The sequence below is a fragment of the Heterocephalus glaber genome, unplaced genomic scaffold, assembly GCF_053883595.1.
Source record: "Heterocephalus glaber isolate CG9 unplaced genomic scaffold, H.glaber_assembly_v1.0 deba00000594, whole genome shotgun sequence".
Classification (NCBI taxonomy): Eukaryota; Metazoa; Chordata; class Mammalia; order Rodentia; family Bathyergidae; genus Heterocephalus; species Heterocephalus glaber.
In genome coordinates, this window is record NW_028258151.1 from 32,446,011 (window position 1) to 32,732,900 (window position 286,890).

Here is a 286,890-nt window from a genome sequence, read left to right on the forward strand (position 1 = left end):
TCGGCAGCAGGATTCTGAGCACGAGGACCTCGCCCCCGTCAAGCACCTGGAGGGGTCCTTCGCCCTCTCTGGTCTGCTCTGAGACTAAGGGAAGGGTCAAGTCGTAAGTCTCAAACTGGTGATGCCTGAGGGACAAACGTGCCTGGCCCTGGCTTTTGAGCTGCGTCAGGCAGCTCTGCCCTGACCCCTTTCCTGGCATTCAGGGCTCCTCGAAGACCAATCCAGAGGTCGAGGCAACTAGCTGGTCTCACTTATCTTTTTTCTTTAGAGCCAGCACGGGGGTTGGGCATGAGATAAGACAGAGGAAAAGAAAAGATAGGTAGAAAGGAGACAAGGAAAACCATAATTTTAAATTTGTACTTTTATTTTATTTTTTTAAAAAATAACTTTATTATCAAACACACACACATACAAATATGAAAACCATTCAAAGAAGAACAATGCATGGGAAAAAAACCCTACAATAATATTCAAATACAGTAGAACTCAACCAAAACAAAGCTGAAAAGCACTTAAACATTTTTCCATATAACTTAAAAAAGCATCTCAAGCACCAACAAGACACCAGAGGATGTAATTTGTTTCAGAAAGATCCCCAAAACCAACACTGAACAAATAGTGGTCTGGAAAAAAACTCCAGTTAGTTAGCAGACTACACATAAGCCAAGCTTCTCCCTAATTTAAATTTCGAACAGTCATATGACATGCGATGGAAACACAATCCAAGAAATATGTTATTAGGCAACTTCATCCATGTGTATCCTTATTTACACTCTCAGTTTCTCACACTAGGAAACTATTTGGTATTTACACATATGTGTCCTATTTATTTCACTTAAGGGTATGGCCTCAATATGCATCCATTTAGCTATAAATGACGCTAGTTTCTCCTTCTTTATGGCTGAGTAGTACTCCATTTTATTAAAAAAAAACCACAGCTTCTTTATCCAGTTTCCAGTTGATGGGCACTTGGGCTGTTTCCAAGCTTTAGCTATTACAAACTGTGCCACTATAAACATGGGTGCACATATATCTCTGTGGTATGATTCTTTTAATTCTTTGGGAAAGATACCCGGCAGAGGAATAGCTGGGTCAAATGGGACTTCCAGTCCTAGTTCTTTGAGGTATCTCCATACTGATTTCCACAGTGGTTGCACCAGTCTGCACTCCCACCAACAATGGAGAAGGCTTCCTTTCTCCTCACAACCCCACCAGCATTTGTTATTGGTTGATTTCTTGATAGCAGCCATTCTTTCTGGGGTGAGTTGGAATCTCAGTGTTGTTTTCATCTTCATCTCTCGAATGACCAAAGATGTTGAACATTTTTTCATATGTTTATTTGCTGCTTTTACTTCTTTGTCTGAGAAATGTCTGTTCATGTCAGATGCCCATTTTTAAATTGGGTCTTTGAATTTGGGGGGTCTGATTTTTTTTAGTTCTTTATATATTCTAGACAGTAGTCCTTTGTCTGAAATACAGTTGCTGAAAATTTTTTCCCACATTGTAGGCTGTCTCTTAGCTCTGTTGGTGGTTTCTCTTGAAGTGTAGAAGCTTTTTAATAAGATAAGATCCCAGTAGTTGATTCTTTGGGCAAGTTCCTTTGCTACTGAGATTTTGTTCATAAAATCTTTTCCTATACCAATGTCTTCCACAGTTCTACCTAACTTATCTTTCAGCAAATTTAGTGTTTCTGTCTTAATATTTAGATCTTTAATCCACTTTGATCTTAGTTTAGTGCATGGTGATAGGTATGGGTCTAGTTTTAATCTTTGGCAGGTTGAAATCCAGTTTTTCCAACACCATTTATTAAATAGGCTATCTTTCCTCCAATGAGGATGGTTGGCTCCTTTGTCAAAGATGAGGTGGTTGAACATATCTGTAGTCATTTCTGCATCTTCTAATGTATTCCACTGATCCTCGGGTCTGTTTCTTTGCCAGTACCATGCTGTTTTTATCACAGTAGCTTTGTAGTATAGTTTCAAGTTGGGGATTGTAATACTCCCAGCCATATCTCTGTTGCCTAAAATGTCTTTTGCTATTCTAGGTCTCTTCTGGTTCCAAATGAATTTTTGGATTGTTTTCTCTAGTTCTGTGAAATATATTGTTGGAATTTCAATTTGCATTGCATTAAACCTATATAATAGTTTTGGAAGTATGGCCATCTTTACTATATTGGTTCTTCCTATCCAGGAACAAGGGGTGTCTTTCCATTTTCTTATATCCTCCTCAATCTCCTTTTTCAAAGTGCTGTAGTTTTCAGTGTAGAGGTCTTTTGCTTCCTTTGTTAGATTGACTCCTAGATATTTCATTTTTTTGGATGCTATTATAAAAGGAATTGTTTCCCTAATTTCTCTCTTAGTGAGTCTATTATTTGTATATAAAAGGCTATTGTTTTTTGAGTGTTGACCTTATATCCAGCTACTCTACTGAATCTGTCAATTAAGTCTAGAAGTCTTTTGGCAGAGTATTTTTGGTCTTCTATGTAAAGTATCATGTTATCAGCAAATAATGACAGTTTCACTTCTTCCTTTCCTATTTTTATTCCTTTTATTTCTTTCTCATTTCTAATTGCTGTGGCTAATGTTTCAAGAACAATATTAAACAGGAGTGGTGATAGTGGGCATCCTTGTCTTGTTCCTGATTTTAGCATGAAAGTTTTCAGTTTTTGACCATTTAGTAAGATGTTGGCTGTTGGTTTTTCATAGATAGACTTAATCAAGTTGAGATAAAGATCTTCTATTCCAATTTTCTGTAAGGTTTTTATTATGAATGGGTGTTGGATTTTGTCTAATGCCTTTTCTGCATCTATTGAGATGATCATATGGTTTTTGTCCTTGACTCTGTTAATATAGTGTATTACATTTATTGATTTACGAATGTTGAACCCTCTTTGCATCCCTGGGATAAATCCGACTTGTTCAGGGTGTATGATCTTCTTAATGACCCTTTGTATTCTGTTTGCCAGTATCTTGTTGAGGATTTTTGCATCAATATTCATTTGGGAGATTGACCTGTGGCTCTCTTTCTGGGTTCGGTCTTTCCCTGGTTTTGGAATCAAAGTAATACTTGCTTCCAGGAACGAATTTGGAAGCTTTGCTTCCCTTTCAATTTCCTTGATTAGTTTAAAGAGTAATGGTGATAGTTCTTTTTTAAATGTCTTGTAGAACTCAACAGTGAAGCCATCAGGACCTGGGCTTTTCTTTGTTGGTAAATTTTTTTATTACATTTTCAATTTCACTCATTGTAATTGGGGTGTTTAGAATTTCTATATCTTCTTCATTTCACTTTGGTAATTTGTATGTATCTAGGAATCTGTCCATTTCTTCTATGTTTTCCATTTTATTAGACTACAGGTTCTAGAAGTAGGTATTGATGATACTTTGGATTTCTGCTGGATCTGTTGTGACTTCACCTTTTTCATCTTGATTGCATGGATTTGAGCCTTTTCTTTCCTTTTTTTGATAAGGTTGGCTAAGGGTTTATCAATTTTATTTATTCTTTCAAAAATCCAACTATTTGATTCATTAATTTTTTCTATCATTCTCTTAGTCTCCATTGCATTGATTTCTGCTCTGATCTTTATAATTTCCTCTCTTGTATGAGCTTTGGGTTTGTTATGCTCTTCTTTTTCTAGGAGCTTGAGGTTCTGCATTAGGTTATTTATTTGAGCTCACTCTGTTTTCCTAATATGGGCATTGACTGCTATGAATTCCCCACATAGAAATGCTTTCATTGTGTCCCATAGATTCCTGTATGTTGTACTGGCATTATAATTTACTTGTAGAAACTGTCTAATTTCTTCTTCAATTTCCTCTGTGACCCATTGGTTGTTCAGGAGGGTGTTATTTAATTTCCACATGTTTGTGGGAGTTTTGCAGTTTCTTATGTCATTGATCTCCAATTTTATTGCACTATGGTCTGATAATATACAGGGGGTAACTTCAATTCTTTTACATTTACTTAGACATGTCCTATGAGCTAGCGTGTGTTCTGTTTTGGAGAATGGCCCATGTGCAGCTGAAAAGAATGTTTATTCTGATTTTGTGGGATGGAACACTCTGTAAACATCTATTAAGTCCATTTGTTCAATAGCTTGGTTCAGTTCTAGAATTTTGTTGTTAATTTTTTGTCTAGATGATCTGTCTAATTGTGATAATGGGGTATTGAGATCCCCCACTACAATTGTATTAGTGCTTATTTGATTATTCACGTCCATTAATATTTGTTTTGTATAGTTGGGGGCATTCATATTTGGTGCATATATATTGATAATTGTCATCTCTTCCTCTTGGACTGTTCCATTCACAAGGATGTAGTGACCATCTTTGTCTCTCTTAATTAGTTTTGGTTTGAAATCTATTTTGTCTGCAAATAAAATTGTTACCCCTGCTTTTTTCTGGGTTCCTGTGGCGTGGAGAACTGTTTTCCATCCTTTTACTTTCAGTCTATGAGTTTCTTTTTGAGTTAGGTGTGTTTCTTGTATACAGCATATTGTTGGATTTTGCTTCTTAATCCATTCTGTCAGTCTATTTCTTTTGATTGGTGAGTTGAGACCATTAATGTTGATAGTTATAATTGATAGATATTGACTCATTCTTGTCATGATGTTTTACTATTGGTGGCTCTTTTATTTCTTGAGGTTTTTTTCTTCCCTTTCTCTTTAGTTTCTTACCTTGCCTGGTGGCTTCCCTCTATTGGGCCTCATAGAGGTGTGATTCTCATTGTCTTTTTCTAGGATATTGCTTAGGATTGTTTGGAGTGCTGGTTTGGTACTCATGAAATTTCTCAGGTGTTCTTTGTCATGAAAGTATCTAATTTCCCCATCGATTTTGAAAGATAATTTTGCAGGATACAACAGTCTAGGTTGGAAGTTATTTTCTTTTAGGGCTTGAAATACTTCACTCCAGGGTCTGCTTGACTTAAGGGCTTGTGTTGAAAAATCTGCCGTGATTCTGATGGGCTTTCCTTTATAAGTAATTTGTTTCTTTTCTCTAACTGCCTGTAGAATTTTGTTCTTCTGTTGGGTTTCTGGGATCTTGATTATTATGTGTCTAGGTGTAGATTTTTTTTTTGGTACCAGGGATCAAACTTGGGTCCTTGCCCTTGCGCAGCAGGCAGTGAAACCACTGAGCTAAATCCCCGGCCCTAGGTGTAAATTCTTTTTGATCATGGCTAGTTGGAGTTCTATATGCCTCACTTATCTGTATGTCCAATTCTCCACCTCTGTCTGGGAAGTTTTCTACTATTACTTCTGTGAACAGTTTTTTTTATGTCAATTGTATTTTCTCCTGTTTTTTTGTGGACTCCTATCAGTCTATGTTATATATATATATATATATATATATATATATATATATATATATATTTTTTTTTTTTTTTTTGGTACCGGGGATTGAACTTGGGACCTTGTGCGTCAATCTATGTTATTCTTCCTTGTATCATCCAGCAGCTGCTGGATTGATTTCTTGTGGCCCCTTACTATTTTTAAGAAATCTCTATTTTCATGGTCCTTAACCACAATCCTGTCTTGTATATCTGATATTCTATCTTCAGATTCCCTTAATCTGCTATGCATGCTTTCAATGGAGTTTTTAATCTCCTGAATATCTGTTTGAATCTGTTTCATGGATTCCATTTCTTTCTTATGTTGGGAGATCATGATTTCTATTTCTTTCTTATGCTGGGCATTCATGGCTTCCAGCATGTTTCTAAGCTCATCTTTTTTTATCTGTTTGTGTTCTAGAGCCTCTAATTATGTCTTTCACTCTGCTCACCATCTCTGTAGTTATCTGGGAGATTATTTGTGCTTTGAATTTTTCTAGAGCCTCATTTGTCTGTTTTGTTACTTCCTGTGCTATCAGTTCAGGGTGTCCAGGTGGTTGATTATCAGACTTTTCACCTTGTTTTCTCCAGACAATGCCTTTTGTGGGGTGCAGGTCTGAGTTTGTGACTTGCTTAAATGTCTTCTCATTTTTGTTTTTGGTACTGTCAGTTATAAGTCAATGAGTCTCAGTAAGACAGCCACAGACTTGCGAGACCCAGACAGACCTCTGGCTGCAAGTCCCAAACTGAGCTCCCTGTCCTCCTGCAGGGCTGTACTCTGCAAGGTTCCACTACAGGTTCCAGCTGTCCTTCCCCCGAAAACAGTCCAGGTTCAAATGGGAGGTGATGATCCCTCCAGCTTACCAAGTACGGTGGTCTGGTGTGCCTTTATTGCAGAGATTCTCTTCACTTTTCCAGTGGGCTTCAGTTTTCATCAGGGAGCCTGAGAGAGGCTCTTTCTCTTTTATTCTTTTTTTTTTTTAATTTTTGGTTTGATTTTAATTCCTCAAATTCAGTTTATCATTAAAGTTTCACTTTTTCCCCCAACATCCCACCAACAGTGGCAGACATGAAATGGTGTCCATGTGTCAAAGCTTGCCAAGGAAAGCTGCCCACTGGTTTCTACACTGACACCAACTGCCACTGTTGTCCACCAACAGGTTCAATTTTACGGAAAACTAAAACCTATCCCATGTTTACAGCAATTCAGTGGCATCCGCTCTGCAGCGACCTTGTGTTTCCAAGGCTGAAAACGGGCAAGGTGCTGCAGGCCTGAGGCTGCTCCTGACAGATCAGCTGAGAAGCTGGGAAATGACTCCAACAGCATCTTCTCCAAGGACGCAGTGTTAGTTTGCCAGGCAGGCGTCTTTTTCCGTGTGTGAAGCCCAGTCCACAATATGTACAATAAGAAAGAGACCTTCCACTGCTCATGATGTAACTTACAGAAAAAAAAAAGGATTCATGCTTCTTTTCATATCACATGGTGGTGGCAAGACAGAGAACATGCTTGTCTAACACTGTTTGGGTACAGATACTCTCTGGAGACAAAGCATCAGTGACTGAATGGAAGGCCAGGCGTAGGTCCTTTTCTTTAGTGTAGCTTTTCAATCCTCACAGGGATTCCAGTCCTCGAACATGTGCAGCTATGGCGTCTCTGAGACAGGGTGTTTCTGTTCCAAAGTGTCAGTGAGGGATAAGAGCCCTTGTTTTACATTGGTAGCGACTTTTCTAGTCACCAAGTCTGCTGGTGGAGGAGGTGGTCGGACTTACTGTGAAGGTGGCCTGGCTGGCTCCCAAGCACTTCTGATAGTGTAACATGTAGGCGGCCTGGACTGCCTCGGACACATTAGCGGCATTCGGCTTGCAGCAGAACGCATGACACTCAAAGTGCTGGCTCCTTGTGTCCATGATGAAGGCAAAAGTGTGGATGTCCTTCCTGACGCCCATGAAGGACAGGAATCGCACTCGGCACTCCACCAAGACCTCCTCTTCATTCTTCTCACTGATGACCATCACTGTGGCATCGGCCACGTTCATTTCACTGACAGCCAATCCTCATTGTTGGATAAGGTCATAAGACTTTCTATGCCACTGTTCAGGGTCTCTATGCCAACTGGCCTGTCTACAGGTAACATGCCAAGATACTGCACGTAGAACTTCTGGACCAGCTCAGTCTTTGGTGTTGGAAAATCTACTTGCAAGGGAACATCGAGATTCACGTTTGTCCTCTCCTGTAGGGAGCTGCAGGCCAGGGCTTTGACATTCTTCCATTCGGCCATAATCTTGGAACATATTTCGTGGAGACTTGTGGCGATGGCTTTTGCTGGTGTGTCACATCGAAATACATGACATTTCAAAATTCTTGTGTCTTTGTCTCTTGCTACATAAGCAAAATCTCGGCCGTCTTCATGGCCCACGCCCCACACACGAATGCTCACGATGGGCTGGGAATGCAGCATGGTGCAGTCCATGGGGTCCACCAGGCTGAGCATGTCGTTCTCCAGTACCAGGTACATGTCTTTGCCCTCTCCCCAGATGCCAACTGTGTCTCAGATGTCGTTTTTGCAGTACGAAAGCCACCTGATACAATTGTTGACAGCCACACTGCTTTTACCAGGGGCGAGGTCCTCCTCTGCCATCTCTACCCACCCCAGAGAGCGCATAGCAAAACACTTGGCTTCCGGGTCACTGTTGATACTACAAGAATCATCATTGTCAGCATGAGGGGCATTTCTGAGTTTCAAAGATGCATAGCGTAGTGTTGCTCCTTCAAATTCTTTTAAACTAGGATCTGGGTTAACTGTGGCTGCACGCAAATCCTCATTCTCTGGGGTGGGAGACAGCATTACAGATCTAAGAGACCCTTTCCTAGAGCCCTGAAGATCTGCTGGGATGGAGACAGGCTGTTCCCACTGAGTTGTTTCTGTTGGGATGTGCCAGTAATAGGTACCAGCGATGTCACTGATTCTTTTCCAGCCAGGTGGAAGATCCGGATCTGTGTGAAATGAGTGATCACTCCAGATATCTGCTGGCATGGCTGGGGAAAGCTGTCGTGACTGCCCCATCTCTGGAGCTTCTTCTTAATCCTGGCCTCACTCCTGTGACCTCTTTAAGCTTTCTTCGGTGACCCCATTGGAGTGAACGCCCACTTTGCTCTAGGTCCCTGACTTACACAGAAATTACTATAGTTGTACTCATTTCCTAGGCTGCTTGTGTTACTCTTCTTGTTGCTGAGACAAATTACCCAGCACCCAAAGTTAAAGGGGGAAAGGTTTGCTTAGCTCAGTTTGTAGCGGTTTCAGTCCATAATTGGCTGGCTCCAAGGGAGGGTGGCTTGGCACAGGGGCTTCACAGAGAATAGTTCATGGCAGCCACAAGGTAGCAAAAGCAATGAGGGGAGAGGCCCTTTCTCTGTTGTTCACTTCTGCAACTCAGGACAATGGCCTTCATGTCCCCCTGTGCCTCTGTAGTGTGGAACCAGGTAGCTGCACAGCCAAGAGGCCAGAGGCTGTGGGGCGGGGCTGGGGGCTGTTGTTACAGGTGCCTGTGTGGCCAGGCCAGAGGCTGGTGGGCCTGCGAGGGCGGGAGGGGGGGGTGTCCTCAGGGTCTCCTGGATGCAAGTGGGCCGGGCAAGCAGGACGGAGCAGGGTGCAGCCACCTGTGTCTGACCGCAAGGCCAAAACTAAAATAAAATGAAGCGCAGTGTCACATCCCTGTCAACTCAGGGGGCCGAGGCAGGAGGATCACTGTAAGTTTGAGGCAGGCCTGGGCTACATAGTGAGTTCAAGGCCAGCTAGAAAATACGGTGAGACTGTCCCAAAAAATAAATAAAAATTTAAAAACCGTACTTTTAATAAAAACTGCAGCTTCAGAACACAAACCCAGGAAAAATGCCTAAGGGCTTTGAACTCCATAAGCCAGAACCTGAGCCTTGGGCATGGGCCTTTCACCTGTCAATTGTGCTCTCTCTGCCAGCCCCATCCTGGGGACTCCCCTGTTACAGACACCCCTGCTTCCCCCTAAGCAGACCCAGCTTGGGGCGACCAGACACCTCTCTCCTTTCTTTGTCTGTACTTTTAACATTCTGCCCAGTAGCCCCCTTTCTGCCCTTACTAATGAGTCAGGAAAGTTCTCCTCCTGTGCAGAAGTCTCAAGGCGGCCCCTGCCCCATGGGTGGGGGGAGTCCGTGTCCCACCTCTGCTCTGGAACCTCGGTGACCCTGCTCTGCGACGGGCGGAGTAAGCAGGCGACTGGCAAGTGTTTGTTGTAGGAATAAACAAGGAATCTGCGGGTGATCCATGACGGGTGCCATATGACGCAAGGGTGCCCCTCTCCCACCTGAACTCATTGACAACCCAGAGGTCAGGAAGCCAAAACCCCAGGAAGCCGAAGCTTGGGGATGAAGACAAGCTACCATAACACAATAGGGGATCCACCTTCCTGTGGCCCAGGAGACCCCAGATGCTGGGAGGAGCAGTCTGTGTCCCCTCCCTTCTCCTCTTGGGGCTGCCTGCTCTGTCTTGCTCTTGTCATTCAATGGGAGTGTGAATCCATCGCCTGCTTCTGATTCTCCAATTCTCTCACCTCCCTCCCTCCATTCTGTACTCCTGTCTTCCTCCAGGCCTCCCCTTTCTGTGTTGTTAGTGCTCTCTCTGTTTCCCTCCCTACGTCCTTTCTCTCCCCCACAACTGTCTCTGCCCACCTGTGCTCCGTGATCAGACTCACTTCCATCCCAGCTCACTCACTGGCCCCAGGGGCGCTGCACAGGGCATGCAGGGCACCAATTCTGGATTCTGTCATTTTTCTGCAGAAAATGGGCCAATTAAGGTCCCAGGGTTGTTCAGGCAACAGAGCAAGAAGAAAGCAGCAACAGCCCCAGGCACTGGAAAGCAGAGACAAGGCAGAAAGGGCACACCGAACAAAGACTGCAGATTCTGAGGCCACAGCCACGTGTCTCCCTCCCACCAGACCACTCGGGAGGTGGCTGTCCTCCGCAGGGACCCCAGGGCTGGACGCTGGCTGCCTCATCCTTGCCTCCTTCGACAGGAATCCCAGGGGTCATGCAGTGTCCACCTGTCCCTCCGTGCACTGCCTGTCCCGCCCGCTCCCAAGCCGGGGACAGAATGGCTTGTGTCTGTGTCTTGGTTTAGACCTACACGGGGCTTTTAGAAGGTGACAGAAGTATGGGGGTTTATAGCTGACTTCCTGTTAGGAGGTGGGGTCCAATCAGAGGTGGCCACTGTTGCTGTGACCCGGAAAGGTTTATTTCCCTCCCCAACTCCTCCCTTGGTTTCTGCTTCTCATTCGCCATGCCAAGCGCAGTTCTTCACCAGGCCCCTCTGCCTTGGAGCCAGCTGAGTATGGACCGAAACCTCCACACACTGTGAGCCAAAGTAAACAACACTTACAGTGTTGTTGTCCCAGCAATGAGGGAAATGACTAAGACAGATCTGAGCTTGCCATCCTCATCTTCGGGGAGCTCATGGTGCAGTGGGAGGGCAGTCAGGCAACCAGGCAATGACACACAATAGATGACTACTCAAGTGGGCCGTGGACTCAGGATCTTTAGGGCAGAAATCTGAGACTGATTCAAAAGTCCTTGGGACAGGGCAGGGCCCAGAAGTCTCCAGAAAGACTTGATAAAGGGAAGGAGGAAAGGGAGAGCAGATGTGTGCAGACCCATGGTCTGCACGTGAGGCTTGAACTGCTCTTGGTCTTACTGGGCAATTCACTTCTCCACCCACTCTTTGCCCCTGCCTAGATGCCCTCACAGTGTAGTTCTGCCTTTCTGAAACAGCTCTCTCGCCCTGCATCACATCTGTTACCAACAGAAATCCTGGTTTTCTTCTTCCACCACAACTTATTGGAGCTACAACTCTGTTTCCTCCTAGCCACAGGGATGGATGGATGGATACGTAAATGAATGGATGGTTAGATGGATGAATGGATAGATAGATGAGTGGATGGTGGATGGGTGGTAGGTGGATGAATGGATGGATAGATGGGTGGGTGTGTTGTGGGATTTAAGAGATGGGAGAGACCACTGGGAAACAGGAAGATTTTATTAGGTTTTAGGTGAACACCAGCTCAACGGGCTAATGTCCAAAGAAAGAGAAAAGAACAAAGGAGAAGCTCCAGTTGTTACACATTTGGTCAAAGGGGTTGGTCTTTCTAGTGACGTCAAATGAGCTTATAGAAAACAGGACAAGGGCAGACAGTTTTGTAATTTAGCCTTAAAAGAAGACAGAGCCCTATGAATCATATGAGAACAGAGTATCATAAACATTGTTTACAGGACAAGGTTGTCAATTTTATTTGTACTAAAACAAGGAGTTACACCTATTGGGGGGGGTGATCTGAGGTGGGGGCAACTGCCCAACCCTGGGAAAAACTTGTTTTTCTTAAGTCCTGCTTCAGGTGGATAAGTCCTGCTTCAGATGGATAAGTAGGTAGATGGGTGGATGGATGGATTGGTGGATGGATAGATGGGTAGGTAGACGGGTGGATGGATGGACAGATGGATGGATGGGTAGGTAGACGGGTAGGTAGATGGGTGTATGGATGGATGTGTAGGTAGATGGGTGGATGGATGAATAGATGGATAGATGCATGGGTAGGTAGATGGGTGGATGGATGGATTGGTGGATGGGTGGATACATAATTGGCTGAGTAGATGTAGTGATTGGTCAAATGATTGTGTAAGAGAAACCCATCCAGAAAGTCTGACTAGGACTGGGAATATAGCTCAGTGGCGCAGCACCTGTCTGTCAAGCTTGAGGCCCTGGGTTCGATTCCCAGTACCAAAAAAAAATTCTGACTAATAGGTGATGAATGATGTGCTGCCAAATTTGGTGCACCTCAAATTCTGACTAAATGTTCTTCCTTCACTTGGCATTAACTAGCACCTGAAATGTATCAGACATCATGGAAGACCCTAAGGATTCCGCAATGAGCAAACATACAGGGTCCCTGCCCTCTTAGAGCATGTAGTGTAGCAAAGGAGACAGAGATGCAGGCATGTCTAAGGTCATGCAATGAACATCCTGAACAAGGAGAAGGGACTCTTGTCACTCTTTGGGGGGCATCAGGGAAGGCCTCCTGGAGGAAGTAACACAATTGTGCAAAGAGAAGCTGATGAGTAGGGGTAGGGCAGGTGAGCAAGCCAGGGAGTGTATGCAAAGGCCCGGAGGCAGGGCACAGGGCAGGTTTCATTCAGAAACTAGAGAGGTACAATTCGATGGGAGCTGGGAGGTGGGAGGCTGCAGAGGAGCAGAGAAGGAAAACAGGAGAGGATTTTCGTGGAGGCCAGGCACTGCACACGCACTCAGGAAGGCTTCCCAGTGAGCGATGTCGGTCGGCCTTTCTTTGGTCAGGGCAGAGATTATTTCCTTTTGGTTTCCCCATAAATAACATTGTGCTAAATCTATAATTTGGCTGGAAATGAAAAAGTAGGAAATCTTGTACTGCTTTTCTTGGCAAAAAAACCCAAGAGAATGAAAACAGAATTAACCTCCTAGCCCCAAATTTCAAGTCTCTCATTGACCACGCCGAAGTTGTTCTATTTCAAGTTCATCTAAAAATGAATGTTTCGTATTTATAAGCCAAAAGGTTAAAAAGTTCAGAAGCCAAGGCTCTTGCCAGTTAAAATAATACTAAGATCCATTGAAGAGAAATAGCCAGAATGCTGAAGTTCATTCTTTTGGTTAAACAAGACATTTTCTGGCTTAGACACATTTCAGAAATATTTCTCAAGTGTTCACTATAGCTATGATGAAGGTGCTGAAGAAAGTAGCATTCACATGCTGAATAAGTGGCCATGTCAAATAGTTTAGGAAAATAAAATTCCAATTTGTGAGTGTACATGTGTCTGTGAACCCAGGGCCTCATGAGTGCTAGGCAAGTGCTCTACCCCTGAACTATAGTCCCAGCCCTTTCTATATTTTTTGAGAAAGGGTCTTGCTAAGATGCCTAAGTTGGGCTCCAACTTGTAGTATTCCTGCCTCAGCCTCCTGAGTAGCTGGGATTACAGGCAGCGTAGGCCACAACGCCCAGCTATGGAAATATAATTTAAAAATTAGCATCAATGTAGCTGATGTAGCTACAAATGTACAAAGAAAGAAAATCCCTGAAAATGCACTAGAAAGGAAACCTACAACTCTGCTCTGGAACAGGTGTGCTTCACCCAGTCGGCAGGCTCAGGTGCAAAGGAGACAGGTTGGGGGGGCAAATAAGGGCTAAGGAGGGCTTCGGCATCCCCAGCTGCTCCCAAGGGACAGCCTCCTCAGGAGAAAGTGGGCTTCCTGAAGAGTGAGAAGCTGCTGCCACTAGCGGAACCAGAGAGCGCGCGTCCCAGGAAGAAGGGACATCATTCCGCATTTGCCAAGGCTCAGAGGCAGGAAAAGACTTCACAGAAATGAAAACAAGCAAGTGGAGGAGAATCCCACCTTGTCCTGCCCTGGAAACCCAGCCTGTCCTGTGTTCCTCCCCGACCCTGTCTATGCCCCCTTCTTCGCCCTGAGGTAAAAGGGGCGAGGGGGTCCCCAGGCAGCCCACCTCCCACCCCCACCTGCTGCCCTGGAGAAGGTGCCCAGGAGGCTGAGCAAGTGGAGGAGCTGCGTACATGTCTCAAAACCCAACCATTTATAGCAATCTTGTCCTTCAGCAACCAGTCAAACTGCCCCCCATCCCCCGGCAGGAGCTCGGGGGCTGAGGTCAGCGATCTGGGTGGGTGGGCAGGACCCTGAGCCCCTGTGCAGCCCTCTCCTCCCCAGAGGCCTTGTCCCTAGCCTGGGACCCAGCCCTGCCACTTGGGGCTCTGGCTCTTCTGCCCCTGGCAGCCCGTGGGAACGTGGCTGCTGTTTTCTTTTCCTTTTTGTATTACTTTTTATTTTTACTTTTTATTGTGAAGTAGACATATAAAATGCTGTATTAACATATGCACGTGTGGAAGAATACATTGGCTCATAAAAGAAGAAAGGAATGATGGCTTCTGGCTCTCCCTGCGGCCCCAGCAATGTTACTGCTGCCAGCAAAGCCCCTGTGTCCCCTGCCTGTGTCCCCTGCCTGTGTCCCCTGCCCGGCTCAGCCCCGGGGCTGCTGTCCTGCAGTCAGAGCTGCCGCCCACAGTCCTGGGACACCTGCAGGAAGGAAGGGTTGGAGAGGCCAGGCCAGGGAGCCCTCAACACTGTCCCTGAAGGGATCCGGAGAGGCACCTGGGGTCCAGGTCCGTGCTGGGCTGTCTCTTGTGGTACAGGTCCTGTGTTAATCAGCACGGCGGGCCATGGGGCGTGCATGTGACACATCTGGGGGGGACCAGGCAGATCTCTGAGCCCACCCCACTGCCTCCCATCGCCGCCTACCACTGCCACCCTCGAGTCTGTGTCCCCGCGGCCCCGCTCCCTGGCAGCCATTTGGGTGGCCTCATGTGTTCTGGGTGCTCTTGCGTGGGTGTGAATGTGGGGTGTGGCAGCTGTCAGGGAGCAACCGGGTGCTATTTAAAGGGTTTCAGGCGGAGCCGCCCTGAGGAGTTGAGCACTTGGCAGAGATGGACCGGGGACTGCGGCAAGGACTCCTGAGCGCCCTGCTTTCCTGCTCTCAGCAGCCAACAGTAATGGAATGGGACCCTGGGAGCTAAGTGGCTTGGGAAGCCAGGAGTGGCAAGGGAGGCTGAGACAGGAGGATCACAGGGGATGCCTCACCCCCAGTTCACTGTGAGGCTCCCTGGAATGCCACCTCTCTGAGCCTCAGCCCCTCTCCTGCCCAAAGGGGCTGATAGTGGGCAGGGTCCCGGGACCATGGTTAGGTCCAGCTGCCTTCAAGTGACCTATAGGTGCCTGGCCATGTCCCTGGAGCTCAATGGCAGAGCGTCCCTTGTCCCTGCCTGGGGTTCACCACAGGTTCAAAAGTGGCAGGAGCAAGAGGTACAGCTAGACAGCAGCCCAAAGCTGTGGTGCTCAGCAGGGAGCAGAAGGCCATGGGGAGAGGCCAGGGACAGAGGCGACCTCTGCCCAGGCTGCACCCAGAGGTGACCCAGGCTGAGGGTGGGGAGGGAGGGAGCAAGACAGGGAGGAGGGAGGCAGGGGGAGGGGCGAGCAGCTGGGAGGAGAGAGGGAAGGAGGGGAAGGGGGAGGGGGAAAGGGACTTCCCGTCAAGGACTACGTGGCCCTGGTGGGGGGCGGGCAGGGCAGAGGGGAAGTAGAGGCAGGGAAGATAGTGAGAGGAAGCCCAGCAGGACCGCAGGGAACCCTGCCACCTCCAGCCATCTGCCTGGTATTGGGCTGGCTCCGCCATGCCCATCTCAGGGTCCCCATGGGCCACTCTGCCCACTGGGGACAGTGGGAGCTGTGTGGAGGTCAAAGGAGGTGACCCCAAAGGAGGTGACAGCTGCCAGCCCTGTGACAGTGTCACAGCAGGAGGGGACCAGCAGTTGGGCCTTCCCCTGTCACTGCAGCTACCCTGGGCCTCTCTGGGCTCTCCCCAGAGCACCCCTACATTTGCTGAAGTGCTGACCCTGTCACTCTGGCAGTGATGTCCAGCTGTCCCTCATCATCTGCTCTTCCCTTCTTCCTGATGAATGCCCCTCCAATTTCTGGTTACGCGCAGGCTGCTCAGAATAAAAACATTTCCCAGCCCTCTTTGCAGTTAGGTGTAGCCATGTGACTTAGTCTGGCCAATGCAATAAAACTGCAAGTCTGGGGCCATGTCCTTTTTCAGCCCTTCTGCTTTTCTTCTCTGGAATGCAGACATGATGGCTGCAGCTGGGGCAGCCATCCTGAGTCCTGAGCTGGAAGTCACATGTTGACGACACCAAGCAAATGAGAGGAAACCCTGGTCCCTGGTGACCATGGTGCTGTCGAACCAGTCGGGGAGGCTTACTTCTCTTTGTTTACTGGAGAGAAGAATTAATTTGTTTAAGCCACTGGTTTTGAGACAATCGAGGACCACCACGGTGAGACAAAAGGCTAGGACAATAAAATAACCCTCTGAGTGCAGTAAACTATTAGCCTTTGTAGCATGGCAGGTTTTCGCTTGCTCTTAGTAGCCTTGAATAAGGCTCCGTTCAGAGCACCCAGTAGAGTGAGGCCAGTAAGTGGCTCTGGGCTGTGCTGTAGGTGACTTCTCCTGGGCCCGCAGGATGGTGGCCACGACGGGACAAAAGCCTTAGCGTCTGTCTTCACATGCATCTGTCCCCTCTGCCGTGCACCTCTGCACTTTGCTGTGTGGGTGCCCATGGGGGCAGGTGTGCATTTCTCTTTCTCCTCTCTTTTCTGCCCCCACTCTCACAGGCCCAGATCCACCAGACCAAAACGTTTTGTGCAGAATGACAGTGTCACCTACGTGAAGCTTGAGTGGCCTCAGCTGGGTGTGGTGGCGCATGCCTATCATCCCAGCACTCTGAGAGGCTGAGACAGGAGGATCTCAAGTTCAAGCCCAACCTGGACACCTTTGCAACTTAGCGAGACTGTCTTAAAATTAAAAAGTAGAGGGTGGGGGATTTAGCTCTGTGGTTCCACCGCCAGCCTTGCAAATGCAAGGTCCCGAGTTTGATCCCTGGTACCAAGAAAAAAAAAAAGAAAGGGCTGAGGATGTAGGTCAGTGTGAAGGCCCTGGGTTCAATCCCCAGTGCTACTGAATAATATTTTAACAGCCTGTAGCATAAGCCAACCTTGATCTGGTGGCCCAGCAACAATAAGAAATGTCTTTTGGAATGGTGCCTCTAGCCAGCAGGAACTTTTATTGATTCGCTCACCCTGGAAGATCAGTAAAATCGCTCCTCCTCCTCTTCAGAGAGCAGCGTGGCCCTTCTCACCGGTGGCTGGCCCCAGCACCCCCACCCAGCAAGGCTTTGCCTGTGGGATCGCACGCTCACAGTGGGTCATCTGCGTCGCGTGGGGCGCTGTCCCTGGCTGTGTGGCTGGAATCCCTCGGGCGTCTCTACTTGCAGCATGGCTGCAGGTGAGCCTGGGTCTCAGCTGATCCATTTGAATGATGGAAGTTTCTCACTTACAGAGTCTCTTGAGGACCCTTCCTGTGCTGATATTTTTAGGCCAGAACTCAGGGCAGAGGCTCATTGCTGGGGCGAAAGGTCCTATTGACTTCAAAGACTAACAAGACTGGAAGACAGAAAAGTCACCAACAGCTGAAGGCCCACAGTGTCTCACCAGGCCCTCAGGGTCCTGCATGGTATGGGTCTGCCCATAGCTCTCACCTCCAGCACTGTGAGTCCCTCTCTGACCCAGCCAAACTGGCATCTTCCCCAGGCACTGGGCTCGTGTCTGCCCCAGGACCTTTGCACTTGCTGTTCCCACTGTCTAGAATGCTCTTTCTCCAGACCTCTACTCAAGCCTCTGGTCATTTTCAGCTTCTCAAAAAGGCCCACTCCAACCCTGTCAAACATTGACGCCTAAAGTGAAAAGTTGTCATTGTTGCTGTTGTTTTTGTTGGTGGTGGTGGTGTGTGTATCTGTGTGACACTAAAGATTGAACCCAGAGTCTTTGCACTGAGCTATCTTCCCTCACCATTTTAATTTTTTATTGAAACAGGGTCTCACTGAGTCTCTAAATTGCCCAGGCTGGGCTCAATTTGACATTCTCTTGCCTCAGTCTCCCATAATGCTGGGATTATAGGCATGAATCACTATAGTAGGCTAGTTTGAAAGTTCTTTAGAGTGCCAGATAGCAAAAATTCTCTTAGTTTTTAAAATTTTATTTATTTATTTTTTTTTTTTAAAAAATTCTCTTATTATTTGATTCTTTTTTTCCCCTGACTTTTCCCAGTAAAATGCAAACTCTGTGACAGCAAGTGTCCAGATGTTGCATATACCTGGCACATACTAGCTGCTCAATAAATACTTGGTGAATAATATCAGTCAGGATGGAAGGACGGAAGGGAATTGCTGTTTACTGAGCACCTGGTACGCACTCGGCACCACCCTGGGCCCTTTAGGCAAATCACCTCACACGTTCCTTTTCATAATGCTCCCTCTAACTTCAAAGGAACTTATCCCATCTTTCTTGCCCCTTCAGACACAGCTCTGGAGTCTTTCCTGAGTATCTTTAGGAGGTGTGAACAAAAATGCAGTGAATGCTGTTGCTGGGTGCCATCCAGTGGGAAGGGGGGATCCTCCTAAAAACATGATGCTATGTCCTCATCCTCCTTCTTCACCAGATCTGGCACTGTGTGACCTCTGGCACTTCCCCAAAGTCAAAGTGACCATAACAGGTAAACATTTTGACTCCATTCAGGACATCAAGGCACCCATGAGAGTGTGAGTAGACACTCATGAAAGAGGATTTCCAGAGCTGCTGCAGAAAATGGCAAGAATGATGGGATTAGCATTCAGTGCTTCAATCCAGGGGGAAGTTTCTAAAGGGAATTCATGGCAATGCATCATTCACTGTAACAAATATTTTAAAATTTTAAACACTCACTGTAATTTTCGATCACACCTGTGCACAGAAAACACCTTGACCCCCATCCTGAGGGCAGCCCCAGACGTCCACGACAGCACCCTGCTACCCTAACCCCTCAATAGTTCACAGACATGAAGCCCCTCCTCTGTCCTGAGTGCTTCCATTTGCTGGTCATGTGACCTTAAACAAGCCCCTTCCCCTGGTCAGCCTCAGTTTCCTTGTATATAAACAGAAAAGGTCTCCTCAAGCTCAAAATTCATAGGTTCCTTTGTGAAAGGGAAGCCCAAAGAATAATTGCCACTATGTCGTGAACATTTTTTACACACCTGGCTGACTTATCAGCACCTTTACTCACATTGCCTAGTTGTGCCCTCACAACAGTCTTGTAAGGAAGCTCTCAGCAGTCCCATTTGGCAGATGAGGAAATGGAAGCTCAGGGCCAAAGGAGTCCTCCAAGCTCCCACGGAGGCGGTGGGATTGGAACTCGGGTGTCTGCCCAGGTGCTCAAACCACAGGACTCCACTGTGCGTGTAGGATCAGGATTCATTTTCTCCCCACTTGAAGGCCTCAGAAAGCATGGCTGGGAGCTGAGGCCACGGCCTGTGTTTCGGGCCCTTCACCCTGAGTCCCTGGGTGGCACATTTGAGTTTGGAGACGCCTGTGGTGGCGGACAGGGAGGAGGGCTGCTGATATGACAGTTGTGGGAGGAATCGGGAAGGCAGGGGAAAGAGCTACACAGACACCGTCACATCACCAGCGACGGTGCCAGGGAAACGTCAGCACTGAATGTGCTGGCTGTGACTGAAGATAAGAAACCTGACGCTGGCTGCCCCGCAGCGAATCCCACCACTTCCAGCCCCTGTCTATCAGGAATTAGTCACTTGACAGCGCTTTTCAGCACCGCGGACAGCACGTCGGCTTTGCTGGGGTTGGCGGGGGGCACCCAGCCTCAGAGTACCATAAAGTGAAGTAGCCAAGTGCAGGGATGGCCCTGCCCCCTCGCCCCCAGGCCTGGCCCTTGGCTCAGGGAGGAACCTCGATGGCACAGTGCTGGGTGCTCAGCCAGCCGATGGGGGACTTGACATCCACCCACAGGTTCAGCTGTTTCTCAGCAATGGCTGCGTGCCCGACTCTGCCCCGGACAGCAAGGAAGGAAGAAAACAGATGAAGGAAGACCCTGCCTGCCCCAGGAAGGCTTGGGGTTGGTGGTGGAGCCCAGACACCAAATAATTGACAAGGGAGATCAGAGAAATAGCCCACACTTATGGAATGGTTGCTTCGGCCAGGCCTGGGGCTGGGAGCTGGTGCTGCTGCTTGTCCCATTGCACAGGTGAGGACAGTGGTCGGGTGACCAGTCCGGGGTCATCCAGTTAGGAAGAGGCAGAGTTGGCATTTGCAGCAGTGTCTGCGCTCTGGAATCCACAGTTTGAACCTCTCCCGAGAGAAGGAGGGGCAGGTGGGAAGCACAGAATTATGCCTGAGGGTCAATGGAGACTTTCTGGAGGACCGGAAGCTGGGGTAGATGAGAGAATTGCTTGTGTGCAGCCTGAGAAAGGTAGCACCCCATATGGGTGCGGCAGAGGCCGCTGGGAGGATATGGGAACAAGGCGGTGGGGAAAAGAAGCCAGGCCCCTCCAAGAGCTGTGCTGTAACTCAGCTGGGAGCAAGAGCCAACTGCGCAGCCAACTGCAGAGGCAGCAAAAGGTTTTCCACAAAGATGGAGAGTGGTCAACTGGGAAGGCGTGGGCATCCTCCAGTGGCATTCATTGATGTATTATGTATTGATTGGGGCTTACAACCAACCCAGGGTGGTTGTACCACCAAGCTGCACCCCCAGCACATTCAGTGGATTTTGAAAGCATCAACACAATTCCACTTTTTGATAAAGTACAGGCATTGGTTAATTTTTAAAAAACATTTCCATCCAAAGGGCAAAGTGAAAAGTGAGGGTCTGAGTGTTAAGAGGAACCTCAGCTCCAAAACTGCCTAACAGTCCCGAAGACCCAGATGGCTGAGACTTTTTTGCACCTTTCCAACCCTTGCCCTCCTCAACAGCTCATCTGATCCTGACAGCTACCCCCTGAGGACGACGGGCAGTGGGGCCCCTCCCACGTCACAGAGGGAGAAACACAAGCCCAGCCTTTCACAACCTGCCCAGAGCCGGCTGGAGCCCAGGTCTCCTGACTGACAGCCCGGAGCTCTCAAGCTCCCTTCTGCCTCCTCTTTTCTCCCTCCCCTTCCCCAGGCAAGCCACACCCACCTACAGGTGTGCCTCACTTGTTGCTGCTGATTGGCTAGTGAGATGACCCTGAGCAATAGCTCTCTCCTCCATTGGTCCATGGTGTGGTGATACCACAGAAGTTATTTGCATACCCACCAGCCAATCAACAGCTTCCTGCCCTCAACCAGCCAATTCCTTTCTTGGTGGGGCAGAGCCTTTGCACTGGCCATAATGAAGCTGCCTTTTATTGAACACTTATTATGGGCCTGGCCTGTGAAACATATTCTGCATGCTTTCTCCCATGCCACACACACAATGACCACCTGAGGGAGGAACTGTTTTCTTCCTTTTTTTTCACATGAGGAAACTTCCAAAGCTTAAGCATTTACCCACGGCCATGCAGACAGTAAGTGGCCCAGGTGGAATGGAGCCCAGGGACATCCGGCTCCAAACTCTGTGTTCTCCACCAGCTCCTGCAGCTTCCCCAGGGCACAGCGTGTATCTGCTAGGGCAGGGGCCGAACAGGGCTGCAGCCCAAAAAGCAGCGTCTCCCTTCCCCTTCCCAGCCTTGCAGCCGAGAGGGTCCCCTGTGTGGCCACCCTCTGACGAGGAGCTTCCGGCAGCCTTGGACTCTGCCGAAATGCTGTGACCACACATGCTGGTTCCATGATGGAAGAGGGCCACCTGGTCCTCCAGCCTGCAAGGGCTAGTCCCGGTGGAGGTGGAGGTGCCAGGTGGACAGATGCAGATGCCAGCTCCCAGTCCAGCTTCTCCGTGCTCGCCCTGGGCTGGCACAAGCAAAGGGGCCCAGCCAGGCCACTAGCCCTGCCACCCAGCTGCTCCCAGGAGGAGTGAGAAGGGCCAGGTCCTCTCCCTCCCGGTCCCTTAGGTCCCACGATCCGTGGCACACAGTCGGTCAGGGAGCTGGTAACTGACCCGGCACAGGAGACAGCGAGGACATCAGGGTGATGCCTGGGCGGTCAGGGGAGGCTTCCTGGGGGTGGCGGGCGCTGCGCGGGCCTTGCTGGGCAGACGTGTGACGGAGCACGCAGAGGGCCGAGCAGGTGGTCCTTTGGCGCCATCTGGCGGTCGATCTATAAATGACCACAGGTGGGTGTGGGCAGAGGACACAGAGGAGGAAGAGGAGCAGGAGAGGGGAGCCGAGAAGAAATAGCTGTGCCTGCAGGGAGGGCCGTGTGCTCTGACAGACAGGCTAATCTTGAACCTGGACAGGGCCTTGGGCCATTTACAGCTCCCCCCTGAGCCTCTGTTTCTTTGTAGGTAAAATGCAGAGAAATAACCCTGCCCTTAAAGTATATGAAAAATATGGCGAAAGTGTAATTTTTAAAAAATTTATTACAGTAAAAGACACATTGCCATTCATTCCCCTCAAAACCCTCCTCCTCGCTTCGAACTAACCGATCCCACAGCGTCACGTTTTTACGAGCCTGCCTTTCCGTGGGGTGGCGCTGGGCAGCAGCGTTCCCTTTATTTTTTATCACAGCTTGTAAAGGCACTCACGAAAGAGGACGCCAGAGCTGCTTCAGAAAGCGGCGAGAGAAATGGGATAAATGTGTGCAAAGCAAGGGGAGGATTTTGAGGGGAATGAATGGCAATGTGTCTTTTATAAAATAAAAATTTTTAAATTTCAATATTCACTACATAGTTTGATCACACTGTTTTCACCGAGAGGGGCTGGAGAAGGTCTCTGTCTTGGCCGTGGTCACAGTTTTCCGTCATTAGTTGTGCACGTGACCTTTACTGTTTTCACAGCTGACCTCTGTATCTGCTGGTTAGACTCAGCCAACTACGGATCGAAAACACTCAAAAACGATTGTGTCTGCACTGAAGGTGTTCACACTTTGTGTTGTGGAACATAAGTCCAACTCAATAAGGAGGTGATATCCGGCTGGGTTTTGTGGGCACTAAGCGAGATCATGTGACCCAGCGAGGGTGGCCCGCTGGGGTCACAGAGCGCGTTCAGATCCAGCTGCGGACACTCCCAGCTTTCCCACCTCCCTGTAAACCGAGAGATTGAGGCTCAGTGCAAATCGCCCCAGAACCATCAAACAAGGACCTGGGCAACGGAGCCAGGAGCCTGGGGCTCATCTATGCCAAGTCATCTTTCAGAGAGGGGCAGGGGTCATCTGGGGCTGCACAGCAGAGCTGGGCCTGGTGGCCAGGTATTCGCATGCCGGGCCCCGCTGCTGATCACCGACGAGCAGTTCCTCCCCTAGCCACAGGGGCTCTGCGCTTCCCAGGTCTGGTCGCCTGGAGGACCGCCCTTCCAGACAGCCAGGCGCGGCTTTAGTGCGCCATCTAGCGGACACACCGAGACCTGGGGGACCGGTCCCTCCCTCTCCTGTGGTGGTCTCAGTTTCCAGAGGGCGAGCAGTCCGTGGCTCTTCCCCGAGGTGGGCAGAGCCTGAGCCCTCGGCAAAGGCCCTGGATCTAAGCCCTGGGTCCCCAGGAACTGGCAGAGGCCGCCGGGGACAGAAGCCTCGGGGTTGGGCATCTCTGGTTCCTCCACACGGGGCAGGGAAGATCTTAGCCCGAAAGCTCGTCCCGCCTTCGTGCCTACTCCCACTTTCTGCCGGCTTCTGCCGATCGAGCCACTCCTGGAAGTGCACAGGCGACAGAGGCTGAGAACAGAGCCTCTGAGGTCCCCACGGTCCGGCCAACCTCAGGCCCACGCCGTCCACAGAGGCAGGGGCCACGGATTCAGTCTCCGGCTGTGTGTCACACAGCTGTTCCCCGGGGTGTGGGCCGGCTTCTGGCTCCTCCACGTCCCTGCCTTTCCATTCGTTGCCCTGTCATCGCCTGAACGATCTGGTCACCTCCCTGTGCTGCAGGCCGCCCAGAACACGACTGCCACTGTGTTGTGATCACTGATGCCGCGAGAACAGCCTGGCTGTGACACCCAGGCCCCTGGTGACAGATGGTGACAGACCCAGGCGTGGGTGATGGATGGCAGAGGCGGGAACCTCTGGAGGCATCCTCCCCCCAGGTCTGGAGCACAGCCTAGACGTCGGCCTAGACCTTGTCCCCCTTGGCCTTTCTGTGCACTTCCTGGGCGCTGTCACCAGATGGCGCTAGGTCCCAAAGCGTGTCCGGAGAGCCAGGCACTTCGGGTCAGCATTGGACCTTAGAGTGTTTCCTGCCGTGCTCTACACAGAGGAGGAGTGACGGAGGTGTGCGCAGCTCAGAGGAGGCAGCCGCCACCCGACCATGGGTCACCAGGCAGCCAGGGACACGGGGGCGGGGACTGGAAGCCTGAGTGCTGTCCAGGGGCCCCGGGCGAGGTTGGGGCTGCACCCCTCCACCCTCTGTGACACTGGGAGACAGAGACGTGGCCAGGTGAAAACAGGCGGGTTTAGGAGGGTGGAAGGAACCCTTTCTGAGTCAGATCTTTCTGGAGTGGGCAGAGCTGCTTCATCAGGTAGTGAGCTCCCCGTCACCGGGGGTATGTAAGCAGAAGCTGATGAAGGGAAAAGGAGGAAAGGGTGGAAGGAGGAAGACACCAGGTGAGGAAGGAAGGGTAGGATGTCTGTCTCATCAGGTCCCTCTCTTTCTGAGTCACCAATTTTAGAATGCTCTCTAAGTCATGTTCAGGGAGTCTCTCCCCTTGGAGGCCAGGCCTGGTCAATGTCGCAGCTCCTCTGTGAGCCGAGGCACAGCGGGACGGGCAGTCGGGTGTCCCGCGCTCTTGGTGTGGGTGTGGTGATTGTTCATCTGCTGCCCCTAATCCTGCTTTGAACTTCCAGGAAAATGGGGGACGGGGATTCTGAGAGCGTTAAAAGAGCCGAATGGGATTTTGAGAAATTTCTGCTAAACCCATCACCAGTGGGCCAGGCTGGAGGAGGACCCCAGAAGCTACACGCAGGGCTAGTGTCTGGTGGCTGGCTCGCCAGGGCCCTCCTCTGGCCTATGGTAAGGGCGACAGTGCCCAACAGGGGACCCACCAAGCCGCGCTGGCCGCCCCAGGGCAGAGTCCTCACCGGACAGAGAGGAGACAAAGGGCTCTTGGAGAACCCTAGGGTTGGGGGCGCGGGGGCCCAATAGCTTCTGTTTGGGGTTGGGGGGCTTCACACCCCACCCCTGGCCCTCATAGGTGATGGCGTTCCTCTTATTGTCCAGCAGAGGGCAGCAGAGAGCTATGAACCACATGCGCTCGGCAGCAGGTTCTGGTCGGTGGGCAGCAGACTCGAGTCTCCTTTCTCCATAACGTTGTTTTATCAAAGTGATGCCTTTCTTAGGCGGTACTGGGGGTTGAAACAACGACCTTTGCACTGAGCTCCACCCCTAGGCCTTTTTATATTTTCTTTCTTTTTTTTAAAATGAGACATATATTACTAGTTTATTTATTTTTTTGCCGAACTGGGGATCGAACTCAGGACCTTGCACTTGCGAGGCAGGCGCTGACGCCACTGAGCTAAACCCCTGGCCCCTTTCTTTCTTTCTTTCTTTCTTTCTTTCTTTCTTTCTTTCTTTCTTTCTTTCTGGTATTGGAGATCGAACTCAGGACCTTGCACTTGTCAGGCAGGCACTGTGCCACTGAGCTACATCCCCAGCCCTTTATATTTTATTTTGAGTCAAGATGTCCCTGAGTCCCTAAGCTGTCCAGGCTGGGCTCGAACTTGCCATCCTCCTGCATCAGCCTCCCAGAGTGCTGGGATTACAGGAGTGTGCCGCCATGTCTGCTTCACAGTTCTACATTTCTAGTATCAAATGTTTCTCCTGGAAGCTTCCTCTTGCCCCAGCCCTACCCACTCCCACCTGTCACTCCTCGTACAACCTTCAGGTGTCCTAGCTTGCTCTCTGGTGTGGGGACAAAAAGCTACAGCCTGGCTAATTCCTGAGGACAAGGAATTTACCTCTCACAGCTTTGGGGGAGGCCAGGGAGCCCACGATCCAGGCCTCAGAACTGGCAGGGTCCCTGCTTTGTGGTGGAAGGAGGAGTGGGCAGAGGACAGGGAGAGGGAAGGGGACAACACTCACCTGTCACTTCCGTAGTTCTAAGGGGGGGGGCTGCTTGACTGTGTCCCTAGTTTCCATCCCTACTCTGCACTCTTTGCCTTCTCTGTCCATACCTCTGGCTTAGGGGACACCTGTCACCATGGCACCCCACCCAACACTGCCTCTGACCCCAGAACTTCTTTCATAGTAGAGGTTGACCAGGCCCCGTGGAAAGCCCTGGTCTTATCTGTGTTCATCCTGCTTGGGTAGCAGGGCTGAGGAAGGGGAACTGGTCACTGGGACCTTGCTGGGGTCCTCCCTACTCAAGGGACAGCACCCTGAGAGGCCGAGGTCTGGCACATGAGTCCAGGGTTTGTTATGGGTCTGTGACAGCCTTGAGGTGTCGTCGTCCCTTCTCTCCCACACAGACCCAGGGCCAGCGAGCCAGGAGTGGGTGGCTTCCCTCCCCCGCCGTTAGCATCACAGTCACTGGCACTTTTGAGCCACCTGCTCTGTTTGGAGTCTTGGTTCCCATGGAGACAGGTGGCGCAGCGCTAGGGGTCGCTGGTTGCTCCTTGGTTGATGAGTTTGGATTCGGCTGCCTCCGGCCTCTGAATTAAAGAGCACAAGAGCTGTCCACTGGGTCTGACCCTGGTTAACAAATAGGCTGCTACTGTACAACACGAGGGCAGTCCTGAAACCCAGCGGCTTTCTGGGGACCTTGCTAAAGTCTTCCACATTCAGTGATAAAATTTATGAAAAATTACAGCAAGGAAAAACAAGGCCGGATTGCTGGGAGTTCAGACGCTTCAGGAATGAACATTAGGGTCACTACAGCCAGCTAAGGTTTGGGCTGAAGGAAACTGGAAACTGGCATGGGCGGTAGAAGAGAAGAATTAGCCCCCCCACCCCAGGGCCTGGTGACTGGAAACAGAAAGAAGCAAAGACCGTGGCAACCCTGTCTTTTTCTTCCTGTCCTTATGTGCGTGTGTACTGTAGTTGTATGTGTTACTGATTCCTTTTTTTTTTTCTTTTTTTGGTATCGGGGATCAAACTCAGGTCCTTGTGCTTGTCAGGCAGGCGGTGGAAACACTAAGCTAAATCCCTGGCCCTGTTACTGATTTCTTGTTCACTCTATCCTCCTTCTCCCTTAATTATTTTATAAAAGAGCTGGTGCTGGTGATTGATTTTTACAGCTTAGCCTTCAGGTTACAGCACAGTCAGGTGCCGCTGTGATTTAGTTTGTGAACTCAGGGAGCAGGAATGGGCAGCCACACTGGAAGTCCACAGGGCTCCGGGAGACAGCCACACAGAGCCCCCCTTGGAGCTCCGGCGATGGCGGCACAGGGCAGGCAGTGCACCCCAAGAGGCTTGAACGCCAGCTCTGTGCAGTGCTTCCTCCAAAAGCCCTCTTCCCTGGGCTGGGGTCAGTAGATGTCTCCCAAAGTCACTACCATTGTGCTTCCTCAGTGTTCTGTTCTCTCCCTTCTGCCCCACTCCCGCCCTGGCCCCCAGGGAATGGGTGGTCTCTCTCTACTTCTCTTCCTGTGATGAACTAGTGCAGTTTCCGTTTTCATGGCTGGCGGGATCCCGACAAACACAGCCGGGCGTGGGTCAATATGATAATTCAATTTTTAATACTCAAGAAAAAGTGAAAGTGGATTATGCTCAAATTCTTATGAAAGATTTTAAATTACCAAACACCTTGTAATAATGTTTACAAAAGTGAGTAGGATCCAGGTAGAGAAAAGTGCAAAATGTTAATGAGAAACATAAAATATAATTTGAACCGGCAGAGAAGCATAGTGGTACAGGGAGAAAGTCTTCATAGTATTAAGACTCAGTAATCTTCGATGTTGCAAGTGCCATGAAATTCCATTCAGGGTCCCTCTGGGATTGGTAAAGAAGCACAACTGAAGAAGTCTCACTTTGACCCAGCAGAATGATTCACCAACAGTGACTACAACACTGGAAAGATGGAGGACCTGGACTGATGATTAAAGTGCATTACAAAAATGCAGCAATTAAAACAAGGTGATTTGGTTCTGGGTCCAATAATGGAAAAATAGATTTTGTTCAATTAAAAATCCCTCCAGGTAAAAATTACACATTCTGAATAAAACATTTTTAAACTACTATTTTAAGGGTAAATAATAGTGACCAAAAGTCAGACATTGGAGAAGTACTGAACATTGATTGTGTGTGTCTTTTTTGAGACAGGGTAGGTAGCCTAGGTAGCCCAGGATGGCCTGGAACTTATGGCGACCCTCCTGTCTTCGCCTCCCAAGTCCTGGGATTGCAGGTGGGCACCACCACACTTGGCTGGTGTTGACCACTGAAAGAAGGAAGCTGCCATATTTAAGAATCTTGTTTGGTTGTTTTTCACTTACGAGCACTCTCTGGTCTGTGAAGCCTGAGGTAGCTAAAGCTGAAGCTGAAAATCGTCGTCCTGTTGGCTTCAGGAGTCATAGGATAGAACTTGGGCAGCAAATCCAAATCCAATGTGGAGCTATAGGAAGGGAAGCCCACAACCTGGGTCAAAACTCTACACAATCCTTGGCTGATCTCAGAGAGTCTGTTAGGGTGTGGGTCTGGATGTCCCCTCAAAGCCTCATTCAGTCAGAGGTGGCTGAATCTGGGATGTGTGGTGACTAAACCACTACAGGTGAGGCAGTGGCTTAGCACTGGCCTAATCCTGGTAGTCTGGATGGGATAAAAGAGGCAGAAAGACTCGGTGAAGCTCTCTCTCTTGCTGCCTTTGCTACCTTGTGCACTCCATGTTGTTTCTCCTCTTCGATGCCTGTTTGCCATCCCTGTCTTGGAGCCAGCTGATTATGGATTGAAACCTTTATGAACTGGAAGCCAAATAAAGCCCCTCCCCTCTAACTTAGGGTGTTGGGTATTTTGTCTCAGCAATGAAAGAGAAGCAAATAACACAGTGTTCAAGGTTGCTAGTAAAAGGCAATAGGGGATGGAAAGGATTGGTGAGAGAGTTAGCTGCTGCCCATTACAGAAGGGATAGTTTGTACCTTGGGTCCAGCCAAGTCCACTGTTAGAACAGATATCAACATGTTCATAAGAAGATAACAGACTACTTTCTCTGGTTATATCATCCACAATGGCCAGTGTACAGTAAAAAATTACTAGACATGTATGAGGGAGAAAGGAAAATATGACCCATAGTCTAAGGTAAAAATAATGAAGTAGCAAGCTACACTTGTATGCAAACGTTAGAATTAGCCCAAGGAATTTAAAACAGATATTGTACATATGCTCAGGAGTTTAAAGGAAAGATGTTCATAATGAATGAAGAGGTGAAAAATATCACATCAGAGAAATGGAAACTCTAAGGAAAACCAAATAAAAATTCTAGAATTGAAAAATACTAAAATGCCTTTTTTGTGAGCATGGTTTGTGAGCATAATTCATTTGGGAAACTATGTTTGTACTCCAAAGCACTGGTATACCAAAGCAAATCTCACTATAAGAAATAATAGAAATTCAGATGATTCGTTCCACAATGCAAAAATATTCATATAAAAATGATCAAAATACTGTAATATAAGAAAATACAAAAAATAAAGAAAAATAAACAAATTAACCTGTACCTGCATTTGAAAACCTTCATGGCTGGTGTTAGGGAGACAAGAGAGAGGAGGGTTACTGTGTAGGATGACATCACTATCACTAATGGAATCACTGCTATGTATGGGCCCAATGGAATCTTTTCTTTGGGTGCAACTTTAACAAGGAGCCTGTCCAATGACACTTACTTTTGTCTCTTTTTGAGGATTTCGCAGAAATGTGACATTGCATTGTCATTAAACAGACTCATTGCTTTCCCTGCTACAGCCTTATTTGAGTGATGATTTTCTACAAATTTTGCACTGATCCCCACATCTTACATATCTCCCTAATCTCATTTGAAGTGAAGGATCCCTCTACCTTTTTCTCCTCCTCCTCTGCATACCATAACTCCTCCATAACCACAACCTCTTGCTATTGAGAGACATCATTGACAATCTGAGAGAGAGAGAGAGAGAGAGAGAGAGAGAGAGAGAGAGAGAAGGAGAGGAACTACTGGCTCAGTTGTGATCATGTGATGTTCAGTGTCACATAATGCAAGACATCGCTCACTTATTAGAAATGTTTGCTCATCTTGTGGAACACTCTTAAAGCAAGTTACTTGCTATCCAAGGTTTTACTGTATATGAAATTAAAAATCCATTGATTATACATGGCAGCAGATTGGAGCTGACAAAAGAACCAGTGAACTTAAAGCTTGACAAATAGAAAGTTTCCAATCTGAAGGGGGGAAAAGTTTGAAACAAATTAAATGGGGCCTCAGAAATCTTTGGGACAGTAGCAGTTGGCCTAACACATGTAATTAAATTCTCAGATGGTGAGAAAATTGGTACTGGAGTAGGAAAAAAATTTGAAAAACACTACTGTCTGAAAATGTCCCTAACTTGGTGGAAAAGATAATTTATGCATTTAATACATTCACTGAACCCCAAGGTATATAAATACAAAAGGAGCCATATCCAACCACAGCATAGTCCAAAGACCAAATCCAAAAGGGAAGCCATTCCTAAGCAATTGTAGTCTAGAGAAAAAAAATACAAAAGAAAGCCACATCTAGACACATCATAGTCTAAGGCCAAAGACAAGATAAGCTATTGAAAGCAGCAAATGGAAAACCAAACAAACAATAACAAAAATAAGCCCCAAACTCATATTACATCCAGAGGAATATTTATATGATGATAGGTAAGTTCTTGCCAGAGAACACAGAGACCAGAACATAATGGAGGAACATCCTTAATGCTAAGAAAGAAAATGTAAAAATGGAGTCTACGATTTTATATCCAGAAAAATATATGCTTCCTACATGGGGAAATAAAGACATTTCAAATAAAGGAAAATGGAGTAATTCATTGCAGTAGATCTGTTCTATTAAAAAGAGGCAAAAAAGAAAATTTTCAGGCTAAGGAAAATTTACACTTGAAATTTGAAGGAAACTCAAATTTAGAAGAAGGAATGAAGTACATTAAAATTGGTAAACATGCAAGTAATTATTAGAGAAAACAGTATTTTATTCTCTTAGTTGCTTTAAAAGATACGTAATTGTTAGAATCAAAGTTAATCATAGTACTGAGTCATGGAGTTTTTAAAGTGTACAGTTGCAATACACATGATAAAAGTAATACAAAGAACAGGGAGATTGCTGGGAGGGTTAGCTTGGATGGGAAATGACAGAGTGCCTGGAATAAACTAAGAGTGCATATTGGAATTACTAGAATAACTACTACACAATAACACAGAGAGGTTAGCTAAAAGCTAGTAGAGCGAAGATTATTTAAAAATGTTTAACTCACAACCCCGCCAGCATTTGTTATTTGTTGCTTTCTTGGAGTGCAGACTGGTGCAACCACTGGGGAAGTCAGTATGGAGATACCTCAGAGAACTAGGACTAGACGTCCCATTTGACCCAGCTATTCCCCTGCTGGGTATCTTCCCAAAAGAATTAAAAGAATCACAGCACAGCAATATATGTCCACCCATGTTTATAGCGGCACAGTTTTTAATAGCTAAAGCTTGGAAGCAGCCCAAGTGCCCATCAACTGGAGACTGGATAAAGAAAATGTGGTTTTTTAAAAATAAAATGGAGTACTACTCAGCCATAAAGGACGAGAAACTAGAGTCATTTATAGCTAAATGGATGCAAATCGAGGCCATACTCTTATGTGAAATAAATAGGACACACATGTGTAAATACCGAATAGTTTCACTAGTGTGAGAAACTGATAGTGTAAACAAGGGTTAAAATAATTAAAATGAATAATTGATAATTTGAAATAGGAAAAAAGGTCCAATGACGAAGGAGTGAAGGGAGGGGAAGGGGAAAGGAAAAGAGGGAAAGGAAAAATTATGAGAAAAGAAAAAAAAAGGAAATGAAATCTATGTAAATAGGGAAGGGTGGAGGGGGTGAAGGGTGCACAGGTAATGGGGAAAAAAATAAGAACCAAGATACATCACAGACAGGTACAAACACCCAGTGATAAATGTAAATGAATTGTATACCTAAAATGTACCAATAAAAGAACTAAAAAAAAATGTTTAACTCCAAAGAAGACAGGAAAGGAGCAACAGAGGAATAAAAGATGAATGAAACAAATGGGAAATAAATGGCAAAACTCATATACCTGCATTTAACTGCACCAATAATTATGTTAAATATAAATGGATTAAAAATCCCAGTTTAAAAGCTGTCTTATCAGACATACTGATATACAACCAAGAACTAATTACATGGGATCTACAAAAGGCCTTCTTTCAACATAAAGACAGTCATGTTGAAAGTCAAAGGAAGGGCCAGGGAGTTAGCTCAGTGGCACCATGCCTGCCTCACAAGCACAAGGTCCTGAGTTTGATTCCCCAGAACCAGAAAAAAAAAAAAAAAGGAAAAAAAAGAAAGTCAAAGGAGACAAAAAGATCCCATGCAAGAGGTAGAGAGCTGAAACAGTGATGTCAATATCAGATATTTTAAATCAAGCAGTGCTAGCTGAGATAAAGAACATTTTACAATGTTAAAAAGGTCAGTTTACCAGAAAGACATAATTATAAATGTGTATGTACCTGAAAAAAATCAGCTTCAATTTACCTGAAAATAAACTCAACAAAATTAAATGAAGCAGTCAAAATGTACAGTCCCGCTTGAAGATATTATACCCTTTCTCAGAAATTAATGAAACAAGCAGTCTGAAGAGCAGTTAAGAAATAGATCTGAATAACACTATGAAGTACTTTGATCTAACTGTCACTTATAGAATACTACACTAAATAGCTGCAGAATGCATATTATTTTCAAGTATATATATATAGAATATTCTCCTAGATAGACATGGTAAATCATAAAAATTTTTCAAAAAATTGAAATTTTATGGATATATTTTCTGCCAACAATGGAATTAAATTAGGTGTCAGTAACAATCAGATATCTAGAAAGTTCCCCAAATAATTAGAAATGAAACAACTCATCTTCACACAATCCACTAGTTGAAGAAATCTGAGAAAATTATAAAATATTTTGAGTTGAATAATGACAATATTAAATTCAAAATATGTGGAATGCTGCCAAGTTGGAAACGAATACCTAGAGCTGTAAGAAAATAAATTGCTGGATTTTTTTTTTTGGTACTGGGGATCAAACTTAGGACCTTGCATTTGCAAGGTGGGCATTGTGCCATTGAGCTAAATCCCTGACCCTTAAATTGCTGTTTTAAGTCCCCTGGTCTCTTGCCTTTTCTAATGGCAGCCCTAGCAAGCAACACAGATGTGCCTGACTTATAAGAGTTTGACTTATAATTATTTTACTCTATGATGGCACAAAAGTGATAGGAATTTGGTAGAAATCATACTTTGAATTTTGAATCTGGATCTTTTCTTAGGCCAGTGAGATGCAGTCCAATGTCCCCCCCTTGACACTGGACAGCAGCATGAGAGCCCGGCACCCAGGCAATCACAGACTTGGTCATTGGAGTAAACATCCTGCAGGGCACTATGCGGCCCATGTTTCTTGACTATGGATATCTAATAAACCACATGAGCTACTCAACGTTTCATTATAAAATAGACTTTGCATTAATGACTTTGTGCTACTATAGGCTAATGTAAGTATTTCAAGCACATGTAAGGTAGAGTAGGCTAAGCTGTGATATTTGGTAGGCTAGAAATATGAAATGGAGTTTTTACTTACAATATTTTCAACTTTTGGTAGTTTATCTCTATACAGTGTACCCTGCTTTAATAAAGGAATCAGGGCTTCTGAGAGAAAAAGATCAGGGGATCTCCTGCTTCTACGACTGGGGGAGGAAGTACATGAGATGTGCCCGGAACATCAAGTAGTCCTAGAAAGTAAGGAAGAACTCAAAAGAAAACACCCCCCCACACACACGCACACGCACGCGCGCACACACACACACACACACACGTGCGCATATGAACTGTGTTAAAGGTGAATAGGAACAAAACAAAAGAGATCTTGATGGCAAGAGCTGGAGTAATTTGAGCAATAAAAATAATAATAAGGTGCTATTGGATTAGAACGAAAGCATACCATAAACATCCAGGAGCCCACAGACATAAATCAATGGTGCAATAAATGAATGGATGAAGAAGCAGAGACAAATCTCTCATGCAGAAGAATTCCAAATAATCGACGTAAATACTGTCTTCAAGGAGAAGCATAGCTCCCCGCTGCTTAGCTGTGGGCTGTACAAACTGTGTAAATTACTTCCTTCCAAATTGTGCCATGTGGAAGGGAAGAGGCGAGTCCACAATGAAGAGATGTGACAGACACTGCCATAACCAGGTGACAAGGTCAATACCCACAGTCACAGGTTCTGCAGATAATGCATGCACTTGACATGACACAGTGACACTGGCCCTTTACCTCAAGGTTTTCTGCTTAGCAACCTATGACCTCAGTCTTACCAAGAAAAAGGCAAATTTTGAATATTTAAACAACAGGGTTGGCCAATTTCATTTAGTTAACATACATACATCATAGTAGAATACGTATAGAATGAATATTCTTTGGAAGTGCTTGTGGAACATTTATAAAATAGACCACAGCAGCAATTAATTACAGACTGCATTAGTCATGAAGCAATTAACAAACACTTCAAAGGCCTGAAAATGACACAGAATATGCTCTCTAACTAGGGTGGAATTAAATTAGAAATCTATACAAAAAGATAAGCAGAAAATCTCCAAATGTTTGCAAATTCAGCAACACACTGCTAAGTAGTCCATGGGCCAAAGAATAAATGCCAATAACAATCAGAAAATATTTTGAACTAAAAGATAATTAAAATTGTGAGATGTATCTAAGGGCAAAGTGATATTTGCTAATTTTAGTAATTAGAAGAGAAAACCCTCAATCATACAGTCTGGCTAATGGTCCCTACTATCCAGGCAATGAGATCAATCCACATTTATTGGACAGCTATCATGAGCCAGGACCTGTGCTGGGTCTATATTTATATTATCTAGTTTGATTTTCAACAACTTAGATTAAATGAACAAATTCTTTGAAAACAAAATTTACCATATGAGAGGAAGAAATACTATAGTCTGATATTTATCTAAAAATTTAATCTGTAATTTAAAATCTTCCTACAAAGAAGCTTCCAGAGCTAGATAGCTTCCAATTACGTAAGAAAGATAAAATGCTAATTTTATATAAATTCTTTCAGAGGGTCAGGGATGTAGCTTAGTAGCATTGCACCTGCCTGGCAAGTGCAAGGTCCTGAGTCGGATCCCTAGTACCAAAAATAAAATAAAATTCTTTAAGAAAATAAAGAGAAAACACTTCTGAATTTGTTTTATAGGGTCAGCATAATCCTTCTAAAAATCTGACATTTTATTATTATATTTTTAAAGGAAAGAAAAATTACAGGTCAGTATCTCTCATAAACATAAATATAAATAATCCTAAGTAAAATCTTAGCAAATCAAATCTGGTGATATATTAAAAAGGGTAATATATTGTGACCAAATCAAATGGTATTAACTTCAAGAATGCAAGATTATTTTAAGATTCTTTCAATGCATTCACCATAACAGAGTAGAGAAGAAAAATATATAATCATCCCAATAGATCCAGAAACAGTGACAAAATTCAACACTTTTTATGATAAACTAATAGGCTGCTTTTTTTTTTTTTTTTGGTACTGGGGATTGAACTCAAGACCTTGTGCTTGCTTACAAGGCAGGTGGTGGAACCACTGAGCTAAATCTGCGGGCCTGATAAACTAATAGGAAACAAATACAAAGTAATTTCCCTAATATAAAGAAAGGTATCTATAAAAACCCCTAGGTAACATATTTTAACAACGAACTATTGATGGCTTTTCCCCTGGGGTTAGGAAAAGACAAGGCTACTATCACAAGTTCTATTCAGCATCGTGCTGAAGATTCTAGCCAATGCAATAGGACAAGAAAAAGAACTAAGGGTATAAGATTTTAAAGAGTAAAATTACTATTTATTTTCCTATGATGCTAAATGCAGAAAGTTCAAAAGGATCTGTGAAAAAACTATCAGAATTGATAAGTAAATTTGGAAACTTTTCAAAAATAAATTTTAGGGAGGGGGCAGGGAAGGAGATGTAAAAAGAATTAAGATGTGTTATGTACAGGTACCAACTACTCACAATGAATGTATTCATTATGTACTGCAAATATGTACTAATAAAAAATCAATTTATTTCTATTACTAGTAATACAAGTCAAAAGTAGAACTTCAAAAACCACCATTTACAACTGAAAATTAAAACTAAAACACCTGATAAATGTAATACAAAATTCCAAGATATCCACAATGAAAAGTATAAAACATTGCTGAAAGATACTAATGAGACTTAAATAAGTAGACTGATGTACTATATTTATTGATTAGAAGATGCAAATCTGTTTGGCTCCAAATATCAATATCTGTCCAGTAAAATCTATCCAGTGACATTTTAAGCAATACTCTGGAGGTAAATTGAAAAGCTGATTCTAAAATATACACAGAAAATATGGAGACATCAGGTAGCCAAAATTTTCTTGAAGAGCAAAGTTTGAAGACTTGCATCAGCAGACATTAATACTTAATATCAAGCTACAGTAATTAAGAAGACTGCAGTTTTGGTTTGAGGATAGACATATAGACGAATGGAACAAGACAGCATCCAGCAACAGACTGGACAAGGGCAGGTAAGTACCAGCACTCAGCCATCGGCTGAAAAAAGGGATGTCTTAGTTACTTTTTCTCATTGCCGAGACAAAATACCCAATACCTAAAGTTAAAGGGGAAAGATTTATTTTGCCTCACAGTTTGTAGAGGTTCCAGTATAATCAGCTGGCTCCAAGGCAGTGTGGCACATCAGAAGAGAAACAGTTCATGGCAGGCAGAGGAGAGAAAAGCAGCAAGCAGGGACAAGGGACGAGCCTCTTTCTGTCCTTTATTGTACCTAGGCTACCCAGCCTTAGGACAGGTAACACTCATACCCTTAATCCCAGCATTCTTAATCCTAGCATCGCACCATGAATCAATCCCAGCGTTACACACTCTAGATCCAGCCACTTCTGAGAAGCCTCCCCCATGACTGTTAGAAGCTTTGGGGAGACATGTAGACACAAGCTGTAACATGGGGATTTGGTCCATTCGAGTCACTGTAATACAATACTGTAAATTGGGTGGCTTATGACCAAAAACTTACTTCTTACGGTTCTAGAGTCTAAGAGGACCAAGATCAAGGCACGAGTAGATTTGATATCTGGGAAAGGCTCCCTAGTCTGGCTCACAGTCTGCATCTTGTCACCGTGTCCTCAGATGGTAGGAGGGATACCTGTTCTTCCTTGGGGGCTCTTCTGAGGTCACTGATTCCTTCAGGAGGGCTCTAATGCTGGATCCAGCCACCTCCTAATGCCACCACACTAGGGATTGGGGGGAATGGGAGAAAGGGGGGTCACAAACTTTCAGAACACAGCAGAGGAGCAACTGGTCACCTCACCTCCAAATTAAAGCACAAGTCCTCTGTCTAGTGTCGTGGTTTTCTCCTGACCTTCTCTCTCCACCTCTTCATCATCCAAAGTGCTCCGAAAAAGATAATCTGCACTTCTTTTATTCTAATTCCTCATCTCTCCTTTGTTCCTCAACATTTCTGTTTCAGGGAAGTGCAGCTTGTGAGAACCAGCACATGAGAACTAAGAGACCACAGAAGGGAGGACAAACCCAGCATTGCACAGAGAGCACTTTCTCAGGAACCTAGGGACAGGAGCATCTGTGGCCCGGGTGGCTCGGGACAGGTGGGCCTGCTCCTTGAGGCAGGAGGAAGGGGTTTTACTTGCTCAGCTAGGCAAAAGTGGGCCATGGGCAACCGAGTGGATGGAACCTGGGCTTTCTCAGAAGCTGCACTCCCATCAGGTGGCAGTTAAGAACCATCTCTCAGTGGCTGGCCCAGCTGGCTGTCTTTTCTTTTTTCCTATTAAGTTTATTGGTACATTTTAGGTATAAAATATAGTTACACTCCTCATTGGGATCTTGTACCTTTACATGATGTATCTCGGTTCTTATTTTTTTCCCCTTCCCCTGCCCTACCTTCACCCCCTCCACCCTTCCCTGTTTGCAAAGACTTTGTTTCCATTTTTTTCTTTTCTCATATTTTTTCTTTTCTCTTCTTTCCTTTCTCCTACCCCTCCCACTTCCCCCTACTCCTTTAGACCTTTTCTTCCTATTACACAATATCAATTATACATTTTTAAATTACAATATCAAAATTTAGAGGACATTACAGGAATTTAAATTTAAATTTAAATTTTACAGAATTTAAAAGGATACAGAAAACATATTACAAAAATCTTTTTTGAAATAAATTTGACAACTTCTAAGAAGTACCTTGGAAGACAAATTAATGAAACTGACTCTGGAGGAAATATAAAATTTGAATAGCACCTATTAAAGAAAGTATATTCCTAGCTTGAAAACCTACCTATATGACAACAGCAGGCTCATATACATTTTAACTGATAAATTATATCAAACATTTGAAACAGAAAAAAGAAGGAACACTTCTCCCCTCATTTTAGGAAAACAACATTGTGCTAATACTAAAACTGGATAAAGATAATAGAAGAAAGAAGTATGAACATAGATAAACATTTGTTTAACAAAACAAACAATTAGAAGTCAGATCTGGCAGTATGTAGAAAGTGGTTTTATTATAGGGATAGCAGTTTTGGTTCAGCATTGGAAGAGCCACCCCCATAAGTCATCATTTTAACAGAGGAAAGGAAAAAGCCATATGATCCCGTCAGTAGTTGCAGAAAAAGTATTGGACTAAATTCTACAGCTGTTCATGGTAAAAGCTATCGGAGACTAGAAGGAGAACAGAACCTTCTCAACAGATAAGCCATGTACTCCATGCTTCCAGCAAAAACGCCTTATATGAATGGAAAAGATACAATGTTTTCTCCCTAAGGTGGGGAACAAGGGCATATGTGCCTACTCTTCATCTGTTCATTAAACTTTGAAACATAGGCCCAAACTAAAATAGTTTGGCAATAAAAAGACACAATTAGCATATAATTAGCAAGGTAGAAGTAAAATCTTTATATGCAGATGAGAATTTTTCTCATCTGCATATAAAGAGTACTCATTTTTGAGTATTTTTCTACAGAGAAAATACTAACAAATCTCTAGGAGCCCCTAGAACTTGTATTTGAATTTAGCAGGATTAGAAAACACAAGATATATATAAAAATTCAGGTCTATGTATACTTGCTAGAAATGAAGAATTGGATATTGAAATTTAAAAGCTATGTAGGAGAACAAAGGACCTAGAAAAGTAAAAAGAGAAAAAAAAACCCCAGTGTTGGAAGTCATTTATTACCTAATTTTCAGACTTCCTCTAAAGCTACAGTAATCAAGACAGTGTTGGCATAAGGAAAGACATATAGATCACTGGAATAAAACAGAGAATCTAGAAATAGAACCACACGTATATGGTCCACTGAATTTTGAAAGATTATTTAACATTAACATTTTATAGAACATAAACTCAATTCAAGAGCAGAGGAAAAGATAGTGTTTTCAGCAAATGGTACTAGAACACCTGGTATCCATATGTAAAAAATTAACCTCAACCCTTTATTTCCATATATAAAAATAACTTGAAAGGATCTACGAATCTAAATATTAAAGACTAAAACTATAAAACTTTAAGAAGAAATTATAAGGGAAAATGTTCATGAATTTAGGGTAGGCAAGAATTTCCTAGGATACAAAAAACATGATTTATAAAAGAAAGAAATTGATAAATGAGATTCCATCAAAATTTAGAACTTTAAATGACATCATTAAGAAAATGAAAAGTAGTCCTTAAACAGACCATATTTATAATACATATAACCTATGACCAGAATATATAAAGAACTCTTACAGCTCATTAATAGACAACCCAGTTAAAAAGTAGACACAAGAAGATGATAAATATCCAGTACAGATACATATTGACTTATCATTTTCATGACTTTTTCTTTTTGTTGCATTCTCCCCCTCTGGATTTAATTTCTTGTTGTGCCCAACAGATTAATTCTGCTGGGCTCCCTGGGGTTGTGATCCTCATTGTCTTTTCCTAGGATATTGGCTAAAATTTTTTGGAGTGCTGGTTTGGTATTCATGAAGTTCCTAAGGTACTCTTTGTCATGAAAGTATCTTATTTCTCCATCAATTTTGAAAGATAGTTTTGCAGGGTACATCAATCTGGGTTGGAGGCTGTTTTCCTTTAGGGCTTGAAATCCTTCACTCCATGCTCTTCTAGCCTTGAGGGTTTGCACTGAGAAGTCTTCTGTAGTTCTGATGTGCTTTCCTTTGTATGTGATTTGTTTCTTTTCTCTAACTGCTTGTAGAATTTTGTTCTTCTGTTGGGTTTCTGGAATCTTAACAATTATATGCCTATCTGTAGATTTTTTTTGATCAAAGCTAGTTGGAGTCCTATATGCCCCACTTATCTGTATGTGAGGGTTTTTCCCCCTCCTTGGGAAGTTTGCTGCCATCACTTCTGTGAACAGTTTTTTTTATGTCATCTGCACACTCTCCTGTTTCTTCATTGACTCCAATCAGTCTTATGCTATTCTTCTTTGCATTGTCTAGTAGCTGCTGGATTGATTTCTCGTGGTCCCTTACAATTTTAAAGCAATTTTTCCTTTCCTGGTCACTAATTGCAATCTTATCTTCTATGTCTGAAATTCTGTCCTCACCTTGGGTCATTCTGTTGTGTAAGCTTTCAATGGAGTTTTTAATCTCCTGGAAATCTGTTTGTATCTTTTTTATGGATTCCACTTGTTTCCTATGTTGGGATACCATCATGTTCCTCAGTTCCTCTATTTTTTTAAATCTGTGTCCTCTCTAGATTTATTAAGCATGTCTTGCACTATGGGCACAATCTCTGCTGTTATCTGAGAAATTATTTCTGATTTTATTTTTTCCAGATCCTCTTTTGTTGTCAGTTCAGGGAGTCCAGGGCTTGTGTATCAGAGTGTTCCATCTTGTTTCCCTTTGGGGTTGCTTTAGGTCATCTGGAAGTCTGGTTTTGAGACTTGTTTATGTGTCTTCTAATTTTTGATGGGGGGGTGTTGCTGGCACCTGCTTGGCTCACCTCCTCTGTGCTGGGGGTGGTGGTGGTGCAGCAGCCAGGAAGCCTCCTCCTGGGTGTTGGGAGCAGCTCACCTCCTCTGTGCTGGGGGTGGTGGTGGTGCAGCAGCCTGGAAGCCTCCTCCTGGGTGCTAGGAGCAGCTCACCTCCTGTCTTCTGGGGCAATGGGTGGTACGGAGAGCCAGAAGCCTCCTCCTGGGTGCTGAGAGTGGCTCACCTCCTGTGTGTTGGTGGAGGGGGTGGCATGGAGGCCTGGAAGCCTCCTCCTGGGTGCTGGGAGCAGCTCACCTCCTCTGTGCTGGGGGTGGTGGTGGTGGTGCAGTGGCCCGGAAGCCTCCTCCTGGGCACTGGGAGTGGCTCACCTCCTGTGTGCTCCCAGCTGGCTGTCTTAATGACTGTGTTTATCCTACAGGATTTGGAATTGGAGCTGGGTCACCTGGCCTGCAAGATGGTGGTCACATGCAAGATGGCTGCTGTGGAGTCAAGCTGGATCCTGCACATGTGCTGAGGACACCAGGGGCCCCTCATCATCACATCTGAGGACAGCCTTGTCATACTTGACTTCCAAGTTGTGTCTGTCACTGTTGCTTGCTTCCTCTCCCTGAATATTCTGCTGTCTTAGTTTCCAAGATACCCTACGTCCAAACAGTCCTTAAACAGGCTGGCTGTGAAGTGCAGACTATCTGTAATCAGTAGTTAGAACTGAATAATCAGGCCAGAGAGCCCATGGCAGGGAGAGCTAATGGAAGAAAAGGAGGAAACTACATTGCCTTTCTGTGGCTCCTTCGGGTTCATGAGCATCTGTCCGGAACTGACAAGCTCATCTCAGGCTGTGCAAGTGAAGACAAAAGTTACTGAGATGAACACAGACTTGATTCCCAAACCAGCAAAGCTCATTCACACAAAATTCTATATTACAGTATCAGCAGTCCAAATGCAGCAGTATCTTAAAGGAAGAACTTGCCTTGACATATTTTATTCCAGGAATTCAAAGATGGACTGAATGATGGTCAAAGCCTATAATGCACTGCATGTTTGGAAATTATTACAGAGCAACAATAGTTGCATTGAAATGGGGGAAATGGGTGCTGATACTGACAGATATCCAAAAAGGCATAGAGGAAATGCAATTTTATTTTCTTTCCACCTCATATAAACATCTACTAAAAGAGGACTCGAAGGATGTTGCTAAAATGCAATACAGAGACGGTCAGAAACACAGGGGAAATCTGTACCAGAAACAAATGAGGCTGCCTGGTTACCCCTCCTCATCACTATTATTTAGGAGTTTTTCTAACTAATGCAACAATGAAAGAAAATTAACTAAGATTCATGAATATTCAGAAGAAAGAAGCAAAATAATTATCCGCATGAAATACTCTTATCTATCCAAAGAGTTCAAGAGGATCAACACAGAACCAGTGAACAATATTTTGTAGGAAAGCTGGCCAGAATGTAAATGTATAAAAATCCATAGCTTTCCAGTGCAACAGCAAGACAATTTAGAGAATAGATGTAATTGAAACCGATCCCACTCACTATAGGAGCGAAAGCTATAAAACAGTTAGAAATAACACCCAGCAAGAGAAATGGGAAGTCTGTAAGAAATAAATTACAAATAAAACTGCACTGAAGATCATAAAAGACTTGTCTACAATGGAGAAATATACCATGTCGGGGAAGAAAAACTCAATAGCGTGGGAATGTCCATTCTCAAATTATTCTATCAATTTATTGGCATTCCCATCAAAATCCCAACGGCTCCCACCCTTAATCAGGACTCCATGGGTAAGAGACATCATATGAACTCCAATGGGGCACCATTTAGTCAGGCCACTGGAGACAAAGGACATTGGAAAAACCAAAGGAGCCTAAGGGGACAGCAGGACTGAGTGGAATGTGGAATCTTGCGATCCCAAATGGACTTTCGATAAAAGCAAGGGAATCCTAAAGAAACTATGATCTTTAGCTAACTACAGTGTACAAAGTCGGTTCATTGATTGCAGCCAATGTACCATGAAGATCTAAGGTATTAATAATAGGCATGGTGGCGCACGCCTGTAGTCCCAGCACCCGGGAGGCTGAGGCAGGAGGCTTGCCAGGGGTTTGAAGCCAGCCTGGGCTACATAGCGAGTTCAAGGCCTGCCTGAATTATATGGTGAGACCCTGTCTCAAAAATCCAAATAAATAAGTGCAAGGTCCTGGCTTCAATCCTCAGTACCAAACAAAAAGTGGTAAATTGGGGCCGGGGATTTAACTCACTGGTGCCGCGCCTGCCTCGAAAGTGCAAGGTCCTGAGTTTGATCCCCAGTACTGCCAAAACAAAACAAACAAAAAACACCCAAATAAATAAATAAATGAAGAAAGAAAGAAAGAAAGAAAAAGAAAGAAAGAAAGAAAGAAAGAAAGAAAGAAAGAAAGAAAGAAAGAGAAAGAAAGAAAGGAAGGAAGGAAGGAAGGGAAAATCTAGTTTTAAAAACAATTCCCAGTGCAATTTCTTTGGGGAGCTGGAGGAGAAGGGGACATTTCTGGCTTTATTCTAAATTTTGCCTGGAATAATACTGAATCACGGGCCAAATGTTTCAGTTCAGGGTGAATGGGTGCCTTGAAGGAAACGTGCAGGGGTCCCTCCTCACTTCTCTTGAAAAATTGCCTCCAACAAGCAGAACACAAGGCAGCACCCCAAACCCTTACCCACCTGGGCTAAGAGGCGGAGGTGGCTCCATGGGGCAGGGATGGGAAATGGGTGACTGAGGAAGGCACTGGACAGGGCCCCAGGGGCCAGGGCCGAGGCTGAAGATGAGGGGATTTTTGCTTGAGGCCTTTTACAAGAAGCAGGAAGCCCCCCAGTCTGCCTTCCCAGCCCTGTAGCCGTGGTCATCCAGGGACCGTCCGTCCCTCCGGGTCCCTGCAGACCCCTGGAGGAGGGGACACGACAGTGTGCTCAGTTGGTCTCAATAGGTTTCGAGGAGCAAGGAAGAGCTGAGCGCAATGGGGGAGGGCAGGCGAGCCCTCAGCAACCCCCAAGCCCAAATCTGAGGTCCCTTCAGCCTGGCGGCATTCTGAAGTCACCCAGGGCTAGATGTGATGCCCCAGCTGCTGGTCCCCCTCATGCTCCACCTCTGGGAGGAGAGTGGAGGGTCTGTCTTATTAAAGAAGGGGAGGCCCAGGGCAAGTAGAGAAGTGGCTCTGTTGTGCCCAGATTGCGAAGTCCCAAAGACCACCAGGAAGCCAATCCCGATGTAAGCACACGAGGGTGGTTCATTCAAGCTCGAGCAGGGACTCTCAACTGTCACCGACGCAGCGGGTCGAGATTGAGAGCCCCGAATTTCAAATTAGCGGGGTTTTTATAGAGGTTACAGCAAGGTTTGGAGATTTTTCACTTAGCAGTTACATGATTGGTTGACAATTAGTGAGCATGAAGTGTACATTTCTGATTGGCTGGGTACACTGGGGGGTTGAGGGGTGGCTACATGTAGGTTTTACGAGGGAAAAGAGGGACAAAGATTAGTGCCCGACTGTCACGTACTGATGGTCAGCAGATCTACAGATTGTTCTATGGATAGGGGGCCCGGAACATTCATTTCCTGGGCAAACAGATGGCTGAGTAATTAACTCAGGAACTTTGCTTCAGATTGTGTCTTTTGTCCCAGAGCAAGCACATTTTAACCATTACTTTGTGAGAGACTAGGGGAGTGGTGCATTTTAGCAAAATGGAGTCGCTTTGGTCTCACAGCTCCACCCTCTGGGACAGCTGGGGACAGGACCTGCCTCAGACATCAGCTGGTGTGGACATCTGAAGAAGGCTAGAGCCAAAAGGAGAATGCATTTAATGGGGAAAGGGACTTGAAGGGAAACTGCAGTATGAAGAACAGAAGGGAAAAACAATATTCTTAGGGGAACTATTGCATCCATTTACGAAAGGAACTATGAGAAATAACAAATGGCGGGGCATGGTGTTTGCACCTGCTGTAGTCCTGGGTACTCATGAATCGCACACAGGAAGATCTCATGAACCTAGGAGTTGAAAAATCAGCCTGGGGAAGAACAAAAGAAAGAGGGAAAATAAAAGAAGGAAGGACAGAGACAACAAACAAAACAAGAAGCCTTGGTTCTTGATGGAAACTTGAAATATGCAAGCTGTAAAAAGTTCTTTTAACGTTTAATGCTGAAAGATAAGGAGGTGGGAATCTCCAGCCAAGTATGCAGAGAAGGCTGAGACTGGTCTATCCCCAGAATGGGACCCTACGCTGTGCTCACAAGGAACAATCTGCTGGTTCAAGTGACAAAGTCACTGACACCCTAAGTGGGCCACGTGGCCTACGGTACCATCTACTGTCTGACTCGTTCAGGAAGTTTGCAAATCTCTGCTACTGGAAAAACGTCTCCAGGAAAAAAAGATTAGAGATATAGAATCAACGGCTCTGTGGGCATTGGAAATTGTGATCAAAGGCATGTTTGCAGACTGCTGGGGAGTGTGTAAAATTTTAGATGCGAAAAAAAATCAAACTGCCAGGCATGGTGGCATATGCCTGTAATCCCAGCACTTGGCAGGCTGAGGCAGGAGGATTGCAAGTTTGAGGTCAGCTTGGGCAACTTGGCACAATTCCGTCTCAAAATAAAAAATATAGTGGGCTGGGGGTTCAGCTCAGTGGTAGAACATTTGCCTAGCATGCAGGAGGCCATGGATTTAATCTCCAGCATGGTTAAAGACAAAACAAAACAACAACAAATGCAAAGAATGAGTCTATTATTAACCCTAGGCAAATAAAAAACCTGTAAATGAAAGGAAATGTAACTACAGGATGTCTCTGGCTCAGCAGTCCACAATATTTATGTGGTGGGGGCACAAAACCCGACACGGATCACAGGGCTCAGATGGTGGTGAGGAGGTGGACAGACATCTGGGGAGAGAATGTATGTGAATTAAAGACTTTCACCTACTCTGTCAGAAAATCAACAGTTCATCTCCAAAATGGATTAGAAGAACTAGAAACATGAGCATAACATTTAGAAATATGGAAGGCAATGCCAGGTAAGAGTTCAAATTGCTGCCTCTAGGAAGTAGACCAAATTAGTTAAAATAAAAACATAAAGGAAAGAGGGATATGCTCTGATTAGATGTTACAATGCACAGTGATTTTGTACAAATGAGTGACGAGTGGTATGTGCAGTGGCACCTTGGTTCACAGACTTAATTCTTTCCACAATTCTGGTTGTGAACCAAATTGATCACGAACCAAATCAAATTTCCCCATAAGTTCAATGTCATCCGATGCGGAATTTGTGAATGGAAGCTAAATTTTGGTGACTGCTTCTGTTTGCAAACCAAACGGTTCGTGAATAAAAGTGTTGGTGAACCGAGGTACCACTGTACAAAGATGCAGGAACTAGAGAGACATGTGTGATATGGACAGTCAGCCTACCGCACAGGGGTCGATGAGAAATATATGAATTAGTCTAAAATTAGTGTCGGGGCAACTATTCACTAAGGAAAAATAAAGTCAGACTCATGCTACTCTCTGTACCAACATAAAATCCAGGTGGATCACATGTTTCAACAAAAAATTAAATCCACAAAAGTAAAGGTAGAAGAAAATCTAGGAGAACGTTTTTACAATTTTCTGAAGGGACCTTTCTACCTGTGCCCACCAACTATCAAGGAAAGACGGAAAACATCTAAATTCCACAGAGTGAAAGGCAGCATAAATAAACTTACAGAACACAGCTGCTTTGAGAAAATAGATTGCATCATGAATTGCAAGCAAAGCCTTTTGTCATCCTTAACATGTAAACTACACTTATAAATCAATAAGAAAAACACAAGGTCCCCAATTTTAAATGAACAAAAGATATGACCACGCAGCTTGCAAAAGTAGTGTAAAAGATGAAGAAACATGAAAATCTGCTCTTCTTGCTGACAGTATCATCTAATTTAAAACAACAATGAGATATTGCTTCAATATTCAACCATTGGAGAATACACAGTTTGACAGCGCTCAACACGGGGATGTCGGGAAACAGGCATCTTGATACAAAGTCAGTGGGAATGGATGGTATGATCATGTCACAGGAAAACTTGTCAAAATGTTTTAGGCTATAAAACCAAGTGTATCTTTTGACCCTAATTCCATTTTTAGAACTTGTCCTAAGGGAACGGTCAGAGAACCACACAAAAGCTGTCCCAGGGCATCTCTTCCAGTGGAAAATATGAACTAACCTGTTTAGTTGGTGGGTCTTTCTCTTGGGCCTTTGAATCCCACAGGAAGGGCCGGTGGTCGATGGTGTGGCTGTTGTGCCAACAAATGTCTAGGAACAGATGGATGGGTGAGTAAGTTCAAGAAAAGAAAGAGCGGGAAAGAGAGAAACAATCCTGGTGGTTATTTGGAGTCATTTAATTGAGGGATTTCTGCCTATCTTCATTTCATATACTAATGTACTTTCCAAAACGATTGGGGGAACTACTGTATGCTTGCCAATTTTCCACTGTGCCACACAAGGTCACCGGAAAGCAAAAAGTATCCAATCACTTGCTTCATCTTCTCCACAATGTCACCTTTCCTAGGAGAACATCTGGATGCCAAAACAGCATGGGCTGCACCAGCACCTGCAGCTCTCGGCTTGTGGCCCAAGCCCACGTGGTAAAAGGTGACCACCTCCCACCGTGGCTGTGTGATTCCTAGCACCAAGAGTATTCTTCTTGGTGGGACTCTGGAAAATACTGAACACAACACCCAACCTGGGCATAAGTTACCTCTGGAAGAGCCCCAAGCCCAGCCCCAAGCCCAATGTGGACCAGGAGGCCCAGCCTGTGTAGTGGAAGTTGTGGCTGGGTGGCTCTGATTCTTGGGCAATTCATTTTTCCCTGAGCTGAAATCTGTCTCTGTGTGGCCCCTCCCAGCACCCGTAATGCTACTCCCCACCCTCCAGAGGCACCTTCAGGTTTAGGAACCAGGGCCTCTGAGAGTCACCTGGAGGCTTCTGGGATTGGGAAATGGCTAATGCCCGATCCCCATCTCTCCCTTCTTCTCATATTCCCAATAGACAAGAAGAAAGGAGCAACACCAGGAATTCATGTCATCTTTTGTTTTGTTTTTGTACTTTTGGTACTGGGGATCAAATTCGGGTCCTTATGCTTGCAAAGCAGGCAGCGGAACCACTGAGCTAAATCCCCGGCCCTCATGCCATCTTTTGAAAGATGATTGAATTGCAAAATGCCAGCCCAGTTTACAGATGAGGAGTCTGAGGATGCTGCAGAAGCCATCGACTCCAACGGACGGAGGGGGCTTGGAGGGTCTCAGGCTTGGAAGCCCAGGCCTGGGCTATGCTGGAGAGGTCTGCAAGGCAGGCTGCCCAGTGCACTCCTGCGACTGGGGTCACTGTCCCTTGGTGACACACCCTCTCAGGGAATTTCGGTACACAGCTGTGTCATCACTCACAAGTTGCGATTTCTTAGGTCTTATTGTTAAGCAAGCACCAAGAGACAGCTCTGGCTGGTTTTGGCCATCAGCCCCCAAGGTGAAGACCAATGAGCTCTCCTCTTGGTAGTCACACCTGGCATTGTCCCTTCCCTTCCCACACTGTTTCAAGGAGGAACTGTGGCAGAAGGGATGGCATGTCACTTCTGAGGTTAGTTTACAAAAGGCAGTGGCTTTCTTGGACTCCCAGAAATGGTGAGATATAGATTTTTTTTGTCTTCAGCTGCTAAGTTTTGGGGGTCATTTGTTACACAGCAAGTGATAACTAATACACTGCTGTGAGCTGCAGAGGAATACAGTGAAGGAAACTCAGGCAGCTCAGGACCCTCTGGTGGGCTGGAGAATCAGGGCTGGGCTTCACACAGGCACCGTCACACAGAGGGACACCGTGGGGAGGGCACTGTTCCCCACCACTGACCGCAGGTGCCACCAGCCCTGATGGGATCCAGACAGGGCTCCACTACCCCTAGAGCTGCCTGTGTCACACCCACCCTTACCAGCAAGCACTGTCCCTGGCCCATGCTGTGTCACTGGCCCCCATGCTGGCCCCTGAAGGGCTAGGCATCCAAGGTCTCACCTGTAGGGAGGCTGGAAGGAGAGGCATCCATGTTTTATCTCCTCCAGGGGTCAGGGAGGCTACACCCTGCATCTCCCAAGGCTCAGAAAGTGGGATGTCCCCCAACAGCTATGAGGGTGCCCCATGTGGGAAGCCAGAGAGAAGGGTCATGTGTGATGTAACTCTTCTAGAACACAGGGCTGTTAGATGAGATGGCCTGCCAAGTCGGCCTCCTCCTCACAGGCACTCAGAAAGGTCTGTGGTCCACACAGTCGCCAGACTAGGAGCTGTGTCTCCTCAGTTCTCCTCACCAGTGGCTTCCGCTGCATTTGGGATAACTTCCCTGGAGAAGCCTGGCCCAGATCCCACTCTGTGCACAGCCTTATGCTGGCCCTCTGCCACTTGTCTTGCTGCAGTGCCTTTGCACTCGCAGTGCCTTTGCACTGGCTGTGCCCCCTGCCTGGGGACTCTTCCACTCCACCCTCAAAGCGGCTGGCTCCTTCCCACCTCATGAGACCCCCACTGAGAAGCACCCTCCTCAGAGAAGCACCCCTGTCCCCAGGACCTACAGTTGTCCCCTCCCCTTCCCCTGTACTCCCTCATCTGGCCTTGCCTGGCAGGTGACAGCAGTCTGCAAGTGCCATTGCTTCTGCAGAGAGGGTGGTTCCCTGCCATGTCATGACAGGAGGAATAATGGGGGACACTCTGGGGAAAGGATAGGGGATGGCAGTTTGTTCCCCCAGGCAGCTGGCAGGAGAGAGGCAAGCTGTTTGTCAGCAGAGCAAAAATGTGGGGGGACTGTTGGAGCCCAGGGCATTTTGATCTGAGCACTTGTTGGTGGCTGGTGAGCAACCCCTTGTCATTAGCCAGCCCCTCCTTCCGTTCAAGAGCGGGATCCCCCAGCTGCTGGGCAAGGGGACAAGACCAGACTGGCTTTTAACTGTGCCTGGCTTCACACAAGGCCCCTGGAATCCAAGCTCCTCCAGCCACACTTCCAAATGTGGATTTATTTGAAGAATTTATTTCTTGCCATTAAGGGGGGCGGACATCTTTAATAAAAGGCAGAGAAGAAAAGGCCGAGCCAGTAGGATTACAAGTGGGAAAGCAGGAATGAGAAGGAAGCAGCTGCCAACACTGTTGGAAACGAGGGTGGAATTTGGCTTGGAGCTTCCTGGCAGCCTGTGCAAAAAGGGAAGCCTGATTAGTTATGGAACTCCTCTTATTAGCAAGGAAGATGCTTGCTGGCTCCTCAGGGGAGATGTAGTTTGTCTCAGTTTAGTTTTTTTCTAGGCAATACATCTTGAATGAAATTTCTCCCTTGTGGCTTCAGGAGGGATCATTCATTGATGGAATAAGCAATATCATTGTTTTGCAGCAAGTGTGGAAGCGATTCTCTGATGACCCTTCCAAGATCCAGGGGCATCAGTGTGCCACTCCCTGGCTGCAGGTTTTGCTGGATTATCATTACTGGGGGCTAGGAAAGGGCCTTGGACTGACATTCCCTTCCATTCACTTAGAGCATCTCAGTGTCCTCACAGGGACCAGAAGTAACAAAAAAGACTGGAAGACACGGAGCAATGGCATCAGGCCGACCTGGGTTTAGCCTTACCCTACCTAACTAGCTGTGTGACCTTGGGCGGGTACCTTAACCTCTCTGAGCATGGGTTTCCCTGCCTGAGTGAGATGACATCAGCCTTGGATTACTGAGGTCACTTGGTCCATGGCAATGCCTGGAAGGTGTGTGTGACACCTGCTCTATTCATTTCTGTCCCCACCCATTCCATTGAGCTCCTGCCTACCCTACTCCACTTCTGGGTTTCAGGCCTGACTTAGTGCACAGAGGGATACTGAGGCACAGCCTCATGGGACTTACCCTGTTTAGATAGCTTGTCTGTGGTGGTCACATTCAGGCCCCAGGTCTCCTCTGCTAGCCTCCTCCTGCCCTGGCAGCTCTTCTGAGCTGGTTCCTGCCTCTCTCCCAGAGCCCTGTTCCACATCCTGGCAGGGTTTTGGCCTTGACTCTGGCTGCTGGAGCAGGTCCTTGAGGGCAGACACGGGACCCCAGTCCAAACTCCGTGGTCACATGCTTTCCATCACATACAACTCAGGAGGACCCGGGCAATCCTAGGCCTGACACATCCACAAAGGGCCATTGGGTGGCCAAAGGAGGAAGAGACTCAAACAGGGCCAGGGTACAAGGTAGGGCCCCTCTTTCCTCACTCATCAGCCTGTCTGTTAAAGATCCCATGGCTTTCTAGAGGCTGTGGCCTGACCGTCCATCATCCACCACCGTGGCTTCAGCTTTGGTTTCTCAGTGCCATCTACTCTCAGGCCATGAGTCAACCCCAGGCACCAGGCACCTCCAGGTCTCTGTGCTGCTCTCTGCCTTCCTGTCCCTGGTGGAGATTCCAGGCCCTGTCTGATGTCATTCCTCCAGGGGACTCTTCTCTTCCAAAGGGACAAGTGGCTAACTCCTCAGGGCACCTTCCCCTGGCCCATCCCCCGTCCTGGATATGACCCTTGGCCTTGCTGGCATCGCGTCAGTTACTGAATTAACTTGGGGCAGCCGTGGGTGCCAGTGTCCCTGCCAGATGGAAACACAGATGATCCACATCTTGGTTCCCTGAACCCCATGCTCTGCCCTGCTTGGAGCAGACACACTCAGGAAACAGCTGTATTGAACACCACAGAATGTTAGCCCTAAGCTTGTTCCTTTAGCAGCCACTGTGGGCAGCCATAAATGCACCCTTCCAGCTCCTCGAACTGAGCCAACAAGGTGGCTCTTACTGGGCCTGACTTGGCAGATGCAGAAACTGAGGCTCAGAGAGATGAAGCCATTTACTCAAGATCGCACAGGAATGGACAGTTGTGGAATTGGAAGAAGGGCTTGTAATGTCATAGAGAAGGGGGCTAGGTTATGGCTTCCCTCCTAGTCCAGCCCAACATGCAGAATCATACAGCCCTGGCCCTCAGGTCTGTCCATGGCTCCCATGTGGAGATTGCCAGCAGCGGGGCTGAGAGAAGACTCCCTTCCAGTAGGAGGAGGCCTGCCTGGGCCAGATCAGGAAAGCTTTTGTGGTCAGCGGGGACGTGTGTGCACCCCCTTGACAGCCCCTATCTGGGGGCCAGACAGACCTCACAGTTGGGCCACACACCTAGCAGACCAGCCAGGAGCAGGCGTTGTTTGGGGAATGGTTGCCCTGGTTACACCATCCGGGCACCTGACCCTCCGCAGACGCTCCCAGCATCCTCCTAGCCCCTCGGTTTTCCGGGGCCCAGAGAATCATTGCGGGATTCCAGGCATTTTGTCTTCACCAAAATTCCGCCCCGTCTTTCCCTCGCTGCCTTCCATCCCTCCTTGATGCTGAATCCCATTTCTCAGACCGAGAAACTGAGGGACCCGCAAGTGAGCGCGGCTGACACATTTCCAAGAGGGCCAGCGACCAACCTGTGCAGTTTCCCGAATCTCAAGCTCTGTAACCTATTTTAATCTGAACGGCAACGTGCTGTTCCTGTCTTGGAAACCGCAGCCCGACGCAAATGGTTAATATTTTTTTAACGAGTCCCCAACCCTTTACCCTCAGACTTCTGCGGGACGCCCACATTTTACAGTTCTAGTCTGTACCTCCAAACTGGCAGGGTTGGAAGGGTTAAAGAGGACCGGCTTCGGAGCCCCGAAAGGGTTAAAAATATAAACGCATGTATTCCCCCCTCCCCCAGGACTATCTGGCTCCAAATGAGCAGCCTCGGGGCCAGGAGAGCGCGGGAGCCCCCCTGGGGATGACTTCTTAAAATTCTACAACTTTGAATCCTGACCCCCCAAAAGTAGTCCAGCTGCAAAGTTCTTGCAACCTCTTTCTTCTTTCATTTATTTATTTTTTTCCCTCGCTCTCTCGATTTTTCTGCGCGGGCTGGGTTATAAACCTCGTCCTCCGCTTTGGGGCTGCAGGAGCCCGGTCCTCCCTGGGCACAGGGCGGGGGCGAGGGGGCCCCGCGCGCGCTCCCCAGGGCCGGGCTGGGACGCGGCTGCGGAGTCCCGGCTCCGGCCCCTGAATTGGGGGGTCCGCGTCTGCCCCAAACGCCGCTTTCTTCCGTTTTCCATGTCATTTCCTGTACTAATAAGATGGTGGTCAAAGCAGGGGAGGAGAGCCGCAGCGAGTCGCCGCCGCCGCCGCGCCGAGGCTGGCGCTGAAACTTTGCCCGCCCGGGGCCCCGCGCGCCGCAGGGCGGCCGCCCCCATCGCGGGGCGCTCGCCGGGCCCCGCCGCTGCCGCCGCGCCGCCCGCCGGCCCCGCCCGCCCCTCTCCCGCCCGGGCCCGCGGTTGCCGCAGCGTCCCCGGGAAGGTGAGTCAGCCCGGTAGCCACCGTGGCCATTGAACATGGCTTCGAGAGCGCTCGGCACTTTGCCAAGCGCGCGCGGGGGGCGCGGGCGGCCGCGGGGAGGGGGGTCTGCGGGAGCCGAGTGCGGAGAGGCGGGCGGCCGTGGGGGCCCCCGGGGCGCGGGCGCGGGCGGAAGGCGGCCCCGAGGTGGGTTAACCCTCGGCAGGTAGCTGCCGCCGCCTTCGCGGGACTCGAGCGCCCTCCACCTCCTTCCTCCCCGCTAGCTCGCGCTCTCGCTCGCCTTGTTACAATGTAGCCTTTTTCTCTCCGCGATCGTCCCGCCCGCTGACGGACGGGGCCGCCGGCCAATGGGAGCGGCCTCCCACGCCGCGCATGCGGAGTGCGCGCGCGGTGACAAGGGAGCCACGGCCGCTGGCCTAGTTCTTGAGGGGCAGCGGCGCCTCCGCGATTGGGGGCCACGTAGTGGGGATCGGAGAGGGGCACGTCCTCCAATCCGGTCCTCGGTGGCCCACTAAACGTGGCCGAGTCGCAGTGCGTCTCTTTCATCTATTTAAAGTCTCAGTTGCCGCCGGTGTGGTCTGTTCGGGAAACCTCCTAGTGTAGCCTCCAGCCCCTACCCGCTATCCCCGAGGTACTCTCAGATGCAGAAACTGCAGAAACTCCGTGGCCAATGACCTTTCCCCGTCAAGGCCAGCGTGCCCTCGGCGAATCGATGCGGTTGAAAAGTTGCTGGTGTCTTGAGTCAGTTTGGGGTTGGGGGCCCAGACCTTCTCCTGCATAGGCTGGGACATAGAGGACAGAAACGTTAAAGCTCTCTTCTTTCTTAGCTGTGCTCGCGTGAAGAGCTGTGGTGTATCATTTAGAGTGGCCCGAGGGAAACACGCCCAGCTCTTTGTGCTTGGGGACAGGAGGCTGTAAAGCAAGATTACCCCGGATGCCTAGAAACCCTATAAACTTCGGGGGTTTTGTCTGTGCTGGAGCAAAAGAATTTTCCACCAGCCGGATGCCTGTGGCACCCAGGCTGGCCTTTGCCCATGGGTCACCTCCAGCGTGGAGAGAGGACTGTCCTTGGGTGGTTGGGGATGTGCGGCCCACGGGTGACAAGGGCAGGCTGTGGGGGCCTTCCCTGGGGAGTGGGCATGGTCTCTGGAAGGTGAGCACGCACGCTTCTCTTGGGCACTCGTCTACAAACCTTCCCTTCTGGGCACACGGCCCAGACCCCTTGCTTTATTTAGTTTAATGGAAAGGGCTTCTGCCTTGGGAATTTTTTCCTCCTTCTCCCCCTCCCCTCCCCCTCCTCCTCACGACTGTGTAACCTTGGACTTTGCAGGGTTACTTTTGACTTCTCTGAATCTGTTTCTTATTCCATAAAGTGGGACCAACAAAGCCTGTCTGGAAAGAAGTGTTCTCTGACCCGGGATTGGGATATGCTGTGAATATCAAAACTCTGCCTGGCTCAGTCCCTGACTGACAGGGTCCTCAAGGAGCCACTGGTAGCAGGGTCTGTTTCCTTTCCCCAGTGACATCCCTGAAGACAAGGGGACAATGCCTTGTGTGTGATGTTGACCTGATTACTAACCCTGGGGTTGTCATGTGTGGTAGATGAGTTCTCCCTGGTGCCCTGAGTAGCTAAGATTCTCCTTGGTGAGAAATTCTATCCTCTTCTGGACTTCTGTGCTGTTTCGCTGTCTGGTTGTCGAAAAGCGTGAAGGACCGGGAGTCAGGAGCCATACGTGTTCCTTCATCTGCCCTCTGGGCCATCTCACAGCTGGGACAAACTCACAGGGTCCCATGCTGTCCCCTCGCTAGGCCTCCTCCAGCCCTCTGATCTTGACAACGGCGTGGGCGGGGCTAATGGTCCTTTAGCAGAAGCCTGACATCTGTGTCTCCCTCATACCTCCTTACCGTCTGAGCCAGGCCACCCTCTGTCCCCAGGACCACAGCAAGAGACTGCTTAGGCCACCACAGCTCCCTTACCTGCCAGGCTCAGCACCGCCCTGAGAGAGTGGCCCACACAGGGCCACATCAGGCTTCCATGCTCCTGCTTCAACCAGGCAGGTGGCTTCGTGGTGCATTCGGGATAAAGAAGCAAACTGTTACAGTGACCTAGAAGCCTCTGGATGACATGGCCCTGACCTTTGCTCAGCCCCATCTGCCTCAGGAGGTCTGCACCAGTGTGTGCCCTGCCCATGCCTGGCCCCTCCTCTCAGCATCCTGGCCCAGTTGCTGTCTGTGAGTGAATGAAGGTTAGCAAAGGGCAAGTGGGCAGGGGCAGTGTCTGGTGGTCCTCGATGCTCTTTTCTAAATGGCCAGTTCCACTCACACTGCTGGGTTGAACTGAGGGCCCCTTCGGTTTGGGTGAGGCCATGTGACTGGCTAGTGAGTTATAAACCACAGTGATACCCGAGTGCTCTTTCCCTGTGGCGTGGTGACTGCTTCTGCCATCTGGGTCCCTGAATCATTCCATGAGCCGAGTCCCTTGGCCTGGGATGGTTCTGCAGCATTCATGAGAACCAGGCCTTTGTTGTTGGAAACATTTGGGGCTGTTTATTACTGCATAACCTGACCTGTCCTGACTGCTGCAGTGACCGGGTGAGTGGTCTAGGCACAGAGAGGACCACAACTTGGGAAGCAGCTAGCGGAACCTTTTTAATGTTCAATGTGAGCCTATGGGTCTGGGAATGGAGCTAAGTGATTAAGTGCTTGCCTGGCATCCATGAGGCCCTGGGTTCCATCCTTTGGTAGGGACTTGCTGCTTTTAGGAGCATGAAGTCCTTCTGCTGCCTGCTGCCCCCCACTTTCCCTGGCCCACCTTCCATGGTACTTTCCTCATGCTGTCCCTTTTGCCCCTCCCCTGGTAAGAGTCTTTGCCTTTCATCTTTCTGCTTCTCATCCCCCTTTCAGGGAAGTTCCCCATGACCATGTGGAACCTTCCTGCTACAGCCTCCTCTAGTGTCTTTTCAAATACCACCCTCATGATTCTTTTTTTTTTTGGTACTGGGAATCGAACTCGCGTCCTTGGGCTTGCACAGCGGGCAATGAAACCACTGAGCTAAATTCCTGGCCCTCTAGTGTCTTTTGGATGCACATTGCCCTAGTATTTGCCATTTACTGGTGTGATAAGATGGCTGCAGTGTGGCTCTGCCACCAGACTGAGCCCTGTGCACACTGGCATGGATCACCATGCACCGGGGCCGAGGGCAGGGTGAAGGATGGCACCTCTCTGAGCTGTGGCAGGTGGTACGGCTGGAGGGAGGTGTCACGCAAAGCAGGTGACTTGTAAGGTCACAGATAAGAAACTCTGGGGGAACCACATGTTAGGGGTGCACAAGTGGAAACTCCAGGAGAGCCAGAGGATTAGCTTTAACAGACCTTTGAGGTTTTGTGGATCCCTGCTGTGTATGACTCAGGGATGGGGCCACAGGGGAGGAGATCCGGATGGTGAAGATGGTGATGATGACAGCAGCTAACATTTCTGAGGGCCTATGTGTGCCAGATACAGAAGTCAGCATGTCACATGCTATATTGGTCATTTTCCGTTGCTACAGCAAAATACCTGAGGCTGGGTTTTCATAAAGAAAAGAGCTTTATCTCACTTACTATTTTGGAGTCTGAAATTCCAAACAGCATGGGCCAGCTCAGGTGGGGGTCTCCTTGGCAGTGTCACCTACTTGCAGGTGGCACCATGGCACGTCAGTGGAAGAGGTGACATGGCGAGACAGGAAGCCAGAGAGCATGGAGGGCTGGGATCGCTCTTCTGTAGCAACCTTCTTGAGAGAACCGACCAGGGTTCTGGGAGAACCCCATCAGTCCCTTGCCAGGGCAGCGTTCCTTGGTGACCTGGCTACTTTCCTCCATGGAGGCCCCACCCCTCCCAGTCCAGCCACCTCTACAGAGCCACCATGGGACCAGGCTTCCCACATGAACCCTTTGCTGTACACACACCATAGCAGCAGCTCATACCCTCTGCAGGAAACAGCTCCACACAACACAGATGGGAAACTGAGGTTCTGAGAGGTAAGGTAAGTAATCCAGGGCCCACAGTGTGATCAGGATTGGAACCCGGCTATGTGACACCAGCTGCTTCGGGATGCCATCCTGGAGTGAGGGCAGAGGACCAGAGCCACCAAGGGCCCCCTCTGGAGGCATCTTGTGGGGCCATAAACCAGGGGGAACCCAGTCCTCACAGGGGCTCCGGAAGCCCGGGTGCCAGGCTGGTCCACAGCCAGCATTGCATCTCCACCACCCTGGAGCCTGAGTGTCCTTGGAGGCCCCAGAGTCCCGTGTTCTTGGAGTGGGGCCCAGGAGGGGCTTCCCGGCAGCAGGCCCAGGGGCTGTGCCGGAAAAACAAGCCGTGCAGAAAGAAAGAAAAAAAACATAAAGAAAAGGAAAATGTGCTGTTATTTTTAAAAAGCCTATTTCCCACTGCAGATTGGTATCTGGGTTGAAAGGCAGTGTTGACACAGCACGGTCACACTTGGAGTGGCGTCCCTAGCAGAGGCTCTGTGAGGGGAGTCCTGGGGTGGTGGCCTGGGTGTCACTCCATCCTGGTCCCTTACCAGCCCGAGGCGCATTTGTGGATCTTCCCCAGGGGACCCCAGGTGCTCCGAAACAGAACCCAGGCACCCTGGCTCCTCAGAATGGAGCTGGGGCCCATCCTCTCTGACCTTCCTCTCCCTCCTTCACCCTGGGAATGGCCACTTCTCATCCTTGTCTCTGCCTTGACTACCACAGCAGCCTCCTAACTGGGGGCCCTCCCTCCCCTGCCCTCTCAGCTCTCTGGAATGTGGATCTGGACACTGTATCTGCCTCCTTATAAAACCCTCTATGGCTCCCAATGGCCCAACAGACAGAAGGATAACTACTCAGCACAGCAGTCAGGGAAAGGGGACCTGGGAAGCCAGGGAACAAGTTCGTGGGGCCAGCGCCCTGCCCTGCAGAGGATGTAGGCCTCAGGTTCCATCCTGCTTCTGGTGTCCCTCAGTGGTTGCCTGGTCCCTGTCTGCAGAGCTGGGTGACAACACTGGTGGCCCAGGGCTGCACAGGCAGCCCCCAGAAAGATGCACTGAGCACCAGGTGATGGCGTGGGGCCAGCTCAGTGGGCACAGGGCGGGGGATACCAATGCAGAGATCCCCATATGTCTCTGGCTGGGGACAGCAGTGGCTGAAAATAAGACAGTGCACACCGCATGGTGGTGACACCCTCAGACCCCCTGGCTTGTGTTCAAGACCAACCGTTGAACCTCTTGGGCCTCCGTTTCCTCTTCCGTAAATGGAGATGGGATGTCAGAGTGTCCCCCCCTCCCACCCCGTGCAGTGTTTCCCTCATCCGCTGGGGAATTGTACACTGCTGGAAGGAACAGGTAAGGAGCAGCAAGGCCCTTGACTATCAGGTTGCTTCCACATCCACTTATGGAAGAGAAAATTTGGGGCCCAGAGAGGCTGTGTGATTGGCTCAAGGTCACACAGCCATTTGCCAATCTTTCCAGTTGCCCTGAGGAATCCACTTTGATAGAGGAAGGCTTAGGGGTTCCTACTTGTCTTATGTAACAATTCCCAGCACCTTTCCTGGGTGCTTTAAAAATGGAATTGGATTGGTGAGGCCCTGGTTGACATAGCTGGTTTCAGGGCTATCCTTGCTCCAGAAGCCTTTGGGGCAGAGCTGGGAGGCAGATTTGGACAGATGAGGAGCCTCCAGGGAAATGATTCCCAGGGAGGGGATGAGGGCCTCAGGGGTTGCTCCCCAGGACTGGGTCCCCTGCAGCGAGGTCTGTGGAGGCTTCTGGGGAGACCCAGGACTCAGTCTCACCCTATGTCCTGAGCCCCTGAGCAGGCGGCCAGCTGCTACCACCCCATTTTACAGCGAGAACACAGGCTCAGAGACAGGGAGCGGCTCTCTGCCCGCCACACACTTTGTAGACAGCAGCCAAGCTAAGATTCAAACCCCAAGTCCAGCATCCTTCCTCTGTGCCCCACTCTGTCTCCTCCAGAACCAGTGCAGCCTGGGGACCTGCCAGTGGAAGCAAATGTGTCCTCCCCAGACAGAGGATGTGGGGCTGCTGCTTGAACACCTGTAGGGCAAGGAGCCCACCCCTGTGGAGGGCACAGAGGCCACAGCTGGGGGAACAGTGACTGGGAGGAGCCTGGGTGGACAGCTGTGGTGATCAGCGGACTTTTGGTCGCCTGCTTGTGCTAGGGTCAAGGTGAGAGAGGAGCCAGCCGGCGGTCCTGGTGGGGACGTCACTGAGCCAGTCAACATGGAGCCGCCCCACGATGCCAGCTCTCCAGAGCAGCTGCTCCCACATCCCTACTGTCCTTGAGGGAGGGATATCGCTCCCCATGGCCCAGGGATGCAGATGGATGGCTTAGGACAGGGCTGCTCGTGGGGCCAGCTGATGAGCCCCAGCCTGGGCAGACTCGCCGTGGTCATGGTCCATGGTACAGAGTGGGCTCTGGGGCTGGGGACACTGTAGGCTTGTGCCATCCTGACCTCAGCCTAGCTCTTCCATGCCCGACCCCAAAGCAGGGTGGCCTTTACACTGTGTGTGTGTTTGTGTGTGTGTGTGTGTGTGTGTGTACGTACATGAGGGATTGGGAGCAAGGCCTCTCCCCAGACCAGCTGGATGACTGAGGGAAGGAAGCCCAGCGAGAGGGGCTGGCATGTGGAGAGGGAGAAGCTCAAGGTGTCCCAGGGAAGGGGCAGGGTGAGAAGGAAAAGCCGCTTAGCCCCTAAGGCTGCAGGAGGGGACAGCAGGGGGGAAATCAGCAAACTTAGCAGCCAGGCGGGAGCTTACCCAAGGAGAAGAGGCTGGGTCTGGGGGCAGGGTGCGGGGTAAGCAGAAAGTGGGGTCAGGACAGAGCTTCCGGCAGAGACCAGAGTGCTTGGGAACATCAGTAGAGCCCAGCCTGAGGGAGACGCCCAAGAGTGCAGAGGCTTGGCCTTGAGCCTTGTGTTCTGTGTCTCTTTCCCGGTGATACACCCAGTTGGCAGCGGTGCAGTTGAGGCCCAGAGCAGCGAAGTGACTCACCCACGGCCACATTGCTATGAAAGGATGAGCCAAGTGGCCCCGGCACTGTGACAGTGTCCAGTGCTGGCAGCAGCCTGTGCCCCAGGGAGTTTGGCCTGGGCCACTTGCAGGCTCCTGCCAGGGACGCCGCGTGCTACAGGACAGGACAGGAGGCAGGACAGCTGGGGTCAGTCACCCTTTCTGCCTCTAGTTGCTCACCTGGGAAATGGGGCACCTGGCAAAGTGCTGCCTGTGTCCCAGGGTCACCAGGTCCTTCCCACCCAATGCGTGCTGAGCACGTGTTTGGCTCTGCACGGTTCCTCTGGGAAGGCCAGGGGCACAGTGGCCCCACAGTGCTCCCGACAGCACAGCAAGCTGGGGCCAAGCGGTCCCCCCCACCTGTGAGCTGCAGCATTGTGAGCCTGAGCAACTCGTCCTGCAACTTGACATCGCCACGTCATTTTTTATTGTTTTACAAAAGCATCAGTTGGCAACAGATTGGGAGACTTAAAAAAAGGAGTCTTTGCCACAAATAGTTTGAGCAGCGCTGGCTCCGATCCCGACTGTGATTGAAGGCAGGAAGTGCTCCCCGGCATATGGGGGAGAGGGGAGCAAGGCACAGATTTGCCTCTGGGCAGCCGGGAGGAGGGGCTGGGCAGGCATCCTGCTGGAGCTGGACTGGAGAGTTGGCAGGGGTTTGCCAGGTGGAGGGAGGCGGAAGGACATTAAGGTCCTGGGTACAGGATGTGTGAAGAAGGCAGATGACTAAGGGAGGCCTTGGTGGCGCAGGGATGGGGGGTGATCTCTGTGTTTGGCGAAAGAGCAGCGGAACAGGAACCAGAACTGGCCCTGGAGAGGCAGGCTATGTCCGGCCTGGGAGGGCCTTGGTGCCATTTGAAGGAGCTAGGACTTTGCCCTGGAAGCACTGGGGAGCTCTTGATAGTTTCTAAGTAAGGGAGAGAGCAGCTGGATGTTTTAGAAATTCCGTCCTGGTGGCTTGAGGTAGGAGATACAAGTCATGGTGATCAAAGGGACCACCCAGGTGTGTGCGTCCTTCAGGTCTCCAGTGTCAGCAGGGCGTTTTCCTGGGGTATAGCAGGAGAAGTTGCTGGAGGGCAGGCCTCTTCCTGTCCCTTGAATTAGTCCTGGTCGCCACACAACCTCCTCAGTCTGTCCTGGTCGTGGGTTGATACCTGGGGACATTGGCTGGCTGTGTGGAAGCCATTTGTCCCCACTGCCTCATCCTGCACAACTGTAGGGGCAGGGGCCACCCATGGGCTGGCAGTGTCCAGGTGCAGCCCGGGCACGGGGCCTGTCCCCTATGGAGTGGGATGAGGGGTGGCCCGTGGTTGGGAGTCGCTTCTGGCCTGGGCCCTCTGATCGGTCAGGGCTGAGGTCTGTGTTTGTGGCAGCAGCGACAGCCCATGTCCCTGCCTTGGGGGCCAGCCCAGTGTCGGGGAGCTGTCGGCTCCATCCTAGCCTCTGTCCCTTGCCAAGCTGACCTGCCCTGTCCTAGGAACTGCCTAGGTGTGCTGGAGCCTGTATGTGGCCACAAGCTGTAGGGCACAGGGCCTGCTTCGGAGGAGTGGCAGGGGCCCCTCCACCAGCCCCACCTGCTCCCTCCTCCTTTGGGCCCCATGCAACTTGGCCAGGACTCCTCCTGCCCACAGCTCCCAGCAAGGCGGGGCCACAGCTGCAGCAGATCTGACTCTGGCTGCTGCTTACTGTGAGTCCAGCTGCCCTGGGTCCTGCAGCGTGGGACTGGGCCGCCCTCCTTCCCATCTGGGCTCAGGCTTCAGGACCAGCCCAACAGGAATTACTCAGTGCTGTGGTTTCGTTTGGCAGTGCTGGGGACTGAACCCAGGGTCTCATGCAGGCCAAGCAAGTGCTCTACCACTGAGCTACGGCCTCACCCCTTAAAAAACCTGTGTATGTATTTATAATTTTGAGACAGGGTCTTGCTAAGTTGTGCAGGCTGGGCAGGACCTGCAGTCCTCCTGCCTCAGCCTCTGGGTAGCTGGGATGACAGACTTCACCACTGTGCTTGTGGGTGCCTTGATTTGGATGGTGGCCCTGGTCACACTTGGAGATCGGCAGCCAGAGTCCTTTGCCGTGTTGGGTCCCAAACTGGGCTCTGTGGTCCACATAGACCCAGCCTCTATGAGGGGACCTGCTGAGCCCACCTCAGGCTTTGTTTTGCTGCCCTGGCCTCCTGTAGAACTGGCACAGTTCCTGGTGAGTGCCAGGTGGCCCTGGTCCTCAAAGGATCCCCGAACCTGCTTGGCATGGCCCGTGCTAGCCTAGGTGGAATCCGTTGAGGCGCCGAGGCCTGTGTCAGCTTCTCCTGGGCACTGAGCTCTGCTCTTCCTCAACACCCCGCGCCCCTTCTTTGCTCTTTGACCTGCTCCTGCCCTGTTCCTTCATTGGCCGAGCTCTCAGGGCCCTACTGTTTCAGGTAGGACCCAGACTCCTCTGGGGCACCTGCCCAGGCTCCTTCCCCTCCCTGAGCACCCTGGCCCTGGGCCCAGGCTGGGGGCCAAGAAAGTCTCCACCGCCTGTTGGACTCACTTGTGTTGCCCTCGGGCCCTTCTCTCCGCCTGCGAATTCCTTGGCCTGCTGCCTGCAGCCAGCAATGGGTCCGTCCTGGCTGCCCCTGTGCCCCAGCTTACTGCGAGACTGGCCGCTTTGGGGCCTCTGTTGTTGTCGGTGACCAAAGCGTCTTGGGATCCAGCATGGTAGGCAAAGAGGCTGGGTGGACATGTCTCATTTCGGCCAGCTTGGGGGGGGTGCCATTCGCCCATTTTGCAGATGACTGAGATGGGGCTCCTCAGGGTTCTGAGCTTTGCCAGGTCAGGGGCAGAGCTGGGACTCACACCCACAGCTCGCGGCTCCTTCGGGGACATCACAGCTGTCTTGACCGAGATGGCTTCATTGACTTGCTCCTGACAAGGCTGGGTCTGGCGGTACCACAGTCCTGGCAGTGATGCGGCTCAGCATGGCAACCAGGCCATTGCTGGGCTCGGTGTCACTGTCCGGCAGGCAGTAGCCCTGGGAACCCTTCACATCCACATTCACCTTCCGGTCCGGGGTTCCTCCTGGGCTCCTCCCACGCTCGGTCCCCCAGTCACAGACACAGTCCTGGTACCCAGGGCACCCCTGAGGCCGGTCATGCTGGCCCAGGGGCTGGGGGCTGCTGGGACAGAGACCCCGGGAGTGGTTCCGAGAAGCTGGTTGAGGAGAGGTGGCTGTCACTACCTGGTCTGCACACCTCTGCTGTCCAAGCTTTTTCTTGAGTCACATCGAGGATCCACATGTCCCAGCTTGTCCCTTCTCTGGAGTCTGACGTGATGTTTGCCTTCCTTAAAGTGACTCGACACAGGTAGAGGGGCCTTTGTCCCTGTTCCCCTAGCAGGCTCCTGAGGGCCATCTGCCTCCCTGCCCCTGTGGTATTTCAGTTTCCCCTGATGCCCCCACTCCAGTGTAGATGCTTGCATACCTCCAGGGACAGGCAGCTCACTCCTTCCCAAGGCAACTCTTTGCATCTTTTTAAAATTTTATTTTACTAACTTTTAATTATGTAAGAAATATACAAAATCATAACAAATAAGCTAAAACCTTCTTTTGGCAATGACAACATTCCATACTCCTTTGCAGGATTAAGCTTCACTGTAGCTATTTTGGTCTATCCTTCTAGATCTCACTCTATACATCAACTAACTTACAGGAGTATGTGCCACTTTTGGGGAAACAAATGATTTCATGCAATACAGACTATTCTGCAGATTGTTTCTCTCACTTAACATTCTTTCCAGGAAATCTAGCTACATTTTACATAGAAAGCTATCATCAAACTTTTCTTTCTGATTTTACCGATGCACAGTGGTTTTTGGAGATCATCATTTATTTAGCTATTCCCCTATTGCTAGACATTTGGGTTAATTCTGATTTTATTCTAATGCCTCTTTGGGCAGATTTAGAGTCCCTACTGCAGGGCTATGGGAGCCTGTCGCATATTTAAAAATTTATTGTGCAATATTTAAAATTTGTTGGTGGAGAGTTTGCACAGGACCAAATACCTCCCAGGGGTACCCCACTGGTCTTGGCTCTCCTCTTTAAAGCCAGAGAGAAAATCTGCTCCCCTGACCCTCTTTGCCCCCAGAGGCCCTGGAACCTTCTCTCCTTCACATCCTGGGTTTTCTGCACTTGCCCCCATGCGTGGTTCTGAGTGAACCCTCCCTGGGGCAGCTCAGGTCAGGGACTCTGGTGTCAGAACACCTTGGTTCTGATCCCACACAGCCCCCTCCAAACTGTGTGACCCTGGGGTCCAGGGATTTAGCTCAGTGGTGCCACTGCCTGCCTCGCAAGCACAAGGTCCCGAGTTCGATCCCTGGTACCACCACCACCACCACCACCACAACAACAACAATAACAACAATAACAAAAACCCAACTGTGTGACCCTGGGGAACCTAGATAACCTCTCCAGGACTTGGTTTCATCCTCTCTGCAACAGAGATAATCACATGTGTTAGTCAGGGCTGTGACCAAGTACCTGAATGAAGAAAGGCTTATGGTGGCTCATGGTTTCTGAGATTTCAGTCCATGGTCTACTGGCTCCATGGCAGGAACCTCATGGTGGAAGGGCATGGCAGAGGAAAGAGGCGGGAAACCCATGGCAGCCAGGAAGCACAGCGAGAGAATAAGAGCCGGAGAGCTAGGGGATAGGGGTGAGTCATACCCCAGAGACCCACCTTCTCTGTTCGGCCGTGGACTCATGAGTGATCAATCCATGGAGGACCCAGTCACCTCTGAGCATTGCTGCCTTGGGGATCAACCCTCCATGCACGAGTCTTTGGGGTCACTTCATATTTAAGCCACAACCCCAGAGCACCATGTCACAGAGCCACACATGAAGTAGGAGACGCCGTGCCAGGCACATGGTAATGCTCGGCAGTGGCACGCTCCTGGTGTCTCTTCTCTGCTTTAGCCATAGTCTCCACCCTGCTGGGCGCAGGCCTGTGCTCCTGGCTTGGGTCTAGCTTTTGTGACAGTCTCATCTCACTATCCCCTGGCATCCTGGAGGAGGCTGCCGCCTGGGAATGCAGTGGGCAATCGGATTTCCCCCTGCTGGCCCTGAAGCTCTGGGATGCGGGCCTATGAGAGGGAAAAAGGTCACTGACCATTTGCTCAGCCAAGGTGGCCAGGAGCCTGGCCGTGTAACCTCACACTGTGGGCAGTTTTCCCAGCTCTGAATGGGGTCCATTGTGGCTGCGGATTTGATCTCCCTTGGCCTGCAGGCTGGGCAGGAGAAGAAAGCAGCTTGGGGACAGCCTCTCCCTGAGGACCCTGGGGCATCACTGGGCCACACTGGCTGTCCTGAGTGAGGGTTGGCCACTCAGCCTCTGGGACACATCGCTACCACTGGTCACTGACCATGCTGGAAGGAATGTGGCCTTTTGCTCTTTCCTCCGGACCCCCTTCAGGGTCCCAACTCCTTGATGTCCCTCCAGCTCCCCACAGTCCCCCTGTGACAAAGGCCGCCTGGCCTTGGTCATTTTACTGAGGTACAGGCAGGAGGCTAAGTGACTTTCCAAAGTCACAGTTAGCTGCTGGCGGGATTGGGAGCCATACTCAGGCCATCTGGCTCCCTGTCCACTTCCACCTCCTGCCCTCATCTTGGCAGAAGGTGCCTGGCCGAGCAGTCCCGCCCGGCCTCTTGCTCTCTGGGCAGTGACGTGCATGGTTGGTCAGTGAGCATAGAGAGCTGGGATTATGTCCTAAGAGGTGAGAGTCCCCGTGGCTGGCCCAGGCCCAGCCCTTCCCCAGCACCAGCCACAAACCCTTCTGGTAGCAGGGACGGCCGGTGGTGGCAGTGGCTGCTTTAGCAGAGGCTCGTGTGCCCTGCTTGGCAGCGGACGAGCCATCTGAGCCTGGCCCATGGTGTGGGAAAGAGCTCTGGAGTTGGCTGTGGATCCTGGACTCTGCTCCTTGTCTGGTGGGGACCAGGAGGGCAGCAGGGCATCTTGCCCCTCGGTGTGGACACGCGGCGAATGCACCATAAATCTGTGGGATAAATTGTTACATGAGACGGATCAATGAATGGGAAGCGTGGGCAGGTAACCGTCTCTGCACACCGACTTTGGTGGGAAAGTCCCCTGGTGGTGACATTTGACAGCGCTGTGCTCAGGGCTTGGGCCATGCAGCTGGGGTCACTCGGGGGCGGTGGCATGGAGATGTTTGGAACTGCATCCTGGGGAGTGGATGGGGCTGCTCCCAGCCGTCCACGGGGCTCAGCTACTGCCCTAAATGGTGGCCTTCACCTAGGGCTGGCCTTGCGCTTCCTCTGAGGGCAGGCAGTGTGCTCACCTTCCTGCGTGCCAACACCCCAAGCCTGCCAGGTGAATCCCACGCATGTGCACACACACGTCTTCTTGTCAGTCCTGTGACCCCGTCATTAAGAAGTAGGACTCAGGAAGGTGAGGTAACTGCCCGCAGGATTCCAGGCCACCTCACCTCCTGCCTTGGGGTCACCCCCTCCAGTTACTTGTATGTCCTCTGTGAGTTCAGAAGATGGGGCAGGAGCCCAGGACAAAACCAGGGCAGGGCACACCTGCCCTGCGCCCAGGGGCCCTTCCGGGCCCTCCCGGATTTGATCACTTCATAAATCCCCTGACAGCAATGTCCCTACAGTGGTCTCGGCTCTAGCCTGAGCTCCCTTGTGGGTTTACTGTGTGGCCTGCAGTAAGTCCCTTCCCCTCTCTGGGCCTTGGTGCCACCTAGTAATGGGGGAGAACAGGGGTGGATGGCACCTGTTCTGTCCTTTCCTTTCCTGGATGTGATTTATGCCTCAGGGCCTGATGGGCAATTTCTCAGCATCTCCTAAAGACACTGGGATGTTGGACACCCTCCACCCTGCCTGTGGGGACACCTGGGCTTGGAGTTGAGAGCCAGGTTCCCGTGTCGATGCATCCTGAGGCTGCAAGAAACATATAGCATGGGGTGTGTGGGGGCAGCAGGGCCCCCTTCTCCGGCCCCTCCTGAGACCCTGAGGTCAGGCAGAAGCAGCCAGCCCGTGGTAAAGCACAAATCACAGATGTCAGGAATATGAGTTTGAACTCTGGCACCCACTGTGTGCCTCAGTTTCCTCACCTGTGGAGGGGAAGAGGGGGCGAAATGGGGGTGGACACTCAGCAGGTCCCCATGGCACACAGCCAGTGTGCTTTGTCCCCTGGGTGGGCTGGGAGGGGCTGGGGAAAGCTCCAGAGCCTGGCCCACTGCCCCGGGACCTGGGTCCAGAAATAGAAGACCCCAGAGCCAGAGGCTCCAGATGGCCAGGCTGCCCGCTGCCAGGCCTGGGAGGCCACTGGAGCTGGCAGCGTGGGCCATCCCTTCCTCCCTCTCTCCAGCCCTCCTGGGGCTGCTGGCCGCACACATTCCGCAGCAGCCTGGGGACTAATTTTACCTCCTTGGTTTTCATGAATCATTTCCCATCCGGGGATGAGAGCAAATGGCTCTGCCAGCTGGAGACCGGGCACCAACCACAGTGCAAGGCCACCCGGAGCTCTGTCCTCGTGCCCTCCGTGGGCCCTCCCCAGGACGAAGGACCTTCCAGCCCTGTCCCTGTGCCTTAGAGTTTTCAGATTTTGGCACACATGAGCCACAGTAAAGCCTGGGGCTTCAACGGGGCCCAAATGGAACTCGACTGGGAGTCCAGTTTTCCAGGTGACTGTCATCAGGGTCGGTTGTGACCTCGAGGACTGGTAGTCTGGCAGAGAGGTCCTGTGCCCTGCTGGCCTGGCTTGAGTTTGAGAAAAGGCTGATTTTTCATAGTCACAGAGCCAGGGGCACATTTTGCAGAGGGGTAAACTGAGACTCAGAGAGAGAAGGGGTTTAACTCTGGACATCAGTGGAAGACATCAGATTAGTAGTCATTTAGTGACTGCTGGCAGCAACCCAGTGTGACTCATGTTCTCTCCGCTTTATGGAGGGCCACTGAAGAACAGGGGCAGAGCTGGGCTTCCCACCTGGGAGTCTCCCCGAAGAGCTGCTTCCCAGCCTCACAGCACGTGGCCCCATGTGGTGCCAGGAGCCCACAGTGCATACCTTGGCCCTTTCTCCAACCATCCGCTGTCACCCAGTCCACAGGCTGCGAGGCCAGGTGTCTCCACTCCGGCCCTGCAGTCACCTGAAGCTGGTTCTCAGGGGAATGCGCCTATGCAGTACTGTGGTCTCTCCACTCAGGGTGACGGCTCGGATACCCAGGCTGGGAGCTCTGGCAATGCCAGGCTCACAGGGGCCTGGAGAGCAGGCGCCTTGCCCATTTGAGCAGGGCCACCATCCCTCGTGGCATACTGTCCCACGTGGGACCACAGGCACGGCGTTGGTTGGCAGCTCTTCCGTTTTCTAGAAAAGCTGAACATCCACGTTTGCATGTGAAAACTGTTCCTTCAAAGCTGGCAAAAATAAAAATGGGAGAAAAGAGCTGCTTCCAGTCTTCCACCTGTGTCTCCTCCTGCCCTTTCTCTGGGGCTGTCCCTGATCCCAGCAGGTTCTCACTGTGAGCATCCCGCAAGTGACATCCCCCTACTCCCTGCCACGAAAGACCCCTCATCCTCCCATTGCAGGTTGTCACTCACCATGTTAGATGACCCCCTTGGAGCCTCCATTTCCTGTCAGAAAAACAAAGTCAAACGGTTTCCCAGGTTATTGACAAGACAAAACACACACTGATAAAAACTCAAGTTGAGCAGGGTTAGGCAAAAATGGAACTTATGGGCTCAGCACAAGGTCCAGGAGGATCCTGACAGTTTCAGGCATAGTTGGATCCAGGGGCTACGCCATCACTGAGACTCAATCTGTCCATCCTGCTCGGCCTTTTTCTCATTTCTAGGCAGGCTGTTGTGTGTGGTAGCACAGAGGCTGTCTGTAATCATCCCCGTGAGCTGTACTTATATTCTCTTCTTTCAGCAATCCCTGGAGTGTGTGTGCTAGGTTCTCTTTCCAGTCTATTCTAAAGCTCCTCACTACAGCTCTTCGATTGGCTGAGCCCCATCCTCTGCACCAATCGCTGTGGCTGGCCTGCAGACATGAACTCTGATTGGTTGATCTTCTGTTACATTCCCTCCCTGGATGGACCATTTGCAGTTTGAGGCTCCTGAGGAGCTCAGTGTTAGAGGGAGATGGACGAGCAGAATCCAGATAGCCCACCCTAGAACCCGAGGAAGGCCCTGTTCACCTTTGTTCCAGCCACCTCATCTGGCACCCAGGGACATGGGAGCACCTGTCAAGAAGGATGAATTTGTGTCTTCCACAGTATGGACAGAACTCAGGGCACAGAGTCTGGCACCCACACAGCTGAGCCCTCCTGCCTCCTCCCCAGAGGACCAGGACGAAGGTCTCCTGCCCTCTGAGGGCCACCTTCCTGGCAGGGTGTCACAGCTCTGCAGAGCCACCTCCATGTTGATCTTGTCAGTTCAGGCGAAGAAGCCCTAAATTCCTGGCTGTTGCCAGAAGCTTGACATCTGTCATTGTCACCCTTGGTGACCACATTACCTGCACCCTCAGGTGTCAGGCAAGTGGGTGAGAAAGGATAGTTTGGGCAGTGTGGTGCTGCACACCAGTAATCCCAGCTCTCTCGAGGCTGAAGCCTGAGGTCAGCCTGGCAATTTAACAAGACCCTGTCTCCGGGCTGGGGATTTAGCGCAGTGGCACTGCACCTGCCTTGTAAGCGAAAAGTCCTGAGTTCGATCCCTGGTACCTCAAAAACCAAAACAAAACAAACAAAAAAACAAGACCCTGTCTCAAAATAAAATAAAAGCAAAAGGGCTAGGGGTGTAGCTCAGTCGCAGAGAGCTTGCCTAACATACAAGAAGGCCGAGGTTCCATCCCCAGCAGCAGATAGGAAGGAAGGAGGGAGGGAAGGGGCTTTCCTTTGAATCTCTTCACAATCAGAGTCCACGTGTAGAAGCCTTTCCACAAATACATAGGAAAGTGCTTAATCAGTTCTTAGTAAATGAGCACAACTCTCTCTCTCACACACAGACACACACACGCACACACACACACACACACACACACACACACACACACACAGTCATGGAAGAACCCAAGCTCATAGTGAAGGTGTGAAAAGTAGACAAGATCCAAAGAATGGCCATGGCGTTTCTTACCTGCAGCATAGGAAACAGGCCATCGGCACAGCAGCAAGGGTTAGCCCAGCCCTGGTCCATGGGACAACTTGCTGGCCCCAGAGGTGATTGCACACAGCAGGTTGCCCGGCATGGGAAGATCTGAGGGCTGAGGGCTCAGCACCTTTTGTTGCAAGCAGTCATGAACCAGCGCCCTCACTCAGAAAACGGGGCACTGTGCTAACCTTGACCTCCTGACCACCTTCGGGATGAGAGGAGAAACGGCCTGGGGTCAGAGGAGGGGGAGGCCTTAGTCTGACCTGCTCAGGATGACATGGGGGGACAGGACTTGGGGGGAGGGGGTTGCTTCTCTCCTCACACGCCACTCATCGGCTTGGTGGGCTGACGGGGAGTCCCCTGTTAGACGTGACCCTTGTGTATAGGCAATTGGAGCCACGTGTGGTGGCTCACACCTGCACTTGCAGCACTCTGGGAGGCTGAGGCAGGAGGATTGCAGGTTTAAGCCCGATCTTGGCAATTGAATGACTTACCATGACCCTATCTAAGAAAAGTAATACTATAAAAATTAGGCATTCTGCTTCTAACTTTGATTTTTTTTTTTTTGGTACCGGGGATCGAACTTGGGTCCTTGAGCTTGCAAGCCAGGTGGTGGAACCACTGAGCTAAATCCCCGGCCTTGATTTTGTTTTTTACCACCACTCCAACCGCTGTTGCTTGCGCACTTCCTTTGCAACTGGATGTCTGTTGCAGGGCACAGTGGGGAAGAAAACAGACCGGCCTTCCTGGAGTTTGCATTCTAGCTGGGGAGGCGGGCACATTATACACACAGATGCTACTCAGCTTGGTGTGATGTGGGCTCTGGAGAAAAGTTCAGCAAGCAAGGAGGAGGCGCAAGTGTCAGAGGCTGCAGCTGCACGTGTGGCGGCCAGAGGCCGTGACGCCGAGCCAGGGCACGTGGGTCTGGGGAAGAGCATCCCGGAGGAGGCACCACAGTGTGAGGCCCGTGTTGGGGCTGCATAGGCCGGTCCTGAGGTTGAGGCAGGGAGGTGAGGGAGGTTCTGAGCAGGTCCCCAGCACGTGCCCAAGCAATGTGTGCTTCCCAGCTGGGCTCCGGGAGGCCAAGGCACAGGAGCGGGTGCTTTACACAGGCACCGCCAACCACCAGGGCCTGACAGTGTGCAGGGCCCCAGGGGCCAGGGTCTGTGCCTTTGATGGGGCAGGGTGTCCAGGAAGGTGGCTGATGGCTGCGCCTCACAGAAGCCCTGTGCCCAAGGGGCCTCAGGAACAAAGCCCTGGAACAAGAAGCCAGAGGCAGGGCCGGCCTCAGGACCTGCTGCTAAGCACCAGCCGGCTGTGTCCTCAAAGCCCCTGGCTCTGCGATGTTTTCAGCACCACCTGGCTCTCTGAGGCCCTGGCCTCCAACGTGGGTGCCCCGTGGGGTGAGGATCACTGTCCCGTGAGACTGCACCATGTCAGAGGCTGCTCAAAGTCCTCAGTCATCTACTTGTCACCAACCAGCATGGGGTTCCCATGGCCCTCCTCAGGATTGATAACCGCAGGGTGACTGTCAGAGCTCAGGACAGTGCCTGGCTCACAGCGACTGGTTTCTGTAACAGACACACACATCTCAGGAAGCAGAGGATGGGGCAGGGCACGGAGGATGGGTGCCGGGTTTCTGGGCCCTCTTTGGGGCCTGCTCCCCTCCTCGAGGTCAATGGATGTGGCTGGAAGTTGCAGCCGTCTCATGAACTGCTCCATCCTGAAGGTATCAGAGTCCCCACTCTGTCACTCTAGGAGCCTAGACTCAGTTGTGCTCCATCCAACACCAGGGAGATCCTACAGGTGCTAGGTGCCAAGAACCAGGAACAAAGAGCAAACATATTTCTCACTGTAGCCAGTCCCTCTGCTCTGCTGGATCAGCATCACCTACCGGGCGCTCCTGGCTGAGGTCCTCTGCAGGACTTCCTGTCATTTGCAACAGTTGCTGTGCTTTCTCTCTTAAATCACAGAATCAAAGCTCTCACCTGCCTTTGGCTGGGTCACAGTAGGTCAGGGGCACAGCCCTGGAGGGAAATATCTTGTGCAGCCCCTGGGGAGGACAGGGATGGCCAGAAGGGTCTAGATTGACTGGACCGCGGTATAGGAGCTGGGTGTAGGATCAGCTCCTCCGGAGCCTCAGAAGTCCTGCAAAGGAGGTGGAGCTCCTGAATGCAACCCTGTTAGTGAAGTGGAAGAGCGACTGGATGCTAGAGAAGCCACCGCCATGTCCACGATGAGAAACAAACAGGAAAATGGTGCTGCTCTTTACCACCACCTCCACAGCTCGTGAACCTTTAGGTGGCTTCTTCCAACGTCTTCCTAGCAAAGTCTTGCCAATGACAAGCCCACCGACTGTGTTCAAAAGTCCTGCAGGAGGGGCCACGTTGGCAGAGAGTGTCCCCCTGACCCCGGCCAGCTGCTCAGCTCATGCTTTGTGGAAACCGCTCTGTGGATGAAGACCTGACACCCCAGTTCCTCAGGTGCAAATTAGGGGCAGGACAGAAGTGTTCCTTGCTGATAGAGCCCTTTCATGGATTTTTTGTGTGTGTTTATTAACATGAAACACATACAGAAGAACGCACATATTCTAAAATCACAGCCCAGTGTATTTTCAAACTTACCACACCTAAGGGACCAGCACTCAGCTTGAGACATAGATCATGACCAGCGCTCTACGGCTTTTTCCCAGCCCCTTTCCAGTTAGTCCCAAGGTAACCCAGAACTTGACCTCTAATGCCATAGTTGTGCCTGTTTTTCTTTTTAAAAATCTTATAAAAATTGAATCATACAGTATATACCCTTTGGAGTCTCCTTTCTTTTCTCAGCATTGTGACCCAGCCACATTATAGCATGCAGTTGCCATTTGATCATTTTAATTTCTGCATCACATTCTATCCACCAAGTTGGTTTTTAAGTATAAAGCAGTATAGTGAGTATTGTAGTCCCCTGTGACCAGGCAGGACAAGTGGATGAATGCGCACAAATTCTTCGCTTTTGTGTAGGATGATAGCAACTAACCAGTGTGTTGATCCCAATTATTATATAACCTGTGTGTCACATGAAAGGGAAATTGAGGAAAATGAGTCAACTATTGCCTAAGGATTGTAGGCTTTTGAGGAGGCAATTTTTTTTAAAGTTTTGTGAGAGCTTTAATGGCACAAAATGTTTATAGCTACAAGTTATACATGTATGGTAAACTGTATATAGTGATACAAATGCTAACTAAATAGATGAAGAATGCAGATTAGGCAAACTTTTTCAAGACAGAATCAAAAGAAAGAATAAACACAGACCACTTCCTGGTGAAAATGCAGGGGCCCCATTGATCCATGGATTGATTAATTCTCCAGGTATCCAACAAATGCCACTTACCTGTCAGGCATTCAGCCTCTGCTTTGGTTTCCTCCTCCTCCAACCAGTGGGTTGAACCTCAGCCTCAAATATTAAAGAGGTAAAGGTGAAAGGATCCTTTTTTCCTCTAGCAATTTCTAAACTAAATATGGGTAGAATTCCTTTAAAGATTGTGTGTGTCACACATGCTAGGCAAGTGCTCTACCACCGAGCTGCATCTCAGGATCTTCTGCTTGTCAGGCAGGTGTGGTGCCACTGCGCTACATCCCTGGCCTCCCTAAAGAATTTTTAAATGACACTTTTCCTCATAAGCAAGAAGAGAGAAATGCATGTCCCCCAATTAACTACAATAGTATCCCAAAATATATCCTCTGGGACTTGAGCATGCAAGCCCATATCATTGCGAATTGATTACTTTGTATCTATTTTTTCATAACTTTCATTTTTAAAAAGATAGATTTTTTTTTTTAAAAAGAGCAGCTTTAGGCTCAGAGCAAAACAGATTCCTATACACCCCCTGTCTACACTCACACTTTAAAGCGGGTACATGTTGTTACAGTTGATGACCCTGTCATGTCAGTTGATGATGTGCTGTCATTAACCAAGGGCCATAGTTTACATTAGGATTCGCTCAGTATTGATCTTCTGTGGGTTAGGGCACATGCATGATGGGCAGCATTTCCTGTTCTAGCATCTTACAGAGTAAAATGCTCCTTAAAATCCTGTGTTCTGCCTGTTTGGCTCTTCATTGTCTCCATAGCCTTGCCCTTTCCAGAATGTCACAAAGTTGCAGTGGTACACGATGTAGCCTTTTCAGATTTGCTTCCTTTACTTAGTAATAACTTTCATTTTTATTTCACAGTATGTTGAGCATGCATTTCTGTTTCAATAGCTCTCCTGTCTGTAGGATTGTTAATTGCTGTCTAGTGTTTCATTGTATGCTATGTGTTAACTTCTCTCCTCTTTTGGAGGTTTAAATTGTTTCTCATTCTTTTGCTACTATAAATCATGTTGCAGAGGACAGCTTTGCAGGAAATCTTTGGTCACAATTTAATTACATCCTTAGGATAAATTCCCGGATGTGAGATTGCACCTACAAAGGGTTGGACTTTTGATATTAGTTGCCAAATTACCCTCCAGAAACATTGTGCTAAATTATGCTCCAAAATGTAGGGTTTGAAGTACTCATTCCCTGCACCCTTGACAATTCTCAATATCATCATGATTTAAAATTTTTGGCAACTTAATACAGGAGACATTTTTTTTTTCAGTACTGGAGATTGAACCCAGGGCCTCTGCACCAATCTACATCCCTAGCCCTTTTTTAATTTTTAATTTTGAGACAAGCTCTTTCTAAGTAGCTAAGTTGCTCAGGCTGGCCTCAAAGTTGTGATCCTCCTGCCTCAGCCTCCCAGAGTGCTGGGATTACAGGCATGCACCACCACGGCCAGTTTATTTGTTTTGTTTTTTACATATGTTTGACTATTAATAAGGTTTCAGTTTTCTATAAAGCATATTGGTCATTTGTCTCTTTTACAATTGCTTGTATAGGTTTTCCCCATTTTTTTCTAATGATGAAAGCTTTTTTAAAAAAGTACTGATTAATAAAAAGTATTTATCTATTAGGAATAGTAACCACTTGTGAATTACCCTCTACTGGGGATCAAACTGAGGGCCTCAAGCATGCTAGGCAAATACTGTAACACTGAGCTATACTGAGCCTGGCCCTGTTTTGCTTTTTATTTTTTGTTTTTGTTTTTCTTGACCAACCCTATCTTTTAGTTTCAAAAAAGGCTTTACTAACCACACCCAACCTCCATTATAGTTTTAAATAATAATAAAATGAGGGATAGTAATAAATAACCTATTTATAAGGTTCTTATTATAGAGCAGGCACGATGCTGTATAAAATGGCCCAGTGAGACAGGCTCTGACATCAGTCCCACACAATAAATGGGGAAACCGAGGTAACGGTGGTGAATTAATTTTCTCAAAGTTACTCAGCTGTGAGGGCCTGTGCTGGTATCAGTTGATTAACAGAATATACAGTGACATATGGCTTTCATGAATTCAATAGCACATTCATAAATAAATCTTCTGTGAATCACAAAAGTATCTGGAAGCATTTGCAAATCTGTCTTCCATATGAGTCGAAGGCTCATAATTTATTTCCTCTATAGGCAGCGCTTGCTGGTTGTATAAATTCAACTACTGCCTTTAATAATTCCAAGCCCTCCCCATTCTGTCCCTCATGGTTTACTGTTGGGAACCAGGAGTTGGAGATTTGATTTTTCCAGAAGGAGAAACAGGCCTAGTACACACAGGAACATTTTTAGGCTCTTTTGAGATGTTTATGGCACAACCAGGACTGAGATGAGGGCTCCAGGTACCAGCTCAGGTCAGTGTCCCTTGTTATGAGAGGGGAGAGCAAGGATGCCGTGCTGTGTACCAGACTGACCTGCCAGCTTCTCCTGGTGCCAGCTCTAGGGAAACCCAGTGGGCATGGGCTCCTGGTCCCCTGGCCACTCTGGCTGCTGGGCATTCCAGGAGCCTGGCACTATGCCTGGGGCGAAAACAGAGCTGCAGGCTCCCGGGCTGCTCTCGGCCCCCTCCTCCCGGGTTTGCAGCAGGCTTAATCTCTGCGTGTGCAGACTTGGAGGAGCCAGCCAGGAGAGAGGCTTGCCAGCGGCCTGGATCCCCCACGGGGAGGCGGACTCCCTCCCTGACCCCCTCCCTGGGCAGGTAGCACTGGCGAAGTTTGCCCAGAAGGCAGCTGGCGTCTCCCTGGCCCAGGCCTTCAGTGTCCGCTGCAGTGGATCCAGTGAAGGACAGTGGCCCGGTTCCCTCTCTCCCCAAATGGAGGTTCATCTGACCCTGACACATCCTGTCCACTCCAGCCTTCAATTTAGATCGGAGAGTCTCCTTCTGTTTCAGTGCAGAAGTATCGGAGGTCCACTCCAGTGCTGTTTCACATGTGAGTCATACAAGTGAGGCTTGGTCCTGGCCCTCCAGGCAGCTGGACTCTTCCAAGAATGGACAGAACTCACTCGTGCTTACAGTGCATACATAGGTGTCAAAGAATGAGAACGTCGAGGCTCATCATGTGTCGCTTCTTGCTGTGGCTGCCAGGATGCTCAGAACTGGATGGGGAACTCAATCTTTAACCACCTCGAAACACATAATTAGGATAATCAGTGCCATTCTTTTTCAAGGTCTCTGACACTCTCTAGTTGTTTTTTTTTTTTGGTGCCGGGGATTGAACTCCGGTCTTTGTGCTTGTGCAGCAGGTGGCGAAACCACCAAGCTAAATCCCCGTCCCTCTCTAGTTGTTTCTTAACTGTCCTATTTAGTACTGGTTGAAAAATCCCTAATCCAAAATCCAAAATACTTTGAAATCTGAAATTTTTAAGCACTGATCAAAAAAAATGTCACTTTGAGGGCATTTTGGATTTTCAGATTTTGGATGCTCAACAAGTAAAGTCAAGGCAAAGATTCTCAAATCTGAAAAATTCCCAACTCCCAAACACTCTGGTCCCATCTGAGCATTTTGGATAAGGGATGCTCAACCTCAATGTGTTTATGTTTCGGGACACCACAAATCTTTCCCGTGATGATGGGTGGGTGTGAAGGAGAAGTCACAAAAGGAAGGCCCACAGGCAAACATGCTTTTCTCAGAAGGGGGTGGTTTTCTGGGACCATTTGACTTGGAACATTTGTCAGCCTCTTTTTCCCAGCCCTTCTCTCTGTCTTTCTTTCCCTCTCCATTTTCTCTTTTCCTCCCCCTTCCCTCTCTTCTCTCCATCCTTTGAAAAAAGAGAATTCTTATTGTTGCCCACTATCCCCTCTGCTTCCGGTCTTTCTTCCCTCCACCCACTCTCTCCTCCTCCCTCTTGGTCCCTCGCCTCTGTGGGGCAGCCAGGATAGCATCAATATCCCACACAGACTGGGAACGCTCAGTTCGTCCCCAGGCCTCGCTTCAGCCTTATCATTTACTCCTCCTGGGAATAGCCTGGCAATTACAATCATTGGCATTTTACCCACGAAGACTCGGAGCCCCAGAGAAGGAAAGGAGGTGCCACGCAGCTCATACTTTGCAGCCTGCCATCAGAATCAGGATCTGGGCCTGCTGGGTCCAGTGCTGTCACTCCCTCTGCTGAACCTCGCTCCTCCATCCCCACCTTGCCAGCCTTCCTTGCCACCTGCCTTGCCTGTCAGGGTCACTGCCAGAGACTTGCATGGGGAAGAGGATTGAAAAGCACAACCCACCCACCTGTCCCTCCTTCTGAGGTCTCTTGTCGAGCTGAGATTCTCTACGGACCCAGTGGGACACACTTGAGGGGGGCGGTACATTATGCTGTGAGTCATCTGATGGTGAATTCATTTGGTAAATCTTAATTGATTGAGACAGATGCTACGTGCTGGGCCAGGCTGAGACTGGTGTAAGACACGCCAGGCACTTAGGGTGCAAAGCGTATGGAGGCTGCATGCTCCCATGTCAACCTTGCAAGTGCAGTGGCTCCAGGAGGGAGGGCCTCCTTGAAGATCAAGGCCCAGCAGCTGGCTTGCCTTTCCCTGGCCTTGTCCTGGTGACAGGCTCTGTCACAGGTGTGGGGAGTCAGTGGGGAGCTAGAGCCTCCCCTCAGGGAGCTCACGATCTATTAAGGAGCATATTAACCAAGTACTTGTGCTAGCAGAAGACTGTTATACATGTAACAAGTGCGAGGAGAGGGAGGGTACTGGTGGGTGGAAAGGGCAGTGGCTACACACCAGGTTGCCAGGCCCTGTGGCAGGATGCAGCAGCACATCCGGGTTGGGCAGTAAAGGGCACAGTGCCCAGGTAGGGATGCCCCATGCAAATGGTTCCTAAGCAGTGAGTTCTAAGAAAGTGCCAGAGTTTGCAAGTGGTTGACTTAAAAATAAATCTGATCCAATGGAGAGACTTCAAAGCCACCTCTCAGTGATGTCGCTTGTCTCCACCATCCTGTCAGCTTTCTTCAGCGTGATGTTCAGGTTCTGTCTCCCCAGTCTCTGGCCGTGTCACAAGCCGCCGTGTGGATGGAATCTGTTATCAGGCACATTGTCCAGGTGCAGAAGCAGGAGTGCAGAGCTGTCAGGTAACCTTCAGTGCTTGCCAGCCAGGGCTGCCACAGAGTCAGACTGTGGACCAGGGGGCTTGGACAGCAAGCATTTTACTTCTCATGGCTCTGGAGCCTGGCAAGGCAACATCAAGGTGGCCACAGCTCCTGGTGACAGCTCCCTGCCTTCTGGGGTGGCTGCCTTCTCCTGGTGTTGTCACACCCTGGAGACGGAGGGGCCTGGTGACCCTTAAACCTCCATCTTTGTCACCTCCTCACAGCCCTATGTCCAAACACAGTCACAATGGGGCTTAGGGTTACAGCGGACGAATGGGAGAGGGAGGCGGGCGACGCATTCAGTCCCCAGCATCTGCCCTTTCGGATGGGAGCTTGGGTCTCACCTTCCAGAGCTCCTGGCCACTAGATGTCACCACCTCAGGATATCTGTGTGACTTTTGCCCACGCAAGTGACCCCTGAGCCTCAGTTAAGGGCCGGGGTCCCGCCATCCTTACAGCCTTCAGGGCCTCACCCCTACCTGGTGGCTGGACTGTGGGCAGCGGCCTGAACTCACACCAGGGCGATGCCAGTGGCATCCAGACCTGAGATTGGACACTCGGATTTGGGGGTGCTCCTATTAGCAATAACTGAGGCTGAGCCCCAGCTTCTAGTGCAGGTTCCATCAGGCAGGGTCTGCGCGACCTTGGGCAAGTCGCTCCACATCTTCCGGCTCCCGGTGACCCCCGACGATGGCCCTGCAGGAGGGGTGGGGACTGTCCCACGGCCCCGCGGAGGCAAACCCTGGTCAGCGCTACAGGAGGCGGAGGGGGCGTGCACGCCATCCACCCGGCGTGCAGGTGGGGACCCCCAGACGCCGTCCGAGCCCAGCGCCCCCCGGCCCGAGTGGGCGCGGACCCGTGGGAGGCCCTGGCATTCCTCCCGCCTGGCCCGCGACGCTGCCCCCGCTCCGCGAGCCCCTCCCGGCCGCCAGCCAACTGCGTGCCCCCGGGGCCGGCAAGAAGCCACATGCCCCGCAAGGAATGCCGGGCGGGAGGGCGGAGGTGGGGGCGGGCACGGCCCGGGGGGGGGGGGTACCGAGCGCCCGGCCGGGAAGGTGGGCGCCCGCCCCGGCCTCCCGCTCGCCGCCGCGGCCCCGCCCGGCCGGGTCCGCGCGCCCGGGCCTGCGCGCCCCCGGCCCTGCTGGCTCCGGGGAGGGGGCCGGCCTCCCGCCTCCCCACACCCCTCCCAGCAGCCGGCGGCTTTGGGGCCCCGGTGGGGAGCAGGGGCTGATTAGCCGCGGAGCAGGGGTGTGGCCAGCGGGCCCCGGGTTGTGAGTCACACCCGCCGCTCGCCCAGTCCCGGGGCCCAGCGCCATCCCAGGCGAGCTGCTGCGCGCTGTCCCTGCCCGAAGAGTGTGCCCGGGCTTGGCATGAGGACCCCGGGGTGCCGAGGGAGGGCCTGAAGCCTGGCGCGTTGGCGGAGGGCGGTAAGCGGGGCGCGAGAGGCTGCCCCGACCGAGGGGTGGGGCTTGCAGCCCGGGCTCGCCTGGCCGGCCCACTCCGCACCGCAGCCCCGCCCGTACCTGCCCCTCTAGCGGCCGCCTGGCAGGTCTGGCCGCTGAGGTCCGGCCCTGGTGCCCACCCTCTTGGCCCAAGTTGGGCTCGAGTTGTTCCCTCGGGGCTCTGCTTTGCAGAGTTTAATGCCTAGGCTCATGCGGACGTCTCATGGCCTTTGCCCTTTGGTCTTGGGATCCAGGCAGCGCTTCCCAGCCCAGCCTCCTGGCCTGAGGTGCCCTGGTCCCTGACCCCATGGGGCTGGTGGCTCCAGTCGTCCCTAGGACCAGCCCGGGACAGATATGGCATTTCCTCTTGGCTGGGCTACAGCTGTTTTTGTTGTCTGTGTTCTCCAGCGCTTCCTTTGGGGATGCAGGGAGGGTAACCAGACTCCGAGGGACCCCTGCCCCCCATCCCTGTCCCCCTGTGTCTTTGACCCTTTCTGTCCATCTCACCTCCCGCCCCAGGACAGAATGACTGAGAATATGAAGGAGTGTTTGGCCCAAACCAAGGCAGCGGTGGGTGATATGGTGACCGTGGTGAAGACAGAGGTCCGCTCTCCTCTCCGAGACCAGGAGTATGGCCAGCCCTGGTGAGGCCCTTGTGTGCACGTGGAGAGCAGCTGCAGGGTGGCCGGGCTGCGTGGCTGGGGGACCCAGGGGAGAGTTCCAGCTCCCTGCCCACCTTCCTTAACCTGCTCAGGGTCGGCCCCAGGGCCCCAGGACTCCAGGTTCCCATCCTACCTCCACCCCACGTCCCCGGGTCCCCCCACCAGGCCCCCAGCCCCTCTCCTCACTGCGCTCTTATGCTGACGGCTTCTCTACTTTCTTTGCCGGCTCTGTCCTGGGCAGCTCTAGGAGACCAGAGCCCTTGGCTGTGGAAGTTGAGCCCAAGAAACTGAAGGGGAAGCGCGACCTCATTGTGCCCAAGAGCTTCCAGCAAGTGGATTTCTGGTGTAAGTGGGGCTGGAGGCTGTGGGCTGCTTCACCCCTGATGGGGACAGAGGTAGGGGCACGGGGACAGGCACTTGCATGTGGTGTGCCACGTGCAGGCTCAGACTCCCCTTAGACCTCGTTGTTGGCCCATTTTCTGGGTGAGAACACTGAGGCTTGGTGAGAGTTCAGTATCCTGTTCCAGCTCCCACGGCCCATAGATGTTCAGTTGCAACTCACACCTAACCCACTGGACTCCAAAGCCTGGCACTTTCTTCCCCGTTTTCTGACTTGAGAGGCAGGGCTTGGTACGGCAGGCATGTCCTTTGATTCCCCAGGAAAGGTAGAGGGTGATCGGGCCTGCGGGGGGATCACCGGGGCTGGGACCCCTGAGACCTATGCAGTGTGCTTTCCGCTGCCCCCTGTCCCCGGGGTGGTCCTCCCCTCAGCCTCAAGGCCTCCTCTGTGGGCGTCCTCCCTCCCCATCATAGCTGAGCCCCGCCTCTTCTTCCCTCTGTCCAGTCTGCGAGTCCTGCCAGGAGTACTTCGTGGATGAGTGCCCCAACCATGGACGCCCGGTCTTTGTGTCTGACACACCAGTGCCCGTGGGCATCCCAGACCGGGCGGCCCTCACCATCCCACAGGGCATGGAGGTAGTCAAGGAAGCTGGTGGAGAGAGCGACGTGCGATGCATAAATGAAGTCATTCCCAAGGGCCACATTTTTGGCCCCTATGAGGGGCAGATCTCCACCCAGGACAAATCGGCTGGCTTCTTCTCATGGCTGGTGAGTATCCCCTGGGCTGTTCGAGGGAAGAGGTGGCCAGGGACATGGAAGAAAACCAGCAGGGGGAGCCATATGCAGGTCCAAGAGCTTTTCTGCCACCTCTGGATGTGGATGACAGATCTGGCTGGCCCAGAACCCTGGCTGGGTGCCTGTCAGCAGATCAATAAATCACTGGGCTGACTCAGGGCAGTTTTCCTATGGATTCTCCCCTGTATGTCTGGCAGGCCTTTCGGGGGCAAATAACTTGGAGCTGGGGCAGTGGGGATGCAGAACATGACATTCAGCCCTGAAAGCACTCATTTCTGGTACAGGGCCAAGTGCTGGAAGTGAAGCTTTCCACAAGACAGATGAGGTCCCAAGTGTTACCTGAGCATGAACACCTGTGGTCGTGGTTCCCAAAAGGGGAATACAGGATGCCCTGGGAACTTAACTCAGAGGGACATGGCAGTGTTGATAGTGCCCAAGAATTTGGGGCCTGCAGACTGTGTGTAATGTCAGCCAGCCCTGGTATTTACTATTGAACGTGACCTTGGACAAGTCATTTACTTCTCTCTGTTGTTTTGCAACATGAGGCTAATAATAGCTGATGGCAAGGAGGGAATGAGTCAGTATCTTAACGTTCTTGGGATTATGCTTGGCTTAGTGATCACAGTGACTAGCTGCTCTTACTATTATTGTTGGCTTAGTTGAGGGGTTGGCGAAAGGCTTCCATTAGCCTTGGGCTTGAAGAATGAGTAGCAGCTAGGGTTGGAAGGCTCCCTGCAAACTCAGGAGCTGAAAGAGGAGCTTGGAAAAGTCTGGTGTGGTGGCAGCTGTGATGAGTCCAAGAGGTAGTGGCAAGCAATTGGTGGTGGAGGAAAGTAAGGGCCAGTCCTGGTACATTTCCTAAGCCAGGATAAGTGTGCATCCTTCATCGTGAGGGCCAGGGCAAGCCAGTGACACTGCCCAGCGGAGGTGTGACATGGTCAGGCTGCTGCATGGAAAGTCAGGTTCCTAGGTAGGAGGCTGGGATGAGGGTCCCTGTGAAACAAAGATGGTGGCTTGGACTCAGGTGCCAGACTGGGTAGTGTTGAGAGAGATGTAGCAGGGAGAATCCCCGAGGTGGGTTGATGGGTGGAATGTTATGAGGAGGAAGGATTCCCAAGACAACGCTCAGGAGTTGAGCTTCACCACTGGACAGTGATGGGAGGCTATGGATAAAGGCAGGATTATTCATCACATAAATGTTCCTGCTCTGAGTGCCACATCTGCGAGGCGGTAGAGGGCCCTGCTGATACCATGGCAGCCTGGATCTGATGTCAGTCCTGAACTCACAGAGCTTACTGTGCAGCAATGGGATTGATCCATGAAGAAGACAAATACATGTGTAATTATGACTCTGACAGGTGATGGCAAGAGAGTGAGGCTGGGAAAAAGTGAACAGCCAGGGCAGTGGTGTGGCCAGAGGTCAGAGAAGACTTCCTGCTTCTGAGCTGTGACTGAAGGAAGCAAAGGGTCGCTAACTGAAAACAGAGGAGGGACATCAGGTAGACAGCACAGCATGAGCAAAGGCCCTGTGGTGCCTGGATTACAGCAAACCCAGGATCGTGGAGGAGGGATAAAGACTGAGTATGTAGGCCCCAGTGGGCAATCTCAGGGCTTCTGTCTTTTTTAAGGACAGTGAGAAGCATTTAGATAGTTTGTGATCAGCAGGAGTGACGTCATTTGTGTCTGGAAGGGTGACTTTGCCTTCAGCCTGGAGATTTGCTTGGGGGCAGAGTGCGGGGCGTTAGTCAAGAACAGAGGCCAGAGCCTGGTCCCAGGGAGGGCACTGTGGTGGAGGAAGCTTGGCAGAGACCCGTGAACACAGATGTGCAGACAGTGGGCCGACTTGGAGCTCTGACTTGCTGGTGGCCTCTGAGGCCTCAACCAGGGAGTGGAGAATGTCAAGGACAACTCCTGCCGTTGTCCCCCTCTTTGCACAGGTCACAAATGTGCCTTTCTCTGCAGAGGGGAGCATGCTGGAAGGGGACTGGCTGGGGGAATGACCAGGATTTTTGTTGTGTCCTTTTGCATTAGGAGATGCCCAAGTGGTGACATGTAGTAGAGAGGTGGCTATATGGATTTGGAGCTTAGAGAGGAAGCTTGGAGATGTCACTTGTGAATCATCTGTGCCCAGGTGGTCAGTGGGGCTGGGATGTGTGGGCAGTGTGTAGGGAGAAGAGGGGTTTGTGACAGGCTTGGTGGCCAACTGTGTCACATTTTGCTTGGAAGCCAAGGAAGAGAAGAGCTAAAAGGCATCAATTAGATTTAGTGCCTGGGAGGTCACTGGTAACTTAGCAGTGAGGTGGGTCTCAGCCTAGGGTAATTTTGCACCCGCAGGGCAGTTGACAGTGTTGGGAGACACTTTGGCTGTCACAACTCAGAGTGGGAGTACACTCCTAGCCCCGGGTAGGAAGAAGCCAGAGTTACTGGAAGCCATGCCCAGGACAGGATAGACCCTCACAACAGAGCTGTCCTGCAGAAACTCTGTGGGAACCTGATCATGAAGGTAGCCACAATCGCCACTTCTCAGAAGTTTTGTCAGAGATGGGATAAGAGTGGAGGAGAGAGATGAGAGAGAGAAGGGAGGAAGCCATGGGGCCAAGGGAGTTGCTAATTAGAGAGAGGTACCATTCTTAAAGCCAATGGGAAAGACCTGCTGAAGGAATGGTTGGATGTAGAGGGAAGACTGCCTTGGAAACAGCTAGCTAAGGACTGAAATGTGAGCCAAAATAAACCTTTCCTTCCTTAAATTGTAAGTATAAGGTATTTTGTTCCAGCAATGGGGGAAGTGACTAGACAGATTTTGGTACCTCAGAAGCAGGTCTTTGCTATGATGCTACCATAGGGTTCATGAGCCTGTGGAACTGGTTCATGGGAGGTGTTTGGAAAGGCTTAGAGATGCTGGCTGTAGAAGTAGCCCTAGAATGCTATAGGCTGAGTTTGATGGAAGATTCTGGTCAGAGCTCAGAAGACCAGAATGCTGATAAAAAGGGACATGGTAAAGACCAGGCTCAGGAAGTTTCAGTTGAGAACAAGTATTATATGGGTAGCTGGACTCCAGGCCATGTGTGTTACTCTGGCAGAAAATTTCTGTACATTTTGCTCATATTCTGAGACTTTATGGGGGACTGAGATTAAGGGTAGTGGACTAATTACTCTGGTGGAGGAAATTTCAAGGCAGCCCTGTGTTGAGGCTGTGGCATGGATACTGTTTGGGACTTTTAGCCAGCTCTACATTGAGGATTAAGAGCAAACAGCACAGCGGAACAATTTTAAAAGTTTTGCATTTCACCAAAAAGTAAACTCCTATAAGGAAAGCTGGGCTCTGCAAAGTTGGAGAAGAGGAGTGCTTGCTTCAGATTAGCATTAAAAAGAAGCCCAAGTACTTTACAACAGGATGTTAAGAAAAATAGCTGAAGGGCATGTCATACTTTTCATCACCTTGGAACATTCCAGTGGAGACAGTGGACATGGAAAGGGGCAGGGTCAGCATCTTTTCTGTCTCTGCAAGGACAGCCAGTAGGATTGGAGCAGATGGAAAGAGGGAGGTGTAGTAGGATGAATAATGACTCCCTCCACCAATATGTCCATGTCCTAGTGCTTGGAACCTGTGAATATATTTCTTTATGTGGCTAAATGCAGTTTGCAGATGTGATTAAGTTAAGCATCTTGAGATGGGAAGATTATCTTGGATTAGCTGAGTCGACTCAATATCATTAGAAGACTTTCTCTAAGGGGGAAGCAGGAGGGTCATCAAGACAGAGAGAGAGAGAGAGAGAGAGAGAGAGAGAGAGAGAGAGAGTATCCTGATGGCCTTGCAGATGCAGGAAGCTTAGGCAGCCCATGGAAACAGGTTTTCTCCTAGAGCCTCCACAGAGGTTGCAGCCCTGGCCATACCTTGATTGGTGGTGGATGGAGGGAGAAGGCAGCACCATGTAGGGACTTTGACCTTTGTGATTCTGAAAGATGATGGGTGTTGAAATTCTGGAAAGAACAGGTGCTCAAAATGGCCCAAGAAGTGTGTGTGTGTGTGTGTGTTTGTGTGTGTGTGTGTTGGGAGCAAGTGCTCAGGCCTCAGTCTAGGGTAAAGCAGGCATACGAAGGAGCTCTGCTTGTGCAGGTGATGGATGGGAGAGGACGGAAAAGGGGCTGAGCCATGGCTCTGATTTGGGGCCAGGGTCTGGAAACTGCATGTCCTAAACCTCATTCATTTGTCAAATCCTGTCCCCAGGCCATCCTTGCTATTATCTTGTTTTTTTTTTAACCTTCTGCTTGGCTTCAAAAGCTGCCATCCAGCATAACCCACTTCTGTTCACTACTCCTCCCTAGCACAAGTGTCCTGCACTGCAGTGGACACAGGGGTGATGGTCATGGGCAGCATAGCCACTCGTGAGCCTGTGCTTGGTGCCTCATAGCATCCTCTCCTTTGATCCTAACAGTGCCCCCGTGACGCATGCATCCTTCTACCCTTTGCCCAGGAGAGGAAACTGAGGACTGTAGGGGGTGAGTCATTCTGCACAAAGCTTAGCAGCTGGTGAGTTGCTGAGCTAGGATTCCGACCTGTTCAGCCCGGCTGCAGAACTGACCCTCATTCTACCTCCTGGCCCTGTCCACCTCCCTCCCTCGTCCTGCCTCTTGTGACCCACCCCACCTGGAGAAGAGCCGCTTTCATGTTACAAGGCACACGGGAGGGCTGGGGTTGAATGGACCATTTCCGCTCTGCCTCTCTCTGTGGCCTGGCCTCTCTGGCAGGAGCTTTGCATTCACTTCTGGCTGTTAAGGGAAAAAAATGCCCCACCTGCTTTCTCATCCCATTGGAATGCACACACCATAAATCATCACCAAGGTCGCCCAGGCTGCCCTTAGATCCTGCAGGCTGGGCAGATGCGCAGGTGGGAGGCGCTTGGGGCTGCCGTGCAGTCACATGGTTTGGTACAGGGCAGAAGGAAGGGAAGCTGATGCAGGGTTTCTCTTTAGAGTTTTCATTTGGACTCTGTTTTGTTCTGGAAAGGGGCTAGGGGATAAAGGATTTAGTATGCATAAAATATACTGTGATGGCATATTACAGCTGAGGGAGAAGAAAGAAAAACCAGAGTGGAGACCCTATGTGGAACCAGGACCAAGGAGAAAAATGGCCCCCATAAGGACCTGGATGTGCGCTTTGGGCTGATAGGGCCCCAGTCTGATAGCTGCAGGAAAAGGGAAGCCTGAAGTTCCAGGGCATCCTGTCCCCAACCATGGTGTGGAAGCTGCCAGCGAGCTCTGGAGCAGCTCAGCCACCCGGGCACTGACATGGGACAGATTTCCCAGGACTATTAGAAGGGGACACTGATGGAATAGCCTGCCCACGTCAGGCAGCCTCCCACCTGCTAGACTCCCGAGGTTCTGGGGAGAAGCAGGTATGAGGTGGTGTCTCAGTGCTTCCTGTTCAGCTTCCATCCTGGAATGGGGGTTTCTTCCCGAACTTGGACTTGGATGTGGGAAGGTTCAGGACACACCCTGCAGAACAGGGTCCGAGAGCACCCGAGTCTGCCTAGATGTGGATGCAGACTGCCAAGGGGAGGGGCGCTCAGGGAAGTCAGGTGTCCAGGAAGAAAGGAATGGACACTTGAGACAGGTTGGCGCGTGCGCGTGTGTGTGTGTGTGTGTGTGTGTGTGTGTTTGCATGCGTGCATGAGCAAGTGGTTTTCCTGCTTGTTGGTTGAATTTCTGTCAACTCTTGGGAAATGTTAAACTGCAGGAAGCTGCATGATCGCCCAACGCTGTGCCTCTCTTAGTCTCCTGTTGCTAACATCTTGCGCACGTACCTTCACGTGTACACACAGACTCGCGCTTTTCTGCTTGTTTCTTTTTTTTTCTGAACTGTTTGAGGCACAGTCAAGTCATGACGCTGGCACAGGAGGGCAAACACTTCCCCAAAGGACCATCTGATGAATATTTTAGGCTGTGTGGAGTACTGGGTCTTGCCAAAGCTCCTCCCTTCTGCCATTAGAGTCTGAAAGCCACCTCAGGGGCCATGTGACTGAATGACGAGGCTTTGTCTCAATAAAACTTTATTTGTGAACATTGCGATTGGAATTTCATATAATTGCAAATAAAATTTGAACCTCATATAAGTGTGAAAATCATATAAATGTAATTACACAAGAGAGGGTTTTTTTCAATCATTAAAAAAACCCCAAACCATCTTGGCTCACAGGAAGTATGGAAACAGGCAGAGAAGGTGGTAGTGGATTTGACCTACCGTGGCTAGTTGTCTGGCCTCTGTCCTGGGTAGCCATAATATGGTTATTCTACACAGGAAGTTTAATGTGGATGCAATGCGGCCTCATCTGTGGTCCATATTCAGGTCTCTTCAGTGGCCCTGAGCAATGTCCTTTATAGTTTTCCCTACCTGGGCACCACATATAACTGTAGTTCTCATGTTGTTCAGCCTCCTTTGTTATATGAGTTCCCTTCTTAGAGTTTTTCTCTTTCCTGACATTGCTGCTTTTTGAAGAGTTTGGGCCAATTGTGTGCGGAATGTTCAAGGTTTAGATTTATTGGATTGTTTCCTTGGGACAGATCTAGGCGACGCATTTCTGGCACAGCACTGCAGTCTCTGCGAGCGATTGGGAAGGTAGGTGTTGGTCAGTCTTGGCTTCTGCCCCCTGGCTTCAGCCCCTATGGATGATTCTTGCCTGTGTAGTTATTCATGGTTTAAGATGCTTTTCTATTCTTCCCATTCCTTCTGCATTTATTATGTGACATTCTTCTAGAAAAAAAAATCCATCCCTCTTCCCCATCCATGCCTGTTTAGAACTATGTTTTTTTTGTACCCAGATGGACTCATGAATTCTTTTCTCCTTCACTGTGCTATAGCCCACCGTGGTCCTCATTCATTTTGATGTTTAAGTTCCCTGCATCTGGCTGGGGGAGGGGCTTTTCTTGTGATGAATCCTTGTCATTGTCTCAGGGTTAGGGTTCCTGATTTGAAGATTTTCCAGCCATCTCTCCCAGGAGTTCTCATTGCTTTTTTTTTGGTACCGGGGATCAAACTTGGGTCCTTGCACTTGCGCAGCAGGCGGTGAAACCACTGAGCTAAATCCCTGGCCCTCTCATTGCTTTTTGTGGGAAATGGTGTTTAGAAACAAGATGGCAGAGAGATGCACGGTTCCTATTGGATCTCCTCAGCACAGGCTGGAACTGTGTTGTGAGGAGTGAGTTGAAGCAGATGGCCTACAGAGTGAGGAACCCGACATTGCAAGCAGCAGGCAGCGCATGTGCAAAAGTCCAGGGACACCCAGGCCTTGCTGAGGTGAGGAGTGGCCATCGGGACTGGCAGAAGTACAGAGTGTTTAGAAGGCAGAGTAGGAGATGATGCTAGAAAAAAGTCATTCGTTTTGTTTTTTTGAGACAAGGTTTTGTGCTACCCAGAGTGGCCTCAAACTCTCCACCTTCTTGCCTCAGTCTCATAAGTAGCTGGAATAAAAAAGTCCCTTTTCTTTTCTCAGATATTGTAGGTCATAAAACACAATTGTTTCAATCTCAGTATTCCAGGAGTAAAAATGTCCATTTCAATCCTAAGATTCCTCTTAATATCAGAATTATTAAATAGGTTCAGTTTGCGTAGCTGTTTTATAAATACTGGTGGTTTGGTTATTGAATCACAAACCAAATCAATGATTCCATCAAATTTAATATGCTAGTGAACCAGTTCTGGCTGCGGTAAATTCTGTAATTCTCAAAATCCATTGTATTAGAACAAGAGGAGATAGGAAAAAATTATCTTGAACTGGCCCACTGTTTCCAGCATAGACCAGAAACTGACCTGACCTTTTGTCCACCTTGTACATTGTCCCAATGCTACATGAACTTTATTTTAATGCTACTTTTAAAGTTATATACAGAAAGCTAGGTAAACATAAAGTTTCTTATAACTTCTAAACAACTACATTAAAAAACAGAAATTCACAAATATGAAATGAATGCAGTTACCAAACCCCAACATAATTCAAATTAGCAAAACCATTTTAATGTGATGGATGATGTTGCTTTATGTCATCATAAATGGCTGTTTATCAGGTGAATATGGTTAGTGATTGCTGCACACAGATTCTTGGTGGCTGGGGATACCTGTGCTGTTGTGTGCCTGTGATAGCTTTATTCCACCACTGTCAGTCACCATTTCAAACACCTGGGGATGTTTTGTCAATGCAGCTACCATAATGTGCCTTGGTCTTTCCTTTGTCAGCATGCAGAATTTGCATCTGTTCTTTCTGCAGTGGCTTGAGGCAAGTAGCAATAGCTTTCACGGTGAAGCAAGGTACTTTTAATGTCAGTGGCTTATAGCCAGGTGCATGCCTGTAACCTCCACAGTTTGGGGGGCTGAGGCAGGAGGAGTGCAAGTTTGAGTCTGGACTGGGCAATTTAGCAAGACCGTGTCACAAAACAAAAAGAAAGGAAGGGAGAAAGAAAAGGACTGGGTTCAATGCCAGATAGATAGATAGATGGTAGATGATAGATATATAGATGATAGGTGGATGATAGGTAGATAGATAGGTAGACAGGAGGTGGTGGAGAACAGGGATTGCCAACCTTTTCTGTAGTGGGCCAGATAAGAGCAGTAAGCAGTTTAGGTTCTGTGGACCGTGTGCAGCGCCTGTTGCTAGTGCATATGCTCCTCTGGACACAGGGCCTGTGTCCTGATCACCCACTGTGCATTGGAGCATCACGATCTTCCCCGCCCCCCAGCTGAGCAGCACCACATGCTAGAGAGGGCCGGTCATTTCCCTTGTGGCCAGGGCGGGCTGGGAGCCGTGACTCACTGTCAGACAGGATCCTTCTGGCCTGGGAAAAGATCAAAATTCAAGATGTGAAGCATGGTTTCTATTGAATGAATATCGCCTTCGAGGCAATCAGAAAGTAGAACAATTGTAAGTCAAAATGTTCTAAGCTGGGATGGTCTGCAGGCCAAGCTGCCTTCCTAGCATGAAACAGCCATAGACAGCTACAGCGTGCTCTGGTACAAAGTATTTTTAGTACTAAAATTTGAATTCCACATCATTTCCATTTCATGAAATATTACTATTCTTTTGATTTCTCTCTTTCTCTTTTATCACTGGAGATGGAGCCCAGGGCCTTCCACACACTGGCCAAACACTCTACCACTGAGACACATTCCCAGTCCCTGATTTATTTTCCATCAATTAAAAACATACCAGCCATTCCCAGCTGTTGGGCCGTGTGAAAACAGGTGGTGGCTGGAGCTGGGCTGCTGCCATGCTTTGGTGACCCTGGCACAGAACAACGGTCACGTAAGCTCGCGTGGACGTCGCTGCCACTCCTGCTTTAAACTCGCGTCTCTGCTGGTCGCCTGCAGTGTGGCCGACGTCTCCTGTCTCACCTGGCTGTGCAGCATTGAGCTCCTCCATCCAGAATTCCAGAGACCTGTTGTTCTGGGCCAGGCTGGAGGACGGGGGCTCCCTGTCCTCCACAGGGAGGTTCTGTGTTTCAAGACCACCTGCGTCATGCTTGGTCATATCCCAGCGCACGGTCAGGGAGCAAGGAAATACGGCCTAGGGCAGAGCCACATGGCAAGGGGTGACGGGGCCACATGTCGCAGCGGGGCCCAGAGCTCAGTGTGACACGAGGACCAGCTCAGTCTAACACAGCAGTCCCTGTGTGCAGAAATCTCATGGTGATTCCCACCCATTTTTTTTAAAAAATGAAAGCACTGAATTGAAAATTCTTAGACTGTTTGGACCTTGACGATCTATCCAAAGACCCTAGTTGGAGGGGTGTTAATTCCTAGTAAAGTTGCTGGCCTTGATAACAAGGGACTTTATTTTCCCATCCGGAGAGAGGGGACTTGTCATATCTGTGTTCTCTGAGCCTATTCAGCACCCCAGGCCCTAGAGACCCTCAGCAGATGTTGGTTAGGGCTGATGACAGAAAGAACAATGAACAACAGCAGTATTGCTCATGCTTTCTAAGTGATCTTCACGCTTTAACTGCATTTCACGACAGTCCTGCAGGAGAGTTAGTTTCATCCCCTTTAACAACTCAGGCTTAGAAGGTCCAGTTCCTTACCCGGGGCTGTATGGCTCATGGTGGGGCCGAGGTGGGCAACCAGCTCACCCTGTAGGCTGCAGGCCCACATGTGACTAGCTCAATGCCCACGGGATGCCCTGGCTGCCTTCCCACTCACACGAAGCCTCTGCATCCTCCGGGAATACTTTCCCAGCCTGTGTCATGAAGCTGTTTCCCTTTTCTGTCTATTGCTGCTGCGGCATCTTTGACAGATTTTTAAAGACAGCTTTATTAGCTGTAACTCATATGCCACCTATTCACCCATTCAGAGTGTGTAACTCAGAAATTTTTATTCACGGATAGGCACAGCCATCATCACAGGCGATTTTCATGACGTTAAGAAATCCTGTATCCTATGACTGTCATTTCCCTCTGGCCCTCCCCTGACCCACCTACCTTTACGGAAGCTCAGATCTGTGTTCTGTCTACACATTTCTTATACTAAACTTTCATCTGAACAAGATCATATAGTGAGTGTGTGGTCTTTTGTGCCTGGCTTCTTGCCCTTAGCTTGGTGTTTTCAAGGTTCATCCGTGTTGTAGAATGTATCATTTCTTTTCGTGGCTCTAAAATATTCCACAGTGTGAGGACACCATGATTATCTGTTTATCTCTGGATGGACAGTGGGTTGTTCCTACCATGAACATTCATGTGCATATATGTTTTCATTTCTCTTGGGCATAATACTCAGGAGTGAAATTGCTGGGTCATGTGATAATTCCATGTTTAACTATCTGAGGGGCTGCCAGAAAGCAAGTGGACTGTGACAGTCTACAAGGGCTTTGATTTCTCTACATTCCTGCCAACACTTGTTATTATCTGACTTTCTGATGCTAGCCATAATAGTGGTGTGAAGTGATGTCTCGTGTATAACTTTACAGTATTTTTTTTTCTCTGCCTTTTTTCTACCTCTTGTTCATTTCACTGATACTGGGGAAGAGCCACTAGGATGGATGTCCAGGTTGTATACTGAACAGTTCTGTGGAATGCTTTGCACAGCAGCCTTGTTAACTGTTCCCCTGGGCTCTGTTGACTTCAAAGACCCTTCTAATCCACACCATGATATTGGACATTTGTTTCTCTCTGGGTTCTCTCTGGCTCAGACTTGTTCTGGGTTACATCTTTGCTGCCTCTTGGATAGGCAGATTCCTCTGCTCTCTTGCCCCCTTGCCCAAGACCCTTGGTGCCAGGCATAACTAAGAAGCAGTCAGGCTGATCTCCACGTGGGCTGCTCCTCCCCGGCCATTCGAGGACTTGAGGGTGCTCGTTGCCTTCTCCAGAGCCGAGTTCCTCCCCGAGAGGAGGGGCTGTGTGTGGTGGGTGGGGGTCACTGTCCCAGACTGGTCCTGCAGCCAGGCAGATCCAAGGGACTGGGCACAGAACCGCTGAGTCGGAGCCAAGGCCCTCAGCTCAGCTGCTCCTGGTTCCCGTCCTGACTCTGCCACTTGTCAGGCTTGTGTGTCTCTGGTTGGTCACCTCTTCTGTCCAACCTGCCGTAAACCAGGGGTGCACAGGGCATGAAACCTGGAACTGTTGTGCAGATCGGTGCCCGCTGAAGGCCTGGTGCCTGGCAGTGCGGAGCGTTGTCGGCTCCAGCTGCCTTCCTGTGGGTTTCGGGAAAGGCTCACGCCAGGAGGAGATGTGAAGAATGTGAAACCGGATGTGGAGCTTTCGATTGTATATGAACAGGCCTCATTTACCAAGTCTCTGGGGCTCCGTTAAACTTTAAAAAAGAAGGAGATCCTGCCATTTACGACAGCATAGATGAAACTGAAGACCTTGTGCTGAAGAAATAAGCCAGGCTCTGAAGCACGTGCATTTCCAGAGACCAGCCTTAGTATGAGTCTGCTTTCAATCCCAATAATGAAACTCCTGGGTCAATTAGTTTATAAAGAGAAAAAGGTTGGGAGGTTCCAGTCCAAGATGGGGCAGACCCATGGCTTTGGGCCTCTTGGCCATTGGGAGGGGCACGAAGTGAAGTGAACTGTTCACCTCATGACCAGGAAGCAAAAGAGAGGAAGGGGCCAGGATCCCACAGTCCCCATCCAGGACACACTCAGCGAGAGACCCAGGGACCCCTCGCTAGGCCCCACCTCCTTCAGGTTGTACCACTTCCCAATGGTGGTGACCAAGTCTCCAACGGCCTAGAGATGACCCTTATCCAAACCCTATCAGCACTTACATGAAGAATGCAAGAGAGGGCTGGGGATTTAGCTCAGTGGTTCCAGCGCCTGCCTCACAAGCACAAGGTCCTGAGTTCGATCTCTGGTACCAAAAAAAACACCCCAAAACAAACAAACAAAAAGAATCCAAGAGAGTCAAACTCAGAAGCAGAGGCGGATGGTAGCTGCTGGGGCTGGGGCAGGGAGACGCCATGTGAACCATGTGAGTCACAGAGTCAGAAGTGTCACATGAGAGTCACACGCAACGCCGTTCTGTACACTCAAACCTTGCTAGGAAGGTGGAGCTCGGGTTGTTATTGAACTTGAGATAATTAAGTCTCAAAAGCAGAAAGGAGCTTTTGGAGAGGACAAGTATGTTTGTGGCGATGGTTTTCTGGGTGTGTACTTCTGTCCAAACTCATCAAGTTGCAAGCATTAAATATGTGTAGCCCTGAGCATCTCCATACAGTGGCTGTCAAAGAAAGGCATTTGAGGGAAGGTGGTCTTAGAACCCTGAAAGGAAATCTGCATCTCCTTATCTGTTAAATGAGGGTGAGGGGGTGAGAGCCTGGCACTTGAAATTTCTGAGTCACTTAGGGAGTTTTACTCAGCGAATATGCACAAAAGGCTGGACCCTGTGTGCAAGAGCCCCAGCTTGTGTCCTTGGACAGCAGGTTAGGAACCCGGGTCTTGATGATTTCTGACCCGCTGTCTAGCTTGTGTGTTCTTCACTCCATGATTCTGGGAAGAGCAGAGACCAGAGTTCAACTCGGAGTTCAAGTTCAGGACAGCCTCCTTCTCCTTGTGGTCCTCAGTTGCCTCAGCTGGAGAGAGGCTGGAGAACAGAGGCAACTGATGTTGATACCATCTCCTTCCTAGGGGAGAGGTCTCTGAGCCATGCCAAGGTACACTGGCAGCTGTGAATGGCCTCACCAATCATTTCTGCCCTTACTTTGTGCTATGAGGAGGTACAGAGTGGAAAAATCAGGATGCTTAATGGATTCTGTGGGTTCTTGGAAAGTCACAAACTGATCAGCTTTTTGAAAATCCAATTTCTGCAACATCTGGTCATGGTTCCGTGTGGAGGCGCCCGGCGATGAATCCCCGATGGTGGCAGATGCTTGGTTTCAGAGCGGTGGGCCCTGCCTATTAGAATGCCAGTCCACACCTGGCAGGTTTGCTGGAGCAGAGGCTCTGGGAGAGGCAGGAGGGGCATCCCCCTCCACCCTGCAGCTTTGGGTAAAACGTGGACTGGGCCAGCAGGGGCCTAACTTCCACTCCAGCTTCCTGTGTATTTTCTGTCTGGTGGGGACAAGTTACTGAACAACTCTGCGCCTCAGCTTCCTAATCTGTACCCCAAATCCACCTCGTAATTTGTGAGCGTTAATGTGACGGGCTAGTAGAGAACTTGGCTCAGAGGGCCAGCTGTTGGTGACATTTTATTGTCCCTGTTTTCATCAATCATGACCATGGTCAGAAATAGCATTCTGTCCACATGGACCAGGCTTCACCCAGGTGGCCAGAATGTTACCCCCTTCGTATTATTTTCCTGAGCATCTGTCTACATAGAATCACGTGACTCTGGTTTTAGAATTTTGAGGTCATTTAGGACTGCAGGCCTGTGACTCTCATCTCCTCTCCTCCAAGTCCTCAGTGTAGACTCTGTATCTGCACAGGGCTCCAGCCCAGACTTCTCCTATCCCACAGGAACCCCCCACCCATGGGCCCCAGTGGCCTCTCTTCTGGGTCCTGCTGGGTCTGAGAACAAAGACATTGTCACCTCCCCCCCAGCTGTCACTCTAGCCACTCTGCCACTTGTCAAATGAATGAACGCTTGATTGGAGAGAACCCTGGCTGGTGGGGAAGCTAAGTCAAGCAACATCACTCAGAGGAGCCACAAACCTCCTCCGACCCAGACTTAATAGTCATGAACAGCTGATTCCTTCACTCATGGTCACGGCCACGAGTGCAGTGCTGATAGTCATTTCCACATCAGTCGTGCCCGCAAATGCTGCATGCGTGGTCTTTACACCATGTTACAGATGGGGGAAACTGAGGCCTGGCCAGTGAAGCCAGCTGCCCCAGGCTACTCAGCTCGAAGGTGGTGAGGCTGAGATTCTGGCCAGTTTCTCTGGCTCCAGGACTCCTGCTCCCGCCAGGTGCTCCCGATGCTTGCTGGGGACTCTGAGCTACTTTGTTCCCTCAGGACAGAGAGGAGCAATCAGAAAACAAGGAGGCAGTGCTGTTGGCCGTGAGATAAAGGACAGGGATCCCAGGACTTCAGGGTGGTGGGGAAGGGGACTGCAGACTGGGAAGGAGGGGCAGCCTGAGCTGCTAGTTTGATCTTTTCATCTCTCTCTTTTAAAACACAAAGGGAGCTTAGTCTCACAAACAGACACATGAAGCCAAAGTGTCCTCACTTCCCTCTTCCTGGCCCATGGAGCTCACCTGGGTTGAGAGTTTGAAAGGTGTCTCCGGACTTTCCATGCCCATGTAAACAAATGCATGTGGGCTGGGGGTGTGGCTCAGTGGCAGGGTTGTGAGACCCTGGGTTCAACCCCTAGCAATGCAAAAATCAGAAATAAAAACGAAACATATATGCATGGTGGCATGCTGGTGACCGTTTGACAACCTCTCGGTGAGGGTGTGCCAATTTCTGTGGTGTAAATGTTTTCACGGCCGGCCATGCGACATGAAATCTCAGAATGTACAGTCAGAAAGAAATATGCAGTAACATCAAAGATGAGGTATTTCCCCCACATAGATATGCTAAGTGCAGTACCCTCCAGAGCACTTGTGTCAAGCAGCTTTCCGTTACTGTAACAAAATACCAGAGATAATCAACTTTACAAGGGGAAGAATTTACTTTTGCTCTCAGATTCCACGGGGACATTTCAGAACCGAACTATAGCAGCACAGATAATCATGAAAAAGTTGAGAAGTGGTAAGTTTTGAGCATTACCTTTAAAAGTATATAATCTACTGAATCATACTTTTATATCATTTAATTTTAATAATGACTGTGTCTAATAACTCATGCACAAAATTCCTGAAAATTAGGCCCCTATTAGTCAGTGCACGCCAGCTCCAGCATACTACTCTTTTCTGTTTTGCTAAAATATTAGCACCACATAATATTTTTTTAAACTTGCTTTTAACCTAAAAGGCCCTTCATGCAGTCATTTCTTCCTTCAGCCAATGTTTACCATTTATCATTCACTGTGTTAGGAACAGGGTCACCAGCAGGATGGGAGAACTATGTGCTGAGGGTCAGATCACGAAAGGCTTATTCTCTGGAGGTGACATAATCTGAGACCCAAGAAATCAAAGGGGACCCCAGGCACCCAAAAATTGGCAGGGAAAAGTTGACAGAGGACTGTAAACTTGACAGTCATGCAAAGCAGTGCTGGTGGACACTGTTCTTGGAAGAATACTCTGGGAGTAGCAGCAGGAAGCCTGCCCACCAGCTTTCCTTGGAGGCGGCTACCCTTGGTGGAGGAAAGGAGGCAGGTTAGCTGGAGGCTGAGAGCATCTTCAACTGCATCTTGGGATTTTCTTGAGGCAAAAGGAGAGAAGCATCTGAGATAAATATAACTGGTGTGAATTTTCTTGGTGCTAGCTGATGGGCAGAGTGTTGTCAGCTGTGTTATTCTCTGTCATTTCTGAATGCCTTGAAGCACTTTGTGATTGTTTTGTAAGAATAGGGAAGAGGTCTGGGCAGGGAAGCCATGTGGATTAAAGGTCAACTCCCAGAGTACTGTGGCTGCAGAAGGGAGCCGGGGTGGAGAGAAGCCCGAGGCTGGTGGGACAGATTGGCAGGGAGGGTGGACAGGCCTTGAAGGCTGTGACAGAAGGTTGATTTTTGTCATAAGCGCAACTTTTAAATCTTGAGCTTGTGAGTGATGTGGTCTTGGGCAGAGTTGATGGACATTTGAGAATTGTGGGGCGGGGGGCGGTTAGCTAGGAGTCCAGGTCTGTGGGGGGCTGCTCTAGCTTGTGTGCCCCCACGCCTGACACAACAGCTCTACTTGCATGGTCCTTCTGGAAGAGGAAGAAGAGGGAACCTGTCATGATGGAACCAAAGTGAATGAAAGAAAAGGAAGGCTCTGGGCCCGGGGATTTAGCTCAGTGGTTTCCCCGCCTGCTACGCAAGTGCAAAGACCCGAGTTCAATCCCCAGTACCAAAAAAAAAAGATGGTTCTGAAAGAGAACCAATTAAAAAATTTTGGGGGGGGCAGTTTTTCACTGAATGGAAGGTATTCACTTAAAAAGGAAGAAAGGAAAAATCGAATAGAGGCCTAGTGAATCGGAAGAGGGTCCTGAGAAATGTTTCTGGAGACTGTCTAGAAAGATAAAGAGAGAAAACTATGTTATTCTCATATGTGTTTAATACAAAGTCTACCAGGAGAAACTAGACAAAGTGGTTGAGAAGCTGTCCTCAAAACACCACGGGTGAGAATTTTCAGAATCCAAAAAGAAACACAAGTCTTCAGTTTGGAAGTGCTCATCAAGGAAGGAAGAGAATTTTATAAAATAAATCTCACCTTCAAAACCACAGAGCAAAATGGCAGACAGTTGAGAGTAAAGAGAAAAGTCATCAAATTTACCATAATGGTGCATGTCTCTTATGCCAGCACTGAGGAGGCTGAGGCAGGGGGATCTCGAGTTCAAGGCTAGCCTGGGCTACATAGCAAGAGGCCAGTCTGACCACAGAGTGAGGCTCTGTCTCCAAGAACAAAAACCAAACATACATTTACTGTAGACAGATGACCCCCAAAAGACCAACATTAGACTTGCAATAGGTTGCTTATGACCCTAGGGCTTTCTGAAGTTCTGGAATGTGTGCTGAAAGAAAAAAACCAGCCCAGCATTCCATGCCTTGATGATCAAGAGTGACGGTGAAATAAAGACATTTTTACAGAAGTGATCCCACCTTAACCTTTGAATATTTAGGGTTGGGGAGAGGCAGGGCCCTCTTAAGTCACAAATGCCCAGTCGCCTGGTGGTAGCCACTGTCTCCCACAGAGCGGGAGAGAATGGGCTGGATTTGGCTTTAGTTGTCACAACACAAGGCTGCTGGAGGGGGCGCTCACTGGCCACGTGGCTGGGTTTTCTGCTAAGACCAAGGAGAGAGATTGTCCTGTGGGTGTCCTCCCCTCTCCTAGGAATTCAGGACACCCAGGAGGGTTTTGTATTTTCCAGTGACCCTTGGAGTATGGAGTAGGTGGAGGATGGTGGCAGGGACTTCCGATGCCGGCTTGGGTTTCAGTCCTATGGCAGAGGGAAGGGAGATGAAGTAGTGGTGGGACTGGACCCTGGGCCCCATGCCTGGGGATACGAGAGCCCCTTCTGGAATGGCCCGCTTTAGCCTGTCTCTGTCTTCCAGATTGTAGACAAGAACAACCGCTACAAGTCCATTGACGGCTCGGACGAGACCAAGGCCAACTGGATGAGGTGAGTCCTTCCCCCTGCCATGTCTGGGAGCTTCGAGGGCCCCGGAAAGGGGCCAAGGGCATGTTGGGCCTGTGGGGCCTCCAGGTGGAGGTAGCTGTTTGCATAGTTTGGGACATGTCTAGCTTTGGGGGACCCTCCTGTTCCCTGGGCTTCCATGAGTGGCTTCTAGAGGCCGCACCCTTGCCAGTGCATCCAGAGGACCCAGGGCCCAGGCTCCTGGCTGTGCTCCTGGATGGGGTAGAGAGTCCCCAGCCTGCCACCCTGGGGTAGTCTTGTCCCTGGCCCCCATGAGACTGGAGAGAGTCTCCAGCTCCGATCTGGACTGCATCCCTTGAGGGGCTGGAGGGCTTTCAAAGACGGATGTGCCCTGGCCCAGAGTGTGGAGCAGGAGTTTGAGCCAGGAAGGGCTTAAAAGGCCAGCCAGAGAGCAGGAGGCTGAGTGCAGGTCACTCCAGGTGGCCGGCTGGGTCTGGCCTGTGCTGTGAACTGGCTTTCGACTCTAGTGTTTCCTAGCAATGAGAGATGGGTTGGAGAAGGGGCAGCGTGATGGGGTTCCTGTCCCCCTGAGCCCCATCTAGGAGGCCCAGGGGCTGAGCTGCAGTGTCCCCTCCCAGAGCACTTTGGGCTCACCTCTTACCTGTTGGGACAGCTGTTCTCAATGCCACTGAACAGGCACGGGAGCAGGGACACCAGAGGGCAGGGGACTTCCACCTTGCAGTGCGGCACCAAGCTCCCGCTCCCTGACCTTTCACACGGTCCACTCAGCCACTGCCCTGAATGTGCCCTAGGAAGGCGGGTGACACTGCTGGTTGCCTGCTCCTCCTGCACCCCTGGGTCTAGGACAGCTCAGCTTTGCCCTTCATCCCCACATGCTGAGCGCGTGCACCCACTGTGACCCCAGGCTGGGCACCTGGGGTGGATCACCCTGGCCCTGTTTAGGCCCTCCCAGGGTTCCCACTGCCATCACAGAAATGGCTTTTTCTAACACTGCTGATGCGTGGAGGTGGAGACAGTACTGCAAGGGCCCGGATAGAAGAGGAACGGGCCTGTGACATGGGCCTCCAAAGGGGCACAAGCCCATTGGTAGGCAGCATAGAGCAGCCTGCTGGGCTCTCTGTGGTTTGCTCCAGTCTGGCTCTGGCAAGCAGGAGGGTGTGTGTGAGGACCAGGCCATCTTGCGCTGTCATTTTCAAGGCTCTAGGAAGTTTGGCTTGTGGCTCTGAGCCTGTTCCACCTTCCACCTTCCACCTTTGAGCTTTTACTGGGGGATAAGCCTTTCCCACAGCCCCAAGGGAGGAAGTGCTCCATCTGGACAAGATGGCCACCAGCTGGCACCCAGATCAGGCAAGGTCTGGTCCAGTGTTATGTAGTCAGGGGCAGAACAAGGATGGAGCCCATGGCTCTGGACTTCAGGACAGCGTTCCCTCCAAGCAGAGCACGGGTCCCTGGGCCCCACATGCTCCCACCATGCTAGTGTGGGCTCCATCCTGCTCCCGATCCCACGCCTGTCCTGGGAGGTACCAACTGGTGGCCCCCAGCTCAAGTCAACTCAAGGAACAGGTGGGCTTGGGTGTGTGTACGGCTTCCATTCCGACAGCTCTTGCAAAAGGACAGACCGTTTTAGTGGCACTGTCAGGACTTGGGCCTTAGGGACAATGCAGTAGAGTTAGCTCCCACTGAGTAAGCGGTGGGACAGGAAGGTATGGGGCACTCATGTTTTGAACATGGACCTGTGGCCACCCTAGGGTAGGTGCTTTATTTTGTGTCCTTGGGGGCATTTAGCAGTGCTTTGGGACATGGTTGGTGGTCACAGTTTTATGGGTAGATGCTACTGGTTTGTACCAGGTTGAAACCAAGGAAGCCAGTAAGAATTGCAGGTCATTCCCTGCCCCTGAAGAATTTTTCAATTGAGAAAAATGCATCAAATTCTCTGGCAGCCTGGGAGGAGGCCCTGGAGGGGTCCCTCTAATGTTCTAGACCTAGCGGCCCCCAAGAGACTCAGCCTAATCATGTCTGAGTGAAGGGCCAGCCCAGGTCCTGAGCCCCCAGCCTTCCTCTCCCCGACTCCTGGTGTTTGCAGGGAGTGTGGGGAGGGGAGGTTGGGGATCGTGGTGTCGCTGTTCTGGCTGTCATGGGGACTTTGCAGGCACAGGAGCAAATGGGCTCTGGGATCCTGCTGCACCCTGGGGACTCTCTGAGGTGGGCCTTTGAATCCTTGTAGCACTAATTAAAGGCTGGACAGAGCCACACTCTGTCCCTTGCCCAGTACCCTGGCTGCTTGGTGGGGATGGAAGCAACAGATGCTTGTGAGCTCCTCTAATCTCCCCCAGAAAGCCAGAACGGTGCCCCCAAAGGCACTGCAGGCAGTGCTGCTGCGGGAGGGGAGTCTGTTTTCCTGCAAACACACAGAGGTGGGAACTTGGGGGATAGATGGAAGGGAAGTGAGCATGAGTGACAGAATAAACCTTGTGCAATCACATGCTAAGAAGGGGTGCCACCAGCGGATGCCACCAGCCGGTGTGGACAGCCTCCCTGGTTAAGTGTTCTTGCGAGCCTTTCAGTCGGCTACAGGGCTCAGTGTAAATGTCACTTTAGAGATGCAGTGGTTTAACCCTGACCCAATAAAGGTCCCTTATTCCTCTGCAGAGCTCTTGTACTCACTCCCTGCAAGGGAGGCTGGTGTGGTTGTTACTCCCATTCTGCTCGGGGGGAGCGGGAGGTGGGCAGGTTGAATGATGAGCTGCCCCAGCACTCCTGTAAGCACTCCAGTACAAGGTAAGGCAGGGCCTGCCCAGCAGGTGTCAGACTCCAAGTCCAGGGCCCCCACCTGGCTCAGTGGAAGGGACCTCCGAGCAGGAGGAGGTTGTGGTGGGGCCAGGTCGCTGGCCCAGATGCCTGCTGGCTCCCCAGCTGGGGGCGCAGTTAGGAAGGAGGAGGACCACCCGCGGTGACGGTCATTTACCCAACTGTGCTTTGTGGGATATTCAACCCAAGGAGTGTGGTGCCCCTGGCCGAGCGTAAGAGGAAGCCCAAGTTCTCCAAGGCGGAGCTGGACATTCTGGTCACAGAGGTGACCCGCCACGAAGCGGTTCTCTTTGGGAGGGAGACCATGCGGCTGTCCCATGCCGACAGGGACGAGATTTGGGAAGGCATAGCTCGGAAAATCACCTCCATCAGCCAGGTCCCCCGCTCCGTCAAGGACATTAAGCACCGATGGGATGACATGAAGAGGAGGACCAAGGACAAGCTGGCCTTCATGCAGCAGTCGCTGTCGGGCCCTGGGGCCGGTGGCCGGCCCCCCGCTATCGAGCTCACCGCCCACGAGAGGGCCATCGAGTCGGCGCTGCTCACGGCCCGCTCCGGGCACAGCTTCCCCAGGGCCCAGCTGGATGGCACCGGCACCGACAGCCCATGGACCAGCTGTGAGTATCGCCTGCCTGGGCTCCGCCAGCTTGGCTTGGATGGCCTCTCTCAGGAGTCCCCTCCTCTACTCCCCTGTCCCTCTCTGGCCCCAGTCCTCCCACCTCCACTCTCCTGTCTCCACTCCTTTTTGTGTCTTTATTCTAGAGAATTCACTCTACAGAATTCATCTCAGTGCCAAGACTAGGGAAGACAGCTGTGTATTACATATAGAAAGGGTGATCGAAATATGCAGTGGCTATTTAAACTTTAAAAATGCACTACAGTAAAAGACACATTGCCATTCATTCCCCTCAAAATCCTTCCCCTCGTTTCAGACACATTTATCCCATCATTCCTGCCACTTTCCTGCCATTCCTGCACAAGCACTTCTGGCAGTCCTCTTTTGTGAGTGTCTTTACAAAGAGTGATCAAATATCGGGTGAATGTTACTGCTGAGTGTCATCCGGCAGAAAGGCAGGCTGGTAAAAACATGATACTGTGTCCTTATCCACCTTTTTCACTGGATATGGCACTGTGAGACTTCTGGTCCTTCCCCAAAATCAAAATGACCATGACAGGTAACTGTTTTGAATCGATTCAGGACATCAAGGCAGCCACAACAGTATAACCAAAGACATGAAATAGGACTTCCAGGACTGCTTCGGAAAGTAGCAACAAAATGGGATCAGTGTGTTCAGAGTGAGGGGGAGGATTTTGAGGCAATGTATCCTTTATTATAATAATTTTTTAAAAATTTAAATATTTACTGTAGTTTTTGACCATACCTCCATATTTAGACCTCGCTCTTGTGAACTTTCTGGATTTGTGGGAATAAACAAACGTAATGAAATAATTGCAGCAGTGAATCAGTAAGGAAAGGATGAAAGCTGACAGACTGTAGTAAGCACTCACTTCCGGGCCTGAGAACTGTGCAGTTGCAGGGCCGCCCTGGGTCTCACACTCTGCAGACTCCGTGACCTTGACCTTCAGGGCAACCCTTTGTACCAGGGACTCTGCATTTGCTTTCTGCATTAGGCCTGGCCCTTCGGCTGCAGCAGCCCTGCCTGAGAGTGAGGAGCTGCAGGAACAGAGGGTGCGGAGGAGTTAACCAGGCCTGGTGTGAGGCGCAGAGGAGGGGCAGACCATGTGTGCAGGCTGAGAACAGCATGTCCGTGGCCCGCATCAGGAAGACGCTTGGCACGTTCCAGGGACACAGGAGCCAGGGATGCCTCGGGGTAGCAGGCAGGGGGAGGGGCAGGGCCAGGCCTGAAAAGATCGGCTGCTTTCTCTCCCTGTCTGGGCCACTTGCTTTATTTCTGTTTTATTTCCTGCACTCCCATCTTGTGTGCCCTTCTGCCTTCTCTGGCTTCTTTCTGGCACTGCCTCCTTCTGCCTGCCGGAGGCGTCTCAGCTCCCCCCTCTGCCGCCCCTCACACACACCCGTGCCCTCCCTCCCCTTCAGGGCCTGCCCCTGCCTTTCCCTCTGCTTCTGTGTCTCAGAAGGCCTTCGCAGCCAGGGACCTTGGGGCTGCCTTCCCAGCTGGGGCTCATCAGAAGCTGAGGCAATCAGGGCTCTCTGTGGGGCTGCACCCCATTTCCATCTGCCTCTGTCTGCCCCCTACCCCACCCTCCGTCACAGCTCTCGGCAGACTGGGGGCCAGGAGCAGGGCAGGAAGGGCCCAGGCAGCAGGAAGGTGATTCACAAAGACCCCACCTCCCTTCCCAGGCCCCTTGCCTCGGGGATCCGCTCATTTCCTGTGGGCCTGGGGCTCCTGACGATCCCCAGGTGGCAATTCCCAGGCCTGGGAAGGGACAGGAGATCAGCTGTTCTGACTTTCTTGTACCCAGACAAGGGAATGAACCTCTTGAAACAGAGGTGGGCCCAGATGGATTCAGAGCTAGGACTGGAACCCAGGTCTGCCAGATCCTTGTGAATCAGGGTTTGCCCGAGTCTCAGGGTCCCCCCACTGATGAGAAAAAGAAAGGGCCCAGCGCCCAGAAAAGGTGACTGTCCGACTCCTGCCCTCCTCACCCCTTGTCTCCCTGGCACCAAAGGGTCACCACGGGTAACCTGGCTGGCAGGAGCGCCCCACCCCACGGGTGACCGGCTGGTACAGCTCGGCCAGGCCAGCATGGCCTTGGGGAGGGAGGGAAGAGCATCGCCACGGCAGGCCTCATGCTTGTCGGCCTTCTGGGATCTTGCGGGGGAGGGTGTGGCTGCTCTGCCACCAAGCAGGCTCAAGTGGCACCAGGCTCTGCTGTGCTGACGCTTGGGGAGCAGGCGTCACCCCTGCAGCCTGTCTGACATTCGTTGTGTGACCAAGCACACGTGAGTGGGGAGGCGATATGCCTGGCCTGGCAGCCCACCATGGGGGCCAAGGAGACTGCAGGCCTGGGGATTTGCTCTGCACTGTCCCGCCCACTGCGGTGCCACCTGTCCCTCCGGCTGAGAGCATCCTCAGCTGCTTTAAAGCTGCAGATTCCAGCACAGCCACAAGGTGGCCCCAGGCAACCCAGGAACTGCGGAGGCCAAACCATGGGGACACCATAGTGGCCTTAGGCAGATGTCATTGACTTCAACTATTCATCGTACAACTCAGATGGTGGCCACTAGTTTGGGCAGGTTGATAGAGCAGCCATTGCCGTGACTTTGCAGGAAGCGAATCATAGAGATGGACTGACACGGCCTAGGCCACGAACCACCACATGGCTGACTTAAGGGGGCTGGGCTTTCCAGCTCCCTTGGCCTGAACTCTTTACCTAGAATGCAGCTGTCCCCATGGGAGGAAGGGGACCTGCTCGTGTGCCTGGCCCACACACCTCAGGGACTTGGGGGACAGACATTTCTCCAGTTTAGGCTGAGGGGCGGCAGGGTGGGGGGATGTTGGGGTGTTTTCAGGGGTGCGTCCAAACCCAGGGCTGCCCCTTTCTTCCTGTTGTAATCATGTGTCCATCTCTGCTTCTGTCCCCAAGATGATGAAGATGATGAGACACCCGGGCCCTCGAGGGAGCCTCTCCAGGAGCCCCAGCGGCGGTCCCCAGGGGAAGAGTCCCACCTGGCCAGGCCCTCCCTGCTCCGCTCATCCTCCTCCTCCGACCAGTCTGAGACAGTGGGCCCCAAGCCAGAGGCCCTGCGCCGTCCGTCCTCCCAGGCCCAGGCTGCTTGCGGGACCCCGCAGCCACACCCCAGCATGCCCGGCACTGCCCTGGACTGGCAGCTCCTGCACACCCACACCCAGCAGACTGAGGTGTTCCAGCACTTTTGCCAGGAGCTGGTGACTGCGCACCAGGACATGGCCAGCAGCATGCATGTCATCGGGCAGGCCGTGGCCGAGCTGACTAGCCGTGTCGGTGAGATGTGCCAGACCTTGAGAGAGATCCGGGATGGGGTTCAAGTGTCTCAGCAGGGTCCAGGAGGAGTAGCCCCCGTGGGCTGCACCCCTCAGGCTCAGACACCCCGTTTGGCTCCCCCACAAGCTCCCCTGGCTCCAGCCCCGGCACGGACTACCAGGTCTCGGAAGAGAAAGCACAATTTCTAAACCGGCCAATCTGCACCAGGAGGAAGAGACACGAAGGGATTGTCTGGCCTCAAGATGGGGGCCGGGCACAGGACCAGGACCCTGGTAGGACACTGGGGGCACTGTCACCTCCTCACCGAGCCCAGGTCGGCTGCCTGTGCTTTAACAGAGCTTGTGTTGAGCGCACTCCTTCCCTGGTCTTTGGCAGATGCTCAAGATGAAAGAACAGCTACCCGCTTGATGCTTGCTTGGCCTGGAGGTCTTTGTCCTCCTCTTGGTCTGTCACCCATGGCAGTAGGCCGTGCGTGGCAGGGGGCAAGGGTCGGGAGCATCTGAATGGAACCTGCTTCCAACCTTGGGGGCTGCTGCACTGATGCCAGCCCCCAGACTCTTCTGCTTTCCTAGGGGAGTGGCCTGAGGATGCTGGAACAAGTCCTCTGAGGATGGGTCTATCCTCCCCTCCTGGGAATGCTAAGACCCATGGGTGGTGCCTTCGCTTGCCCTTGTGCAGTGCGCGTGCTCAGCTGCTGTGCTTGCCTTCTGTGGAGTGTGACAACAGTGGGAGGGTGTCAGGAAGGAAGAGACCATCTCGTGTGCTTAGAGAGAGCACTTAAGGCTTTTCCTGTACTTTGTAGATATTATGTGATCTCAGGGGGCTCTCAGAGGATAACTGCAGAGGCAGCTGAGCCAGGCATTTCTATCATTATTATCTGCATTTCATAGATGACAAATGACGTAGCCTCTTACCGGAGGGCCAGGACCATGGATTTTGCCAGTGTTCCTGTCCAGAGGCCAGAACCAGAGCAATGGGAGCAGGGGGTCTTGCTCCTTGTCTGGCTTCCTGGGTGGCAGCGGCAGCACTGAGGTGGATCTGCTATTTTGCCTGGCCCTGGGCTGCATGGCCAGTGGCTGGGGAGAGGCAGAGCCTAGGCCTCAGGAATCCCGCAGGGCTCGTGTCTGTTTTACATCCTGGCATGCCTTGCCTCTGCTTGCTTGGGCTGCACCTGCACTGGCCACACACATCTCCAGCTTCGTGTTTCATTTGAGGTGTGAGGAGAGAGCGGGATCTTGCAGTTAGGGAGGGAGGTAGCAGGTGACAGTGCAAGCTTGTCTCCACGTGAGCGCAGCTCGGCTCTGTGTCCTCTTCGCTCCATGGCCTGAGGCCGGTCCCTGCAGATCTGTCCTGCCCCCTCCCGCCTGTTCCCTCTCATCCTCCCCCCAGTGGGGGTAGGAGGCTTGCTGTAGCTGGTGCCTGCTGAGGCCATTCTTGGGGCTGCTCATAACCTAGACCAAGCTTTGTCCTGCACAGAGAGGATGGAGGGCACCTGTCATGTCCCTGTGCCCTCGACTCCACCTCTCCATTCTGTGGTCCTTCGGGGGTTCCTGCCCCCCAGACTGAACACCCTCCTGCCCAAGAGCCCTGTGGCTTGATTATTGCCTGGAATTGCCCTGCCTTCCTATGTGAGAGTCGAAGATTGCCTTCCAGAGTATTTTTGTTAAGATGGCAATAAAAAGAAATTGGTCGCACACTTTGAACACACCCAGGCTCCAGGATCTTTCTTTGGTGTATATTCTTTCTCTGCTTCCTAGGGAAACCTCATGGCCCCCAAAGCAGGGCTGAGTAGATTAGGGAAAAGCATGGTGGGAAAGGGGGCCCCAGTGGCCCCTGCATTTCCCTGATCCCAGAAGCTGAGAGGGCCTCAGTCCAGCCCCAGCCAGGCCCTTGGAGGCAAGGACCAGAGCATGGGAGCTGGAACACCCTGCACAGTGCTTCAGTGTTTCACTCCTTCTCACGTCAAAAGTGTGTCAGAGCTAAATTACTTTTACCTTCTGGTTCCCTAAAAGTCAGTTAAGGTTCCCAGGGCCCTAAGCGCCTTTTCTGGCAGGAGGCTTCAGAGAATCAGGGCCTTCTGTTGCCAGAGCATCTGAGGGCCCATGCTGAGATAGGAACCTTCTCTGGACGTGGATGGATGCTGAGGTCCCTCTGTCACAGCTGAGGCCCTGCCCATCCAGACCTGAGGCTTGTCCAAGTGATGGAGGCACCCCGGCTCGATGCTGGTCACAAAGAGAGCATGCCCCAGGCCAGATCTCTGTCTTGATTGGGAACCCCCTTTCTGGATGGTTCTAACCTACCTTTGGCTTTGCAGTCCAGACCATCTGTTGCACTTCTTAGCCCAAGAGCATGGCCAGGGAAACTAAGGCTGTCCAGGTTCTGGGAGATGTGGAGACACCTTGAAACCAAGCCCGGGGTCTTCCCTAACCCCCAAAGTCAATGTGATGGGCTGGAAAGGGAAGGGCCCAAGTTGGAAAATGCTTTAACCCCGAAACAGAGGTCAGAGCAAAAGGAACGGGGAGGTGAAGAGTCTCATGGTGGGGGATGGAAAAGATTTCCATCTGTGTCTTGGCTTCAGTGGGAATTGTGAGGCATGTGAGGCAAAACAGGAGGAGGAAATGGGCAGTGGTAGGAAGGATGGGAAACCTAAGCCAGCATCACCTAGGGAAGCCTTGAAGGGGAGGCTGGCTGGGTGGCCTGAGGCCAGGGGTTCACTGGATGGATGGGGGCATGACCCAAAGTCCCTACCAGCCCAGAGACCTCATGTGCATGAGAACACGGAGCCCAGGGCCTTTCTTCTTGGCCTGTCTCTCCCATTTCTGCCTCTGTGACCTGGATGACTTCCTGTGCACTGGAGAGCAGGAGGGGTGGACCTGGTCACTCCCAATCAAGGGGATGCCCCGTGAATTATTTTCATTCTCAAGAGTTGGAACCCATAATCATTTCCTGATCCAGCTAGAAAATCTGGTGTGCCTGATAAGACCCAGTGTGTGAGGCCTGAGAACTGTCTTTATCCTTGCCTATCTAGTACCCAGGGTTGGCCAGGAGGCTGGAATCAAAACAGTGCCTTATCTTCATGAAAAGTTCAGCCCAGAAATGTCACCCTCACTGCCACTATCACCCAGTACCTTGATTCTCTCCAAGGTGCCCGAGTCTGGGGCTGGGATTTAGGCCAACTCTGGGACAGCCTCAGCCGGGCCTTTTCCACCCGCTTCCTGTGCCTTCTCTCCGACTAGGGGGTGTCCTGGTCACTCAGATCTCCTTGTGAACAACTGCTCAGCCACGATGAAGAGCATGACTTCCTACTCCCTGGAAGCCTTGTGCTGCTCAGGGAGGGCTCCAGCTTCCCTGTGGCCACAAGATTGGACAGGGCTGACTCTTCATAAAGAGATTGTCACAAATGGGGACAACGGGATTCTGAGAACCGGTCAGGGCATTAGGTGTTGCCACAAAATACTTAAAACAGGAGACCTAATTAGAAGTCATTGGTGTTGGGATTTGGCTGATTTCGCTTTACTCAAAAATCCCATAGCGTCGACTTTGCGTCAAGGGAAAGGTTTGTTGTGATTCGCTAAGAGTTGCCATGTATATCTTATTTCAAATGCCAGGTTTATTGGTCTGCCTTTGAAAATACATTGTGATCGATCCAAAGACTTGGGGTGCTCTATCTAAATATTGGCTCTCGTGGAGTAGAAGGATGGAAGGGGAAATTGACTCAAGTCTTTCCAAACCTTCTGACACACTGTAGATGATGCTTCTTTAAAGAAAGAAATCCTCGTTGTAAACATGTTCCTCAGCTATCTTTTCCTCTTAACATGGAGTGATGGAAAAATAGCTCAGCCTTTTTAGAGCTTGGCAGCTGTTTAGAAATTGAGAAGAGGGGTGACGGGAAGGGTATCCCCCCCATGCTGCTCTGGGAGTGCAGAGCTCCTCTCCGGGACAGAGAGGGTCGGAGGCTTTGCCTTCCGTTTGTATCTGGGAGTGTCTGTAGCAATGTCAGTTCTTGCTATGCTAGGCTGAATATATTTAGATGTTAAATCCATCTCTCACTAAATTGGAGGCTGGAATAGGCCGATTGTGCAGTGGGAAAGTTAGGGAAGTAGTAGTCACCTGGCATGGCTTCTGTGGAACTGGGGCCCTCTTTCCCTTCCCTTATGTTCTTGGCTAACAACATCATGGCTGGGTGCGTGGAAGTCACCAGATCATTTTCAAAGTGTGGGGAGACCCCTGCTTGCATCAGATACTGAGGAGCGCTCCGATGCTTGGAAGCTAAGTACCTGGACCAGACTCAAGTTCTGGGGATCTGAGCACCACTGGGCTTTTCTCACAGCGGGGTGGGGCTTGTGACATATTTCTCTGGAGGGGGCGAAGCAGCCAGAGTGAAGTCTGCTGTCCCATTGCCTTGTCTGTGTTTCCTCCAGGGCCTATGCTGTACTCTGCTGCCAGAATGTCTGCCCTCTGGACCCCTTTGTAAGTGCGGTACCCTCCTCCAGGGCCCAGTCAGGCTATTCTGCAAAGGCCTCTTCAGATCAGGGCAGGATGCCTGCAAGGGCCGTCTCTGGGGCATCTCCAGAGTAGATTCTCAGTGCCTTTGGCCACAGTGGCTACCACCAGGGCCACCGCATGCTGGAACTGGTGTTTGTGTATGTCTTTTCTTTCTGTGTGTGGGAGAGATAAATAATAAAAATTGCTTATTGAAAAAACCTGAAAAGTACAGAAAATTATGAAGATGATCCACCTATAATGGATAATCTTTGTTAAAACACGGGTGTTTCCTTCAAGCAGTTCACCGAGGCTCATTTTCAAAGCATTATTGGGACCAGGATGTACACAGCTTTTGCTCCTGTTATCCTCACTCTCCATGATTATCAGCACTGCTTTGCTACGTCATGAAAGAGCCTTGAAAATATTTTTCCTAGGGATGAGGTTCCACAGGCAAACGTACACTCATTTACTAAACTAGACATCTGGCGTTCAACACTCAGATGTTTTGGCTTTTGCACTATTATAAATAACAAAGCCACCCATGCGGTGGTATCCAGGGCTTGCATACTCGTTCCATATCTTTTTGTTCTGAATCTGCACTGCCAATTTATTTCTCAAAGGGCTGAGGCAGGTTATTCTGCAACATGGCTGTGGGAAATGCCTTTTGCAGCACCTTTATTATTCTTCATATTAAAAATTCTGTGCTGATGAGACAAATGTGCCTCTTCATGTTTCTTTTCCTATTAGTGATGCTTAATACTTTTCAGGTATTCATTATGCATTTGAATTTTTCTATGAATTTTTATTTCTCCTGGACTATTGCAAATATAATTCTTTGGGTGAAGCCAAACAAACTTTGATTTCTTTTCAGGCTTTTGAGTGAAACCGTAGCTTAAGGAAAAGTTTATTTTTGGTTACCAATCTCCTAGATGCTTATGTAGCACAGAGCCTAAAGAATAAAACTTCCTTCTGACCTTTGACATGTGCAGCCCCCTTCTCAGTAGTCTCTCATTTCCTGGAGATGAAGAAGGTGGCAGGTTGGATGTTAGAAATGTCATTTCGGGGAACTGGATGGGGACCGTAGATTCTGTGTTTTGCGGAACTTTAAAGAGTTTCCTGGGGCTGCTGAGTTGGTGCTTTAAATGCCCACATAGGAGCCATGAGTTACAGTGACAAGCCACGCAGCTGCATGTCCTTGTTAGCTGAGTGACCTTGGGCAAGTTGCCTCTCTGAGCCTTGTTTGGCTTAAATCCTTGAGTTAACCAAAGGTTGCTGGCCATTTACTGTCTTATTTACCTTCCTCCTCTGTCGCCACGGGTCCCTCTGTGAAATATTTTAATCTTTAGCACATATTAAATGACCTCTTGGTCATGTGGGTTACTTCTGCTGGGCTCTGTGAAATACTGAGAGCAGCCCAAGGACTCCACCCTGACGACCTTAGAAGTCTTAAGAAGTTGAAGGACTCCTGTAGCTAAAAGTTAGTAAGAAACGAGCTGCTGTTTTCCAGTTGCCTTTACATCTGCTGTTGAATCTTATATTTATGCTAACATATGAGGGAGGCGGGGCAGGTGTCATTTCCAACCCCAGGAAAGAGATTCTTGGAGCACTGCAGTCACAGGGAGCTTTGGGACAGGGCTGGCCCTACCTGATGCTCCTTCCTGGTCTGAGCAGGTGCTCTGTCAACCCCTTCAGCGACATTATGGATCTGGAATCACCCGCACCTGTGCCCGGCACTAGCAGGCCCTCCACAAGGGGTGGCCCATGGTTCTCACCTGTCTCCTCGCCCTCAGGTACGTGGTCATCTCCAGGGAGGAGAGGGAGCAGAACCTACTGGCCTTCCAGCACAGCGAGTGCATCTACTTCCGGGCGTGCAGGGACATCCGGCCCGGGGAGTGGCTGCGGGTCTGGTACAGCGAGGACTACATGAAGCGCCTGCACAGCATGTCCCAGGAAACCATCCACCGCAACCTGGCCAGAGGTGAGTGTGCAAGCTGCTATAGACCATGCCCACCGGAGACCACGCCCACCGGAGAGGTCACACCCACCAGGGGCTACCTCTTCTTGAGCCCTGCTGACTCAGGAAGGAGCCTATCCTGGCGAGGACACAGCCACCAAAGAGGTCATGCCCCCTATGCCAGGGAGGACACACCCACTCTTCTGGGGAGGCCAGGATCTCTCTTCTAGGAGCTTCCTAAAGAAACCTATGGGAAATACCACTGACCAGGAGTGGGAAGCCCCAGGGCGGTTCAGGGATCAGATGGGCCAGACCTGAGTGTTACGCCCAGGCCGTCTCTGGGTATTCTCTTCCCTGTGAGATAGACAGTCCCAGAAACCCTTACCGCACACTTTCAGAGTGCTGGGAAGAGAGACAACCCCTCACAGCTGGTGAATAAATTTAGTCAACACCAGTCCTGTCCCCCAGTTCAAACTGATGAACACACATTGCAAACTGCGGCTCCCTCAGTAATCCTAGCAATAGTAGATGACATTTACCTCCTGGTTGTGATCCGGGTTTCTACATGTCCTCTGTGATATCACACGAGCAGCATCTGCCCACAGGTGTGCTGTGGAATTCAGCGGAGAAAGGTACATTCCACATCTAGAACAATGCCTGCCTTGACCACTGGAAGTCCTCGGTTGTAAATGGTTAATACTAATGATCCGGTGTGGAGTATTAGCCCCATTTCACAGATGGATAAGAGAGAGAATTAAATAAATACAGGGACTCACCCAGGATTACATGGCTGGGAGGGTGGAGCTAGGTTTCTGACTTGGGTTTAAATTCTACCCTGCAGAGGCCGCGGATTTAGCTCAGTGGTTCTGCCACCTGCCTTGCAAGCCCAAAGACCCAAGTTCAATCCCCGGTATCAAAAAAAAAAAAAAAAATTCTACCCTGCAGTGGCCTCCTGGACAAAACCAGTCTCCTCCTTGCTTCCTCCTGGTCTTGTTGGTGATGTGAAAGGACAGTCCCTTTTGGAGAGGTCTGGGAGGGGATGAGAAGACACCGTTAGGTGTGTGGGTTGGACCTCCATCTGGGCTCCATTTGAATGAGTCTTTTGCAAGTGGCTGAAAATACTCCTCAGCTCCAAGCCCCTGCATCTTTGCTCCACCCACAGCGTGGCCAGGTAGACTGGGAGCCCACTTCCTCCTGTCAAGGGGACCTTTCTTTGCACTAAAGCCACACATCCAAATGCCCAGAGTCTACCTGGTACCAAAACCCAGTCTCTGCCCAAGCCCCAAAATACTGTGTTCCCAACTGACCTGCTTAATGGCAGTAAGTCTTCATTTGGAAAATGAGTGGAGAAGAGGCGAAGCAGGTGGAGGTGACTCATTGAAATCCAACTATCTTGAAGGACAAACCAGGACAAAGCAAGTTGTTGAGTGCACAGCTGCTGCCTGGCTTGGTAAAAGGTATCTGGTGATCGGTGGGAGGCCCAGTAGACAAATCATCTGTTGTCTTCTTTGGACCTGGGGGTTGGGTGCATGCTGATTTCCCTTGGGCAGGTGCACTTCTCTGATGAAGCTGTGGTTCCCATTTGACCAGTGGAGGTGCCTCTAAAAAATGTCTGAAACACGGTAGGTGCTCAGAACATCTTTGCTAAGTGGATAAAAGACAGAAGTGAATGAAGACAGCCAAGAAGTTTCCAAAAGAACCATACCACTGGAAGAAAAGAAAACCAAGAGAAGTCATATCTGAGGATGCAGGTTTCATTCCTTGGCCACAATCTTCTTGAGTCCTCTTGGATCTGTCATGACTTTTCATTCCCCTTAGTATCTTCTTCCAAACACCTCGAGCTGCATCATCCTCAGAGAGCCCTGAGACCCGGGACTGCTCCGAGAAGGGAGTGGGCTTTCAGGAATGGTGGCTCAAAGGAGGTGTGGCAGACAGATGGGAAAGGACATGTACTGAGACGTGTGAAGACACAGGATGAATCGGTGTGTGTCCTGGGCCAGGCTGAGCAGTAGGAAGCAGGAAGGAAACGGAAAGCCATAGCAAGACAGTCATGGAGCTCTGTGGCATTTCACTGTGTTTCTCTGTAGCCTTAGCGTTAGCCAATGCTGGGTACTTCAGGTGGCATCAGACTGACACGCTGGACGCTATGCTCAGTCACTTAAAATCATGCATAGATGGAGGTGTCTTTGTGATTGGAAGCTGGTGGCCCAAACAAGTTATTAGTCCTTCATTAAGGAGGGACATGATTTGGAGCCTAGCAGTACTTCCGTAAAGAGAGCATAAATCATGCCTTTGTGGTTGTCTCTAAAGAATAGGATGCATCTCCTGCTTGTATTCAATATTTTCATGTTATTTGATCTATTTTGAGGCATTGATTTACTTGGAGGTTTTTGTTTTTGCTTTATGTTTCCCCTCATAGTTCATGAAGGCTTTGCAACCAAACTCATAAGGCTGAAAAGTCATTTGTCCTCCCAAACATTTTTCATGGAAGCCTTAAGTGTGAAGAGGTCTCCTGTTCATGTAATGTGGATGACTTCAGCCTTGAACAGAGAGACAGGGGGAGTCCCTGGTGATTCACAGCCTGGAGCTCCCAAGGTCCTCAGCTCTTTGCTGCCTGACTGGTCCAGGAAAATGTGAAAGAGTAGCCCTTGATTTTCAGGGATTTGGAATGAGCAAATGCCTTATCTGATCTGTATGACAAATATGTTGCAGTTTTTAGAAGTTCCCTTCATATTTCCTCTTTCTGTAGCTCAGCTGCTACAGAAATGCAGGCTGGGGCCCCCGAGTTCTCAAGTCTTGGGAGGGAAGTTGTTCCTTAAGCATTCACTGAGGACAGAGGAGGGGCATCCTGAATAGTTTAGGTTGCTACCTGTAGGAAACCTGGAGTCAGACCTGGGCCAGCTATGGGCAGCCAAGCATGGGCATCTGAGGCGCTCACTGGGGCCCTTGGCTTTAACTCAGGGCTGCCATCAAATCTAGCTAGCAGAAGCCCAGCTGCAATATATATGCAGGTCATGTCATTGCTCTGAGTCACGTCACTCAAGACCCCTGAGCTTTAAGATTTCCCAGCCCCACAGACTGCTGTTGAAATCTTCTGAGGGCTGAGGACCCAGCCCCACTTTCTTAGCACCTCTCCCTTGGAGAGTCTTAACACTTGTGCAGCATTCTATGACACGATGCTGTCTATTTTGTAAAGACCCAGGCGAAAATCGCCTATTACTGGGAGCTCACCGGAGCTTTTGGATTAATTCACAGTAATTAAAAGTCAGTTGAGCCTGGCATGGCAGAGCACACCTGTAATCCCAGCTGCTGGGGAAGCTGAGGCAGAGGGATCACATGTTCAAGGCCAGCCTGGGCAACTTAGTGAGACTTCGTCTCAAAAAAAGGTGAATTGAAATAATTCACATGATAGAAATAGAAAAAGACACATCTCTGCTCAGGTTAAAAAACTCAGCAATATTTGGGTACTGCTCTGGGTCACTGTGGCCACCTTGTCCTTTATCTCGGGGGCTGCCACCTTGGGTCCTTTAGCTGTCATGGGTGTCTCTGTCTTCCCTCTGCTTCCAGCGTCAGGCATCACCGGGAGCCACAGGATTCCTGACCACATATTCTCACACATCCCTGGGCTTCCGATTGCCAGGAGAATCAGACATTTCCCTAAGCAGGCTGTCTGCAGAACAGCCAGGGTGGGGTGGGACTCCTGGTGTTTCCTGGGTACCTTTTACCAAGTCCAAGCAGTGCCTTCTCATTGCCAAGGCTGGAGGGGCAGCCTCTGGGCTATGGGATCCACAAAACTTTTATGTTATTTGATCTATTTCGAGTCATTGATTTCCTTGAAGGTCCCTTGGAACACTGCTATCCACCCTGTCTGATTGGGTAGGACATAGAATGGCACTTCCCCTGAAAGAACATCCAATCGCCCTCCCCTGTAGATTTTGTTCAACTTGTAAGTGCAGTTTCTACATAGCAAGCTTCTTCTGAACCATCCTTTCCTAAGGACTCTTTCCACTCGCTGGGTCCCATGATACGCCCCTAGTCTTCCATCTGATCCACCTCTCCGTGTTTGTAACACCCACCCTACAAGACCAGAGCTTTGTTTTCTGTTGGTGTCTCCTTTGGGGGCTTTTCCCCACATCCTTACACCCTGGTTTTCCTTCCTAGGCGAGAAGAGGCTGCAGAGGGAGAAGTCTGAGCAGGCTCTGGATAACCCAGAAGACCTGAGGGATCCCATTCACCTTCCCGTGTTGAGACAGGGCAAAAGTCCCTACAAGCATGGCTTTGACGAGGGGGACGTGCACCCCCAGGCCAAGAAGAAGAAAATCGACCTCATTTTCAAGGATGTGCTGGAGGCCTCCCTGGAGACCTCGAAGGTGGAAGCCCATCAGCTGGCCCTGAGCACCTCGCTGGTCATCCGGAAAGTCCCCAAGTACCAGGACGACGCCTACGGCCGGTGTGCGGCAGCCAAGAGCCGTGCCGTGCAGAACGTCAGCTGGACGCAGGGGGAAGGGGACTGGAAGATCCCGCAAGGGGTTGCTAAGGAGCCGGGCCCCTTGGAGGACGAAGAGGAGGAGCCGGCGTCCTTCAAGGCCGACAGTCCCGCCGAGGCCTCCCTTGCGTCCGACCCTCATGAGCTTCCCACCACCTCCTTTTGTCCTAACTGTATTCGCCTAAAGAAGAAGGTCCGAGAACTCCAGGCAGAACTAGACATGCTTAAGTCTGGGAAGCTTCCTGAGCCCCCCGTTTTGCCACCACAGGTACTGGAGCTCCCAGAGTTCTCGGACCCTGCAGGTAAGTTGGAATGGATGAGAGTTTTGTACTAGGGAAGAGCGCCGGGGGCTGTGCAGAGGGAGGCCTAGCACTCCGTGTTGGCGCCACCTGCCGGCAGACCTGAGGAGTGCAGTGCGCAAGCGGCCACTTCCACGGGTGGGAGCCTGTGGGAGCCAGAGTCTTCCGGTGCTAGGGGCAGGCCCGCTTGCAGCTCCGGTGGATGCTTTGCGTGTCGCCCTTGTATCCTCCTTGTCAATAAAGGAAGTTCCGCTGCAGGAGGGGTGTGTGCTGTGTTCTTCACCCGTTGCCTTTCTCTGGTGGTCTGGCTGGTGCCTTCCCCCAAAGCCTGTATTCTCTCTCCTCAGGCCCAAGGAGGTTGTCTTTCTGGGGGGCTCGCACCATTCCGTTGAGTCGAGGAGCACAGCCTCCTTCTCATCCCCATGTGCTGCTCCATGTGGGCCTACTTCCCCAGCCTGGTACCCAGCAGGGTGCAGGGCATTGCCACACCCCTGAGTTCTGAATGGAGCGGGGTGGTGCAGATCTTCAAAGCATGCATCTGAAGGAAGCTACATTTTGGCTCTGAAGTCCCTGGAGGTCCCTCCGAGCTGCTTTCAGTCCAGCCTGCCTCCCCTGACCACATCAGGGTGGGGGTGTGTATGAGGCCCAGGCCTTCCCGGATGCCCTGGGGGTATGTGGTGTGCTTTCTCCCCTGCATCAGACTTTCTCTTCCAGTTCTTGCTGTCCAGTTGATAGGGGCCATTTCAGCCTCTCCAGCACGCACAACTGGCAGGTGAGGGCAGGCAGCCTGGAGCGTGGGGTGGAGGGAACCTTGGGCTACCACGGATAATCCACAGAGAGGAAGAGTCATGTGTGGAGGGCAATAGTGCTTAGAAATAAATCCCAGGCTGAGATTCCATCCCTCACAGGCTGCAGAGGACTTGTGTTCTACACAGCGTGGCATACTTCCGGGCAGTGTTTGCTGTTCATTCCTGGAAAGCCTGTTTTTCCCACCCCAGTGTAAATGTTTCTTTCCTGTTTGTTTTGCAGCCTCAGAGAACATGGTGTCTGGCCCCGCCATCATGGAGGATGATGACCAGGAGGTCGACTCAGCAGATGAATCTGTCTCCAATGATATGATGACCGCGACCGATGAGCCCTCCAAGATGTCCTCGGCCACTGGGCGCCGGATCCGGCGCTTCAAGCAGGAGTGGCTGAAGAAGTTCTGGTTCCTGCGGTACTCGCCCACCCTCAACGAGATGTGGTGCCACGTGTGCCGCCAGTACACGGTGCAGTCGTCACGCACCTCAGCCTTCATCATTGGCTCCAAGCAGTTTAAGATCCACACCATCAAACTGCACAGCCAAAGCAACCTGCACAAGAAATGCCTGCAGCTCTACAAGCTCCGCATGCACCCCGAGAAGACAGAGGAGATGTGCCGAAACATGACCCTGCTCTTCAACACCGCCTACCACCTGGCCCTCGAGGGCAGGCCCTACCTGGACTTCCGGCCACTGGCCGAGCTGCTGCGAAAGTGCGAGCTCAAGGTGGTGGACCAGTACATGAACGAGGGTGACTGCCAGATCCTCATCCACCACATCGCCCGTGCACTTCGGGAAGACCTGGTGGAGCGCATCCGCCAGTCGCCTTATCTCAGCATCATCCTGGACGGGCAGAGTGACGACCTGCTGGCCGACACCGTGGCTGTCTACGTCCAGTACACGAGCAGCGATGGGCCCCCGGCCACCGAGTTCCTGTCCCTGCAGGAGCTGGGCTTCTCCAGCACGGAAAGCTATCTCCAGGCACTGGATCGGGCCTTTTCAGCCTTGGGCATCCGGTTACAGGATGAGAAGCCGACTGTGGGCTTGGGTGTGGATGGGGCCAACATCACGGCCAGCCTGCGTGCCAGCATGTTCATGACCATCCGAAAGACGCTGCCCTGGCTGCTATGCCTGCCCTTCATGGTGCACCGGCCCCACCTGGAGATCCTAGATGCCATCAGTGGGAAGGAGCTGCCCTGCCTGGAGGAGCTGGAGAACAACCTGAAGCAGCTCCTCAGCTTCTACCGCTACTCACCACGCCTCATGTGTGAGCTGCGCTCCACCGCCTCCACGCTTTGCGAGGAGACTGAGTTCCTGGGCGACATCCGGGCTGTGAGGTGGATCATTGGTGAGCAGAACGTCCTGAACGCCCTCATCAAGGACTACCTGGAGGTCGTGGCCCACCTCAAGGACGTCAGCAGCCAGACACAGCGGGCGGATGCCTCGGCCATCGCCTTGGCCCTGCTGCAGTTCCTCCTGGACTACCAGTCCATCAAGCTCATCTACTTCCTGCTGGACGTGATTGCTGTGCTGTCACGCCTGGCCTACGTTTTCCAGGGTGAGTATCTCCTGGTGTCCCAGGTGGATGACAAGATCGAAGAGGCCATCCAGGAGATCAGCCGGCTGGCCGATTCCCCAGGCGAGTACCTGCAGGAATTCGAGGAGAACTTCCGGGAGAGCTTCAATGGAATCGCCATGAAGAACCTCAGGGTGGCAGAAGCCAAGTTCCAATCCATCAGGGAGAAGATCTGCCAGAAGACCCAGGTCATCCTGGCGCAGAGGTTCGATTCCCGGAGCCGGGTCTTTGTGAAAGCCTGCCAGGTGTTTGACCTGGCCACCTGGCCCAGGAGCAGCGAGGAGCTGGTGAGCTACGGCAAGGAGGATGTGGTGCAGATATTTGACCACCTGGAAGCCATCCCCACCTTCTCCCGGGATGGGTGCAGGGAAGGGCTGGACCCTCGGGGGAGCCTGCTAATGGAGTGGCGGGAACTCAAAGCCGATTACTACACCAAAAACAGCTTCAAAGACCTGATCGGCCACATTGGCAAATACAAGCAGAGGTTTCCGCTCTTGAACAAGGTCATCCAGGTCCTCAAAGTCCTCCCCACTTCCACTGCCTGCTGCGAGAAAGGCCGCACTGCTCTCCAGCGGGTCCGCAAAAACCACCGCTCACGCCTCACCCTGGAGCAGCTCAGTGACCTGTTGACAATCGCCATCAATGGACCCCCAATTGCCAACTTTGATGCCAAGCGAGCCCTGGATAGCTGGTTCGAGGAGAAGTCTGGTAACACTTACGCACTGTCAGCCGAGGTCCTCAGCAGGATGTCGGCCCTGGAGCAGAAGCCCATGCTGCAGATGGTGGACCACAGGGCCGTGTTTTACCCAGACATGTAGGAAACCCGAGCTGCAGAGTTCGCTAAGCTGTTGAATATTTTTTTAATCTATACTCATAAGCTTTGATATATTATATAAATATATTATATTATTATTATTATTATATATATATATATAAAAACTCACACTGAAAATTTTTAAAACCAAGGTGACACATCCACCGGAAGCTACTGGGAGCTTTCAGAAAAGAATAACGTCAGAAACTGACTCTTGACTACATTTGGCAGCTGCAACATACATGGCGACTCATTTCCACCCACAGAAGCTTGTTCTGGGGCCACACGGGTCCCCACCTAACAGTCACCCAACGGCATAAGCTAAAATGACGGGTCTCTGTCATCACCTTTAGGTAGCATGTTTTGTTTATGTTTTCATTTGGGGGTTCTGAGGCTTTGGGTTGGGTTTGGGTTTCTGTTCTTGCCTTTTTTATTTCATGTGGTTTCACAAAGGGGCTCTCTTGGCCTCTTGTGGACACTGGGGTCCAGGCTGCATCCGATCTCTCACTTCCACAGGGTGGGTTGTGAATCTGGATCAGGGTGTTGGATCTTTCTTCCTTCCTCCATCTGACTTTAGCTTGAGAGATTTTTACTCATTTCCTGATGAGGGTTCTTCACTGTCCTACAAACAAAAGTGTCGGTCAAACTGTGAACACACCACCCCTTTCCTCCGTCACCGCCCCCTTCCCTGGTTATTGATTCCCTCCTTCCAGACCCGTGGATACTAAAGATATTACCTGTTATACTGAAGGCAAAACTGTCTTTCAACAGAGCTTGAAATCTGGGGGGAAGGGAGAAGCTATGAGCTTTTTTTGTTGCATTCCTGTTTCTCCGTGGTGGAGGGCAAAACAGTATAATTCCATTTACATCCAGGGCTGTGGGTGAAGGGAAGAGCCGAGAAATCCAGACCCCCGTAGGGCAGCGATTTTTGGCTAAAAACAAGTAAAATGAAAAGTATATATTCAATTTATATGCATTATTTATATTGTGTCTTTATAATCCTATAATATGTTGAGGGTATTTTGTTTTCTTTTAATAATCAAGAAGCATCTGCTGTGTGCTTCAGGGGCAGGAGCTGTGATGCAAGGTGTGTCCTGGGTTATCCACGGCCCAAATGAGAGTCTCCGGAGAGGTTGTCCTTCCTGGTCACTAAAGCTGACAACACGCCCCACAGCCTGCAAGGAGGCTGTGGGAGACCGGACCAGACAGTGTTTCTGTGCCTGTGAACTCTTCTTTTTCTGAACAGGGGAGAGAAAACAGGAAGTAAAATGGGGCTCTCAAGGCAGCAGCCTACACACACACACACACACACACACACACACACACACACAGCCACAATATAAGCTTTAGATATGGCCACTTGCCTACTCCCTGAGGCAAGTAGTGGTTTAAGCTAGATGAGTTTGATCAATGCTCTTTCGTTCATTCAACTACCAGTATACCTCGCAAGGGAGTTTTCAGAAATGCGCATAAGCTATTCAAAACTTCTGTTCTTTTCCAACATCTGATTTGTGCACAGTTTAAATGCAGAGGTCCTATGATACAGAGGCAGGTCGTCCTTGGGGAAGGGAGGAAGACCCGGTTATCTGTCCACGGTCAGTGCTGCCGGCAGCTGTCCTCTGAACTGCCTGAGGGGCTGAGATCCAGCCACAGGGAAGGCCTCCAGGGCCACAGCCTGGTTGGCTCTCACCTTCTACGACTGTGGTGGCTTCCTTCCTTCTTGGTTTATCTTGTCTCTGAGGCCTTGTGCCGCTGCTGACAACCACGGTGGAAATGTCATCGACACTGAACATGTTGCTGTCCCTTCCTGGTCCTGCCAGTCCCTTTGTTCCTCACAGACCCTCCCCGTCGCCCCCATGGTCTTGGTGCTAAGATAACTTTAGAATCATTGCTGCTAGTCAATAGCTTTCATTATATAAATATATTATATATTATATATTATTTTTGAAATGTTTTTGTTTTCAACAGTGATGTAGCATGTCAAACAAAAACACAAAAAACACAAAAAACACAAAAAACTGGGGTTCTCCAACTGTCCCACTGCCAGGCCTCATATGCTGCCTTCTCCAACAGATCAATGCACCCTTCCTGAAGTCCTTCGCCCCCGCCCCACCCGAGTCGCTCAACGCCCCCCCCCCCAGTCCTCCGAGCAAAGTGAGAGTGAGCAGCAAAGACCCGGAGCCCCTTTCCGATGCTCCAACGTCCTCAGCCTCTTTCCACTCGCCCACTCTGATTTGGGGTCACGTGGAAAGCCATAGCAAAGCACAAGGCCTTTGTTTCCCGGCTCCGGCCTGGGGACTTCCTGTCTCCTTCCCCACGCAGACCAGTCTGGGGGTTTCACTGAACATCGGGGTGAGCGGAGGGCAGGCACAGTTGGTTGAGGTCCCTTCTTGTCACCAACAGTTGCCTTGCACCTCTTGTTCCCCTCCAGCCTGCTTGCCCCCTGCCTGGGGACCTTCTCCCGGGGGAGGGGGTTGGGCGGAACCATTCACGTGAAGCCGGGAGGAAACCAGTGTTTGTGTGAGAAGCTGTCAGGGCCATGACTCTTTCCTCCCAGGAGGCTGGGGCTAGAATGAACTCGAGCCTTCTGAGAGAGCCCATGCCAGGGCCTACCTTGCAGCTCTTGGGAGCGGGAACCTCCGCCACCCCCAGCAAGGACCCCAGTCCTTGGAGGAGCTGAGCTTTCATGGGTCTTGATTTTGGCAGGGTGTCTCTTGGTTTCTGCCGAGTTCAGCCACACCTGGGCTGTGGCACACGCTCTGCAGGCCGCTTTGTCTTGGGATGTGGAGTAACCGGGGACTGTAAGGGTGACAAGCCACTGCAATTTTCACAGGGATTTTTCTCGGCCTGCAGGCTCCCTGGGAGGCCCAGAACCTCCCTCCTGTGAATTATGGTTTCGAGGACATATTGTTCTTGTTCTAGGCATTTTTCTCTCTGCCACGTCCTTGAAAAGGGCTTGGTTGATGGGACCTTCAGGGTCTGGCCAGGGAACCACATGGTGGACTAGTCTGGTACCTTGGATGGGTGAGGAAACTGTGGCCAGGTAGCCCATGCACCTCAAATTCGGTCCCTTCACACGGATGCAGCCCTTTAACTGAGCCCGGGCTTGGGAGTGAGCACCATAGACTTGGAAGGAGATGTGTCTCAGGGCTGAGGCCTGTCCTCACTTGGCTGGCTGATCAGTGACTGTCCCACCTCGTGGAAAGGTGAGAAGGGAGATCCAGCGAGAGGCCCAGGTTTGCGGCCAGTTACACTAAGCACTGCGCTGCAGAGCCTGGGGGCCAGATGCCTTTCTGATAAAAATCATCCCGGCTTACTGAACAGGGGAAAATAAGATCCTTTGCCACCAGGTCTCATCTCTGTCTGCAGCTCTTCCTGGGCTTGAATCCCCAAGCTCTCTCTGCCTGTCACGGATGACAGTGGGGTCAGAGCATCAGAAATGGCAGCCTTTTCTTCTTCTATTTTTTTTAATGACTGCTTGTGACATCTCGTGATACTGGGCACATCCTTGTCCCCCATCCTCACTTGGAAGGAGGGCAAGACTGAGCTCCAGGGCCCCCAGATGGCCAAGTTCAGGGCTGGGCCCTTGAGTTTATGGTGCTTAGGCTGGGGTGGGGGTGGCTCTGTCCTGAGCCTCTGCTCATGTTTCCAAGTCGAGTTGTTTTGCTGAGCCACTCTCCTTGACTCATTTATGCCCACCCTTTAATTTGGGGGAAAGGATTTTATAATTACTGAAGGCATGGTTGAAATATTTTTCCATTTGTTGGAGGTGATACCAAGAAGGAGGCCAAGGGGAAAAGCAGGCAGAGGCTGAACACAGTAGCATAGAGTGCAGTGGACTACAGACCTGGCCAGCTGGCATGGCGTTAGCTGCCCACTTGAGCCTCATGGGTTCGAATATACCTTCTCTCCTGTGGACTCCCTGCCCCCCTTCATTTTCCCTCCTACCCATCCAGGAACAGGCATTTTGTATCTAGTCTGCTTTGGGCTTCTGGTCTGGGCTTATTTCCAAGGAGAAGTTGTACTTTTGCTTGGGCCACACATCCCATTATGGCAGAAGGCTCCAGTCACACTGATGCTCATGCGTGCATGCCCCTGGTCCCCAGCGGGGCCGGCCTAGAACGGCTGAAGCAGGCAGGCCAGGGATCTGTAGGGCAAGAAAAGAGCCTGCAGAGGACAGCTGAGCTAGGAAAGCCCATTGCAGACATGGTGGGGCCTAACCTGGCCTCCTCCAGTCCTCGGGAAGAAGGAATCGAGATGCACAAGGTGCTTCTCCTGCTGGTAGGGAGGCCTTTCCCTCGCTCTCTGTTGGTCCTGGTGCTTCGGCTGAGTGCATGGAGCTGGGAGCCTTGGAAATGGTCTTTGCATATTAGCCAGAAGGAGAAAAGATGCCCTTCTGGGAGGAAAATGGTACGTCCCCCCTCGCCCATCCAGCACTCCCTTCCCTGTCCCTTGAAGTGGTATTGCCCTGGAAATACCTATGCAATCCGGTCTCCCTGGGAGACCTGCATGGAAGCAGGGGTGTGTGCAGTGTATAATTACTGATGCTACAGCATTTAGATTGTATATATGGACATATACAGTACGGATACACAGAGGAAGAGATTAAATCACGTCTATATCTATAAATAATATCCTATATATTTATACATTTCTATGTTTTAAATAGATATAAAAATAGAGTCTATAGAGCTGGAGGTGTAATAGGAGGCTTGCCGCTGTGTTGTGGAAGGGGAGGAGGCGGGGCCTCGGGGAGGGGGAGATGGGGAACAGGCAGTTCGCTGGCTCTGGGGCCCCCTTCCTGTGTGTCAGAGAAGAGGGGAGCTGTGCCCCGGCCCTCCTTATGCACTTTCTCTCCTTTTCCATGCTTGGTCTGAGGTTGGAAGGAGATCCCCCCCGCCACTCCAGCTCAAGTGTCCCCTACCTCCCCCACTACAAGCCTACGCCTAAGTGGTCACTGTCGCTTGGCAGAACGGTGCGGTCTCTGGAGGGCCCACTGCACAAACCCCCAGTGCCCTCCCCCGCCAACAAGAAGCAGCGTCGCTGGCAATAGGAAAGGTGCACTCGGTTTCCAGAAAGAGGCCGCCCGCCCCGTCGGGTGCTTCTGCCGCCCCCTAGAGGCCGCGCCTCCCAACGGCAGCCGTCCTGGCCTCCCTGGCTCGCTCAACCACTGTCCGGCCTGGCTGCAGACAGAGTGGGCAGCGCTGCCCGTCATCCAGAGGGTTTCTGGCTAGGGCAGGGGCATCTGCTCACAAAGAAAGGCGCAGTGACAGATCCGCATACTCATAATTCGGTGGTAACTCAAGCTCGGAAGCAGGGCTTTGGCCCAGCGCCCTCTGCGCAGCTGCGGCTGCTGGCTGTACTCAGGACCCTGCGACCCCTCCTCCCGCGCGGAGGCCCAGGGGCCCCACCACTCGCTGTAACCCGCAGGTTTAGTTCACATACACTGTTCTTCTGTGACCAGGCAGAGGCTGAGCCCACGTCCAGGCCCATGGACTTCCTTTGGGCAGGACATCGCCCTCACACTGTCCCCAGCTCCCGCTCTGGGCCCAAAGGGGACACTGGGAGGCAGAGGACCCCGGAGCAGCTGGAAGCATGACGGAGGGCGTGCGCCGCCCTGACGGGAGCCCGGAGCCCCCCGGCTTCCAGCTTCCTCCCTGACCTTGCTCTCCCTGGCGGTGGGAGGGGGTCTGGGGGAGCTGCCGTGATGGGGCAGGAGGGCAGCTGCCTGTGCTGCTCTCCGGAGCAGCCTCTGCCTTTGGGCCCCCCGAGGACATCCACTCCCTTCCCGAGCCTCCTGGGGGTCCTGTCTGCTCTTCCTCCCCATCCTACCAGCGTACCTCAGTCTCCAGCAGACCCAGCCCTGGGCCACCGTCTGGGCCGTGTCTGTTGTGCCAACGCCCATCTCCTTGAGCCACAGCTAGCTGCCAACCGGGTCTGGAAAGACCCTCCAGGGCCTGGCTCAGGAGAGACCAAGCCAGGCCCGAGCCTTCCTCCCATGCAGTGGGTCGGCTGCGGCCAGGGACCAGGCCGCCCCAGTAGCAATCCCACAATGCACTGTACCTCAGCGAGAGAGCGGGCCGCGGGCATCCAGGGGACCGGCCTCCGTGCACTCGGGCCGGCCGGTGACAGCACTGCTCACCAGAAGACAAAGGCCAGGCGGCCCTCGGGCGCCCCTCAGTCTTCACTTTCGTCTCTCGGCAAGAACCAGCAGTCTGATTCTGTTTCAGCCCCGTCTCGTCTCTCTCCTTCTCTCCACCCCCACGCTGCTGACCGTTTTCATTTCAATCACAAAGGAAAAATAAAGTGGGGGTGGGGGGAGATACCTAGGAGTCTATTATCACATGCATATTAATATGTTAATACTTTCTTTCTTAAAAAGAGAAAAAAACCTCTCGATGTTATTATTTCGCAGACTACGCTTTATAGTACCTGTGTGACGGGACCTAGAACACTGGATACAGATAGAGCTATGTTGGTTTATCATGATATGTACGCAGAAACTTTCCTTTTGTCATATTATCCTTGTAATGTAAGAAGATTGTTAATAAAAGCATTTAAATTTACTCACCAAAGTTGAATCTCTGCCTTCTTGCTCCTCTCCCTCCCTCTTCTGGGTTCAGAAGGGTCCCCATTGCAAGGGTTCAGGCGGCAGAGTAGAAGCCTGCCTGCTCCTAGGTTGGAAGGAACTAGAAGAAGCCTCTTTACAACACTAAATCACTTTGCCTGCATTGGAGTCCACTTCTAACAGGTGACCTACATGCCCGGCCCACTCGTTAGACCAAAGGAGGTGCTTATTTTGGATCAGGAACTGGCCCTCAAAGGCTCAGGTGTTGAAGGGTTGGGCTCCAGCAGGTGGCACTATTGGTAAGTAGTGGATACTCCAGGAAGTGGGACCTAGTTGGAAGAGGTGGCTCACTGGGAACATTCCTTTGAATATATTCTGTCCCTGGGTCCATTCTCTCTGTCTCTGTCTCTGTCTCTCTTTCTCTTTCCTGGCCATCAGGAGGTGACCAGCTTTCCTTTACCACGTGCTTCTGCCATGATGAATTGCCTCACGATAAGCCCAAAACAAGTAGGCCAAGAACCATGAACTGAAACCATGTGCCCAAATAAATCTTTCCTCTCCTTGAGTTGATTTTCCTCAGGTATTTTGTCACAGCAATGGAATGCTGACTAACACAGGAGGTGTGACCAAAACCATTTTAAATGGTGTATTTTCCTGTACACGTTTATCCCACAGCATTCTCTGGCACAGAGCCAATGTAGGTAGACAAGCTTGTTCTAGCTCTCCCTGTCCCTGTGTTGTGTGACTCCTTGTGCAGACCTGGACCCTGTAAGGGCCTTTCCTTCATAGTTTGCCAGTGGCACTGGCAGAAGGCTGGGACATACATGATGTTTTGCCCAGATGGTTTTAGAAAGGGGATGGGCATAAATCTGATGAAGATATAGACCATCCATTCTTACTCTTTCCCCTGAGATGCTAAGTCCCCTCCTCTCTGATAGCTTCATTTCTTTGGTGTTATCTCTCCCTTCTCTCCACCTCTGCCTTCTTAATGTCTGCCAGTTTCCTATCGGCCCAGGAAGTCCCCCATCCCAGCCCCAGTCAGCACTTAGAGGCTTGCTGTTGTGAAAGCCACTTCATGGTCCCCATGGAATGTTCTAGTTCTCTTCACCCCAGAAGAGGAGACAAGGAGGAGGAGCAAAGGGGCCCAGCTATCCACATGCAACCTGTGCTAGTGGACCAGTCTTCCTTTCCTACAGCACCCAGGCTACCCAGATTTGACCCACATGTACAACGGTTTCTGGAATGTGTTAATTTTGTCTCTGGGAGTGGAAGGAAAGAAAAACCCCACCCGCATTTGGCCAGAAGTCAGTCTCCCCAAGGATGAGGTAAGGAGCATGAGGCGAGGGTGAAGTCCATTCCACCCTCTTCCCTCCCACTTCTCCCCAGCTTTGTTTCCAAGGTCCAAAGGGCAAGTTGAGTTCATCCCAGAGGGAAGTCTCAGGGGACTGTGTAGCTGCTGAAGACCCAAAGGACTCCAAGTGACAATTTCTAGGATGGTCTTTTAAAACACAGATCCAGTCATGGAATCCTCTCCACAGAATCCCTCCAGTGGATGCCCAGCACCCCTGGGATTCCATCTAGACTCCCAGGCCACCATCCCTACAAGCCCTGCCGGCCTGGCCTTGTCTTGTCCTTCCCTGACTGGTTACTCTGTCCTCCAACTGCTCCAGCTCAGCTCTTTTCTACCTCGGGTGCTTGCGACAATATCCTGAGCCCTCTGCCTGGGGTGGGTTTCTCCAAGATGGTTACAGGGTGAGTTCTTCTCTTCTTTTAGGATGACAATGCCACCTTCTCAGAGGGTCGCTCCCGAGCACCTTATCTAAATAGCCACCCACAAGGCATTGTTACTCATTCTTCTTGATATTTTCCTTCATAACACTTACCTCAACTTGCAACCTATAATTACTGTCTCTGTGTGTGTATGTTTGTGTGAGTGTGTGTGTGCTTGTTTTATGTCTGTTCTCCTCTCCCACTAGGGAGAAGTCAAAGTTGTCAATGCCACTGGGTGCAGCACCTGTCATAGAGCAGGGCTGAACAAGTGTGCATTGAAGGGATGAGTGAATTTAAGCATCTCCTGAGAGAAGAGTCATTCCAGCAACTGTACTGGTCACAGCTGAAGTCCTAGATTCTTCCATGTTGCCTGTCTCTGTCTTAGATTCCCTCACTTCAGTAGAACGACCCTGAACCTGACCCAGCCCCTTCCCTACAAAGCTCCGACTGCCCCCGATGCAGACTGGGCTCCCCTCTGCTCTAGCTTGCCCTTAGTTCTTGGACAATGCCCTTGATAATGGTTTGGATCCACAGTGCCCCCTAAAAGACTCATGTTCAGAGGTGGGGCTTGTTTGGAAGGTGATTGGATCATGGAGGCCCTAGAGCTAACTTGCTGTTAGGAGGTGGGGCCTGGTTGGAGGTGGGTCTCTGAGGATGTGGCCTGGAAGGTTGTATCCTCCTCCTCAGCTCCTCCCTTCTCTCTCTGCTTCCTGGCCACCATGACCTGAGCATCTCTCCTCCGCCCAGACCTTTCTACCATCCTGCTTCTGCCATGGAGCTGGATGAACATGAACTGAAACTTATGAAACTGTGAGCCCAAATAAACCTCTCCTCTAAGTTGTGAGTGTTGGGTATTGTGTCTCTGCAACAGACAAGTGACTAAGACATTCCACACAGTCCCTCAGGTGGCTCCCATCCCCTGTGGAAGATCTTTCCCCTCCTCTCCAGTTTAGCAATTCTTGGATTTCGTGGTGCACAGTACAATTTTGAGGCTACTGCCTGTTCATCCAAGTGACCTTCCAGGAAAGACCCTTGGCCACTGACTGTACCCCAGAACCTGGACTTTAGGGTAAGACAGTACCACATTCCAATCCATTTCTGCATCTTCTAAGCCACAAGATCTTGGCCAAGTCATTTAGTCTATTTCTTTAGTTGTTTAACACAGAGGTAGTTTACTCTGTGTTGATTATTTATCATCATTAGCATCACTATGGTGATCTCTTTCCACAATGAAGTAGATGCTGGACAGTGTTGGGAGTCTCTGCTACCATAATTTCTACCCAGAATTCCTGGGGCTACCTTGAGTGAGGGAGTAGCCTCAGGTTTCTCTCTCCTGCTCCCAACACTATCTTCCCTGGCCTTCAGGAGAGGAGAGGGCCTACAACGTTTTCTTTTTTGTTTTGGCTGCAAAAGCGTATAGTCCTCGTTTATTGCTGGTTGGAATACCTGGCCTCCTGAAATAGGATTTCTACCGCTTCCCTTCCCCATCTGCCAAAAGGCTGTCCTGAAATATTGGGAAAGAGCACCAGGAAATTGGGATGGCAGATCATACCCCAAAGTGGGCTGTGTTGATGGGTGTCTTAGTTATTTTCCTCATTGCTGAGAAAAAATGCCTGAGTTAAAGAAGAAAAGATTTATTTTAGCTCATAGTTTGTAGAGGTTTCAGTCCATAGTCGGTTGGTTCCAAGGTAGGACAGCATGGCAGAAATGTATGGCAGAGGAGAAACAGTCCATAGCATGGTAGGAAGGAGGCAGTGAGACTTCCTTCTTTCCCTTTTTATTCAATGGAGGCTACAAGCCTATTGGTTTGTGCTACCCACTCCCAGGGTAGGTCTTCCTTCTTCAGAAAATCCATCACCCACACCCAGAACTATGCTAAACTAATTAGTGGATTAACCCAGTATCACAAACCCATGCCCAAAAATTCCTTCTATGAACATATGAGGCTTTGGAGGGACATCATAATATTAGCTATAACAATTGGAGACCAAACTTGATGGGGACAAGCCACCACATGGCTTTAATCACATGGTGGTCACTGCTAGACTGGTTGCCATGGCAATGTCTGGCTTCTAGTACCAAGACTGGCTTCCTGCCATCCTCCAGGTAGGTGCCTCTGTCCGTGGCTTGGGAAAGCAGCTCAGGTCCCTGCCTGAGATCTGTGCTGCTCACCTAGAGGAGATGAGACAGGGAGCAGGGGCCAGTGTTCCATCACCAGGACAGCACCCAACCTACATCCATCTGCAACCACATCTCCTGGCTTTATCCTTGCCAGGCATCTGGCTCAGAGGGAGACAGGACAGATGCTCAAGTTCTGAGCTCCTTCAAGGATGGTGCTTCCAACTGGCTCAAACAAATAGAAACTTCTTGGGTGGAAAATTACCAGTGGCTCCATCAGCAATGAAGCAAATGAGAAGAGACTGACTCAGAGGCAGAGGTGCCATTGCACAGTGTCTAGGGGAGCAGGCGGCTGTCAGGAGGGACTATCTGGAGATGCTCATGGGCAATATCAGGAGTGAGGCAGGGGTACAGGCACACATACACTTGGGGTTTGTTTTATGCATGAACTAGGAGGCCTAATCCATGCAAAGTAAGTTGCTGCCAATCCAGATTATAGAATCACGAAAGGTTAGACCTGGAAGGGGCCTTTGTGCTCATTTGGTCCAAATTCATTCTACAAATGTAGAAACCGAGGCCCATAGGCAAGTGACTCACTCAGGGCCATGATGGTAGCCAGGACCCAAGCTACTCTGGGCCAGGAAGTCCTAAGCTCCCTTCATGCTGCTCTGGCTGCAAGGCAACTTGGTGTGCAGGAGCCGGGTGAGATGTTGAACGCACATTGGAGGGAAGCCCTGTGTGTGGCAACCAGGGAACACTTCCTCCTGCATCCATTCGTAGCTCTCTGGGAAACATAGACTATATAATAGTTGGCTCTGTGGTCTAAAACCCACTTATCCTATTTTATTATGAAAATGAAAATCTTGATTATTATTAAAATATAATGTACATATATAACATAATATAAGAAATTATGTGTGCAGACTTAGCAAAGACCTTTCCTGGCTTTCTTTATGGACCATTTATCCCGTTTAAGATGCTTCAATTAATCCTATGTGCCATGGCTAATTTCCCAGTGATTTAAAATGCAGGCCCTGGCCCTTGCTAAATGGCAGGGCCTCTTCCTCCAGAGGCCCCTAGAAGTCCCCTCATCCCTGCCTGCCACTTGGAGCTTGGGAACACCACTGCAGCTGCATGCATCCTTCAGAGAGGGGAGCACCTGGAGCAAGTGAAAGAAAGGGGAGTCATAAGCATCCACCCCCCTCTTCATCAGGAATGATGTTTAACTCCCACAAGGCCTCAGTCAATCCTGTATCCCTAATGGTGTGTGGTCCTTTTGATCCAGTGCTTGCACAAGACCATTGAGTTGTGCACACGTGGATACACATAGGGCACTCTCTTCTAGCAATGCTGCTTACTCTTTGGTGTATAACCTTTGAGAAACTTAGACAGGAATGTTCATAACAGCATTTCCTGTAAGAGAAAGAGGAATGAAGGGAGGGAAGGAAGGATGGAAGAGAGAAAGAAAAAGAGAGAGAAAATGGAAAAAAGGAGGAAGAATGTGATATATTTGTGCAGTGGAGTATTATATAGCAGTGAAAGAGAAATGAACTAGAACTAGAACTGATATGTCTGCACAGTTGAAGTTCAAAATTTTACTTTTGAGCAAAAATAGTGTGACATAATTTAAATAAAACTTAACACACACACAAAGATAGTAGCTCTATTCCTCAGAGTGTATATGTACTGCTTAGGATAAAAACCCAGAGGCAGGTCTGGAGTAGAGGGCACAGAGCAGACTGAGCTGCAGCTGTCAAGGTTCATTATATTGACAGTGGTTTGTGAATGCTGACTGCAAAGTGTTTTGTTTTTGTTTTTGTTTTTACTTTTCCTGCATTTTAGATGTCCAAAATATTAAGTGAAAGGAAAAAACAGAACAAAACAGAGAAACACCAAGCTACTGACCCTGTTGGAAGTTATTTATTTACCACTGCACTAGTTTTGCTCCAGAGTGTGACACGGAATACATGACTACAATGTCTCATGCCTCTATTTGTGCTTCAGTTCATGATAGCAAAACACACACAAACACACACACACACTAACACACACACAGAGCAATTGACAACAGGAAACAGCAAAGGCAGCAACAAATCACAAGGACTAGGTCTCTTTTCCCTGTCCTCACCTTGTCCATTTGGCTTAGGCTGCATCCACCTTCCATCCAGGACTCCTTTCCAAGTGGTCCCAAAGAACAGCACTCCTGTTCCCCCCACTCCCTCTGCCTAGCTTCAATTAGGGTGGTTTGTCACACAACCCAGACCAAGAGTCACATCTGAAATTGGAAGGGACAGACACATGCAAAGTCTTGAGGAACAGGACTCAACAAGTACAGACTGATGGCTCAAGAAGTGAAGTCACCAACAAATGAAGGTGGATCCTTAATCCTCCAAGCCCGTGGCTGTCTCTAAGAAAGAAACAGGTCCCCTCTTGGGTGACAGCCCAGCCTGAAACAGACTCTTTGTTTTTACCTCTGCTTCACACCTTTCTTAGAAAATGCTTCCCTACATAGAACAAGGTAACCCTTTCAAAAATTATCAAATATGTTCACACAGACTTCATCACTCTAATTAAAAGGTAAATTGCAAGTGTGTCTGGTACAAGGTAAACCGAGGCAAAGATTACCAAAATTTTTTGATTTGGCAGTCTGACATCTTTGGGTAATTTAAAATTCACCAGAATGGAGTTTGGGTGGGAAAGTATGGCAATTATATTCTCTTTTTTGTTAAATCCATTTACATGGAGACCTTTGACTGTTGTTGAGTGAATGCTAATACTCAATGTCATGAATTTCCAGGCTAACTGTTGAGTCAACTGACATCTTTACCATTGTCAACTCAGCCAGGGCTCTCCTTGTTCTGCCATGTGCTGTGTCCTTTTCTGGTGACACCTCTCCCATCATTCATTCATTCATCCAGCAAGCCCTGTTGGAGCCCCATAAGACAGCTTTATCCTAGGCATTTGGAATCCACCAGTGAACATCCAAATGAGGCCCCTGCAGAGCCTATGCCATTTCTGTGCCTCTCTGCCAAGTGGGGTGACAATGGCACCTAAAATGTCCTATGGTATAATGTGACCCCTATCAGGAGCAGCCTTTAGCTTTCATTCTGGAAAACTAAACCTTTGAGATCCAAAGAAATGAATGGGTTGACTTTGGGTGGCATTGATGCTCTGGGCCAGGGGGCCCTGTCCAGCACTCTTCAAATGTTCTTTGGTGGGACTATAAGCAGTGCTTTGATTTATAGGGAAGTGGAACTCATGTTTCTAGATAGCGCATGTTAAAGAAGATGCTGGCCAGCTTTCAGGTGACCTGGGGAATATTTTGTTCTCTTTTTGCCATGCCAACCAAAAAGAAGAGACCAGGGCAGAGAGGGTGAACTCAGAAACACATTTTTGGAAACCAAAGACAATACTGCACCTTTGAAAAAACACTTGGAACAAGGGTGGGTCAACCTGAAAGATCAAGGTTTCCAATTATCTGAAAGACCTGCCCATTAAAGAGGGATTATATATTTTTTTCTGTTTCCACAGAGTGGGTAGAAGTTATTTCTAGTGCTTTCCCATTTCTGTATAGAAAGAGCAAATAATGACAAAAGAGTATGAAGGCTCTGCTCAAGGAGAGGCCGAGAACAACTGAATTTAAGAAGAATGATGCTTAGACAGCTCATCCAGGAATCCTCCCTTCCATCAGAGAATGGGGCTGACATCGGAGGGCCCAGAGTTTGACTATTAATAGAAAGAAGTTCAAATGCAGAATCCATGGTTCTGGAAATATTTGAGCAGGTCTGACACTTTCTAGGCATTCTCAGCTCCCAGCTTGACGTGAAAGACAGTAACCTAGCTTAAAGGTGACCTGCTAGTGGTCTCGGAGTTTGTTCTTAGCTGAGGAATACCTTCAACTTTTGAACACTTTCTCACCTACCATATCATGCACACAGATAAGATCCCAGGATGTTAGCCCTACTTGACAGATGGCCACATTAAGCTTGTGAAGGGCAGTGAGAGCAGCAGAACCCAGCAATCCAGTTCCTGATGAGTAGTATGACCACCTTCATGTAGATTTAATCACAGTGGGGACAATGATTTGGGAATAACAGGTAGAAAGTAAAAATCTAGCTGCTAGCTATTTACTGGTTAAAGTTTTAAGGACCCCCAAACCCAGGGAGGGAGGCATGTCTGCAAAAGACCTCACTCCTTTATAAAGTTGTCTTTCCTCTCCATGTTCCTGCAGCCAAATGGAGTAGACCAAGTTCATAATTAACTTCCTCCGGAAGCAGCTGGAATGCAGAGAAGGAATGGATCTGTTGCACAGGGTCACTTTGGTAATGCTGGTAGATGTGACAACTAATGCTCAGAATCCAGCCCAATAACCAACAGAGTGAGGATCCCACCTATACTTTGTGGAAGAAGGTCTCCTCACACACAATATAAGCCAATTTCAAGATAAAACAATACAGTCCTTCAATAAAAATCACAAAATGCAGCCCAAGAGCAGGACCTGGAAAAAGCACACATTTCAACATTAAGAGTTAAATCAAAAATGGAGGCTTTGAGTTCACACACAGGGTTGAGGTGCCCAGGGTTGGGGTCGCTGCCTCCAGGTGTTGGGGCCCCATAGCAGACGGAGGTTGAAAGCCCACGTAGAATGTTGTAGACAGAACCCCTCCACGTCCTCCCACCTCTGCCTTGGAATCTCTCAGTGCTTAGAAGGACTGAGGAAGAGGCTTGGCCCGAATCTCTGACCTGGAACTCACTGGCGGCCCAGGAGCTGGCGGGTGAGTCTCTACACACTAACGTCCTACAGCTGCTTGGCGGGGGGTTGGTTTCATCCCACCCAGACCACTTCTAACTCTTTGAGTTGATCCAGGATCATTTCTCCTTCATTCTTGTTGCAATACTTATTTTTAGGAACCTCTTTGCATCCACAATTCCCTGAATTAAGCTCCCCCTGCATCTGGCTTCCCACACTTGCAAGTCCTGCACAGGATTGTCTGGTAGACAGCTCTTCCCATAGCACAGAGGAGCAAGGTGCTCTCCTTGTGCGACCCGATGTCCCATTTCCACACTTGCCCTTTCGAAACAGGAGTGTGGCCAGAGAGGAAGCGCGGGTCCCAGTCTGTCTCAGAATGAGGGTGGGGACAGAGGAGGTTGCACGGGACAGCTGGGGCTGGAGGAGGGGCCCGTGTCCCCGCAAGGGGCCCGGCTACTGGCACAGCTGGTGCCACATGGCAATCTGCCGGCGCGGGTTTTTGAGCATCTCCTCCCAGTGGCTGCGCTCTGAGCCGGAAGTGTGCAGGCCCAGGCTGCAATGACCGAGGGTGCAGCTCTGCCCAGCCTCATCCTGGCTCAGCACCTCCAGCTCGACACTGGAGGCCCGCAGCAGGTCGTCAGGCAGCTCGAACATGATCATCTCGTTCCACACAGGGTTGATCTTGTGCTTGGCCCGTTTCGTCTGCTTCTTCTTCAGCTTCTGAGCCTGGTGCTTCAAGGTCACCTTGACTGAGACATCTGGGCAGGGGCAGAGACGAAAGAGAGACGGAGAGAAAGGCCAGTGAGCTTCTGGTGTCTGCTGGGGTGTGTTTATTCAATATTTATGTATTAAGTGCCTATTCGATGCCAGGCATTGGTCTAGACACGGGGACACAACGGAAGTCACTGCCTCTGCAGAACTTACAGTAATGTATGAGAATTGGACAACACTCAAGTATCCTTTCTCCAAAATGCTTGGGACCAGAAGTGTTTCAAATTTGGGATTTTCTTCTTCAGATTTTGGAATATATGCATGTACAGAATGAAATATCAGAGAGCTAGAAACCAAGTCTAAACATGAAGTTCATTTATGTTTCACATAGCCCTTACGCACATGGCCTGATGGTGATTTTATATAATTCTTAAAAATAACTTCATGCATACAACCAAGTTTCCTGGTGTGAAATTTTCCACTTGTGCTCAAAAAGTTTCAGGATGTTAGATGTCAGAGTTTTGGATGAGGGATGTTCAACCTGTAGCATAACACTTGAGGCTGGTGCTGGGGTGGTCTGAATGGGGGCAGGTTAGTGCCACCAGGGAATCATTTTTACCTTGAGCCCCAGTGACTTTGTAGGCTTGGATCAAACAAGCCCAGCACAATGACTCACATGCCCTGTTCCTAGATTCTCTACTCAGACCAGAAAAACAAGCCACCCTATGGCTCCCACCCTTTGTTCTCTGTCCAAGCCTTTTTGTGAATTAAGACCTCCTGCTGGCTGGTTGTGCTCATCTGTACTTTCTGTAACCAACATCATGTGGAGGGTGAAGGCAGACTGCCTGCCCTGCCCTGGGGCTGCTGCTGCCCCCAGGAAACCCCACACACAGGCCACCAGAGGGGCTTTCCTAATTTAGCATCTGATCACTTTTCCATTACTCAAGGTTCCCCAAGCTAATGGGAAAATAATTGTTACTTTGTATTTATTGCTATAATTATCACCCCTGAGTGGTTAGTTTGTTATTTCAGCAGAGATATTTGAGAGACAAAGTGCTACTGTAATTGTCCCTAATGGAGCTTTAAAGGAGGAAAAAAAAGAGCAAAAAGCAGAGAATTGAACGGAGAGAATGAAGAAGAAGCACTCTGACCTTTGGCTTGGGAATCTGCCAACAAGATTAACCCTTCTGATTTCATTTGTCCAAAACTTTTTGCTTAAAGATTCTGTACATAATGGCAATGCTTTATTTGTATCCTGCTACTAATACAGATGCGTTTCTCTCCAGCTATGAGCACTTGGTCCCCAGTCCAGGTATTATCTGGCTAACCCAGCTGTCTTCCTACTCAGATACGAGAGCCCGCCTTGATCTCAAGACTTGGGTCCTGTGCGGGGGTTCCTAGAAAGAAAAACCGAAATGTCCAGAGTGTTGAAAAGAGGCTTATGTGGGTAAATGGGGTACAGACACCCTGAGGCTCCGCCCCACACCCACACAACTTTTGTGACAGCCGCACTCAGCTGATGAGGGGGTGGCAGTTGGCCAAGGCTGAGAACAGAAAGAGGAGACTGGGGAAGCCGTGGGAGTGCATTGGAGGCTGGAGGAGATGGGAGGAAAGAACCAGGGCTTCCCCGCATCAGCACCTGCCCAGAGGTGAGTGCAGCGGGGCAGGGTTTCCCTGGAGCCCAGTACTCCTCACCACGTCTACGGCCTGACCCTTGGCTTCCTGGATCCGTGTCAAGGCTGACGGCTGTCAGGTGGACCTCAGAGGCAGGGAGCCCAGGGAGAACCTCGCTGGGCCTTGGAGGCTGGGATGGGCCAGGAATGAATGGATGTGAACTCAAAGGAGAGTGTGGCCTTCAGCTTGGGCTGTGAGCTTGGGTGGAGGGCACAGCCGAGGGTGACTGTCACTGCGCTTGCTGCCTCCCTTGCACACATCCCCGTGGTCTGACTCAGCCTTCTCAGCACTCACCCTTGCCCAGGAGCACCTTGGACTGGTTGGAGTGGAGGTTCTTGGCTTTGATCAGCACCACCAGGAGGCGGTTGGCAGCCGGGAGGTAGCTAATGGACAGGAGGACCTCTCCAGTCCCCGAAGACGGCTCCTGAAACAGAAGGGGACACAGGGGGTGGCTTCTCACCCACAAGCATTGCTTAGCCTGGTAGCACCGGACTTGCATCGAGGGGCACCCAGGAGTCGTCCACCCAGCCTGGCTTCTCCCCTGCACCCCATAGAGGAGCGTGGCATGAGGAGTGTTAAGGGGTGTGGGTGTCCACAGGAGTTTGCTGTCTGCCACCAAATGTGGTTTTCCAGGTGTCATATATTCAGGTCCAACATACAAGGGGTGATCAAAGATACGGTGAGAGTTTCAGTCAGAAAAGCTTATTATATTAAAAGACACACTGCCATGAATCCTCCCCCCAAATCCTCCCCCACTTTCTAAAGCAGCTCTGGAGTTCTATTTCCTGAGTATCTTTGTGAGATGTAATAAAAAATATGGTGACTGCTGCTGCCAGGTGCCATCCAAAAGAAAGCCTTCCTTATAAAAACATCACGATGTGCCCCCTCCACCTCATTCACTGGGCCTGGGACCATGCAACTTCTGCTTCCTCTTCGAAGTCAAAACGACCAGGAAAAGTTGACATTTTGAATCAATTCAGGACATTAAGGCAATTACAACATTCACTTTAATAGCCACAGCAACTAAAAGGGTGACTTCCAGAACCGCTGCAGAAATTGGTAGGAATAATGGGGTACGTATGTTGGAATTGAAGGAGAGTATTGTGGGGGAGATGAATGGTAATGTGTCTTTTACTGTAATAAGTTTTTATTTTCAATCACAGAGCAAGGAGATGGCACTGAAGATGTATCAGGGGCAGAAATCTGAGATCCCCTCACCCTTTGCTCCTGCCTCATCCCTAGCTTCCTGGGGTTCCTCTGCAGAACTCTAGGGATTCAGAGAATAAAGTTTGAGAATCAATGTGCTGACCAATCAGGTTCTCAGAGCAGTGAAGAGTTGTAATTCATTTCTTTGTTTGAAAAGCCAATTTACCCTGGGCCATCAGTCAACAAAATGTTAGAATAATGCTGAGCAGGGGCTTGCTTGGTCAATAATGCTGAGCAGGGGCTTGCTTGGTCAATAATGCTGAGCAGGGGCTTGCTTGGCCAAAGTCAATGAAACACTATGAGCGCAGGATAGCAGAAAGCGCCCCGGAGATAAAGGTCTCCAGGAAGCACCAAGACACATCTGTCCCCTGTGTACTTCACAGAGCGTCTCCACTGACAGGCCTATAAATCTGTCAAGGAACCGAAAGACAAAGGCACAAGCACACAAAAACATGACCGGTAACCTCCCAGGGAGTGTGGGTTCGGTGGCCATCAGAGCTCGAGGGAGACCTGGCAGGGAGGAGCGGGATCGAGTGGCCAGGGACCAGGGGATTCTCAGCAGAAGGCAGATGTCCTTCCCTCGCAGCCTCCAGGAGAAAGACGGCACCCCCTTAGCTGCTGCACGAGGAAACTGGGAAGGCGGAGAAGGGCCATGGACGCCGGTCCCAGTCCATGCCACGACTTTCACTCTGTCCCCCTTTTTGGCTTTCCCAGCACAGGGCCTGGCTGGAAGTGAATGCACAGCAGTACTGCAGACCCTGCTGTACGACTTACCTCCTGTGCGACACCGAGCAAGCCAGTTAACTGCTCTAAACGTTGGTTCCTTTAGCAGAAAAAAAGAGAGACTCATCCACCATGCAGCAGACATGCAAACAGCACCCGCTATGTTTCAGATGCTGCAGTTAAGGCGCTGAGCAAAGCACAATCTCCCGAGAGTTTTCAGTCACACGGGGTGGGGGTGACAGACAGGAAATGATTACGTGAGTAACATCAAGCTGCATTCAGTGCTACGAGGAAATAAAAATGGCAGCGATCAGATGAGAAAATGCATTTAGCAAGACCCCATGAAAGGCCATCAATTATAATTCAAATGACAGCTGTCAAAACTACAGCAATTATTAATAACCCAGAGCAAGCACTCCATAATGCTTAGGGCACAGACTCTAGAGCCGGCCTATCTGGGTCTGAGTTCCAGTCCTACCACTTACTAGCTGTGTGAGCTTGGGGAAGTTACTTAAGCTTTTCTGAGCCTTGACTTCCCTATCTGTGAAATGCGAATAGTATTATCTCTCCCTTAAGGGACTGTTGTAAAAATTAAACTGAGTTCAGAGGCAAAGGCTTAGACCAGTGCCCAGCACATCCTGGGCACTGTGGCCCCTTTGGCTGGGATTATCACCATTAGTTCTCTGGGAAGGGTCATCACCACTTCTTGAGCACTGTTTCTGGGTCCGTAGGAGCCAATCTGGGCTTGGGAACGAAGCTGGATGAAGCAATGGCCAGCCCTCTGCCAGGCTCACTATACCTCCTCCTTGGGTCACACTTGCCATGCAGGAAAAATGTCTCCAACTCGATGCCACTGATTCAATCAGCCACAAGTGACTCCTGTATGAAAAACTGGTCTAGGGGCCTCAAGGAACCTTGAGGACAACATAAATGATAGCAACTGTTGCTTATTAAACATTTACTATGCACTCAATTACATAATCTCTCCCCAGGGGCTGTCAGCTCCTTATGCATCCCAGCTCCTGGAGCACAGTGGGCACCAAATAAATGTCCAAAAACCTGTTTTGAAGGTGAGACATCCCATTTTACCCTGACAATGACTCTCAGAAGGTGCTGACTTTGTGCCCCTCCTAGGCACAAGCACCTGCACCTGCACTGGAACGGGAAGGGAGGTCTGGTCTAAAAGGGAAGCCTGAGTGTGAAATCCATGGCCTCTGGCTTCCCAGGTGGACACGCCCAGCCCCTCACTCCACAGAGAAGAAACTGAGGCTGGGGACAGGTGCCAGGCACCCCGCAGGGTGGCAGCAGAGCTGGGATAGGCACTGCCTTCTGACTCAAGGTTGTGTGGCAGGGGTTCATGGTTGGCTCAGGCTGTAGCCATGGGGCGACAGCTGCAGCCTTCTGTTCCCCAGCCCAGGGAGGGGCCCCCGCCTGCCGGCCCTGTGGGGCTCTGGACCACCCTGCCCTCTGCACCTTAGCACAGCGTGTTGGCATCTGCCCCCTTGGCATCCTGGCTCTTCAAGTACCTCCTTTCTCACCCCCTCTTTCTCTCTGGCTCTCAATGAATCACTCCAGGCTGTCCTCAGAGTGAGTCGCGCTGTGGGCCCTGCTGACGCACAAGCCACTTTTGGCTGAGTGTCTTTGGCTAGAACTGAGGCACTGCCGGTGCCTCTGTTAACCCCTTCTGGCCCAGAGAAGGCAATACCTGGCCCCACAACTGCAGGCCCCCCACCAGGGTTAAGCCAGCCCATGCCCTCAACCCAGATAGAGGCTCCCTGGCTGGCTGGGGCTCTCTCTGCCTCGCATTCCCAAGGGAAGTGGATGTTGGGGATGTCTGCAGAGGGTTGAGTACTGGCAGGTGTGGCAGTGGATGGGGCTGCACTGCAGCTCGGGCTGTGTCCCCAGGAGAACAGGGTATTTGTGGTACACATGGATGGAGGATGGGGGGTGGGTGGATGGATGGGTGACACTGCTTTTCTACAGGAGGGATTAAAGCCAGGGAGGTGCCTGAGACTGGTCAGTGGGATTTCAGCCCTTTTGGGCTTGTAGCAAAGCCTAAAGTTCAGCAAGGCAGGGAGGAGGGCTCCGCATCTCTGGAGAAAGCTGGTCCTCCTGTGCTTGGCTTCTTCCAGGGCGCCTGTCTGTGTTCACACAAGGCCCGAATCACACACTAATTACAGAGCATGCTGTGGAACCATGCTGGAATGACTGTGATTATTCTATCAATTTTCCAAGCCTAGGAAAGAAGAGAAAATGCGGCAAGGAAGAAATGCTGGCAAGAGAGGAGCAAGGTGGGGAGTGGAACTGTTCTCCTCTCTCCTGACCTCAGGGTACCCATTAGGAAAGGTTGTGCCTCTTGCTTGTCAGGCACATGCTCGTGGCAGGGATGAGACAGCAGGGATTAGAGTCCAGTGAGTCGGCCTCAAGGCTGGGCTCTCGGCGTCCTGGCTGGTGACCTATGCAAGTTCCTCAACAACGATGAGCATCAGTTCACAAATGGGACCATCATGGCGTCTCCCTCACTGCTGGATTTGGGAAGTAGGTGGAAGAACTCAGGTTAAGTCCTAAGGATCGCTGCTGATATATGGGGAGCACTCAGAAATAGCATCCTGAGCCAGCGGTGGTGGCGCACGCCTGTAATCCCAGCACTCTGGGAGGCTGAGGCAAGGAGGGTCACAAATTCAAGCCCAGCCTGGGCAATTTACTGAGACACTGTCTCAAAAATTAAAAAATAAATTAGAAAGGGCTAGGGATGTAGCTCAGTGTGACAGTAGCTCAGTGTGACAATCCCCAGCACCATAAAAGAAAGCAAAGAAGGAGAGAAGGAAGGAAGGAAGGAAGGAAGGAGGAGGCCACGCACCTGATTAGCATTCCTACTACTGCAGCACAAGGGGCCCAAACAATCTAGAAAGGGCCAGACAGGCACTGTGGGCCATGCGGTCTCTGGGCAGAGGTGACAGACCAGTCACCACAGTGCAGGCTGCTTGGAGTGGCCTTGACTAGGGCACTAGTGGCCCCGCACCATCCCCAGCCCTGCCCTCCTCTGGACTTTTGCCCACCATGGCCTACGTGGAGCCCCTTTCTGAGGAATGCCTTGTGTCCTGCCTGACTCTCTGTCACTGTCACCTCAGCACAGCAGAGGTGGGAAATCACCTGGGGACTCATCCTCAGCCCAGTGGATCCTTCAGAGCCCAGTGCAAGGCCACCTTGCACCAAGCCTTCCAGAACTTTCTCTCACAGGACTTTGGCTCAGCCCACAGGATCCCACACATCAGAGGTCATCGTCACTGCCATTGGTCAGCATGGTTTATCCCTTTAGCCTGCGCTTTCTATGAGCACCGAGTGCTGCCTCTCCCCCACCCCTTGTCCACCCCTCCCTGCAGTGCCTGGCACATAGCGGGTGCACACAGAGTAGGACTGGATTCAGCAGGGATGCTCGCTGGGTATGGCGATGCATACTCATAACTCCAGCACTGAGGCTGAGACAGGAGGGTCGCCAAGAGTTCAAGGCCAGCCTAACCTACATAGTGAGTTCAAGACCAGCCCTAAGCTAGACCCTGTCTCAAAAGAACAAAAAAGGATGGATGGCACTGCTGTTGCACGAGAGCCAGTGCACACCCGTGAAGCTTTCCATGAAGGTGGCAGGGGACCTGTGCAGCAGCCAAGAAGCACTGCCGAAGTGGACCCCAGGAACCCTGAGCCCCAGGCCACAGGTCTTCTCCAGCCCCGGCCCTGCCCAAGGCCCCTCCACACCTCTCACTGGCCCCTGAAGGTCTCCAGGTTTGTTCTGACCCTTCTGGCCCAGATTTCTGCCCTGACGCTCCGTGGACAGACTGTCCCTGTCTCCATGGCATGGACCAGATGGACCCTACCTTCACTGAGGTCTTCAGCTCGCCCCACTGGGCAGCCCCCAGGGGCACGGACACCCCATCCAGGGCCAGGCGGAGCTCCCCGGCCACACTGTGGCGGGAGAAGCGGTCACAGGTCCTGAGGGTGAGAGTCAGGGCAGCTGTACGCAGCTCCTCTTCTGCCAGGGGCAGCACCAGGCCCTCCTCCCAGGCTGTGTGCTGCTGTCGCCTCTTCAGGGCCGTCTGGGCCTCCACGGACCCTGTCGTGATGGCCACGCTGCCCTGCACATAGCAGTCACAGCCTCCGTCGTGGTCACTGGTCAAAGCTGTGGGCAAGGACAAGCAACACAGACCTGGAACTTCCTAAGGATGGAGGGGGAAGCACGTTCCTAATGAGCCAGTTTAATGGGGATGACCTTGGGCATCTGCAGGACCCCAGGGTTGAGCACCCAGCACCGTCTTGTCCCCAACAGCAAGACAGAAACAGGAGCTCTTGGAGGATCCAGGGTCAGCACACCAAGTCTTCCTTGAAGAGCAGTGACCAGAATCAACACTTCTCAGAGCCCTTCTGACATCAGGAATCTGAGATCTCCCCAAGGTCCAGCCCCCCCCCCGCCCCTTTTTAAGGTTGTTACTCATGATGTGATTCATTCATTCTGTAAGTTAAATATTTACCCCTTGGGATGTGACTCATCAGGCTGCTCCCTCATGGATTCTGTTTTCCATTCAGAACCCCAGTGTCTTAATGCGTCACCATGTGCATTGTATTAGTCAGCTTCCTGTCACTATAACAAACACCCGAGACAGGTCAGTTTATACAAAGGAAAGGTCTGTTTTGGCTCACAGTTTTGGAAGTTCCACCCATGGTCGGTTGGCCTTGTTGCTTCTGGTCCTCGGTGAGGCAGCGCATCATGGCCAGTGAGCAAACAGGAGCAGGAGGAAGGGACAGGCCCTGCTGTCCCCTTCATGATCTAGAGAGCTTGCAGACCCCCATCCTAAAGGCTCCACCTTCTCCCACTGGTGCCACACAGGAAGCCAGCTTTGCCACCCAGGCCTCTGGTGGACATTTGAGACTCAAACCCCAGCATTCACTGTACTTCTTCCAGCTCCCTCAAGAACGCTGCTTTATATTCTTGAATTATGGTGTTTTGAATGAGTCACAGTGTGGATTTAAACAGAATTCCCCACTGTGGTGCTTTGATGACTGGCTTCTCAGTGAGAATTTGGGAAGTGGGAGCTGACATTTCTCAGGAAGAGGAGCTGAAAAACCAAGACCACTGTCCTGACAGAACTTCCTCCTGAGTGTCAAGGGACTGCCCAGTCCTGGCTCTGTCACCAGTTAGTTGGAATGATCTGGGACCAGTCACAGGACTTGCTACACTTCAGGTTCCTAATCTGTAAAATGGGGCTATCACGAAGACCAAATATAATAAAATATATCAAAGTGCCTAAAAAAGTTTTAAAGACAATAAAAGGGAAAACACTCAAAAAAAGAAAGAAAGAAAATTAGAGATAGGGATGTAGCTCAGTGGTAAAGTGATGCCTAGCATGTACCAGGTCCTGGGTTCAATCCCCTGTGCCACAAAAAAAACAAAACAACACTGTCATGGTTTGGATCCTCAGTGTCCCCCAAAGGCCATGTACTAAAGGCTTGGTCTCCAGGGGCTGGCTCTGATGAGCAGCAGTGGGACGATTAAGAGGTGGGGCCTAGAGGGAGGAAGTTGGGCCATTGTGGGTGTGGCCTTGAATGGAATGCTGGGACACTGGGCTCTTTCTCTCTTTGCTTCTTGGCTACCAGGCAGTCACTAGGCCTCCTTCGCCCAGCTCTCCTGCCTTGATGTTCTGCCTTGGCAGAGGCCCAAGTGACTATGAGCCAAAATAAATCTTGCCTCTTTTAAGTTGATTTTCTTGGGTACTTTATCACACCAACAGAAAGCCAGTCAACACAAAAACAAAGGAAAATTTATCACAGAAGCCCAGTTTATCTGGCCTCACTTTTAACTCTGATTCCTTTGCAAAATCTTTATCTTTGTTTACTGATGGTAAAGTGCATTGTCAGGAGAGGGACAACAAGGATATCTTGACCCCTCAGACTGGTTCTCAGATTGCAGAAACTTTTCTGATCCTTCTGGAGACTCTCTGTGTGTCACACAAAACCCTGTTCAATGTCAAAGGAACCTATGGAAGAAACCACTAGCTGTTCACATGAAAACTTCTTTTTCTTGGGGTGCCCACTAGGCCACATTTCACAGGCTCCTTTGCAGTGAGGTGTGGTCATGTGACTGGGCCTGGCCAATGGGATGAGAGCAGAAGAGATGTAGGTCATGTCTGGGTAAGGCTATTGGGGAATGATTGCACCGTCTTCTGGTTCCCATTCTCCTTCTACCTGCTACATACAGACAGAAGGAGGCCCAAGGGGATTATGGAGCCTCAGAAGGAGGAGCAGATCCTTAAATCACGATTTGGAGAAAAGATGTCTGCCAACCAGGAATCCCCACTTTGGGTTGTCAAAAGGAGAAGAAATATCTATGTGTCCAAGGACCATGCTTTGGGGCTGTTTGTTGGAGTGCTAACCCATACTCCCTGCAGCTGCACACCCTCCCATTCTGCCTCCATGGCCTCACCAGGGGACAAAGACCTCCAGAAGCCCACAGAAGTCATGCAGGAAAGAACAGTACCTTCCAGGCAAGTCACAAAGAGTTCAGCCTTCTGCCGGTCATAGTCCAGACAGTAGTGGAGTTTGGGGGCCTGGTTCCAGCTGGCGGCCTTCTCTGGATTCCAGGTCTCCATGACGCAGACATCCTCCACCACACCTGTAAGAGAGGCAAAGCGTCACTGCCACCACCACACCTTTCTCATCTCTGCCACCTAAGCCACAAATCCAAATGCAAAGCTTCTGAAAGTCCTCAATGGTGATCACACCAGGGACACACCAGACGTCATGACCACTGCGTTTTAAGGGACCATCATAGTCCAGTAGCCAAGACATGGGCTACAGTATCTGTTTGTTTGTTTGTTTGTTTTTTGGTACCAGGGATTGAACTCAGGTTCTTGCATTTGTGGGGCAGGCGGCAGAACCACTAAGCTAAATCCCCAGCCCTAGGCCTGCAGTATCTGACATGAGCTGTTGGATAATAACTGTGTGACCTTGGGCAAGTTACTTGACTTCTCTGAGCCTCAGAGTCCTCATCTTTAGAGTTTTTCCTTCCTAAAGCTATTGTGAATATTAAATGAAATAAGGCAGAGGACATTCTTAACTAAGAGCCTGGCCCATGGAGAACTTTTGGGAAAGAAAACTATCACAGCTATGTGATTTTGGTGACTGTATTGTAGGCAAACCATTCCCAGCCCAGCTGCAACTCCACCTTTGCCACTGAACAGAGTTCCTGCTCTCCAAGAGCAAACCATTGGAGATACAAACATAAGATAAGAATTAGAAGAACCCAGCAGCTGCTGCTGATGCCACTTGAAGCAAAGCAGAATTTAATTTTCAGTGCTCAGGACCAATTTGGAGACTAGAAATGGAGGTGGCTGTTAATTTCCAAAGTGGTTGATTATTAGGTCCTGAAAATAGTAAAAAATTTTCCCAGGGCATCTAAGAAAGGGAACAGGAAGTGACCAATGTATAAATTGAGACACATGTGTGCATAGGGCCCACTCGGCTTCCAAGACCATCCTGCGGATGACCAGAGCAGTGGTGGCTTTCGGAGGGGCTCAGAGGCACCCAGAGCTCTCAGCTGTTAGGCAGCCTCAGCCTTTGATGCCAGAACCAACCTCCACTTATCTAAGATCTGTGTGTGTGTGTGTGTGTGTGTGTGTGTGGTACCAGGGAATGAAACTAGCACCCTTGCAATGAGCTACGTCCCCAATTCTTTTATTTCTCTTTTGGGACAGTCTTCCTAAGTCACTAAATTGCCCAGGGCTGACCTTGAACTTGCAATCTTTGTCCTGCCTCAGCCTTCCAGAAGGCTGAGATCACAGGTGTATGCCATCACACCTGACTAAGTGGATCGGTTTGAAATTCACCAGATTCATTCACCACACACATGTGCTCCCAAGGCAGCCTAGTCACTGGGCTTCTGGCCTGGAGCCCCATCCACTGGACAGTGTAGGTGCAGGTGAATCCAGGCCAGGCAATGTTTTGAGGTGGGGTCAAGGTCAAAGTCACTGAGCTGCTGCTGCCTCCCTCACTCAAAACAAAGCCCAGACCTTAACACACGGCGCCCTCCTCCCGGCTCTGTTTCACCCTCCTGAAAAGCTTTCATGCTCCTTTGGGTCAGGGACCATGTCTGCCTCATGTGTCACCCTGTGCCCTACCTGGTACTGTCCACCTGTGGGCATTGCCTTCTCCAGGCCGATGCTGATGGAAAGGAGAATCAAACAGTAACATGAACTGTATGTTTTGATTATGTCCTTTGTGCCAGGCCCTGAATTGAGCATGCATAAACATTATTTTATTCACACTTTACAACAACCCTAACAGGATGGTGATAACATGACGCCATTTTATTGATGAGGAGACTGAGGCCCAGAGAGGTTAGCAGCATGACTGATGCTATACAGCAAGTATATAAAAGGGCAAAGAATCGAACCCATGACTGAAGCCTGCAGTTTAATCACCATGCTTTATCCATAGTTGCTCACCCACGACTTGAAAGGGACTCCCCTTCAACAGCGCATGGCCAGGCCATGCCTGGCATCGCAGTGATGGTGACAGCCCCCTCCTGGATCAGCCCACCAGGCAGAGGAGACCCCTACCATTCTGAGGAAGGATGAACAGCTCCTCGGTGACCTGCCTCTTGAGGCGACTGTCACTCAGGGGCTGAGGGCTGATGGGCGCAGCAGCCTCCTCCGTGGTGCCCAGTGTGTAATCTGCGTAGTTGATAACCTCCGGAGCCGTCACGGCTGGCCTGGGGCCATAGATGTCCGGGAACTTGAGGAGGGGACGGGGCTGGACGGGCTCCGTGGATTTCTTCACGTTGAACTGCAAACACAAATCAGCTCGCCAGGGGGCGTCTTGGCGGATCCCACCCGCAGGCACAGGAGGCGTGACCTGACCTTTCACAGGAGGCGGGGAGAGGTGCGGTTCTGTTCTGCTCCAGAGAGGGAAGATAACACATCACTTCCCAGCCCACTACACGCAGTGCCGCAAGCCACGCTGGGGCCCATGGAGATACGACCTTGGTTGTCCATCCCTTCTCCATCTGGGTGGCCGTCCCTCCCCACTCTCCTCTGTGTCCCTTGCCTCTCCACCCTCTCTCCTCCATCTCTTATTCCTTTGCTTCCTCCTTTCTCCACCCAGGGCTCAGACATGCCTGTGGCTGCCACTACCCCCGGCACAAATCCAGACTCCTTGTGGTGGCCGGAAAAAAGCTTGTCCTGCTTATCCCTGAGGTTACCCTGAATCTGTCTGCCTTTTCTCACCACCACCCAGGGATCCCTGATGCTCCAGTAAGGTAGACTTTTGGTCTGGCTTCTGTCCCCATCTCTTCCCCCAAACCACACACTGCACCCTCCACTTGCTGTTTGTGTGGCTGGCTCCATCTCCTACCAGAAGTCCAGCCCAAATGGCTTCTCTGAGCTGCCATCTAAACCTTGAGCTCTCTGAGCTGGCCCTCCCCATCTCCCTGCCCTTAGATCCAAAGCATCCGTGTCACCCTGAGTGTGGGGGTCCCTCTCACTAACGTGAGATCCACGAGCTCAGAGACCAGGTGGTGCCTTGCTCCTGACACTACTGTGGAGCTGGGGCACCTTTGCCAGGCTGTCTTGTTTCTCTGGGGTGTCCACTTAGGTAACAGGTGGTTTCAGACACCCCACATACTGAGCTGCTTCTTCGGGCTGGAAAGATTCAAGGCACAACGTCCTTTCTCTGCAGGACCAGGTGAGTCAGAGAGAAGGTCACCACCAGCAGGGGTAAATAGGGAGCCCCTCTTTGGTCAGGACCTTGCCCAGTGTGTGTAAATGACCAAGAGGAGGGCAGTGTGTGATCTGACACCAGGAACAATCAGAGCACCTGGGGGGGCCAGGAGGGGTCAGCGAGGAGCCAGAGCCTGAATTAGGCCCTGAGCTAAAACTGGAAGACCAGTGGTGAGGAAGGCAGAAAGAGAGGTGGGAGAAGGCCAGCCAGACAGAAGGACAAGACAGAACAATGCTCACATCCCTGTGTCTTTCTAAATTCCACAAAGTCATATCCACCTCTGCTCTCTCAACTAAACCTGAGTTACATTTATACTGTGAAGTGTGATTGAAATACAAGGTGAATGAAAAGGCAGGAGAAAGTACAAATGACATAAAAAAACTGTTCACAGAATTAATGATAGAAAACTTCCCAAACAGAGCAAAAGAATTTGACATACAGATAAGTGAGGAATATAGGACTCCAACTAGCCATGATCAAAGAAAAAAAAAATCTACACTTGGACATATAATAATCAAGATCCTGGAAACCCAACAGAAGAACAAAATACTACAAGCAGTTAGAGAAAAGAAACAAATCACATGCAAAGGAAAGCCCATTAGAATCACAGCAGACTTTTCAACACAAACCCTCAAGTCAAGGAGAGCCTGGAGTGAGGTATTTCAAGCCTAAAAGAAAACCACCTCCAACCTAGACTGATGTATCCTGCAAAACTATCTTTCAAAATTGATGGGGAAGTAAGATACTTCCATGACAAAGAATACCTGAGAAACTTCATGAATACCAAACCAGCACTACAAGCAATTCTAAAAAATATCTTAGAAAAAGGCAACAAAGTTCACAACTCCATGAGGCCCAACAGAGCAAATTCATCAGGCAAGGCAAGAAATTAAAAGGAGAAGGAGAAAAACAAAAAAGAACCAATAACAGGAAAATATCATAACAATGATAAGTTAATACATATCAGTTATAACCATCAATGTTAATGACCTCAACTCACCAATCAAAAGAAATAGACTGGCAGAATGGATTAAGAAGCAAAATCCAACAATATGCTGTATACAAGAAACACACCTAGTTCAAAAAGAAACTCATAGACTGAAAGTAAAAGGATGGAAAACAGTTCTCTATGCAATAGGAACCTGAAAAAAAACAGGGGTAGTAATCTAATTTGCAGACAAAGTAAACTTAAACCAAAACTAATTGAGAGACAAAGAAGGTCACTACATCCTTGTAAAGGGAACAATTCAACAGGAAGAGATGACAATCATAAATATATATGCACCAAATACAAATGCCCCCAGCTATACAAAACAAGTATTAGGAGACATGAAATACCAAATAAGCACTAATACAATTGTATTAAGGGACCTCAATACCCCACTGTCACAAATAGACAAATCATCTAGACAAAAAATCAACAATGAAATACTAGAACTAAACCAAGCTTTTGAACAAATGGACTTAATAGATGTCTAGAGTGTTCCACCCAACAAAATCAGAATATACATTCTTTTCAGCTGCACATGGGTCATTCTCCAAAATAGACCACATACTAGCTCAAAGAACATTAAAGTACATGCAAAGGAATTGAAGTTATCCCATGCATATTATCAGACCATAGTGCAATTAAACTGGAGATCAATAGCATAAGAAACTGCAAGAACTTCACAAACACATGGAAATTGAATAACATTCTCCTGAACAATCAATGGGTCACAGAGGAAATTAAAGAAGAAATTAGACAGTTTTTACAAATAAGTGATAATGCCAATACAACATACAGGAATCTATGGGACACAATGAAAGCAGTTCTACAAGGGAAATTCATAGCAGTGAATGCCTGCATTAGGAAAACAGAGCGAGTTCAAATAAACAACCTCATGCTGAATCTTAAGCTCCTAGAAAAAGAAGGGCAAGACAAATCCAAAGCTCATACAAAGGAGGAAATTATAAAGATCAGAGCAGAAATCAATGCAATGGAGACTAACGGAATGATACAAAAAAATCAATGAATTGAACAGTTGGTTTTTTGAAAGAATAAATAAAATCAATAAACCCTTAGCCAACCTTATCAAAAAAAGGGGAGGGGGAGAAAAGTGGGCAAAAAAGGGCTCAAATACATGCAATTAGGCACAAAAAAGGTGAAGTCACAACAGATCCAGCAGAAATCCAGAGGATCATCAATACCTACTTCAAGAACCTGTACTCTAATAAAATGGAAAACACAGAAGAAATGGACAGACTTCTAGATACATATGAATTACCAAAGTTGAATGAAGAAGATATAAAAATTCTAAACACCCAAATTACAATCAGTGAAATTAAAAACGTAATTAAAAATCTACCAACAAAGGAAAGCCCAGGTCCCTATGACTTCACTGTTGAATTCTACAAAACATTTAGAGAAGAACTATTGCCACTACTCTTTAAACTTTTCAATAAAATTGAAAGGGAAGCAATACTTCCAAATTCATTCCTGGAAGCAAGTATTACTTTGATTCCAAAACCAGGGAAAGACCCAACCCAAAAAAGAGAATTACAGGCTAATCTGCCTAAGGAACATAGATGCAAAAATCCTCAATAAGATACTGGCAAACAGAATACAGAGGGTCATCAAGAAGATCATACACCCTGACCAAGTCAGATTTATCCCAGTGATGCAAGGATGCTTTAACAAATGTAAATCAATAAATGTAATACACTATATTAACAGAGTCAAGGACAAAAACCATATGATCATCTCAATAGATGCAGAAAAAGCATTGATAAAATTCTTTTTTTTTTTTTTTTGAGTATCAGGGATCGAACTTGGGTCCTTGCACTTGCACAGCAGGCAGTGAAACCACTGAGCTAAATCTCCAGCAGCACTGATAAAATTCAATACCCATTCATGATAAAAACCATACAGAAAATTAGAATAGATGGTCTTTATCTCAACTTGATAAAGACTATCTATGAAAAACCAACAGCCAACATCATACTAAATGGTCAAAAACTGAAAACTTTCATGCTAAAATCAGGAACAAGACAAGGATGCCCACTATCACCACTCCTGTTTAATATTGTTCTGGAAACATTAGCCACAGCAATTAGAAATGAGAAAGAAATAAAAGGAATAAAAATAGGAAAGGAACAAGTTAAACTGTCATTATTTGCTGATGACATGATACTCTACATAGAAGACCCAAAAAACTCTGCCAAAAGAGTTCTAGACTTACATTGAGAGCTACAGCACTCTGAAAAAAGAGATCAAAGAGGATATAAGAAAATGGAAAGACATCCCCCTGTTCCTGGGTAGGAAGAACCAATATATTGAAAACGGCCATACTTCCAAAACTGCTGTACAGATTCAATGCAATCCCGATTGAAATCCCAACAATATATTTCACAAAACTAGAGAAAACAATCCAAAAGTTCATCTGAAACCAAAAGAGACCTAGAATAGCAAAAGCAATTCTAGGCAACAGAGTCATGGGAGGGGGTATCACAATTCTCAACTTGAAACTGTACTGCAAAGCCACAGCATGGTGCTGGCAAAGAAACAGACCTGAGGATCAGTGGAATAGGTTATAAGATGCAGAAACAACTCCAGACATACTCAGCTATCTCATCTTTGACAAGGGAGCCAACCCTCCTCACAGGAGGAAAGATAGGCTCTTTAATAAATAGTGTTGGAAAAACTGGATTTCAACCTGCCAAAGATTAAAACTAGACCCCTATCTTTCACCATCCACTAAACTAAAATTGAAGTGGATTAAAGATCTAAATATTAAAACAGAACACTAAACTCACTGAAAGATAAGTTAGGTTGAACTCTCAAAGACACTGGCATAGGAAAGGACTTTATGAACAAATCCTTAGTAGCACAGGAACTGCAACTGGGATCTCATCTTATTAAAAAGCTTCTGCACTGCAAGAGAACCCACCAACAGAGCTAAGAGACAACCTACAATGTGGGAAAAAATTTTTACCAGCTGTTCCTCAGACAAAGGTCTACTATCGAGAATATATGAAGAACTCAAAAAAAAATCAGAACCCCCCCAAATATAAAGACCCAATTCAAAAATGGGCATCTGAAATGAACAGACACTTCTCAGACAAAGAAGTAAAAGCAGCAAATAAATATATGAAAAAATGTTCAACATCACTGGTCACTCAAGAGATGCAGATGAAAACAACGCTGAGCTTCAGAATGGCTGCTATCATGAAATCAACCAATAACAAATGCTGGTGGGGGTGTGGGGAGAAAGGAACCCTTCTCCATTGTTGGTGGGAGTGTAGACTGGTGCGACCACTGTGGAAGTCAGTATGGAAATACCTCAAAAAACTAGGATTGGAAGTCCCATTTGACCCAGCTATTCTTCTACTGGGTATCTTCCCAAAAGAATTAAAAGAATCATACCACAGCGATATATGTGCACTCATGTTTATAGTGGCACAGTTTGTGATAGCTAAAACTTGGAAACAGACCAATTGCCCATCACCTGGAAACTGGATAAAGAAGATGTGGGGTTTTTTTTGTAAAATGGAGTACTACTCAGCCATAAATAATGAGAAACTAGAGACATTTAGAGCGAAGTAGATGCACACTGAGGCCATACTCTTAAGTGAAATAAATAGGACACACATGTGTAAATACTGAATAGTCTCTCTGGTGTGAAAAACTGAAAGTGTAAATAAGAATCAAAATGTATAAGTGATATTGTGAAATAGGAAGAAAATGTGTAAAGGAATAGGCGAAGTGGGAGGGGAAGGGGAAAGGAAAGAAGGGAAAAGAAAAAATATGAGAAAAGGAAAAACATGGAAACAAAGTCTTTGCAAATAGGGAAGGGTGGAGGGGGAGAAGGGAGGGCAGGGGAAGGGGAAAAAATAAGAACCAAGATACATCATGTAAAGGTACAAGATCCCAAAGACGAGTGTAGCAGTATTGTATACCTAAAATGCACCAATAAACTAAATGGAAAAAAGAAAAGAAAAAGTGAAATACAAGGTGAATATTTAAATTAAAAGACAGAAAATCAAGAAACTCCGTCTAAAACCTCCTCCTCACTTTAAACACACTTCTCCCATCATTCTTGCCACTCTAGGGGCAGAAACCCTGGTTTCTCTGCATCTTTCAAATGGATCTTAAAGAGCTCAGTATTCACGAAGCAGAATAGAGGTTTGGGAGTTGAGGGGCAGATTACAGGTGGAGAACAAGAACGCTGGGAGCAGTCCTTTCAGAAAGGCCCCACACTGTGAGTGGAGTGAGCAGGACTTGGAACCAGAGATTCTTGGTCTAAGTGGGCCCCCGAGACCAGGGGAAAATGGGTGAGTCAGGAAGGTTTCCAGTGGAGACCAGCATTCAGCAGTTAGGGAATGGACACCCAGCTCTGCCCCTCTGGCCCTGCATCAGACCCCTCTGATGAGCTCAGATTTTCCCAGCCTCACCTGTCTCCAGGACCTTGGACCACCAGCTCCTCCCACTGTGGCCACCTCTGCATGGGTCAGCATCAGGTGGGCACAGCCTTGCCACCCACCCTGGGGCTTCTCTGTGCCTGTTGAGATGAGACAGAGCAGCAACACTGTCCACCATAAAGCTACCTAGATGTGCAGAGAGTCAAAATCCAAACAACCCAACTCAGAAATGGATAAAGATCTACAAAGGGCTGCTTAGCACATGAAAAGACACTCAGCTTCCCTAATCATCAGGAAACTGCAAGTCAAACTACAATAGTAACCACCACACACCCATTAGGGTAACTACTGTCAAAAAGCCAGAAAATGGGGGGGGGGGGTCCACGCCTACAATTCCACCTCTCTGAGAGGCTGAGGCTGGAGGACTGCAAGTTCAAACCGAGCCCGGGTAACTTAGTGAAGTACTGACTCAAAATAAAAAATAAAAAAGGCCTGAGGATGTATCTCAGTGCAAAGGCTCTGGGTTCAATTCTCAGGACTGTAAAACAAACCAACAAACAACAAAACAAAAAACAGAAAATGACAAATGTTGTGAGAATGTGGAAAAATTAGAAAGCTGTGCACTGTTGGAAATTTAAATGGTGCAGCTGCTCAGAAGACAGCATAATTCTTCCCTAAATAATTAAATTTGGAATTACTATATACATATGCATATACTCCAAAGAATTGGAAGCACGGATGTTGAAGAGATATTTGCATGCCCAAGTTCATAGCAGCATCATTCACAATAGTTAAAGTATGAAAGTGACCCCCATGCCCACCAACAGAGGAATGGACAAGAAAATATGGGTCACACTTTGGAATATTATTCAGCCGTAAAAAGGAAGGTGATTCTGACATAGGCTATGACATAGGTGAACCTAGAGGACATTGCCTGAAAGAAGCCAGTCACAAAAAAGCTACTACTATCTAATCCCCCATGCAAGATACACGAGTGGCCATGCCTTAGGGATGGAAAGTGGAAGTGGTTGCTGGGGGCTGGAGAGAAGGAGAATGGAGAGTTAAGGTTTAATGAGCCCAATTTCCATTTTACAATGCAAAAAACACCACGGAGATTAATGGTGGGGGGATTTGGACACCATTGTGAATTATGTTAAGATTGTAAATTCTGTTATGTGTATTTTACACAATTAAAAATGAAAAAAAATAAAAGCTCAACCACTCTTCAGGGAGGAATTGATCCTTGCAAGCAGGAAGTCAGGCAGTGAATTCCTCTCCTTCCTCCTCATCACTCTTCTCCAGAGTCGTCACTGCCATTTGGGTGGAAGATGCCACCCGGAGGCCCAACTGTCCCTCTAGCTGTCACCTGGTAGCTCTGCACTGTGCCCAGTGCTTGCCTCTTCCTAAGAAGAGCCCTTCCCAGAAGGCTCAGGCTCCTTCCGCCAGTCCAGGCTAAGACAGATGGCCAGGGCAGGGGACAGGTGGACCTGAACCGTCATCTAATGAGCAAATATTTATCAAGCCTTATTGCAGGCCAGGTCTTACGTGAGTGTTAGAAACATAAGCATGGTGAACCAGACAGATGCTGTCCCTTACGGGGCTTCTGCTGGGAAAGCAGAAATTAATTATGTAGTTAATGATCTGTAAACAAACTCTTAGCCTTACCAGATATGTTAGACAACCCCTTTGTGACATGATTAATTCTTCACCTAAAGGCTGTTTATTAATTTGAGGACTTGTGCTGGGACATTCCACTTAAATTGCAACACCCCGGAAATGCAAGTGGAGGAGAAGCCCAGCTGGGAAACGAAAGCACAGCTTTGCCCTTGAACTTGAATTTGAAGAAGCCGGAGAGGACAGAGTTGGATGGAGTGCTGAGAGAGGGACCTGCAGAATTCTTTGGTTCTGGGCTGTAATACTGACGATTAGGCACACTAAATGTGTGTAAGAGTTTGAGTCTAAAATATAGCCTGCTAGTCAGGGAGTCAAGCTTAAATATGAGACAGCTTGGCTGAACCTCAGGCTCAGCCAGATGCCTACTGTGTAATCTTAGGTCCCATTCATCAACCTCCCTGGGCCTGGTTTCTCCACCTGCCCGACTGGAATTCTGGCAACAGCATCTATGTCCTGGGCTGGCTGAGGGTGACAGAAGTGGCCATGGAGCACTACTGGCACAGAGGGCCAGGCATAGCAAACTTCTGTAAGTGCCAGCAAGATTTGCATGCCCAAGTTCATAGCAGCATCATTCACAATAGTTAAAGTATGAAAGTGACCCCCATGCCCACCAACAGAGGAATGGACAAGAAAATATGGGCCACACGCTGGAATATTATTCAGCCGTAAAAAGGAAGGTGATTCTGACATAGTTTGACCCTGCAGCTTTGACCAGTGCTATGCAAAATGAGGATGGCAAGGGCACAGCCTTGAGCAAGCCTGGAGGAAGAGCCTGTCCCAAAGAGCCCTGAGATGACACAACTTCAACCAGCACCTTGGTCACAGCTGGGGAAAGACTTTGCACTCAGCTTTGACCAGGTTCCTGAAACTGGGAGGTAATACAGTGGCATTATGCCACTAAGTTCAGATTGATTTGTTACACAACGATGGCTTACTAGTACAGTTGCTTGTGTGAATTACCCAAGGAAGTGTAATAAATACAAACACAACTGTGCAACTACACAGCCACTAGAATGACTACAGTGAAAAATGTTGACACTAGCAGCATTGGTCACGGATGCTACATCTAGTCCCTGGTTCCTTTCTCTCTGGCACTTTTCCCTTATTCTACTTCTTGGCCACCAAGAACTAAGCAGCTTTGCTCCACCACACCCTCCTGCCATGATGTTTCTGCTTAGGAGTCAGGGAATCATGGACTGAACCCTCTGAAACCGTAAGCCAAATTAGCCCGATCCTCCTTTAAGTTCCAAGTGTTTGTTATCCTGCCCACCAATGGGAAAGCTGACCAATACGGGTACTCTTTGGTATTTACAAAGAGAAAGGAAAAATAAATCCACAAAAAGACTTAAATAAGGCCGATGATAGCAACTGTATTCACACTAGACCCAAATGAAGAGCAGCCCAGGTGTAATATGGATAAGTAAGTTCTGGACTTGTCCTCAACAATAAAAAGAATGGATTCAGCAACAGTCAGCAGTATGGAAGAATCACAAAACATGCTAAGCCAAAGAAGACACAAGCCTAAAACCATGCAGTGCCTAGGTCCATTTACATAAGTGCTTCTCAACCAGGAGCAACTGTGCTCCTCAGGGACATTTTCAGTGCCTGGAGAGATTTTTGATTGTCACATCTAGGGGTGGTGTTGCTGCTACTGACACTGTCACCGTGAAGAGCTGTGAGCTGTCAGAGGTTGGATGCCAGGAATGCTGCTAAATGTCCTACCGTGCACTGGACATCCCTGTATCTTAGTGCAGGCCGCTGTGACTAATTGCCACAGGCTGGGTGGCTTAAACAGCAACTGTTTATTTCTCCCAGTTCTGGAGTCTGGAAGTCCAAGAGGAAGGGCCAGCAGAGCCAATCCCTGGTGAGACTTCCTGGTTTGAGTCTCTCTTAGGCCTCTTCTTTTGATGCCATTCATGAGGACTCCATCCTCATGATCTAACTGCTTCCCAGAGGCCCCATGTTTCTCCTGGAGACATTCTCTAGGTGGCCCCACATTGATTTCAGAGGTGGCCTCCCAGTACCTAAGAGGGCAATATGGCTGCCAACTCCCCTACATTCCCATGTACAGGACCCTGTGATGACACACCCTTCATCACATTTGACCTTTGCTGAGCCCTGTAGGGAAGTGCTGAATGTTTTCTTATGGCATATACCCTAATGTTAATAAAGGAAAGTAAAAACAACATAATAATTTTCTCTAACTAGCAGGAAATTGAGGCTCAGAGAGGTTGAAACTGATCCACGGTCACACAGCTACATGTGACCATGCTGGGCTTTGAATGGAAGGGCACCCTGATGCCAGTGCTGATAGCCAGTACATGACCCTGGGTGGTTCTGCAGGAATTCGTCTTTGGGCTCCACCCACAGCAGGTAAAGGCGGAAAAGTCCAGGTCATTGTTTCTGATCCTCCAGCAGGTGCCGCAGAACTAGCGATGGCCCCATCTGCCCACCTTCCCCTGACCAGTGGCCTGGTGGTGCAGCTCTGTTACTTCTCTCAGTTTGGAGTTAACTTTGGACATTCTTTGTGCAGAATGGTCACATGTTTCACCACGCCCACCCACCGGCAGTCTCTTTGAGTCTTTAATTTCCACAATTTCCATGCCCGCTACTGTACTGCTCTCTGGGGGACCCCAAGTCTTTCTGTTAGACCAGGTCAGTGGCAGAGGGCAGAGCTGTCCACAGCTTCTGTAAAATGAGAACCCACATGTTTAATGTGGTCTCTGTGGTTGGATTAACAGAGCTCATTTTAATCTTATTGATCTCTTTTCTTGATTTCTTATTTGTTGTGACCAGGTTTTGAATGTTGGTTTTCCTAAGAAAGTCACTTTGTTATCAAAGTCTTAAAACACTGGGCTGTGTAGAATTTTCCCCTATTTAAAAATTTTATTTTGCCTCAGCCTCTCAGCGTGCTGAATATCAAGATATCAGTTTCCTTGACATAAAATTTAGGGTCTTCCAGAGAGGCTATAGGATGTTTTGATTCTGTAATCCTCATGTAATTGATGAAGCCACTGGTTACAGCAACAATCTTCAACCTTGTTATTGTGCTAGGTTATTACAAATGATAGTCAAAGCACCAAAACTTGATTGTTATACCCATGTAAAAACTGATTAGAGAATACTCAGGGTTATTCTTACAATGCCCCTTTTACACATGTGCATTCTCAGACACTTTCCTCCGAGGGAGAGAAGGGAAGTGCATTCTACAGAGCCCTTCAAGCATGAAATTCTATCTATCAGAGGTGACGTGGTGTGGAAAAAGTGCAGGGAACACTAATCTAAGGCACCCATCCTCTGATGTGCCGACAGGTGGAAAGAATAGTGGTTTCTGCCCTGGAGGCAGCTGTGTTGTAAAGTGTGGCTTCAAAACAGGACAGGACTGTTTCACCGGATTCTTCTTATACTTCAGTTTTAAACCCAAAGCCTCCACGTTGTGGTGCCAGCCAATCAGATGAGACCACACACACTCAGTGCCCTGACCTTGGTATTCACCCACCCTGTGCTCATGGCAGACATGGCTAATGGATCTGGGTGACAAGGAGGACGCCACTCAGTAGATTTTTACAGAGGTATGGATGGTTAAGGACCCAGTGAGCAAGGGTGGGTATTGTAGGGCCAGGATCAGCTGGGCACAGGTGACATCCGTGGGCTTGAAGGTCACCAGAAACAGGCCAGGGTGGCGGAATGGAGAAGAGCTGCCAGGCAGGAGCTGAGCTGTCTGCGGAAGGAAGGGGCAGCTTGGCAGGGAGGGAATGGGGGATAAACACCCTGCCACCATCTCCTGTGCCAGCAAGGCTTCCCCGGGCCAGCTCCAGGTGATGACATAGAGCAGGGACACTGTGAATGCTGCTGACAGGGCGGGGAGGAAGTGCGGCCCAAGTAGGCTGGGGTCAGGGCAGGAGGATTCAGAGAGGCTGCAGAGATAGCAGTGCTTTCCGGTCCAGCCCTCCCTCCTCAAATGTCCAATTCCTTGTGCTAGCTGCAAATTCCGGGCATGATGCTCTGTGTTAATGAGCTTAGTCCCCACAACAATTCAGTGGCGATGACATAGCCAACAGGTGGCCAGACAAAGACATGGAAAGGTCCTGTGGCTGGCTGGCTGGTGGTCACACATGGAGGGAAGAGGGGATTGGGCTCAATCCACAGCCCTATGCCCCACCCCTCTGCTGCCCAGCTACAGCCAAAACTCAAACCACTCTGCCATGGTCCTTTCATGACAGCACAGTTACTCCCACTGTTCATTGTCCCAATTACCTTTTCATTTACTGTTGCAATCAGCCCCGCCTCCCCAAGGTGGCCGGCAGAGCCCAGGACCGGGGTTTCCTACTGGCAGCAGCGGCTGCAGGCGTGGCCATCCTTCTCAGCTCCCGATGAAGTCCCTGGCGGGCCACCCCAGGGACAGCCTGTGGAGCTGTGGACCTTGCCTGCATCCCCGAAGCAGCCTTGACCCACTTTATCAGACTCCAAACCACTAGTTGAGCCAGGCATTCTCCCAGCTGCAAATGTCTCGGATGGATCCTCCACGGGTGTCACAGGCCGCAGGCCCGGGCCACTCCCAGGCCTCAGGAGCACCACGTGGCACAGGGCCTGCTGGTACAACAGGCCATTGGTTCCTCTGTCCATGGACAGCTTATTCTTTGCAATATTAACTGTAGGCACATCAACTTTTCACTCTACACTCTAGGAGGCTGAAGCAGGAGGATGGCAAGTTCAAGCCCAGCCTGGGCAACTTAGTGTTTTCTGTTTTGCTAAATGCCATCCCCATCTGCTTGGATAAGTGGGACCCCTGTCATCTCCTAACCCCTCTCTCTTTTCCTGAAGCTCACTCTTGGCCCACTGGGAAAGGCAGTCTGTTTCCCACAACCCAGGCTGTTTCCTGCCACCACACTGGCCAATCCACCAGCATCTGGCTCCAGTCCTTCTCCAGGCTCCCCACCTCTGTTCTCCCCATCCAGTCTTCTTCCCACAACAGCCAGGAGGATCTTCCCACAACCCAGACCCAACTCATACTGCTTGGGACTTTTCAGTAGCTCCCATTGCTCTGGGGATAAAATCCCAAATATGGCAGCCCAGGAGGCCCTGGCTGGGTTTCCCTGGGCCAGTCTGACCCGCCTCTTGCTTCTCATCCTTCTCTCCCATGCCCTCACTTTGAATCTCATTCAGTCCTTCCTATGTGATACTTCTTGCCACAGGGCATTTGCATGTGCCCTATGCCTAGAATCTTTAAAATCCTCAACCTCCATGCCTTTACCTAATAAAATGCCACTCATTGTATGCCACTCAGGTATGCAAGATAGCCCATTTGGGATATGGCGTAAAAATAACAGCATTTTATTTTATAATTTACTTTCATTTTATTGTTTAAAGAGTGTGTTTGTGCATTCTTTATTAAGTGCAAGATGTATTAGTATAAATACATATACAATACATAAGTATACACGTGTTTTATAAGGATTATGTATCCACCATAAGGGGATCAACATGTTTTTAAGAGCTAGGCATGGTGTTGCATGCCTGTACTACTAAGCACTGAGGAGGCTGAGTCAGGAGAATCACTGCAAGTTCAAGGCCAGTCTGGGGTACACACTGAGTTGAAGCCCAGCCTGAACTGCATAGTTTTTAAGGACAGGTCTCCAGCTCTGTTGTGGATTAGAGCAGGTCTCAGTGGCCACTTCCTGGAGACCACTGAGCTCCTGAACCACACCCACCAGATGCAAGAAAATAATTCACAGCACCTAAGCATGCTTTGAGCTGGTGCAGAGGCTGCTGGGAGCTTTTGTAAGCGTTTTCTCATTCCACCTTCAACATTACGTCAGTATACTTTATTATTGTCTCTGTTTCCTCCACGAGGAAGCTTCAGGTCAGCATAGCAGGGTTGTCTTGTAGAAAATGACAGAGTCTGAATCACACTCAGGTTTTTCAGTTTGTTTGCATCCTATTGTAGCTCAGCACCTTGTTCATGAAATGAGTATTTTCTAAGAGCCAATTTCCTCTTTTAAGTAGTAAATGAGTCCATTTCCCATGACTATATTGAAATACCCAAGGCTGAGTAATTCATAAAAAAAATAAAAACAGCTTTGGAGGTCGATGGTCCCAGATAGCACGGCATTAAGCCCGAGAGGCAGATGACACTATAGTGGAGACATACAGAGGAGGGAGAGGTCACATGGTAAGACAGGAAGCCAGAAAGCAACTGGGAGTAAGGGTCGCTCTTATGACAGCCCTGTCCTGAGAAAGAACCACTGTCCATGGGAGCTACCTTTATCCCCTGGGGGAGGGCCGTGTTCTCAATGACCTCATCACTTCCCACTAGGCCCTGCCTCTTAAAGGTCCCAGCACCTCATGCCATTGTCATACTGGGGATGGAAATTCCACCCCATGAACCCTTGGGGGACACACTCAAACCATGCTGAACATGGCAAGTGTCCCTGAAGACTGTGACCTGACTGATACTAGTGGGTATCCAAAATCGAGTGCCAGGCTCCAGGGTTGCAGGATTAGGCCAGATCCCTTTCATCCTCTGGGTCTATGTGGTTCTTCTGAGGCTGCTGCACAGAGGGCGACAGCTTGGCACCTGCCCCAAGGACCCTCTCAGTTGGAGTGGGAGAGACAGCCTCCTTAGAGCGCTTACAGCAGGTGTGCAGGCCAGGGATGTTTGCTCTTTTTTTTTTTTTTTTGATTTTTGCTCTTACAGTAGCATGGCTGCCTTCGCTGGGTTCTCTTTGAGAGCCGTGTGCTTCCTTGTGGGTGAAGGACCAGGCTGGAAATTAGAGTGAGTCTGGAGAAGCTATTACCCGCTCGGAGGCAGGAGGCTACCATCTAAAATGCTGTTCCCATCAGCTCTTCCTGCTGCCTCCAAACTGCTTCCTCTAACCTACAGAAAAGCAGAGTCCTTGCTCTTCTGCCTCTGTAAGTCAGCTGGAAGACTTGGGTGCGCTTCCATGGGAAAGTGGGCTCTGTGGGTCTTAGCTCATGCCGGCTTTGCAGCTGAAGGCTTCAAACACTACCTTGAATAGTTCACCAAGGGAGCAGGGACAAGAAGTGGAGAGCAAAAAGATCTCATTCATAACAAGTGAAGCTAGCTGGGTGTGGTGGCCCATGCCTGGAATCCCAGCACTGTGTGAGTCTGAAGCAGGAGACTCGAAAGTCTGAACCCGGCCTGAGCAACTTAGTGACTCAGAGTGAATTTGTCTCAAAATAAAACACACACACACATACACACACACACACACACACACACACACACACATGGCTGGGGATTAGTTCAGTGCAATGGCCCTGGGTTCAGTGCCATAGCTGCCAGGGCCCCTGCTTGTCTCCATTCCTTGACTCCAGCTCAGAGAGGCACAGGAACACTCAGTACCTCGCCTGCCTCCCTGAGCCTGGGATTTGTCTTTTGGCTGTAGGAAGAGGCAACGGCCCCTGCAAATCCTCTTCTCTTCCTCCCTCATCTGCTCACCCAGTCTCTACCCTTCAGTCATTTGCGTTTCCTCCTCGCTTCTGTTGTCTGTGAAGCCCTGCTCAGCTTTCTAAGAAAGAAAAGCAGGGGTTGGATTTAATGAGTGCACACGAGGGTGGGGGAGTCAGGGAAAGGTGTCAAAATTTGAGGGTCTGTCTGTGTCAGAGACGCCCAGCCCCAGAATTCCCACAGGACCCTCTCCCCTCTGTTATTTATAGTCGTGTAGGCAGTGGCCTCCTGGTTTAGTTGTACTACGTTCCTGGAAATGTGCTGGCTAGTAAATTCCACAAGGCAGCCAGTTGTATGCCATTAGTTTAATGGGAAAATTGATAATGCAGGCCAAGTCCATCCCAAGCTCCCAGTCGACTTCCTCCAACACTGTGTAGATTGCCTAGGACTTTTCTATAATGCAGTGGGAGCTCCCATTACCTGAGGAATTAGCGATGAGTGAGTCTCCTGGGGAAGAAACCCCATGTGTGAGCATCACAGCAGCCCCGTGGAGGATGCCAAGGTCCTCCTGGCATCACACTGGCCTGGCAATGCCCACACATGAGGAAATGATATGGAAAGAGGCTACATAACACCTCGATGGGACCCGGGATCATAGAGCCCCCAGGTGATGGGTTGAAGCATCTTGGGGCCCATGAGGGGCTAAAGCTTGGAGAAGGGTGGGGAAGACGACAGCAATAATGTGCAACATATTTACAGAGCATAGCAGCAGGTGCCAACTTTCTGGGCAGAACTGGGGGGTTGGGATAATGCCCGCTCCATTCCTGTGAGACTCCGAGCTGCACAGGGTTTTCTCCACGTCCAGGTGGGTTCATCTTAATAAGCACTCACCATAGACAGTGAATGCTGGTTCAAAACTTGCCAGTGATGGATGAGTATGTTAAAAATGAAAGTTTAAACACCTCAAACCAATCCTTTTTAAAAGTGGAAAAAGACCCAAATAATTTCTCAAAAGAAGCCATGCACATGGCTAACGTGAAAAAATGCTCAACGTCACTGTTATGGTTTAGATCTAGATGTCTCCCCAAAGCCTCAAGTGCTCATAGGTGGGGCTTTTGGCAGGTGACTGGATCCTAGGGGCTTAGAGCCGGGGGCTTGAGCCCAAAGGGTTTACCTCCATTCCCAGCTCCTCCCTTGACTCTGCTTCCTGGCTGCCGTGCCATGAGCAGCTCTCCTCCACCATGCCTTGCTATGGAGCCAGCCTACTATGGACTGAAATATGAGCCAAAATAAACATCTCCTCCTTTAATTTATTGGTGTCAGGTATTGAGTCCCAACAATGAGAAAGTGACAAAGGCAGTCACGAATCATCAGGGAAATGCAAATTAAAGCCATAATGAAGAACTACTTTCCTCCAGTTGGAATGGCCATTATCAAAAAGACAGGGTAACAAGTGCTGGTGATGATGGGGCGAACAACAACCTTCACACACTGTTGGGGAGAATGAAAGTTGGCACAGCCATTGTTTTTTGAGGTTTCTGAAAAAATAAAAAATAGAAGTGGCACATGAATCCACATGAATCCAGGAATCGCACTTCTGGGTATACATCCAAAGGAGAGGAAGTCAGTCTGTCAAAGAAGAGACATCTGCATTCCCATGTTTCTGTAACCCATACTTGGAATCAACTTCAACAGCCAACAGTGGATGGATGCATTAAAAAATGTGGAATATACACATAATGGAACATCATCCAGCTCTGAAATAAACGATGAAATCCTGTCATTCGTGACAACATGGATAAGTCAGACCCGGAAAGACAAATGCTATATGATCTCACTCAGATGTGTAAGCTCTAAGAAAGTTCATCTCACAGAAGTAGAGAGTGGAACTGTGTTACAGAGGCTGGGGAGGGCAGAGAGGCAGGAGGATAAGGAAAGATTGGCCAATTATAGAGAAGGAATATGTCCCCATGTTCTAGGTACAGTAAAGTCACTACAGTTCTGCCTCACTTGCTTTCCCATTGCTGGGCAAAACATCCAGTAGCCACAATTTAAAAAAGGAGAGGTTTATTTTGGCTCATGTTTGCAGTCCATGGTCGGCTGGCTCCAAGGCAGGAACAAGATGGCAGAAGGGATGGCAGGCAAAAAGCTATCCTGTCATGGTGGCCAGGAAGCAGAGAGACAAAAGGGAGGAGCCAAGGGGGCAGACGCACCCTTCTAGGCCACGCCCCCGGTGACCTCCCTCTACCAACCAGGCCCCACCTCCTAACACATTCAGCTGCGGACTCACAGGTGGATTAATCCACTGATGAGTGTATCGCCCCCATGATCCAATAACCTTCCAGAAGCCCCACCTCTGAACACACCAAGCTTTGGGGGGACATTTAGATCAATCCATGACAGCAATAATGTATTGAATATTTCAAAATATCTAGATGACAGGTTTGTGAATGCTCTCACTAAAAGGAAATAATAAATGCCTGGGGTGATGCATATGATAATCACCCTTATTTGATCATTCCACAGTGTACAGGTGTATTGAAACATGACACTATGCCCCATAAATATGTAACATTATTGTGTGTCAATTAAGAAAAGAAATTCCTACCTTATACAGAGAATACCATATATTAGCCATTACTTTGTTATTATATACAATTTTACTTGCTGCATTATTTTTGTTTACATGCCAATTCACTTGATAAGTTTTTCAGTAATACTTCTAAAGTATTTCGGGGATGTAAATGGAATCCATAAGAATAACTTTAAAAATGAGAGAGGTTGGAATTTTTAATGTGAAAAACTTAGTACATGGTACAATGAGATACACATTGCGCCCACTAGAGTGGCAGTGACCCAGAAAGAAAATAAGTGATGGGGAAAAGGTGGGTAAATTACAACCCTTGGTTATGCTGGTGGAAATGTAAATGGTGCTGCCTTTGGGGAAAGCAGTTTGGCAGTTCCTCCAAAAATTAAATATAGAGTGACCATGAGAGGGAACTCAACTCCTAGGTATATACCTGAATAAACTGATGAAAGATATTCAATTAATTTTCACACAGGAATGAACTTAGCTGTTCTATTCACAGCAGCACAACAGTAGAATCAACTCAAATGTCCACCAAGGGACAAAAAGGCAAACAACATAAGGTGTGTGTGTGTGTGTGTGTGTGTGTGTGTAAATAGGACTTTTTTCAGACACAAAAATAAATAAGGCACTGACACACACTAGGACATGGACGGAACTTGAAAACATGCTAAGTGTAAAAAGCCAGACGCAAAAGAACGTTTCTTGTATGAGTCTCTTCATATGAAATGCTCAGAATCGGTAAATTCACGGAGGTAGGAAATAGGTTGGTGGATGCAGAAGCTGCAGGAGAAGGGAGGGACAGTGACTAATCATGGATGGGGTTTTCCTCTGGAATGAGAGAATATTCTAGAACTACAGACTGTTCTAGAACAGAACTAGCTCACCTATTGTGTGGCAGCACAACAATGTGAATATTCTAAATGACACTGATTCATACACTTCAAAATGGTAAATTTTGTGTGAATTTTACCTCAATACAAAAATGCTTTGAATCACAACTTTCATATCATCTGTGCATAGCTCCATGGCCCCATAGGAGGATTAGTAAATGTTTGGTGCAGGTGTGAGTGAAGGAACCCTGCTCACGCAGTCCCTGCTGAACTCCCAGCCTTACTAGGCTTCCTCCTGCCCCAGGACCTTTGCACAGCTCCTTCCTCTGAGTGGAGCCCCAGACACCCCTCCCTACTGCCCTGGTTAACTTATCCTCCAACTCCAACTCTCTACTGGGCCATCAATGTCCAGAAAAGCCTCTCCTGACCTTCATGATGGGATCAGCTCCACCTTGCACTCTTACAGAACCAGCACCACTTAGAGCCACCCACACACTTTATTTGTGCTCTGCTTCTATTCACTGTGATCTCTCCCAGTGCACTGTAAGTTTCATGGGGGCTGGGGGTAGGTCACTGTATCACTGGAGAGGGGCAGTTACTACTGGATTCCCACCCTCTAGCATTGTCCCAGCCACACAGTATATGCTCAACATGATCAAGAGAGGAAGGGGAGAAGGGACAGAGGAAGGGTGGAAGGAAAGGAGGAAGGAATACCCCCTTTCAACTGTTTTCCTTTTGTGCTCTGCTAGCTCATTCCATCTTATCAAATTGCCTATGGGGGTACTTAGTATGCACAGGTGTATTGAGTCTGATTTTGATGTGTAGGAACCCATACTGCCTAGGACTTGTCTCTGTGAAGCCTTTCTCCTCCATCCTCAAAGCACGGGTTCCCAATGTGAAGAAGGAAGCTCTGGAAGTGCTGAGTTCTGAGATACTGGAGCCTTCACCGGCCACTAGGAGACTATCCAAGTCATGGACCCAGGTAGGTGACAGCTGCATACCAGCCTCTGAAACTCTGAAAAGGATACAGCTAAGGAAAGGTGCTGATGACCCACAATTCTATGAAGAGAAGAGCCATGCCCCTTCAAGTATCTGTCTATGTGCTGTACCCAGAGGAGAAGCTAGGGAAGAAAAAGGGGGAATAGGACAGATCAGGACCTGCCACAGGGAAAGAATTGATGGACACAGACCTAGAGGTCCCCTGGCTGAGGGTTCCATAGGGCTTAGTGTTTCCAGCGGGGCCCTGCTCATCTCCCTAAAATAAGCTATGCTAATTTCTTGGTGAAAATTTCCTACTGGCTCCCCTGTTGCTAAGCAACCAGCCCAAACATGTTTACTGTGTAAAATCTCACTGGAGGCCCCTGAGCTGCACCTGTGCCTGAAGCCAGGCTGCTCGAGGCAGGGAGGCTATGAGAGCATCAGGGAGGTTTCAGGTGCTGACTGGCAGAAGAGCGGGTACAGAGACCCTCACATGCACATTTGGGACACGCAGAGGCCCGTATATAATTTTGACTAATTTTTTCTGCTAAGCTCTGCCATGTGATCCAAACTGTGGGCCCTGGAGCCAGACTCCCTAAATGTGATTCCCTGCTCTGCCACTGAGGAGGTGACTGAAGTGATCTGTGGTTCACTTTTCTCACCTACGAAATGAAAACAGTAATGATGCATATTGCATGGGCTCATTGTTAGAATTAAAATTAATGTGGTTAAAGTGATTTGGACAGTGGTCAGCACAGGTGAAGGACTCCACAAATGCTAGCTGCACTGCTCTTGTTATTTATTACCCTATAGAAATGGAGCTTTCATTGTTGTTTACATAAATGGGAGAGTTGATCAGTCAGCAGGGCAGCTAACAGGAAGCTGAGAGATGAATCTTTTCAAAGGCTGAGAATCAGGACAAGGGTGTAGGTCAGCAGTAGAGCAGGTACAGGAGGCCCTGGGTTCATTCCTCAGGATCAAAGTTAAGCAAGTAAACAAACAAACAAACAAATAAACAAATGAATAAATGACTAAGAATTCTTTGAGCTCAGACCATAAGCAGCCCAGAGTTGAATCAGTTCCAGAAGTGGGGCTAGCAGGGTTTAGCAATTCTTGTGGCCTCTTGTGATCTCTGATGGACAAGGAAACCCCAGGAGAGCAAGCACCCTGAACTGGCACCAGCTGTTTGGGGCGGAAAGTGGGAACTTCCCTGCTAAAGGTTTCCCAGCACTATAACATGCTCAAGGTGAGGCTTGCTCTGTTGTGTGTGTCTCCACCCCTCAGGGAGAGAATATGTCTGCCTTTTCATGGCTGTGTCCCATGCCTAGCATGTGCTCATTAACCTTTAATGAATGAAATAATGAACATGGAGCACAGCCCCTGGGCTTGGCTCACCTTCACTCCTATAAGCACAATGAAGACAAATGGGGTGGGGCGCCCTAGGGGACTAAAAAGAGGGGAAGGGGGGGCTACTAGTCCGTCATTGGTGGTCCAAGGAGGGTGTTCTTAATGCTGCAGGAGGTGGCCACCAGACAGACAGCAGAGAGCTGTCAGGGACCCCTACACCTCTCATGGTCCAAAAGTCATCCTGGTAATAAATACTGGCTTGATTCTCAGTGTTCACAAGCATCATGTCACAAGATGATAGCTTTTCCTATATACCTTATTGATGTAGAAGAGACAGAGAAAGGCACACAAATTCTAACTGGACAGTGGGTGAATTTGCACAAGGTGCACACACATAGGTAGCCAGCACAGAGATTGAGAGTGCAGTGGAAAAGCAGAGCTCAAATGGGTCCCCGCTCTGCCCTGGCATTACTTTCCTCAGGGTCACACAAGAAATCACACACAGCTTCACATCCCAAGTAAAGGGATCTTTGATGGAGTGTCCTTTGTGTCTCCCTTCTCCTCAGTGTTAGACTTGATAGACTGACTTCATTCTAAACATACTTTGAAGGGTTATCATGTGCTCAGCTTCATGCCAGACATTGCTAAAGGATACAAGGAAAGTGAAGGATACAATTCTGACCCTGGGGAGAAAAGACACCAGTGTATGTATGTGACTATTAATCCTGGTATATCAACTTTATTGGAGAAGTAAGTACCTAGCAGATTTGTAAAGCTTGCTCCTAGATGTGTCTGAGTAGGTCATGGAATTGTGATCTTGTGTATGATATAAGGTCCCTGGCCCCTTTCTCCCTGGTGCTGTTCCCTTGCTCTGCTTCCTGGCCACCATGAACTGAACACAATACCCTTCCACCATGATGTTTCTGCCTTGGAGCCAGTGGGCCATGGACTGAGTCTTCTGTAACTGTGAACCAAATGAAACCCTTCCTCCTTTAAGTTATAGGTGATGGAAATTGCGACCTAGCACCCAGAACGCTGACTAATACAACATGTATCGCTAGATACAAATTCACCACTTACTTATATCAGTTCATAAAACTTGGAATCAATCTACTAGGGTTCCATTGAAAGCCATTTGGGCATCCCAAGTCTGTTGGAAGAAGGCTAGGGTTTTATAATTTGGTAGCATGTGTCAGGAAGACCTGGGGATGTGGATGGAAAAGGTGTAGTGACCACTCTGCAGGCCAAGCACTCTTGCTAAAGTCTTGGACCACATGTCAGCTTCCTGGAGATGGTACCATGGTCCTCCTGGGGAGTTCAGGCATTTGCAAAGGTCCATCTATGGTCACGACAAGGTAAGTGCCATGTGGGAAGGATGCTAAAAGGAAAGATTCCTGAAAACGAGACCAAACTCCTACTAAGTATTGGACTTCAGGGTCCTGGGCTGGGGGAAAGGACTGGGCTGTCACTCTACAGCTCTTTAGGTGGGAATGAGGCTTTCTCTGAAAGGCCCAGGAATGGCTGAAGGGCACTGCACAGACACATAGGGAGAAGTTTCTGGGGAAGAAAGAAAGGGGTCTGGATGCTGTGTGCAAATAAATTCAGAAGCGATCAGTGAAGGAGATGTAATCACCCTTACTCTGTCTGCTTCCTGTGTGTCTCCTTGCTCAAGGCACCAGGTCACTGGCAAGCTTCCAGAGCTGGGCTGGTGACAGGGAGGTCCCGGGTGACTCTGCCAGGCCAGGAAAGGACAGTATAATGACACTAAATCCCTTGAATTCAACAAAGGGCTGCACAAGAAGAAAGGATAAAAGGTCCAGGGTGTATGTTTAAAAACAGCAAAGAACTGCAAGCTGAAACCTGCTGGAGCCATGAAAGGAAACTATGACCAAGGGCTCCCGCCTTAGCCAGCCACCTTGAACATAGCAGAAGTTCCTGACCTTTTAGCTTCTACAATTTTTTTTTCTGTCTAGAGAAGTTCTCTGAATGCTTGGAAAAGCAGAAAATGAAAGATAGAACACTACAAAGGAACAGCTAAGGAGATCAACTTGCAAAATAGCTACATGTATGCTTCTTTATGAATGCATTAGCTAACTGGATCTAGCGGGGACTTTATTAAACACCATAATTTAGAAAGACAGATGAGCATCAATGGTATTGGGAGGTAGTTGCAACAACTATAGTGTGTTCCAGAACCATGTATGATTCCCTGGGGAAAAAGTCACAGGGATTAATAATGCTACTGTGGTTTCTTGTTTATATTCCTTTTTTTTTCTTTTTTGTAGTACTGGGGATTGAACTCAGGGCCTTTTGCACTGAGCTACATCCCCAGCCTTTTTAAAATTTGAAGCCAGGTTCCTGCTAAGTTGCTACATTGCCCAGGCTGGGCTGGAACTTGGGATCTTCAGGCTACTTATACTATATGCTAAAAGGAGTGAGAAGAAAGATGTGACTTTTTTCCTACCCAAGGCCACAAACCTTTTAAGCTCAATCTACAGATGTCTGGGCAGGTGTAAAACCCTTGGGAAAGTTTCAGAGTTCTTTTCAGAATCACTAGGAATGCCAACTTCCTGCAGCCAGGCAGGGTCGCAATCAGATTCCCAGGCCTGGCCTATGAATGAATTCAAGGAGCTTTTCCAGCAAGGCAACCTGTGAGATCTGGAGTCACAGGCCATAAGTTGGTACTCTACAAACACCCGCATTTTCAGTGGCACAGATCACACCTCAGAAACCCCTGCCGGGGCCACAGAAATCTAGACCCCTCTCCCCACCTGTGCAGCCTTTCTCTCTAGGAACACCTCCAGAGAGCCTTCCTGCTTCTGGCCCTCCCTGTCCACATGTGCCCCTTACGCCACTGTGCTGTCACCTGCCACCTTGCACACTGCCTTGTGGACTTTCTTTGAAATATACTGTGTTGTCTTTTCTTTATTTACTTTATCTGGGTCACTGGCTGAGCACAGTGGCAACCAAGCCACTATGACAAATCAGTGTCACCATATTCGCACCTATGGATTTAGCCCTGGGCTGCCCAATTCCCTGTCCCCAAGGGAAACAGGTGAGGGGATGTGGAGGGGCGGGTGCCACGTACCAACAAGTATTCATCAGGTCCCTACAGAGTGAGCAAACTGGGTTACAAAGGCGTAGTGCAGCCACCCACATGTGAAGAGAGAAGCCAGACATTGCCCCAGCCAGCAGGATGCTGGGCTGCCTTCCTTTGTCAACAGTTTCTTATTTGATCCCTACTGGTTTCAGGAGGTGGGAATAAATCTTATGCAAGAAAGTGAATCTGGAAATCCACATCCCATTGCAACAAGGGCTATAAAAGAACTAGGAAGGCATGATATGGGAAAGGGTAATGGGAGATTCGTTGTTTTCTGTGTCAACAGGCAAGAGGCCTAATGGATGAGAAGCAGCCATCTGTGTAAAAAGTCAGCAGAAAACAAGACAGGGGCAGAAAGAGCTGGGTGTATTATCAGAATGATCATAAATCCAGGAGACCTGAGGCGGCAGAAGGGGGACATCCTGGGGACATGCTGGGGCCATCAAAGATACATTAGGCAGGTGAGGGAATGGAGTGGAGAAGCTACTACACAGACTCCAAAATCAGGCCAGCTCAGCTGGAGTTGGGCTCTAAAACTTCTCTGTGTGGCCTTGGGTAAGTTGCCTACCCTCTTTGAACTTCTGTTTTCTAATCGTTAAGTCAGATCAGCACATGCTCCTTTGCTGGGTTGTTATATGCATTAATGAGTATATTAAGAGCAGTGCCTGACCCAGTGCTATACCACCATTGGCTTATTCTGCTGAGATGTTGTGGGGGACTGAAGCAGGGGACAGACACAATCTGGTTTGGCTTTAACAGATGATCAGCCATTGTGTGGGCTGCTGGTTGTCAGTAAGACAGAGGTGGGAGGGGGCCCTTCCTCCAGGAGTCATTCCTACTGGTTGTGTCCCTAGCATTCTTTCTGGGAAAGGGAGAAGACAGTGCCTGGAGAGCACCACTGAAAAGCAGCAATATGACTGTCCCTTGGACAGGGGAGCAGGTTGAGGGGTCGGTCACAATTTCCGGATAGGACGTATCCCGTCCCTGCCAGTGCAGAGCCTACCAACGCCATATCTAGACCACTCCATGGTGACATCCCACAGCCCAGGGCTCCTGTTTACCAGTCTCAATGTCACTTTGCTTGGATTTTAAGTGCCTCAAGGACAGCAGCCATTCCCCGGCTACTCACACTATCCAGTGACCGACATAGGCCCATACAGCTGGGTCCTGGGAGCTTGTGAATAATTGATTGGAAAGAGGGCGGGGGAGCCCTGGGATTTTAGTGCTGCTCCCAGAATTGCAAGACCTATAGGGAATGGGGGTGGGTGGGAGGTCATTTAAGGAGCCTCCTTCCTCTAAGCACTCCAGCAAGACGTTTCTCTGTTCTCCAGGGGGCATTCTGCAGGCCATGTGAGAACCCATGCTGGAGGTCACAGCTGAGGCAGGGATACCTTCCAGACTGCTCCATCACCCTGCTGCTGCCCCAGGGCTGAGGGGACACAGCCCTTTTCCTGCCCAAAGGGGCTCTGGGGACTAGCAAAGGCATGGGATAAAAGCGCTCCTGTCTCTGGGGACTCTTCAGAGGCAATTTGGGGGTTGCTGTGGGACCCCCTGCTGGAGCTGAGGGCTGCCAGGGTGGGCAGGGTCCCGTGGGGTCCTCCCCTTTCAGGGTCTCTGCAGACCCCGGACACCGCTGTCCTTTGCACAAGGCTCCCCAACTGGGGGCAACACCCAGGGTGGGGGAGCCAGCTCTGTTTTCTTCCTAGCTGTGTGGTGTGCGTCCTACACCAGCCCCACAGCTGTCCTCCTCCCTCGCATGAACCCCATTTCCCCCCAGCCCCCTGGATCCTGCAAACCTCGCCTTCTCCACAGTCCCAGTCCCCAGCCTCTCCTAAGCCGCAGTCCCCCTCAGCCTCTTCCCACACCCAGCCCAGTGCCCTGTCCCCCGCAGCCCCCCGCAGCCCCTCCCCCACGCCGCTCCAAGGCCTGGCTGCTCCCCTCCCGTAAGCCTCTCTGCCGCCCCACTCCCCTCCCAGCCCCCACGCCCCTCACCTCCAATTATCCTTCAGCCCCCATCCGCCCAGGCCCTCCGGCCCTCTTGAGCACGTCCTCCGTCCCGTCCCTGCCAAACCCTGTGGCGGGAGGAGAGGCGACACCCCCAGGCCCACGGCCCGGACCGCTCACCTGTTGGGCCGGCTGGAGCACCCCGGGTCTCGCCTTCTCCGGGTCGGGCTCGCTGTCCCGCGGCGGCAGCCCCTTCTTGGGGTGCATGTGCCGGCACAGGCAGGTGACCCCGCACAGCGCAAGGATGCTGGTGGCCGTGCCCAGCGTGGCGCCCAGCGCGATCACAGGCACCGAGAGCACCATGGTGCGGGCTCCGCTCGGGCTCGGTCCGCCGCCTCCCGCCGCTAGGCAGCTCTCCCGCTGCTGCCGCTGATCCTCGAGCCGAGCCGAGCCGAGCTGAGGGGCGGGAGGGAGGCAGCGACAGGGAGGGCGTCAGACAGGAGGCTGACCCAGGAGCGTGTCGAACAGCAACATGTGACCGGACTCCTACCCAACAGGAGCCCAGCCTGCGGCACTTAGGGTTGCCTCCCTCTGTCCTTAAGGTTCTGCCTGCCCGCAGGGACAGCTGGGCACCCGGGTGGCTCAGAGCCAGGCCTGTGACTTTACCAGGTTAACCCTTTGCTCACCACCCTCTCTCTCCCCCCGGGCCTGGCAGAGAGGCTGTCAGATTGGTGCCCTCCAAGCTTTGCAAACAGGTGGAGCTGCAGATGGCCCAGCTCGCCTGTGGAGGAGGCTTCCTACAGGGTGACGCTTGGGACAACCCAGTGTCCTGGTGCAGATGCCCGACAGCGCTCTGCATCCTGCCTTGGTTCGACCTTGTGGTTCACCTTTATTATCTCACTAGCTCTGCAGGGAAGATTCTCATGCCATGCATAGATGAGAGTACCGGGCTCAGAGGGGACGTGGGACAGCTGGGAACATGGCCTTGTGGAACCCAAGCTCAAGCCCACACTCGAAAGGACTCACCTGTGGAGCATAGAGAGCATCAGGCATCCCAGCTAGGAGTACAAACTTGACTCAGAATAAAAGCATGCTTACCATGTGGGAAAATTAGAATTGTAGGCGTGGAGAGGTCTGATCAAGACAACAGTGCTTGCTGCATTTTCCATTAAGAGCAGAGTTTGATTCAGCAATCATTGGCTGAGCTGGGCATGCTCCAGGCAGGCTGGACTCCAGAGAGAAGAGCTGTCAGGATTTCATCCACAAATTCCCAGGAAGCCAGTGAGTTCCCAGTCCATGATCTCTCCAGCTAGACTTTTCCTGCTGAGCCGCAGGTTGAATCCTGCCTGGTGCTACCCTCCAGGTTTTCAGCCTGCATAAAAACCACCCGTGACTGAAGGGAGGGCAGGGGAATGGTGAAGAATAAGAGCCAAGAGGGCCAGAGATTTAGCTCAGTAGTGCTGAAGCCTGCCTCACAAGTGCAAGGCCCTGAGTTCAATCCCCGGTTCCAAAAAACAAACAAACAAAAGAACCGAGATATATCATGTAAATGTACAAATTCCCAATGATGAATGTCATCATATTGTATACCTAAAATGTACCAGTAAACTTAATGAATAAAAAAATAAATGTAATTATCCAAAACAAAACAAAAAAAACCCACCCATGGTTGAGTGACTTAGAGCACTTTCCTACTTAGCCTGGTTTTGTGGGGTGGTTGGGCTCAGCTGGGTGGTTTTCAGTGTTATGCCTTCTGGGACTGCAGTCATCTGAGGTCCCACTGAACTGGGCGTCCCATGGCAAATTCACATGGCCAGCTGTTGGTGGCTGCTGTTACAGGAAAGTCAGCGAGACAGTCAATGCACACTTTCATTCCCCTCCACCGGGGCTAGCCAGGTAGCAGGAGCATCACCCAGCATGGTGGCCAGGTTCCCAAATGAAGGAGGAAAGGGTGCCCATTCTCCTAAGAATTGGGTTCAGAAGTTCCTTTGATGAAAGCAATAGTCTGCCTCTGATCTGTTCCCTACAGGGCATCGGAAAGGGTGTTTCTGAAATGCAGAGCTGACCTTGTTCGTGCATGTGGCTTTCAAAGATTCCAGAGATAAATCCGAGAGACAACTTTGATCCCAAACCCTTTGTGATGTGGTCCCTGTGAACCCCTCCTGACTGCACAGTTCCCAACATGGCCATGAACTTCAACTGCTCCCAGGAAGTTGGGGTTCATTCAACAAGCTAACATCTTTAGTACATCCCACCTTCACTGATTGGTGCATGCAGCAGGCACTTAATAACTGCTGAATGACTCACATTATTATGTCATACAGGACTTCCAGTGGCTTGGGAATGATTCCCATTTGCTATATGAGCTCCATTTCATTAACTTGACTCTTCCACAAGTATTGATTGTATGCCTGCTGTATACCAGGCTTAACTTCCCCTGAACCCTACTGCTGACAACTGCGGAGCTGAAGTACTTCAGTCTCTGGTGTTAGATTTAGCAATGTCTCTCATCAGAGCTTCCCAGGGAGGTTTTCTTGGCTCCTGGACCTGGCATTGCAAAATATTCTGGGGAAATAAGAGGTATAATTAATGCTTTCAGCTCAGGTCTCCTAGGCCCTGAGCTGCTCCCCATGGAGGTCCTCGATGCCACCTATTTAAACGTGATCTGGGGTGAGGGTGGAAGGAAAGATGAAGAACACTTAATAACAGAAAATGTCTGATGGAGATCAGTACCTGTCATGTGGCCCATCGTTACTATGGTTACCAGGATGCTGGCAGCTACAGTGGCCTTCATTTATAACAGGAAGAAGAGCTTGCCCCACCCTTCTTTCACATGCATGAGCCAGAAATAGACCCCAGGAGAGCTGAACCACGGTAGAGTTGTCAGGACTCCGGGAGCCTTTGCTATCCAACCAGATATCCTCACACATCTCATCAAAGAGGTGCCTTTGGGTTCTTGCTACTGATATGTGGACAGTGGCCTTTAATGATAGCTTTCTAAGAAAAAGCATTACTGAGTTCCTTTGAAAATGAGGCAGTGTCTTCTGAGGAACACAGTTGACAGTCAGCCGAGGGGAATGGTTAGACAGCTTCTGAGGGTGAGGCCTGCAGTAATTGGGAACTTTGAGGCTGCCAGGATCCAAGGGCACACAAGGGCATGAAGCAAGGCTGAGGGAGGGATCCTCGAGGGTCCCCCAGACTCTGAATGAAAGGTCGCCATTGATATTCTGATCAATATTGTGCTTTCTGGCTATTTAAGCACTCTGAGGCATCACTCTGAATTTCCAAAAAGTTTTAAAATGCTTTTACCTGAGAGAAAGGATTTTAAGTACAGTTAAGCATCTCTTAAATATGGGACATACTCTGAGCATTCATGGGGCAGTCCCAGTAGTGTGGCCAGTGCACTGACACACACCTGCATGGTGGAGGTCAATTACGTACTGTGGCCTCTGATACAGTAACCACGAAACTGAGGAGGCTGCTGCCAGTGTGACCCAGCACACTGCAGTACAGCGAACTTTTATTTCCTACACAGAAGGGCCACACTCTGAAATAATGATTTTAAAAAATATAGTATAGTAACTATAGAAACCAGTGGCATAGTTATTTTCTTTATCCAGTAGGAGGCACTATACACACACTACTTTTATGTGGCTGGCAGTGCACAAGGTTTGTCTACACCAGCATCCCTTCAAACACACAAGAGATGCATTACGCTATGGTTGTCGCGTGAGCTCCATTATAATCTCATGGGACCACATTGTATCTGCTGCTTATCACTGACCACAACATCGTTGTGACACAGTTTATGCCTATCTAGAAAATCCTCTTATTTAGCAAGCATCTATGATTCCCGCAGATGGTGCTAGGAGTGAGGAAAACATACAAGAAGAACAACTGAATTTTAGCATTGGGAAGATTTCAGAGATGACTTTGTAGAATCCTTTCATTTTATCATTAAGGAAACTGAAACCCAGAGAAGTGGTTTTCCACAAGGGTGGAAGGAAGGAATGACAGAGCTGGGTTGAGGTTGAAGGTCAGCATAGATTAGGTTCTGCTGCAGTACCCACAAGCTCAAATCCTCAGTAATGAGCTCAATAGAAATGCATCTTCCTCTTAATTCAAGAAGGGGCAGGTGACTCAGTGGGACACTTCTACATTCCAAGGGCCAGAGCTATTAACAGGACAAGGTAAGAACAAGGAGGCTGGGGACTGTGGATGCCTGAGCAAGGGTGGTCTCCACTGCAGAAGCCAAAACTTAGACCTCACTGTCTTGTGCATATTCCTCCAAGTCACTCATTCATCCACAGATGTTGTAAGTCCCTATTACCAGGCACTGTGCCTGGTGATGAGCAGAGCCAGGTGGGTCCCTTGCATGACAGAGAATTTACATTTCCATGGGGAAGATGGACAATAACCATCCATCACCTATGGAAAGTCTCAAGTGCATTACAAGCTCAGAAGCAAAGGCTTATGGCTGGGGTTTAACTTTATTCAAAGACGTCAAGGAAACCTTCCCAGAAGTGACAACTGAGCTGAGGTCTGAAAAGTGGAGTTAGCTCTGTAAAAAAGGGGACAACGTGTTTCAGACTGGGCATAGCATGTTCAGCATGCTATGTGACAGCATGGCACATGGGGCATGGGCTAGCAGTGGGCTGGTCTACTCACTCCCCAAAAGAAAAAGAATCTGATTTGTAGCATTCACGGATTTTCTTGGTGTAGCCTATTCCCACCATGGTTGATTTCCAGCCACCAACAAATCCCTATGAGCCAGAAGGAGCAGGTCACAGCACATGATAGAAGAAACTCACTGTGCAGAGAGCCTGGAGTGAGGGGCAGGGGACAGGGGACAGGGCTTGTAGACCATAATAGGAAGCCACAGAAGATTTTTAGGCCAGGACTCAGTCAGAACACCTGGAAAAGTGGCTCACAGCTGAGGAGGGCAAAGTGGCTCACAGCTGGCATCCAGGGAAGGATGGCATGCTTACCTCCGGGCATCTGCAGCCAGGCAGCAGCTGAAATTGCAAATGGCACTAGCAGAGGGCAGGTACTGGGTAGGCAAGTCACTTTTTCTCTCTGGCCCTGTTTCCAGATCTGTGCTGTTGGCTCTCTCATGTGTTGATTTAGCACCCCTGCTAACTAGCCGTTCCCTGAGCCCAGGTCCCTGTCAAGGTGGATGTGCATGAGGAAGTGGCCTGGGACATGGGGCGGATTCTGGGCCCCATATAGTGCCCTGCAGAGTTCAGTACGGATGGGCCTGTGGCTGCGGGAGGATGGCCCAGCACAGTATGGGCCCAGGGGTGAGACACCTGCAGGACTCTTGTGCTGCCTCTGAGCGTCTCCAGGACCACATCTTTTTTTCTGGATACATAAAACACCCTTTTAATAACTCATAAGGCAAGGGAGAAGAAAGAGAGAAAATTAAAATATGTGTTCAGGTGTGAGCACAGATCAAAATAGCAGAGATCCATCAAATTGCATGGATTGTAGGGCAGGTGGTACTTAAAGAAAAATCCATCACTGGGCCACATCTGAAGGCAGAAGGGAGAAAAAGATTAGGTCTTGGGGCTCTGATTCACAATCTGTGTCTGCAGATGATGGAGAAGAGTTTGGCATCAAAGTAGCACTATTTTGATCACTGAAGCCACCTGCTGCATACGCGGGGCCTTTTCACCCACCTGGCGTTTATTCATGTTTCATCACAGCCTGGAGGACAGGATGAGCTTGCTTCTAAGAGGAATAGGACCCTGGTCCCATTCAGTTTCATCTGGAGGTAACCCAAGGCTCCTCTGCTCTCTAGGTTTCTGGACCATTCAGAGATAATGGAATGTAGTCAGGAGGGCTCCACCTGCGGATGGGGAGGAAGGTCAGGACTTTTCTACAAATATGGCGCTTGACTTTGTGGAGGTCTACTTGGAGAACTTAATAAAGAATATTTCCTTTCTCAGAAAACTGCTACTTATCCAAACATGTAATTTTATAACTAACCCTAAATTGTTCAAGGACCTTCTGATGCCTTCTAGAAGTGTGTGAACCTCCAGTATGGCTGAAAGAACAGAGGGGAACAGAAGAAATGAATTCGAATCCCTTGTCATGATGTGCAGTAGGCTGTGGCCTAAATATTTCAGAGCCTTAGTTTCCTTATCTGAAGGAAGAGATAATCATCTGCACCCATAAGGATGCTGTGGGGATGACCTAGTGCATAGTGCTGCATAAGTAATGAACATTCACAAGTAACTGTTAATTTAAAGGTTAAAATGATCTCTTTTGCTCTAGATCCTTTAATTTGCTAATAAGGCAGCTTAGGTTGATGAGAAGGTTAGTTAGTGGAGTGCCGTGTGTGCGTGGTATTCCAGCTGCGTGGCTGACTTGCTAGAAGACCTTGGATGGACAGGAAGCTTAACTAGCTTGAGTTTCATTTTCTCCATTTGTGAAAAGAGTAGCGGACATTGGCTGCAAAAGGCTCTCTTTCTTCCCTTTTCTGTGTTCAAACCCATTTGCAACGTGACTTTGCAAAGAGGTCACCTCTGTTGCTCCACCCTATAATCTAGGACGGACTTGTGACTTAATTTGGCTCCTTGACTCTGATAGAAATGGCATTGTGTCATTCCAAACGTAGGTCTCCAGATACCCTAGAAGCTTCTGTTCTCCATTATGGAATCCTGCCCAACCCCCATGTTAGGAAGCCCAGTCTGTGCTGTGGAATGACGAGAGATGAAGGATGCTAGTTATTTCCACCACTCCAACCTACAGCCAGCCAATTCCCAGAAGCAGAACGGTGCAGCTGACTGACTCTCACCTGGAATACAGGACTGAGCCCACCTAAAGAAAGAAGAACCATCCTGCTGATCCCAACCAGGGACCGATCTTCAGAACCATGAGCTATGTTAACCCATGAGTCACTGGAAGCCATGAAGACTTGGGGCCTTTGTTATATGTCAGGAGCTAGCTAATTGATACAAAAGAGATAAGGTTTTTGCTTTCTGGGGATTACTGTGGAGCTATACAGAGCTAGCTTTTGTAAGGCACCCAGCATAGGGCATTTACATTGGAAAAGAAACTTCTGTGTCCCAAACACAGCCCTTCCAAGTGCCTCCCACAATGTCTGATTGGTTCACAGCTCATTAGCCATTGCATAAAAATCAATTTTGCAGATCCCCGCACTTAAGAAGGGGCCAGCACTACCTTGTTGAGCCAACCTGCACTGAGCCAGCTTTCCAGATTAGCCCCAATTCTCCACTCCTACTGCACCAAGTGCCCGATGCTCACAGCCAAATGAAGCCTTGGGGTCCCCAGCCTGTGCCCTAGCTGTCCTCACCCTTTTCTCCTTCTCTAGTGGAGGTGTCTATTCCTTTAGGCTTAGTTGTGTTTGTCCTGTTGTGGTTTGGCTCTTACTTGTTCCTCAAAGGCTCCTGTGTAGAAGGCTTGGTCCCCGGCCAATGCCACAATTAGGAGGTGATAGAAATCTCATGCCCTTGAAGATGGAGGATGTAGGTCATTGGGGGTGAGCCCTTGAAGGTTATTTTGGGTCCTTCCCTTCTCTCTCTGCTATGAGATGAGCAGCTCTGCTCCACCAAGTGTTCCCTGCCATGATCTTCTTCATGACAGGTCCCAAAGGAATGGAAGCAGCTGACCATGCATGGACTGAAAGCTCTAACCTGAGCCAAAATAAGTCTATCCTCCCCTTTTTTTGAGACAGGGTCTCCATATTTAGTTCAAACTGGCTTTGAGCTCACTGTGTAGCCTAGGCTGGCCTTGATCTTGCATCAGTCTTCCTGCCTTAGCCTCCTGAGTGTTGGGATTACATGCATGTGCCACCACACCTGCTTATCCCCTTTTAAAGCTGATTCTCTTAGATATTTTGTCACAGTGACATAAATCTGACTAACACTATCTCCAAATCTTTTTATGTCAGTTGATCTCATTATTGAATTACACATTTTAATTAACTGGTAAACCAACAGTTGAAAGAGAAGCATGAAAAAGAGTTTATTTCATGCAAACTAAGGTGAGGGCTTTGCAAAGAACACACAGGTAAACTGCTGTTAAAGTAGGTAGTTACCTGCAAAAGATTGGGGGAAATAACAAAATTCTAGGATTCTGCCATCAGATTCCTAGGCAAATGTCTCCGAGTTCTTCCTCCACTGTGAAGAGCATGAGACTGGCAATCACACATGAGGTACCGTGGGTGTGCTCCGGAGGAAACAGTGTTGGCGTTTATTAAGCACTTCCAACCTGTCAGGCACTGCTCCGGGCTTTTTATCTGTACTAATGTATTGAATAAATTTTAAGAAAGATGACACAGAGTTCTAATCATCAATAAGTAGGCAAAAATCATGTAAGCTACAATTTAGTTTAAAATAAAATGTCTGAGGTGTTGCTGTCATTTTGAACTTACTATTGACATATAGCGTAAACAGCATATAGGTCCTAAGCATAGCTCGGTGGGCCTTTACAAAACGAACACACCTGTTTATCCAGCACGTAGGTCACAAGACAGGACAATGTTCTCACGCCCCAGAAATTCTTCAGGTATTACCTCGAGGATGTTCCCATTTTAAAGACATTTTTGGGTGAATTGAACTGGTGATCCTCAGGGCGGGAAAGAGGATGGGAAGCTGTCCTACAGACGGGGAGATGCTGCCACCTAGAGGAGGAAGGTGGAAACGAGCTGCCAGAGTCACCTTGCTCCCTCTCTGTCCTAAAATTACTGGCTCACCATCCCTTGACCCAGCTCTCTCTGGTTCCCTTCCTCGCCTTGCTTTTCCAAACACTTAGCACTAATCATTGGTTAACATTCTCTATAAGGCTTCTGATCTGTCTTGTTTAACTGGTTGATGGCCCAAGTCTCCCTTTTGGAGCAAGGCCCAAGCAAGGCAGGTATAGGGGTCTCTGTGGTCCACGGTGCATTCCCACCTCTGGAGCAGTGCCTGGCACCTCATAGCTCCTCCGTGTACCTGACAAGTAGGCAGACAGGGGCTCTGTTCCTATCCCAAGCCCTGTCTTGTTGGTCTCAACTCAAGTCCCGGGGCTTGGCAGCACTTCACACACAGCTGCTTTGCAGGTTCACTCTACTGCTTCCTTTCCACCTACCTGACTCAAGGGACATCCCAGAAGTCCCAGGCACTGTTGAACCCTCCAGGGCTGGAGCACAGGTGATCTGGACAGAGCCCTTGGATTCTGATCTATCCACAGCCTGGGCCAGTGGTCAGGCTGGCTGGAAAGCGCTGTGTCGTGGTCAGGCCAGAGAGAAGGCTGGGAACCTGTGTCCCCTCAAGGAATCCAGATCCCACAGGAGAACCAGCTGGGTGGCCCCAGACCAAGAACTTGATTTCTGTGAGGCTTCGTGTCAACATCTGCAAAATGGAGAGGATGAAGTGACATAATGAGCACGCAGGGCTTGGCCCAATGCCTGGCACGTGGTTAGTACTGAACAGTTGGAAATTGCTAGTGTTATTTTGAAATGTTAATGCTAAACAGACAACTAGCAATCTCAGAGTCCAGGAGAAGGACTTTTCATTGCTATGATTTGAGCACCTTTTCCCCTCACAGTTACATGTGGGCATTTGGAGCAAAAAGCAAGCTGCCCTGGAGGAAGAGGAGTGAAGAGAATTAAAATTATTAAAAATAATTTTCCCTCAAAATTTAAAAATTTTTCTCCATTTCTTTTCTTTTTTCTTTTTCTTTTTTTGTGGTGCTAAGAATGGCCCTCTTTTCCACTGATGTTTAAAAATTTTGCCACAATGTGTAATGTCTTTCATTTGTTACACTGAGCATCTATAGGCCCTTTCAATCCAAATACTTGTATCCTCCAGCCTTAGAAATAGCTCTGTTCTCTTAATTTCCCTAGTTCTCTTTCTAGAATTCCTATTAGTTAGATTTTTGTGCTTCCTGGACCAATATCCCTTTTCACATCCTCTTTCTAATAGTTTTCACATTTTTGTATCTTTGTTCTACCTTCTGAGACATTTCCTTGACTTTCAATTTCAGTCTTTTAATTCAATTTTTTATTTTCTCAAGCATCCCTTTACTTTTCAAATGCTCTATTATATCTTCATAGAAATTCTTGGTTTTCTTGGATGCAACATCTTCTTGAAGCTTTTTGAAGATGGTTTGAAACTATTGTTTTTTGTGGGGGTTTTTTGGTACCAGGGATCAAACTCAGGACCTTGTGCTTGTGAGGCAGGTGCCAGAACCACTGAGCTAAATCCCTGGCCCTGAAACTATTGTTTATTCCCTGAACTAACTCCATTTCCTTTATAGTTGGTCTTACCATTTATTTATCTTATGCTTTCTTTTTACTATTATGATTTGGCTTCCTTTTCTTCTCTGAGAGCCACTTGATTTTTGTTTTGTTTTTAGAATGAAGCAATAAAAAGCTGCCAGGAGCTATTTTGATGGTCAATTTAGGTGTTAGCCTGATGGGAGTAAGAGATACCCAGATAGCTGGTAAAGCATTACTTCTGGGTATGTCTGTGATGGTGTGCTGTGGTCCGAATGTATCCCCAAGATTCATGTGCTCAAAAGTTGACCCCACTGTGGTGGTGCTGGGAGGTAAGGACTTTCAAGAGGGAAGGCAAGGCCCTCATGGGAGGATGAATGCCACTGTAGAAAGGGTTGGCAGGAGTGGGTTTGCTCCCTTTCACACTCCCACCAAGTGGGAACACAGATTCTTCCCTTCTGAAAGATCCCGTGTTCAAGGCCCCATCTTGCAAGCACAGAGGCATCCTCTCCCAAAACAGCCTGCACTCCCCAGCATCCAAAATGGTGAGACATAAATTTCTGTTCTTTATAAGCTGCCCAGTTGCAGGTATTTCTCTAACAGCCCGAAGAGACTAAGACAGGGCATTTCTGGAAGACAGTAGCATGGAAGTCAGTGGGCTGATGGGGGAAGATCTGCCCTCACCCAACATGGGCAGCACCATCCAATCAGATGAGGACCTATTTGGGGAAAAAAAGACAAAGGAAAGGTAAACTTGCTTTTTCTCTCCCTCCCCCTCCTTTCTCCCTCTCTCTCTCTCCTGGAGCCGAGACATCTCCTGCTCTTAGAAATGAGAACTCCAGGTTCTCCAGCCTTTGGACTCCAGGATTTGCACCAACATCTCCGCATGTACCCGGCCTTTCCCCTGAGATGAGATTCCCATCACCAGCTTCCCTGATCCTGAGGCCTTTGGACTGGGACTGAGCCATGCTACTGCCTTTCCTGGTTCTCTTGCTTACAGATGGCCTATTGTAGGACTTCTCAGGCTCCAAAGCCATGTGAGCCAATTTCCCCCAACAAATCCCCTCTCCTGTCTATCTATCCATCCATGCAACCATGTGTGGATCCATCCATCCATCTATCCATCCATCCATTCATCCATCTCTCCGTCCACCTACCTATCCATCCACCCATGCATCCATTCATCCATGCATGCATGCATCCTTCCATCCATCCAGCCATCCACCCACCTATGGTGTTGGTCCTATTTCTCTGGAAATCCCTGAATAATACAGCTGTATACATCACTTATGGATCTAGGAGCCTTGTCTTATGGCCAAAGGAAGGACATAGCCTTTCTATTGGGAGACCCCTGGATGACAGGTTGCAGAGCGTGACCACTTCTGGAGTCACCACATCCCAACTAACATCACTAATAGGTCACCTCAGACCTTCAGCCACTCTCTGCACCTTTGAACCTCAGTTTTCTCTTCTGTATAATGACAGTGATGATTTCTGCCTCCTCAAGCCTGTGGGGAGAACCAAGTGGGTAAATGAATGTAATTATCCTTGAGACACTGCAGAATGCTGTGAGCAACTGACGTTGTAATTCTCCATCCTTCCATCTTTTTATTAACCCCTTGGGTGGCTACATTTTTCTTTTCTTTGTGCTTTTCTTTTCTCTCTCTTTTTTTTCCTGAGCAAAAGAGTTATTAAACCTTTTTTGTTTTTTGGAAAACCAGAACTAACTAAATTAAACCGACTTGGGTCTTCCAGCTGCTCGTGCAAGGAAGAGGCCTAGTTGGACACTGTGGGAGAGGGCTTCTCTGGGAGAAGATGGCTTTCCTACTTAAGGCGCGTTTAGTGCTTCAGGGCTATAGTGGGCCATGGAGTCTCCAGCTGAGCTTAATTTTCACTGATGTTTAGTGGTCCGTAAAACCTCGGTTTCCTGCCTGGACCTCCAACTGCAAAATAAGCATTTTCAGCAGCCTATAAACACCCCTGGGTTCCCAGAGCTTGTGGGCTGTTCATGAGCACAAAGCAAAGGCCTTCTGGACAGCATTTCCCTACCCCTCAACTTTCTGCCTCTCTGGATCCTCTGTCCTGCTCTTTAGTTATGGCCTCCACTGAGCAGTAGTAGCCTTGTCTGGAAAAGGCCAAAGCTTTGTGTTGGGAGCAGCTTGAAGTTGGAGCATCCACCCTCTTTCACCACACACAGCTCAAGGAGACCCATAGGAGGGCAGAGAGACTGAGAGAGAGAGAGAGAGAGAGAGAGAGAGAGAGAGAGAGAGCAGAGGCCCGTGACCCCAGTAAAGCTCCCCTCGCCTGTTGGCCAGGCCTTCGCTCAGCCTGCAGTGCCTGGCCCTGCTTTGGGAAGGCTCATCTGGGCCTGTCTAGACCTTCACCCCTCTCGGGCCCCTTGCCGTTAGGTGGCAAACCTGGGCTTACATTTTCTCTCTGCACATCCCTGCTATTGCCCCACAGCCCAAAGCCAGTCCTGTTTGGTGCCTTCCTGACATGTAGGGTGCCAGCCAGCCCCTCAAAACAGAGAGTTGACTCGGCTGCTCGCTGAGGTTCCCCATCTCCGGCTGCTGGGTTGAGAACACCTTCAGGGTGGTCAGCACGTCGTATTCATCCTGGTCCCTCCATGTTCCCAACTCAGTTCCAGACCTGGACCAGGAGCTCATGCCCCTTTGAGGAAGAATGAAATGGAGAGAGAGGAAAGACCAAGGAGGAATGCAGCAAGGAGGAGCCTGAGCCACATAGAACCCACTGGAATCTAAGACAGCCAGGTGGCTGAACACTGTCATTTCTTGGACTATATTTCTCTAGGGACACAATAAAGACAACCTCTAGACTGGGAGTCAGTAGTCTCTGAGTGATCTTGTTGAACCTCTTTAGTGCCTCAGTTTCCCTGTCCGGTGAGGAGGGTAGAGAGCTTGTCTCTGGTGTCTTCTCTGCCTAACATTCTGAGGATGATCAGAGGGACCATAAGGCTGGTCTTTATGTATTCGTGCATGGAGAGAATAAGTTTAGGAAGTACCTCTAGTCCTAGTCCAGCTGTCATCTCTAGGCCTCAAGAGCTCTGTCATCAGGCAAGGTGGGTATTGGGTGTGCATTTGCGATTAGCTGTGGGAGCCCTCACACAGGGCTCATCTCTGAGCCTCTGTCTGCTCCTTGCAGAATGCAGTCACATGCACCTCACAGACATCCTGTCAGGGTCCAGGGTATGAACAGCTCTCAGCACACAGGCTGGCTAGTGGAAAACACTTCAAAAGGGAGCCAGAAGCACTAGGAGGGGTTACAGCTGCATGTCACAGTGGAGGGCCACTAGATGTGCAATTGTCCTACACAGCCTCTTACAAGGGGCAGCTGAGATGATTCTGATTTCTTGCAGGCCTTGGAGACCTGCCGCTAATGCTCTCTGCCCCAGTGGCACAAGCAGCCAGTGTCCCGACAATGATGAGAAGAGAGGCAGTGGAAGCCACCGGATGTGGGGAATATTGCGACCAGGAAGAAGGGGCTGGGGTGACCTAGAGGTCCCGACAGAGCCAGAGGGACTCTCAAGGTCACTATGCCCACAGAGGCCCACGAGTGGTGAAGTAAAGGACCCGTGTTCTTCCCTCTTCTTTCAGTCCCACTCTCGTGCTGCGGGTGGGTGCGCCGTAACAAGCCTGAGGTGGGTGACCCCAGAGCACAGTCTCCTATTTTTGCCACAAAGAGTGCACTGTACCTACAGCCTTCTAAGCCGCATGTTTAACTCTTGGGACAGGAGTGGGTGTCCCCCCGCCACCGCCTGAATGTGATGGCCTTTGAGTGTATGGCCTTTGAGGGCCACACAGCCTCGCCCCAATAAGACAGCACCAGATTCTCATGTGGCTTGCTTTGCTCTGCACTCTCCCCGCAAGCTTTGGTCCCAAGGTGTCACTAGGAGCCCCCTGAATCTCTGGGCTTATATGGAACTCATTGCTTGTGTTCTTTATGTGTCTTGGTGAGACTGTGACCCCCGGCTTCAGCTCTTATGAACTTCTGATTTGGAAACCCTTCTTCAACTCTGGCACAGCGCTTCCCTTTCCTGCGTTCCATTCCACTCTGCGCCCCCTGCAGGTGGGAAGAAGGTCGTCTTTGTCCAGTGTCCGCCATTTTGAGGGGGCAGGGACCTCTCAGTGAAGTCCATATTGACTGGAAGACTTTCTAATTACTTCTCCATGGGCAGCCAGAATTTAATTTAATTTTTTAAATTAAGACATAATTTAAAATTTAAAATCCACCCCATCTAGTGTACAGTTCTCTAAGTTTGGATAAATGCAGACTGCCATGTAACCATAATCAAAATCAAAACAGAGAACATCTCCAAAATACCTCCCCATGTCCCCTTGTAATCACCTCTCCACGAGCCCTTGGCCAACACTAATCAGTTTTCTGTCCTGATAGCTTCCTGTCCCCGGAAGGTCACCACATGGCATCATTCAGAATGAAGCCCTGTCCATCTGGCTTCTTTCTTCTCCCGGACTGTGTATATGTATCCATGTTGGTGTGTAGAACAGGAGTTTGTTCTTTCTATCATATTTATCATATGTAAGTACCAGATTGTTTATCCACTTACCATTGAGGGACATTTGGGCTGTGGCCAGTTCTTAGCAATTATGAACCAAGCAGTCATGTGAGGATTTTGTGTGAGCATAAGCTTTCACTCCTCATGGGTCAGATGGCAAGTGTGTGCTTATGAGGAGCTGCCAAGCTGTTCACCAATGTGTGGTACCATTTTCCATTCCCACCAGGCACAGACAAGGTTCTTGTTAGTCTGCATCCTGCCCAGCACTTGGCATTGTCAAGTCCCATCACCCCACAGCGATTCATCTCTTGAACTCACTGAATAAGCCATGGGTGGAGAGTCCCTGCAGCCAGATGACCCTGGAAAGGCACCACCAGTCTTTCCACGACTCCTATCTCAGCTGTGGAGCAGGACAAGTTCCCCACCGTCCCCAGGACTCTGGCCAACCACTGTCCCACCCAGTGAACACTCACACTGGATGCAGAGCTGTGCACGGCTTCCTCCTACAGCCCCCATTCCCCGCACTGGTCCCGCCCAGTTCCCTTTAGGACGGGCCCACTCTGGCCTTTTCAAGGAGCTCTACTTATTCGCTTTCTGGCTATTTTACTTTTTGTTGCTCAATTGGTAAATCATGAAATATTTTGACAAAAAGTAGTGCAGAGGATAATACGAATGTCTGGTTCCCCACCACCCAGGGTGAAAAAGAAACCATGGCGATGCAGCTGGAAGCCCCTGCTCCCTCCATCCTTCTCTCCGCTCTACAGGTGGCCTGGAAAGTCTAGAACCTGACGGTGATCATTTTCATGTGTTTTGTATTTTTACTATACATGTATGGGGTTTTTGTTTGTTTTGTTTTGTTTTTATTTTGTGTTCTGGTTTTTGAGACAGGGTCTTGCTACGTAGTTCAGGGTGGCCTTGAACTCACTACGTAGCCCAGGCTGATCTTGAACTCATGGCGATTCTCCTGCCTCACCTGCCCAAGTGCTGGGATTACAGACATGTGTTCCCATTCTTGGCCTTGTTTTTATTTTTGTGGTACTGGGGATTAAAGACAGGGCTTTGTACTGAGCAACATCCTGGGCTCATTTTTAAATTTTAAAGTTTGAGACAGGGTCTCACTAAGTCATTAATTTTCCCAGGCTGGGCTTGAACTTGTGGTCCTCCTGCCTCAGCCTCCCAGAGTGCTGGGATCACAAGTGTGTGCCACCACCCGACTAGACATCTGTTTTTATATACTGTGCTTTTCCTATTTTAAAATTCTACATAAATATTATTTTATTTTATGTTTTTATTAGCTCAGTCTTCTTCCTCATTTTATGTTATTAAGTTTACCCATGTTGCATGTATAGTGCTGGCACATTTGTTTTTGTTGGTGCATATATTATTATTCAAATGTGGTGTTAGTCACTGATTCAGATGTTATACAGCAAATACATGTCTATTTGTTCTCCTGTTGATCAGCAATGAAATTGTCTCCAGTTTTTCCCACATTGCACAGTGTTGAGCTGAGTATTCTAGCATATCTTCCCTCTGCACAAGAGTTGCTCCATAATGTGCCCAGGACTGTACACGGTGTGTGTGCAAGGAGTGCACAGCTGTGCAGGGCTGTTAGAGATATACATCTGAGGTCATTGTGAATGACACTCATGAGGCTACACCCCCAGGGCTATTGCCCCATGCGTTTGCTATCATTCGTTGTTATCTGACTTTCAATTTTTGCCATTAATATATGTCTTTGTTCTTCCTTGTTGCTGGGACACAATACCTGACACCTACAACTTAAAGGAGGAGAGGTTTGTTTTGGCTTATAGTTTTTGAGGATTCAGTCCATGGTCACCTGGCTCCAAGGCAGGAAGGACATGGTGGAACGGTCTAGTGGAGGAAAACTGCTCACATCATGGTAGCCAGGAAATAGAGAAAGAAAGGAGGAGCCAGCGAGGGAGAGACCTTTCCAGGCCACATCCCCAGCGACCTCCCTCTTCTGACCAGGCCCTGCCTCTAGCTGCATTTTAGCTATGCAAATGTCCCTGGAAGAATCTGCTGATGGCTATTGTGCCCCTGTGATCCAGTCACCTTCTACACACATGAGGCTTTGGGGGGACAGCCCAGATCCTAAGCACCTCAATAAGGGTAAAATAAAACCTCATAATGAGATTATTTGTATTTTGCTTATTACCAGTGAGGCTGTCTTTTCATAGATACCTTACCTGCTGCTGCTTCTGAGAAACTTTTTTTTAGTGGGTTTTGGTTTGGTTTTGTTCTTTTTACTGTCAAGTCATTTGTCTTTTTTTATTGCTTCCCAGAATTTCTTTATAGTCTCATCCTAACTGTGGGTCTATTGTCCAAAGTTTCCCTCTATGCTTCTATCCTGTTGTGTTAGTCTGTACATTCATCCTTGTCCCCGTAGCATAGATCTGGGTGACACTGGGTTCATACTGCATCTTACTACCTGCCAAGACAATCTCCCTAATCTCAGAATTGTCTTGATTGTTCTTGCTCTCTCATACACATTTTTAGAATCTACTTGTCAAGTTCAATGACAACCTTTTGGAGACATTTATTGGAATTGAATTGAATTTAGAAATTGACTTGGGGGAAATTGATATATTTAGGAGGCCATATCTTTCCAGCTGTGAACATAGCTTATCTCTTCATTATTGTGGCCTTCTTGTTGTTTTTTGTTTTTTGTTTTTTGTTTTTTTGGTACCAGGGATCGAACTCCGGTCCTTGAGCTTGCAAGGCAAGTGACGGAACCACTGAGCTAAATCCCTGGCCCAATTGTGGCCTCCTTTAATGACCTTCAGTAAAGTTTTATTGTTTGCTACATAAAGATCTTGCATATCTTTTGCTAGATTTATTCTTTGTTTGGTTCTTTTTGTTGCTATATTTAAATGGAATGTTAAAAATTACTTTTTCCAGCTCTGAGATGCTTTGATCTTAAAATGCATTTTATCTCTGTTTATTGATCTTATATGCAGCAACATTGCCTACTTCTGTTAACCTTCATAATTTGTAGATTCTCTCGGGTTTTCTATGTAGACAATTTTGTTTCTCTCTGCTCAATCCTGATTTATTTCTTTTTCTTTTAATATTGTGTGACTGTGAACTCCAATTTAATATTGAGTACAAACATAACAGATATTTTCTTGTGATGAAATTTCTTTTAAGAAGTCCATTTAAAGTTTCCCTTTTTTCCTTCTTTATGTTCTGTTTGACAGATTTTCGACAGTCAGCATGCATTACGTTTCCCCCTTTTATAATCACACCCTTTCCTTTTATTTTCTTTAGAAACCATTCAAGCTCCTAGAAAAGTTGAAATAATAATACGGTTATCACATCCATGTACTTCCACTTCTACAAGTGCCAGCCTCCAACATTTCGCTGTGCTATCTCCATCTCTATATAAACACACTCCTCTTCTGCCAAACTATTCAAAAGTAAGCTCCAAGCATCAAGGTACCCAACCCTAAACACTCCAGTGTGCATCTGCCAGGAATCAGGACATTTTCCTGAACAATCTTATCTTCCTGACCATACCCAAGAACATCAACATTAATTCAATAACTGCTTCCAACACACCGTCCATTTTCAAATCTTCCTGATTAGTCTCAAAACAGTTTATAACTTTTTAAAAAAATCTAGAATTCAATCAGTGACACTTGCTGCATTTGGCTATTTTGTGTATGTCTCTTGGATCTCCCCCAATGTAGAACAGCGTTCCTCATCTTCTTTGGGTTTTGACTAAATGAGCATTAGATTGTGAGTTTTATCCATGCTATTGTATGTAGCAACAGTTGATTTATTCTCATCCTGGTGTAAGATTCCATAGCAGGTGAACCCGCTACAATGTGTTCCCCCATCCTGCTGCTGGTGTGTAGTGATGGGTCTCCAGCATTCTGTTCACATCAGTCCTGCATTATCAGTACCCATATTCTGAAGCAGCACTGCTGGTCATTGGATAAGTTGCACATTCAACTTGAGTAGATACCAAGTTTTCCAAAATATTCTACCAATTTATTCTCCCACTAGCAATGTTCCAGTTGCTCCAGTGAATAGCCTTCACTTTTAAAACTCTGGTCATTCTGGTAAGTAGGTTATAGTTTCTTATTTTGCTTTTATTCTTTAGTAACCAATTAAAAGCTGAGCACCTTTCCATGCATCTAAGGATAAAATGTTGGGAAACATTTTATGCAACTTAATCCTTAAAACTGTATTATTGTTTAATGTCCATGCGATTGATAATCTTATAGTTATATTTTTGTTGTTGACTGCTAGCTTGGCTCCGTAGTTCCAGAGGATACACTCTGAATGCTTCTAATCTCTTGAAATTTTTTTTTGAGGCATATGATAAATTTTGGTAAGTATTCTATGTGTACGTGAAAAATGTGTGGATTTCATCACTGTGATGTTGTGACCTGGAATAAGAAATATATATATTTTGGTCTTAATCCATGGTGCCTAGCACACGGCTCATAAAACCTTTGCAATTTCCTGAGCAATAGGGTGCTAGGAAGGTCCTATGTTTTAACATTTGGTCTTGGACCCCAGTTCCTGACACAGTGCTCCTAATTCTTGGGAATTCCCTGGGTGACAGGCGCCTCTTTGGTCCTAATTAGGCAATTCAGGGGTGGGGAGATCCTGGACGGGATGGGTCCCCCAGAAAGCCCAAATGTTGACTAAAAGCTTGGAATTTTCAGCCCCACTATCTGACCTCTGGGAAGTGGGGAGGGGCTGGAGACCGAGGGACTAATTCCTCGGACCAATGTGACGAATGCTCCTTACCAGTCCCTGGACTAGGGGTACAGACAGCTTCAGGGTGGTGAACACATCCACATCCCCAGCGGGGGGGCTGGGGCACCCCATCCCTGTGGGGACAGACGCTTCTGTGCTTGGGACCCTTCACGCTCTTGCTCTATGTTCCTCTTCACCTGTCCCCTTACCGTCTCCTTTGTTAATAAAGTAGTAAACAAGTTTGCCTGAGTTCTGTGAGCCAGTCTGGAAAACTAATTAAACCCAAGAAGGGGTCATGGGAGCCTCTGATTTGTAGGCAAACTGATCCGAAGTTGGAGTAACTTAACCCCGGGAATGGGCATCTGAAGTGGGGGACAGTCTGGTGGGCCTGAGCTTCTACCCTGTGACCTCTGACTCTTATTCCAGGTAGATAGTGTCAAAATTAAATCAAATTGTTGGACACCCAGCTGGTATCCTCTGAAAAACTGTTTTGTGTCTGGAGATAGCCTCATGCATATTTAGGCACCAGAAGTTCTTCGCTCTGATGAGTGTGGAAGTAGGTAAAACAGTTTGGTCGTTTTTATCACATACATAGTTACTATCAGTTGTATATACAAGGTATGATTTAAAAATAGGGAGAGTGTTAAAATTGTAAAAATTATTACAGTAAAAGTCACATAGCCATTAATCCTGCTCAAGACAGTTCCCTTTGCTTTGGGCAATGAACCCATGCTTCTTGCCTCTTTCTGCAGCAGTTCTGGAAGTCCTCTTTCTTAAATGTCTTTAATTGTGCTGCTGTGGCTTCCTCCATGACCTGAATCAATTCAAAACATTTCCCTTTTGTGATCATTTTCACTTTGAGGAACAGCCAGAAGTCACACGATGCCAGATCCAGTGAATAAGGTGGTTGAGAACTCAGCGTCATATTTTTATGAGCCTGCCTTTCCACTGATGGCATTTGGCAGCAACATTCACCGTATTTTTTATCACATCTTGAAAAGACACCCACAAAAGAGGTCTTCCAGAATAACAGGCTGTGTTCAAAGGAAGGGGAGTATTTTGAGGGGAATTAATGGTGATGTGTCTTTTGCTGTAACGAGTTTTAAAATTTAAATATTTGCTGTATTTTCATCACACCTCATATATAAGTATGTACACATATGTATGATCTCTCATTTCAATATATATCCATATTATGTATGGATATTTGGGCCAAGTTTAAGTATATTTTTCAGATCTATAGTCTTAGTGCTTTTTTGTGAACTGTTCCATCAGCACATTAGCCTGGGGATTCCTCTTCCATAAATACCCTTATTATTTACCCCTTCATCCTTGTAGAATTCTCCCCTCCCCTGTAATGCTTCTCCTGTGAACTCTACTTGGTCTGAAACACAGTCTTTGATGTATAGTTGCCATCATTTTTCTCTGGTTCACATTTGCATAGTGTCCTATTTATACTTAAAGATTCGGCTCTCTTATGTTTAAAGCACATTCTAGATCACATACTTGCTCCCTTTGGGATTTGGCTTCAGCTGGGATTCTTAAGGTGACCTCCTCACTGCTGGGGTCCCAGGCCTGGGTCCTGCTCTGGCCTCCCGAGCTGTTCACACCCTGACTCTGCCACCAGGCATGAAAAGACGTTTTCGGGACAGATCCAGACTCACCTGCTCTTCTTTTGTCCTTCTTGCCCTCTGATTATTTCCCTGACCACTATCAGCTGCATTGAGAGTGTAAAAATATTTCAATAATACTCCAGGCCTTTTTAGATTTTTCCAAACCAAGTTTCTTGGAAAAAGTGTTTCAAAATATTTCTAAATGTGGAAGTCTTTTCTTTGTCCATTCCCCAGTGGGGCTATTGGTCATTTTCTTCCCAATTTATATGGTTAAGATCTCTTTACCTTAGAAGTCTTACTCATTTGATTATCACCTGTGTCATAAAATGCCCTCCCAGGGGTCTTTGCTTTTGATGCTGTTTATGTTGTCATTTTTTAAGAGGAGAAAAATATTAACACTTGGGAACTTAAATCTGTCTCTGTCCATATTTTTCTTTGTAGCACTGTGTTATACCTTACCTAATAAGGCATTTCTCTCTTCTGTATTTTATTTAATCTTTTTTAAATTTTAGTTGTTTTAGTAAATCTTTAATCCATATGGAAATTATTCTTGTATACACTGTATAGAAAAGATCTAACTTTATTGACTTCAGATGCAGAGCTGATTATGTAATATTTAGTAAATAAACCACTGAGCTGTCACCTTTGTGTGTATTACAGTCTCACCTTGAGCCCAGTTTTGGATTCTCTATTATGAGCCAATGATGTTTTTATGTATTTTGGTGCCAAAAATGAGACCTATTTTTACCGTAGTATTTTTAGATCTACAATTTAATATTCCTTATGTTAAGTTCCTCCTCATTAAAACTTCTCAATATTCTTCTTGGCAATTCTTGAATATTTATTATTCTATCTGAATTTTAAAATTATTTTTCCTATTCCAAAGGAAATCTTATTCTATTCTGGTTTTGCATTATATTTCTCATAAATTTGACAAGTTTTCTTTTCATCCCCCTTCTTTACACATTTTTTTTTTTTTTTGCTAATCCCACAGAGTTGAAACTGTGGAATTAAAATGAATCTGTATATTCGCGTTTCCAGCAATTCCCACAGCTATCTCGGTGAAGAGATCATTTGTTATCCCTATTGCAGATGAAGGAAGGAGAAATGAAGTCATGGCCCCCAGATCAGTAGTGAAAAGCAGCCAGGGTCTGAGCTCAGGTCTTCTACAAGCCACATCCACAAGGTGGTGTGGACACCAGAAAGTTCATTTCCAATGAGCTCGAATCCCTTCTGGGTGCCATATTTTCTCCTTTGAATATGTGGGTTGTTAAATAAGTCACAGTCAGATATTCACTTTGTAAAGAATGAAAGGTCTCCTTTGACCACTCTTGAGACAGAGATTGCAGCTCAAAGCCTGGACAGCTGTCTGTGGGGTCCATTATTCATTCATTAATCCACCCATCCATCCTTCATTCCTCCCTTTATCTGCTGGATAAAGAGCTCAGGTACACACCCAGTTGCAGTCCAGGTCTTGCAGAACCAGGTTCTTGTGAAGAGAGGAGGAAGTGGTGTCCTGGGGTGCTGGCCAGAGACAAAGGTAGCTCCGTCTCTCTCTCTCCTCTCTCTCTCTCTTTCTCTCTCTCTCTCTTTCTGTCTGTCTGTCTCTCTCTCTCTCTCTCTCTCTCTCTCTCTCTCTCTCTCTCTCATTAGCCTTGTCCAGGTCCCTTCCTGAGAAGAGGACTTTGTTCTGGGGTGTGACCCAGGAAAGGAGTCGGGGACTCGTGGACAATGTTCTCGCTCAGTGACACCTGGGCTTGGTTGCTCCAGAGATGGCTGTGCCTAAGGTCTGCTGATGTTCACCCTGGTGTGTCCCTGCTGGCCCTCTGTCCCTTGGTGCCTTCATTTCTCTCCTAATTCAGCATTCCTGTTTTTCCAAAATGTGGTGAGTTTAAATCTTGAAGGAAACAGGCATCATCTCATTCCTTATTTCTGAGATTAATCCATTGAAAACTGTGTTCCTTAAGTTTTTAATTGATCTTTCATCACAATAAAAAGTGAGGGAGTATTCTGTGGTCAAAAAAGTTTGGAGCCAGGCCTGGAGGTAAACGCCTGTAATCCCAGACCTCTGGGAGGCGGAGGCAGGAAGATTGCCAAGCTCAAGCCATCTGGACTGCCTGGTGACTGGAGAAAGACCCTGTCTCAAGTCCACAGAACACAAAAGGGACTAGAGATGTGGCTCAGTGTGAAGCCTGAACACACTGGCTCACCCATTCCTTCCCTCCAAAATCACGGTGAAGGCTGGAACCTATGCCTTCCTCTTGTCCCTCGTGTTTCCAAGACTCTGTACTCAAACCTCCTTCCCTTGGGATGGTCATTCTGATCAGTGAGACGAAAGGAAGAGTTGTCAAACTGTACTTGCTTCTTTACTTGAGGACTCTTCTTTCTGCCAGGTGAGCAAATAGCTTCCTCTGAAATAAAGCCCAGGCCTGCCAAGGTTGGCCCCAGGGGATGGGATCCTGGGAGCCGCTGTGGCGATGACCCCAGCCTGGGGAGGTCGTGGACTCTCCGCTCTGTTGTGTGGAGCTGGGGAAAACCAGGTGACAGTGCCTCCCGTGGGGCGACCACCCTGGGACAATGACCCCACATGGGTATCGCTACCAGCACGGCACTTCCGGCCAGATCTCTACCACCAGTATTTCTGGGATGCCCTGGGGAGTCAAAGGTAGTCGCACAACTGTCATGAAAAATTACTCTTCTGGTGTTACTTCCGCTGCCCAGATTGGCCTGGGACAGAGGTGTTGTGTGGGGTTCAAGGGCTCCCCATCAGGCAGCACCGAGGACCCTTTCTGCACTTGGCCCACTGAGGGGACACCCTTTCTTCACATCCTGCCCAGGCTCAGGTAGGGGAGCCGGAGTGCAGGCCCTCTGTCCTGAACCAGGACAGCCTCCCCTCAGCACACTGCTGCCCAGTGGGGCTCCTCCTGGCACCATTTGGCACTGTCCGTGTATCACACAGTGCTGAGTCTCAAAGGGAAGGTCCTGTTGAGGAAACTGAGGCCTCAGCAGTCACGGAGCTGGCCAGTCAGGGGTGGGATAGCCGTCCTTTCTCTTCCTACAGAGATGCAACCAATGAGGCATCAGTTTGGGCTCCCTCAGCCTCTCTCTGCCTCTAGCCCCCAGCCCTCAGCCTTCTTTCTCCTGCTCCTCCAGACACAGCCCTGACCTTGGATCCACACCACCCACTCAACACAGAGCTGACTCCCACTCAGGGAGCTGCCAGCCTCCTTCAGTGCAGGGGAAAACAGTCTTGACCTTTAGATCAGATGCTCATGCCCCCCATGAGCCCGAGCCAGCTTGGCCTGAGATCAGCGAGAGGGAGCCACAGCCTTTGGAGCCAGGGGCTCTTCTGTGTTCTCCTCGTCTACCAGGGGTCACCTTGACCTGCTTTTCGTGGTGCAAAACACAGACTTTACAGTCATTGGTGCTTTCTGTAAAAGCCTGTTTAGAACCCAGAGAGAGGGGGGCACCTCAAGGTGGAAGCGGGTTTGGTCACACTGGGAGGTGCAGCACGAGCGGCAGGGACCTGTAGGGAAAGGACCACTGGTGCCTTTGCTCCTGCTCTCTGTTCTCCCAGGTTAGCTGAGTGCTTAAGATGAACCTGGCGTGGGGTGCCCTGTGACATGGGTTCATTCTGTGGCTTCTGTAGTGAGTTGAATGGTGGCTCCCCCCCAAAAAAGTAAATCCACTTCCTAATTCCGGACCCATGAGTATGTCCTTATGAGGTGTGATAAAAATATACAGTGAATGTTTCAATTTACAAAACAGATTACAGCAAAAGACACATTACCATGAATCCCCCTCAAAATCCTCCCTTTCACTTCGAACTCACTTTCATCCTTCTTGCCACTTTCTGAAGCAGCTCTGCAAGTCCTCTTCCGTGCATGTCTTTATGAAGTGTGACCAAAAATATGGCAAATGCTGCTGCTGAGCGCCATCCAACGAAAGGCAGGCTGGTGAAAAGATGGCACCCTCATCCACCTTATTCACGGGATCTGGCATTGCGTGACTTCTAGCTCTTCCCCAGAGTCAAGATGACCATCACAGGGAAGTGTTCTGAATCAATTCAGGACACTGAGGCAGCCAGGACAGCACAAATAAAGACACTCAGGAAAGAGGACTCCAGAACTGCTTCAGAAAGTGGCAGGAACCATGGGCTAAGTGCGCTGGATCAAGGGGGAGCATTTTGAGGGGGATACGTGCAATATGTCTTTTTAAAAAATGTAAACTGTATTTTTGATCATACTTCATTCAATTGGTCCTCCATTCATGGGTTCTGCAGCCAAACAATCACCAAAGACAAAAAATACTCAGGAAGAAAAGGGCATCTGTACTGAATACATACAGACTGTTTCTTGTCATTATTCCCTAAATAATATAGCATAACATCTATTTGCATAACAGTTACATTGTATTTCTATTATAAGTGACCTAGCTGGGTGTAGTGGTGCACGCCTTACAGGGTGAGACAGTCAGATCACAAGTTTGAAGCCTTCCTGGGTTACATAGTGAGTTCAAGGGCAGCCTGAACTACATAGCGAGGCCCTGCCTCAAAATAAAAAAAGTGATCCAGAGATGATTTAAAATATATGGGATAGGCCCGGTGCGGAGGTGTTCAGCTATAGCCCCAGCTACTTGGGAGACTGACGCAGAAGTATCACTTAAGCCCAGGAGTGCCAGGCCAGAGCAGGTGATATTGTGAGATCTTGTCTCTTAAAATATAATGATGATGATGATAATAATAATAATAATAAAGTATCACATCGCAAAAATGAAGATGTTGGTGTAAAAGGCTGAGACATGTTCTAAGTCTCCCCCAGGAAGGAGTTCAGTGGAGCAAAGGGGGGGGGGCGGGGGGGGAGGATGTGACGTTTCTGAAGCTTGGCCTCTTGGTGCCCTCTAGTGGACAGTATGATGAATGGCATTCCATCATTCCCCAGGTCTGTTCCCAGCTCTGCCAACAACTGGTAAAAAGCTGGGTAAAACTGCAGAATGGAAAATATCCAGTGGCCAAAGAAAAGGGGCCATGTCTTCTTTATTAGGCACACCTGGCACGGGAGAAGCTAGATGTAGCAGAAGGGACTGAGGCCACCAATATTCCCTGGTGGACGTGGGCACTGTGCAGCCCTCTGAGACTGTATTTCCTCATCTGTGAAATGGGAAGCGTTACCTTTACCCCACCATTGTCATAGGATTTAATAATGTAAAGGGTCCTGCTTGAGGTAGGTAGGCCCCTAATAAAGGCTGTACCCTTCAGCCCTTGATAAATTTTGCTGGAAACACAATCAGAGATGTGGAGAGAGATGTCTCAGCCGCAAAGAAAATGAGACATACACTGTGTGTCAGAGAGCAGGGAGCGGTCAAGGCCCTGGGGGGGAACATCCTGGACTCCTTATTACAACTTCTGGGATCTAGATTTATGAGCTCCTGGCCTAACTAACTGCGCGGCCCCAGGACGTCCTGCCGCCTCTCTGGAGCTCACTGGGTGGGATAACAGAAGCACCAAAAAGGCACTCACCCCCCAGGAACAGAAAACCCAAGTAGCAGTGACTAAATTCCAGTGCTGATGCTGGTTGCCACCTGGTTTTGTGCAGCCTGTGGGCTAAGAACGATGTTTCAGTTTAGATGGTTGGAAAAAATAGAAACAATAGCTAATATTTCGTGACATGTGAAAGCTATATGAGATTCAAATAGAGTTCTATTGGAACCCAGCCCTGCTCATTTGTTGATATATTGTCTGCTTTCCTGCTGCAACACTGGAGCTGAGACAGGGACCATGTGACTTAGGAAGCCAAACATATTTACAACTTGACCCTTAACAGAAAAAGTCTGCTGACCTGGATGTAACTAGCAAAGACGGTAGTAATCTCACATACCATTCCTGCAGTCCCTGTGGGGCTGCTGGCTTTCTCTCTTGATCACTGGAAGGCAGCCTGGGTTCCATGAGTCACATCTATACATGGTCCACATTCAAGACAGGAAGTAAGGAGCAGAGAGAAGACATTGTCTGGCATGGCTTTTATCCAGGAAGAAAATATTTCCCAGAAGCCCTGCAGGAGGCCCATGTATCTTATTGGCCAGAACAGAGTTATTGGAGAACTCTGGACCAATCACTGGGGTGGAATGATCCTGACTGCCTTAGCCCAAAGGGGCTGCAAAGACCCTACCCTTCTTCAGATGAAGGGGTCTTGGCATTTTACACACACAAAACCAGGGTTATATTAGCAGAGAAGAAGGAGACAGAGGACAAAATCGAGAAGATGTTTTGTACCATTAGGATCTCCAGTTTCTAGTTTCAGAACTTAAATCTGATTGGATTTTTTTGACAAATTTGTTGCCTCGAATCCTCTCTCTAGAACTCAGGGTGTATTTGTGAGTTATTTTCTTTGCTTGGGATTTTTTGTTTGTTTGTTTTTGTAGATCTGTTCTTTCTTCTTTGGATTTTGCTTGGTTTGAAGCGTTGCTGTTCATGATGTGTCCCGATACCAGTCCTCACTTATGTCCCCAATCCTGCTTCTATGTCTGAGATAGAGCAGTCTAGAGACAGAATTTCCTACACCTCTTCAGAGTCAATCCTGCGTATGGCTGAGTCAAAACACAATAAGAGCTCACCGGGATGCTTAGACCACAATCCTGGCTGGCCTTTGAGGGCAACCTGAAAGAAATTGGGGGCAATGTGAAAATATGTCTTGTAATAGAGCAACACTGACGAGAGTTAGCAAGAGAGCAGAGCTTTAGGTGCCAAAAGGAAACAGTTTTGTAGGTGAGCTGAAAAGCAATTTAGCAAGGACTGAAATCTGCAAACAGAGCCTCCTTGTTGTTCCCAAGACAGGGAGCTGCAGTTGCAAACACAAACGAAAACAACACAAAAATGGAAAGGAAGCCAAAGGAGCCCACACAGCCGAAAAGAATGGGGCCAAGTCCCCAAGAGAGGCACAAATTCCTGATGCGCATCCTCGCTCCAGAAAGCAGAGGGTGGTTTTGCAAAACACTGCAGGGTGGAGACCCCGGCTGAGGCAGGACAGCCCGAACCTCTTACTGGTTTGGGGAAGGGAATTCCGATGGAGGACGTTCCTTGAAACTTCTGCACTTAGGGCTTTTATATATGTGAGAAAAACAGGAAACGAATCTAAATTCTCCCAAACAAGATTCAAGGAGAATGGAAGGATGCTGTCCCTCTGCCCCTCAGTTTCTTCCCCAATTGTGTAGAAATGTTGGCACACACGTGGTCCCGTCAGCACCCCTTTCTGTCCCTTTCTCGTTCTGGGGGCCTGGACCTTCCGGGAAGCAGCCCACAGAGGTCCAGGTGCTTCCGAGGAAGCTGGGAGAAATGTCGGACATTGAGCCCCACAGGGGCCTCCTGTGAGGACAGCGCCGCTGCCGTGGGCTAAGGGCTCCTCTGACTCCGCGGTCCGGGCTGTGCTGGCTCTGAGCGGTGTTGGGCTTGGCTCCTCGGTCCCCCCAGAAAGTCTGTAAGCTTCACTAGAGGTCCTGCAGCCCCAACTTGCTAACGGGGACTCCGCGTCCTGCCACCGTGGATCTTGGCCCGCAGCACCCTCCAGATGTGGGGCCTGCGGCAAACCCTCGCCCTGCGGCAAACCCTCGCCCTGCACCGGCTGGCACCCCGCGGTAGCTGCACATTCTGCGCCCGAGTGGGGTACTCGCCTGTGCTCAGCAGGCATGGGATTCAGAGTCCATTGATTTCTGTCCAAGAGACGTGAACCCATAACCTTCCTCCCCCGAGACAGGAGAACTTAATCTCGCCAAGGCCGGGTAAACTGCCTCTGTCAGGCTTCCTCAAGCTCAGTCAATTAAGGCTGCTGCCCTCTGACCTGCCCGCCTGGCATCCGTGGAGCGGTGGGGGGGGGGCACCCACTTATCTGCTCCATCCTCCAGGGTGCTGAAGCCGATCTATTTGCCAGCCCTGAGCATCAGCCCTTGACATCTAACACCTCCACACCCCTCTCCTCAGTCACCCCAGTGCTCCAGTTTCCCCAACCAGCTCTCTGCCCTTTGTGTCCCTCCTTTGTGTTGCTCCAGGGCGACAGTTTCGGGGCGCGGGGGGAAGGTATCTCAGGCCTGCTTGGTGGCATCGCTGGTACAGGGCGACCTCACCAGCAGTGTCTCCCTTAGCTTTGCTTGGTGTTATTGTTTATATTTAGACGTCCCTGGAAAGCCTCATGCCATCATCGGTGGGGCTTGGGGAGCTGATTGGATTACAGGGGCGTATAGCTGACTTCCGGTTAGGAGGCGGGGCCTGGTTCCAGGAGGAGGACCTTGGGGCGTGGCCTGGAAGGGGTTTTCTCCCTCCCTGACTCCTCTCTTGACTTTCTGCTTCCCCACAGCCAGGCCTTAAGCAGGTCCCCTCTGCCAGGCCCCTCTGCGCTGTGCCCTGCCTTGAGCCAGCTGAGTATGGACTGAAACCTCCACAAACCATGAGTCAAAGTAAAGCTCTCCTTCTTTTAAACTGTGGGTGTCGCAAAAAAAAAAAAAAAAAAAAAGTGGGCTGGGGATGTAGCTCAGTGGCACTGCGCCTGCCTGGCAAGCACAAGGTCTTGAGTTCAATCCCCAGCACTACCAAAAAAAGAAGAAAAAAGAAACAAGCAATTGTAGGTGTCAAGTATTTTGTCCCAGCAAGGAGCAAAGTGACAAAGACCCTTGGGAAGGAAAGCACAGGTCACTTCTGCGCTAGGATCCCCACTCCCCACCCCAGCCCTGGCACCTAAGTTCCAGTCTCGCCCTCCATCCCTCTTCCTCTCACCTCCTGCCTTTGAACTTTTGTCTCCTTCTGAGCAAGAACACTGTGCTCTCACCATCAAAGAATAAAATCTATGTTCTGAGGCCACCAAAATCCTAACATTTTGTAGCTCAAAAGAAAAGTTTTGTTTTTTGTTTTTTGTTTTTTTAAAGAAAAAGGTCTGCTTTCGTAGTTAAGAATGTTTTTACAAATGTTTTTGGGACACTGGGCAGGTGTAGGCACTGTATGGGGGAGGGAGGGAGTGGACAGAGAGACACCACACTCTCACTGGGGGAGATGAGCAGTCCCCATGCGGATTAGTCAATTGCTTGCTTATTTCCATCCAGGGAAAGGCTTTGCCAGAACCAAGAGGCCTGTGAGACCTGGCTGGGCAGTAGGAAGGGTGTGTGGTGCAGATTTGCTGCCCACAGGGCCCCTGAGCCCGCTGAGCCCAGGGAGACGACCCATCCGCAGGGAGTTCCGGAAGGGAGGAGGGGAGCCTGGGACAGAAGAGGAGCCCTTGGGAAGGCTGCCAGGGTCTTGGCTAGGTGCTCCACTTGCACTGCCACTGAGGACCCCAGAAAGCAGCCCTGGTCTTTATACTCTGAGGGAAACCAGCTTTGTGCTCCAAAGCACTGAAGGACACCCTGTGTCTTAGAGGCTCTGTCCTGCCCCAGTGGCTGTGGTGTTCCTAGCATGCTCTACAGTTGTTCTTGAGAAGTAGAAACAAGAAAGGGGGAGAAGTGGGCCAGCCAGAGGGCCCTGGGGACCTGCCCTGTGGTGCTGCCATGCAGAGCATGATGTCCAGGACGGCCAGCAGCCACTTGAACCTGGATTCATGTGCCAGGAGGACCCCTGCAGGACAGGGGCTGTGTCTAGGTCTCCCCAGGAACAGCAAGTTCAGAGTCCTGATGCAAGGATGAACTGGCCTTGGTCAGGGTTGACGAGGAGGCTGGGGCTAGCCAGGTGGGGACAGTTCTGGATGCATCTGGGGAGGACTGACGGGGTCACTGTGGGATGATGGGCCGTGGTGGGACACAGGGAAAGCGAGGGATGGAAAACCATGCCGAATCTCTGAGTTGCCAGTTTTACAAAAGAGGCAACACTTAGATACTTGGCCAAATGCATTTCTGGTATGAGCCCAAGGGACCAGCACTTCTAGTAGCAGGGCCATGTGTGCTGACTGCTGCTGGCTGACTCACCGACTCACCTGTCTTCCTCTCCCAGATGCTACAGTGCCCCGCAGGCTGGGCAGGAGCAGAGGGTGGGCAGCACGGACCACCAGCTGGAAGGGCCTAGCTTGCTCACGGTGGCTCTCTGTGCTCATCCTGTGCCACACACCATTCACAGTGTGCTCTGTGATACGGGATGCGGTCCTCAGACAACCCTATGGGACAAGTGCTGTTAAGAGCCCTCACTGTTCCTCTCCCCTGAGATTCACGAAGGGTGGGGACTGGCCCAAGCCACACAGCTGGTGGCAGCTGAGGCAGGATTCAAACCCAGGCTGTTTCGTTTCAGAGTCTGGGCTTATCAGCCACCTGCTACAGGGACAGAGGGGAACCAGGTAGCTTGGTTTCCTTTCAGCCCCTTTAGCCATGGGGTGCTGAGCAAAGAGCTGTCACATAGTAAATGCTCAATACATGGTAAGAACAATGATGCCTTATTAAGACCCAAGAACCAGGCAGATGGAGATGGGTCCCTCCTGAGAATTCCTGCTCTGTGGGAAGCAACAGATACAAGTCGGGAAAAAATGGATATACATTAGATGCCGAGGCGTCAGAAATAACTGGCAGGCTCGGGGAAATCAGGCAGAGTGTGTGTGTCTCTGTCCCCTCGTGTTGTCACACTTGACAGCTAAAGAGTGAATATTTGGGGAGAAAAAGAGCATACGTCGCCCACGCGTCTCCAGATTGGCTTTCTCTTCACTTAGCGGAAAAGGGAAAGGAAAGAGGACCAAATGTTAACGGCGCGCAGGAATCAAATGGCAAGAAACAGGGAGGGAAGAGGATCCGCTTGCAGCTCTGTGCAAAAGGGAGGATGCAAATGAAGTGGTTGGCAGATCTGACACGGGCAGGGACCTGATTTCAGCCAGAAGGAAGGGATCGAGGGGAAAATCCGCCAAGTGGAGGCATCTGAACTTCACAGGGAGACTCTGTCCCCAACAGCAGAGTGAGGGGAGGGCCCGGCTGCGGAGGCCGTCTGCTCCCCCTCCCCAGGGGCCTGGCTGGGCGCCCCACTTAGTGCAGCTGTCCCTGCAATGACAAGGACTCGCCTCCAGGGGGCGCTCAACTCCCAGCCGGCGGAGAGGCGGCTCCAGAGCGCAGCGTGGGAAAGCGAGGCATGCCTGGGGCCCACACTAAGGCGGAGGGGGGATGCGGCCCCAAACTAGACAGCTCGGGGTGGGGTGGGGGGACTGGGGACCGCGCTGCTCGCTTTCGTCAGCAGAGACTTGAGCGAGGCCAGCTGGAGCGCAAACCGAGCCGTAGAAAAGCAGCCATAAGGGAAAGAGAAAGGGAGGGAACGGGGAAGGGACAAAGACCCCAGGGCGGTGGCACAGGCCTGTAGCCCCAGGCCTCAGCAGGCTGAGACAGGAGGAGCATCAGGAGTTTGAGGCCAGCCTGGGCACCACAGTGTGTTCAAGGCCAGCCTGAACTATACAGCGGGACCTTGTTTCCACGCGCCCCCCACCCCCCAAAGGAAAAGAACGTGTGGCTGGCTGAGCCGGAGTTAAGACGCTTCAACTGGGAGGCCCCAGAGGGAGCTCTGATCAGCGTCGTCGGCTGCCAGGGGACTTGCTTTTCTGGGACTGACAGGCCCTGAAGGAGAGAATGGAGACAGTGGCCTAAGCAAGGGTTACCAAGCTTATCCACAAAGGGATCCCAGTGAACACCATGGGCTCTGCTAGCTCTCAGGCTGGGCCACTGCTCTGCTGATACGTTCAGTCCAGTTAGATAGAGTCAGTCGGTAAATGAACACGTGTGCTGTGTTCCGGTAGGGTAGAAGTTTATTTATGACCAATACAATTTGAATCGATCTCTTATGAGAATGAAAGGACCAGCTACAGACTGGAAGATAGTAGTTGTAAGCACCAAAGGACTGGCCTCTGGAATATCAGAGAGGGCTTTAAGTGCAGCAGTGAAAACACAAACCACCTAGTTATAGAGTGGTCAAAAGATCCGGACATAAACCCCACCAAACAAGATGGACAGGTGGTCCCCGAGCGTATGCAAAGGCACACCCCATCTGACATCTTTGCAGCTTACGCACATCAGTGAGAAACCACTGTCCTGGAAGCAGAGAGGGTAAAATTCCAAACACTCTGGAAAACAGTACGGTGGCTTCTTACAAAACTAAACACACACTTAGCACACAAACCCAGCAATCTTGCTCCTTGCTATTTACAAAAAGAAGCTGAAAACGTGTGTCCACCCAAAAGCTACACAAGAACACTTTCAGTGGCTTTGTTCATAGTTGCCAAACCGTGTTCCCAAACAAATTGGGAATGATTGAGGTCCCTTCATCAGTGAAGAAACCATGATACACCCAGGCGATGCGACATGGAGCAGGGCTGAAAAGAAATGAGCCATCGAGCCACAGACAGCACAGAGGGAACTGAAATGCACATTGGGAAGGGAAAGAAGCCAAGCTGAAAAGCTCACAGTGTTTCCAACTATGGGACATTCTGGGAAAAGGCAAAACGACATAAACAGCAGAAAGATCAGTGGTTGCCAGGGCCTTGGGGGCGGTGAGAGATGGGGGAGGTACGAGGATTTCAGGGCAGTGAATTCTTGTACCTGATGGGATAAGGGGTGTGTGTCCTCCACGGCCCAAACCCGCAGAACCTACTGTACAGAGCAGGAAGCTGCAGTAATCCTTGGGCTTTGGTTACTAAGAAGCCGTGGTTGATGGAAGGCGTGAATCACACGAATGCAAGACGATACAGGAGGTGGTATTGGTGAGGGGCAGATGGGAATGCTTTGTACTTTTTGTTCCATGTTTTTGTAAACTTAAAAATTGTTCCCTCCCCCAAATCTGTTAATGAGTAAGAAAGAAAATAATACAATTTCATGTCATTTTCGTGGGTCAAAAATATTCTCTTGATTGTTTCCCAACCATTTAAAAATGCAAACATCATTTTATAACTGTGGGCTGCAGAAAACCAGGAGGTGGGTAGGTTTGGCTGGCAGAAGGACTCTGGCCCAGCCCTGGCCTGAGTCATCTTGTTGACGAAGAGAAACCTCCTCTCAAGTTTCTGAGAGACCAGGGCAGGGGCAAGGTCCCCAGACCAGGGACAAGGACTAGCTCCTCCTTGAGGATCCACCTGACACCTGCTGCTCTTTCCAGGGTCACAGCCCCCGCAGCTGGGAGACATCACCCCCACCACCACCACCACGGTGCCGGCCAAGGACTACACTATGCCTGTGCTGAAAATCCAGCTCTGCCACCTGCTCGCTCGGGCCCTGGGCAGGTGACTTAACCTCTCTGTGTGGGCTTCTCAGATCTGCATCCAGCAGCAGTGATGGGATCTATCACACAGGAAGGGCCTCAGCGAGTGTCAGATGATTTTCTACCTATGAGTATCCCCAAGGGTTCCAGAGTTGACATTTAGTCCCTACTGTGAAGGATTAAGAAGGTGGAAGTTTAATCAGATTGTGATGCTTAGAAGTGGGGACTTGGGGGGATGATTAGGATTTGAAAAGGCAACCAGGGTGTGGCCCCAAGATTGAATCTTCTGCTGCCTTTATAAGGGGCAAGAGAGAGACCGGAGGCTGTAGACACACACACCTGCTTCCTTCTTTAGCTACGTGATGTCCTGTGTCACCCAGGGCTCTGTCAGCAAGAACACCATTGCTACTCACAGCCCCTCAATCCTGGACCGCCAGAAGTTAAGCCAAAATAAACCTCCAATTTTAAAAAAAGTAGCCCACCTCCAGTGTATCAATACAGTAGCACAAAGCAGACGAAGACATATAGGGTGTGGCCCAACAAGGGTAGCTACTCATTTTTAAAACCCTCTTAAAGCAGGGCCAGTGTCCAGGAAGTGAGACCTATTGGCGTTTTTAAAGCACAAACACTTCCTATTTAATAAAACTTCCAAACTCCTCCACAGCCTCCTTCTGGAGCCACATCTGACCTTGCTTCCCCCTCTCTCTGTGTCTCAAATGTGCCAAAGTCATGGCTTTTCCTAGCCTGGAGCCTGTACCCCCTGTACCCCACCCCGTCCCTCATTACTATGTCCTTGCTGACCATCGCTGGCCACATAGTGTCAACTTGGCCCGTTCATGAGTCTCCATCCAAACATCCTGCTTGTTCCCTTCAAAACACTGGTCCCAGGTTGCCATGGTTTCTTTGTGTCTTTGCTCAGCATCTTCCCATTTTGCTACTTCATTTATTTTCAGTCTGGCACTCATTCCAAGTGGCAGGGACTGTGTCTGGCTCCTAGCATGGTTCTTGGCACATAGTCATGGCTCAAGGAGTTTTGGAAGAAAAGAGAGACAAAGGGAGGTCAGCTATTTTTAAACAATGCTGCATAACAAACATCCCGAAAACCAGGGGTTTAAAACCTAAATAATTTCTTCTTGTCCTCAAGGGCAGCAGGTTAGCTGCACCTCAGGCAGACAACACTGGGCTCCAGGCCCCAGCTTCCCCGGGCTCCAGGTGGGGTTTCAGTTTATCTTCCTTGGACCAGTGGCTACTTCCTGCAGGGAAGGTCTGTAGGGTCATGTGGTCTGTCTCCTCATGGGAGTCACAGGAGCTACGGTATAAGCCCCGTCCTTGTTCTGACACTGCCACTGATCAGCATCGTGTCATGTCCATCACCAAAGGAAGTCACGTGGCCAGGCACCAGGTCAAGGGGAGAGGAGCCGCTTTACCTTCCTTCCATGCAGCCATGGAAGTGATGGATGTGACATCGTCACTGGGTGGAGCATTAGAGTCACCAAGAAGCCAACGCTGAGGGTTTGCAGGCAGTCTGAGGTCCCTGGGTGGTGTGTGAGGAAGAAAGACTCACAGTCAGCAGGACTTGATGTCCATTTTTCTGTCCAGCCACCTGACCTGGACAACCTTGGCCTCCAGAAGGAAGAAGACATTGGAATATTTCCCTTAGAAGGACCGCGTGACCTTCAGAGGCAGCCACCATGACCTATGTCTACGAGGACCCTTCCAATGAGCCATGAGGGCCATGAGGGTGACGTGAGAAAAGATACGTAACGCACTTACCTTGTTGATGGAGGCCTGGCCAGCACTTAATATGGGGTCACAGTTTTTTGTATTCATTTTTATTTCCATTAGTGCATATGATTACATTCCTCATGGGGAGTTGGTACATGTACACGACACATCTCAGCTCCCTTTGCATGCCCTTTCTTCTCCCCTCCCACCTCTCTCCTTCCATCTCTCAGTCCCCTTCTCATGTGCAAAAGATCTGTCACCCTGTTTCCTATTATCTCTTCTTTTTCTCTTTCATTTATTTATACTTTAGTTTTCTCATATAAGAGAAACCATGCAATAGTGAAGCTTGTGTCTGATTTATTCTGCTTAACATCATGGTTTCAAGGGGCACCCATTTCCTACAAATGACGCAAGCTTGTCCTTCTTTATGGCAGAATAGTACTCTGCTGTGTGCAAATACCACATTTTCTTCATCCATTCATCTGTTGATGGACGTACAGACTGCTTCCAAGATTTAGCTATTATGAACTGTGCTCCTATAAACATAGATATGCATGAATCACTGTAATGTGATGTCTTTAACCTTTCAGGAAGATAATACAGGTTAACTATTCTTATTATCAGGAAGAGAAAGAGGCTGTATTTGGAGTTGAGGCCAGGCAGCAACGCTGGACACTTGAGTGTCAGGGAGCTAGGGAGGCCTTGCCCTGCAGGTGACGGGGGGCCGTGACCTCACATTTCCTGACCTTTTATATGGACAGTGTCTCTGTCCCCTCAGGCTCTGAGTTCCTAAGTTCAGGGACTGCATTTAATCTTGGATCCTGGGGAGCTGCCAGTTCACCCCCAATGCCAAGGTGCCTACCTTCCATTGCAAGAGGAAAAGCAAACCCAGATTGCTTTGAGGCGGCGTTTTGCTGTCTGTCCTGCAGTTTGCACTGAGTGAGGAACAGGATGGCTTTCTGCAGCCAGAATATAGCCACAGACTGGGCGGGAGGGGCTGGAAGGAGGAGGCCAGAGCACCCAGTAAGGCCCAGCGGGTATCCGGGCTCAAGCCATGGGCACTGAATGTGCACTGCATCGAATCCTGTGCTCAGTACTGCCTGGTCCAGAGATAGACAGATTCTAATTTATTTTTTATTAAAATTACTTAGAGAATGTTTTGATCTCAAAAGCAATGCCTAATCTCTAGAAAAAATCAGACAAGCAAAGCAAGAAAAGAAAGCAAAGCAAGAAATACCTACAATTCCCCTACCCAGTGATACCCTCTGTTTACACTCAGTATTCATCAGACTTTCTCCTAGGAGTGCATTATATTAATATATTCATTTATGAAAATTGAATCGTGCACCACAAATCCGTTATCACCATTTTTTCTTCCTTGGTATGATATCGTTAATATGTTTTCATGTCAATTATCTACAACCTTGTTTTTAGTGGCTATAAAATATCCCATTACATGGGCATAGCTTAATTTATCAAACCCTTACTCTTCGACATTTAGGCTGTTTCACAATTTTCATTATTCTAAACAACTATGACGAATATCCTTTTGCATAAATATTTACCCATGTCCTCATTTACTTATCTGGGTGACATTTCTAATGGCAGAATTACCTGATTAAAGGATGTGTTCATTTTTTATGGCTTTGATGTACATTGTTAACTAGCCTCAGGAAAGTCATAGTGAATTATACCCCCGGGACAATGCTGATCTTTATACTTAAAGCTTTGTGTGTGTAGGAGTTTAATAAATATGCACAGATTGCAGTTTGAGCATGTTAAATCCAGACTCTTCTAAGAGTTCTCCTATCTGCCACTGGCTTTCCAAGACTGTACACAGCAAAGAATTGCTCACAGAAATGAAAGGAAGGTGAGAGATCAAGAAAAGGAAGAGGAACAATAGCTCAGGGGAGCTGCCATGTAATAATACCTTAGGTCACTAAATGACATTTTCCCTGAAATAATGGGTGTTAATGGTCCCATTATGAATGGATCTACTGTAACATAAATTAGAAGCTAAATTATTAAGATTATCCAATGCAACCATGCCAAGCAAAAGTCATGCACGTGGACTTAGAGTTAAAAGGCCATGTAGAAAATAACTACTGGAACTCGCAGCCTTCCAATAAACACGATACAACTGCTACTCAGGAATACGCATGTTCCCTTCCATAGCCAACCTCACCAGTTTAGGGAACTCACTTCTCCGATGTGTGGCTGTGTAGATAAAGGAACATTTAGACACAATCTGAGCTCAAGCCTTAAGCTTTGATTTCTAACTTTTTTTTTACACTCATTTCTTTCAAATCCTTAGACTCGAGGGCTTTTAACAAAAAAAGATAATCACTGAAAACAGAAGAAAGCTTGGTTTGGCCTTACAATAGTTTCCATGTTAAGCCTCACAAATGAAAGTCACATTAAACTGGATTTATTCATCCCTAACATCAAAGAAAGAAGAATGAAGGAGAAAAATGTATTAAAACATGCAAAAAATAATCTTTCTAGAAAACCCGACATTTATAAATGTAACTCAAAGAAATACCTTAAAATTAATCCATGTATTACAGCAATTCAAAATATATGGGCAAACCACAAAAATAAAGAGGGGTAAAATAAAACAAAAAAATGAAATGTATTGATATTCTGAAATCGCTTTTCATTTAACAATAAATATTTTTCAAAGAACACAGGGTTCTCTTAGTTATTAGCAATTCATTTTTTTCACAAGCTACATTCAATTTTAATCACACACAATATATGAACAATCCTCTTTAGGATTACCTGCACAAAATTGCAAAGAAAAAATTGTTATAAGATTAGATGACAGTCTCAAGCTGAATTACAAATGTGTGCATTCAGCAACAGATAAAAATGAGGGAGAAAGGGGGAATGATTAAGTTTGCAATTTCCACAAGAGGACTTGAAATTCATTTCAATTCTCATAAGCTGATTTTAAAGGATTATGAAAGAAAACAAATAACCTGATGATCTGAAGATAGGAAGGTAGTGGGAAATGATTTCCCTTAAAAGGTAAATGAAGTGCTGATTGATTCTAGCCTCAGTTTCTCATCGATAAAGTGGGAAATGACAATGTCACCTTTCATCTCTGATTAAAGTGAGGGTTTCATGAGATCGTGGAATGCAAGCTCTGGGCACAACACTTAAAAACTTCAACATAGTCATTTTAAGGGAGTCACTTAAAAATAGTCATTTTTCATGACATAGAGCACAGCAAAAATTGATTTAAAGTTCCAGTGATAAAGATCACCAATGAGTCTAATATACTTTTCTAAACTTTGCCCTTTTCATTTGATTCTTTGGGGGCCGGGGATTTAGCTCAGTGGTTCCACCGCCTGCCTCGCAAGCGCAAGGTCCTGAGTTTGATCCCTGATACTGCAAAAAAAAAAAACAACAAAAAAAAAACCCCAACAACATTCTAAATATCATTTGATTCTTTGGTGTCTACAGTGCAACCAGTAGTAAGTTCTGCTTCGAGTGTTTTAAGGTGGAAGACATCAATAAATAACAAACATTTTATTGAGCACTTACCATGTGCCAGGTGCTTAATGCTGCTAGATTGATCCTTCCAAGAGCCCTATCAGGTAGGTACTATTATTTGACTTGGTTTTCTAATGACAAAATTGAGACATAGAGAAGTTAAGAGGTTTTCCAAGTGTCTGGAAGCAGCAGGCAGCTTAAAAAAATGAGCTCTGGGCCCACCGAGGGAACTGAGTTAATTGGTGAAGAATCAGAACCAATAAGATACAGGGGGCAGGATGGGGGATTTCATTTAAGGGATTACGGGGGCTGGAAAATGCAAAATGTGTGGGACTGGCTGACGGTATAAAAATTCCAGCAGAGCTGATGCCACAGTCTTGAGTCAGCAGCTGTGTGTGTGAGGAATCCCTTCCTTTTGGGGGGAGTCATTTCTCTTAATACCTTCAACTAATTAGACAAGGCCCACTCACAAGAGGGCCTACTTAACCTACTTGACCTACTTAACTCAAGGTGTGATTGAAATATTAATCACATCTTCCCAAGATCTTCAAATCAACATTTAGATTGGTGTTGGAGGCAGCAACTGGCCTCTGCAGGCTACATACCAAATTCATTCCCCTGGTGGTTACCAATACTTATGTCCTCTGGGAAGTAGTGTGCTAATGCACGACAGGACATAGGGTGCCTGTGCCTGCTCCTGGGCCTGCGCCTGCACACTAAGGATCTTTTGTTACAGACGGAGCCCGCTAAAAAGGGAGCAGACCTTAGGTGTCAGCTATATTATAAAGTGACAGAGGGCCATTTGTCAACCTCGAAGTCCATGTTGTCTGATACAACAGCCACCAGACAGATGTACTTAGTGTCCCCTTACATGTAGTTACTGTGACTAAAATTTAAGTATACATTTAAAAACGAAAGCAGGGTACATTTTTCAAGTACGAAATGAACTGGGTCTCCAAGTGTATTTGGTTAAATAAGATAGACCACCCAAACTAGTTGCACCTGTTGGGTTTTACTTGTCTTCAATGTGGCCGCTAGTTCACTGTAAGCTGCACACATGGCCGTAATCCCAGCACTGGGGAGGCTGAGGTGGCGGATGGCTCCAAGTTCAAGGCCACCCTAGGCTACATAGTGAAACTCTGTCTCGAAAAAGAGAGAGAGAGAGAGAGAGAGAGAGAGAGAGAGAGAGAGAAAGAAAGAAAGAAAGAAAGAGAAAGGAAGAAGGAAAAGGAGAAAGGGAGAAAGAGAGAAGAGATATTTGAATGTTCTCACAAGAAATGACTAGTATAAGATGATGAGATATTAATTACCCTGATTGGATCATTCCATAATGTGTAGATAGATAAAATCATTGCATTGAACCTCAGAAATATATACACTTATTATGTGGCAGCCAAAAGATAACAATTTTTAAAATGTGAAAGATTTGAGCAGGCATTTTAGAGAAGATGTCCAAATAGCCCATAAACACATGAAATGCAGATTAAAATATAACAGCTGAAATGGAAGTGACAGAAAATTCCAAATGCTAACACCAGTCTGGGGCAACTAAGATATTCACTTACTGTGGTGGGATAAAAATTGTATAACCATGTGAGAGGATTTTCTTTTCTTCTACCAAGATGGAGCATGCTTCCTTCCACTCCTCCCCATCTGAAAAGCAATAGGAGTTAACTTTAAAGGCCAGCATTTCAAAATGCATAAAATAAGAGGGAAGAGGGCCTTGGTCCTTGCCACACTGGAAGAACTCAGCAGCAGTTAATTGAGCCACAGGGAGACTGGGAGCAGGATTGCAAACAGAGCCAGCTTCAAACATGACAAAGAACAGCACCTGACCTCTTTCCAGGCAACACCGGGGGCTCCTTGCAAACTGCAGGGTGTTCTCCAAGTCCAGCGGCCGGGGTCTTGATGAAAGCAGCCAGAAATCTGTTGGGGGGCGCGGGTTGCTTTTACATTAAGCCATGAAACAATTGTCTTTGGAGAAAGTGAGTCTGTAACAAATGTTCCTGCAGAATTAGACTAGATCACAAAAACTGGAAATTTGCAAGCTTCGCTCAGGCCTTCCCTGTCACTCCCTGCCATTAACCTAAGAGGTAAGAGCTATTCTTGTTGAGCATCTGGTTTTGAAGTTTGTGGGTAACTCCTGTCACATGCAGACAGGGTAGCTCCTGCTTGGGGAAGTGGAGAGACAACTGTCATTGACATAAAACACGAACCCCCAGGACCAGTTTCTGTCATCTGCCTCCAAAACCAGCTGATTCTTCCTCTGCCCCTAGCCCTGGACCCTGACAATTTTATCCTGCTTTTTTTCCTAAAAGATTTATTGTTTTATGTTCTACATTTAATTTCGTGACCCATTTTGAGTTTGTTCCTGTGTAAATATAAGACTGAAGTTTTAAGATTCACGGTTCCTTTTTGCCCATGGAACCCTAATTTTTCAGCACTGTTTGCTGAGAAGGCTCTCTCCTCTTCTACTGATTTGCTTTTCTATTTTCCTTAACAATCAGTTGACTGTATTTGTGAGACCTGCTTTTGTATTCTCTCATGTGTTCCTTTGGTCGTTATCTCTCTTTTAAAACCACACAGTCCTGGTAGAGGAGTCTTGAGTTCAAGTGTATGATCACTCCCACTTCTTTTTTCTTAGTCAAAATTGTATTAAGTATTCTATTTTTTTTGTCTTGCCGTATAATTCTTAGAATAATCTTATCCATATCTATAAAATTAGAGAGGGATTTTGATAGAATTGCACTAGACAGGCATATTAATTGGGGAGCGTACCAACATCCTTACTATAGTGAATCTTGAAATCCATGAAAATATATTTCTCCATTTGTTTAGGTTTTCTTTGATTTCTTTCATCAGCATTCTGTAGTTTTCAACATACAAATCCTCCAAATTTTGTTAATTTATATCTTAGCGTTTCATATTTTTAGCAATTACAAATGGTGTCATGGTTTTTATTTCAATGTCCACATGTTCATTGCTGACCACAGGAAAACACCTGATTTTTGTATTTTTTTATCTTTTATTCTTTGCCTTGCCAAATTCATGTATTAGTTCTATGAGTTGTTTTGTTTTCTGTAGATCCCTGGAGACTTTTCTGTGTAGACAATCATAGCTTACAAAAGGATTGTTCTTTCTTTCTGATCCATGTGCCTTTTTTTTCTTTTTCTTGTCTTATTAATCACTGAAAGTTCCAGAATTATGTTCACTGACACTGGTGAGAGTGGGCATGACCATGTTCTGACCTTAGGGATAAAACATTCACTCCTTCACCATTGGGTATTGTATTAGCTGTAGGATTTTGTCCATGCTCTTTTTCAATTAAATAAAATTCCCTCTATTCCTATTTATTTGAGTTTTTTCACATCATGAATGAATGTCAATTCTCGGCAGGTCTTTTTCTGTATCAACTGATATGATCATGTGATTTTCTTCTTTAACCTGTTGTGGTGTCAGAGTGCCTTGAGCCAGATGTGCATACCTGAAATAGACCCCCTTGGTCACAGCGTATAATTTTTCTCCATTTAGTTTATTGGTACATTTTAGGTATACAGTACAGTTACATTCCTCATTGGGATCTTGTACCTTTACGTGATGTATCTTGGTTTTTATTTTTTCCCCATTCCTCTGCCCTCCCTTCACCCCCTCCACCCTTCCCTATTTACAAAGACTTTGTTTCCATGTTTTTCCTTTTCTCATGTTTTTTTTTTTTTCCTTCTTTCCTTTCCTCTTCCCCTATAATTTTTTTTATATATTGCTGAATTCTACTTGGTAGTATTTTGTTAAGGATTTTTGTGTTTATATTCATGAGGTGTTCTGGTCTATCATTTTATTTGTGTGTGTGTACTTTGTCTAGGTTTTATATTAGAGTAATATTAGGTTCATAAAGTGAATTGAGAAGTCTTCCCTCTTATCTTCTGGAAAAGATTGCATGCAATTAATATTAATCTTCTTCAAATATTTGGTAGATTTCTCCAGTGAAACCATCTAGGATAGATTTCCTTTTATTGCAGATTTAAAATTGCAAACTCAATTTCCTTAATACTTATAGGGTTACTCAAATGATCATATTGTGGTAGAGTTGTCCACAGTAGTCTTATTATCTCTTCTTGTGTGCTAAAGAATCTGTACTAATATCCTGTTTCGTTCCTACAATTGGTAATTTGTTTCTCCTTTTTTGCAGTTTTATAGAGGGCTTTATTTATTTATGTTGGACTGGAGATTGAACCTAGGGCCTTTGCAACAAGCCATGGAAATCTTTTTTTCAATTTTTTATTTTGTTTCAGGGTGTGACTAAATTGCCTGGGCTGAACTTGAACTGCCTCAGCCTCCCAGAGTATTGGGATTATAGGTATGCCCCACTATACCTGTTTTTTTTAAAAGCTTTTTAAAGAACCAACTTTTTCAGTTGCCATTTAAAATTCTTCCTCTGCTATTTCATTAATGTTGCTTTTATAATTATTTCTTTTCTTCTGCTTTTGATGGGTTTATCTTTTTTTTCTTTTTCCCAGTTCTTGGGGTGAGACCTAAAATTACTGGTGGGAGGCCTTTTCTTTTTCCTAATGTATGCATTCAGTATTATCAATTTCCCTCAGCTCTGTGTTCATTTTCACTTTGTTTGGTGTACTCTTCTGCTTCCCTTGAGTTTCCTCTTTGATCGGTGGAATATTGAGGTGTGTTGCTTCATTTCTGAGTACTTGAAAATTTGCTGACATCTTTTGGTTGCTGATCTCTGGTTTGATTCCATTGTGGTTGGTACATACATGTTGCATGATTTTAATTGTTAGATTCCCTGAGCTTTGTCTTATAGCTCAGGATATGGTCTATTTTTGTACACATCCCATGGGTACTTAAAAAGAACATACATTCTGCTGTGGGGTGGAGCAGTCAAAAAATGCTGAATTGATTCTGTTGATTGACGGTGTTAAGTTCTTCTGCCTCCTTGATGAGTTTCCTAGTTATCCTATCAGTTATCAAAAGAGGGTTTGCATTTATCTCTTTCTCCTTTCAGTTTATTGGGTTTTTGCTTCCTATATTTGAGCTGTGTTGTTTAGTACATATATAGGTATGGCTGCTAATGCTTCTTGGCTAACTAACTCTTTTATCATGTCCTTCTCTACCTCTGGTAATTTTCTTTGTCCTGAAATTTACTTTATCTGCTGTGAACACAGACACTTCTGCTTTGATTATTTACACACTATATTCTTTTCTATCCTTTTACTTTCAACCTGCCTATATCGCTCTATTTGTAACAAGTTTTTGACAGATAGCATGTAATTAGGACCCATTTTAGATTCAGTCTGCCAGTCTGTTTTAATTAGCGTATTTAGACCTTTTACATCTAATGTAATTGTTGACATTTTAGGCTTAGGTTTGCCATTTTGTATTTGCTCTTTCTCATTTTTGGTGTTTGTTTGCTTATCTGTGACATATTTGAATTATTTTGAGTTCCATTTTTACTTATCAACAGTGTTTTTGAGTGCTTCTCATACTTTTTTCAGTGGTTGCTCTAGGCATTTCATTTTATATCTACATACTACCAAATTCTACTGTTGTCACCATTTTTAGCAATTTCAGTGGAAAAATCTTACTACCCTTTATGGCCTTTTGCCTTCTGCCATTCCTATTATAATTGTTGTGAGCATGTCCTCTACAAACATTTAGATACACAACACCAGGCATGGAGAATACTGTTTTTGTTTGTTTTGTGTGTGACCTTTGGCTGGAATAGAGCAATTATTATTGTAAAGTTGTTTTGTTAATTGTCCCTCTCCTGGCTTTTTAGCTAGAGGAAGTAGGCCGTGTGTGTGTGTGTGTGTGTGTGTGTGTGTGTGTGTGTGTGTGTCTGGGTGTGCCTTGGAGGTGTGGCACTGGGGTTTATGTTTATATCTGGTCCCTTACCCTTTCTTCTCCGGTGCTGTCCCCCTGCTCTGCTTCCTGGCCACCATCCTTCCTCCACCAGGCCCTTTTGGCATGATGTTCCTGCCTTGGAGCCAGCCAACCATGGATGAAATTCCCAGAAACTGAGCAAAGTTAAATCTCCTCTCTTTTAAGTTGTGGATGTCAAATATTGTATCCAGCAATGGAAAAGCCAACTAATACAGTGTGTGTGTTTGTGTGTGTGTGTATGTGTGTGTGTCTGTGTGTGTGCGTGTGTGTGTTTGCTTACAATCTTACTACTTCTGTGTCACTGGCTTCTTCAGCTCCAGGTCTGGAATATATGAGGCTAGGAGAAAACCTTGGACACGTGCAGGTGTGCAGTTCCTTGTGTCTTCAACCTCCTAGTTATTCCGTCTTCTCTCCATCTTTCAATCTTGTTTTATATATAATTTCCAGGGCTTTTAGTGGCACTCTGTGGGAGAAAGCACATTTATTCTGTATTCCTGGAACACAATTCTTGATGGACTTTTTAAGTGAAGCAGCCGGGGAATTGAACCCAGAGCCCTGCACAGGGTAAGCACTTGCTCTACGACTCAGTTACATGTCCATGCCATCACACTTGTAAAATCTGGCCTCCGGGTCCCCTTTCACAAAAGACATTTCCCTGTGAAATAAGATCAGCATCCTAATGGCTTTCAAAAGAAATATGAAACAAGTTTGAGAAGGTGACAAGATGCTTAACAGGTTTAGACTATCCCAATCTCCCTGCCTGGCACTGCGCTGGGGCAAAAGCTAGTGCAGTATGCTGGAAATTATAAGAAACGAGAAAATATGAACACTGCTGACTTCACCCACTGCCCATATGGATGTCGGAGGCACAGTTGCTCAGCAACACGGGTGAGGATTTTGCCTCTGGGGGGGCACCTGTCTCAGTCCATTGTATCCCCCTGCCTGTCTGTACCAATCATTCCCCAAGTTCCACAGAGCAACAGAAGTGCCAGGGAATGCTTATTTTAATGCAGATAATGTCCCTCCATCTGTAGGTCCCCTGTAGGCCCAGGAACTGCTTAGCCTCTTGGTTTTAGGTAAGTTTAGCCATGTACTGGCCAGCTACCAGACCCCATTGAGGTTTGTAAGACTCCATGTTAAGAGAGAACTTATTAGATTCCCAGTAGGGAGAAAACATCTTAAAAGCCGCATGGTGCTGGGTGTGATGCATACCTATAATCCTAGCAGTCTAGAAGGCTAAGGCAGGAGGATCACAAATTCAATCCTAGTCTGGCAACTTAGGAGTCTAGCAAGACCCTATCTCAGGAAAAAAAGGTCTGGGATATAGCTCACTGCAAAGGCCATGGGTTCAATCCCTAGTATACAACAAATTAATTAAGGTGCAGTAGGGTAATTATAGATGTAGAAGCCAGGAGCTGGGCAGGGGTACCAGGGCTAATGGGCTTTGCTGGCTCACCTCTGGTCACTCACATGATTCGGTCTTGGCCGCTCTCCCTTGACTCCCACTATAAAGAAGACTCCTGCCTGTTTCTCTGGCTTTCAGCACTTTTAAGTTTACCAAGGAGTCCTTCTCTAGGGACCTACGTGCTTAATATCTGGCTGTTTTTTGTCTTTGCCCCAACTCTAACAATGCTGCGCAACTTTTCTGCTGCCCCCAAATCTTTAAGATGAATCCTCTTCCTTCAGTGATCTCATCTCCTTTTCCCAGGTAGAAAACAACCCAAAAGATAGAAAGTATCTGAGATTCCTGCACCAGACTCCACCCACAGCTGCTCTGGCCACTGTGTGTGAATTAGAGAGAAACACCCTTCCTTCAAGACTCTTTACAATCAGGAAATTGTTGCAGTTACTATTCAAACTCAAGATCCACTGAAGTCAAACTTAGGATGCACTGTCGACTTGTCAAATGCACAACTTGCTCAATAGCACGGATCTGAAATCTTCCATTTCAGGAATACTGCCTGAAGTCGGTCCCTCTTCCTGTTCTCTGGATTCACCCCACCAATCTTGCTTCCTAAAAGTCACCCCTGTAAACAACTTGGACATAGGTCAAATTGGCCACAAACTGATCGACAGAAAATATCCCAGCCTCCTCCCCATCAATATTTAAAGAAGGCCATGTCTCTCTACTCTTAAAATATCAGCCTTGCACCATGTAACAATGTTTCTGTCAAAAGCAAGAGATCCACGGTGACCAGGAGCAGCTTCATATTTCCTTTACTGCATCTCTTGATGGCATCATTCTCTCTTGTACTTGATTTAACCTTGTGTTTTGCTCACCATGGCCTCTACACAGACAAAATCCACCACTAATATTGCCAGTTAAATGCCACTCTGAGTAACTGACTTGAAAAGAAATTCAGTGTTTAAGAGCTACAAAGTTGGAGAATCAGTGATGATGATTGCTAACTAGTCAAGAAAGTGCTTCCACCAGAGTATAATCCTGCAAAACATGAATAAAGTGACAGAAACTGTCAAAAGATCTACTTCATTGAAGACAACAGGACTAAGAAAAATTCAAGAAGGGTCTCTATCAGATATGATGAAACTTCTACTGACCTGGTTTGAAGACTGCATACAGAAGCACATCCCATTCACCACCACAATGATCACAGCCAAATTAGAAGTTAATTTGCTTGTTGAAAAAAAAGCTGGACGCAACTGTGACACTGAATTTACTGCTAGCTCTGGGCGGTTTAAATGATTCAGGAACTGCTATTTATTATCAGTGTCCAAGTGAATGGAGAGTTCTGCTAGTGCTGATGTGCAGATAGCTGAAGAATTTTTGGAAACTTCAGATAAGCTGGCTGTGGAGGAAAATTGCTCGCCAGAATAGATCTTCAGTACCATCTAGGATTTTGCTAGGAGGCTTGCACATTTCTCAGAGTTTATCCTTGTTGGGAAGCAACATGTGACCACAATTTAAGAAAACATTCCCATCTTCCCTCCATTGTCACCCTCATCCCTTCACAGACAACTTCCAGGAAGACTTTTGCATGCTCATTCCTGTCCATTTTCTCGCTGTCACTCTCCCTTATTCCTCAGGGCACTCCAAGCTGGTCTGCTCCCACTATTCCAATGAACCTGTTCTAGCTAATGGCAATGTCTATCAAGACCAGACACTTCTCAGTCTTCGTCTCACTAATTTTCTAGTAAAATCGATGCAGGTGACTACCCTTTCTTGAAACTATTTCCTTGCTTCCTACAGTTCCATTTTCTCCTCCTGCTGCCAGCTCCTTTTGCTCCTTACACCCACCAAGCTGTCAGTCCAAAACCTTGGCAATCATCCCAATTCTGCATATTTCACATACCCAACCCACCACCTTCCAACTCTCTCCACCTCTCCCTCCTGTCTTCTCTAACGGCTGTAGCTCAAGTAACCCAACAACTCTCCCTGGATGCTGCAAACCAGCTGGTTTCACGTGCTCTGTGCACAGTGGTCTCCAGATCTGGTGCCTGGAACTTTCTGCTCCCACTGTATGATTAATCCTTCACCATCCATCACTAGGAAATTTGAACATCGGTCCTTCTTGTTCCCTGGGCCTTGGTGCACAGCACAAAGAGAACCTACTGAATACTCAAGTGAATGGCAAGAGGTAAAATGAAGGGAAGAAAAATGTGGGAAGGAATGTGTAGATGAGAGGGTTGGCCCACCGTCTTCATGAAGTGGGAGGAGTTCAGAGTCTGAGAATTTTTTTTTAAAAGGGCCGAGGATTTAGTTTAGTGGTTCTGCCGCCTGCCTCGCAAGTTCATGGTCCCGAGTTCGATCCCCGGAACCAAAAAAAAAAAATCCACACTCGCCACATACAACATGGCAGTAATCTGGACCCCAGGCAGACTTCTGTTTCCGGTTACAAGTGACGTCACTTCCCCTCTGGTGGCCCGGAGCCTTTAGGACGCTAAGGATTTAAGGATCACTTGAAGTCCCAGATCCCTTTACCCCCTTCATCTTACTGTCTTTTCTTGGTTAGTCTGGAGAATAGCTTAACAAGTGCCCCCAGGCTCTGCAGGCAGGGGCTTGAAAAACTTGGGCGCAGAGGAAGGACTCTCCTGCCTGAGGGAATGACTGGGGTGACAGAATTGGAGTGACAAACAGGAAAGAAGGATGGAAGAGAGTTGGGGTGATGGAAGGGATGGACGCGATGTGTGTGCAGAAGCAATGATGTGTAGTAGCCAGGACTTCATGGCCATAAAATGTGTGTGTACAGAGGGCTGCGGCAGCCCGGATACTGTTTTCTCTTCTTTTTAGGTTTAACCATTAAACTAGCCCCAGTCCCTACCCAGCCCTATTTTCTAGTAAACTTTCCCACTGCTTCTGAGGCTGTGTCTAGCGTGAAGAGTCTGCTGGATAGTTTCTGTTGACAGCAGGCACAATTCTCTCTTCTCACCCTTTTATTGAAACAGGCAAAATCCAAGTACAAATACCACTTTTTGTTTTTTTGTTCAGTGCTGGGGATCGAACTCAGGACTTTGCCTTGCAAGGGAGGCACAACAAATATCATTGTTAAAAGGGCTGAGAAGGCTACAGGAGACCAGAGTCATTGACCTTTATTTTGAGAATGACGATCTCTTTTTAAGTTCCTTGAAGGAACTTAAGGATATTGTCACTCATGTAAGTGCTGCGGAACTTGAAAGCAATAGGAATTTTTCCATAGCTGATAGAAAAGAAGGGTTACCAAATGAATATCTCCTGACTTTCAGAACTAATGAGCAAAGCCATGATCTCCTTCACCTGGAAATTGGACCAGGTTGCAAAATATGGTCTTCCTCGACCCAGCCCGCACATTCAGTTTTGCTTAGTTTCTGTGTATGGTTTCTAGCCTGATATTTTTTTTCTTTATTTTTTGGAACAGTGCAACAGAAGTTCACTGGTTGTTGAGTTTGTGGAATCTTATTTGGTACAACTTTCACAACTGCTTGTGCCAGGCAGAGTGTGGAAACATTTTTCAAGTGCACTGTTTACCTACCTAGCACACTGCCACTCTATTGCTGAAAGTCAAGAGGAACAAGCTTGAATGATCAGTGAGTATAATATACCAAAGAATTTTGTTTGATAACAGGAACATAGCTTTTGTTCTGATAAAATGCTTTGAACATTAATCTGTGGTTTTCAGTAATTAGCATATAAATTTTAGTTTTCAATTGGTTCATAACAAACAGACTAATTACGTACCCTACTCAAGTCATTTATCTAAATGAAAAATTCTGCTAAATTGTATTTGTGGGGCATTGATCAAAACTAATGGGAAAAAGAGATTAAGATAAAAATCATGGGATTAAATTTTTAATTAGTTTGGCCCTTGAACAATTGTGTGGTGTGACATGGTGATTGACTGACTTCTTATACCTGCCTGGAAAGATATAGCTCTACCACCCAAGCTCTGAACATAAGAGTGTTTTACAAAAGACAGAATATTTTATTCAGTTACCCATCTCTTTATTCCTGCTTAACAAGACATTGAAAAGGAAGGCAAAGTCTGGGATCTTATAGTCCTTTGCCTAGGGATACAAATAAAGAATGAGGTAGGAACTTCCGACAGTTCATTAATAAATGGCTCAAACTTAACCTGTCCAAAGCAGATCCATTCACTTCCTGTCCCCAGCCTCCTCCTGTCCCAGGGTTTCTTATGTCACCCACTGGTACCACCACACACCAATGCCCTTAATGCAAAGATTAGGAGCAGTTGTGATTCCTTTTCTTTTTCTCATTCCCTACAGTTCAACCGTTAACCGATTCTATCAGCTTTTCTTCCAAAACATACCTTAAACCCATCTACCGTTCTCATCTCTGCCACCCTAACCTGGGCACCGTCATCCTCGAACCTGGTTCTCTGCCATATTCTCTTAATTTAGCATCCCTGTTTCTAAGCTTGTGACCTACTTCCTACATCCCAGTCCATTCGACACACAGCCGCAGTCAAAATATTTAAAATGTAAGTTAGATTTGATCACTCTGCTATCTAGAACTATCCAGTGTCTTCCCAAACTAACTAGTATGTCCTACAGGGTCCTAATGATCAGGCCTGGTCTAGGGCTTCCTTTTGCCTCTGTCCTCACTGTGTCGCAGATACTATCTTTCTCTCTTCCATCTGCCAAGGCGACCTTGCCACAGGGCCCTTGCACTACCTACATCCTTTGCCTCATCCTCGGGTATTGGTAGAGCTGACCCTCTCCTGCTTAGGTCTAAGCTTAAATCTTTCTCCTTAAAATAAGCTCTTCATTGATCAGCCCTATTATTCCCTGTCACATCTACCTGATTCCCCTTCACCACAGCACTTATGCATTTTCTATCTTCTGTTTGTTTGTTTGTTTGTTTTATACTTTATTTTTTTATTAGTACATGTTTGCAGTGGATGCATTTTACATTCATTTTGAGAAGTGGGTACAAGTACATATTACAGCTTGTTTCTTTTTTTATAATCCTTCTCCCCTTCCCTTCTACCTTTTTCCCTCCTCTAAATCCCCTTTCCCCATTTTCTTTCTATAGTGATACATCCATACCAATGTTTATTGTAGCCCTATTGGTAATAGCTAAAGTCCTGGAATCAGCCTGTATATCCATCAACAGATGATTAAATAAAGAAAATCTGGTATCTATATATAATGGAATACTACTCTGCTATAAAGAATGACAGATTTGAGATGTTGGTCGGAAAATGAATGCACCTGGAAAATATAATGTTGAGTGGAATAAATCAGACACACAAGCTTAAATACTGTATAGTATCTTATTTGAGTGAGGTAAAGTACAAACAAAGAGCACAATAAAGGATGAATAAAGGAGACACAGGGACTGATCGCTTGCAAACAGGAAGGGGTCCAAGAGAAAGTGGGTTCTGAGAAGAGAGGGTGAGGGGAAGCAGAAATAAGTAGAATAAAGATGTGCTATGTACAGGAACCTGATAACCTCAATGAATGTAAACATGAGGTAAGATTAATAATATCATTATTGCATTTTCTTGTATCTTTCTTCCCTTGTTTATTGACTGGCTCCTCCCCTATCCCTAACATATAAGCTCCACGGAAGCACAGATCTTTTCTCTCTCATGCGGTGCTGTGTTACAAAGGCACCACCCAGCTCCATGCAGCATGGATGAATCTCGGTGCGTGGAGTCTCTTGGTCCCCGTGCTGTTACCCTCTCATCTCAGATACTCGGAGACGGGGAGGCTGGGAAAGCTCAGGGGTGCAAATGCCACCTAGAGGAGACCTCAAAGCACACGATATGGACAAGGACACGTGGGGAGAGGCAAGGGAAGCGCTTGGGGTGGGAGGGCAGGGGGTGAAGGAAAGTGGGGCCACGTGGAACAAATCTAAGAAATGCTCCACAGGTCTTAAAGCTTGCACATGCAGGCACCTGTTTCTGTCTCCCTGTCTCTCTCTCTCTCTCTCTCTCTCTCTCTCTCTCAGGATTCAGCGTGATGTCTCTCAGCATTGGCCATGAACCTGCTGGGCTTCACTGTGGTGCAGGGCCTAGGTGGGGCTGTGCGTCACCCTGAAGACCCCAAGGCCCATCACATTCTTGCTCAGGACGTCAGGCTGCAGCCAGAGAAAGCAGAGTGGCTCTGGTCACCACCGCACAAAGGAAGCCTGGGTTGCAGCACCTCGGCCCCTTTTCCCTCAAATGTAAACCGAAGCCTCACTTGGTCTCTTGTGTGACCCACAATGCAAACTTCACTGAAATTGAACGTGTTAGGTTCCCTCCTCTCCTGAAAGCAAGGAGTCTACTTCTGAGAAAATCCTGGACCCCAGGCTACCCCCAGTTAAGTGACAGCTCTTGTCTGAAAAGCCATCTAATATTTATATTGATAACTGATGACCCAGTCGGGTGCAGTAAAAGCAGTCAAGGGGCTCAGACTTATTTTTCATCTGAAGTTTGGTTGGAGAATATAAGGATGAGGGAAAGAAAATACTATTGATGTTCAGTTTCCAAAAAAAAAATGAAAAAGAAAAGAAATGGAGCTGAGACTTTAATCCTTTCTGTCAACTTGCCACAGTCAGCTTTTCTTCCACACACCCTTTGGTTGGCCCTCGTGTCAGTCTTTCTCCCCCATGAGGCTACCCTTGGTATTTTTAATTGAACTGCAAACTTTACTGAGATCCACTTTAGGGTACTGAGCTGCATTTAGTTTCATGTCACTGCCAATCTGTGACAGTTCCTTATTATTTCCTTGTCTTTCCTGATCTTGACACATTTTTGTTTTTGTTTCTTTTCCCCAAAGTTCTAGGGATTGCACCCAAGGCCTTTGCACTGAGCTGTGGCACCAGACCTTTTTGTATTTTGTATTTTTGTTTTGAGACAGGCTTGTGCCAAGTCACTAACTTGCCCAGGCTGGGCTCCAAGTTGAGATAGTCTTGCCTCAGTGCCCCAGAGTGATAGGATTATAGGACCTTGTCATTTAGAAAAGGGCTAGTCAATTATGTTGTAGACTGTCCCCCAGTTTGGAGCCCCCTGATATTTCCTCATGATCAGATGGGGTCCTGCAGCTTCTGCACAAAGACCACAGAAGTGAAGTGGATTTCTCAGCAAAGCAGATCAGGGTCACGTGAGGTCATCATGGCGGAATACAAGTGACATTAACTTGACTGTTCAGTTAAGGTGGCGGCTGTCTATTTTCTCCACTGTACAGTGCAGAACTCTATTTTGATTGACATATATTCGGGGTCAGAGGCTGTGGCGTTTCCTCGGCACCATGTGTAAGCAGACTTCCTTATACGTGTCCACTGGGGTGGAGGTGGGTGTGGGTCACATGATTTGTCCACACTGCGCATCCCACGGATGGGTCAGAGCTTGCCAGGATTGCACTGCATGAGGTCAGCACTAGAACAAATGTTTGCCACGCTAAGAAACACTGGGGCTACACGGTGATATCCAAAAAAGAAAATGTGACATTGCAGGTTGTTATCATGGATGTGTGCACACGAATTGAATTCAGTTCCATTTTCAATAAGAGAGGGTAACATTTTCCCAAGGTCTACAGTGTGCCGGGCTCTAGACTAGGCTCTGCACAACCCCAAACCTGTGCTCCTGTTGTGTGCCAGGCCCTGAGACCAGTGCTAATGCTACAGAGGCATACGACAGAGGTTTAAGACGCTCACATGCCACAGCCCCGGGGGCTTTGGAAAAGGCAGGGAGGCCCTGGGAAAGGACCTTTATTCATGGTGACAAGTATCGGTGGCTGAGCATCCCCGAGCAGGGTCTTCTCGGGCCTCTAACGAGTCAGGGTAGATCCACCCAGTTACCTTGCTCCAGAAAGTTGAGCAAGGACAGGAATTCTGATGACTGGCTGCCTGCTTGCTGCTGGCTGCTGTGTATCTCCACACCCTGTGTGGAGGGATATTGTCCCTACTGAGCTCCCAAGGAAACCAAGGCTCAGAGGGCTCAGTAACACGCCGAGTTCCCAGATCTTAAATGACCATGCAGGAGTTGGAGCCCAGATCTAACTCCTGATTCCGAATCCTACGCCCAGTATCAGGCATTCTGTAACAGTGGTCCTCAACCCTTCTGGCATCAGGGAAAGTTTTGTGGGAGACAATTTCTCTATGTACTGGGCGGGAATGGTGTGCGTGCGTGCGTGCGTGCGTGCGTGTGTGTGGTTTCAGGATGATTTAAAGGCGCCGGGACCTAGCTCCCACGCATGCGCAGTTCACAGTAGGGCCTATGCTCCTGTGAGAATCTAACATGGAAGCTGATCTTACAGGAAGCAGTTGATGGCCCAGGGGTTGGGATTCCCTGCTCTATGATATGCCAGAGTCCCCACGGCTGATATGTCCACACACCTGTAACTTCTTGTCTGTAGTAAGGATGACAGGGCCTGGCGGATGGTTACAGCAATTCATTTGTACCAAGAAATTTTTGATTAAACCAAAGGATCTCTGCGTACCTTCCGCTTTTAAAACACCACCTCCCCTCCACAGGCAATCCGCATAGCAGAAGGAAGCTGGAAAGCGATGATTCTGAATCAGGTGTGACACATCAACTGCTACAGTGCAAACAAGCGTGCTTCCCTGGGAGACGCAGCATACGGCAAGTCAGGTCTCTGTGCCCCGGCTCCTGATGACAGGGCTTAGTTCCTCCTGGAGTCAATGCTTAATAAATAGCCCTGGAGGTGGCTGCTAATGGTTTGTGGCCGTCCTGTCTCAGAGCATTTGCTGAGCTGTCTGGTGAAGGAGGAGACAGACTAGGCCCTTCATTCTCCTGCCTCTTCCATTTTGATAACTCCCTAGGGCCTCTCAGGTCTTTGTCCTTTCTGTTCACTACTGGTTTAGCTAAGGGGGAAAGCAAGGTGGGGTGGCTGCTCTAAGTGGTTGGAAAAGAAAAAGACACTGATGATTAGCAGGGCCAGGATGAGGAGACCCTTTCACAGTCCTGCTTGTGAAATATACTCCATTTGGCTGCTACCATAGCTGAGTGAGGTTCACTGACTCATCTTGAACCTGCTACTATTTTTCTGGTGGAGCCCATGGGAAAGAATAACCCAAAGGTGAGAGTAGCATTAGTCGTTAAAGAGCAGGGAGCACAAGGAATTGGAGGTTGTTATTGATTTCTGAGTCTTAGTTTCGATCCCCCAGACCACCAGATCCAGAAGCAATGACTGAAGTGTAAGTAATTTATTTGGGCAGTGCAGGAAGCATTGGTAGGGAACTGGGAAGACCCAGCTTGGAAAAGCAAAGGCCAATGAAGGATGTTACCAAGCTGGCTGCTACTGTGGGGCACTTGAGCCCCACCCAGTGGCAAACCCTGGGAAATGGTGGACATGTGTGGTTTGGCATGTATGTGAGAATTAATTACCCAGGGTCTCTCAGTTCCTGCCTGGAAAAGGGAACTGGGTTCATTACACACCAAGCTCTGAGTGTCAGTGACTGGTAGCTACTTCCGTGAGTGGTGCTGGGCACACAAGGTAGTTTTCTGCAGCAAGGAAGAAAGTTCTTAGCCAAGAGAGGGAAACGCTGGCCTTTAAAGGTCAATCAGAGTGCACAGATGTGCAGAGGCCTGCGGGACACGGCCTCGGTGCTGACAGCACTGCCATTTCCTCAGCTTCTCAGGCCCAGGGCCTGGGAATCTTCCTTATCTTCCTCGATGTGTTGCTTAAGTTTTCTGTTATGGTTTAAATCTAAAATGTTCCCCCAAAGCATCATGGGTTCAGAGGTGGGGTTTTCCAAAGGTGTTTAGATCGTTAAGTCATCAACCTCATCAATGGATCGATCCTTTGATGAGTTCATAGCTGAATGGTCTCTTAGGAGGTGGGGCACAGTTAGAGGAAGTGGGTCACTGGGACAGTGGCTTTGAGGGGTGTATTTGGTCCCCAGCCTCTGTCTCTCTGTCTCTCTGTCTCTCTCTCTCTCCCGCTCTCTCTCTCTCCTTCCTTACTGCCAGGAGATGAGCAGCTTTCACCCTTCCACCACCATGTTTCTGCCTCGGAGCCACCCGACCATGGACTGAAGGTTCTGAAACCATGAGCCTAAATAAACTATGAGCCTAAATAAACCTATCCTCCTTTAAGTTATGTTTGTCAAGCATTTTGTCCTAGCAACGAAAAACTAACACAACTTACATTTAATCCCTCTCCAAATCCTGTGAACTCTGCCTTCAAAACATATCTTGAATCCTCCTACTATCTCCCACCACCTTCACCATGGTCTTTCCATGGAGTTTTCTAACGGCTTCTGTTACAGCTCATATCGAGATGTCCCCCAAAAGCCCCATGTGCTCATAGGTGGGGCTTTGAGGAGGTGACTGGATCATGGGTGTGTGATACTGGATGATGAGTATGTGACACTGGATTAGTCCACTGATGGGCTTATAGCTGGGTGTGATGTTGAGTGGTGAAGCCTGGAGGGAAGAGGAAGTGGGTCACTTGGTCGTGGACTGGAGATAGATAGATAGATAGATAGATAGATAGATAGATGATAGATGATAGATAGATAGATAGATAGATAGATAGATAGATAGATATCTGCCTCCTTTTGCTCTGAGGGCTGGTTTCTTCCTGTCTGCCAGTCTATGGACTGTTTCTCCTCCACCAGGCCACTCTGCTCTGCCACCCTGCCTTGGAACCAATGACTACGGCCTGAAAACTCTACAAACTGTGGCCCAAAGTAAACCTCTCCTCCTCTAACTTGTGGGTGTTGGGTATTTTGGTCCAGAAACGAGAAAGTAACTAAGACAGCTTCCTAGCTAAAATTCTTGTTTATACTCTTTCTTTCATTATAGTAGCCACAGCAATCTTCTAAAACCTAAATCAGATCATTCTCTTCAAAGTGACCCAGTGGCCTTGAACCACTCTAAAATAAAATCTGAAGTCCTTACTGTGCCCTGAAAGGCCCCACATGATGCTGCTCCTGGCTACACCTCTGCCTTCACTTTCCATCATCTCTCTGCTTTGCTCCCAATGCTGTGGCCAGATGAATTTTTGTTGTTGTTGTACCCCTGCCCCAGGTCCTTTGCACCTATTCTTCCAATATGGAACACTATTCCAGATACTCATGTCTCACAGTTCTCTGTTCAAATTTCATCTCCTTAGGGAGACCATTTCTTAATATTCTGCCTAGAAAAGAGCCTTCTGTCACTCCATTCCTTTAGTCTGTTTTATTTGTTTTCCATAGCAATGATCATAACCTGAAGGATACTAGTTTATATTTTTATTTGTCTATGCCTGCCCTCGTGCTCTAGAATGTAAGTACCATGAATGCAAGGACTTGGTTTGAGTCTTTGCATTCCCCCCAGTCCCTAGAAGAGGGCACCATACATTAGGTGGTAATTGATTGAATGTTTGTTTGTCCTGCAGAGAGCACCTATCAGCTGAGGCTTTTCAGAAAAGACAGCAGAAACTGCAGACCTCAGTTTGATAACTAAGCACTCTTAGTGAAGAGTAAGCACTCTTAGCAAAGTCTGTTGAAGATCCTGCGGCTACTCCCGATATGTTCTTCCTCAGCATCTATTGCAAATCTCAACGTGTTCATTTTGCTTTTTGTCTGTCTTTTTGAGAACAGTAGAAGGAACACTGATTCAATTACCCTGCTACACGTCATATATAATGAGGAGGACAAAGCAGAGTCTTTCTTTTTGATGAACTAGAATGCAAGTTGGTCATTTACCCTGCTGCCAAGCACATGGTGCATCTAAATGTTGAGTGATTTTGAGCGATTTGACGGTGTCATCTGTTTGATGCTATGAAACTTTCTTTGTATGCAATTGCTCTGCGGAAGTATTGCATTTTATGACCCAAACGCTTAAAGATGCCAAAGTGGGAGAGGATTTTCTTCATCTCTGCTTCCCATCCCACAAAACCCTTAGCCCTAACCATTCCATCCCTCTCCTACATCCCATCCTGTGAGCCTAAAAATAGTTGCCGGAATCAGTTCCCTCTTCTGTACGTGTTTTAATTTAATCCTTTATAAAAAGGCTCATTTTAGAAAATTCTTAAATTACAGAAAAATGGTAATGCTACTTGTTTCTACCACCCAGAGATAGCTGCTATTAATATGTGGGTGTATTTTTATGTAGTTTTAATGTACAAGTTTATCTCTCTTTTTTTGCTTAATATCATAACATAAACACTATTCTTGACATTCAACTCATTGTGAATATTTTTTGAACAGTTGCATATGATTCCATTTTCTGGTTGTGGACCATTTCGCTCATTTTCTATTTTGTTAGATTATAAGTAATGCTGGAATTAACACCCTTGTGCATGCATCTTTTCTGGCATTGCTGATCGTTTCTTTAGGGTAGAGTTCTCAAAACGGAATAACTCGTTCTAAAGGATATGGACTCTTAATACGTTTTCCGAGATTTCATTTTGATTTCTAAAACTGTTGGAATGTGACTTCCATAAAAGAGCTCCAGAAAAGCAGATTGCCTTAACGAATTTACTTCCCATTTTAAAATGTTTCAGACACAGCCTACTTCAGCACCCAGTTTAAATGAGCATAGAAATCTGCTGTATCCCATCTCTCCAGGCCTCTTCATTCTCTAATAAAATGCAGCAGCAGCATTGTAAAAGTCTTTTTTTGGTAAACAATGTCTTTTTGTGTCCTCAAGGATTGCTTTCTTAAGTCTTTCTGGTAGATATTAAGTTTATGCCTAGAATTATGTGCAGTATTTTTGCATGCCTATTTATGATATCTTAAGGGCTTAGTTATGGTTTATGGTTTTTCTCATTGCCAAAAGAAAGTCCAGATTTCATGGCAGTGTAATCTGCTTTTATAAGTCTGCCTGGGTCTTACCTAAAAGACCAGAATCACCTTGGCAGGGACTACTCTTGAAAACATTGTATGGGTAAGGAGTCATTTTGCAAGGCTGGGACATCCTGGAAAGAGCTTTGCCAAAGATGAACAGTTTGATAATGGTGGGAAACCATGACCATCACAGATGGGAGGAGTCAGGCATCCCATAGTACCTCAGAGGTCCAAGAGATACACGATGGCTCAGAAAGTGCACTCGTCAGATTTTCATCATTTCATCAAAATACTTGAGAAAGTAAGCTCAAAGGAGGAAAGATTTATTTTAGCTCATGGTTTCAGAAGGTTCAGTCTATGGTTGGCTGGCTGCAAGGCAGAAATATCATGGTGGAAGAGCATGGAGGAAGAAAACTGCTCACCTTATGGCAGCCAGGAAGGAGGGGGGTGCAGAGGAAAGGGCTAGGATAAGATAAACCCTTCAAAGCCATGCTCCTCAGTGATCTCCTTCTTCCAACCAGGCCCCACCTCCTAACAGCCCATTCATCAATGGATTAATCATTGGTAAGGGTACCACTCCTAAAATAATCATCCTTGGAAAGCCCCACCTCTAAATGCATGAGCCTTTTGGGGGATGTTTTAGATCTAAATCCTAATGGAAGACTTATGCAGTCATATCCCATAATATCATGCATGCAACAATATTAAAAAGAATGTCAGACATCTCTACTTGACCTTAAAAGACGTCTATGATATTTTGTTAGTTCTAAATAGCAAGCTGTAGAGAAATATATGTCGTTTAATTTCATATTTATAAAAGGCAAGTCATGCTGAAGGGAACCTTGGGTATCTATATGAATCAAAAGAAATGTATGGAAAAACACACATCAGCCTGTAGGAAACTCAGGCTCACTGAGGAGTATGGAATTGGGGAAGAAGACACCAAAGCAATGTTTGCTTTATACAGCTGTTATGGCTTGTGTTTACACATCCCCTCAAAACTTCATGCTGTCATAGGCAGGGCTTTTTCAGAGGTGGCTGGATCTAGAGTGTGTGATGCTGGGATTGATTCATGGTGCAAGGCTAGGATCAAGGGCACTAGGGTTAAGGTGTGAGTGCTACCTGTCCCAAGTAGCCTAGATAAGATATAGAAAGAGCTGTGGTCATCCCGTGTTGCTTTGCTCTCTTCTGCCCACCATGAACTGTTTCCTCTGGGATGCCACTCTACCTTGGAGCAAGCTGATTATGGACTGAAACCTCTACAAATTGTGAGCTACATGAACCTTTCCTCCTTTACTGTTGGGTGTTGGGTATTTTGTCTCAGCAATAAGAGAACAGTAACTAAGACAATGACTCTATTGAATAACTTGTAACGATGGATATGTATACCATGTGATCAAAATATACAGTGCATGATAAATTGTTAAACATTTATTATAGTAAAAGACACACTGCCATTAATCCACCTCAGAATATTCCCCCTTGGTTTAAACACACTTATCTCATCATTCTTGATACTTTCTGTAGCAGTTCTAGAAATCTTCTTTCATGAGTGTCTTTATGAGCTGTGAGCCAAACTATGGTGAATGCTACCACCAAATGCCATCCATTGGAAGGGGAGCCTTGTATAAAAACATAGCAGTGTGTCCTCATCCACCTTATTCCCTGAATCTGGCACCATATATCTTCTGGCTCTTCCTCAAAGTCAAAATGACCATGAAAGGTAAATGCTTTGGATCAATTCAGGACATCGAGGCAGCTACCACAATGCAATGAAAGACACTTGCAAAAAAGACCCAGAATTGCTTCAGAAAGTGGCAAGAATGATCAGACGTGTTTTAAGCCAGAGGAAGGATTTTGAGGGGGATTCATGGCACTATGTCTTTAACTATAATAATTTTTAAAATTTAAATGTTCATTGTATTTTTATCACATCTCTTATTCCTTTTAAAACCAAAGAAAGGAGAAAAGCTCCTCCATCACACATTGGAAGGCTCAGCTACCTCTGAGAGGTCCCTGGCAACTGTTGGAAAAGTTCATTGTGCTGGCCTTCACCAGAGATATCATAAACAGAAAGTCTTCAGGGGAAAAACAAACACCTCCAAACCATGGCATGGTCTAGAGAGAGTCAGGAGGTTCCTTACTTCCTAAGGATGGGTGGTGGTGGGCTGGGAGTGCAGAGAAGGTGGGAAGGCTTGATTAGGGCTTAGAATCAGCATGCACTTCTTAGCCACCCATGAGACAGGCCCACTGGAACTAGAGACGGTGCCCGGAGCTGGGCTTGGGAGTGAAGGCTGAGGTGAGTGTCTTTAAGGAGGGATGGCTCAGAAGCTATTTGACTTCCAAACAGGATTTGCTTTATGTTCTGCTTGTGAGTGAGGGTGTGTTTATGGTGAATGGATGATTTAGACGATTATGGGTCTTCTGCAAATATAAAGGGATAATTGAATCTCAAAGTCTATTAAAGACTGTTGTCTTACATCTTGCGGGATGACATTTGATTACAGGGGCCATGCTGGCTCTTGTATTCAGCTTCCTCTCTTCTTTTCCTCCCTTCATTATCCTTCCAATATTAGATTTTTTTCCCTCCCCCAGTCAGAAGTTGCAAAGAAAACCTCCCAGGAGAGCCAAGATGCCAGAGAAGAGCTCCTGGGGATGTGACGTCATGTGGGCATAGAGGCTCAGGGCTGGCCTGTCACTGTGTGACCTTCAGTAAGAGTCTTATTTTTGCTAGCCCTCAATTTCTCTTCCTGCAAAGGATGGACAATGCTGTCTATTTCTCAGTTGTTATGAAGAAGATCAGGTGATTCTTAGCATTGTTACAGCCAGTGCCACAATCAGCTGTTACAATTAGGATTTTTGTCACTCCCTGTTTGGCTACAACCTTACTCTGTTTCTTTGGGCAAATCAGTTCATTTCTGTGGTGCCTTGTCTCTCCTATGCCAGCTGAACTCTTGACAGTTAATGACTCCAGTGAAGCCCAAAAAGCCACAAACGCAGCAGAAGAGCCAAAAGTCCACCCCAGCTTCTGCAGATGCTGGATAATGTCATTCAACTAGAGACTGTTCCCCGTAAGTGGCTTTTTCTCTCCAAAGAGCCTGGAATCTGCTCCTCCCAGCTGCTCACACTGGCCTCATTCTGTGGGCGGATCTGCTGGAGACCTCTGTCCACACACTTCTGAAACTGGCCGGGAGCCCTGTCACAGTCATGCCATGCGGCCGGCCAAATCTAAAGGCCCTTTCTTTTGAGCAAATAGCCATTGAGAAAATGAAAGCCCTGTCGGTGGTGGCAGGGTGTCCAGCTTCTCTCTCTCGGGCCTTTGGAGATAATTCTGTGACCAGAGAACGACAGGAGACAAAGGTCTTTGCATCTGATCTGCTCCTGAGCCAGCGTGGGATCATGGGGCCCGTGGTCCTCTTCCCCTGTACCCCACGGGTTGTTACTGCGCTGCTGTCTTGTCTTTGAGTTGGACGAGGCAGCAGGCAGGCGGCAGAGGGATATCTTTCACTGCCCTTGACGCTGTTTATAATCAGACACATGAAAGGAAGGGAAAGAGATTGAGTTTATAGGACGAGTTCTTTGTGTAGACTAATTTATCTCTCCCAGGCAGCAGAGAGGGCTGAGCGGGCTTCCTTTTTGTTTCAGATGCAGGAAACTAAAATATGAATCTATGTTGATGAGAGAATAAAGGAATTGAAAGAGGCATAAATCTTATCTTCTTGCAGACCTAGACGAGCAGCTTCTGGTGAAGAAGGGGATTATACTTCTGTAATTAACTGCTTTGCAGCTCCTGGTGATGGTTGGGAGCTGAAGAATAGCACCGTGAAGTTGGATAAAAGGCGGGCAGGCAGCTCATGGGGAACAATGGTCCCAGGGCTTGACATCCTTTCCTGGGGCTCAGCTCTCTGAGTCACACTAGGAGCCATTGTCCCCTGTCTGCAGCAGAGAATACAATTCCAGGGCAAAGTGCTCAAAGAGACCTGTCCTGCTGTCCTCCTGGGGCTGCAGGAAGGACCCCAGAGGCCAAGGCCGGGGCCACATCATCTGTGTCTAGCAGTGCCCGGGAACCTTATTACTCGGTCCTTGGAGGTGGCTGCCCCTGGGCAGCTGAAGGTTCCCGGGAAAACTGGCTTCTTTCTGTGCTCAGTGCCACTGTCCACACAATGCAGGATGAAGTGGGAATTGGATCCTGAGTGTGAGGAAATGGCTTGTCCCGGTGGCTGGCACGTGGCAGGTGCTCTGTGCATGCTTGGTAGCTGGTATTATGGTGTTGTGGGCTACCCATGGATGGGGACCACAGAACCATTGCCTTTGCCTCCCTGTCCCCTCCCTGCCACATGTTAGGATCACTGTGTCCTGGAGATGTATCTTCTGAGATGGTTCCAGAATCTCTCTGTTGTCCAGCCCACTGCCACTCTGCCTGGCTGGGACCCTCATCTCGTGATAACCAGGCTTCCTCCGTCAGCTGCACCTGAGAGGTATCCCGGGTCTGGGTTCTCTTTCCATCACCCCCATATCAGTGCCTTGTGAGGGTCGCTAACCACAGGGAGCAGCAGCCACGTCCCGCCCTGGAGCACACAGACTCCAAGGTCCTTGCCTGGCAACAAGGCCCCTGGGCTGGCCCATCCTGATCAGCGGGGGCCTACCTCAACCTCCCCTGGCCACTCAGGGCTTGGTGGTGAGACCTTGCTAAAGACATGGACGTCCTCTTCAATGCACAGGGAATGCTCAACCAAGCCAAGAGTCAGAGGAGTCCTTTGTCCCATAGATACTTGGGGATTTGGCTGAAGCCTTGCAGGGGATTAGTCTCAGAGCTGAACCTCTAGCCTAGAATTCAGTGTTCCTCCTTGGATCAAGAGCCACACCACCCTCTGCTGTGATGAGCAGCCACTGGGTAGGACGTGCAGGTACTCAGCGTGCACAGGTGACACTGGGCTTGTGTGGCTCACCTGGGGACAGCCTGGATGCCCGCTGAGTTAGGCGCTGGGGACAGAGGTGAGATGGCAGGGGCTGGGTGAGGGCAGCAGTGCAGGTGGGGGCTGCAGGTTAAGGCTTAGGGGGTTGTCACAAATGTCAGCGACAACGTGGCTGCTGAAAAGGAATCTGAGTCCCTCCAAACAATGAGCCTCAGGAACACAGCAGGGAGGTGCCCCGGGCTGTGAGAGGGGACCCAGAAGGGCTTAGGGAAGAAGAGGCCTGGGATGTGGGTCTGAGAGAGACGATGCTCATGGCAGCCAGGGAAGCCAGGGATGGGAGATCCTGGGTGAGAGGAACAGCGTGCACGGAGGCAGGGAGGCCAGAGAGTCTGGGGTACAAGGACCCAGAGTGCTGGCAGCAAGAGAGCCTGGAAAAGCAGAGGGACCTGGATTCAAATTCCCACTCACATGTCCAGGGTTTGGCCAAGTCACTTTGCCTTTCTGGAATTCATTTTCTTGTATGTGAAACTGGCATAATGGTATTTACCTGTCTCCTGGGGTTATATGATGGTTAAGTGTAAAAAGATGTTTGCGTGGATTAATCAGAACAGGAAGGCACCAAATACAGAATCTGGCACATAGTAGGTGCTCAGCAAAAGATGTAGAGTATTTGCAGCTCGGGCTGCTGGGCTGTGGGGCTGGAGGAACTCGTCAGCTGGCCTGGCAGTGCTGCCTGCCCATACATGGCTGCCAAGATGTTTGGCCACTCCCTGGTCCAGAGCCGTCTTCTAGTCCTGCTGCTGCCCTCAACCCTTTCCAGCCTCATGGTCCAGGTCTGCTGATGTTGGCTGGCAGAGCCCACGTTTGGGAGCCAGAGCTGTGATTAGGTGAAAGCAGACACTGGGCAGAGCTGGCGGCTTCTCAGCTGTGGTGAACACACTGTCAGCCCTGCTGCCCTGGGCTCTGCTGCCTGGGTGCCCAGTCCTGTAGTTGTGGGTGGGGCGAGGTTTCTTCTCCAGGGGGTGGCCAGCACCCTGCAGCTGGGGCCGGGAGCAGTGTCCATGGGGAGAGTCAGAAGCCTTCGTCTCCCCCTGACTCTGCAGGTATTTTCTGCCACTTACACCTTTGGGACTCTGGGTCAGTTCTGCAACCTCCCCATATGGGAAAGTCAGCAAAGGACATTTCTAGCATGTTCCACAGGATGTTCCTCATCATTGAGTGGCGGGCACACTCACCTATGCCCTTGGGAATCACCTCAGTGGTGCAGTTAAAAATTCTGATCCCTGCCAGGTGTGATGGTGCACACCTGTAACCCCAGCTATTTGGGAGGCTGAAGCAGGAGGATTGCAAATCTGAGGCCAGCCTGGGCAAACTAGTGAAACCCTGACTCAAAATAAAAAATAAAAGGGGCTGGAGGTGTAGCTCAGTGCAAAGGCCCTGGTTTCCATCCTCACTGTTTAAAAGAAGAAGAAAATCCAGTTCTGAAGCCCTACCCCAGATTCACTGAGTCAATCTCTGAGGGAGAAGCCCAGGAACACACATTTCAGCAAACTGTGCAGATTCTGGTGCAGGCATCCAGAGAACACACCTGGAAAGCCATTGTATGGCTTCTGATAGGTTCTTTAGGAGGGGCAGTGAGGAGGAGGGTGACCCCAACACAACTGTCCTTGGCATACTTTCTGACTTTGGCTGAGAAACAAATACTTAGGTGGATGTGTTCTTAGAAACAGATGGCAGCACTGTCCTGGGATATAAAGAGTGATTCCCCATTCATCCATCCATCCATCCATCCAACCATCCATCTATCCATCTATCTACCATCCATCCATACATCTATTCACCATCCATTCAACCATCCATCCATCCACCAGCCCATCCACCCATCCATCATTCATCCATCCACCAACCTACCCATCCATCTATTATCTATCCACTCACTCATCCACCCATCCATCATCCATCCATCCATCATCCATCCATCATTGATTGTTTTCTAAGGACCCATCTGCTCTGTGCCCGGCTCTGTCTGGGTTTTGGAGACATGGGAAAGAATAAACAGACACACAAACCATCATAATACAGGAGAACCCATCCAGTGATCAGTCTCTCAAATGCACACACATGGGAGCAGGGCCAGGGAAGTCCTCACAATTTGTGGGTGGGTTGGGAGGGTGAGTAGGAATTTTCCAGATGGAAAGGGTGAGTGTGAAGGTGCGTAGGAAGGCAGGTGAGTATTGTGCACAAATCCCTTTCACATCCACGGGGAGAGCGAAGGCTTCTCCTCGGCCCTGTGGAAGCCACATTCTGATGCTCACCCTCAGCCACCACCTCTAACCTGTCTCCATCTCCTGATATTTCTAGTGACAAAGAACCTCTCTAGAGTGTGTGTTGGAGGCTGGTGGAGACGCCTCTTCCACGCGCCGTTATGGTGCAAATAGCGTCACAGCCCAAGGGCATGCAGTTCTTTAAAAGCTTGTGTCCAGGTCCTAGCTCTGCCTCCAACTTCCTAGAACTGTGGACAGATCTCCAAGCCTCAGTTTCCCCATCTTGAGAATCAGAAACTAATTTTCTACTCAGCCAATTTTCTGGCTGGAGCACAGCTTTGCCACTTTGGCTGCAATACACTTGCTGGCAATGAACTTCCGCTCTACCCAAAGCTCATCTGTCGGGGCACATCAGCAACTCAACGTGCACGGATTTTTTTTGCTTCATGCTCCCACCACCAGTTTAAAACCTGCAGGCCGGAAGTGGCGTTTGGAAGGGAAACTGCAAAGCAAAGGTGAGCCTGAAGGTGGCGCTGTGGCTCCAAGCGGAGCTGCTGGGTCCTGCAGACCCTGCTTATTTGCAAGAAGCAACCAGGCCAGCCCTTTTGTGCCGGCCTACCTCTGGGTCACAGGCTCTTTCACCGCCACGCTGCCATGGACCACCACCCGGAGAGATGCACTCATGGCTCACACTGCCCGTGCCTTCTCTCCCTTCCTCTGGGTGTGGTCTTTAGCTGAATATCTCATGAAGAATCTAGGAAGAGAGGATAATAGGGAGCAACAAGCAGGAATGGGGAAAGCGCTAACGTGCCCTTGGGTGCCACCCACTTCCACAATGACTAGGGCAGTGGTTTTTATACTTTCAGCTGGATGCCCTGTCCTCCATCCAGATTCACAGAAAGCTCTCGTCAGCAAGCTGCTCCGGTAGGGCGCCAGGGCTCTCTCTTGCCCTCTCGATGTCAGAGTCCTCATCCCTCCCAGCAGGCCTTTGCGGGCCTCCCGGAAACTGGATCTAAAAGCTCAGCTAATGCGTATATAATTCTTAGAGGAAGTAGTATCCTTATTTTTCAAATATAAAGCTGGGGGCTCAAGAGGGTGAGGCCAAATGGCAAGATTGACAAAGGACCCAGGGCAGGCAGTGGACCCCGGAGTGCTGTCCCCGAGCGCCACACTTCCCTGACACTGCTGGAAGACAGTGGGTGCTCTGCTTCCAGACAAGCTGGGCAGAGGCCCAGGCCAGCTCCACATGGAGCCGTTTGGTGCCTGGCTGTCGGGTGAACTGTCTGCCAAGGAGGAGCCCCTACAAGATAGGAGCTGCCCTGGACGGGAACCTATGGGCAGTAGGCTCTAAGCACCAGCCACGAATTGTTAGACTCAGACACCAGCTTTCTAGGGCCTGATGCTGCTTTGTTTTCTTCCAAGACAGGCAGGGTTTGGGGCTGCAAAATACGAAGCAGATCACAGTTCCCACTTTGTCCCTAAAGCAGGGATTGGAGAAGCATGACTTTTGAAAAAGCAAGATGCCTTAAAAAAGATCAAACAAAACAAAAAAAGAATTTAAATTTTTTTCTTTTGACTTAGAATCTGCTGTTTGCTTATCATCTTATAATAGATTTAGAGCCAGAAATACCTGAGTTCAGAGGTCATCCTTCCCGATAAGGCCTGACCTGCCTGTGTCTCTGTAAAGTGCCATCACAACAAGCTGGGCCTGGTCGGGCACTTCCCACTGCGGTCACCTGGCCGGGACACTTGACCATCTCAGTATGGGAAAGGTGGCCCTGATCCTCAGAGGCGTAAACTGGGAGTCTCTGGAAGCTCTGGGTGGTTGGATCCAGCCCTTTTATTTCTAAGATGGAGAAAGTCACTTGTGCTAGGCCTCCCAGTCCGCTGGTGGCAAAGCTGGGGCTGGAACCCCTCTCTGTGGCCTCCCAGGCTACCACCCTTCCTGTCGTCCCACAGGAGCTGGGGCTATGCGGTCACCACCCCTCTGGCCCATGACCCCTACATCCGAGCAAAGTATGGAGGGAGGGGCCCTCTGCTCCCTGAACCCTGGCACCTTGGGGTCCTGTGTCGGGGTGGGTGTAGAGGTGGGAACCAGGGGCAGGCCTGCCATCGCCCCATGGCAGGCCAGAGCAGGCTCGAGGGCGGGGAGACCTGTCCAATGGAGTTCTCTCCCATCTTGCTTCTTACCAGGGCAGGGGGTTTCTCTTTCTGTGCCGTTTTCCTTACCAGAAAATTAAATGAAACTGAACACCTTGCTGGGTGTGGTGGTCCACACCTATAATCCCAGCACTTAGGAGGCTGAGGCAGGAGAATTGCCATACATTTGAAGCCAGCTGAACTACATAATGAGCTCAAGAGCAGCCTAAACTACACAGGGTGACCACGTCTTAAAAAAAAAAAAGTACACACCTCACAGGTTATTGAAGATTAAGCAAGTTAATATAATAATAACAGGTGACATTTCATGAACATTTACCAGGTACCAGGCTGGGTTCTAAACTCTGCATGTATTCATCCGTTTACTCTCCGGTGGACAGGCTAGGGCACCCACTTTTACTCATAGGGCTCTTTGGCCTCTCAACTTCAGCCACACTCAGTGCGTAACATGTAGGCACCCCAAAACATCCCTCCCTTCTTCTCTTTCCCCAGCCTTCCTTATTTTTCCTCTTGTCTCTTCCCACCTCAGTAGGTTCCAGAAGCAGTGCTGTACTTTCTGATGCCAAAGTCCATCCAGCCTGACTTCTGTGGTGTATCACCTTTCTTCTCTGTTTTGTGCCTGGTTTTGCTCTGTATTTTTGTTGTTGTTGTTGTTGTTCAATCGAAACCGGCCACACTTAGTCCTGTGCTCCGGCGCAGGTGTGCTCCGGGGTATCCGGTGAGATGCTGCCCTCACCTGAGCTCCAGATGCGCCTGACAGCCTGGCTTCCAATGACACACACGTGTGGCAGCTCAACCCCCAGCCCATGGACCGGCTTCCTGGATATGGCTGGCCGATTTGGGAGAAAAGACACCTTCTTGTTTGTGGGCTTCTGGCCACACTTGCTCAAGTTCGAAGTTACTATAGAGACTTGTCAAGGCGTCCAGATACTTTTCTTAGCACTGAGACTTGTCCTCTCCCCTCTCTGCAGGAGCCCCGAAGAACACAGGGTCTCAGAAGCAGAGGAAAGGCTTAGCGACTGGGCCTTCCTGGGCCTGACCTTGTGCCCAGCACCCAGAGGTTCTGGTTCCCTCCCCGGCTCCTGCAGGCCCTGGGACAAAAGAGGAGAAACTGGAGGAATGGGAAGGGGCCACTGTTCGAGTGGGATTGAGGGATGGGAATCAGAACAAGGTGTTCAGATGTCCAAATTTAATTCTTCTTCCAATGGCCTAAACGGAGTCCGCCCTGGGACTCAGGAGCCCCAGGGCCCCTTACTATGGCAGCTGGAAGGGCAAGGCCAGGGTCCCCAGGGCACTGGCACTGAAGTTGGTCTCAGTTGTGCCCTCACCTCCAAAACCAGCACCTGCAGCATATTTTCGAAGACGGCTGGCAGTGCCTCCAAGCTAGCTCTCCTTCTCCTGTTTCTGCCTACTGAAACTTCATCGTCTCCTTTAGTACCCTCTTCGATGGCACCACTTCCAGAGACTTAGGCTGAGCCTCCTCTCTCCCTCCTACCTCTGCTTGCACCCTCCTTCCTCATCACACTGCTCGTGGACCCGTGGAGATACCTACCACACTCTCAGTCTACGGCAGGCCCAGGGCCAGACACTGGCGACGAGAAAGACACAGTCCCCATTCCGACTTCCGGGCTCCCTCTAGCAGGCGTAGAGAAGGGAATGCACAATCAGAGGTGGGCTGGGGAAGAGGTGGGCTGAGAGGCTGGCACGCCTGCAGATCCTGGGTGACATCTCCCTCAGAGCAATCCCCTAAGCCCCCGCCAAGGTGGTGGCCTCAAGTTAGGCTGATCCTTTTTTATCCACTAAGGATAAGAGGCACCTGAAAAAAGCCACCAGGTGGAGACGCCATGCTGAAAGTGTCCGAGCCAAGCTGGGATGGGCTGAGTCTCCCAGGGGGCTGGGAACTGGGGTGAGGAGCTGCCCTTCGGGGAGAATCCAGGAGGAGGACACAAAGGTTGGAATCTCAGGACTGTCAGGAGGGAGCCCATGAGGACTGTGGTGAGAATCCGTCTCCAGGGCCGGAGGACACACTTGCTGGGAGCCTGGCCCTCCGCTGCCCTCTCTGCCTCCCTCTGAGAACAAGACTCCCTCTGGCCTCCAGTCCCAGCTGTCCCATCTAGCGGCAGAGGGGACCAGGAACCTCTGTGTCCCTCCAGTCCGGGACCCTCGGGTGTGGAAGGCCAGGAAGCTGTTCCGGGTGGGGAGAGCTCGCCTTTTCTCCCACTCTGCTGATCTCCCTGGTCCCCCTCCCAGCATCACCATGGTTCTCCAGGGAGAGTGAGCAGGGGGTATGCAAGAGAGAGGGCTATTTTAAGCTCCCAGCTCACGCAGTTCTGGAGGCTGGCAAGTCCCGCATCTGCAGGGTGGCCTGGCAGACCAGAGACCCCAGGGAGAGGCCGTGCTGGGGCTCGAGTCCAAAGGTTGCAGCTCCCTCCTGCTGGGGGGTGGCCAGGCTTTTGTCCCCCACAGGCCACACCAGATCAGGCCCAGATTGGAGCCTACGTGCTTTCCTCAAAGCCCCCTGACTTGAATGCTCATCTTGCCCCAAAACGCCCTCACAGAAGCACGGGGAATGATGTCTGACCACATCTCTGGGCACGACGACCCAGCTGAGCAGACACTAGCAGGAGCCATCTCAAGGTGACCAGCAGATGTACCTGGGACCAGCGTCCCAGGACCACTCAGGACCGAGGTGCTGTCCCCACTGTCTCGAAGGTCAGGATGGAAAGGACTAGCCGGTGTGGTAACCACGGCTGCAGTCAGGAACAGCGGCCTCTTGCCCTGCAGCAGCGCAGGACCTGGCTGCGGTAGAGCTGAGGGCTCCCAAGAGGGTTGTACCCATACTTCAGGTGGTGACTTTTAAACTTGGCTGCATAACAGAATTGACCTAAAATGTCGATTCGCAGGCCACAGGGCCAGGGAGAAATCCCGATTCAGGAGATTCCGGGCAAGCCAGGCTTGGTGCTGCATGTCTGCAATCGCAGCACTCCGGAAGGCTGAGGCAGGAGGATGGCAAATTTGAGTGCCGGCTGGGCAACTTAGTGACTTAACAAGACCCTGTCTCAAAATAAAGACTGCAGAGGGTTGTGGATGCATGCAACTTAGTGCAAGGCCCTGGACCGGAGACAAACAAGCAGATATGGTAATCTCTAGCACACAATGAAGGTAGTGCCGTAGAGACTCAGAGTGAGCAGAGGGCTGTGTATGGGCACCTCTGGGGCACACGTTTCCATCTCTCAGAGGTGAGGCACCCATCAGCCTGCTTCAGGCCCTTCTCCCACTCTCATTTGCATGACTCCCTCCTAGCCGCCCCTTTGTGTTTGAGGGCAGCTTCGTGAGCTCTGTCTCGCTGCATCTTCCGGCTGCCAGCCCTTGTTCCAGCCCTTAAACCAGACGGAATCTAATTGCTCCTCCACTGGAGAGCCCTCGAGCGATGGATGCCAGTTCTCATTTCCTGCCTCTGCTTCTCTGGGCTCAGAGTTCCTGCCCCCTCGCCAGGCAATGGCTCGCTGAGTAAGATCCCAGCAGTGGGCTGCTCTGGCTTTGCTTGGCCTCTGTAAGACCTGCTCGAAGAGCAGTCAGCTCCCTCCTTCTGAACATCACACCCCCATTAATGTGGGTGCATCACACCATGGGTGCAGCCCCTCCTCACCCCATCTGAGGCCCAGCTTTATCCTCCTCTCTCCTCATCCTTCCCTCTCCACCCTTAACTGTTCCACCTGGAATAGGGGCTTCTTCAAGGGCCTGAGGACTCCCGAGCTTTCTTCCCCACTTTAGAAAATACAAATTCCTGGATGTTCTTCAGGCAGCTGAGATTGCAGGATTTGCTGCCTTTGGGACCTGCCGCCTCTGAGTCACACCCCAGCCCAGATTCTGGTGCCTTTTCCCCGGGGATCTGCCACAGTGCAGAAAAAGCCCACAGCTGCTGGGCAAGGTGGGCTTGGGTTCAAATCCCAGCTCTACCTGTGGGCCCTGGAGCAACCCGTTCCTAGGTTCCTCGTCTGTAGAGTACCTGCCTCCTGGGGCTGTGCTGAGGATGGGGACCCCGGGTCACAGGCAGCAGGAGTCCCAGAAGCCTGAGTTCTCCTCCTGCAAGAGACTCAGAGCTTTTGTCCTAATTTCCTTCCGCCATATCCCCCTGTGCAGCCCCTAATGTTGAGGAGCATGGTTAGGGCTTGGGACTTTGAAGGAGGGTCCCGTGGGGGTCGTGTGGCCTGGGACAAGCCTCTTCCTCTCTTCTGGTCTGGGTCCCCCAACTCCCATCTGAGAAAGGCAGCCCAGGAAGTCACCGGAATGTTCCCTCCAGCTCTGCCTGTGGGGTCTCCAAGCACTGTGTCCAACCTCCCTCAGGTAAGGCTGGGCCGTTTCCTGTTTCCTCATCACTCAGCCCTGATTTCCAAGCACCTCCATCTCCTGACACCCATGGGTGTCCCCCTGTTGGCAAGCACTGGTGTTAGCAGGACACTGGGGTGCTGTGGGCTCCTTCTAGAAATTCTTTCCAGGTTCTTGTTGTCCTGAACAAAGAAATGGACAGGAGACAAGGTACCTGCATTTATTAGAGGTATTGAAGATAAGAAAAGGATGGAGAAATACTCTGAAAAGAAGTGCTGTACCCTAATCTCCTGCCTCACTGGGACACACAGAAGGGAACCGAAGGGTCTTTCACTCTCTGCTACAGGCAGCCAGAGGGCAGAGAGCCGAGTCCACAAATCACTGTAAGCTGGGGTGCTGGATCTACACGGAAAGTGGGGGGGGTGGCGTGGGGACAGATGACAGCACCAGGATGAGGGTCAAGTGACATTCGGGAAAGCCATCAAGAAGAGAACATGGAGTTCGGGTTTGAGGGTCCTGCAGGCCAGCAGCACAGGCAAAGAGATGGGAATTCCTGGCCAGTTTGGAAGGACCCGTGAGGCCAGCAAAGCTTGAGGAGCCGACAGTGGAGGCTGGGAATCTCTGTGGAGACCCAGACTGGAAGACGCAGGGAGAGGAGCGAGGACAGTGCTCTTTGGGCCCCACTAGGCAACTTGGGGATGCGAGGATCGGCCAGATTGTGGACCCTCCTCCCTGGGGCTGAATGTCTGTCTAGCCACTCATCAATGATCAGTGCTTACTGAGCACCTCCCCAGCCCTGTCACAGCTGCGGGCTTTCTCCAGGGGGGACACGGGGGCTGTACCCTATGTGTGAGTTTCCTAAGACTGCTGTGAGAAAGGTCCATCAATTGGGCGCTTAAAACAAGAGCAATGCGTTCTCCCCAGTCTGCAATCAACATGGCAGCAGGGCCTTCCTCCCTCAGACTCTGGGTGGACGCTTCCTTCTTCCTGCTGCCTCTGGTGGTGGTTAGAGCTTCAATATCTCTTCCCTGGGGTCAGGGGGGCACAATTTAACCTACAATGCCAAGTGCCACAGCGTGGGGGACCAGAGACTTAGCGGAGTGGGGGATGGGCCATGGGACCAGAACGGCGCTCTCTCTCGCTATGGCAGCTTCTGGAGGAGCAGGAAGACCCTGCTTCCGGGCCGAGGATGGCACATGGCCACAGCACCGAGGGGGGACTTCAGGGCAGCCACCGCGTCCCTCCAGTGACAGGCCTCAGCCCTCTCCTCTCGCCCTTGCACCTCCCCGCCCCCACGTCTCCTGAGTGCCTCGCTCCCTCCAGCGCGGCCATCTTGCTCTCGTTTGCTGGAATTTGGAAGCAAACCTCTGCCTGGCGTCCTCAGACATCCCCATTCATGCCCAAACCTGGGTTTCTTTTTCTTGAGCGGCAGTTAAGAAAAATAATAATAATAATAATAATAAACAACTCTGTATTTATCAAGGAGCAACCCAGCAGGAAATTATAACCTTGTAAAATAAATATGTATCTAATTATAGGAAAGCACAGTTTACTTTTGCAGTGCCGTTGGGGTTTTCTGGGCAAGCCGAGTCCACAAATAAGCTGAGTTCCAGCCCCCCAGCCCCACCCCAGTGTCACAGGCGTTGACCCCAAGATCCCATCGCTCAGCGTGCAGTTATCCAGGCTGCGCTTAGGACCCTGCGCTGGCAGGACAGGGCCTGCCTCTCCAGGTTTCCTTCTAGAGCCAGAGGCCCCGCTCCTAGATTCTCTCCAAACCACAAAGCTACAGCCCCCAGACTGTCTGGCAGGTCCAGTGCCGTGGTGGGCGGTTTCCTCCCTCACAGGAAATCTCAGATAGAGCAGAATCCAGCCACTTTGGGGCAGACGCCAGTGTCAGTGGCTTGGCTCAGGCCAGGACCGGCAGGAACACCCCTCTCCCACCTGCATCTCTGTCATCTGTGAGTCCACAAGCAGTCACCGAGGGTCGGACATCACGGCCACACTCACCGTGTCAGAAGAGTGAGGAACAGGAGTAAGGTCATCAATGTCCTGCATCAGGTGCTGGTCACAGGCAGCGTCCTGTGACACCAAGCAGGAAGCCCCTTTCTTTCAGGAAGCACCTGTTACACACCTGTGCTGCTACTCACCTAGCCTCCTCATGCACCTCCTGCAGGTCCTTACTAAAATGTCACCTCACCTTGGCACTGAGGACAAGGGTCTGCCCCTTCCATACCTGGCCCCTCATACTCCTGCCTCTGTTTTGTCCCTAGAACTTCCTACCTTCTAATATATTAGGTGATCACCTTTTACCTATTGTTTTTGTTTCTTCCTCCACTTAGAAAAGAAGCCATGTGTGGGTGCAGGACTGGTTTGGCCCCAGCTGTAGCCCTGGCATTTAGGTCAAGGCTGGGCACATAGTAGGCGCTCAATTAGTACTTGTTGATTTGTCTTTGGAGGTGGACAGATCTGGGTTAGATTCCACTCCCTATTAGCTGTGTGACTCGAGAGCCGTAGTATAACCTCACCGAGCCTCAGTTTCCACTTCTTTTCAGCAGATGACCTGGGACATAAGCAGGGATGGCACCTGGGGAGTCCAGAGCAGTGCCTGGCACGAAGGTGCATGCCAGTGGCTGCTGGGTGAGCCTCTGGGGTGGGAACGCTGTGGCTCGGGAAGGCCTTTAGTGCTACAGGCCTGGGTTTGATTGTAGTGTTTGAGACGGGGTCTCGCTATGTAGTTCAGACTGGCTTTGAACTCACTATGTGGTCCTCAAACTGGCAGTGAGCCTCCTGCCTCAGCTTCCCAAGCACTAGCATATACCATCATACCCCACAAGGCCTGGGTTTCAATTTTGTTTTAATTTTTTTTTTTTTTTTTTTGGTACCAGGGACCGAACTTGGGTCCTTGCGCTTGCGAGGCAGGTGCCAGAACCACTGAGCCAAATCCCCGGCCTGGGTTTCAATTTTGATTGTTGCTCTGTGGCCTTAAGCAAACCCTGTACTTCTCTGATCCTCAGTTTCCTGTTTGTAAAGTGGGGCTCAAACAGCTCCCCACCACCATCACATAAAGCCAGGCACAGGGCTGCTCATGGAGGGTCTCCAGGAACATGGGCTGGGAGCCTTCGAAGGTCCTCAGGTCCCCCTCCTCTGCCTCCCAGCCTGAACCCTGGGGCAGGAGCCCCTACACCCATGCCGGGCCCCAAGTCCCACTTACAGCCTGGCTCCCTGAGGCACCATTGCTACTTGCTTGGCACTAATGGGCCCTGTGCACCTCCAAAATGAAAAGATGGCCTCCCTAAGAGCCCTATGGCAAGTGCCAGGGAAAGGGAGCTCCCCTGGGAAGGGGCGGGTAGGCTCGCCAGCATTGGGGGTTGCTGCCTTCCAGAGGGAAACCTGCAAGCAGAGGAGGCAGCTGCTGCCAGTGGGACTGGGTGGCCCGGGGCTGGGGACAGCAGAAGTGGGAGGTAGCCACAGAGACCCTTCCTGGCTTCAGGAGAGGCAGCCTCTGCCCAGCTGACTTCCTGACGAGCCTGTAGCTCTTCGGGACTGGCCTGTGCACTCCCCCAAAGCCCCGCCGAGCTGGGAAGAGGTGGGGGCTGCCAGCCCCATGCAGCTCACACCTGAGGCCCCTTGGGAGTGGGGATGACAGCCAGGGAGCATCTAGACCTTCCAGGCACCGCTGTCTCAGAACAACTTGTCCGTTCTCCAGAGCCCCTGCCCCCTGAGCCTGGGTGTGCTGGGACAGAAGACACACGTGTGTCCTGTGTGATGAGCATCTGAGGTCCAGCGGGGGAGACGGGCAAGGGGTCCCATCTGTTGGCCTCACTGGGGGGCCCCTGAGTGCATGCTGAGCCCCGAGCTGGTGCTGCGGCTGGCATGGGTATGGGGAGCTCTACGTGCAATACGTTCTGCCTACACCGGTGCTCCCAGCTCCAGAACAGCCTGCGGAAGATCCAGTCTCCAGTGGTAAACTGAGGCTTAGAGAGCTGTGCTCATTTTCCAAGGGCTCAAGCAAGTGCGAGTTTTTATATATATTTCAGTTTTTTCCAGCCTCGTGGAGTTATTATGCTTGATGAAACTGTATATAATTAAGATGGCAATCTTTTTTTTTTTTTTGATGCTGAGGATTGAACTTGGGACCTTGCGCTTGCAAGGCAGGAGCCAGAACCACTGAACTAAATCCCCAGCCCTAAGATGGCAATCTTGATGATTTTATATGCATTGTGAAATAGTCACCACAGTTACATCAATGAGAACATGCATTGCCCCACACAGCTAACCGGCAGGGTACACTTAGGATCTACTCTCAGCAAATTTCAAGAACACAGTCCAGAATTATTAGCCACAGTCACTGTGCTGCACGTTACATCGCTAGAACTTACTCATCTTATAACTGAAAGTTTGGAACTTTTTTTTTTTAATTAAAAAAACGGGTTTTCACTATGTAGTCCAGGCTGGCCTTGAACTCACTATGTAGCCCAGGCTGGCCTCAAATTCATAGCCATCCTGCCTCAGCCTCCTGAATGCTGGGATTGCAGGCTTGTTTCCACCACAACCAGCAATTGGTAACTTTTGATCAACATGTCCCTGTTTTGTCACCGGAAGCCTCTGGCAACCACCATCATCTATGAGTTCAACCTTTTAACATTCTGTATATGAGTACAATCATGTGCTATTTGTCTTTGTCTGACTTATTTCACTTAACATAATGTGCTCTACGTCCACCCAAGGTATCACAGAAGGCAGGATTTCTTTCTTTTTTGGGCTTGTATAATACTCCATTTGATTGACAGATATTTTCCTTTTTATGGGTACCGTGTATGTTCACGATACCTAATAATTACATACGTCTTGGGCAATTGATACATAATCATGTCACATCTTAATCATTTTTCCCATGTTGCAGGTGAAGAATCTGAGGCTTAAAAAGGTGAAAGCCACGCAGCTAGCAAACATCAGCTCTGCCAGGCTCTGAGGCCAGCGGGGTCCTTCACCTGGGGACACGCAGCGAACGAGGGTGGGAAAAACTACAACTTCACGTTCACTCGCCTCTGACGAAATGCAGCGCTTCCCGCAAGTGTGAAAGTAAACGACACCGCGGTGACAGTAACAGTGCTTGGGCCTTGGTCGCCGATGGAAATCGCAGGTGCTTTCACATCACACTACAGTTGTGGCCGCCATCTTGAACAGCATTTGCGCTCAACACTACTCTGAAACTGCAGTCGTTTTAGGCCTGGAACCAGATCTGGTAATGTAAGGCACGAGTTAGGCACCCTGTGATACTATCTCCCAATTCGAAATTTTAAACTTTTTAAAAGAAACATAACTGTCTTGCTTTGCAGTCGCACATACTTTGTGCATCGACAGACAACATTGTTCTCCAGAGGGCCCAAGGTCTCTGACAAATGGTAGCAGTGGTTGCAGCACAGGAAACATCGCTGCAACCGGCTCTCAAGCCTGAGTCCCTAACTGCTAGGCTCCCCGGAACTCCAGATGCAAGCCGGGGCCTCCCAAGCCACAGAGGGGAGAGCTGCCTGGTCTCCGCGGACTTGGCACGTGTGGGTGGACAGCTCGTCCCTGCGTCACCCCGCCATCGCCCACCCCTTCCCATCCCTTCCCACCCCTCGGCCACAGCAGAGTTAAAATGCCACACTCTCCGGAGAACTCAATTCTCTGTTTTGCAGCCAAGTCAGGTTGTGCTGATTCCCAGGCACCAATTACGGGCCGGCTTGCATGGACCAATTAAAATGTGCAGGTGCGCGGTAATGTCGACATCAACAGTCTGGGGTTAGCTCCACAGATATTTTCCATGAAATATTTATAAGAGACTCAGAACGTTAACCCGTCTGTGGCAGGCTGCTGCTCCACGGCAGGGCTGGTCACCAGCCTAACAGAGCAAGAGCCAGCAAAGGGTGAGGGCGAGAGGAGCCGTAGACTTTGGGCTGCGGGGACCGGCAGGAATTGCATGGCAGAGGGCAGGATGGGAGGTCCGGGCTCTCCACGAGGGGGTGCTGGCTCCAGAAGCAGAGCCACAGCTCCCAGCCACCAGGGTGGGCGGGGCCAGTCAGCCCGTGGCCTCTGCACTCTGCAGGTGCCTGCTGCCCTGCCCCAGCCCTGAGGCTGCATTGGTGGGGTGACGGAGCGGCCCAAGCCCAGCCATTTTGTAGCTTTGGGATCAGCTGCTAACGTCTGCAGGCTTCAGTCTCCACCTGGCACAGGGATACTGGTCCCAGGCTCCCAGGCTTGTGTCCCAGAAGGTGTTTGTGGGGCTGGACTGACTCCCCAGGGTGGGGTTTCCCCTAAAGCTGGCAGAGGCAGCTCTGTCAGACGGGCCTAGGCTGCTGCATGGTGGTCATGACTCCAGGATCATGTCTCCCCTTGTCCTTGTCCTTGGGCATTGTCCTCTCTCACTGCTGCTGTCTTGGCCCTGCTCTGGCCAGCAGACCAGCAGCAAACCTGAGGCAAACAGAGTTGGCAAAATCATCACTGCATGCTCATGTCCTGCTGTGCCCTGCCTTGTCATGAGAATGCACCCAGGCTGGCTTCCAGAAGGGTCTAAGAGCCTATGGAGAAGAACCAAGGCATCTGAGACCAGCCTAATGCCTGGATCATACAGCCATCTACCACCCTGCCCTCACCATTGGGAAATTGCCCAGCCAACCTGTGGATTTTGAGCAGTAATACATGGCAGTTACTTGAAGGCACTGAGTTTGGGGATGGTTGTTATTCGGCCATAGCTAACTGATACAGTGATTGCACCATCCCTATGACCTCATTGGCCGGTGTGCTCTCACTGAAGCCAAAAAGCAACTCCTGGTGTCCTCCTCCCTGTAGGCCACTGTGACTGCTGTCTAAATAGGCAGTTTGCCTACAATGGAGGGTCTAGAATCATATCTACTCTCACATCGGATGGATTCACTGGGATCCCGAGAAGTGGGCAGGGTGGGTGCCAACACGTGCATTTCACAGATGATGACTCTGAGGCTCTGAGAGACCAGGGTCACCCTGACCTTCTGCCCCGGGCCGCTGGCCTCTCCCAGAGGGCAGATCTCAGGCACTGGGAGGCTGGAGGCCAGAGCAAGGGCCACACCCTTGTGTTCCAGAGCCCCATGGGTTCCTCTGTGATAATGTGACTATTCTCTTCCTTTCCCCAAGCCATTGGGATGGTTTGGCAGTTAGAGTGGGAGACTCCTTTAGTATTCAGCCAAGTCATGACCTTTCATTTAAAAATCCATGAGGCAAGGGCCTCTGTGCTCTCCCTGCTGCTCAGCAGGTGACAGGAGACCGCACTTACTGCTCTGTGTGCTCCTCATTTATTCAGCTGCTTCCCATCAGCCTCCCCTCTCCTCTTCTTCCCAGAAGTTACTTGTAAAGTTTGCAAAAGAGGCCAGAAGATTGTTATGGCTCCAAAATACGACTCAAACACAAAAACCACAACCACAGTGCAGCAACAGTATTAGGTGCTTTCTGGGGAAGAACGGCAGTAAAGCACCTCTTCTGCTGGCTGCTTCCCTCCCCGGTGGGCAGATGATGACATAGGTGCCGCCAGGGTGAATGGGCCATTTTGCCGTCTGCACTGCTCCCCGACTCCTCTGTCCTAAGCGTTTTTCTTGTTGTAGCACATTAAATTATGGTGTGTGCGTCGGTCGGGTTTAGGCCGTCGTGAGAAACGGCGATTATTACAAAGCCCAGATTGATCTCTGCAGCAGGCCTCCCCGACCAGGCAGCTCCCTTCCCACTCTGTGGTCTGCAAAACTGCACACTGGTCCCGGCCTCCGATGGCCCCTGTCTGAGGGCAGAGGACTGTTCCGATCACCTCAAATGTGGCCGAGGCCCAGATGATCCCCGGCCCCCTCACAGTAAGGCTTCCTGCCTGGCCCCTACTAGAGCTGACTCTGGGTTGTGGTTTGGTTTGGTTTGTTTTGAGACAGGGTCTCGCTGGGTAGTCCAGGCTGGCCTTGAACTCCTAGCGATCCTCCTGCCTCAGCCTCCTAAGTGCTGGGCTGACAGGCAAGTACCACCGCTCTCAGCTTGGGTCTGTTTTTACTCCATTTTTTGTCTCTGAGCCGTCACTTTCGCAGACCACACAGGTCTAGCAGGCAGGGATCTGGCTTCTTTGTTCCTCCCTTGTCCCTCCCATGTCCCTCCCACGGTGTTGGCAGCCGCCCTGAGTCGCTGTCCTCCCAGCCCTGCCCCCTGCAAATAAATCCTCTGCTGATCCAATCCCGACCGCTCAGCCCTCTGCGTGCCACGAGCAAGTGCTTAGTGGGGCTGTGGGCCGGGGTGGTGGGCACAGCCCCGTCATACCCTGCCCATTCGGGCTGAGTGGGCTCTGTGCCAGGGCCTCTGGGGGCTCCTCCTGCACCCCAACTCCCTTCCCTCTGCCTTTAACCTGGTCCCACCACAGTGGCAGAGCATTAGAGCCATCCCAGGCCTGTGTCCTCCTCTGGGTTCTCTCTCGTGGCCTCCGCCATCTCAGCACTCACATTCCCAAGCCCCAAGGCAGCCTCTTTGAAGGGTGCGACCAAGAGCCCTGAGCAGGCTGAGAAAGGGGGGAACTGCATGTGATGGGGTGGAAGGAGGGGACAGACCGGGGGTTCAGAGGCAGATTCTACAGGAGGACTGAGCTGAAGAGATTGTCCTGCCTCAGCCTGCAGGCCCTGGGGAAGTCCAGGTAGCAGAGGGGAGCATGGCCGTGGGAAGGCAGGACAGCTGAGGTTGGAGGACAGTAGGTCCCCTCTCTCCCCCCTTCAAGTCATTTCAGCTCCCTCTGGCTGGCGTGAGGGACAGCAGATGCTGAGTGACCATCCAGGGCTGTCAGCCCCCACTTCGCAGTCTCCAGGGCCAGAGACTTCTGTGTCTGTTTACCCATCCGGAACTTCCACCCATCAAAGGCCAAATGTTTGGTTTCGGAAAGGGCCTGTTTGCTTTTCTGCTTCCGGAGGCAGCCAGAGCTTACAGAGGCCTTGATGCTGCCATCCCCCAAGGCCGGGGACACAGTCAGCCCCAGGACGGAGCTTTCTTGCCACAGGAAGAGGAAGCAGCTTCTGGTACAAGCTGTAGGAAGCAGGAAGACCAGGAGACCGGGTCAGGGCCACCTGTGCTGGGCCTCAGGGCGCTCTGACTTCCTTCTGCCCCTGAACCTCAGGCCATGGTTTGCTGCTTTGCAGAATTCATCCAACAAGGAGTCTTTGAGCAACTTCTGCATGACCAGCACCACCCCAGGTGTGGGTTGCTCAGTGGGAAACAGAATCCTGCTCTCTTGGAGATTTTATTCCAATGCAGAGAAAACGGGGTGAATCCGCTTGTCTTGCTGAGCAAGAAGCCCCTAAGATGATCACCTCATCTGACTCTCTGGGTCGATGGAGAGGAGGACTTGCTGAGGGAAGGGACCTGCCCAGGGCCACCCCACAAGTCCCTGCCCCCTGGTGTCCCTGTCTGTCCTACCCAGCAGGGCTCCCATCACTCCTGGCTGCTCAGAGGAGTAAAGCGGGAGGGAACACATCAGGGTCAGGATCTGGGCCTGCGCCTGGGGACGGAGGCAAGTCTGAAGGCCTGGCAGCCCCTGCTGGTGCCCTTTTCAGTTGAGGAGCTGGCAAGGGGATGTTGGTGGTCCCAGCCACAGATAGCATGGGGCAGGCAGGGCCCAGAGAGAGTGGGAGCCTGGGTTGGGGTCTGCTTTCAGCTTGAAGGGCTTTGTGTTGGGCATCAAGCTTCTGGGGTCGCCTCCCTGGGCTGAGACTGAGCCTGGGTCTCCCTTCCCATCCAGCTCCTAGAAGCCTCCACCCGGACCCTGAGACCCCATCTCTACGGCTCTGTTATTAGGCGAGGCCATTAGCAGCATTTTTCTTGCTATTGCATTTTTAGGGCCCACAGCCCCTCTGGATCACATTTCCCCTGTTAAATCAGATGTTTGGCAAAAAGGAAAAAAAAAAAAAGGAATCGTAATCATCACCATAAATCATAAGCCACGTTATTGGAGCAGATGGCTTCCCGGCTTCCGGGACCCGTGATTTGGAGGCGGCGCGTGGGAAGGCTCACTGTAACGAGGTGACAGGGAGGCAGGTTTTCCCACGGCTGTCCTCCACCAGCCTGACTTCCCAGAGCCTCGCTTCTGCCCGACTTCCGCCGAGGGGAGGTGGGGGCACTGTTGGGGAGCTGGGGAAGTTGAGGCCCTGGGGGAAAAGTAGATGTTTCCATGAAGGGCCGAGTGCCATCCGGGGCCCCCGCTGGGTTTCCAAGAGTGTGGGGACCTTGATCAGGACCCCACCTCACAGCTCAGGAGCCAGAACGCTTCACAGCTGAGGGAACTCACACGGGGCGCGTCAGAGGCTCCCGACTCCTCCAGCGGTGCCTCTGCGATCCGGCCCGCTCTGCACTCAGTGTAAATAGATCAACTGCAGAAGGACTCAAAGAACCTAAAGGGGAGACTTTTTTTAGAAGGCTCCAGATAAACATAAAATATAAAGTGCTTGAGAACTCAGAAGAGGGCCTGGGCTCTGAGGAAGGGGAAGAAAAAGGCAGTTAAATGTTTAGGAGCCAGTCACAGCAGACAGATCTTACCACCCAGACTCAGAGCAGGGAACTCAGAGAGGCTGAGGCACTTGTCCAAGGCCACACAGCAGCCCAGGTCCAGAGCCCCTCATTCATGGGGCTCGGGATAGCCTATTCTCAAGGAAGATCTATTGTGCCTGTTGGAGAAACAGCCCTGCCCTCGGGTGCTCCTGAGCTGCCAGCCGAGGATGGCCATGGACTGGTTTAGATGTATTGCCGTGCTCGTTAGCTGAGTGATTTGAGCAGAGGCCAGAGTGCAGATTCTGGAGGAAGGGGCCCTGGGGGAGACCTGGCATCTGTGTGTGCTGTGGGGCAGAGGGGAGCCAAGGCGACCACCCCCTACCCCATACTCTGGCTTGATGCTGGAAAACAAGTGAGACCCAGCAAGGCCAGCCCAGCAGCAGGGAAAGCCCTGCAAAAGGCTCTCAATGTACAGTGGGCTTATTGAGATGAGACACCATCAGAGGTCGAGGGGCACCCGTATTTACAAAGACCTGGGAGGAAGCAGGTGTGGTGGTGCACATCTTAATCCCAGTGCTCTGGGAGGCTGAGGCAGGAGGATTGCATGTTTGAGCCCAGTCTAGGCAACTTAATGATTTAGTGAGATCTTGTCTCAAAAAAAAAAATTAAAAAAGGGTTGAGGATGTAGCTCAGCGTACAAGCCCTGGGGTCAGTCCCCAGTACCAAAAAGAGAAAAGAAATCTGAGTGGGCTGTAGGGAAATCTCAAGAGCCCCAGCTTGATGCCCCAGACATGCGGTGGCAGTGGAATGGTCCCATTAACCTTCAAGAGGCCTGTGTGGGGACGGCCATCCGGCGGGAGATGTGCCAGGCCTGGGGATCGGCAGGTGTCTGGTGGTCGGGGGGTGAGGAGCCCCAGGAGCATGGGAAACGGGAGGCAGCCCCAGCCCGGGGTGGAGGTGGTGTGGGATCACAGCCGGGACCCCAGCCTCCGGGATGAGACCAGATGGCAAGGAGAGGCCACGGCCTGAGTGTGTTCATTCTCCCCACAGTGGGACGGGAGCCATCTTTTCCTCTTCCTGAGCCCCAACTTTCCCTATGCCCTCTTTTCTCTCCTTTCACCCTCAGCGAATCCCTTTTCTGCCCTTCCTCTACCTCCCTTCCCTCTTTCTCCTCTTCCTCCTCCTCTTGGCTCTCTGTCCTTCGGTTCTTGGCCCTCCCTTCGGACCTTCCCAAACAGCCACACCTTAACAGCAAGAGCTGCTCGCTGGGCAGAGCCACCCTCCTATCTGTGTGTGCACAGTGGGGATCAAAGCCAGGGCCATTGCACCGAGCTACATCTCCAGCCCTTTTCCATTTTTTGAGACAGGATTTTGCTGTATTGTCCAAGAACCCTGTCTCAAAAAATGAAAGAGCTCGGTGTGTGTGTGTGTGTGTATGTGTGTGTGTGTGTGTGTGTGTGTGTGTGTGTGTGTGTGTATGTGTGTGGGGGGTGCTGAGAGGAGAGGAGAGGGCCACAGGATTAGCCAGAAGAGAGACACTTTATTCAGGGGACCAATAGAGAGGGACAAGGAAAGATGGGACCAAAGGCACTGCACCTACTATGTGCTAGACAGGGGCGAGGGCTGCACACAGCTCATTTCATTCTTGTTTTGGCCTTGCACAGTGCTCCTCTCCTCACGTGATGAATGAGGAGAGTGATTACAGAGCCCCTGCTAAGGGCTCTTGACTGTGGCAGGCCTGGGAGGAACAGGGAGCAGGTCCAAGTCCACAGCTTTATTCGCTGGGCATCGACTGTGTGCCAGGCATGGGGACGCACCGTGAAGACTAGGAAGTCTGTCTCGCCTGATTCCAGGACAGGCTGGATGGAGCAGGCGCTCAGAGCCCTGGATGTCAGGGCTGGAGATCAAGGAGGCATCTTCCAGAAGCCCCATTCATTGCACAGATGGGCGAAAGGGTCCCCAAGCCCGAGAACAAGCCTTCTAGCTCTGTCTCCCCGCGTTGCTCCCCACCAACCCTTGTTCTGCTTCCAGCCTCCGCCTGTGTGGAAGTTGATTTTTATTCCCCCACTTAAACAATTAAGCTTTAATATACCAAAAACAGATCATTATCTTCCAAAGTTTAAAAAGCAAGATTGCTATTTGTAACACTGGCAATTAGCTACCTTCGGGTGTTCCCTTCCTTCCCTTTCCCAAAGGACTGGGCCTTTTTCCTTTTTTAAGGATCCACAGGGGCTGGAGATGAGCTGTGCTGGCCAAAACTGTCACCCGGGGGCAGGTGGAGAGGAGGCCAGGATCCGGGGAGCCAAAAATGGTCCCCAAGGAAGGGAAGGGTGCTGGGTTGGCTGTGGGGTTCCTGCCAGCGTGGAGAGCTCCTCCTTCCCCGGGCTGGCTCCTTTCCAACGGCGTTGGACCATCCAACTCTGCATTGCTTCCTGGGCCGCGTCCCTGCTCTGGGTCTGAGAAATGTGACTCACCGGGAGCCACATCTGTGCAACGTTCTCGTGAGGGACCTTTGAGGGGTCTAGGAGCCCTCCGCGTCTCAGTGGAATTTTGGGGTGTTTTAAAGTAGTTCCAAAAGTAGCGTCTATAGCTTTCGTCAGATTTTTCTTTAATGGTAAAAGGAAAGAGATTGGGTTTTTTGGTATTTGTTTTCCTATGTGACGCTCACAAAGAGGCATGCACATAAAGTGATCGTGTATTCTACAAAGATCAGTGAGACAAATGCTTCTGTACCCACACTCAGGCTGCGAAGGAGGATACTGTCGTTATCTTAGAAGCCTCCTGTGGGGCCTCCCTGACTGTACCCCCTAACCACACAGGTAGGTAACTATTATCCTGATCTTTATTAAAAGGATCATTTTCTTGCCTTTATACTTTCCCCACCATAAACCCCTTCCAAAACAAAGCACGATTTAGTTGCACCATGTTTGAACCCTTCATGGCTTTGTGCTGCAAATATTGCTCCTCCACTGGATGTTACATCGATGTCACAATGCATCCCTGACACTGGCCCTAAGTCTTACATTGCACTATTTAACTACACCTCACAGCTTCTGGGTCATGTCCAGACTTTGCTTTCTGAACGCTGTTCCTGTACATCTGCTTACGTGTGGGGCACGGGGCAGAGGGGTCACAGGATATGAGCACACTCAGCTGGACCAGACAGGCTGAAACAAGTAAGCACAAATGATATGAAAACAGAGCATTACTCTTGTATGGTTTAAAAAGCAAGATCACTGTCGGTAAGCAAGCATTTTCCAGGGAGTTGGTACCAATTTGCACGCCCACCAACAATGCGTAAGAGCTCCGGGCCCCCCCACAGCCTCCCAGAACTGTCGACGTTGTCAGGCGTCTTCACTTTTGCCAGTTCAGCCTGTTCATGGACTGGTATTGTGAAATTTGCATAAGACTGATGATTAGTGAGATTGAACACTTTTTATGGTTATTGGCCATCAGGGTGTCTTTTTGTATAAAATATAGCTCATTTCTAATACCCACTTTTCTATTGAGTTTTATTTTTTAATACATTTATTCATAAAGGTTTGTTTTTTTAAAAATATGCTCCTAGAAATTAATTCTTTGCAGTTTTTCGATTTGGAAATACTTTCTTGCACCAGCAGGGGGGTTTTCTCCCTTTCTTTCTTTCTTTCTCTCTCTCTCTCTCTCTCTCTCTCTCTCTTTCTTTCTTTCTTTCTTCCCCTTCCTTCCTTCCTTCCTTCCTTCCTTCCTTTCTTTCTGGACTTGTATTCATTGCATTTTCAAAGCATCCATGATTCCAGGGCAGGTTGAGAACCTTGAATTTATGTCCTGTTATAGGTGACTTTAATTTATATTGTAGATTTTGTAAACAGAGGCTCCTTAGCCAGAAACCTCAAAGTTGTGTTAAGCTCACTGGCATTACAACACATTGAACCAGAAACCCAGAGTGTCACGTTCAAAGTCAAAATGTTTGGCTTATTTTTTTTTTTAGATTTCGGACTCTCTGGGCCTGCTGCGGGCCCAAGCCGGGGGTACCACCAGCAGAAGACAGAGCAGGTGCCCCACCGCTTCCCTCCAGTCCCTGTGGCTGTCCAGACACCAGGGTCCAATGTCACTTGCCATCTTGGGCAGCCTGGTGGCTTCCTTCCACATGCCTGGCTAACTGTGTAAGTCCTGTAGGTATTTGCTTTTCTTTTTTGCATCTTTCGGTCCTGCCTCTCTCATCGTTCCAGACCACACTTACACCTATGATTGTAATAAGAACCTGGAAAAACGCAAGTGTTTTGCTCCTCTCACACCTACTCACCACACAACACTTCACTTCTGGTTATCAAAATGCATGTGGGTTTCTCCCCCACCAACAACCAATTCTCTGGTGGATACTGGCTGGGGGTCCTTTAATCCAGTTCATCTCTGACATGACCTACCTGACACGCAGTCAGATCCCACGGGCTAAGCACTCAGTCCCACAAGGCTGCCCTCCCCACTGCAGGTGCCACTCACAAGCCCTAGGTTGACCTGTGCATCTGGCCTGCTGGTGTTTTGGGGGTGGGGGCTCCCCATCACTCCTCCATGGGTCCATTTGGTTTGCTAAAGCAGATCTCAGAATCCAGGGAAACACTTTACTTATGTTTAGCCATTTATAACCAAGTGTATTTCAGAAGACATAGGTGAGCAGCCAGATGGAAGAAATGCATAGGGCCAGGTAGAGGAGAAGGGGTGTGGTTCTTCCACACGCTGACCGGGCGTACTGTCCTCCAGCACCCCCACATGCTCGGCAATCAGAAGACCCTGGAACCTCCAGTCCAGGGACTGACATGGGGGTTTTTGCACATGCGCATCATGGATCATCAACTCAATCACCAGCCCTTCCCCCTTCCTGGAGGATGACAGATGGGGCTGGAGGTCCCAAGCTTCTGATCCTGGCTTGGTCTTCCTGGTGATAGCCCCCATCACAAAGCCACCCAAGAGCCCCCAAGAGTCACCCCGTTAGAACACAAGACTCTCCTGTCACCCAGGAAATCCCAAGGGACTGGGAGCTGTGTGTCAGGAACTGAGGTCAGAGACCTAATATTAGACCCAATGTTAGAATACTAGATGGTCCTAGGACCTCTGTTGCTCAAGCAATGACAAGAGTTTTAGGAGCTCCATGCCAGAAACCAAATCCATATCTCTCGTTCCATCCCAGTGTCCCATGCATAATTCCAGTTGCTCCGTGGGTGCTCCTGGCAGAGATCACATTGGGGCCCAGGCAAGGGAAGATTCACCTCATCTCCAATCTAAGGACCAGCAAGAGACCAGCAAGGTGTAGGCCAGGCCCCTGGAAGCAGTGCTGCCAATGGAAGAACTTGGAGATAGCCTCACCTGCCTGGGAGAACCGGGGTGACCTCTATCTGGGGCAGTTGTGAGCTTTGGAATCTCCTCAGAAAGAGCCATCCCTGGCACTCTGGAGGAAGGAGATGTAAGAGCTATCGCTAGACATATTTGGTTTCCTGTTTATGTGCGGACAGCCTATTTGCATCTCATTTACATCCATTTGTGTGCTGAATCTTGAAGGGCCCAGCTCTGCGTGTCTGAGATAAAACCATACAGCCTGCTGCTACCTTCAGGTCCTACAGTATAGGAGTTTGAGAGGCCTGGAAGCCAAGCATAGTTCTGGGCAGCTGCTTGCAAGGGGCAGCTCACTTCCTGGTCACCCATTGTGTACCCGCTGCTGGGCTAGGGACCCTAGGCACAGTGCTTGATTTTAGCAGCAACACAAGCCCATATGGCCTAACCAGGTGGTCCTCATTTTCAGATGCAAAAGTGGAAACAGGCCCAGGTGAGCCACCGCTGTGATGGAATGACTTTGGAAGCACAAGGCCTTGGCTCTGGGTCCCAGTCTGGCCCTGGCCACCCAGGCATTCTTGGACAAGGCACTCCTTATTTCTGGAGCTTCAGATTTCTTGTCAACAAACCGAGAACAAAGCCGGGCTTCTCTGGGATGGTTTGTGCAGGTCAGTGGGAGCCTCGTGGTGGAGCACTTAACGGGGCTGGGGTCAGGACCAAAAGCTGACGGAAATCTCACTTCTCTGGGATCACTGTGCCTCCCCCACAGTGCTGCCTTTTGCCACTGGATTCAGGCACAAAACACAGGTTTCCTGCCCTAACCTGCCAGGTGCCATAGCCCCCTCTTTGTTCCCCCTCCTGCCCTGGGAAGGACAGGAAGGCAGCTGGAGTCCAGGCAGCAACAGTGGGGTGGGGGGTGTAGTTCAGTCTCTGTTTCATAGGTTGCCACTTGTCAGGGACCCCGGCCTGCGTTGATTTTTCCTGGTGTTAGTCATTGCCCATCCTCCTGTGACAAAGGCCAGGGCGAGGTGTAAACACTCACGTTTCTCGCTGTATTTTCCAGTGTCTTTTTCCCGCCTCCTCTTCTGAGCTGCTGTCCCATCAGCCCCGGGCCCCTGACAAAGATGGAGCTGCTCCTGTTTCTGCAAAAGGCTGGAGGTAAGGGACCCTCCCACTGGGCCACAGGGGGCATCATGAGGCCACTTCCTAAGCTGTCCCAACAAGTCTAGAGAATAGTCACATGAAGTCCCTTCTAATCCCTTCCCCTCTGCTCCCAAGTTTGAGCCCCTCATTCTGGCTAGCTGGGTTGATTTCAGCCCTCTGAACACATCACAGGCTGCACTTTGTGTTTGTTTTTGTTTTTCTTTTTTGCATTACTGGGGATTGAACTGAGGGTTTTTACAGTGAGCTACAACCCCGGCCCTTTTTCATTTCTTGTCTTTTGTTGTTGTTTTTTTAGACAGGGTCTAGTTCAGGCTGGCCTTGAACTCACTATGTAGCCCAGGCTACCCTCAAACTTGCAGTGATCCTCTGCCTCAGAGGATGTATGCTGGGATTGCAGGCTTGTGACAGGGTCTTGCTAAGTCACTAAATTGCCCAGGCTGGCTTTGAACTTGTGGTCCTCCTGCCTCAGCCTCTCAGGATGTTAGGATTACAGGCATGGGCAAACATGCCCAGCTACAGGCTGCTGCTTCTACCTGGAGGCCCCCAACCTTTCCAAGAGAGTACAGCCAGAAAGTGGGCCCTGAGGACCAGCCTACCTGGGTTTAACCATAGTCCTACCACTTACTGGCTGTGTGATCGTGAGAAAGTCACCAGACTGCTCTGTGTTTATCTCCTTATCTATACACAGGGACAGTAATAGTACTTGTCCGTGGGTGTGGCACTGAATGAATATGTAATAGTGCATGGAGCACTCAACATCAATTATCATCATCATTGTCATTATTGTTATTGGAACCCAGCCTTGTGCGTGACACACGGGCTATGCTTGGTTCAAATCCCGGTCCCTCCACTAGGTTGTCCTGTCCTCCTTTAACTTCATGGGGTCTCAAAAGCCTCATTCGGGTGGCCTGCTGTGGCCAGTGGCAGGGCTGTGTGACCTGTGAAGCCACACAGGGCCCCTCTCTCAGAGGACCCTGTGCACAATGCTCTGCTGGCTGCTGTCATCTTGAAACTCCTAATAATTTGTGAGCAAAACTTATTTCCTTTTCATTTAGCACACAGATTCTGCCACCAGTCCTGGGGTGAATGTGAGGAGGACCCAGCCAGTCATGTTAGGGACGAGGTCACTGCACCCCACTTTCACACTGAGCCCCACCACTGGCTTCTGTCTGCCTCCTGTCGCCTCTCAGGCTTCTGAATCTTGCATGTGGGTCCCCGCGTTTCTGTTCCCTCCCTTGGGTGTCCCACCCCAGTCAGATGCAGGATCCTGCTCACCTACATGCAGAAGCTAGGGAATCCTTCTGGCTCTTGCTCCTCCATCAGGGATAGGATACTTGTGGGGTTCACCGGCTCTGGGTCCCCAAAAGCATGCGAGGGTGACATGTGACATGTGGAGTTGTTTTCAATGGAAACCAATGGCTGAGGACTTCGGCCTTGGAGTGGGTTGATTTAGGTTATTTGCTTCCGTAGAACTGACCATATATTTTCTGTGTATTGGGTGATTTCAAGAAAAAAAATCAATATTAATAGCAACAATCAAAACTGTAGGAAACTGCTCTGGTAGTAGAGCCCTACTTTACAACCTGGGTTTATAGGGCCAAAGGACAAAGAACCAGGGGTCCCAGCACTGGGGCTGGTGGGGTCCAGGGGTGAGGGTTGGGGGAAGGGAGACAATGAGCCGTGTCTCATCAGACCAGAACGGGTGAATGGTCATCTGACCGTTATCCTTCAGATCTACACATTCTATACATTCGCTGGTTAATCTTGAGGCTGGAGTGTATTCTTTATTTTAAATTCATGTCAATCATTTGTTGTTTTAATGCACCCTTGTGGCTGAAAATCCAAAAGACACCAAAGGATACAAAGTTCAAAGCCTGTCTCTGTCCTGGTTCTCCTTCCTGGAGGCACACAGTGCTAGCCATTTCTGTGTGTTCTTCCAGAGATAGTTTATTTATATTCAAGAGAAATATTTATATTATGCATTTGTATATTTATATTCATGCATTTCCCCCACTTCTACACAAATGGTTGCATCCAGTGCTTACCATGCTGTCTCTTGCTTTTTCACTTAATGTCTTAGAGCAGTTCTTTATTAATCTGTAAAGAGGTTCTTCATTCTTTTATCTGGTCACCTAGTGGTCTGTTAAGGAGAGGGCAGTCCTCTGTTGATGGGTTGGTACTTTGTTTCCATTCTTCTAGGCACTAGCCTTCAGCAATTCTCTTGTCTCTCTGTTGATACTATTACTAGAGAGACACTACTGACAATACGTATTTACAGAGGCTGCTGGGACAAATGCCGGACACCTGCAACTTGAAGGAGGAGAAGTTTATTTTGGCTCACGGTTTCAAAGGTTTCAGTTCATGGCCAGCTGACTCCAAGGCACAAATAGGATGGCAGAAGGGTGCGGCAGAGGGAAGCGGCTCAACTCATGGCAGCCAGGAAGCAGAAATAGGAGGAGCCAGAGAGGAAGGAGTCAGGGACCTGATACAGTCCCCAAGGTTAGGCTACTGTGACCCACCCAGATACACCAAGTGTGGTCTGGTAATCTCCAGGGCATCCCTGAAGCCAAGCCCATCAAGTTGACAATCAAGATGAACTGTCATGGTACCTCTGCCCAGTCATCTGGCTTTGCTGCTACAGCTCCCGCAGGATTCTAGGAAGTTTCTTAAAGACACTAGTCCTCTTTCCTTCCCCCTTCTCTCATGCCTTTCCTTCCCCTCTTCTAGAAACCTTCTCCATCTCTCTCTCACCTCTGCCTATCACCTGTGTTCCACTACCCATCTCTATGCACCTCTCTCCTTCCCCATCACCACCTCTGGGGCCCAAGTTTCCATCATGGCTTAGACCAATGCAGTAGCAACCTTCCTTGTGTGGAAATCAGACCAGGTCCCTGGTGTACCTGAAGTCATCAATGGCTGGCGCTCAAGAGATAAAATCCCAAATCCCCATCACTGCCCTGTCCTGTCTCTCATTGGCCTGCCCACACTCATTACCTTCTAACCCTCCATCACACTGCTTCCTGTCTCCGTGCATTACACAGACGGTGCCTCCTGCCTGGAGCACCACGCCCACCGCAGACACCCACCTTCACCTCCCTCACACCACTCCCTTGAAGTCTCCACCTAAATGGCACTTCTTTGCAGAGGCCGGCCTGACCGCTCTATACCCTCAGCACTCTGTCATTAGGCCCTGTTAATTTCCTTACCGCTCTGTAATTACCTATTTGCTGTGTGTTTAATGTCCATTTTACCCACTAGATGTAAACTGCCCGAGGCCAAGATGCATGTCTTCTCCTCTACTCTGTCTTGTCCTCCTAATAGGGCCTGATTGGTGCTTGTTGAATAAACATTTTAAAGCACATTTTCCAGGCCTTGTGCTCAGTACTGGGTGTTCAAAATTTAATAGGACCCACTGAGTATCCAAACAGAAAACCAAGGGATGTACACTTTCCAGGCAACATAAGCCACAGAGACCATCTGGAAGGGTGAGAGACTTTTCACCAGTGAGGAAGAAGGGAGGCCATTCCGGCTGAGGTACAGCAGGAAACATTACAGTTCATGGTGCTTGGGAAGGTGAAGACCCAGTGAGGCCAGGACAGGTGTGTGTAGTGTGAAGCAATAGGAGGTGAGTTGGAAAGCTCTCTGAAGCCCCACGATGATGGTTCAAGGTGGCAGAATATTTTTGTTACTTTCTATATTTTTGTGTTCCTTGCCTTTCTCTCAGCACTGGGCATATGGTAGAAGTTCATTGAAAATACTGGTGTAAACCAGTAACACTCGATGTTACCTTGTTTTAACAAAGCAGAAGCTGACACTCTTAGATTCAAAGTCACTCTCCCTGCCTCCTCTTATTCCCTGCAGTCATATTTATTGGAAACTCTTTGTGTTAGGTCAGGGGAAGATAAGCTGTGTAATAAAGAAACCCTCCTCCCAAAACCCAGTATCTTAAGAAATAAAGAAATGTCTTTCTCCTTTTTGTAATACTTTTGGGTAGGTAGCTCTTCTTCCCATAGTCATTTGGAGATTCAGGTTTCTTTGCTATTCTTTAGGTGGTTGTCAGCATCTCTGTGGGTGAAGCTACGTCTCAGCTGTGTCCTGGCTAAGGCAGAGGAAGGGAAAAGAGAGCAAGAAGGAAGTGGTGCCATTGTCTGAAAGACTCTTGCTTCTAGGAGTACACATCACTTCTGCTCACCTCCCATTGGCCAGAACTTGACCTGATGCAAAGGGGGCTGGGAACTGTAGTCCGGCTAGGCAGACAAGTACCCACCAACAATGCTGCTACTCTGAAAGAAGGAAAAGTGGAGAAACCCCAGACCTGGCTTGCTTTCATCACCCAGGGATTGAACCATGAGTTCTGTTCTCTGCTACCAGTACGAGGAACAGGAATCTTGGATTCCCCTGATCTTGATCTCCCCTTTCCCTGAAATGTGTTCTTAGCAGCCAGTGCCCCCCTTAACCTTCTCCTGTCTTTCATTCTTGGCTGGTGACCCAGACCCCAACTTCAGCCCTGGAGCTCAGTAAAAAGCCTTGATCAGCAAAATAAACATCAGAGTCCATGTTCCAGTGTCTCCTTTGGGCTATGGAACCAGAGAAACTCTTTTAAGTATTTGAGAAGCACCTTTTGAGATATAGAAATAAGCCATTAATTATAAACCATAGGCCAGGTGTAGTGGCTCATGCCTGTAATCCCAGCACTCCAGAGGCTGAGCCAGGAGGATCACTGTGTAGTTCAGGACCAGCCTGAACTACACAGTGAGAGCCTGTCTCAAACAAAACAAAACTAAACTAAAACTGAAACTAAAATAAATTTTAAAACCATGATCATGCACGGACTATTCCAGATCCCAAAGACTACCTGCCAATCTTGGACTTGTCCAACAGGGGTCACTGTATGCACCTAAAAGTAATAAAACTGCACGTAAAAATTCTATACTCTAAACCTGACTTTTATTGGACTTTTATTACAAATAATATAAAATCTCATTAATATTAAAATTAATGATAGCTAATATTTATTGAGCACTTACTGTGTCAAGCACTAGGTAGAATCCCAAAAGCAATGTGACCTCTCATTTCCTTAGTTCTTACTTCTCCAGGAACGGAATACTATTATTAGCCCCATCTCCAAATGAGGAAACTGAGGCTTACAGAGGGTTGACTGAGGTTACACAGAAAACACAGAGCAACGCCAGGGTTTGTTTGGCCCCAGTCCTGCCCGACTCTGGGACCTTGGTTCATACTACAGCTGCCAGCCTAAGCAGCAAGGAGTGACTTTCACCAGAACTGGAAAATGTGATTTTCCTTGCAAACCTACAAGGTTCACCACAGCTTCTTGGTCCTGGTGGTGCTCCTGGCTCCTCTCTGTCCCCTTAGAAATGGAAGCACTGAAGCCAGGCACACACAGCCAGAGGGTCATTCTCTCTGGGCTCTGCTCCTACAGACCACAGGGCCAGCTCTGCCCGTGAGGGATCCCTACTCTCCAACACGGTGGCCGCCTCCTCTGACAGGAACTCTCTGCCTTGCTCCTCCATGGGCGAGGCCAGCAGCACCAGGCAGCTCCTCCTCTCTGACCTCTCCTCTTGCTGCTCTAGGGCTGAGCCCTCCCCCTCCATCCCTCCCAGCAGCCCCTGACCTTTCCAAAATGCTGGCAGCCCTGATGTCACCATGTGCCTGGACACCCTCCATGTCCCCGCACAGTGGATCTGCTGCTTGGCACTTGGGGCCCTGCACAACCCAGCTTGGTCTGTGATCTGCTCGGTCCCCTCCCCAGCCCAGTGAGTGCTCCTCCAGCCGCAAAGAAGAAGGGAGGGAGCAGAGGAAGGGCCCTTGGACAAATAAATTCAGGAAATTCTGCATTCTCTGTGCCTTCTTGGAACTTCACCATACATTTCAGGATAGCTCTGAAATCCTGCAGAGAAACCTGCTCAGGTTTTATTCAACCCAATCTTCCCCATGCTTATTTGACCACAGGAGAAATAGGAAGAGAGGTGAGCATCCTGCAGAGAGACCACTTCGAAAATGCTCCTGCAGCCAGCCAGGACCCCCTGCCTGCACTTTCTGACCATCGTCCCTGTCAAAATGTTTTAAGGCCTAACTCTAGAGCCACAGTCCCCATGACATCCTCCAATTTCATCCAACTGGAATGTTCAAGCTGCAGCATCAGATGGGGCCTCTCCCTGACCTTGAACTGTAAAGCCAGCTGGAAGGTCAAGTGTGGGTTCACATGTGGCCTTCTTCTTGTATCTTCTCCCTGAACTTCAGGTTTCTTAAGGCAAGGTTTTGTCTCTCAGCCTGTCTTCCTCTCTCACACAGGGCCTGGGCCCTCACAGGTATCCTGGAGACAACCGTGGAGAAAGGACTGGGAAAGGAGGCGCTACCTTCCTCAGCGCCGCCCTGTTCTGGTTTCCATGGCAATTGCTGAGGAGGGTCCACCTGCTCTCCCCTCACCCCAGTCCCAGAGTGGCCGTGCCTGACTCTTCAGGCATGAGGGACAGGGTTCCCAGGAGCTCAGGACCAGGTGATGGAGACTCCATTTACCACCTTGACTGGCTCTGGCTGTCCAGTCTAAGTGTCCCTTGGAGAAATGTCATCTGTCATCTGCAGACGGGCAGTGGTGCACAGACCCTGGACAAGACTTCCTCACTGTAGCAGGCTACCCCCAGCCTTCCCTGAGCTGAAAGAACATGTCACAGGGCCACAGGGGCGGGACCCCAGGTGCCAAGGCCCTGGGCTTGTAGGGCCAAGTGGGCATGAGGGAAGTGGCAGGGGCAGAGTTCAAGGGGAACCCAGGAGCCCTGCTGTGTCTCAAAGGTGCCTGCCCTTTCCCTGTCCCAGAGCCTGCTGGGCGTAGGCACCCAGGAAAGCCAGACTTTCTGGTGGGATCAGAATCTCCTAATTTTGAAAAACTGACTCCAAAAATGCCTAGCACTGGAAAAGGTAAATAAAGCCAGGCCTCTGGCCTGCCCTGCCCCATGCTGATGCGTGTGAGGTGAGGTCCGGGCCTGATCCACGAGTAGAGAGCCCACAGGCAACTCTGACACACACATGAGGCCCACAGCACCTGCCAGGTGGCTCAGTAAATTCCATGCTCTCGTCTTCTGAGGTGTTTGCATGATGTAGCTAGTGGGTTGCACAGTTCAGACACCGCTAAGCAGGGGAGCAGGTGAAAGCCACACACGGATCAAGGGGTTCTATGTGTGGCAGTCAATTTTAGGAGTTCCTGTCTGAAGTCCATCTCTGGGATGGTGTCAGGGCTGGCCGAGTGACACCCCAGAGTGACATCTCCTGTCTTCAGCCCCTCTATGGCAGGAGGAGGTGGCTACTCACAGACTCCCTGCAACCCTGTTCCACCAGGCCAGCCCCACCTAGCCGTCCACCACCAGCCCCCTGGAGCGCCCACAGAGGAGGCCAAGACAGGCCTGCTGCTATTCTCTTCAGGCTGCCTGGGGCACTGGGAAGGAGTCTCCTCCCTCTGTGACACTGCCCAGTGGGGCCCGAGTCAGCCTCTGCCACTCCCACACTGCCATGAGGCAACCTGTCCCCCTAGCCCTTGGCAGATTGCTTCCAGTCCCCTCCTCAGAGCAGCAGAATGGGTCAGTCTCAGAGTGCAGATGGGCACAGGGACCCCAGCCCCAGGTGGCCTGCTGAGGCTGGCCCTGGAGGGCAGAGGCTCATGGTCCCCCTGCCTGGTCCTTGCCTTTCTCAGGGGGAGTTGCCATTCGCTGCAGGGACAAATATACCTAGAGAAACCCCAGCATGGCTCCTCCTGGCTGGCACAGACCCTCCCATGGCCCCACTGACCTCATGCATCATTGAGATAAGAACAATCCCTCAGGCAGGGCTGTTGGGAGGGGGATGAAATGACATTCCTCAGGCCCCCTAATGCAGGGGCCACTTGTTCTTGTCCTTCCTGGTAAGTGCTGCAAAGCACAGTGGTGCTCAAGCACCAGCTGCAGGTCCCCGCTAGGGCACGGTGGCCTTTGCCAGACCTGCTTCCTCCTGCGAGGTGGGGCTTGCTGTGTGTCATGTCAGCAGGTGTCCGGCCCTGATTGGATTTCCCTCCCCTGCCCCTGTCACCGCCTGAGCCCCATTACCAGGCCTGGGTAATGGCAGGTTTGTAGTGATTCTCTCACCCACACCGCACCGGCCCCTCCCTGCCCTTCCTCTCCACAGGGGACCGCGGAGGCAGAGAAAGAGCGCCAGATGTGAAAGCAGGCGAGTCCTGTCCTTTCTTGTGTGTGTACACGCGCGTGCGCGCACACACACACACACACACGCACACATGGGTTGGGTGTTTGATCTCCAGCTTCACAAGTTCAGCCATTTTTCTTAAGAGAGGAAAAAGAGATTCAGACAGAGCAAGAGGGATGGAGACAAAGAATGAGAGACAATGAGATAAAAATGAGCAGAGCAGGGCTGCGAGAAAGAGAAAGAAAAAGCAAAGGGAGAGGGAGAGGGAGAGGGAGGAAGAGAGAGAAAGAGAACCCCTCTTTCCTGAAGGCACGCCCTGGCCTCGGTCTCTCTCCACCTCCAGTCCACAGCTGCCATATCAACTCTGAGTAATCCTGCCCTCCCCGGGGAGGCCACAGCCTCTTGCTCCGAGTGACAGGGCTTCTGCTTAAGACTCAGGGGCCTCTGACACCGGAAGGCTTCTCTGGCAAGTTGGGATGATGAGCATCTGTGGTCAGGAGGGCCGGCTGACAGGACAAATGGGCTGTCTCCTGGAAGCCAAGGACCCCTGCCTTCCTCGCTCCTGGACCCAGCAGCTTTTCCAGGGCTCCTGGGGAGTCAGCCACGAAGGCCAGTGTAGCATTAACTCTGCATTTATTTCTCGCTCTGCCTCTCCCTTCCCCCTCCCCTCTCCTCCTCCATCTCCCCGGTCTTCGATTTCCTATTTGAGAACCAAGCTGTTTCAGCCTGCACCACCGCTACAATCCCAGCAAAGGCTGTTTTGAGCCTGTGAGTCAGAAACCAACGCTGGTTTTTATTAAAGGCAAAAGAGAAGGAATCTGGTATTTTAAAAGCAAAACACCCTGTCATACAGCAAGTGTTCCTTGGGGCCTCTGACTGCTGAAATAATATCCGAAAGCAGCTAGGACCTGAGGCGGCCCCCACCCTGTCCCGGCCTCTGGTGGGAGTGTAACTGGCCTGGGTGGTTTCCTTTTCCCCTGGCTACACATTTCTAGGTCACTTCCATCCTCCCCCACGAAGAGCCCTGCAGGAAACACCATGGATTCCATTCCAGTGAGGGCGCCTCCATAATTAATGGGGTCACTGGAAACCTACCAGAAGGATGCCCTTGAAGGGTGCTGGGGTGAGGGGCTGGTTTCTGGGGTCTTATCTCTGGCAGAGAGGACCAGAGCCCACTCTGCCCCTGGGGCGGCATCTGCTGACAGTGATCCGTCCCCCCCCTTAGCCACCTGGGGCTGGCAGTCCCAGGCCTCTCCCTCCCTCCCTCCCCAACCCCGTGGAGCTGTCTCCTTCTATAATTCTCTTCTCGCCCAGTCTATTAGCGTGCTCTGGCAGGTTCTGCCGGCATCGGCAGCATCTCCTTGTCTAGTTTAGATTAGAAGAGAAAGCTTTGGCGTGTTTTCCCCTCACCTGAGGAAAGAGACACTTCTCTTTTCCAAGACACTCACAGCCCCGGATGAAGCCCAAAAAAGGTTTAAATTACAATGAAATGCAGTCCTCTTGAGACAAGATGGCCCAAGAGTGCCGCTGGCTGAGCTGGGGGAGAGGGCCCGGGGCGGGGGCTGCGCCTCGTGACTTTTCTGGCTGCTGGCAGCTGGGCCCGTCCCCTCTCTGCCTGGACTAGTGCGGTAGCCCCCTCTCCCGCTGGCTTGATTCTTCCTGCTCTGATCGCGTTATTTTCTTCCTTGGTCCTTCGGGGGCCCCCAAGTTCCCAGCTACAAAGCCGCTCCCCTCAACCTCTGGAGCACCTTCCGAGTGGGAGGGACAGCCCCATCTATGCAACCCCTGCAACCCTGCCTGCAGCCCAGTAAGAGTACCTCTCCAGCCTTCTGCGGAGAACGCTGCTGTTCTGAAGCAGCCCTTGTGAAGAGAGGTCCCCGAGTGCCTGTTACAATGGTAAAGCTGCCTTGGTGCCGTGCAGACCTGGGCTCAGAGCCCCCCTCCCCACTGATTTGCCACCGAGTGCCCAGGGCAGGTCCGCTCGCCCCAAGAGCTCACTCCCCATCTGTGAAATGGGACTGCTGTGGAGGTCAGGGGAGACGCGGTGCTGGGCACCTGGTAGTCACTCAATAAGTCCTAGCTGTGCTGCTTTGCTTTCTGTTCCTCATAACGAGAAAGGGAGGATCCCTCTGGTTTTATGGAGAATGAAGTGGTTCTCAGCCTTGGCTACGTTTTCAAAACATCCTGAGCCAGGCACCACTATAATCCCATCACCTGGGAGTGCTGAGGCAGGAGGATCACAAGTTCAAATCCTGCCTGGGAAATTTAGTAAAACCCTGTCTCCAATAAAGGGGGCGGAGGTCGGGTGTGTAGCTCAGTGCAAGACCCTCAGCACAATCCTCAGTACCACACACACACAAGCTGGGTACTTTGTAAAGCTCTGACGCTGGGCCCCCCTCCCAGACTGCTCCTGGGGTCCGAGTTCCCTGTGTAGACAGAACTGGAGCCATCGCACAGGCGCTAGAGAGGCAGAGTTGCAGGTGGGGCCTGTGACATGGAATGGAAGCAGAGCCCAGGACAGCGGTTCCCATGAGGAACCCAGACATCTCGGCCAGAGTGCGCAGGCCAGGCTGGGCCCTCCGTGAGCAGGGTGGGAGGAGGGCTGGAGGCACCTCCTCCCATTGGCCCTGGGCCCTCCCAGTGCAGGGAGCACAGTGGGGCCTGAGAAAGCAGGGAGGTGCGGAGGCAGTTGGCTCACACTGGCCCAGAATTTGGCAGGGTGGGAGCTCAGGCAACAGAGCTAATTGAGGTTGTCAGGAACAAAGGCTCACTTTCCACAACTGAGAGCAGAGGGAGACACCCGGAGCTAATTTACTTCCTGCAAGATGGCTGGCGCCAGGGCCTTCGAGCCCAGGGGCGCCAGTCTTCCAGGGGGGGCTACGGTGGCCCACAGGGAAACACTTCAGACCCTCAGACAGCCCTTTCCTGGGACGAGTCACATACTTGTTCATTTGTTCTGTGTTGGGGACAGGGGACGGCGTAGGGGGGACTTCCTTCCTTTTCAGATCAGCACCAGCAAACAGCCTCATGGGCTCTGAATGCTAGTTATTGCATTATTTTCCCAATTACCTTCACCCTGCCTTGTCTGATTCTCTGACCTCCAGGTCTTCCTCCTCCATCCCCACACTTAGTTGAAGGCCTTACTTAGAAAACAGTGGCAAGTGGGAGACATCCTGCCAGAGCTCCCGCCTCCTAGTGCCCACGTCCCCTTTCTTCCTTCCTGTTACTGAAACCAACCATCCATGCACCTGAGGCCACCCCTCCTCTGGGCCCTGGGTTTCAGCCCCTCCAGGAGTTGTGCATCCTTCCCGTCACCTGCAGAGGTGCTGTTAGCGCTCCCTTTCTAGAAAGCCACAAGACATCTCTCTACCCTGCTCTGTCCTCTAGTTCTCCATTTCTTTCTACTGCTTCCAGCCAAAGCCCTACAAGGACTCCCCACAGGTGAGTCCTCTGGCTGGCTGCAGGACTGCCTCCCATTTTTCTCCTCCCGCTTTCTCTCAATCCCACTCCAACCAACTTGCACCCCCATTGAAACTACTCTTGCCCAGGACACCAAAGACCTTCCAGACACCAAGACCCATGCCTCTGTGCTCATCTTTCCTGCCTGGCCCAGCAGCAGCGTTTGGGACAATTGGTCCCCACCTTGTTTTTAAGTCAGTCTTCCTGGAATACCGCTCCTGCCTGGCTTTCTTCCCACCACTCCGGTCATGCCTTTCAGCCTGCTTGGTTAGGTCCCCTCTTCGATCTCTCAATGCTGGGCTTTCCTTTGCCCTTAGTCCTTGGGCCTCTTTCCTGCCTCTGTTGGCTCCCACCGTGACTCTGTCCACTCCCATGGTTTGAATATTGTCTCTATGCTGACAACTCTCAACTTGCATCTGCAGCTCAGATCTTGCCCCGAACTCACATATCCAACCATCTCCCCATCATCCTCTCTTGACTGACATCTCAGACTCAACATGCCCAGACTCAGCTTCCACCCCTTGCCGTACTCCTCTTCCACCTGCAGCTTCCTCCACCTCCTTCAGTGGCAATCTCCTCCTGCCGAGTGCTCAGAACACACTTCGCTGGGATCTGGGACTCCTCTTTTTCTTACATCCCACATCCATTCAGAGGTCCTGACCCTACCTTCGAGATGGACCTGGAATTCTACCAACCCTCTGCAGCCCTTCTGTTGCCACCTGGTCCAAGTCAGCCTCCCCCCTGGGTTGGTGCCACAGCCTTGTCACTTGTCTCCGTGCGGCAGGTGATGTTCCAGTTAGTCAACCCCTCTGCTCAGAACCTTCCAGTGGCTTCCATCTTGCTCAGAGTCATGGTACCCACAGGATCTCGGTGATCTGGGTTGCACCTCTGCCAGGACTTCCTCCCTCCTTCCTTCCCATGCATGAGCCTCTCCAGGCACACTTCCTCCTCTAGGCTTCTGTACTTGCTGGTCCCTCTCCCTGGAACAGTGTGCACACAGATAACTACATGACTTATCTGTTGCCACCTTTAAGTTTCTAAGTGTTACCTTCACAGGGAGGCTGCCCCTGAGCGTCCCATTTAGAACCACAAAGGCCACTGTAGTTGTCCCCTATTTTCTCCCTTTCCCCCTCCTTTGGCACAGCACTGATTACCATCTCACGTGCTCTGTATTTCTGTGTTCATTTCCCTCCACTAGAATGTGGGTTTGCATTTGGAGAGTGGGTTGAATTGTGTCCCTAATAAAGATTATGTCCACGTCCTAACCCCTAGTACCTCTGATTGGACCCTATTTAGAAATAGGGTCTTTACAGATGTGGTTTCATTAATAAGGGTCTCACGATGAGTCCATCTTGGATTTAGTGTGGGCCCTAAATGCAATGACTAGAACCTTATAAGAGAAAGGAGATTCAAGACCTCAAAACTTAGGGAAGAAGGCCAGACTTTGGAATTATGCTGTCAAGGAGTACCAGGAGCCACCGGAAGCAGAAAGTGGTAAGGGCCCTGCCCTCCAGGCTTGGGAAGGGGCATCCCTGTGCCTGTACACCTTGATCCCAGGCCACTGGCTTCCAGATCCATTGGAAATATATTTCCATAGTTGTAAGATGTAGAATTTGTGATGATTGCTTGTATCATCCCCAGGAAATTAAGACAAGGTCCCTGTGGTGTTCGCTGCTGCAATCCAAGTTCTACACAATGCCAGGCAGGGCAGGCACTCAGTTTCCAGGTGCTGAAGGGCACATACATGTATGCCCACCCAGCGCTCTGCCAGGCAGGGGTGCCTCCTCCCTCTGCCCCCAGAGGATGTGCAGAACCGAGACCCCTCCCCCCGGGAACCCTAGACGGAGCAGCTGGAAACCCCACCCCACCCCAACTTCCCTCATTCGCAAGATGGAGGAAACAAATTCGGTATCCCAGGGAGGCTGAGGGAATTAGATGGGAAGTAATAGGCATCAGTGGAATATAATCTTCCCCATGCCTGAGGGTCCCCTCATCTCCAAAATAGGGGGAATGCCTAGGCTTGTCTGCTTAGAGAGCTGTTCTTCATGGTTTTTAAAAAATCAAACACCAGTTAATGATATGGGAAATATCCACACTACATTGTTAAGTGGGGAAAAGGCTGGTGACAAAATAGCACGTGCATTAGCTATGCTTGTAATAAGTGGGCGTGAAAGTATGGCCCATTACCAGAAAGAAAATCACATTTAAGTGCCCAGAATCCAAAGTATTCTTTGCATTTGCTTTTGCCTTTGCCTTTGCCCTCAACCCACACAGAGCTCACCTGGCCTGGGCCTTGGGAAACCCTCTCCCATGCCCTCTTGCCCTCCTCTTCATCTCCCAGAGCTCCCGCAGTCTTTCCAAGTCTCCTTTTTATTTCCTTCTGCAATGCTTTGTAAATTTCTCCATAAAAGTCAGGTGCATCCCTTGCGAGCTTATTCATAGGTACCTTTCAGGTTGTCTTGCTGCCTTGAAAGGAGCCTTTATTACACGTCTGAGCAGGTTATTGCTTGTGAATAGGAACACAATCAATGTTTCTATATTGACCTTCTGCTGGGAAGCTGTGGAGAGCTCTTATTCATTTGAGAAGACTGTAAATAGTTTAAGATTTTCTATATAAAAATACAAATGAAGACAGATTTGTTTCTGTCTAATTCTTATGCATTTACATATTTTCTCTCTCCACATCGCATCGACTAGGACCTCGGTTTTCATGTGCAGCAAAATCAGCCCTAGAAGGCATCTTTATGTTATTCCTGACATCAGTGAAACTGTATCTAAAGCTTCATCGTGAATATAATCTCTGCTCAAATGTCTGTGACAGATACTTTCACAAACAGTTCCCTTGTTTTCCTACTTTGCCAAGTGGAGTCTGAGGCATGAAGTCACAGTGAATCTCAGTATGTTTGCTCCATCTTTCGAGGCAATCCTCTCAATTCTCTCCCTTCCTTTGTGGGTGTGCTGACTTAAGATAATTTCTCTGACATCGAACTAGCACTGCGTTCCTGGATTAAACATTACCTTATCGTGATATCTTTCTAAGAATGTATTGCTAGATTTCATTAGCCAATATTTTATTTAGAGTTTCCCTCTTCAAGTTCCTAAGTGAGTAATTTCCTTAGCTTGTATTGGGGCTGTTTTTAAAACCCAGTGAACTCAGCACTCGGGGGGCTGAGGCAGGAAAATTGCCACAAGTTCCAGGCCAGCCTGGGCTACATAGTGAGTTCAAGGCCCACCTGAACTAATAGGGACACCCTGTCTCAAAAACACAACATGAAAAAACCCCAGTGAAACGGTGCCGTGAACATCAGGTGACCCTCTACAAGTTTTTAGATATTTATTCATTAGAGATGGCCCTCTATATCTTCTTTGGCTTTTGCCTGAGCAACTTCAACCAACCATAGGTTGAAAGTATTTAAAAAATTGTGCCTATACTTAACTGTAGATTGTTTTCTTGTCATTTGTTTTCTAAACAACACAGTATAACAACTACTTATGTGGCATTTGTATTGTATTAGGTATTATAATAATCTAGAGATGATGTAAAGCATATGGGTGGATGTCCGTGGGTTATAAACAAGTACTACACCACTTTACATGAGGGACTTGAGAACCCATGGATTTTGATGTCAGCAGAAAGTTCTGGAACCAGACCTCCACTGGGGCACTGTAACTAAAAGGCCTTCCAGTTTGGCTCAAAGAAGAGACTTGGCCTGACCAGAAGAGACCTTAGAGCACCGATGTGGGATGGCATGAAAGACGCCAGGCCAGTGAAGGTCTGGGATCCAACAGGTTGGAACGCCTCCTTGCAGAGTTTCAGTCCCCAGAAACCCTGTTAAGCCCTAAGAGTGAGTCTCAGCTGACTGATCTCAGGCCTAGCCGCCAACCCGCAGGACAGGCAGAGTTGGGCTGTTTCATCCCCTTGACCAGCAGCAGGACTCTCCCTGGGGAGAGGCACATCAGGTAGTGGCATTCATGGCAACTGAAGGGGAACAGATGCCCATTCTTCACCATCAGATGCAGGAGGACTGAGGGTGGGGTATGGTGGGACCCTAAACTGATAAAGAGAACTCGCTTCCAGCCAAGTTGCTCTAACATGAAATCAATAAGAAGCAGAATTTTACCTCTAGAAAACACTTTCCTGTCCAGAATCATGGCACAGTTCCAGGTTTACCCATAAGTATGCTGGGAATGGGATGGGAACTTCTTCTGAAGACCCCAAAAAGCTGGGGTTGGAGAGGAATCCTTGACCTTGAAGTAGGAGGCCCAGGTTCAAACCTTTACCCCCTGCGGGCTCTCAGAGGCTCTGAGCCCTTCACTTCTTCCTGCAGAGAACAGGGATGCCAAGGTCATATGATACCTAGTGCCAAGCATCTGGCTCAGTCGATTCCCTGCACGCCCGACCAGGTCTGGGTGTTTGGGAGAAGGGCATCTAGTAGGACCCAGTAGGCATCCACTGGGAACCTTGAGTCCTCTCTGGGTGTCGGCAGGGTGGGTCCTGAAGCCCTGGGGTGGTCTGGGGTGTGGCAGCTATGCGATATGTGTCCTCTACTCTTGATGCAGCACACCCCTTCCTCCTTCCATCCTCCCCTCACCTGCCAGCCAGCCATGTGTCCCCCTACTCACTTGCCAGCTTGCCCACACACCCACTGTGCATGCATCTATCGATCCACCTTGCCGTCTACACTCCTCCATCCTTCCATCCATCCACTCGCTAACCTTTTTATTATTAATGTAGCACTACCGCTGAGATTCAACCCAAGACATCTGGCTCTGGTAGCCAAGCCCCTAACCACTGCACCAAATAATTACCCTGCATCAGCCATCCAACCCCGTCAGTCCCTTTACCACCCTCCCACCCACCACCGGCCTGCTGTCCTGCTCAGTCCACCCAGGCCCATCCATGCTCTCACTCGTCCTCCACCACCTCACCCATCTTCATTCCTAACCAGCCACCCTCTCTCCAACCTGTTCTCCCAACCTCCCTAAAGCCACCCATCTGTGCCAGGCCTATGTTGCACTACCATGCCTTTCAGCACTAACCACACACCTAGCTAACAGCCAGTTGGTAAGCACTTGCTCTTCTACTGATGTTGTGAAGTGGACACCACCTGGTCCTGACATCCAAGGCTTACTCTTAGGAGAAGGAGAGAGGGAGATGATGCCATGGGCATGGCGCGAGGAAGAAGGAAGCCAGGAGGCTCTGGGTGCTGAGGGGAAAGACGCATGCTCCGCCAGGGGAGGTCCAGGATGAGGCCTTGAGAATCTGGACTGATTCAGTGGAGGAGGTGACATTCTGGGCAGCAGAGCCTTCTCCGCAAAGGGAGAGACCCAGCTATTTCCAAACTGGAGCAGGACAGGGAAGGGATGGTCCCTCCGAGAACCAGCTCAGCCCCCTCTGAGTTCCCCAGGGTGACAGGGACAGTTCATTCAAGGCCAGGCCAGGTCCGGGCTGCTGAGCAGACATCGGAGCAGAGACTTCCCCGAGAGAAAGGTCCAAGTCCAAGGTTCCCTTAAGGCCCCTGGCTGTCTGGCTTCTCCACTTCCTTCCCTGCATTTGCTATTCTGTGCACTCGCCATGTATTTGCAAGTTCTGATTGAACAAACACTGGCTGGGGCAACGTGAACCCAAATAATTGTGTGCTTGTCAGCAGTACATGTTAATTGGAGAGTTGTAGAGTCCACGGGACAGGTCACAAGGGAGAGGCCAATTACTCCATGTACCTGTTTGAAAGGCTGGGGCTCCCGGAGTCCTGACTGGCATTAGAACGCTCGAGATTGGTCCGCCGTATTGATTTTCTTCCCGCCTCAGTTGATGGGCTCGTTAATTGACAATTACCTTTTTCCCTGTATTGAGAGAATTGACAACAACGACCCAAAGCGTTCAAGTTTCATTTGAGCCAAGCTAAGCCTGTACCTGTTTAACCTGTAACAAGTCCCAGCAGGCCACTCTGGGGGCTTGGGGGACTGGTGTTCTGAGGAGGTGCTAGGATTGCTGGGTATGAGCACAAGACCAAAGGCCGAGAGGTAGAGGGGCCAGGCAGCCTGAGGCTGGCACACAAAACCTCCCAGGTAGCCACTTTACCTTCAGCTCCAGTGAGCAGTTAGGACAGAATAGAGCATTTACTGAGCACCTACTACGTGCCAGGCATTTTTTTCTAACTTCCCTCCTCATAAACTCTTAGTATTACAAATATAATACATGTTTGTCTAGACTGTGTGTGCTTTATATCCAAAAAGAATGACATTGTTTTTAGTACTGGGGATTGAACCCAGGGGGCACTCTACCACTGAGCTACATCCCCAGCCCCTTTTTATTTGAGGTAGAATCTCACTAAGTGGATCTGGCCGGCCTCAAACTTGCACATTGGGGAACACTATTGCCCCCGCCGAGTGTCTGTGGCATAAGGAAACAAGGCAAGAGCCAGGCATAGGGGGTCCCACTTACTCCAAACATCTGTATTGGGTCTGGACCGTAGAGCTTGGTCAAGATTAAGGGCTTGGTCATCTGACTTGGTCTCAGGATTCTGTTCACTAATTTACTGTTTGGCTCAACCTGTCTGGACCTCAGTCTCTTCACTATCAGGTAGAAATGAGATTTGCCATACATTGGATCACAGTGATCATTCAATAAAGTTTCTGGAGTGCTTAACACAGTTCAGAGGCTGCTACTGTCAGTCCTTCCAGAGGGTGCCGGCTGACGGGGCAGAGGTTCCCAGGCTGTTCTCTGCTCCTCCAAAGAACGGGCCACATCACAGAGGTCTCAGTGGCCCTGGCCTGGCCCTTGGCGGGGGGGCCTGGGCACCACCCATCGCTGTGTGAACCTCAGCCCTTGGGCAGGTTTGCTCTGACTCCAAGCAGACCAGGCAGCAGAAGGAAGAGTCAGGACAGCAGGAGTGCCCACAAGCACCTGAGGGCCACATGTCCCATGTGCATCTGCCAAGAGGAAATTGCTGCTTTAGCCCCTGCAGATGTCTGAGTGACTTCAGAGACATCCCCGAACTTCTGCTGCTCTGAAGCTGCCCTGCCAGGCACGGTCTGCCCAGGCTGACCCTGGGTGCCCAAGGAGGCCAATGTTGAAGGAAACCCCATCAGCCTATGTCTGAGGGTCAAGGGTCAAGGGCTAGGTGCTGGCTGGCGTCAGTCTGTGCCCCTTAACCTCACCTGGAAGTCCTACACACCAGCTTTGGGATCCAGAGCTGAGCTGCAGGGGAGGGGCTATCACAGCCTTGGGACCAGACACCAAACTTTACAAGGGCCAAAACCTTCCCCAGCTTTGTCCCGGCAGGGGACCTCTTGAGTCTTGCTAATATCAAAGGGACCATTGGCTGTTTTTTAATAGCTTGAGTTTACAAGTTCAAATTCAGCAAAGTGGCACGGTCCCCCACACATGTGGCTGGCACTGTCCCCTGCCTGCACCTCCATGAAGCAAACACACCTCTCACAAGCCAGCCCAGCAGCCACAAGGAGCAGACTTGACTGGGTTTGGTGCTCTGTTTTCAATTATGTTTAAACTGTTTACCCCTTTCTTCAAATGAAATCTTATGTGGCAGCCCAATTTATAGCTAACGGGAACAAATATCCCTAATGTGTAACAGGAGCAAAAATTAGCCCTTGTGTGAATATTCCCAAGTGGCTCCCTTCCTAGACAGTCACTTAGAAAGCACATAGCTCAGCCTAGTGTGCACGGTCAATGGCGCCAGGGACAGGAAGGGAAAAACGAAGACACCTGAAACCTGCTGGCTCTTCTTCACACACACCCCCAGCACCCTCAGATACCCCAGGACACTGCCTGGAAGTCCCTAGTTGGTGATGATGAGTTCGAATCCCAGCCAGCACTAGGGAAGCCAGAAGAGATTTGGGAAATTAAAAGCAAACTCTGAAAGGCTGTCCTGGCTGCCCCTTTAAGGTGACAGAGGCCAGAGACAAATCCTCCTCTGACTGCTCTGGAGGCCCAGCCCTGGGGAATCCCAATGCCCTGTGTGTGTAGCTTGGAGAAAAGATAGGACTAGCACCTTCCCCTCCATGCCATGGAGTGGAGCCTGCTCCATGCTGTTCTGACTGCCCTGATGTCTGAGTTTCCCACCACCCCATGCTGGCTTGCCCTGTGGAACTGGATTCTGCAAGGAGCAATTTCAGCCACTGGAGCAGGGACGCACAACATCTCCATCTCCATTCTCTTTCCCTCCTGTCCATTCTGGCATGTAAGGGAGCCTGTAAGGGACACTCTCTCTCTGCAGAGGCTATATGGTTTGAATGTGTCCCCCAGCATGAATTAGAAGCCTAATCCCCAATTTGTGTATTAATGATATTTAGAGGTGGGGTGGGTCATGAGGGTGGGGCCCCATGATAACATTAGCAGCCGTGTGATTTCTCAGCACACTTTTTTCTGTCTCCTGTGTGGTTCCCCCACCTTGCCTCAATGCCATGCCCTTGGACTTACCACACTCCAGGATCCAAGCCAGAAAACTTCAATCCTTTATAAATCACCTGGTCTCGGGTCATTTTGTTATAGCAGCAGAAAACAGACTAAGCCAGTGGTGAAGAGCTGGAATTTTGGAGCCAGCTGCCAGGTTCAAGTTCCAGCTCTGACATTAACCCTTGCCCTTGACTTTGAGTGACAGGACCTCTAGGTGCCTCCGTTTTCTCACCTGTAAAGTGAAGATGTTACCAGGACCTCACACACAGGCTTGCTATGAGGATTAAGCACAAAAGCACTGCTTTTTCTGGGACTTCACAGCCCTCCAGGTGATGAGAAGTCACAGATGCTATCTTTACAGAATTCTCAGTGCAAGGGGAGGCGGTGGATGGCAGGAATCACACAGGCAACAGGCAGTGCAGAGAAGGGGCCCAGGGTGCAAGTGATGGAGGAAAAGGCGGGAGGAGAAAGCAGTCCTGTCAGAGTTGAAAATCTGAATTCTAAGAAGAAGATACAAAAGAAGAGAAAGAATCAGTAGGTCTTAGAGCAAAGCCAGTAGTGCGGCAAACAATACAGGATGCCCAGGAAGGAAGGAGGGGGATGGACGCTCCAGGGCTGGAGCTGGGCGGACTGGAGAGTCAGGGTGGGTGAGTACCAGGAGGAGCGTGTCCACAGCAGGCCAGGAAGGGACACCGGGTGGCACTGGCCCAGATGACTTCACGAGCTCCTTACAGTGTCCTGCGAGTGCTGCGTGAGCCATGGTTTACAAACAGCCTCAGGGAGGG

At 49.3% G+C, this 286,890-nt stretch overlaps 2 protein-coding genes and 1 pseudogene across 6 annotated transcripts; 1 reads left to right on the forward strand and 2 right to left on the reverse strand.

The window, feature by feature from the left end:
- Positions 1 to 6,965: 6,965 nt before the first annotated feature.
- On the reverse strand, positions 6,966 to 8,179 carry LOC101698638 (amyloid beta precursor protein binding family B member 2 pseudogene; annotated as a pseudogene).
- A 44,698-nt stretch (positions 8,180 to 52,877) lies between these two features.
- On the forward strand, positions 52,878 to 127,818 carry Prdm11 (PR/SET domain 11). 5 transcript variants are annotated; one of them, XM_013074927.3, is made up of 8 exons: positions 52,878 to 53,490; positions 81,125 to 81,249; positions 81,509 to 81,612; positions 82,112 to 82,374; positions 100,018 to 100,085; positions 113,114 to 113,301; positions 117,439 to 118,065; positions 119,092 to 127,818. In XM_013074927.3, exons 1-8 carry the CDS (start codon positions 53,248 to 53,250, stop codon positions 121,254 to 121,256), a joined length of 3,783 nt encoding a protein of 1,260 aa, XP_012930381.2. In that variant the 5' UTR covers positions 52,878 to 53,247; the 3' UTR covers positions 121,257 to 127,818. The 5 variants fall into 5 exon arrangements, with proteins under 5 accessions (XP_012930381.2, XP_087061796.1, XP_087061797.1 ...); XM_004851977.4 differs by lacking the exon at positions 52,878 to 53,490 and adding an exon at positions 80,298 to 80,590; XM_087205670.1 differs by lacking the exon at positions 117,439 to 118,065 and having other exon boundaries at positions 52,880 to 53,490.
- Positions 127,819 to 133,606: 5,788 nt separating this feature from the next.
- Syt13 (synaptotagmin 13) lies at positions 133,607 to 176,479 on the reverse strand. Its single transcript, XM_004851974.4, has 6 exons — positions 175,992 to 176,479; positions 149,379 to 149,604; positions 147,299 to 147,433; positions 144,645 to 144,946; positions 139,138 to 139,267; positions 133,607 to 137,216 (listed from the first exon to the last, which is right to left on the reverse strand). Exons 1-6 carry the CDS (start codon positions 176,172 to 176,174, stop codon positions 136,912 to 136,914), a joined length of 1,281 nt encoding a protein of 426 aa, XP_004852031.1. The 5' UTR covers positions 176,175 to 176,479; the 3' UTR covers positions 133,607 to 136,911.
- Between the last annotated feature and the right edge of the window lie 110,411 nt (positions 176,480 to 286,890).

Bases quoted from the DNA above. Each gene is read 5' to 3' on its own strand.
- Prdm11 (XM_013074927.3), top strand. From the start codon at position 53,248: ATGTCATTTCCTGTACTAATAAGATGGTGGTCAAAGCAGGGGAGGAGA. The intron at 81,250-81,508 runs GTGAGGCCCTTG...TGTCCTGGGCAG, and splicing joins CAGGAGTATGGCCAGCCCTG to CTCTAGGAGACCAGAGCCCT. The intron at 82,375-100,017 runs GTGAGTATCCCC...TCTGTCTTCCAG, and splicing joins CTGGCTTCTTCTCATGGCTG to ATTGTAGACAAGAACAACCG.
- Syt13 (XM_004851974.4), bottom strand. From the start codon at position 176,174: ATGGTGCTCTCGGTGCCTGTGATCGCGCTGGGCGCCACGCTGGGCACG. The intron at 144,947-147,298 runs GTACTGTTCTTT...CCTTGCCCACAG, and splicing joins CTTTGTGACTTGCCTGGAAG to CTTTGACCAGTGACCACGAC. The intron at 137,217-139,137 runs GTGAGTGCTGAG...GCCCCTGCCCAG, and splicing joins CAAGGTGCTCCTGGGCAAGG to ATGTCTCAGTCAAGGTGACC.